We start from the raw sequence: 258,110 nt of genomic DNA on the forward strand, positions 1-258,110 counted from the left end.
GTGGAAAGTAAAGAGGAAGTGTAGAAGGAAACTCTAATGGGCTTAGACAACTTCCCAGAGGAACTCCCCGTGCAACTTGAGAGAACACATTTTGTACATAGTCTTTTTTTTCTTTCTTTTTTTTTTAAATTCTCTCTTCACTTTCTTTTGACATTGCTCGTTTTTTGTTTTTTTGTGTGTGTGTGTTTTGAAGTTTTATCTCGTTGCATAAACTGTCCAGATCTCCCAAGTCATCCCAATCGATGGCGCCCATGAGGAGCGTGTGGTGGAAGTTGTTAAGACAAATGATTTAGTGTGTCGGCCATCACTTTGACCGACCACAACAACAACAAACAGGATTTTGGAACTATGAAATGACAACTTGTTACAATACAGTGTTTATTTATTTTATGATTTCTTCTTTTGACCAAATTATAAGCAAAGATAATGTTACAGTGAACGTTTCTTGGAATATTAGTATTTTCTCACGACGGTTTCGTCACCATGCACTTATTTGTTCTTACGGCGACTTGATCGGACGCCTCCTCGGAAAAGATTGACGGCTCGTTTCATAGATTCAAAATGTTTTGCTGCTAAAACAGGATTTCTCAGCAGGCGCTTGGTCGTCGCCCGGTTTGCATTTTCATCATTAGAGTGTCAGCCCAGATGCTTTGTCAGTACTACGCAGTGCAACATCTCCCACTGGTGCAGTTTCCAGAAAGTATGACACATTTGTGGACGCGAACTGAATCATTTTGAAAATGCAGCGGGGGGACGTCTCTCAACTCCTGCTTGTGAACACTTTTCTTATTTATACAAGAACTCATTTTGTACAGTTTTGTTAAAGGAAAGAGCTTTTTGATATTTGCTTACTTTGCGAAGCCACTCGGCTACTGTTGTCTTCCTGTGCCAGAGTTTCTAAAATTGTTTTTTTTTTTTTTTTATTAAGTAAAGATTTTTTTTCTTCTGTCTTGGTTTTCTCTTTGAATTTGAAAATGTCCATTGTACTTTTTTGTAATAAAAAGCCTTGTTCCGATGAATGAAATTATTATTTTTCTTGAAACAACTTCATACAGTGTTGGAAAAAAAGAGTACATACAGTCGTGGTCAAAAGTTTACATACACTTGTAAAGAACATAATGTCATGGCTGTCTTGCCTTTCCAATCATTTCTACAACTCTTTTTTTTTTTTTTTTGATAGAGTGACAGTGGTCACAAAAAACATTCATGAAGTTTGGTTCTTTTATGAATTTATTATGGGTCTACTGAAAATGTGACCAAATCTGCTGGGTCAAAAGTATACATACAGCAATGTTAATATTTGGTTACATGTCCCTTGGCAAGTTTCACTGCAATAAGGCGCTTTTGGTAGTGTTGCGTTTTGGACCAGTTGTTCCTCCCAGGGAATTCAAGTCACAAGTCGCTCCCAAGCTCATTTACGACACTTAAAGCTGAGTAGAAAAACCACCAGAGACAGAATAGGTATTTTGTAATATATTTGCAAAGCTTTGCATATATACATTGAGACCAGTCCAGCATAGAACATTCAATCGCCCCGCTAAGATGGTCTGCCCCCCCTTGACCAAACCCCCTCTCCTCTCTTAAGTCCCTGGCAGTCATGTCTCTCTAGCCAAAACAAATGTCCATTATCTCTCTCTCTAACATTCCTCACTTCAAGGTTAAGCACACAGTTTTGCAGACAACAAAAAGACCACATTTGGAAGAAAAACACTAGCTGTTTTGTAATATGAAAATGAAATGAAAAGAAGTAACACTTAAATTCGGATATATGTAAATATCTGCCTCCGACAGTAACCATCCACAAGCTTCTGGTTGAATTTTTGACCACTCCTCTTGAAAAAACTGGTGCAGTTCAGCTAAATGTGTTGGTTTTCTGACATGGACTTGTTTCTTCAGCATTGTCCACACATTTAAGTCAGGACTTTGGGAAAGCCATTCTAAAACCTTAATTCTAGCCTGATTTAGCCATTCCTTTACCACTTTTGACGTGTGTTTGGGGTCATTGTCCTGTTGGAACACCCAACTGTGCCCAAGACCCAACCTCCGGGCTGATGATTTGAAAGAATTTGGAGGTAATCCTCCTTTTTGCATTGTCCCATTTACTCTCTGTAAAGCACCAGTTCCATTGGCAGCAAAACAGGCCCAGAGCATAATACCAGAGGTGTGGACTCGAGTCACATGACTTGGACTCGAGTCAGACTCGAGTCATGAATTTGATGACTTTAGACTCGACTTGACAAAATGTAAAATGACTTGTGACTTCACTTGGACTTGAGCCTTTTGAATTGACATGACTTGACATATACTTGCTACTTTCCCCAAAACCCAAAGATGAAAAAGTTATTCGGGAGCGCTCCGTATTTTTCATTGTGTACTTGTCTATCAGCGTTGCGTGTGTCTGAGCTCAGTACAACAGCCAATCAAATTAGATCTACTTTGTTTTCATCACACAGCATTCATCCAATCAAATTGCAGGACAACCAACGAAGAAGACATGTCCAAACCACACGCCAGTGAACAAAAAATTATACCTAAAATAATTTTGTTTGGGTATAAAATTACGAGGTGGTCAACACAAAACGGTTTGCAGTATGCAACACATGCGGTTCGAAAATTTCTGATGGAGAGGCAACAACTTCCAACTTCGTCCGGCATTTGAAGTTGCACAAAGAACGGTAAGTTTTGAATGTAAGATAACGTTTATTGGCTAAGTAACGTGACTTTTATTTGCTGTGTAGTTAAATCAGTGAGGCTGTAAACTCACTGCTAACGTTATAACTTTATTGCAAACATGGGAATCTGTTGCAGTTCACTACCTTATTCATACTTTTTGTTCAGTGATTTTTTTTAAGCAGGGTTACGTTAGTCAATATATCACACGTAACGTTAGACGGCGGTCAGCAGCACCACGTATTTTAGCCACCTAAAAAAAGACAAAAATAGTAAAATAAAGGTCAGTTAAAATGTATACTATATTATGAATATGTGTACCGTTTTAGCTAGCTTTCTGACATACTGTTGGTTGTTTACCTCAGTGGTCCCCAACCACTGGTCCGTGGATCGATTGGTATCGGGCCGCACAAGAAATAATTTGTTTTCTTTTCTTTTTTTAATTAAATCAACATAAAAAACACAAGATACACTTACAAGTAGTGCACCAACCCAAAACAACTCTCTCCCCCCTTTTGTTCTGGGCATTGAACATGAAGACTCTTCCTTCACTGTTCCGAGTGGCCATGAGAGTCTTGGCAGTGCCTGCCTCCAGTGCTCCAGTGGAGCGAGTTTTCAGCCATGGTGGCATCATACTACGCCCCCATCGTGCACAAATGACTGACAGACTCTTGGCTAATTTGGTCTTTTGCAAATGCAATGCAGCATAGGGCCCTGACATATAAAAAGTACAACTTTTTTGTTATGTTCACGTATACAGGGCCGGCCCGTGGCATAGGCCGTATAGGCAAATGCTAAGGGCGCCGTCCATCAGGGGGCGCCATGCCAGTGCCACAAATGTTGGAGAAAAAAAAAAAAAGTTGGTACTATTATTTCTAAATACAAAAAATAATCCCACGTTAATTAAAATGCAAAGTAAAGCCTATTTAATAGAAATATTATTTGTTACAACATTACGCCCCCCCCCCCCCCCCCCCTTCCCCCGCACGGTGCGCCCCCTCCCTTCCCATATCATGACTCTTTTTGGACGTCACCACATCAAAAAATCAACACAAGGTGTCAAAACGGCCAAAACTGTCAGATGCCCTGGGAAGAAAAAAGAGAAAAGAAGAGGAGAAACGAGAAAAAGACAGTTAGCAGGTAGGTAACGTTAGCCTACATGAAATTATTTGTCTGTTACAGAATGTGATAGTAACCTGGCTTTTTAGCATTAAGCTAATGTTACATGATTCGGCAATTGCTAATCAGTAAATAGCTAGTTCTGTTTTAACGTCGGGTTAATATTGTGGAGGGTCTAAATTGTTATGGAAAATAATAATGTAACGTTAGGTAATTACAGTACTCCCACCTTACATTCCTCGGACATTTGTATTAGATCTTTTAAGCAGGTGTTTTTTGTTTACATTGTTATTGCCTTCTGGTTAGCTAATGTTTGCCCTGCAGGTAATAGTCACTTTTCCACCCCTTTATATATTAGGTATAGTTGTAAGTAAAAAAAAAAAGGTCAAAGACAAAGCTATTCGGTTTCTTGTGAGTATATACACTTCACTGCCGATGTGGGGGGGCGCCACCTAAAATCTTGCCTAGGGCGCCAGATTGGTTAGGGCCGGGCCTGCACGTATATGTCATGTTTTTTCAATGTTAACACTTTTGTACAAATAAGTACATTTGCACTTTATTTTTCAATGTGTTTGTTCTGTAAAGGAATGAGTTAATGTTTAAAATGACTGGTTAATAGTGCTATTATAAAGTGCAATGTCAGTACAATTTTCTTTCCTGCAATTTAAAATGCACTTGTTTTAATAAATAAATACAGCGTTTGAAAAGCATACACAATCTGTGTTAATATATTAGTCTGTGGTTAAAAGGACTTGAAAGGACTCGAAACTCAAAATGCAGGACTTAGGACTTGACTTGAGACTTTCCAGTCTTGACTTTGGACTTGACTCGGGGCTTGCCTGTCTTGACTCGGGACTTGACTCGGACTTGAGGGCAAAGACTTGAGACTTACTTGTGACTTGCAAAACAATGACTTGGTCCCACCTCTGCATAATACTACCACCACTATGCTTGACGGTAGGTATGGTGTTCCTGGGATTAAAGGCCTCACCTTTTGTCCTCCAAACGTATTGCTGGGTATTGTGGCCAAACAGCTCAATTTTTGTTTCATCTGACCACAGAACTTTCCTCCAGAAGGTCTTATCTATGTCCATGTGATGTCATGTGTCCATGTGGCTACCAAAAGCGCCCTGTTGCAGTGAAACTTGCCAAGGGACATATAACCAAATATTAACATTGCTGTATGTATACTTTTGACCCAGCAGATTTGGTCACATTTTCAGTAGACCCATAATAAATTCATAAAAGAACCAAACTTCATGAATGTTTTTTTGTGACCAACACGTATGTGCTCCAATCACTATATCACAAAAAAATAAGAGTTGTAGAAATTATTGGAAACTCAAGACAGCCATGACATTATGTTCTTTACAAGTGTATGTAAACTTTTGACCACGACTGTAATCATAATAAATAAATACAAGTAGCTACAATGCTAAATAATGATACTGTATTGTTAAATTGCAGGTTTATACATTCCATTACATTTTTTGTTATCTATAAAGTCATATGTAAAGCGTTTCATTTCTATAGTTGTCATGAACTAATAAGTTCATAGGAATTGGTTTTTTTACCATCAAAGTCAACAATTATTGTATTGTTTCATATATTTTTTAACTATGTTAGCTTTTATTTTGTTAATTTTGTCACATGCACACACAAAAACGACATCCATAGCTTTTTTCCCCCAGCTATTAAATTGTGATGATAAATCATTTAAATGTATTGAAATAGAAAGTACAAACCCCGTTTCCATATGAGTTGGGAAATTGTGTTAGATGTAAATATAAACGGAATACAATGATTTGCAAATCATTTTCAACCCATATTCAGTTGAATATGCTATAAAGACAAGATATTTGATGTTCAAACTGATAAACTTTTTTTTTTTTTTTGCAAATAATCATTAACTTTAGAATTTGATGCCAGCAACACGTGACAAAGAAGTTGGGAAAGGTGTCAATAAATACTGATAAAGTTGAGGAATGCTCATCAAACACTTATTTGGAACATCCCACAGGTGTGCAGGCTAATTGGGAACAGGTGGGTGCCATGATTGGGTATAAAAACAGCTTCCCAAAAAATGCTCAGTCTTTCACAAGAAAGGATGGGGCGAGGTACACCCCTTTGTCCACAACTGCGTGAGCAAATAGTCAAACAGTTTAAGAACAACGTTTCTCAAAGTGCAATTGCAAGACATTTAGAGATTTCAACATCTACGGTCCATAATATCATCAAAAGGTTCAGAGAATCTGGAGAAATCACTCCATGTAAGCGGCATGGCCGGAAACCAACATTGAATGACCGGGACCTTCGATCCCTCAGACGGCACTGTATCAAAAACCGACATCAATCTCTAAAGGATATCACCACATGGGCTCAGGAACACTTCAGAAAACCACTGTCACTAAATACAGTTGGTCGCTACATCTGTAAGTGCAAGTTAAAGCTCTACTATGCAAAGCGAAAGCCATTTATCAACAACATCCAGAAACGCCGCCGGCTTCTCTGGGCCCGAGATCATCTAAGATGGACTGATGCAAAGTGGAAAAGTGTTCTGTGGTCTGACGAGTCCACATTTCAAATTGTTTTTGGAAATATTCGACATGGTGTCATCCGGACCAAAGGGGAAGCGAACCATCCAGACTGTTATCGACGCAAAGTTGAAAAGCCAGCATCTGTGATGGTATGGGGGTGCATTAGTGCCTAAGGCATGGGTAACTTACACATCTGTGAAGGCACCATTAATGCCGAAAGGTACATACAGGTTTTGGAACAACATATGCTGCCATCTAAGCGCCGTATTTTTCATGGACGCCCCTGCTTATTTCAGCAAGACAATGCCTAGCCACATTCAGCACGTGTTACAACAGCGTGGCTTCGTAAAAAAAGAGTGCGGGTACTTTCCTGGCTCGCCTGCAGTCCAGACCTGTCTCCCATCGAAAATGTGTGGCGCATTATGAAGTGTAAAATACGACAGCGGAGACCCCGGACTGTTGAACGACTGAAGCTCTACATAAAACAAGAATGGGAAATAATTCTACTTTCAAAGCTTCAACAATTGGTTTCCTCAGTTCCCAATCATTTATTGAGTGTTGTTAAAAGAAAAGGCGAACATGCCTTTTCCCTACTGCACGTGTTGCAGTCATGAAATTCTAAGTTAATTATTATTTGCAAAAAAAAAAAAAGTTTATGAGTTTGAACATCAAATATCTTGTCTTTGTAGTGCATTCAATTGAATATGAGTTGAAAAGGATTTGCAAATCATTGTATTCCGTTTATATTTACATCTAACACAATTTCCCAATTCATATGGAAACGGAGTTTGTAACAGTTTTTCATTATGAAATTTCTATATGTCAAACATATTAAAATTTTAAAGGATCATAAAAATGCAGGGCGGCGTATCGTATCACACTCAAACATTCAAGAGAGATTTTTTTTATTTTGCTGTATTTGTTTTTAATGTAAGTAAGGTCATCGTGAAATGTACACACATTGTTTTTAGAAAAATATATTTCAGATGAGTATTTCCCCTTTGATACAATAAAATACCACATTTAAGAACAGGACATGTCATGTCTAATGCAATCACCTACTTCACTGTTTCACATGTTTATGAAATAATCATACAGTCAATAAAAATGAATAAAAGTGAGTCAACTTAAAAAATAAAATAAAAAAAAGAGCAAAAGGTTCCCTCTTTGTTCAATGATCAATAACGTGACTAATGAATTATACAATAATAAACATGTAGGGTTTCATGAATATCTCCCCAATTGATACAAAATATGAAATCTTATGTAATCTTTGAAGTATGAATTTTGAATACACTTTTTGTACTGGACCTCATTCCATTGTGAAGTCAAGTTACAGTAAAATGGCAGATCTCTTATACTGAATACTAGATATGCAATGTACACATTTATGAAAAAAATCTTATGTGATAAAATAATGAATATAGGTATATAAAATCCATCATTTGGTGATTTTATTCCATGTATGTATGTATATATATATATATATATGTGTGTACATAAATATGTATATATATGTATATATGCATGTATGTATATGTGTACATATATATATGCACATATATATGTATATATTTGTATGTACATATATATATATATATATATATATATATATGTGTGTGTATATATATGTGTACATATATATATGCACATATATATGTTTATATATGTATGTACATATATACGTATATATGTACATATATATATGCACATTATTTATATATATATATATATATATATATATATATATATATATATATATATATATATATATATATATATATATACATACACACACACACTATATTGCCAAAAGTATTTGGCCACCTGCCTTAATTCACATATGAACTTGAAGTGTCCTCCCATTCCCAACCCATAGGGTTCAATATGATGTTGGTCCACCTTTTGCAGCTATTGCAGCTTCAACTCTTCTGGGAAGGCTGTCCACAAGGTTGCGGAGTGTGTTTATAGGAATTTTCCACCATTCTTCCAAAAGTGCATTGGTGAGGTCACACACTGATGTTGGTCGAGAAGGCCTGGCTCTCAGTCTCCGTTCTAATTCATCCCAAAGGTGTTCTATCGGGTTCAGGTCAGGACTCTTTGCAGGCCAGTCAAGTTCATCCACACCAGACTCTGTCATCCATGTCTTTATGGACCTTGCTTTGTGCACTGGTGCACAGTCATGTTGGAAGAGGAAGGGGCCCGCTCCAAACTGTTCCCACAAGGTTGGGAGCATGGAATTGTCCAAAATGTTTTGGTATCCTGGAGCATTCAAAGTTCCTTTCACTGGAACTAAGGGGTCAAGCCCAACTCCTGAACTACAACCCCACACCATAATTCCTCCTCCACCAAATTTCACACTCAGCACAATGCAGTCCGAAATGTAGCGTTCTCCTGGCAACCTCCGAACCCAGACTTGTCCATCAGATTACCAGATGGAAAAGCGTGATTCATCACTCCAGAGAACACGTCTCCACTGCTCTACAGTCCAGTGGCGACGTGCTTTACATCACTGCATCCCACACTTTGCATTATACTGTGTGATGTATGGCTTGGATGCAGCTACTCGGCTATCGAAACCCATTCCATGAAGCTCTCTGCGTACTGTACGTGGGCTAATTGGAAGGTCACATGAAGTTTGGAGCCCTTTGCACTATGCGCTTCAGCATCCGCTGACCCCTCTCTGTCAGTTTACGTGGCCTACCACTTCGTGGCTGAGTTGCTGTTGTTCCCAAACTCTTCACTTTTCTTATAATAAAGCCGACAGTTGACTTTGGAATATTTAGGAGCGAGGAAATTTCACGACTGGATTTGTTGCACAGGTGGCATCCTATGACAGTTCCACGCTGGAAATCACTGAGCTCCTGAGAGCGGCCCATTCTTTCACAAATGTTTGTAGAAACAGTCTCCATGCCTAAGTGCTTGATTTTATACACCTGTGGCCGGGCCAAGTGATTAGGACACCTGATTCTGATCATTTGGATGGGTGGCCAAATACTTTTGGCAATATATATATATATATATATATATATATATATGTATGTGTGGGAAAAAATCACAAGACTATTTCATCTCTACAGGCCTGTTTCATGAGGGGGGGTTCCCTCAATCATCAGGAGATTTTAATGGGAGCATTCGCATACCATGGTTTATATAGGGCACAGAGTGGGTGGGTACAGGCTGGTGTAGGGGCGTGGTGATTGGCTCATGTGTTACCTAGGAGGTGTTTCCGTCTATGGCGGCATGCTGTTACAATTTCGCTGCGCTTGTTGAGGGATGTTTGTAAAATGTATTTTACAAACAAGCACAGCGAAATTGTAACAGCATGCCGCCATAGACGGAAACACCTCCTAGGTAACACATGAGCCAATCACCACGCCCCTACACCAGCCTGTACCCACCCACTCTGTGCCCTATATAAACCATGGTATGCGAATGCTCCCATTAAAATCTCCTGATGATTGAGGGTACCCCCCCTCATGAAACAGGCCTGTAGAGATGAAATAGTCTTGTGATTTTTTTCCCCACACATACATATATTGCGCTCTACTACGGTATCGAGCACTATTTTTTGGATAACCTTATTAAGACATATATATATATATATGTATATATATATATGTATATATATATATGTATATATATATGTATGCATATATGTATATATATATATATGTATATGTATATATATGTATATGTATATATATGTATATGTATATATATGTATATATATATATATATATATATGTATATATATATATGTCTGTATATATATATATATATGTATGTATATATGTATATATATATATATATATATATGTATATACATATACATGTATATATATATGTATATATATATATGTATATACATATACATATATATACATACTGTATATTTGCATGTATATATACATATATATGTATGTATATATATATATATATATATATATATACATATATATGTATATATATATACATATATATGTATGTATATATATACATATATGTATATATATACATATGTATATGCATATATATACTGTATAAATATATATCAATAAATTACATTATAAATATTTAATTGAATTTATACAAGAAATGCATTTTATACATCCTTTATTATTATATTTATTTTTTTATACTTTAATGCATTGCTTATATAAGTTGTAAATACAGAAAATATTGTGTGTATATATAAACATCCATGCATCCATCTTCTTCCGCTTATCCGAGGTCGGGTCGCGGGGGAAGCAGCCTAAGCAGGTGTATTTTTTAATTTTGAATATATGTAATATAAATTGATAATATAAATATATATGTATATATATATATATATTTACACACAAGTGTTTAATTAATATATGTAATAATAAATAATGTAACTTTTTTTTAATAATTATAATTTAATAATTATTTTTAATTTAAATATATTTCAAGAAAATATTCATGTCATATATTACTTGTGTATCTTACATATGCTAAATTTTTTCAAAATGTGTTAATTAAAATTAAATTAAACCAGGTCGAGAGCCGAGTGCTTTGTTAGGAAACAAACACGCACACACACACACACACACACACACACACACACACACACACACACACACACACACACACACACACACACACACACACACACTTCTAAAAGGTATAAAGGGGTCAAAAGTCAATGAAACCAAAAGTGGAGAAGTCAGGCCTCAGTCGCGTCCTCCTCCTGTGATCTGCAGCAGGAAGCTGAAGAGGTAGATGATGTCCAGGTAGATGCTGAGCGTGGCAAAGACGTACTCTTCGGGACTGATGGCGTAGCGTTTGTTCCCCAGCAGCATCTGAGTGTCGAAGGCCAGGAACTTGAGAAGACAGATGTATGGTTTAACAGGATGTCCACAAACAAAGTTCCTATTTAGCGTTACCTCCACCTGGGACTTATTGCTAGGGTCAAGTGGACGCAATAAACAAATCTAGGTTGTGTGCACATGGTCGCCACCTAGAGGACTGGAGTGTTTTGAAAAATCCAATTCTGCATCCAAGTAGGTGTTCAGCACTAGTCCACAGGGTGTGTGCTTTAAATATGCAGAATGTCAGTGACTAAGGAAGTCCGAGGTGGAGGTTTGTGCTTTGAAACCAGCCAATCAGGTTGTTGCCATTCTCACCAGCGTGAAGAGGATGGCTCCTAAAACGGCATAAATGGCGTGCAACCAAGGAACCTGTGGGACAATGTGGTACAGAAGCGCAGTTCAGAAAGAAGCTGTAGGCAGTAACTCCTACGAGACGGGAGCGTCTGAACACTCGCTTTTGGACGTGTGCTGGAAAGGAGGGACTCACGTATCCGAAGGGGACGACGATGGACAGCATGATGGCGCACAGCAACATGACCACGCACAGTGAGAACAGGACGCCCTGACAGGAAGTGATGTCAACCTGGAAACGGCGGGAAAGGCTCCATTATTAATGTGTATAATAACAATCATGTTGTTTGGCTTATATACAATACAATGCCAATATTAGTAGTGGCTGATACCAATATCAAGCTGATGCGATATTATTATTATTATTATATTGAGAGCACCCAGCATGGACGAATAGAACAGACAAGTCATTGTTTTGTCTGCTCGCGGAAAACAAACATCCTAATCTACGATTTGACTCCCTCGAATGGCCTTGACGCTGTGAAAACAGGACCAGGCTGTTCTGAAAAACACCCCCGAGGACACCTCAGTGATGGACGCTTTTGACCTCCCTCCCTCAACGACACCTGGAGTCAATCTTTTGCAGATCGGCCTCAGTCTATAAAAAAAAATTACATCATCACACCCAAGACAATTGGGCACACACACCCCCTCCCCCCACCCCACGCCTTCACCACCGCTTGTTTCCCCTCGGGTGATGGTCGGATGGCAGCGCTTCATAGCAGCGGTCGCCTTCCAGGGCCCCAACTCCCCGCCCCTCTGTTCCGAGTTTGTCGTGATTAAATGTAACGTGTTTATGTGTGCATTGCATGGAGGTTTTTTCCCACTCCAGACTAGGCCCCCTTAGGAGTCCAGTCTAGATTGTATTTCTTCACTCATCTTTTTCCCCAGCGTTTTACCTTTTTCCCATCTTTTACGGGGTGCCTTGTGGCGACCCATCAGCGTTCCTGTTCTGTAACCCTGTACACTGTTTGTTCGTTTAATCTTGAACGGGTTTGTGCTCAAAACAAAGTTTTGTTGTACTTGTGCAATGACAATAAAGACCTATCTATCTATATATCTATTAGCACATTGATCATTTCGTAGTGAGGAATGTTAAAAAATGCTTAGTCAAGTGAAATGATTCCAACTGAGAACGATGGTAAGCATGAAAAACATTAACCTATTTATTATTAACCCTTTCCAATGGACTTATCCCGTCCTCAAGTTAAAGTGGAGTGGTAATTGTGTTTTGGCGACACCTCGTGGCCACGATAAATCATGAAGCGAAGGCCATGACACAGTAAGCTGAATGATGCGGACACGTTTGTTACTGGATACTTTCTAACACGCCTCTGCCTTGGAGACTGTGTGTGTGTAAGTATTTTATTGTCACGGCCAGGGCGCATTCCATCTTTGCGCTCTGCTTGCCGCGCCTCGGCACGCGTCACACCCACATGCCAGCAAGGCTGTGGGCGATCAGCAATCAGCGCACCTGGACCTGATGAGCAGGAGCTGTATAAAGGACCAGTGGACCCAAGAATCCATGGGGGAACTTAGTTTACCCTTGGTGTACCTTTCTTCCCGAGTTTTACCAGTTGTTTCCCCCGTGGTTTTGGACTGCCTTCCTCGATCCTCGACCCTCGCTCTGGACACGGACTCCGACGCCTCTCTCTGCCCCACGGACCTCACGCGGATCACGGACCCCTTTTGCCTAGCCCCCTTTGGATTTGTCTGCTTCCTCATCTAACATCACGGTAACACACAACAGCTAACTACACACATAGTCTAACACCACTCACTCTTGGATTGTGACTCACACTCAATTTCCATAGTTATTATTATTATTGTTTGATTATTATATATATGGTAATATATATAATAAAATACATAGAGCTATACCACCCCCTGGTGTCTTTGCCGTCAACTCCCTCGGCAATACATAACATTTATATTTGTTTATATTGTGTTCTTTTAGACCAGCGGTGTCAAACTCATTTTCATTGAGGGCCACATCGCAGTAATGGTTGCTTTCAAAGGGACGCTTTTTTAAAATTAATTTACATTATGCATGCGGGTAATAACCTGTGATTAATCATGATTAATGGAAATGCATATGCATTTGATTATTATGTATTTTTTTAATGTATAACTTGCTTTAAAATCATGAATAAAGGTGAAAAGCAGATATTGAACTATTTGTTTGTATCTCACAAAAATAGTTTTGCAATACAGTATATAATAATATAATTGACACGATCAGATAATATTAAAGTTTAAAATATGCATTTTTTTTCTGTCAAAATTTAAAAAGAAGGAATGCATTTAGTAAAAGAAATTAATAAATTATTTCATCGAAACCCTTTTTTCCAGGCTTTCACGGGCCACATAAAATGATGCGGCGGGCCAGAACCGGCCCCCGGGCCTTGAGTTTGATACCTGTGTTTTAGACTGCTATATTGTTCAACTAAGAACACTTATCGCGCTTGTGTGCTATTGCGTGCTTAGCTGCTGTGTAGCTGCTAGCTCCTAGTAGCCTATAGCCTACCATGTTTACCTTTTACAATACAAGAAAAGTCCAACCCTGAGTGCTTATTGGAGGACATTTAAGTCATAACTGCTTGTGTCGTAATAAGCCGATACTTGTTTGTTTTGCTGATATCAGAGTGATATCAATATCAGATGGGGACACCCCATTTATACGATGCATTGTATGTTAGCGGTGCCAAATGTGTGACAATGTCAATTGAGCATGTTATATTACAGACAGTTACTCCATTTTTGGTGCCATGTGTGGTGTCTGCTTCTTCTCACTTTGCTCTGGAAGCTGAAGACGGTGACGGAGAAACACACGATGGCCGTGATTCCCAAACACAGCACCACAGACTTGGTGTTGTAAAAGCTGGAGGAAAGGAGGAGTTTAGCTGCGTATTTATTCTGCATGGAAGTAGACACCAGTGTGGACTCACCTGGACACAAAGCCCATCATGAAGGCCATGCTCAGAGTCTGCGTGAGGAGGAAAGAGTTGAACCAAAAGTTGATGATGATGGTTACAGAAAAAAAAAAAAACACACATTGTGACTTAACGCATACTCACAAAGACAACTAACAAAATGATGTTCCAAGGAACTTGTCTCCTGTTGAAGGTGGGGGAAAAAACTTGGGTCACAACTCCATTAATCCATCATCCAATATTACTATTTTAATGTCATCATTCAATTTTATTAGGAAAATTGTACTGTGTTAATCCGATTTTTATTAGAAATATTTCATCTTACCCATTTAATTAGACAGCTACTTAGAAATATATAAATATTTTTTTCATTTCAATCATATTTTTAATTGAATATATTTTATGTTAATCAATTAATACTTTACCATTTTAATTACATGTTTTATCAGGAATATTTTGTCATAAGAATCTGCTTTTTTATGATTTATTTGTTAGTCAACTTGATGTTTAATAAAAACAAAACAAAAATGTCATTTTAATTAGATGTTTTATTACAAATATTTAATCATTTAATTGTATTTAAATGTTTGTATATTTAATATTGATTTATTCGGGTTTTTTTGGAGTACTTTATCATGTTAATTTGATATAATCAAAATATTTTGTAATGCTATTTTTTGTATTTATGCAGGTTAATTATTTGATGTTTTATTAGGAATATTTTGTTAAAGATTTGACTTTAAGTATTTTATCATGTTAATATTCTTTAATGTTAGTCAGATGTTTATTGTGAATATTTTACCACTTAAATTTGATGTTGTATGAATATTTTATAATGTTGTTTGAAAAATGTATTTGAAATGTTCCACCATTTAATCATATTTTTATTTTGGAAAATGTTATGTTGGTTTGATCTTTTACTCTGAATATTTGATCATGTCAATTTGATACTTTAATCAAATGATTTTGTCACCTTCTTTTTGTTTTAGCGGGTTACTTATTTTATGTTTTATTAGAAATTGAATCCAGTTTAAATATGTTATGTTAATCAGATGTTTATGGTGAATATTCTAACTATCATTTGATGTTTTATTTCATCATGTTAATTAGCAATTGGATTATATTTAATTATTTAATTAGATTTTTATTTTAGAATATTTTACATTGATTTGATGTTTTACTTTGAATATTTTATGTGATTTTTTTTTTTTTTTACCAAATATTGAAGAAATTTAATCTTGATGTTTTATGAGGAAAATTTTGTAGATTTAGTTTTAAATATGTTATCACTAGAATTTGATGTTTTATTATAAATATGTTATCGTGTTAATTACTTGTTTTATTGGTATTATCGGTAATCCTTTAATCAGATTATTAATAAGATATATACTGGAGTTAGTGTGATGTTTGATTATAAATATTGTATTGTGTATTTGACAATGTATTATGAATCTGGTATAATAATTGGATAACACAGGAAACATAATTAATGTTATTTAAAAGTGTATTTAAAATAGTTATATTGTTTTAAGAAAAAAAATGTTCTGTACATCAATTAGATATTTCATTGTAAATATTGTTTAATGTTATAATGTATTAGTGATATTTGATCACGCTAATTTGATGTCTTATTAGGAAACATTTTGTTAGCTATTTTATTAGCAATAAATATTTTGTTTAATTTATTTATTTTACTTTATTTTAATCTTATTTAGGTGTTTTTTCTAAATATTAGATTTTGTTAATTTGATGTTTTATCATAAAATGTTATATTGATGTAATGATTCTAACTCATTAGCGGTACCTGAGGTCTCCACAGCAGGACAAAGCGATGTAAGTGGCGAAGAAGGTGAGACTGTGAAGCAAAGTGTAAAGAAATGAGCATCAAATGGGACATTTTAGTCCACATCTTTGCTGTAGTGTGAGATGAGACACAACAAAGTGATCCACTCACTAGGATGCCATGTACAGGCTGGGGTGGGTCTGAATGAAGAAGCGTGCAGGTGCACTGCAAAGACAAATGGAGATTAACATGACAGAACTAATGTGCCTGTCATTATTATCTTTGCAAAGGTAGAAGACTTGACACTGTATCAATACTTCATGTTGTGAGTATGTGTCATTGTGTAGGGAAGTTAAAGCTTACCAAAATGTGAAGAGAGCGACAATCGCCACGGTCACAAACAGCTGCACCATGAGAATGGCATAGACCTGCAGAAAACAGGCAACATGTTTTGATAATAATAGTTTCAGTCAGGTACGGAGGAGCTAGATGTTATAATATCATGTCAAGTCATCATTAAATGGCCCTGATATGTCAAAAGGCATTAATAAATCATGTTATTTTCCAATATCTTTATAACTGATAACGGTAGTTCAGCCGGGATATGCTCATTTCAAAATTAGATTTACAGCCCCGAAATATTATTGTTTTCATTTCGATGCCCCGCCCTCCACCGTTTGACCAATTAGAAAGTCCGTGAGTGTGTCACATCCAGGTTGCCAGTTACGCCCCGCCACCTTCGTCAGGCTACTGCCACTGGTAAAGTTACTAAACATGTCAGACCTTAGTAAATCTGAAAGGCGTCGTTACGATTCTCAACTTATTCATGACAAAGCCAGGAACAAAACGAGGATGCCTTTGAAAGATGGAGACGACTGAAGGCGGACAATATTTTTTCATCTGACGCCAAACTTGCTAATTTCCTCCTTGATAGGTAAGTCAGGCATTTACGTTTTCTTATTACTTATAAGAAATGGAAATGGACATTTCGCATTATTGTCCAATACAGTTTATGATCTTGTCTAACAAAGCTAGTATGTTTGTGCAACGAGTGTTTGGCATGCTAGCCCGGTCAATGACACATCGACCTATAGGCTAACGGGGGAAATATATGCCCGTTTTTTTTTATTGATTGACACTTTTATTAGTAGATTGCACAGTGAAGTACATATTCCGTACAATTGACCACTAAATGGTAACACCCGAGTAAGTTTTTCAACTTGTTTAAGTCGGTTTGATTCATGATACAGATATATACTATTTTCATAATACAGTCATCACACAAGATAATCATCACAGTATATAAATTGAATTATTTACATTATTTACAATCCGGGGTGTGGGATATGGAGGGCGGGGGGGGTTAGTATCAACACTTCAGTCATCAACAATTGCATCATCAGAGAAATTGACATTGGAACAGTGTAGGTCTGACTTGGTACATATGCACAGCAAGTATTGGACACAGAGAGAGAGATCAGAAATTATAAGAAAAAGTGACTACATTTGATTATTTACAATCCGAGGGGGTATGATGAGGAAGGGAGGGTGTTAGTTTAGGGTTGAAGTTGCCTGGAGGTGTTCTTTTAGTGCGGTTTTGAAGGAGGATAGAGATGCCCTTTCTTTAACACCTGTTGGGAGTGCATTCCACATTGATGTGGCATAGAAAGAGAATGAGTTAAGACCTTTGTTAGATCGGAATCTGGGTTTAACGTGGTTAGTGGAGCTCCCCCTGGTGTTGTGGTTATGGCGGTCAAGGAAGTAGTTTGACATGTACTTCGGTATCAGGGAGGTGTAGCGGATTTTATAGACTAGGCTCAGTGCAAGTTGTTTTACTCTGTCCTCCACCCTGAGCCAGCCCACTTTGGAGAAGTGGGTAGGAGTGAGGTGTGATCTGGGGTGGAGGTCTAGAAGTAATCTGACTAGCTTGTTCTGGGATGTTTGGAGTCTAGATTTGAGGGTTTTGAGGTGCATGCGTAATCGAAAAAGGGTTGAACGAGAGTTCCCGCCAGAATCTTCATGATGCTTTTCGTTAGCCTGTATGTCGATGTGTCATCCATCAGACAGGGCAAAATATATTTTCGACAAATAAAACCTACGTGGATATGGGTAGTGTCAGTGCCTATTTCGTTCTCGATATGCTGATACGCTGAGGAAATGGGCTCCAACATTAGCACGGCTGTCATCATGGCAATGTGAAACGTATGGAGACAGCCAGATCACATGATAAAATAATTCCTCATTCATGTTTGCATATTGTGGACTACATGTACCAAGTTATATGGCAATCTGACACATTTGAAACAGTAGCCTATAGGCATACCTTGGTAAAATGTCTCCTCTTTAGTTTTGGCTAAGCATGCCCTACTTATTTTCACCAATATAACCATTGCTAGTCTTGGTTGTAGTTTGTTTTAGTCTTTGTTTTCTGATAGTACTGACAATAACTACATGATTGCCATTCGTTGTGATATTGTACGCAGGTATGACATACTTCTTCCTGAAAGTAGCCTAATTTATGTGTAAAATGTGTTGGTTATAGATTAGTTATTGACAAAACGCTTGTCTATTCAGCTATTATGGTCCCAGCACCTCAACCCCTAGTAAGAGGCAGTGGAAGTTTGAAGTTCCTTGGAACAGCCCAGTCGATCGAGCTGGATTCCGCTGTGTATCTGGCAACCTCAGTCAGGGAGAGGACTACAGAATTTTGACCGTGATTGCAGTACCATTTCTGGCCACATTATTACAAATGGCATCTTTAAAAGTGAAGGTCAGGATGTGGAACTACCTCTGGTTATAGTCAGGCGTCTACCCGGCAAACAAGTTCAGTACCACCCAGGTTTTGGCTGGCGATAGTGCCAAGGCGAAGCCAGAGCTTGAAATATATTCTGTAATTTCTTCCCAGTTATTGCCAGATGAATCGCACGAAAAGTATGTGTCGTACCTTCCTGATGAAGGTCCGCCTGATGGTCTGGTCATCCCAGGAAAACTGCGCCTGCATCTCCTCGTAGCCTGAATAAAGCAGAGGCCGATAGTGGGGATGTTCACACGTGAGACAAAACACTTGGAAGTTGATGACGGAGGTTTGTGCAAGGTTTTACCTGCAGTCGCTTCCTGATAAGATGGCGGCTCATTCTGAATGTTGACCTGCTGACATAAAAGAGGTGCTGACACTGTCTGAAAGTATGTGTTACATTTTTTCAAAAATGAATGCAAATAGCATTTCACTGATAAGTTCATATTGAGCAAAATGAGGCTGCCTGGAAGAGTAACCGCAGCATTGGCGTGACCCAGGGGTCAGCAACCCGTGGCTCTAGAGCCGCATTCATTCGCGCCACCCTAGTGGCTCTCTGGAGCTTTATCAAAAATGTATGAAAATGACTACGATGGCAGGGAAAAAAATATTTTTTGTTTTAATATGGTTTCTTTAAGAGGACAAACATGATACAAACCTTCCTAATTGTTAGAAATCCCACTGTTTATATTAAACATGCTTCACTGATGAGACTATTTGGCAAGCACCGTTTTGTCCTACTAATTTCAGCGGCCCTTGAACTCACCGTAGTTTGTTTACATGTACAACTTTCTCCGACGCTGCCACAGAAAGACATGTTTTGTGCCACTCCTTCTTTGTCTCTTTTTGTCCACCAAACATTTTATGCTGTGCGTGAATGCACAAAGGTGAGCTTTGTTGATTTTATTGATTTGCTGGAGTGCTAATCAGGCATATTTGGTCAATCCATGACCGCAAGCTAATCGATGCTAACATGCTATTTGGGCTAGCTGTATGTACATATTGCATCATTATGCCTCGTTAGTAGGTACATTTGACCTCATTTAATTTCCTTTACTTATGTCCTCTGTGTGTTTATTTTATATTTGCATGTATCCTGACACATTACATGTATGTAATATTGGCTGCATTTCTCATAGTTGTTTGTGTGCCATGTTGTTCCAGACCACAGCAAACGTTACCCAGCTTGCAAAGACTGTAATAAATCCATTAGATGAAGACAGTCTGTCGTTTTCTTTAACTTGGACACACACACAGACAGTAATTTCCAGGAGTTATCTCATCCTGTGAGAAGCCTTCATTTTACTAATGTTTTCTAATGTTGCAAAAATGTGTAGAATAAAAATTAAAAATACAACATTTCTGTCAGCCTTTGATAGTAGGCTAATATAACCACAGAACAATTTTCATCAGTCCATCTTAGATGAGCTTGGGCCCAGCAAAGCCGGCAACGTTTCTGGGTGTTGCTGATAAATGGCTTTCGCTTTGCATAGTAGAGTTTTAACTTGCACTTACAGATGTAGCAACCAACTGTAGTTACTGACAGTGGTTTTCTGAAGTTTTCCTGAGCCCATGTGGTGATATCCTTTACACACTGATGTTGCTTTTTGATGCAGTACCGCCTGAGGGATCCAAGGTCCGTAATATCATCGCTTACGTGCAGTGATTTCTCCAGATTCTCTGAACCTTTTGATGATATTACGGACCGTAGATTGTGAAATCCCTGAATTCCTTGCAATAGCTCGTTGAGAAATGTTGTTCTTAAACTGTTCGACAATTTGCTCACGCATTTGTTCACAAAGTGGTGACCCTGGCCCCATCCTTGTTTGTGAATGACTGAGCATTTCATGGAAGCTGCTTTTATACCCAATCATGGTACCCACCTGTTCCCAATTAGCCTGTTCACCTGTGGGATGTTCCAAATAAGTGTGTGATGAGCATTCCTCAACTTTCTCAGTCTTTTTTGCCACTTGTGCCAGCTTTTTTTAAACATGTTGCAGGCATCAAATTCCAAATTAGCTAATATTTGCAAAAAATAACAGTTTTACAGTTTGAACGCTAAATATCTTGTCTTTGCAGTCTATTCAATTGAATATAAGTTGAAAATGATTTGCAAATCATTGTATTTAGTTTTTATTTACAATTTACACAACGTGACAATTTCATTGGTTTTGGGGTTTGTACTTTGTAAACACTTTAAGTTGAAGAGTTTCTTGAAGTGGATTATATTAGTACATTGACTGATTTATTTGCTTAATCCATTCCATCATTTAATTCCACATACTGAAGGTCTTAAGTGTTGTACGTGCGTACAAATGTTTTAAATTACATTTTTCTCTAAGATTATATTTCTCCTCTTTTGTTGAGAAGAATTGTTGTACATTCTTGGGTAGCAGATTGTAGTTTGCTTTGTGCATAATTTTAGTTGTTTGCAAATTCACTATATCGTGGAATTTCAGTATTTTCGATTCAATGTGGCTTCGGCGTCACTTGCATGCGCAGCTCGATAAAGTGAAAACATAGGAAGTTGACCGGATTCCGCAAATGAACAAGAAAGTCGCTACTACTCGTACAAAATTAAATAAAAGCCGCCACACCTTAAAAATGAGTGTTTTTCCACGTGAAAATAAACAAAAGTAATATAATGTATGAATAGATATATATAGTGTAATATATTTGGGAGGGTTGTAATCTCTTTATAGCTGTTAAGTAGAGGAGACACAGACATCAGCGTGGATCTGCTTGAGCTTTATTTTTAACTCACTTACGTAAACAATTTATGCAATAAACCTAACATGTAAACAAACACGCTGCAGCGTCAACGCCAGTCCTTCAACAATCGCTATTTCTTCTGAATTAAAATATATATTCGTATATTACATCTAGCCTGTTATTCCTGCACTATTGACAAGTGATGCACCGAAAATTGGAAGACTTTGCTCACCGAAACCGGATGTTGTGATGAAATATCCACCTGCGCTAGCAGGTCGCGTCTTTTCCCCGCACGCACGAGTGACGTAGCTCACTCACCGATGACCAAAAATTTGCATTTGGGTCACATTGGCGTTTAGAGTGAAGTCACAATTCAAAAGGATTACCTCTGGATGTGGCCTGAATCTGATGCAAAAAGGTCAGATTTGAAGCACTTTGGACTGGCAGAAAAAAAATCAGATCTGTGTCACCTGAGGCCAAAAAAAAACAGATTTGGAGTGCAGTGTAAACGGGGCCTAAGATCAATACAAGAGTCAGGTGATTATGATTATTTATTATCCATCCATCCATCCATCCATCCATTTTCTACCGCTTATTCCCTTTGGGGTCGCGGGGGGCGCTGGAGCCTATCTCAGCTACAATCGGGCGGAAGGCGGGGTACACCCTGGACAAGTCGCCACCTCATCGCAGGGCCTTATTATTTATTATGTTTTTGTTATTGTTTACAAACTTTAACCAAATGATTTAAAAGCGTAGTAGATTATATTTTTGCTTTTGTTTAGTTATTGTGTACTATTGACATTGTTTTGATTAAACAATTGTATGTAATTATATAGGATAAGAAACTAGTTGAAATATTGCGTTGATCTTGTTAAGCTGTCAATATCACCATGAATACATCAGTGATCGGTATCGGCCGATCTCACTCGTGTATTATCGGAATGCGCAGCATAAAACCCTGATCAGAACTTCCCTACTTGTGATATATGTTGAAAGTTGGACCTCGGCTCATTTAACAATACGGTGCACGATGATGTAAAGCAGGCTTCGCTACACGTCTTAGCCTGCCAGATACCTGTCAGCCAGCAACAGACACATGAGCTGTATCTTTCTTTACTTGTTTACTTTTTCTTTGGGTTTTCGTGACATCATAAAATTAAGAAAAAAAATATTTTTGTTAAATAAAAACCGGCAACTCAGTCCTTCAATCCGTAGACAGATTCCAACAGGTTGCATGTGAAGAATCTCCCTCTTTGAAAAAGCCAGCAAGGTAAATAATGCACATTAATGCAATACACAGATTAATATACACTAACAAAATATAGCATCAATCATTGATCTAAAATGGTAGGTTCAACATTAAAGCATACCTTATCCTTTTTCATGGTTTCCCTTTGTGTTGGAGAAAAAAAATTAACAATTAAACTCTCGTTGACGCCAAAACGAGAGAAAAATCAGAATACGTCTTCTTCGCAAACTCTGTGACTTGTTGTTGCTCTGATTTTGTCTCCACTGTGAGGATTACGCCGCAGCTTTACGTCCCCTCCATGCCGTTAATCTCTCTCTAACCCTGATCCAAAGCTCGCCCTCTCCTCTTCCTAACGAGGTCGGCCCGGCAAAGTGCAGGTAGTCCAGGAAACGTGGAGAAGAAGCTCGAATGTACCATCCAGCTGATGAAACAACTGTGCTATCTATTTATCTCTTTAGCCGCCATCCTTGATATGTGTTTCTACTCACATTAAACATGTTAATGTGCTACATAGTCCAAACCGGATCTTTAGTTTTAGCCGGGCCAACCGGTGACATCATGCTTTGTGTAAGCGTCTGCTTTGGTAACAGCAGACTAATGAGATGGAAGTTAAGAACATTATGAAACGCTACATTTAATAATCAGATTTACCGTCAATCCTTTTTATTTTACATGTCACAGAAAAGCATATACAATACTTTTTACGAAGTATTCAAAAGGACTCCGGTGATATATACTACTGTATCTCATTAACTTCAAGTCTCCGGTTATTCAGGATGTGCCAATGCATCGGCCCCTGCCGAATAATCCCAGCAGGCACAAGACATTGATACAACGTTGATTATACGTACATGTCCTTTAAAACTGACTTTGAAACAACGTTGCAAAATAGTTGTATTTGTAAATTGAGACAACATTGGTTACCACTGCCAGTTTAGCTAATATAATAACCTCCATTTTCGCAAATAAACTACTTTTCTTTGTATGTTGTCGTTATCTATTCGCATTATCACTGGAGGACGGGGCTAAACCAAGAGCAGAAATGCTAATCGCTAAGATAGCTTGAAACAGCACAAGAAATAAGTGCAAGAAGTCTCGATTTTTATTTTCATGCTTACAAATTAAAGAAGTAACTCCCTTTTGAGAGCAAAAACCAAAGGTTGAGTAGCGCAGTGGTTGTCAAACGTTTTCCCACCAAGAAACACCTCAGAAAAAAAAAAAACTTGGCTCACCAAATACAGTAGCGTAGCAGGCCTAGGTATGCATTAAAAACAAGGCAGAGGTTTTATTTAACATGTATATTTACTATTTTGGCCACTGAAACATTACACACAGTTTAACCAGTAACACTGTGTTTACATATAGGAAAATAAAACACTGTACTTTAATCAAGTGATTCTTTAGAGTACCACTAGATGGAGCCCGCGTACCACTAGTGGTACATGTACCACTGTTTGAGTAGTAGATAGCTGGAGTAGTAGATAGTAGTTTTTACTTTTGTTTAGTTTTTGTGTACTATTGACTCCATTGTGATCAAATCATTGTATGTAATACAACACAACAATGAACTAGTTTAAATATTGTGTTGATATTGTTACATTGTTAATAGCACTCACCTTGAATATATTGAAAAATGTACAGTAAATACATGAGATCTGTATCGGTATTGGTATCGGCCAATCTCACTAATGGAAGATCGGTAAAGGAATCGGCAGCATAAAACCTTGATCGGAACATACCTATTATGCAAAAGTGACTGATTTATTATTATTATTAGAGATGTCCGATGATATCGGACTGCCGATATTATCGGCCGATAAATGCTTTAAAATGTAATATCGGAAATTATCGGTATCTGTTTCAAAAAGTTAAATTTATGACTTTTTAAAACGCCGCTGTACGATTTCCACCCACACAACAATATTGGGGGCGTGCCTTAAAGGCACTGCCTTTGTGTGCCGGCCCAGTCACATAATATCTACGGCTTTTCACACACACAAGTGAATGCAACGCATACTTGGTCAACAGCCATACAGGTCACACTGAGGGTGGCCGTATAAACAACTTTAACACTGTTACAAATATGCGCCACACTGTGAACCCACACCAAACAAGAATGACAAACACATTTCGGGAGAACATCCGCACCGTAACACAACATAAACACAACAGAACAAATACCCAGAACCCCTTGCAGCACTAACTCTTCCAGGACGCTACAATATAGACCCCCCCCCCCCCCCCCCCCCCAAACCTCAACCTCCTCATGCTCTCTCAGGGAGAGCATGTCCCAAATTCCAAGCTGCTGTTTTGAGGCATGTTAAAAAAAAAAAAGCACTTTGTGACTTCAATAATAAATATGGCAGTGCCATGTTGGCATTTTTTCCATAACTTGAGTTGATTTATTTTGGAAAACCTTGTTACATTGTTTAATGCATCCAGCGGGGCATCACAACAAAATTAGGCATAATAATGTGTTAATTCCACGACTGTATATATCGGTATCGGTTGATATCGGAATCGGTAATTGAGAGTTGGAGAATATCGGGATATTGGTAATCGGCAAAAAAGCCATTATCGGACATCTCTAATTATTATTATTACTTGATGATAGCACCAAATGTAATAAATATGTACCATCATCTACCTCACATTTTTGCTCCATTTTCAATTTTAAGGTTGAAGCTTTTCATGACGCCAGGACGAAAAACCCCAACCACTATGTAAAAAAAAAGAAGAAAAACAAGCAGGCTTCACTACACGTCTTAAAATATAACCTGGCACTTCTCTCAGCTATTTTTCAGTCAGTTACAGATCTGGGAGCTGTAACTTTGATCATGTTGTTTTCGCTTCAGGGAATGCGCTAACCTCGCATGATGTTGCTGCTAACGTTAGCAATGTAGCTCACTTAGCCATGCTATTTAGTTACACTTAAGAACGGGATTTGAAGTTATTACATACTTTGGAAGTGTATATTACACAACAAAAACAGAAGTATTTGATGTTAAGAGGTTCCAATCGTGTTTATTTACAAGCTAGTAAAATGTCATATCTTCAAAGCTAACCTGCTTTGCCTACCTGTTGCGCGGGGGTCCGTGCCCGTCTGTTTGGCTTGTAGGGTGTCGGCCCGGGCCTGCCCTGGCACACCGCCTTCCTTAGGTAAGATTAAAAAATTCACATTGTCGAAAAAGTTGTCTTGGCACCGGAAAAAGTTTTGGCAACAAATTAATACAAAAATTGGAAAAATACAATATTTTTTGTGGAGGTTTTTTTGATACCAATATTTATATTTGTGTACACGTTTATTGTGTTTGTGTGTTTCAAAGGTTTTTATGATCGCTTTTCTTTTTTTACGGTTTTGTTTCTTTTTTTTTCGGTTTCGCTTCTTTTTTTTACGGTCTCAAACTAAAGGCAGTGCCTTAGCGTGAGGGGCGGGGCTTACAACAAGTTTACCCGGAAGCAGTTTTACGGGACTGGAAAAACACCGTAGAAGAAGAAAGGAGGACCGATAGCGTCAAAAATCAAGTTTAAAAAGTTGTATGAGATCTAAAGCCCTGAATATAAAGATGTCATAGGGACAAGCGGTAAAAAAATGGATGGATATTTCAAACATGTGCTTTGGCCTAAGTGCATCAGGGAACCTTTTATACAACACTCCCGGGGGGTTTCTCTTGGTGAAGTCGGTGTCTGAGCGCTGTTTTGCGGCGAGGGGGAAGGTTACCGCCCGGCCTCCTGGAGCAAGGAAATAAGTCCCTGGACAAAGAAGGACTTCAAGGACAAAAACTAAAGGATATAAATCAGAGTCAATAGTAGTTTTTGTTAAGTTATTTTGCGCTGTTGATGTTATTTTGCTCTGAATATTCCATCCATTTTCTACCGCTTATTCCCTTTTGGGGTTGCGGGGGGCGCTGGAGCCTATCTCAGCTACAATCGGGCAGAAGGCGGGGTACACCCTGGACAAGTCGCCACCTCATCGCAGGGCCAACACAGATAGACAGACAACATTCACACTCACATCCACACACTAGGGCCAATTTAGTGTTGCCAATCAACCTATCCCCAGGTGCATGTCTTTGGAGGTGGGAGGAAGCCGGAGTACCCGGAGGGAACCCACGCAGTCACGGGGAGAACATGCAAACTCCACACAGAAAGATCCCGAGCCCGGGATTGAACCCAAGACTACTCAGGACCTTCGTATTGTGAGGCAGATGCACTAACCCCTCTGCCACCGTGAAGCCCTGAATATTGAATGTACTAAAAGGGAATAAAGAAATAATGGAAGATGCAACATAAAACACATATAACACAGAGTAGGTAATAAAATGAGCTGTATCTGAGCTATCAGATCTTGTTATTGTTCATGTGCCTGATGGCCGACGGGAAAAAACGTATATTCAATTGAATAGACTGCAAAGACAAGATATTTAATGTTCGAACTGAGAAACGTAATGTCTATCTGTGCCGGTGTCCATTGTATCAATGGACTCATACTATAATGAAAGCAAGTCATTGATTTCCAGAATATGTGTAATTTATTAATGCTGAAATTCTGACAACTGACGTTTCAGCATTAAGGATAGTTTACGCCATTTACGCAAGCGTTCTTCTTCTCCTCCTCTTTGGGCTTGCCGTTTAACCATCAAACAAACGCCATGGGAACATCGCACCCTGGAGTTACAAATTACGATGGGTAACAGATTTCGGTACAACACCGGCACTGCGATTAGGTGGCGACTTGTCCAGGGTGTACCCCGCCTACTGCCCGAATGCAGCTGAGATAGGCTGCAGCGACCCCCCACGACCCTGAAAGGGATAAGCGGTAAAAAAATGGATGGATGGATCATTAACTTAGAATTTAATGGCAGCAACACATTGCAACCAAGTTGGCACAGGGGAATTTTTACTACTGTGTTACATGGCCTTTCCTTTTAACAACACTCAGTAAACGTTTGGGAACTGAGGACACCAATTTTTGAAGCTTTTCAAGTGGAATACTTTCCCATTCTTGCTTGATGTACAGCTTAAGTTGTTAAACAGTCCGGGGTCTCCGTTGTGGTATTTTAGGCTTCACATTGCGCCACACAGGTCTGTACTAAAGGCAGGCCAGTCTCGTACCTGCACTCTTTTACTATGAAGCCACGCTGTTGTAACACGTGGCTTGACATTGTCTTGCTGAAATAAGCAGGGGCGTGCGTCCATGATAACGTCGCTTGGATGGCAACATATGTTGCTTCAAAACCTGTATGTACCTTTCAGCATTAATGGTGCCTTCACAGATGTGTAAGTTACCCATGCCTGGGGCACTAATAGACCCCCATACCATCAGAGATGCTGGCTTTTGAACTTTGCGCCAACAACAATCCGGATGGTTCTTTTCCTCTTTGTTCTGGAGGACACAACATTTACAGTTTCCAAAAACAATTTCAAACGCAACGCTTTTACACTTTGCATCAGTCCATCTTAGATGAGTTCGGGCCCAGCGAAGCCGGGGCGTTTCTGGGTGTTGTTGATGAATGGCTTTGGCTTTGCATAGTAAAAAAAAAGTTAAAGTACCAATGATTGTCACACTCACACACACTAGGTGTGGCGAAATTATTCTCTGCATTTGACCTATCACCCTTGATCACCCCCTGGGAGGTGAGGGGAGCAGTGGGCAGAGTATTAACTTGCACTTCCAGATGTAGCGACAAACTGTAGTTACTGACAGTGGTTTTCTGAAGTGTTCCTGAGCCCATGTGGTGATATCCTATACACACTGATGTCGCTTTTTGATGCAGTACCGCCAGGGATCGAAGGTCCGTAATATCATCGCTTACGTGCAGTGATTTCTTCAGATTCTCTGAAACTTTTGATGATATTGCGGACCGTAAATTGTGAAATTCCTGAATTCCTCGCAATAGCTGGTTGAGAAATGTTGTTCTTAAACTGTTCGACAATTTGCTCACGCATTTGTTCACAAAGTGCCGACCCTTGCCCCTTCCTTGTTTGTGAATGACTGAGCATTTCATGGAAGCTGCTTTTATACCCAATCATGGCTATGAGCTATGCCGCCCAATCGGTTGGTACAGTGGCCGTGCCAGCAACTTGAGGGTTCCAGGTTCGATCCCCGCTTCCACCATCCTAGTCACTGCTGCTGTGTCCTTGGGCAAAACACTTTACCCACCAGCTCCCAGTGCCACCCACACTGGTTTAAATGTAACTTAGATATTGGGTTTCACTATGTAAAGCGCTTTGAGTCACTAGAGAAAAACGCTATATAAATATAATTCACTCACACTCACTCACGTGGCACCCACCTGTTCCCAATTAGCCTGTTCACCTGTGGAATGTTCCAAATAAGTGTTTGATGAGCATTCCTCAACTTTCTCAGTCTTGTTTGCCACTTGTGCCAGCTTTTTTTGAAACATGTTGCAGGCATCAAATTTCAAATGAGCTAATATTTGCAACAACAAAAAAACAACGTTTTCCAGTTCGAACATTAAACATCTTGTCTTTGCAGTCTATTCAATTGAATATAGGTTGAAAAGGATTTGCGAATTATTGTATTTTGTTTTTATTTACGATTTTCACATTGTGCCAACTTCACTGGTTTTGGGGTTTGTAATTCAAGTACATATTGTTTGAAACAATTGTATTTTTAATAATAATATAAGTAATTATTATTATTATTATTATCACTGTTATTCATTATCAATAGTGCTATTTCTATTGGAATTTTTATGTTACAAAAATTACAACTGTGTATGTATATCATGCTTAGCTGTGATGTACACTGAAACTAAAATACAGTAAAATTGCTCACCTTTCGGAAACATAATCTGTTTGTAGAGCGAATTAGTGGTTGTCTGGTACGAAATTCAAGTTAGAGCAAAATAGTGGTTGAACCCGCCAGAAAAGAGGAAGTCGAAGAAGACGCCGCGTTAGCGAGCTTGTCACAACCGGAAATGGACTCGGAACCTGATCGAGGACACCTCCACCTCATTACCAGTTCCGCGCTCGTTTGCCGTCCAAATGTATGCGATACTCTTACAAATAATGTCGTTTTTTTTTTGCGCGTCTCAAAGTTCCCAAAAGTGTCATTTTTATACCGCACACAACTGTACTAATGGACAACTGTAGCTCCAGGTGTCAATAACGATGACGTCACTGCACTACTTATGAAGGTACTGTAGTAATCACGGTAGGTTGTACACTATATTTTACGTTTTTGTCTATATATATTTTTTGTTTATGTGTGAGGAATTCAGATATTTTAACACATGTATTAAATAATGATCTATAGGTTAATATTATGACGTTGAAGCCCATTTCGACGCTTTTGTACGCTTCTGTATGCGTTTCTACCTTTTCTCCACAAGATGTCAGCAGAGGACCAGAATTTCCTGTTCACTTTAAAATGGCCTCTTCAATCTTTACTCAGGTATCACGTCGATATGGGCGACAAGTGCAGATTGGGGTTTTCAAAGTGTGGCACAGTACGCCTCATTTTAGAGATTATTATAATAATAATAGATTTTATTTGTAAAAAGCATTTTACATCGAGTAAACAACCTCAAAGTGCTACAGTGTTTTAAAAATATAAAAATAAAAAGATAATAAAAATAAATACCAATAAAAACTAGAACAGCCAAATAGCTAGAACTAGTATACATATATCTAAAAAAATAATAATAATAATTTTTTTAAAGAAGGGTTTTTAAGCCTTTTTTAAAAGCATCCACAGTCTGTGGTGCCCTCGGGTGGTCAGGGAGATCATTCCTACAGACTGGGAGCGGCGGAGCCAAAAGCCCAATCTCCCATTGTTCGTAGCTTTGTCCTCGGAGGTTGGAGGAGGTTAGCCTGTCCGGAGCGGAGGTGTCGAGTGGAGGATTTGGGGGTGAGTAGTTCTTTGAGGTAGAGGGGGGCATTTCCATGGAGGCACTGGTGGGTTAGTAGGGAGACTTTGTATTCAATTCCTGAGTGGAACAGGAAGCCAGTGAAGGGATTTGAGAATTGGTGTGATATGGTCATATTTCCGCACTCTCATCAGGATCCGAGCAGCACTATTCTGTATGTATTGCAGCTTCTGGATGTTCTTGCTGGGGATCCCGACAAGAAGTGCGTTGCAGTAGTCTAGCCTTTAGTACAATTCCCTACACTTTGAAAACAAACTGAGTTTGCCCACACTTGGTGACATCTTATCCTGTGTTTGAGTTTGTTGGTGCAGATGGTGTTCACGCTTGGTGTTCACACTGGTCCGGCCCTCGGTTCGGTTAACTCAGGGGTGTCAAACGTTCGGCCTGAGGGCCGGATCAGGCCTGCGAACAGGTGATATCCGGCCGGCAGGATGAGTTTGCTAGGTATTAAAATGAACTCTGAAATTTTAGAATGAAAGAAACAGCTGTTCTAAATGTGTCCACTAGATGTCGCAATTCTTTGTATCTTTGTAGATGATGCTACATACACTATATTGCCAAAAGTATTTGGCCACCCATTCAAATGATCGGAATCAGGTGTCCTAATCACTTGGTCCGACCACAGGTGTATAAAATCAAGCACTTAGGCATGGAGACTGTTTCTACAAACATTTGTGAAAGAATGGGCCGCTATCAGGAGCTCAGTGATTTCCAGCGTGGAACTGTCATAGGATGCCACCTGTGCAACAAACCCAGTCGTGAAATTTCCTCGCTCCTAAATATTCCGGAGTCAACTGTCGGCTTTATTATAAGAAAATGGAAGCGTTTGGGAACAAGCTCTAGTGGTGGTGTAAAGCACATCGCCGCTGGACTCTAGAGCAGTGGAGACGTGTTCTCTGGAGTGATGAATCATACTTTTCCATCTGGCAATCTGATGGACGAGTCTGGGTTCGGAGGTTGCCAGGAGAACGTTACATTTCGGACTGCATTGTGCCGAGTGGGAAATTTGGTGGAGGAGGAATTATGATGTGGGGTTGTTTTTCAGGAGTTGGACTTGGCCCCTTAGTTCCTGTACAGCCCTTACCTTTGGGCTGGTACCGAGGGCGAGCGACTGTGTTGACCAGTTTGACGCGTGTAAATCTTAGAATGTCCAGTACTGTAGAACTGTGTTTGGATATGACAATCCGTTTATTACAAGCTATCTAAATTAAATCAAATGTAAGTTGTATAACAAAGTATGCTAACCTTGAATGGCACATTATAACAGCATTGTCACCACAAGTCACGACACGACACCACACGGTCGAAAACTGTTTGTCCTCCAATCGCCCTGCCCATGCTCACACCTGAACCCAATTTAAGGAGGCTGCCATGGTAACCCCACCATAGCAACAGTCCCCTCCCTGTCGACACTTCCTGGTTCTTAACAGGAAGTGGGCGGAGCAATCTGCCAAAAAAAGGAAATACAACATGCTGAACCCAACAATCAATTAGAGAAAATAAAATAAAAGCATTATAAACAAATAGGGAAATTTGGCTCCAACAGTTCCAGTGAAAGGAACTTTGAATGCTCCACGATACCAAAGCATTTTGGACAATTCCATGCTCCAACCGTGTGGGAACAGTTTGGAGCGGGCCCCTTCCTCTTCCAACATGACTGTGCACCAGTGCACAAAGCAAGGTCCATAAAGACATGGATGACAGAGTCTAGTGTGGATGAACTTGACTGGCCTGCACAAAGTCCTGACCTGAACCCGATAGAACACCTTTGGGATGAATTAGAACGGAGACTGAGAGCCTTCCCAGAAAAGTTGGAGCTGTATAATAGCTGCAAAAGTTGGACCGACGCCATATTGAACCCTATGGGTTAGGAATGGGATGGCACTTCAAGTTCATATGTGAGTTAAGGCAGGTGGCCAAATACTTTTGGCAATATAGCGTATGTACAAATGAAACCACATAATGTTAGTACATTAGTCGAGAAAAATGGTCAAACTACATAAATAACATCCTGTAATTTGATTTTGATATACATTTTTTTTATCTTGATAGATTGAAAATTAACACCAATGAGTTGACTAATGAACATTATGATATAATTTATTCAGAAAATATAAATAACGACAAATAAAGATAGAATACTATTAACCGCAACATTTAAGTGTTAAAAAACCCCCAACAACATTATGATTTCTACAATTTCAGAATGTGCTTGTTCTATTTTTAAACAAAGAAAACAATCTGAAGTTGTCTTTAATTTTAAGTAAACATGCCGTGAATTTACCACTTGGGAGTAGATTTATTTTCCATGTGGCCCCCGATCTAAAATGAGTTTGACAACCCTGGGTTAACTGTATTTACCCTTGACCAAACCAAGCGTAATAGCAGAGCAAATGGACTCAAGTTCATTTTAGCCGGTCCAACCGAGACGGGTATGAACGCACTTGAGTAGGACATAATGTGAACACCGAACGCACCAAAACATAAAATATGTTGTCACCAAATGCGTGCAAAACAGAAATCTCAGTCAAAATCATCAAAAAATAAAAGTTGAATGCAAGTCCAGAAGTGTAATAACTTAATATTTTCAGCAAAGGGGTTGTGTTGCTTATTGCAGTCTGGGGAAGTCGTCAAAAACGCAATCTTCTTGCATACTTTCTGATGTCTGATTTTGTCCAGCTGACATCTCAGCTGGTAAAAATTCTGCCATGGAACCATAAGTTGTACGATCGTATGTGATGCAAAATACATCTTGTTTTCGTTGGACAATGAACAGTCCAATCGGGGCATAACTTATACATATTAGACTTAGACTTCCTTTTTATTGTCATTCAAATTTTAACTTTACAGCACAGATAAGAACGGAATTTCGTTACATAAGCTCATGGTAGTGCAGGATAAAAAAGCAATAAGGTGCATATATAAATAAATATATATATAAAATAAATAAATATATATAAATAAATAAATAGATTACTGTACGGATAAATATATTGCACTTTTTCACATGCGTCCACGTTTATGGATGTATGTTATATTGTCTTTTTTATTCCAGCGAGTTAATCCATTTTGGGGGGAGTTGAGGGGATAATTTAATTATGATGCGTTCAAGAGTCTTACGGCTTGAGGGAAGAAGCTGTTACAGAACCTGGAGGTTCTGCTTCGGAGGCTGCGGAACCTCTTTCTAGAGTCCAGCAGTGAAAACAGTCCTTGGTGGGGGTGGGAGGAGTCTTTGCAGATTTTCTGAGCCCTGGTCAGGCAGCGGCTTTTTGCGATCTCCTGGATAGGAGGAAGAGGAGTCCTGATGATCTTTTCCGCCGTCCTCACCACTCTCTGGAGAGACTTCCAGTCTGAGGCATTGCAGGCTCCAGTCCAGACAGAGATGCTGTTGGTCAGCAGGCTCTCTATAGTGCCTCTGTAGAATGTGCTGAGAATGGGGGGAGGGAGCTGTGGTCTTTTCATACGACGCAAAAAGTGCATGCGCTGCTGAGCTCTTTTTACAAGAGCTCCGGTGTGTAGGGACCAGGTTATATTGTCAGTTATCTGCACCCCCAGGAACTTGGTGCTGCTTACTATCTCCACTGCTGTGTCGTTGATGAAGAGTGGAGCGTGGCTGGACTGGTGCTTCCTGAAGTCAACGATGATCTCCTTGGTCTTGTTGACATTCAGGACCAGGTTGTTGGTTCTGCACCAGTCAACCAGATGTTTCACCTCCTCCCTGTAGTCCATGTCATTGTTGTCACGGATGAGGCCCACTACTGTCGTGTCGTCCGCATACTTCACAATGTGGTTGGTAGTGGACCTGGCGCAGCAGTCATGGGTCATCAACGTTAACAGCAGCGGACTAAGGACGTAGCCCTGGGGGGAGCCGGTGCTCAGGGAGATGGCAGTGGAGGTGTTGTTGCCCACTCTCACAGACTGGGGTCTGTCTGTGAGGAAGTCAAGCAGCCAGTTGCATAGGGGGGTACTGAATCTGAATATGCTTAACTAAGTATTATTTAATCCACAGGCCAAAATGCAAATGTGAACGCATACCTACTCTGAAGTGTTTCTATTCTTGGTACAGACCAGAGTACTAAACTATAAGTGTGAACACACCATTAATTTCAACCTGGTGGCTTGTGAGTGTGTTCATGATCTTTTGGATTTATTTCCGTCGTCTCAGCATCAAGTAAGACACGTATTGTCAGACAAGGCGTGCAAAGGAAACTTTGGTGATATTAATTCTGAAATGGCGATATCAGTTCATTATAGGCTATTGCTAAATAAGCAAATCTAAGACAGTGAAATATAAATGGTTGTGAAGATCAGAGTTACTGTTTTTGCATAATGTTTCTAAACTGTAGTTAGAATTTTCCCAAACCTTCCTTTAGATAGAGAACATGGTGCCAATGGGAGCTTCTCTTTGAAATGTCCGCTACGCTGACTGTATGTGCATGGGTTTAATACCATTTAACCTAATGCACTTTCAAAATTCTCCCCCTTCTGTGGTTTCCGCAAGCTTGTAAATTGCATACCAGCGTTCAATTTTTTTATCGCCTACTCAAAATTCAAGCGATTTTGTTTCCATGTTTGCTTGCCCCTAATGCCTCTCAGACTCTGTGAATGATTGGCTGGTTTCTTCTGTTGCTAGGTTACCGCTGCACCGTACACCACGGCAATGCTGATGGTTGCATCTCGCTAGGAGAATAGGAAAGAAAAGGAGCACAAGGAACTTGCTTTATAACATTATTTAATAATAGTACTCTATGGTGTAACCACAAAACAGTTAAAAAATATACACAAAGTGATGCAGTCAGTTGACAATATATTTTTATATATTTCATATATTTTCAAATAAAAAGAGTGCATGGTTCAAAGGCTGCTTCATGTTGCAGTCTATAGAGCATATTATAATGTATTGATAATGATGCTGGCATAATACAATACTTAACAACTTCATTTACATATCCACAAGTCTTCAAACTACTATGAGTACCGACCAAGCATATTTACAAAAATGTACAGAAAATGTCTTAAACCTATCATACTCGGTCAAAATGACCAATAAGTTCTCCCTGATTTGCACATATACCAACACAATATTCTCATTTCTTAAAAATGTTATACATCTCTCAATCACAATCGGGTGATTTAATATTGACATGAAAAAAGCAAATGATCATTTTAACAGGGAGCACATAGACCACTCATTTAGCTTTTCTGTCACTTCTATAGAAGGACTTTATACTGGCTGGATGCAGAGTCAAACGTCATCCTTGGTGAAGGTGTGTACAGACTCCTTGCATCTGGGTTGGAGTGTGTACTTGGCTGCCTTGTGGGTTGGGAGGACCAAGTGAAGAACAACAGGAAAGGAGGTGACTTGAACCAACCAAGGAAGAACTCAGTTCATGTACTTTTTGACAGTTTTGGAAGCAATAGATCAGTCGAGTTCAAGGGCTTTCGCCTCCTGCTGAGCCCCCATCCCTTAGTGATATGTTTCATTGCCCCCTCTCTTACAGCATCACACTCGGTCCGTCATGCAGAGGCCAGTGTCTGTGGCTAAATGAATGGGGAAGCAAGGAAGCTCCCCGAAAGCAAGGCATCGCAGTAGGACATTGGCCTTGTGCTTGTTTAAGGATCTATGCGGAATGCTAAAAGCTTATCAGAGTGCTGGTTGTTCAGGGTCCGCAGGTCAGGCAAACGGAGCAGCAGCTTTGGGAAGAGGGTGCTGTCGTCCGGTCTGCGACTTGTGATGAGCGAGCGCAAGGCTTTTATGAGGTTCTCTTGCAGCTGCTCCACTGCTCCCATATCCACTATACCAGAGCGATCTGCGGAAAATGAATTAGAAACGCAGTTTAGACAAATGTGTTTCATGTTTCTTTTTGGTTATTTGTGTGAACAAGTGTAAGTCTTACCAGCTGAAACCAGCACAACAGCCATGAAAAGCGCCATCTCATCTGGCTCCAAACCAAGAGATCCTAGCTTCTCACTGAAGTCAAACATGGCATCCAGTAAAACGCCCATGCCCAGCGCTCGTAGTGACGCCAGGGAGTATGTCTGTCTGTTTAGAAAGGTTACACTCCTCTCCTTGGCGTCAAATAATGAGCAGAATCTCACCATCAACACCTGCAAATACAACAAACCCAGATCAGCAAATACTCCAGTTGACAAAACTGAAGTTAAGCGCACAGCATCTGCTTTGATTTACATACCTGGAATGTGCCAGATTTGAGTAACATGACTTGGTCCTGTTGGCTTAAGGTCTGGAAGCCTGGGATGCTCTTTGCAAACTCCACTACTTCTTTGACAGCTGGGGTAAAGCACTGCGAGAAAGACTCCCACACTTCCTGACTGGAGCGACTGGCTGGAGCCACCGGACAAGAATTGAGTGGACATGCCTGTCACAGAAGATAAAAAGGAAGATATTCAATAAAGGGACATTCACTAATATGGACATGAATTAAATGTGCTAAGAGGCTTACCAGCACTTTGGCTCCACCATTTAGCTTCCAAGGACAGGAGTTTTGATTCTGGGAATCAGTCTTTTGACTGGGTGCATAGGGCTGAGGCGAAATGTTCCCACTGACTGGACACTGATTCTGATTGGTGAAGCTGTACTTGGACACATTGATGTTGTTATTGATGGTGTTGTCATTATTGGTGGGGGCGACGGGGCACTTTGAGGGGACATTGTATCCTGACGTCAGATCCCTCTGGAATGTGTGCTGTGCATTGGCCGTTGTGTGTGGTGGGGAGCTTTCCTGAACCGGATTGTTCTGGAAAGAGGTGCCGTGGTTGCTGTTGCTGGCTGGCCTCTTGAGAGGTTTCTTCTCGCTGTTGATTAAGCCGCTTTGGTATGACTGCCTGATGGAGCCCGCTACTTCGTTCGTCTGGTTCTGTGGGCTGCAGCGGGTGTCGGAGGGAGGTGACACCTCCATCTCCATGGAGGCTGATTCATTTAGACTGTTCATGTAGCTCTGCATCTCATCCAATAGTCTTTGCTTCTCTCGTTTGGGAATACGGCCAAAACGCACAGCTGAAGGAGACCAACCAAAGAAAGAGCATCTTCTGTTAACATTTGTCTCACAAGAATCCATTGCACAAGCTAATGTATAAAAGTGGTTTGACTCACATTTGTCAAACCACAATATGCACTTCATTTGACAGCTTCATCCTGCCCTTCAGCATTACAATCTTCCCTCCCCCACTTTTGTTTACTGCTGGCTCCTACACTGACAGGCCTATTTATAGCAAGCTATATGCTACTGCACCTCCCCCAGTCTCCCTGGCTTTCAGCCTCAACATTGAGCACTGGCTCTCTTTTGTAAGGAATTAGGTCACTGGGTCAAAAGCGCTAAATATGATGTTATTTTTGAAGTGAATAAGGAGAAGGTTAAAAAGGAGGTGCAGATTAGAAAATTAATTGAGTTTGGGATCAAATGTATGTAAAAAAAACAAAACTCAAAGATGTGAGATTAAAACAAGGAGCAACTAAATTGTAGCAGATTTGCCTAGAACCATCAATCACTTCTATTGGACGGGTTCTAATAATACAGCTACCCTGTGGTGATTTGCTGAATTATCAGGTGATTTTTCACTCGACAGTAACTTCTGGCTTTTTGGGGTCAAATAAAAATACTTGCCCCCAAAAAAGAGATGATTTATCATCACTTAGTTTTCCCATATCCCATGAGGTTGCAGTCAGGTTAAGCATACTGCATGCACTTTAAATTTGAGCAGACTCCCTTTTTTAATGATTCATCAGGGGTAAAATAACCCAATCTTTCAAATGACTCATGTGTCAATGTAATATAAGATTGAATTAAATAAAAGGTGAGACTCTACATCATGCTGAATGTGTCATCAACGACTCCTGTGTCCCAGTTTCCCAAAATAACTATTAGCCACTGTCTCTTATTGACTAATGACTACTGGTACTTTCAATCTCCTTTAGCCATAAATCAGGCAAATGTTAACCGATGTAGAAACATAAGAAAAGGAACAAGGGAGAATAACGGAGAGAGACAAAAAGAATAAGAGGATGTGTTGTTCGAGGTGTAACTGTACATGTGTCCGTAATCAGATTTTTCGGTAAGGAACATTAGTTTTTCCCACACACATTAAGTGAGGGACAGTAAGTGTGACTGCCTTGAGATATAGTCACATCTTCAAAATATAAATACAGGAGTCAGGGCTAGCAATCGGGCCAAACAGAATGTTATTGTATTCTAATTGGGTATGCTTGACCTTTCTGGTAAAATACCCCAAAAGAACTGAACCGTGACCTTAAAACAGAGGTATGTACCGAACTGTGATTTTGGCGTTACATTGTGGAGTAGGCCTTCCTAATTAAGTATCAATTTGATCCAAAAAATAAACGCGATGCTCTCCTATGTGTCTGCAAATGGTCGCTCACCATCTCTGGACATGCCCACGGAGAGACACTTCTTAAAGCGGCAGTGTTGGCATCGGTTTCGGTTCATGCGCATGATGAGACAGTTTTCATTCTTCACACACATCTTGTAGTGGATATTCTGCTGAATGCTGCGTCGGAAGAAACCCTGGAGAAGGAAGCGAAGGAATGTAAATACAGTTTTTATCTATAATGGAAATGTACACACTTGTTCCAAGAACTGGTTGACTTAATGCTGTGTTGTTGATGCTCACCTTGCAGCCCTCACAGGCATGGACACCGTAATGGAACCCAGATGCGATGTCACCGCACACCTTGCATAGAAGCACCATCCCTCCAGTTTCTGTGAAGGTTGAAATAGATACGTCGTTTGAGAGGAGAGTTCAATGGTTGACTGCCGGGGGGTAGACAACAAAGGAGAGCACTTACTTGGGAAAGTGCCAGTAAAACCACAAGGTCTTTTGGCCACCGTGGGGTGGTTGTAGGTTGCTGATGACACCATTGCAACGTGGGCAGCTGGAGCATTGTTCACCTCGGGAAACTGGAAGACCATTTTCGGGGAAGGCGTCCCTCTCCTTTGTTCCCCTCCCTGTCTCATGGCCCCAATCTCCTGAAAGGAAACACCCTCTGGGGACGAGGGCTGTGAGTGGGAGGAGGGTGACTGTGTCTGGTATCCACTGGAGGGGCTGCCAGGACTTGGGCTGGCACTGCCAGAGGAGCCGGCATAGAGGATGACACCACCTGCAGAGAGAGACACAGGGGGGCAACCATTTAGTTGACCTATATTTAAATGTTGAGTAAGGTTCTCCTGAAATATTACTTTTCTCAGCAAACCTTTGAAAACTCATCATGTTTTGAGGTACCGCAGAGACGGGTTATTCTGGTTCGTCAGACAGAAGTACTATAATTTGGTTGTTCACGTACGATAATGCGTATTTGTTGTTTGAAACATTTGGTTTGGTATTGAGGCATTTTCCGGCCTATTATTACTGCGCACATTCAAAAATATCAAACCTCGCAATGTGGCGATTGAGATTGTAAAAGCTGTGGTTGGTCAACTTTTTTATTAAAATCTGTGTCAAATTATGTTTTTGTATTTATTAGCTGTGCATATTACATTTATGTATATATTCAAGTGTTTCAATGAGTGTCTTATATGTTCAAAAACATGTGCCACAGGCAAATATGTGCCATAAATTGGCCTTTTTCTAAAGATGTCGGATTAAGTTGGAAATGCCCTATGCCCAGATTGCATCTCCCTTCCAGCCCCCTTGTTTTGCAGCCACAAGTTGAGGGACTGTGCTCACGTGCAGGCTGAGCCAGCCAACTCCCTCCCTGCTTGCTTTCACTTCATCACAATCCTTACGCCTCCCTCCCTTCCTTCTGCATCCTCCTCCCCTCCCACCATCTCCTCCCTCCCTCCCGCTCCTCTTTGGCTCCGAGCATGCGGACCCATCTATCCGCCAGCCACCTGACCGTGAGCTCACATGGACTCTTGACACAGTTCCCGCCCGGCTCACAAGGCTGTTTTTGCGCAGTCTCGTGTAGACAACAGCAGCAGTACAATAATAAAGCGCTAGGGCAAGATCACGTTGGAAATGCAGAAGGCAGAGAAAAGCAAGAATGTCAGGCACGACTGCCTGGATAACACATTGTTGTTGAACAATAACTTTGAATATTAAAACGATATATAGTGACTATATAGGGGCCTTTGTAGTATTAAGTGATAAGGATGTAAAACATATTCCCTATGACCTTTTTTAAGGCTGACTTTATATTATATTTTTAGCTGTAAATAAAGCAGGAATTGGGTCATATTTAAACATTGTAGCGTGCGTCTTTACTTTTAGATGTTTAAGCTCAAAACCTGTCACACTGCTATGGTAATGACCAGAAATCCTCTTGTCGCAGGCAAGAGTGTTTTTACCCTTGGGTCGTTTTTCTTTTTATATCTAATGGCCTTTACTGATCCGAGGATGACAGATCAGACCTCCCCTTGCTCGACTACTCCCTCTCCTTGAGGAAACATGTGCTGCATTTCTCTGCAGCTTTAAGTGCCTCCCTCCTTTAATTCCCCCGGCTTACACGTGTCAACCTAGAGCGGCAAGGTAGTCGAGGCTCCCTGCCGTGTGTGCGTGCCTACGTGACAGCAACCCCACTGTCTGACATCCAGTGACCTCACACGCTGATGTCGCATGTGTTGAGTCACCCGAGTCTGTGTATGTGAACAAGTTCAAGTTTTATGTAGATGTGTATCACCGGCGCGGAAGACACACCTCACATTCACGTGGTGCACACAGTCTTCATTCACACCCATCCCTCTCGTGTCAAAACATCCCTCTGTATCGTACTTCCCGGAATCCGGTCTGACTATGTGTGTCAAAGCCAGCTCTGGCAATACGGCGCCGTATAGTCAGAGCACAGGTTGAAACATGTGACCTGCGGCCTAGCAATGACTCATAGGAGCTATAGAATAAATAAAACACCCCCGCCTCCCTCCCCTTTGCCAACTCCTAATGACTTCCCCTCTCGTGTACTCCCGCCTCCGAGGCATCCATGCATGGTGAGCGAGCATCAATGTCATCATGTGTGGGAGAGAAACCACCCCCTCCCCCTGACCACTGTTTTTCTGTGAACATTTACAGTTTTGCATGGGCGGTAAGTCCCACTGCACGTGGACAGGCTGGCCTTTTGCGTGTGTTTATTTGTGAAAGGATGCTTCTTTAATTGCAAGTAAAGGGCAATGTGGTGACTAACCCTCCTGAGCCTCCACTGATCTCGCAAGCTGCTACGTGAATACCTCCATTGCCAGACTTAATACGGATATGACATTTAGGTTACGACCTACTGGGGAGGCAGGTTATTCTTGTTTGTCGGACATAATGTCTATAATTTGGGACAATATCAATGTCATGGACTCTCGACGCATACAGTAAATCCTCAAAAAAACACTAATAATGCCTTTTTTTCAACCCAAACACAAATATGCGGTGATCTACTGTAGTTGAGTGTTGGGTAAATCAAAATAAATGTTCACAGCAGCGCAAAGTCTATTAATTTTATTTAGAAGTGTATCTACAGTATACAATACAATAGATGCCAGCAACCCTGCAAGCTGAAACGTGTGCAAGGTGATGCTATGGCTCCTGCAAGTCAGGTGCAAACAGAAAAAACTTAAGTAGTAGCACAAAATTGTAATGTGTTACTTTACAACAACAATAAGACTAACTACGGTTTAATCCGCATCAGTGCAGCAACTAAAAATAATTCTGGAGGTAAACATACACTTTTAAAGCCCCTTGACCCACTTACCAAACTAGCACACGTGCAGTGGAATCCCAAATTAGTATTCGGTGGTATTGATAACAGTAGCATCAGTATTGGGTCAATACTCGCTTGATAAGCTCTCTTCTATGTTTATTTTCACAAATATGTTGGGTTTTTTTCCAATTTATTCAAGAAACCTCAATGAATAATCTACTGTCGCACTGTAAATTATCCAGATTACAGTATCGTTTGAATGAGATCCAATACTAGTTTAACATATTCTAAGTAACAAAGACTTAATGTAGAGTTATTTGGACACTAGGGGAACATAAGGGTTAGGGTTATTGTAGTTTTGTGTTTGGTTATGTACAACAGACTATATTCATTAAGTGGTATTAAAGGGAGATTCATATACAACAACTTCCTTACTTAGTAGTATAAAGCAATCATTCTGAGGCTATTGAGGGAAGACTCTTAGTCAATAAGGGCATGCAGAATAAGGCAATAATAAGTACTTAATAATGACTAATTAAGAGCCAATATGTTACTAATTTGCATGTTAATAAGCAACTAAATAATGGTAAATGGGTTGTACTTGTATAGCGCTTTTCTACCTTTTTTTAAAGGAACTCAAAGCGCTTTGATACTATTTCCACATTCACCCATTCACACACACACATTCACTAATGGTGAATATGTTCCCCTTACTAAAGTGTTACCCCTAGTTTTGCTTTTGTCGACTTATTTTTCCACGCTTGAACTGCTCTAATTTGCCCGTTTACTGTATTCTCAGTCAATGACAAAAATGTGCAGAGGAGGAAAAAGGAGCGCCGTACAAGGGGCGGGGCTTGGAGAGGGGAATCATGCGCCACACGTGGACCACGAGGTTGTGTGCACGTGCTGGCGCGCCGTGGGCGGAGCCTGTTGCCTGCGTGTTGAAAATCCGCCGCATGATACTTTGATGAGTTTTTTTTTATCGCCAGTGAGACAGACATGACCACACCAAACCATGAAGGGCGCTCCTTTTTTAATAGCTCCATTGGGATTTTTTTTTTTTTTTTTTAGAGGCGCCCATGATTGTTTTCTCGCCTCGCCATATTGGGTGATAGCTGCGTGACGTACGCTTTTATAAATAAAGCAATTGATGGAAATTGGCTTGAGTTCGTTTACATGCACGTCTCCTAAAAACAGGTCATTCAAATTATTATTAAAAAAAAAGTATTTTTTTTTTTTTTTTAAATATAGTTATTCTATTCACACATTAACCTTGTAAGAAATGAAATATTTTTTAATTAAAAAAAAAATAAAAAAAAAAAGTGTCTAATGGTACTCACCACCTGGGCTGTTGTCCATGTTCCCGAGTAGATCGATTTGTCTTGGTTCGCTCAGTTCTGTAATATCTAAAGCCTCTTTCAGAGTAGTCTGGTAGAAGCAGGCGAAAGACTCATGGAGAGAGTATCCCACAGACGAGTTGTTGCTGAGAGGCAAAAAGAAATGTTCAAGGTCCTGCTGAGAGTCTGTGTGTGTCTCCTCCAAAGGCTGTGTGACACTGAACCGCTTGTACAGTCACCATGATACCATGGCTACAAGTAGTTTAAACACACCCCCGCTCATCAATAAGCAACACGCGTCCTGAAATAACTAGCACGTTTTCAGGTGCCGGAGAAATGTGACCGGGTTTTTTTCCCTTTGCTCCCCTTTCGCGAGCGCCCTCCACCGCCTGCTTGCGTATCAGCGACGCCCCACGCTACGGGTTGCCCCGTGCTCGGCCTCTCATTGGCGGAGAGCCTGGCGTGGACGCAGCCCATTGGTCCGCTCCCACATTTGGAATGCGGCCTTAAAAAAAAGAAAAAGAAAAACACAACCCCACTGCATGTGCGAGAGGCATGTGAGTTGGTGCTGCCCTACTGACACACATTTTATGCTAATAGGCGGCCCGGGCTCGCCCGTGGGTGGGGGCGGGCTGGGGAAAGACGGGAGATGGCAGGAGAGACGTCTCACTTGGTTGGAAAATCTGGGTGGTTTTCAGGGAAATGACATGAGAGGATGTTTCTTTCAACATATCGCATGGCATGTTTTTGTTATGTTCATTCACGCAATGTAGACACACGGCCTCATGCTATTGAATGGCAATTGGGACGACATAAAAACAACAACAAAAACAATGCAATTAACAGTGCAATACATTTTAAAGGTGCAATATACACATCACATCTTTCATATAATCGACAGTATTGCCGATTTTCTTAATTTTTTTAAATGTTCATAACATGGTCACTAGGGATGTCTTTAAATGCTTTAAAGATTTAAATGCTTTAAAATGTAATATCAGAAATTATCGGTATCGTTTTTTATTATCTGTATCGTTGTTTTTTATTATTTTTTTATTTTTATTAAATAAACATATAAAACACAAGATACACTTACAATTAGTGCACCAACCCAAAAAATCTCCCTCCCCCATTTACACTCATTCACACAAAAGGGTGGTTTCTTTCTGTTATTAATATTCTGGTTCCTACATTATATATCAATATATATATCAATACAGTCTGCAAGGGATACAGTCCGTAAGCACACATGATTATGCGTGCTGCTGGTCCACTAATAGTACTAACATTTAGCAGTTAATTTTACTCATTTTCATTAATTACTAGTTTCTATGTAACTGTTTTTATATTGTTTTACTTTCTTTTTTATTCAAGAAAATGTTTCTAATTCATTTATCTTATTTTTTTATTTTTTTTAAGGACCTTATCTTTACCATACCTGGTTGTCCAAATTAGGCATAATAATGTGTTAATTCCACGACTGTATATATCGGTATTGGTTGATATCGGTATCAGTAATTAAGAGTTGGACAATATCGGATATCGGCAAAAAAGCCATTATCGGACATCCCTAATGGTCACTACTAGAGATGTCCGATAATATCGGCCTGCCGATATTATCGACCGATAAATGCGTTAAAATGTAATATCAGAAATGATCGGTATCGTTTTTTTTTATTGTATCGTTTTTTTGTTGTTTTTGTTTTTTTTAATGCAATCAACATAAAAAACACAAGATACACTTACAATTAGTGCACCAACCCAAAAAACCTCCCTCCCCCATTTACACTCATTCACACTCATTCACACAAAAGGGTTGTTTCTTTCTGTTATTAATATTCTGGTTCCTACATTATATATCAATATATATCAATACAGTCTGCAAGTGATACAGTCCGTAAGCACACATGATTGTGCCTGCTGCTGGTCCACTAATAGTACTAACCTTTAACAGTTAATTTTACTCATTTTCATTAATTACTAGTTTCTATGTAACTGTTTTTATATCATTTTACTTTTTTTTTTATTCAAGAAAATGTTTTTAATTTATTTATCTTATTTAATTAAAACATTTTTTTTTTAAAGGACCTTATCTTCACCATACCTGGTTGTCCAAATCAGGCATAATAATGTGTTAATTCCACGACTGTATATTTATCGGTATCGGTTGATATCGGTATCGGTAATTAAGAGTTGGACAATATCGGATATCAGCAAAAAAGCCATTATCGGACATACCTAATGGTCACTACTAGAGATGTCCGATAATATGGCCTGCCGATATTATCGACCGATAAATGCGTTAAAATGTAATATCAGAAATGATCGGTATCGTTTTTTTTATTATCGGTATCGTATTTTTTTTTATTTTTTAAATTAAATCAACATAAAAAACAAAAAGATACACTTACAATTAGTGCACCAACCCAAAAAACCTCCCTCCCCTCATTCACACTCATTCACACAAAAGGGTTGTTTCTTTCTGTTATTAATATTCTGGTTCCTACATTATATATCAATATATATCAATACAGTCTGCAAGGGATACAGTCCGTAAGCACACATGATTGTGCGTGCTGCTGGTCCACTAATAGTACTAACCTTTAACAGTTAATTTTACTAATTTTCATTAATTACTAGTTTCTATGTAACTGTTTTTATATTGTTTTACTTTCTTTTTTATTCAAGAAAATGTTTTTAATTTATTTATCTTATTTTATTTTTTTTATTTTTTTTAAAAGGACCTTATCTTTACCATACCGGGTTTTCCAAATTAGGCATAATAATGTGTTAATTCCACGACTGTATATATCGGTATCGGTTGATATCGGTATCAGTAATTAAGAGTTGGACAATATCGGATATCGGCAAAAAAGCCATTAACGGACATCCCTAATGGTCACTACTAGAGATGTCCGATAATATCGGCCTGCCGATATTATCGACTGATAAATGCGTTAAAATGTACTATCAGAAATGATCGGTATCGTTTTTTTTATTATTATCGGTATCGTTTTTTTGTTGTTGTTTTTTTTTAAATTAAATCAACATAAAATACAAAAAGATACACTTACAATTAGTGCACCAACCCAAAAAAAAACTCCCTCCCCATTTACACTCATTCACACTCAAAATAATAATACAATAATAATATAATCCAAATAGTAGTTGTAAAGTAATTTTTAGTAGTAGAAAATGTGTCCGAATTTTCAGTATTGTAATCTATTGTTTCATGCTCTAATGTGCAAACAAAAGAGAAAAACGTTCTAAACCTTTCGGTGGTCTTGGTGTTTATATATTATATATATGCTAAAACCAATCCAGTGTAGGTCAATATACGCCAAGCTATTTGAAGAAGATGCCAACATGTCAGCTTGGGCCAAAAATGGCTCCCATGGCCACACTTTGGACATTGCTATTAACCACAAAAAATGATAATCTATTAGACAGCATTCTAGTGTTTTCAGGAATCTGGGACAAAAATATATTACATGGTTTTTAAATCAGTCGGGTGTCATTTTTGGGCCTAATTTCGATTTGAATAGCCCTGTACTACATCGTTTTGAAAATAGGGTTCTAAACGTCCATAGGTACAACTCAGTGACGTGCGGTCACTAGAGGCAGGTGACCGCACGTCAAATGTAAAAAAATAAAATCAAATAAAAATTGTTTTTTGTATCCAGTGATTATACTATAAAGCTATTTTCCATTTAACTTCACCAGTTTTAGATTATTTTTATTCAAAATCGCTGAATTTTCACATTTTCCGTTCAAATACTGAGAAGAGACGGTGCGGTGATCAGCAGCCAGTTGAGGCATGTCACTCAATTGTGCCTCACCATGGATTCCGGACTCAGCTAACTGCTGGCCTGCTGTGCAGTGAGACTGTATTGCTATATGAATTATATTATACATTTCCATAGTTTAGTTAGCTGAGGTATATAATGTACAGTGTATTTTGTCAACAACTGTATGTGTGTAACGTATTTCTTGTGCTGAGCAATCATAAAACTGCTGCGAAGACGCACTGTGTGAGGCTCGCGTAATCCCGCCTCCTGGTGCCGGTTAATGCACCTCCGCCGCAGACTGCACCCCCCGACGGGAGCGCCACACCAACCAAAGCCCACACCCAAACCCTCCACGTGCAAGACCGAATCCACCCAAAAAAAGTCACTTAACAAGAAGCCAAAAAGTGCAAAAACAACATTGCTCGCGCCGGAGGAGCCGTGAACGACTGCAGGGACACAACATTAGGTACACCTGCAGACTGCAGCACGGATTTCATATTTCATTCATTCACAACTCCTCCAACACGAACACCACTGTTCCCGCACTTATATGTAAAGGTAAGACCATAATAAAGTTTTTTTTATTAAATGTGCTTTTTTGTGTGCTACAGTTTGTATGTGTAAAGTTAAAGTTAAGTTAAAGTACCAATGATTGTCACACACACACTAGGTGTGGTGAAATTTGTCCTCTGCATTTGACCCATCCCCGTGTTCACCCCCTGGGAGGTGAGGGGAGCAGTGGGTAGCAGCGGCGCCGCGCCCGGGAATAATTGTTGGTGATTTAACCTCCAATTCCAACCCTTGATGCTGAGTGCCAAGCAGGGAAGAATGCTGGTATGAGCTTTTAAACATAACCCGTTAAGTGCTGCCAATCAAATGGTGAATAAGATACTCTTTAGGGTTCATATGTTTGTAAATCTGACTGTGATGAAGTCAGTGCCTCACCAGCCATGAACCTCACCGCACGTCACTGGTACAACCTAGACCAGGGGTTGGCAACCCAAAATGTTGAAAGAGCCATATTGAACCAAAAATACAAAAACAAATCTGTCTATAGAGCCGCAAAAAAATAAAAGCCGTATTACATACAGATAGTATGAGATATAAATTGAATTAAGAGGACTTAAAGGAAACTAAATGAGCTCAAATATAGCTACAAATGAGGCATAATGATGCAATATGTACATATAGCTAGCCTAAATAGCATGTTAGCATCGATTAGCTTGCAGTCATGCAGTGACCAAATATGCCCGATTATCACTCCACACAAGTCATTAACATCAACAAAACTCACCTTTGTGCATTCACGCACAACCTTAAAAGCTTGGTGGACAAAATGAGACAGAAAAAGAAGTGGCATAAAACACGTCCGAGAAAGTCGGAGAAAAGTTATAAATGTAAACAAACTACGGTGAGTTCAAGGACCGCCAAAATTAGTAGGACAAAACGGCGCTCGCCAAATACTCGAATCCGTGAAGCTGACAGTGTGCTTTATAACAATTAGAGAGGTTTGTGTCATGTTTGTCCTACAGAAACTATATTAAAACAAAAAATATATTTTTTCCCCTTATCTTTTTCCATTTGTCATACATTTTTTTAAAAGCTCCAGAGAGTCACTAGGGCGGCGCTAAAGAGCCGCATGCGGCTCTAGAGCCGCGGGTTGCCGACCCCTGACCTAGACAATGTAAATTACTAACTTACAAATACCGAAAAGTTCTGACTACTTCAACAGTCTCCGGTGGACTATTTAATGGTCGAATGGTTTAGCAGCCAAACAACTGCTAAACCACAACTTGGAAATTGACTTAAAATTGCGAGAAACTTTTTTCCAAAATAGACTAATAGTTCACAAACAGAAAATATTGTATAGTGGGTTTCTTTTGTTGTTTCCATGTGTATAATACTATTTCACATTACAATACTACAGGTATATAAAAAATATATATATATATATATATTATATAAATATATATATATATATTGAAAATACATTTATTTTAAATGGGGGTTGAATATTTTCTTTTTACTAACATTATTATTTCTAGTTTATACTACAAACTAACTTGCTTAGTATGAATGAACCACAAGACTGCATTGACTGGATGGTTGAAAGCATGTCTGCATTCCTTCCGTGTTTGACGCATGAATCAATGAATACCTCTGCGTGTGGCAAGTGAGTGCTGCTGTTCCGTCATAGACGATCTTCGCTTGTCAGAGGCCTGCACGTGCGAAGTGGGCGGTGCTCAGCGTGACTTCCGCCGGCTCTCTCCCCCCCTCCCCTCCCCCCCATGTCCTCACCACCATGTCACGTTTCTCCTCTCTCCAGATTGTGTTGTTTTTGCACACAGCCGAACTATTGGCGCAGATTGACTGGGACGGACCGAATGTAGGTCAGAAGCTGCTTGTGGAAACACGAGCGTAAAAACAATGAAAAATAAAACACAAATGAATGTGATTCAAGCGGCAGGATCTGTGAAATAAATAAATAAACTATAAAGCCCGCTTTTGTAATTTGGGTCATGCCAAATTGGGTCACTAGAACATCGAGAACATTTGCGTTATATCAGTGAATACCTACCACGTATGTGTTCACCTTCACATCCTGTTTAAAAGTAACACGGTCACAACTTAAATATGTGCTTTTCTTAGGACAGAAAGTACATTTTCATAATAAATAGGTGACACCGTAACGCCTGTTGACCCAGTTTCTCGCTACGACAGCACCACCCTGCGGGGAAAACAAGACATAGCATACCCCTCTCAACGTGGTTATATGAAGGGGAACAAAAAGTGGAATCAAATCAAATCAAATCAACTTTATTTATAAAGTGAATAAATAAATAAAATCTTTCTCGCCTTGTAGTTCCAATTTTTATTTCAAAATCAGATGAAGTAAAAATTCACAGGTTACACACTAAATATGTATCTACACTATATTGCCAAAAGTATTTGGCCACTTGCCTTGACTCACATATAAATAAATGATAAATGGGTTGTACTTGTATAGCGCTTTTCTACCTTCAAGGTACTCAAAGCGCTTTGACACTACTTCCACATTTACCCATTCACACACTGATGGAGGGAGCTGCCATGCAAGGCGCTAACCAGCACCCATCAGGAGCAAGGGTGAAGTGTCTTGCTCAGGACACAACGGACATGACAAGGTTGGTACTAGGTGGGGATTGAACCAGGGACCCTCGGGTCGCGCACGGCCATTCTTCCACTGCGCCACGATATAACTTGAAGTGTCATCCCATTCCTAACCCATACGGTTCAATATGATGTCGGTCCACCTTTTGCAGCTATTACAGCTTCAACTCTTCTGGGAAGGCTGTCCACAAGGTTGCGGAGTGTGTTTTTAGGAATTTTCCACCATTCTTCCAAAAGTGCATTGGTGAGGTCACACACTGATGTTAGTGGAGAAGGCCTGGCTCTCAGTCTCCGTTCTAATTCATCCCAAAGGTGTTCTATCGGGTTCAGGTCAGGACTCTGTGCAGGCCAGTCAAGTTTACCTACACCAGACTCTGTCATCCATGTCTTTATGGAACTTGCTTTGTTCACTGGTGCACAGTCACGTTGGAAGAGGAAGGGGCCCGCTCCAAACTGTTCCCACACGGTTGGAGCATGGAATTGTCCAAAATGTTTTGGTATCCTGGAGCATTCAAAGTTCCTTTCACTGGAAATAAGGGGCCACGCCCAACTCCTGAAGAAAAACCCCACACCATTATTCTTGCTCCACCAAATTTCACACTCAATGCAGTCCGAAATGTAGCGTTCTCCTGGCAACCTCCAAACCCAGACTCGTCCATCAGATTGCCAGATGGAAAAGGGTGATTCATCACTCCAGAGAACACGTCTCCACTGCTCAAGAGTCCAGTGGCGACGTGCTTTACACCACTGCATTTGACGCTTTGCATAGGACTGTGTGATGTATGGCTTAGATCAGACCTGGGCAAATTAAGGCCCGTTAAGCTTTTCAATTTGGCCCGCCGGACATTCCCAAATAACTTTTTTAGATCTTTAAGATGGAAAGTGTAGCTGCCATTATGATGTGTAGTGATGTTTTCTATTGACCATAAGTCTTGAGCTATACAACGTATTTCAATGGTTGGATACTGCGCTTTTGCATGATATTTTAGTGACTAGTGTTGCCCTGATACCAATATTATTTTGATACTTTTCGATACTTTTGTAAATAAAGGGGACCAGAAAAAATTGCATTATTGGTTTTATTTTAACAAAAAATCTTAGGGTGTGGCGGACCGGTACTTTTCAGAGGCGGTATGGTATCGAATATGATTCAATAGTATCGCGGTACTATACTAATACCCGTATACCGTACAACCCTATTAGTTACTATGGTAATCTACGTCACAGCAGGCCAGACGAGGCACCAAGCAGTGTGGGTGGGGAGCGTTTCCACAGAGTGTTTCCAGAGCGGCCAGCCTGAAATGTGGGTGTCAGGGACAGACACGGAAGGAGATTTTTACAACAAAGTTCTAAAGCTTTGTGATGTATCAGATATATCAGATTGTAGATGGGTTTTTTTAATCCTTCACGTTCATATTTCGCTGTGTTTGTTGCATTTTTGTTGCATTTGGCTTGATTGTAAAATATGTCGATTGAGAGGGGGTGTGACGTTCATATGTTCTCAATATTCAAGATTTTATCGTTCATAGAACAATTTAAAATTCCATTCCGTTTTTAAGGCGGTCTGTCATAACATTTTTAGCATTCAATCAGACTTTATTGTGAGGTTTTGTATTAGTTTTCCTAAAAATAGATATGCCGGCCCCCAGACACATTTTCTTCTCTAATTTTGGCCCCTGGGTCAAAATAATTGCCCAGGCCTGGCTTAGATGCAGCTGCTCGGCCATGGAAACCCATTCCATGAAGCTCTCTGCGTACTGTACGTGGGCTAATTGGAAGGTCACATGAAGTTTGGAGCTCTGCAGCAACTGACTGTGCAGAAAGTCGGCGACCTCTTTGCACTATGCGCTTCAGCATCCGCTGACCCCTCTCTGTCAGTTTACCTGGCCTACCACTTTGTGGCTGAGTTGCTGTTGTTCCCAAACTCTTCCATTTTCTTATAATAAAGCCGGCAGTTGACTTTGGAATATTTAGGAGCGAGGGCATTTCACGACTGGATTTGTTGCACAGGTGGCATCCTATGATAGTTCCACGCTGGAAATCACTGAGCTCCTGAGAGAGGCCCATTCTTTCACAAATGTTTGTAGAAACAGTCTCCATGCCTAAGTGCTTGATTTTATACACCTGTGGCCGGGCCAAGGGATTAGGACACCTGATTCTGATCATTTGGATGGGTGGCCAAATACTTTTGGCAATATAGTGTATCTTTCTATCTAACAATGTAATGTAATTACACTAAACTGACTGTTTAGACAACACTGCCCCCTTGTGGTTCAAACAAAACAGCTCTCTTGATTACATATGTATTACAGTGAGTCTAACTGCCCATGATATCCATCTATCCATCCATCCATACATCCTTCTCTTCTTCCGCTTGTCCCTTTTGGGTTGACGGGGGGTGCTGGAGCCTATCCCAGCTGCACTCGGGCGGAAGGCAATCTACACCCTGGACAAATCGCTACCTCAATGCAGGGCCAACACAAATAGACAACATTCACACTCTATCATTACCTCACTCCTCACTATGTTAACGTTTGTCCACAGGGTGGCAGTGTCAGCTCAATTCAGGTGTGAATACCTCTGCCAAGTTCCCCAACCTTTTGTGTTTAAAAACTTATGACGCCAGACGGGCTTTAAACAACCTCGCCCTCACACATGTTCTAGATGTGTGTTTACATCATTAGAGAGCAAAATAGGGTGCCTTTTAATATATGATCATCCTGCAGGGTCAAATGCATGTCACTGACAAACTATCCATGTTCATCCTTTGAAGAGCATTGTGTTCCAATGACATCACACAACCAAGATGGAGAAAGGATGATTGTATTATTCCACTGAGGACTCATTAAAAGCATGCTTATGATTATGGAAGTATATTGTGGGCAGGTCAGATCCTGGCCACCAGTCTCTGATTGTTAGCTTGCAAATACTATAAATGTTACTTTGTGTAAATGTCTTTCGTGCCTGTATGCATGCCAACACCTTTCGGTGTACATACTCTTACCTAAGAGCGTGTACATTGTGCACAGTGTTAATCAAAATTGAGCAGTACTACAGTCTCAAGTCTGGGAACAGGTGAAAATGTTATAGTAGTAATTATTTAAAAATATATATATATTTTTAAAATGTACTGACATATTTTAAACCCTTAGTGCAGGGGTCGGCAACCCAAAATGTTGAAAGAGCCATGTTGGACCAAAAATACAAAAAAAAATCTGTCTGGAGCCGCAAAAAAATTAAAAGCCTTATATAAGTGTTATAATGAAGGCAACACATGATGTAAGTGTGTATATTAGCTATATTAGCCTACTATCAAAGGCTGACGCAAATCTTTGTTGAGATAAATGTTGTATTTTAATTTTTATTCTACACATTTTTCCAACATTGGAAATCATTAGTAAAACGGAGGCTTCTCACAGCATGAGAAAACTCCTGGAAATGACTGGCTCAGAATGGCCAAAGGTATAGATGTGTGTGTCCAAGTTAAAGGAAACGGCAGGCTGTCTTCTTCTAATGGATTTTATTACAATCTTTGCAAGCTGGGTAACGTTTGCTGTAGTCTGGAACAACATGGCACACAAACAACTATGAGAAATGCAGCCAATATTATATACAGATAATGTGTCATGAGACATGCAAATATGAATTAAATACACAGAACATAAGTAAAGGAAATTAAATGAACTCAAATATACCTACTAATGAGGCATAATGATGCAATATGTACATACAGCTAGCCTAAATAGCATGTTGGCATCGATTAGCTTGCAGACCAAATATGCCTGATAAGCACTCCTGTCAGGTTTGTCACTGACAGTTTAGTTATGGTTTGGTTTTTACTCTGTCTTTATTTCCTGTCAGTGCTCTTATTTTGGTTATTTCCTGCTTTTCTCCGTGAGTGCTGTTTTCCCTCAGCTGTGGCTGATTGGCACCTGGCCACACCTGGTGTCAATCAGCCAGCTGCTATTTAGACCTGCCTTGCCATTCAGTCTGTCCAGTTAGCCGTTAGCTGTTTCCATTTTTTTCTGTTTGTTGGTTCCTGTTTTCAGTTTGGCTATTTCTAGTTCCTGGTTTGTGTTTTACATTTATTTTGAACATTAAATCATGTTTTCCTGCACCAATCCTGCCTTCTCTGCATCTTGGGGTTCATCACCAACACCATGTGACAGAATACTCCAGCCTAATTCGAACCCCGCAGAGATTTCGATGGCGGAGAGGCTTGACGGGATTGTAGAGCTAATGGCTAACTGGATATAGCTAAGGAAAACAGGAAGCTAGGAGACAGCAAACTACAAATAGCTATCAGGGACAGCTTACCGCTACAACGACAAGTAGTAGCCGGGACAGGTAGTAGACATTGACATCGACAATCATTAGCGACAACGACAATACTTCAGCACAGACTGAATGGCAAGGCAGGTCTAAATAGCAGCTGGCTGATTGACACCAGGTGTGGCCAGGTGCCAATCAGCCACAGCTGAAGGAAAACAGCACTCAGGGAGAGAAGCAGGAAATAACCAAAATAAGAGCGCTGACAGAAAATAAAGACAGAGTAAAAACCAAACCATAACTAAACTGTCAGTGACAACCCTGACAACTCCAGAAAATCAATAAAATCAACAAAGCTCACCTTTGTGCATTCTTTCACAGCATAAAACGTTTGGTGGACAAAATTAGACAAAGAAGGAGTGGCATAAAACACGTCTTTCTGTGGCAGCATTGGAGAAAGTTGTACATGCAAACAAACTATGATGAGTTCAACGATAGCTGAAATTAGTAGGACAAAACAATGCTCGCCAAATACTCTCATCAGTGAAGCATGTTTAATATAAACAGTGGAATTTGTAACACGTAGGAAGGTTTGTATTATGTTTATTCTCCTACAGAAAATATATTAAAACAAAAAATAAAACATTTTCTTCATCTTTTTCCATTTTCACACATCTCTGAAAGAGGTTCAGGGAGTCACTAGGGCGGCGCTAAAGAGTTGCTGACCCCCGCCTTAGTATGATATAAAAAATATAGTTTTTTTAATTTAGTTTATTAATTGTAATATCTTCATGTATATATTGATACAGCATATTTATGTATTTAGTTGATTTCTAAATGTATTTAATTTCATTTTAAATAATCTTAAATAAGTGTTTTATATTAATTTATTAAATGTAATTAAACCTTTTCTTATAACACAGTAGATCCCTGCCCACTGTAAAGATCATAAAAAAACTAAACCTCTGCAAGCAATTGATACACACTATCAATTTCAAATAGTTACTTTCTACTAACAGATACCGATTCTGTCAGGCAGAAGCGTGTTAGAAAATACCCACTAACAAACGTGTCCGCATCGTTCAACTTACCACATAATGAGCTTAACTTAATTAATTATTGTAGCCACTAGATGTTGGGAAAAAAAACCAATTACCACTGCACTTCAACTTAAAGACTGCATAGGTTAATTCCATAGGCTGTTGTTTTTTATTGTTACTATTGTTCTCTGAGTAATTTCACTTGATAAAGTATCTTCTAACATTGCACAATACAATATAATACAAATATGTATGATTTGTGTTGATATCAGTGACTTTCTGTCAGGGGAGGCAAGTGAGGCAGTTTACCCCCCTGGCCATCAGGGGGGCTAAAAGGCTTAACCATGAGATGTTCAAAAACAAAGTAATAAACTAAAATAAGTTTTAATATTTATCTTTTGGTCTATGCTTTCTATGTGATTTTGGTGTGGTTCCTGTGTATTTTGAAAATTTTCATTGTCAAAATCGCGGAAATTCCGTGATTCCTGATCAAAATAACAGGGCAGACGAGAAGTGAGACAGACACAGGTGGTGCCTCCACTTCTACACACAAAGTGTATTGAGCGTGTGCATGCGAGGGGGCGCGTGCTTGTTGCCACAGGAAAAAGGCAGGCCATGAGACAGCATGTACCTCTGCCTCACAATAGGGGGCGATATATCATAAGTTCATGAACTGCCAACGGTTAACACTTAAAAAGTAGAAGAAGAAAACAACAGACAACAACTGCTACGCTTCCCGCAAACTGTGACGCTTTTTCGCCCTAAAAATGGAGGATTTGTTAAGTTAAAGGTAAAGTACCAATGATTCTCACACTCACACTAGGTGTGGTGAAATTTGTCCTCTGCATTTGACCCATCCCCTTGTTCACCCCCTGGGAGGTGAGGGAAGCAGTGGGCAGCAGCGGTGCCGCACCCGGGAATCATTTTGGTGATTTAACCCCCAATTAAAACCCTTGATGCTGAGTGCCAAGCAGGTGATTTCTAAAATAAGGAATTTTTCAAGACTGGACATTCAACAAGCAACAAGTCATTAATACTGGGAGACCAACGCCAGAGCTGCCAGATTTGGTTCAAACGTGTTTGGTCCGAGGACAGAAAATAACTTGTTCATTTCAAAAGGATTGGTATACTGGAAATAATGGCTTTGTGGCTGTGCTACAAAAATGTCTTTATTGCTTTTCCTGCCTTTTATTCTCAACGAGTGACCGTGTTTGGACCCAAATGGGATATACTGAGGTGGCGACTTGTCCAGGATGTACCCTGCCTTCAGCCCGAATGCAGCTAAGATAGGCTCCAGCACCCCCCGCGACCCCGAGAGGGACAAGCGGGAGAAAATGGATGGGATGGGATGGATCTGAAAAAGCTGCCAAGAAGCCTCGAAAAACATGAAAGCTCATCTGCCCACATTTAAGGTCAGATTTCTTTAAAAACGTTTGGAATATCATGTATTGATCTGCCTCTAAATGAGACTAAATATCAGCATCCACAATGACAATGTAAAGGAAAATCGTGAGATATTAAAAGACCTGATGAATAACACTTGCTTTTTGGGGAAACAGGAGCTGGTCTTTTGTGGCAATTATCTCAATTGAGAGAGACTTTTAAAACTCAAAGAAAAAGAGTAAAGGAGGACTTCTACAACAAAGTCATAGAGCTCTTCGTCCAGAAGGAAAGGCGAAAGGACTTAATTTACGAGTAAAGGTAAGATATACTGTCTAGTGCAGGGGTCCCCAAACTATGGCCCAAGTAAAAAAAAAAAAAATATATATATATATATATATATATATATATATATATACCGTATTTTTCGGACTATAAGTCGCAGTTTTTTTTCATAGTTTGGCTCCAGTGTGACTTATATATGTTTTTTTCCTTCTTTATAATGCATTTTCGGCAAGTGCGACTTATACTCCAGTGCGACTTATACTCCGATAAATACGGTATATATTTATTTATTTTATTATTACTATTATTATTTTTGTATTATTATTTTTTTTAAATCTGTCTAATCTATTTTCCACCGCTTGTTACCCTCGGTGTCTCCTAGCTGCTCAGGCAAATCGTATTGTTTAAAAATGCATTTTCCCATCAATAACGTGACATCATTACGCTCGCGCCACAGTGTCGGGCGAGCACGCAGCAAGTGCGCACTCTTTCAGTCAATTACTGCGCACAGAATATATATTTTCACATATATATATATATATATATACAGGTAAAAGCCAGTAAATTAGAATATTTTGAAAAACTTGATTTATTTCAGTAATTGCATTCAAAAGGTGTAACTTGTACATTATATTTATTCATTGCACACAGACTGATGCATTCAAATGTTTATTTCATTTAATTTTGATGATTTGAAGTGGCAACAAATGAAAATTCAAAATTCCGTGTGTCACAAAATTAGAATATTACTTAAGGCTAATACAAAAAAGGGATTTTTAGAAATGTTGGCCAACTGAAAAGTATGAAAATGAAAAATATGAGCATGTACAATACTCAATACTTGGTTGGAGCTCCTTTTGCCTCAATTACTGCGTTAATGCGGCGTGGCATGGAGTCGATGAGTTTCTGGCACTGCTCAGGTGTTATGAGAGCCCAGGTTGCTCTGATAGTGGCCTTCAACTCTTCTGCATTTTTGGGTCTGGCATTCTGCATCTTCCTTTTCACAATACCCCACAGATTTTCTATGGGGCTAAGGTCAGGGGAGTTGGCGGGCCAATTTAGAACAGAAATACCATGGTCCGTAAACCAGGCACGGGTAGATTTTGCGCTGTGTGCAGGCGCCAAGTCCTGTTGGAACTTGAAATCTCCATCTCCATAGAGCAGGTCAGCAGCAGGAAGCATGAAGTGCTCTAAAACTTGCTGGTAGACGGCTGCGTTGACCCTGGATCTCAGGAAACAGAGTGGACCGACACCAGCAGATGACATGGCACCCCAAACCATCACCCAACCATGCAAATTTTGCATTTCCTTTGGAAATCGAGGTCCCAGAGTCTGGAGGAAGACAGGAGAGGCACAGGATCCACGTTGCCTGAAGTCTAGTGTAAAGTTTCCACCATCAGTGATGGTTTGGGGTGCCATGTCATATGCTGGTGTCGGTCCACTCTGTTTCCTGAGATCCAGGGTCAACGCAGCCGTCTACCAGCAAGTTTTAGAGCACTTCATGCTTCCTGCTGCTGACCTGCTCTATGGAGATGGAGATGTCAAGTTCCAACAGGACTTGGCGCCTGCACACAGCGCAAAATCTACCCGTGCCTGGTTTACGGACCATGGTATTTCTGTTCTAAATTGGCCCGCCAACTCCCCTGACCTTATCCCCATAGAAAATCTGTGGGGTATTGTGAAAAGGAAGATGCAGAATGCCAGACCCAAAAACGCAGAAGAGTTGAAGGCCACTATCAGAGCAACCTGGGCTCTCATAACACCTGAGCAGTGCCAGAAACTCATCGACTCCATGCCACGCCGCATTAACGCAGTAATTGAGGCAAAAGGAGCTCCAACCAAGTATTGAGTATTGTACATGCTCATATTTTTCATTTTCATACTTTTCAGTTGGCCAACATTTCTAAAAATCCCTTTTTTGTATTAGCCTTAAGTAATATTCTAATTTTGTGACACACGGAATTTTGGATTTTCATTTGTTGCCACTTCAAATCATCAAAATTAAATGAAATAAACATTTGAATGCATCAGTCTGTGTGCAATGAATACATATAATGTACAAGTTACACCTTTTGAATGCAATTACTGAAATAAATCAAGTTTTTCAAAATATTCTAATTTACTGGCTTTTACCTGTATATGTGAAATATATATATATATATATATATATATATATATATATATATATATATATATATATATATATATATATATATATATATATATATATATATATCAGTGACGTGCGGTGAGGTTCATTTATGCGACTACTCGGCTGCAGAAGAAGTGACAACAAGCAGCAACAGTTAGCAGCGATCGTTTATTTTTTCCTCTCGCCTGGACTTTTAACATGGAGGATTACGTAACTAAAATAAAACAGTTTTCTAAACTGGACTTTCAATCGAAGCAGGAGGTAATAATTAATTGAAGATGTGACGATCTGTCACTTCATTTCGGTTTGTTTCCATGTTTTTGTATTTACTTCCTGTCAGTGCTCTTATTTTGTTATATTTCCTGTTGGTTCCGCTGAGCACTGTTTTCTCCTCACCTGCCGTTGATTGGCAGCCGGTCCACACCTGCTGCCAATCAGCACATGTCTATTTATGTTTTCACTCGAGCACTCCTCAGTGCTCGACGATAGACTATGTTTGGAACTGTTGTATGCAAGACTGCTACATTTCTCTGTTGTTTTATTATTAAAATCATCTTACCTGCTCATCCTCATCCTGGTTCTTGCATCTTGGGGTCACACAAACGGCAGCCATGCGAGTTCCTCACAGAAGATCTCCATCGAGACAGAGAGACTTTTAAAACTGAAGAAAGATAAGGAAGACTTCTATAAACAAGTTATCGATGCTTTTGTTCAGAAGGAGCTGCGCATGGACTTAATTTATAAGTAAAGGTAAGACCATAATAACGTTTTTTTTATTAAATGTGCTTTTTTGTGTGCTACAGTTTGTATGTGTAAAGTTAAAGTTAAGTTAAAGTACCAATGATTGTCACACACACACTAGGTGTGGTGAAATTTGTCCTCTGCATTTGACCCATCCCCTTGTTCACCCCCTGGGAGGTGAGGGGAGCATTGGGCAGCAGCGGCGCCGCGCCCGGTAATCATTTTTGGTGATTTAACCCCCAATTCCAACCCTTGATGCTGAGTGCCAAGCAGGGAAGAATGCTGGTATGAGCTTTTAAACATAACCCGTTAACTGCTGCCAATCAAACGGTGAATAAGATACTCTTTAGGGTTCATATGTTTGTAAATCTGACTGTGATGAAGTCAGTGCCTCACCAGCCATCAACTTTACCGCACGTCACTGATATATATATATATATATATATATATATATATATATATATGACTGCACGTCACTGATATATATATATATATAAATATATATATATATATATATATATATATATATATATATATCAGTGACGTGCAGTCAGGGATGTATATATATATATATCCATCCATTTTCTACCGCTTGTCCCGTTCGGGGTCGCGGGGGTGTTGGAGCCTATCTCACGTGCATTCAGGCGGAAGGCGGGTACACTCTGGACAAGACGCCACCTCATGACAGGGCCAACACAGATGGACAGACAGCATTCATACTCACATTCACACACTAGGGCCAATTTAGTATATATATATATATATGTATATATATATATATATATATATATATATATATATATATGTGTGTGTGTGTGTGTGTGTGTCAAAAAGTTGTCTGCTCTGCAGTTGCTGTGTTAATTGTGTGCTAAGTGTGTTGAAATGTTTTATTTTAGCATCATACTGTGTGTTTGTGTGATTTTGAGCCAATGCCATTGCATCATACTGTCACGTTTGTAAATCTGACTTGTGGGTCAGTGCCTCCCTCAACCTCAAACCTCACTGCACGGTCACTGATTGATATGGTATCGGGTCAGTGTGAAAAGTAAAAAAGTTGTAATGGGATACCTATTTTATCATCTGGAATAAGTCTGTTGTGCTGCTGCCTATGTTGTTGCAACGGGCTTCAGACAGACTTTGCAGCGCACAGTCTCTTGTTCCACGTATGTTGCCGCAAACCCAAACCAGTGACAAACAACTGTTGACTTTTTAGGAACAAACTTATCGCTCTCAGTCGTTGCTCTGTGTTCATCCATGTTAAGGGCATGAGCGGGGTACCTAAATTTATGGCCAGCGAGCATGTATACCTAGTGTGCCTACATAGTTTCAGCTTGAAGGAAATATGGAGAGAATGTATTAAACAGCTGCTTGCAATAAAATTGGACGGGGGAGAGAGAGAATTGAGCATGCAAGTGTTGAGGGCTGCTAGTCATGAGGACGTCAGTCGCCTGATAAACAAAACTAGTTTTGTACTGTGACAGCAGCAGCAACTCACATCTGACACATGGCCTCGTTACGCAAAAATAAAAAAGGACGTAATTTCCAGCAGACAGACTTAGAGACGTCGCAGTAGACAGTTAAAATATGCTGACATCTGTCAACAAGCAGCTTCTTGCCGTGGTGCGCCACATTATCACCCTGCTCTATCTGCATTTTAGTCTGTCTACTTTTGTCTCAGGCATGCAAAGGCAGGGTGAGCGGAAAATGCCAGGGGCCATGCCACGCACATAAAACAATCAAAATCCATTTTTACTCTAAAACCCCTGGGCATAATGTTACGGCATAAATCAGACTGCATGAAAAGCGGCTGGCGACAAATGTGGTGGAGACTTTTGGAGACTGAACTGAAAGCACACATCCGTCTTCTCAACGGGCCACTCCCTCTCTAAAAGTCCTCGAAGGCCTGTCAGAATAAAAAGAACGCTCTTTTTGTGTGCTGTACATGTACTGTATCTATATACATCCATTTTCTACTGCTTGTCCCTCTTGGGGTTGCGCAGAAACTGGAGCCTATCCCAGCTGCACTCAGGTAGACAGACTGGGGCCAATTTTTAGTGTTTCCAAACAGCCTATCACATTTTTCCAAATGCGTCATGGCCAATTATGTAATTACGTCCTTGCACGCCCACTCTTTGAGTCTACCATCATGTTATAGATACACACATTTATTTCACATGTGATATTCTGGATGAGTCACTAATTACTAGGGGTGTAACGGGAGTAGCAGATTTTTACATTTCATGTTCATAAATCATCAAAGCTGCTGACACAAAAGCCAAGCATTTTGTTCCCTTACCGTACTCATAATTAACTGAACTGTGACCTCAAAACCGAGGTATGTAGCAAACCGTGATTATGGCATACTGTAATTCGGGATGGGTAGCGTTTCACATTTGAACCGATACGGTACAATTTTCCGGCACCTGAGAATCATTAAGGGTCCCCATTTCCGATACTTTTGTGTGTTCATGTTAGTGTTGTCCCGATACCAATATTTTGGTACCGGTACCAAAATAATTTCGATACTTTTCGTTACTTTTCTAAATAAAGGGGACCACAAAAAATTGCATTATTGGCTTTATTTTAACAAAAAATCTTACAGTACATTAAACATATGTTTATTATTGCAAGTTTGTCCTTAAATAAAATAGTGAACATACAAGACAACTTGTCTTTTATTAGTAAGTAAGCAAACAAAGGCTCCTAATTAGTCCGCTGACATATGCAGTAACATATTGTGTCATTTTCCATTCTATTATTTTGTCAAAATGATTAAAGACAAGTGGTAGAAAATGAATTATTAATCTACTTGTTCATTTACTGTTAATATCTGCTTAATTTCTCTTTTAACATGTTCTATCTACACTTCTGTTAAATGTAATAAACACGTATTCTTCTTTACATTAGTTTTGGATGATACCACAAATTTGGGTATCAATCCGATACCAAGTCATTACAGGATCATACATTGGTCATATTCAAAGTCCTCATGTGTTCAGGGACGTATTTCCTGAGTTTATAAACATAATATACATTTTAAAATAAACGAAAGAAGATGTTGTGATGCCAAAAAATATCTATGTAATCATAGTAGTATCGACGAGAAACGCTACTGTACTTGGTATCATTACAGTGGATGTTAGGTGTAGATCCACCAATGGCGTTTGTTTACATTTTGACGCTGGTGAGCTACGGTGTGTAGTGAAGCATGTTTAGCTATTCCTCGTCCTGCAGGGATGATACTTGTAAGAAACTTGCATCATTTGTCGCCATGGAGGCGAGGATTAGTGATTTAGAAGTAGCTAAAACACTGCCGACTGCGGCTAGCTCGCTAGCCATGTCGTAAAGCACCTCTTCCGGTGGGCGTTTCAGTGTTATAGCTTCACCTTTATCGTTAGTTTTTAAGCCAAAATGCGTCCGTTCTCCCTTTTCTGTCTACACACTGTGTCTGTTTGTAAGTACTCTGTGATTGTGCACTGCCGAACATGCTCGCCTGCTCGTAAACCAGCAATGACACGACGTGACGACGATGGGGGCGCTGAGGACCGGTACTTTTCAGGGGTGGTATTGTACCGAGTATGATTCATTAGTATCGCGGTAGTATACTAATACCAGTATACCGTACAACCCTAGTTCATGTGTTACTAAATGTTACGGTAATTTGTTTAATGATTAGTTTAAGCTTTAATTACCAAATTTGGAAGTGTTCAAATGGCCGTGTAAAATAGCTAATGTAATCAGTAACATGTACATAAAACAGCCAATGCAAATTAGCAACAAGCTAGCACATTTTGGAAAGTTGAGCACTACTGCACGTTTGAGTGTTTTCTATCAGGCATATTTGCTTTGTTGGCATGGAAATTTGCAACATTACCTAGAGCGGGGGTCTGCAACCCGCGGCGCTAGAACCGCATGCGGTTCTTTAGCGCCACCCTAGTGACTCCCTGGAGAGTTTTTCAAAAATGTATGAAAATGGAAAAAGGTGGGGGGAAAATATATTTTTTGTTTTAATATGGTTTCTGTAAGAGGACAAACATGACACAAACCTTCCTAATAATTAGAAATCCCACTGTTTAACTCAAGCGCCATTTTATTCTACTAATTACAGGAGTCCTTGAACTCACCGTAGTTTGCTTACATGTATAACTTTCTCCGACGCTGCCACAGAAAGACGTGTTTTATGCCACTCCTTCTTTGTCTCATTTTGTCCACCAAACATTTTATACTGTGCGTGAATGCATAAAGGTGAGCTTTGTTGATGTTATTGACTTGTGTGGAGTGCTAATCAGACATATTTGGTCAGTGCATGACTACAAGCTAATCGATGCTAACATGCTATTTCGGTTGGCTGTTTTTACATATTACATCATTATGCCCTGTTTTTAGTTATTTTCGAGCTCATTTAATTTCCTTTACTTATGTCCTCTGGGTATTTAATTTATATTTGCATGTCTCATAACACATTAACTGTATGTAATATTGGCTGCAATTCTGATAGTTGTTTGTGTGCCATGTTGTTCCAGACCACAGCAAATGTTACACAGTTTGCAAAGATTGTAAGAAAATCCACTAGAAGAAGACAGCCTGCACTTTCCTTTAGCTTGGACACACACATTTATACCTTTAGCCATTCTGAGCCAGTAATTTCCAGGAGTTATCTCACCCTCTGAGAAGCCTCCGTTTTACTAATGTTTTTCAATATTGTAAAAATGTGATTAACAAATATTACATTTCAACATTTCTGTCAACAAAGATTTGCGTCAGCATGCGACACATAGCTAATATAGACACTTACATCATGTGTTGCCTTCATTATAACACTTATGTCAGGCTTAAAATTGTTTGCGGCTCCAGACAGATTTTTTTCGGGTATTTTTGGCTCTTTCAACATTTTGGCTTGCCGACCCCTGACAAAGAGGGAGTCCGACTGAGTAAGCTCTGAATGCTTGTTTCCCCGCCAACTGTTTAAGCTGGTACGAGTCTGTAACTAGACGTGTCGTCACGTGCAACAAAGGTATCGAAATATGGCAGCGTTTGATTTCACGTGAATCGATACCCAGTCGAAAAAAGTTATAAAAGTACCAAATTTGGTACCCATCCTTAACTCTAACACCCAAAAACTGTATGTCGGGAACCGTTTTGGCTGACAAAGCCGTGTAAGCCAAATATTTTAAAATGTATTTCCGAGAGCTATATAATATTTTTTAACACTGAATACAACTAAATGCGTGCATTTTTAAGTAAAAACAACATTTTTAGAGTATAATAAGTCTTCTTTTTAATAACATTGTTATTCTGAAGCTAACCAATAATAATTCAAATACTTGCTCAAAAAAGGTAATCATGTCTTCTTATTCATATACTCTTTCAAATTTTCTTGTAATCAGACAATATTTTCGGTCGATTTCAAGATTCAAGATGATTTATTGTCAATTCTTAACATGCACAAGACACATAAGAACTGAAAAATATATTTTCGGCACAGTCCCACTAAGAGCAGACATACGTTTCAGGGAGACAAGACAAGACCGCCGACGGCACAGCCATTTTTACGGCGCTCCTTAAAAAAAGGTGAGAAAAAGGTGATATTGGGAAAGGGGGGGAGAGTAAAAAAATATCAGTCAAAGGCTGGATCCGCAAGAGGGGGTCCAGACTGAGTCCAGGGGAAAAAACCTCATTTGCAAAGCAAACATAAACACGTTACATTTAGTCACAACAAACTCGCAACAGAGGGAGGGGGAGTTGGAGCAGACAAGCGGTGGTGAAGGCGGTGGTTGGGGAAGGGGCGGGTGTGTGCGTGTATGCCCAATCAACTTGGGTGTGATGTTGAAGTGTTTTTGTGGACTGGGGCCGATCTCAAAGTTCGACACCAGGTGCTTGTTGAGAAAAAGGGAGGTCAAAAGCGTCCATTGTTGAGGAGTCCTTTATTTAGATATATATTTAGAATCTTTACCTGACATGTTTCGACTGTCATCTGCAGTCTTCTTCAGAAGGAACACCTGACCACTGTGACATGGTAAAGATTCCATTTAAATATACCGAAAATATTGTCTGATTACAAGAAAATTTGAATGAGTAAATAAAATGCTTCTTACCATTAATGCGACTTTGTGAACAGGTGCGGTAGAAAACGGATGGAAGGATTAAAATGCATGAGAATGTTTTATATTTTGAACGCTAATTTTAACACTGTGATTACCAGCGGAATTATTCATTACTTATCGTGTTAAAGGGGAATATTATCACAATTTCAGAAGGATTAAAACCATTAAAAGTCAGTTCCCAGTGGCTTATTTTATTTTTCGAAGTTTTTTTCAAAATTTTACCCATCACGCAATATCCCTAAAAAAAGCTTCAAAGTGCCTGATTTTAACCATCGTTATATACACCCGTTCATTTTCCTGTGACGTCACACAGTGATGCCAATACAAACAAACATGGCGGATAGAACAGCAAGGGAAAGCGACATTAGCTCGGATTCAGACTCGGATTTCAGGGGCTTAAGCGATTCAACAGATTACGCATGTATTGAAACGGATGGTTGTAGTGTGGAGGCAGGTAGCGAAAACGAAATTGAAGAAGAAACTGAAGCTATTGAGCCATATCGGTTTGAACCGTATGCAAGCAAAACCGACGAAAATGACACGACAGCCAGCGACACGGGAGAAAGCGAGGACGAATTCGGCGATCGCCTTCTAACCAACGATTGGTATGTGTTTGTTTGGCATTAAAGGAAACTAACAACTATGAACTAGGTTTACAGCATATGAAATACATTTGGCAACAACATGCACTTTGAGAGTGCAGACAGCCCATTTCAGGCGCGCTAAGAACATATATTTTTCCACGATTTCAGCACTCAGGTTAACCATACCTAAATAGACACAAACTACTGCATTACACAAGACTACCCGAATGTACTCGAATGATTGAAAAAAATAAATGTTTTTAAGCTAAATTATTGGTAAACACAGTTTATGTATAATAATTTACGTAAAACCGCGAGTAATGAATAAAGTTTTCATCAATTAATATATTCTGTAGACATACCCTCCTGCGCTCTTTTTTCCTGAAAGCTGATCTGTCAAGTTTTGGAGTTGAAGTCAGCATCTGCTTTGAGTGTCACAGGATATCCACACATTCTTGCCATCTCTGTCGTAGCATAGTTTTCGTCGGTAAAGTGTGCAGAACAAACGACTGACCATTTCGTCGGCTTTCCCCACAGCCTCGTATTTTGAACAAATTTCGTCCAATTTCGTCCAATTTCTTGCCACTTGCCGCTGGTGCAACTTGAATCCGTCCCTGTTCGTGTTGTTACACCCTCCGACAACACACCGACGAAAGTGAGAAAATGGCGGATTGCTTCCCGATGTGACGTCACGTTGTGACGTCATCGCTCCGAGAGCGAATAATAGAAAGGCGTTTAATTCGCCAAAATTCACCCATTTAGAGTTCGGAAATCGGTTAAAAAAAAAAAAAGGTCTTTTTTCTGCAACATCAAGGTATGTATTGACGCTTACATAGGTCTGGTGATAATGTTCCCCTTTAAGCAATGTCAGCTAAGATTTATCTGAGACACAGATGCAGTCATCAAAAGAGCCACATCTGGCTCGAGAGCCATAGGTTCCCTACCCCTGCACTAGACAATAAAAAAAAAAAACCTGCTATGGCTCTCAGGGGCTGAATGCCCCACGCCTTCCAAATTAGGCTGAAAAAAAAATCTTTAAAACTACAACCTGTCGGGAGGGAAAGAAACAAGCAGTGTGCACATCGCAACCAGGTGCGTCCTGTGTAGCGTGTTTGTGCACATGTGGTCATCAGTCCTGGCGGAACACAAGCAAATAAGTGTCCTGTAAAAATAGCTTCTGCAAAGAAATCAAACATAGTGCCCACTGTATACTGCAGGTATTAGACTGTGAGGTTTTCCTACAAAAAAGCCTTAAGTCCGGTTGTGGTCTGTGGTGTGTGCAGAGTTTGTCCATCTGTTACTGTTTTTTTTAGGTGTGTGGCCTTACACCTGTGCTGGCTGTGAAATAAAAGTATATTGTTGAATGGGCTGTTTGCAACATTTAACAGATGCCTAGAGGGCGCCAACTTTCCAATGTATTTTACACAGTATATTCCACCCTCTTACGGCTTCTTGTACGTAACACATGCATTAGCTTTAAGTGTTGTTAGCTAATAATAGCAATCCAAATAGCTAGCGTTAGCTGTCATCGTATGTCTATAGTCTATCCTAACAATATGACTGCAAATTGTTCGTTGCTTCTCTTGGACTGCTTTTGTATATCTAATCTTTCCTGTGATAAAATGGCAACCAAGGTAATCAAAAAGGTCAACCAACGTACGAGAGTTCTCTATAGAATCTCCTCTCTGGTCAACAAAAGCACCATGATGATTCTGGCGGGAACTCTTGTTCAACCCTTTTTCGATTACGCATGCACCTCCTGATACTCTAGCACCTCCAAAACCCTCAAATCTAAACTCCAAACATCCCAGAACAAGCTAGTCAGATTACTTCTAGACCTCCACCCCAGATCCCACCTCACTCCTACCCACTTCTCCAAAGTGGGCTGGCTCAGTGTGGAGGACAGAGTAAAACAACTTGCACTGAGCCTAGTCTATAAAATCCGCTACACCTCCCTGATACCGAAGTACATGTCAAACTACTTCCTTAACGTAAATGACCGCCATAACCACAACACCAGGGGGAGCTCCGCTAACCACGTTAAACCCAGATTCCGATCTAACAAAGGTCTTAACTCATTCTCTTTCTATGCCACATCAATGTGGAATGCGCTCCCAACAGGTATAAAAGAAAGGGCATCTCTATCCTCCTTCAGAACCGCAATGAAAGTACACCTCCAGGCAACTTCAACCCGAAACTAACACCCTCCCCGGAATGTTAAGAATCAATTGTAAACAATCAAAAGTAGATACTTTTTCTTATGCCTTCTGATCTCTCTCTCTCTCTCTCTATGTCCACTACTTGCTGTCCATATCCTACCAAGTCAGACCTACACTGTTTCAATATCCATTTCTCTGTTCTCAATTGTTGATGACTGATGATAACCTAATAATAACCTAACCCCCCCCCAGACCCCCCCCCCCCCCCGGATTGTAAATAATGTAAATAATTAAATGTATATACCCTGATGATTATCTTGTGTGATAACTGTATCATGCTGATAGTATATATGATAGTATATATCTGTATCATGAATCAATTTAAGTGGACCCCGACTTAAACAAGTTGAAAAACGTATTCGGGTGTTACCATTTAGTGGTCAATTGTACGGAATATGTAGTTCACTGTGTAACCTACTAATAAAAGTCTCAATCAATCAATCAATCAATCAATCAATGTGTGCACACGCTCCATGCGCGTACGTGTTGACGAGAACGGCTGAGTGACCGCCGTCAACACCAATCATTTTATTAGGGGCCAGCAAAAAAAAAAATTAACATAAACTACCACTAATGGTAACATAAGCTAGCCAGTGGCGTTCTTGTTATATTTTTTGCTGGACCCCGACTTAAACAAGTTGAAAAACTTATTAGGGTGTTACCATTTAGTGGTCAATTGTACGGAATATGTACTGTACTGTGCAACCTACTAATAAAAGTCTCAATCAATCAATCAAAGCTTTGAAAAATGTAACTGTGAGGAAGTTGCAAACAACACATTTTACAGGGAGCCCCAACTTATATATCTTGTATGAAATGATGATTGTATTTTACGTTAAACTGGTTTTAAAGGTACCTTGTTAACGTGCAATACTAACGGTATTGAAATAGTAACAGTATTGTGCACCTATTCACTAGCTGGAAACTAACATGCCAATCGCTAGCTAACAACTAGTGCACCGATCGCTAGCTGACAACTAGGGCGGTCATCATCATCATCAGCGGTCACTCGAAGCGAATATGACAATCCTCCTGGTAGGGGGGTATCCCTTTATGGAGGATGCCTGTGCGTGACTTTGTTTAACGTGGGGAGACTGGTGCACAGACAGTCACCACACGATCCTTGACAGAGCCGGGTCAGGGTCCATTGATTGATTGATTGAGACTTTTATTAGTAGATTGCACAGTACAGTACATATTCCGTCCAATTGACCACTAAATGGTAACACCCGAATACGTTTTTCAACTTGTTTAAGTCGGGGTCCACTTAAATCAATTTATGGTACAAATATATACTATCATCATAATGCAGTCATCACACAAGTTAATCATCAGAGTATATACATTGAATTATTTACATTATTTACAATCCGGGGTGTGGGATGTGGAGGGGGGAGGGGAAGGGGGGGGGGGGGGGGGGGGGGGGTTTAGGTTTGGTTGATATCAGCACTTCGGTCATCAACAATTGCATCATCAGAGAAATGGACATTGAAACAGTGTAGGTCTGACTTGGTAGGATATGTTCAGCAAGTAGTCCACATACAGAGACCAGAAAGCATAAGAACAAGTATATACATTTGATTATTTACATTTGATTATTTACAATCCGGGGAGGTGGGATGTGGAAGGGGGAGGGTGTTAGTTTAGGGTTGCAGTTGCCCAGAGGTGTTCTTTTAGTGCGGTTTTGAAGGAGGATAGAGATGCCCTTTCTTTTACACCTGTTGGGAGTGCATTCCATATTGATGTGGCATAGAAGGAGAATGAGTTTAGACCTTTGTTAGATCGGAATCTGGGTTTAACGTGGTTAGTGGAGCTCCTCCTGGTGTTGCGGTTATGGCGGTCATTTACGTTATGGAAGTAGTTTGACATGTACTTCGGTATCAGGGAGGTGTAGCGGATTTTATAGACTAGGTTCAGTGCAAGTTGTTTTACTCTGTCCTCCACCCTGAGCCTGCCCACTTTGTAGAAGTGGGTAGGAGTGAGGTGGGATCTGGGGTGGAGGTCTAGAAGTAATCTGACTAGCTTGTTCTGGGATGTTTGGAGTTTAAATTTGAGGGTTTTGGAGGTGCTAGGGTACCAGGAGGTGCATGCGTAATCGAAAAAGGGTTAAATGAGAGTTCCCGCCAGAATCATCATGGTGCTTTTGTTGACCAGAGAGGAGATTCTATAGAGAAATCTTGTTCGTTTGTTGACCTTTTTGATTACCTTGGTTACTCTGTCCTCCAGTGGCATGGAGTCCAAGACGACTGGGGACCCTTTCTGCTGCAGCCTTCTTCCGCCATCCCAGCCGTTGTGACGCTCCATAGGGTTAGCAATCATCCTCCGCCTGTTCCACCGTTGAGCTCTTGGGTTGTTATTTCCCCATAACTGGGCCCACATGGATGTGGGGGTGCCTTCTTCCGCCATCGCAGCCGTTGTGGTGGTTCTTACATTTACCGTCTTCCGCCTGCTCCGCCGTTGAGGTCTTCACCGTATCCCTGGCTAGGAGGAAGTCAGGTACTAGGCCTTTGCCAAGGGCCACCTGGTGTAACAGTAGTAAAGGGGTTTACCTCCTAGTGCCCCAAGACCACTTAGAGGAGCCTCCACTGCCGGATGCACTTTAACGTCATGCCCAGGACAAACGAGGGTGGTAATTACTAACTGACAACTAGAGCGCTAATTGTTAGCTGGCAGCTAGAGTGCTAATTGCGAGCTGACAACTAGCACGACAATCGCTAGCTGACAACTAGCGCACTAATCACAAGCTAACTACTAGCGCACCAATGTCTCGCTAATAACTAGGGTGTTAATCGCTAGTTGTTAGTTTTCTATCTTGAAACTTTGATGTTTTCCTAGTTCTACAAGTATGCTTGCCTTTTACAATCTTCCCATTTGTGTGTACTTAGTCCAGATTTTAGAATGTGAACAATCAACATATTTTGCAACATTGCGTGATGTTGTATCTTCTTGAAGAGGCTTGATAATCCTCTCCTTTGTTCAGTTGACATCTCTTGTGTTGAAACTGTGATTCATGTCAATTCACCTGGTGCAACAGCTCTCCAAGTTGTGAGCACTCCTTTATAACTGCAGACTAATGAACAGATTTTAATCTGATGCAGGTGTTAGCTTTGGAAAAGAACATTTACAGGGTGATTCCATAATTCTTTCCTCAGAATAGGGTGATTCCTTAATTTTATTCTGCTTGATCTAACAAAAAAAAACCTGTTAATGACTACCACAATTTATTTTCTTCATTTCTTTTAGTGTTTCTTAAAGCCAGAAATTTGCCATTTGAAATGACTATAGTTTTGTGTCATGTCTGTTTACTGCTTTTTTTTCTACAAAATTAACTGACTGAAAGAACATCTTCCAAATCTGGTGATTTGATCATTTCTGTAAGGGGTTGTGAATCAATCAATCAATCAATCATCAATCAATGTTTATTTATATAGCCCTAAATCACAAGTGTTTCAAAGGGCTGCACAAGCCACAACAACATCCTCGGTTCAGATTCCACATAAGGGCAAGGAAAAACTCACAACCCACTGGAATATGTCCCCCCCCCTCTAGGGGAGACCGGATGCAATGGACGTCGAATGGGTTTAGCATAATATTGTGAAAGTCCAGTTCATAGTGGATCCAACATAATAGTGAGAGTCCAGTCCATAGTGAGGCCAGCAGGAGACCATCTCGAGCGGAGACAGATCAGCAGCGCAGAGATGTCCCCAACCGATGCACAGGCGAGCGGTCCACCCCAAGTCCCGACTCTGGACAGCCAGCACTTCATCCATGGCCACCGAGCAGAAAAGAAAAGAAACAGCAGATCAACTGGTCTAAAAAGGGGGTCTATTTAAAGGCTAGAGTATACAAATGAGTTTTAAGATGGGACTTAAATGCTTCTACTGAGGTAGCATCTCTAACTGTTACTGCTAGAACATTCCAGAGTACTGGAGCCCGAATAGAAAACGCTCTATAGCCCGCAGACTTTTTTTGGGCTCTAGGAATCACTAATAAGCCGGAGTTCTTTGAACGCAGATTTCTTGCCGGGACGTATGGTACAATGCAATCGGCAAGATAGAATGGAGCTAGACCGTGTAGTATTTTATACGTAAGTAGTAAAACCTTAAAGTCACATCTTAAGTGCACAGGAAGCCAGTGCAGGTGAGCCAGTATAGGCGTAATATGATCAAACTTTCTTGTTCTTGTCAAAAGTCGAGCAGCCGCATTTTGTACCAACTGTAATCTTTTAATGCTAGACATAGGGAGACCCGAAAACAATACGTTACAGTAGCCGAGACGAGATGTAACGAACGCATGAATAACGATCTCAGCGTCGCTAGTGGACAAAATGGAACAAATTTTATCGATATTACGGAGATGAAAGAAGGCCGTTTTAGTAACACTCTTAATGTGTGACTCAAACGAGAGAGTTGGGTCGAAAAATGTGGCCACGTTAAGACAAAATGTCATGTAAATAAGATAAACGTATTTATTTTGTTAATTAAAACAACAATGTACACAGCTGTTGTATAAAAAGTATGATTATATCACTTTTGATGAGATCTAGTGCTTTCAATTAAATGAACGTAGGGGCGGGGTAGGGAATGGTATGGGGAAAAACAGTGACTTCTTGTTTTTACCTGCTCAGTGGCCTTGTGGTTAGAGTGTCAAGAGTTCAAACCCCGACTGAGACTATAAAAAATGGGACCCGTTACCTCCCTGCTTGGCACTCGGCATCAAGGGTTGGAATTGGGGGTTAAATCACCAAAATGATTCCCGAGCGCGGCCACCGCTGCTGCTCACTGCTCCCCTCACCTCCCAGGGGGTGGAACAAGGGCATGGGTCAAATGCAGAGGGTCATTTCACCACACCTAGTGTGTGTGTGTGACTACCAGTGGTACTTTAACTTCAACTTCACTACAAACCATCGCCATCTTGTGGCCTGGAATGCCTACGGTCTGGTTTTTGCGCGGGCGGGGAGGGTTTTGACAATGACGTGCGCTATGTGAAAACGTTTCAACACATTACCCATAATGGACCTTTTGACCACACCATCATCTAAATGCTTCCTGTCTCCGTGTGAGTTGACGAGGAGGAGGAGGAGGAGGAGGCTCGAATGGCCTTCAGCATCGTAGAGGAAGCCCTTAAAATTTCCAAGACCTCAATTTGGAAAAGTCTTTGTTAGGAGCCACGGCTCTTGATCCTGTCCTCTAATTATCCAATTTGTCTCTCGTCCAATTATCCAATTGTTTTTATTTTTTTGCATGCTTTGCCCCCCAATCAGCCCGTGTCCCCCAGGCAGTAACACTTGTACATATCTGCTGTAATGAGACAATCATTGCCACATGTGGATCAAACTCCTCCAACCACTCAACCCCCCCATCCACCCACTGTCTCCATTTTCCTCCCTCTGTTTTTCTTATTTCCCCGTCTCACACTCTACTACCCTCTGTGTGCCCCTTTACACTTTTTTCTTTTCTACAACCCCCCCCTTCTCCCTTCTCGTTCTGATTGAATTACCATAAGTGCAGGTCTTGGCCAAAATATGCCAGCTTGTTCTGATTAAAACTGTCCCGGTTCTAGCTGAGACTTTCCAAATGTCTGTGAGCAGTTTGTGTGTTTGGCAAGGGGGAGGAGGGGACACATGTTTGTGTTGAAAAGAAAAATGCATCCAGACAATGCCGCATGGCGAAAGATGAAGCGCGGAAGGCCGAGAACAAGATGGGGACGAGGAGGTAGTGCGGTGAAGCAGCAGGCGGGGGGATGAGACGGTAATGGTAGTTGACAGTGTTGAGTTCACAACAGGTTCATGGTGACATCATGCTTAAATTTTGGGGAGCATTTTGTACGGGAAGAGCTATTCGCCGTTCATTGGATGCACATGTACGCCCCCGTATGGCCCTTTCCACTCTCCCGAAAACAACAAATATGCTTTGGCACTTTAATATTCATTTGAGGTTGTTTGTGTTTCCATGATTTTGCCCTCCTGAAAGAACCCCTTTCATTTCTCACGTTGTGTGGTAAACTTACTCACCCCCCAACCTGGCTACCCAGACTGGCGCCCGTTTCCTTTCTGCTCCGTCGTTTGCACCGTTTTTCCCCTTCGTTTTTTGCTCACGCTTTTTGCCTGTCCTGTCGCTGGTACAGTATGTTCTTTGTGCGTGTCGGCATGTTTAGCTGATTTAAAGGAAGACATAAAGGAAGCCTAGATAGATAGATAGATATAGATAGATAATACTTTATTGATTCCTTCAGGAGAATTCCCTCAGGAAAATTAAAATTCCAGCAGCAGTGTACAGAATTGAGATCCAATTTTAAAAGTAATTAAAGCTGCAAGCAGCGATGAACGGAACCGACTTTGAGGGCTCATAAAATCCAAACCGGAGCAGTAATTAAAACTCTTTCATCAACTTTTAATCAGAAGGGTTCAATCTCTCTCCTGTGCTAATTTGAAGCCGACACGACAAACGCGCTCAGAGGAGATAATGTTTGAAAAAAGGTGACTGTTTTTCAATCAATCAATCAATCAAATTTTAGCGATATTACGGAGATGAAAGAAGGCCGTTTTAGTAACACTCTTAATGTGTGACTCAAACGAGAGAGTTGGGTCGAAGATAATACCCAGATTCTTTACTGAGTCGCCTTGTGTAATTGTTTGGTTGTCAAATGTTAAGGTGGTATTATTAAATAAATGTCGGTGTCTAGCAGGACCGATAATCAGCATTTCCGTTTTCTTGGCGTTGAGTTGCAAGAAGTTAACGGACATCCATTGTTTGATTTCATTAAGACACGTCTCCAGCTGACTACAATCCGACATGTTGGTCAGCTTTAGGGGCATGTAGAGTTGGGTGTCATCAGCATAACAGTGAAAACTAACACCGTATTTGCGTATGATGTCACCTAGCGGCAGCATGTAAATACTAAAGAGTGCAGGGCCAAGAACCGAACCCTGAGGAACTCTGCACGTTACCTTAACATAGTCCGAGGTCACATTATTATGGGAGACGCACTGCATCTTGTCAGTAAGATTAGAGTTAAACCACGACAAGGCTAAGTCTGACATACCAATACATGTTTTGATACGCTCTAATAAAATATTATGATCGACTGTATCGAAAGCAGCGCTAAGATCAAGAAGCAACAACATAGATGACGCATCAGAATCCATCGTTAGCAGTAGATCATTAGTCATTTTTGCGAGGGCTGTCTCCGTAGAGTGATTTGCCCTGAATCCGGATTGAAAGGCTTCACAGAGATTGTTAGACACTAAGTCTAAGTGTTCATTTAGCTGCTGTGCGACAAATTTTTCGAGGATTTTCGAAATAAAGGGAAGGTGGGACACCGGTCGGTAGTTTACCATGAGGTCAGGATCGAGGTTAGGTCTTTTGAGTTTTTACACAACTTTTGTTTTGAAGGGGGAATTGCAAACTTCCTGTTGATCTTTGCTCGGGGTTGTCAGTGTATGAAATATAGGTCTAAGTGAGACCTGCATAGAGGTTTTTATTTCATGTCTCTACGACATTCCTACTGGGAGTTACAGGCAGTTTTGTCTGTGTTTTCTTCCTCGGGGACGCTAGAGCACAATTTTGAGTTTTGGGGTTTGGTTTTTTGATTTGATCGCAATTTTTGCCAGTCCTGATGTGTGTGTCCAATTTGGTGAGTTTTGAAGCATGTTAAGAGGGTCAAATTACAGCTCAAAGAGGCGGCTGTATAATAATAAAAGGCTAGAAATTCAATAGGGTCCTCTGTCCCAAAGGGACTCGGCCCCTAAAAAGTGAATAATGGAGGTGTAAATGGAAATAAAATAGAAAATATAACAATAAGAATAAATATATAACAGTAAAAATAAGAATACAACAAGAGCAACTCGGCAGTAGTGACCATGTTATGAAAATGTAATGCACTGTTTTTTGTTGCAGTTTATTTCAGTTTTGTTATTGTTTTTTCATCCTAGTACCCCCTTTCCCCTCCAGAGAGGAGTTGTGCAGTCTGATGGCGTGTGGGACAAAGGAGCTTTTTAGTCTATTAGTCCTGCACTTGGGATGAAGCAGTCTAGCACTGAACAGGCTCCTCTGGCTACTGATAACGCTATGCAGAGGGTGTCTGGCATCATCCATGATGCTTAGTAGTTTTTCCACAGTCCTCTTCTCTACCACCGTCACCAGTGAGTCCAGTTTTATTCCGATCGTAGAGCCGGCCCGCCTGATCAGTTTCTCCAGTCTGGAGCTATCCTTAGATGTACTGCCCCCCAGCACACTACGATGTAGAACAGAACACTGGCAACCACAGACTGGTAGTACATCCACAAGAGTTTTTTACAAATGTTGAAGGAGCGCAGCCTCCTCAGAAAGTGCAGCCTGCTCTGTCCTTTCCTGTACAAGTGGTCCGTGTTAACAGTCCAGTCCAGCTTGTTGTCCACCCACACCCCAAGGTACTTGAATGAGTCCACGGTCAAACAGAGGGGTACCCTTTCCCACATGGTATACATTAAAAGTAAGGGACAGGAAGTGTGCCTCGTGTCAGGTGTCTCCCTGGTAAACAAATACAGCAGCTGCAGCCTTTGGTTCACAGGAGTCATGACTATAGCGATAGCACCAAGGTGAAGAAACCTGGCCTTCCCGGTGAAATACGTAAACTGACAAAGAAAGTTGAACGCTGTCTGCAACCATTTTTGTGTAGAGATGGAGAACGGAACAACGAGGTGGAAGTATTAAAGTACCAGTAGATAGGCTCCAGCACCCCCCGCGACCCCAAAAGGGACAAGCGGTAGAAAATGAATGGATGGATAGAGTGGAAAAGCAAGTTGCCTCTATATTGACTTAGACTTAGACTTCCTTTTATTGTCATTCAAATTTGAACTGTACAGTACAGATAAGAACAACATTTTGTTGCATTAGCTCGTTGTCGTGCAGGATAAAATAGCAAAATTGTGCAGATATAAATAAATAGATTACCTTACAGATAAATATATTGCACTTTTGCATATGTATCCACGTTTATGGATATATGTTATATTGTCTTTATATTCCAGCGAGTTAATCCGTTTTTGGGGCGGGGGGAATTGAGGGAATTATTTTTGATGCGTTCAAGAGTCTGATGGCCTGAAGGAAGAAGCTGTTACAGAACCTGGAGGTTCTAAAACGGAGGCTGCGGAACTGCTTTCCAGAGTCCAGTAGTGAAAACAGTCCTTGGTGGGGGTGGGAGGAGTCTTTACAGATTTTCTGAGCCCTGGTCAGGCAGTGGCTTTTTGCGATTTCCTCGATAGGAAGAAGAGGAGTCCTGATGATCTTTTCCGCCCTCCTCACCACTCACTGCAGACACTTCCAGTCTAAGGCACTGCAGGCTCCCGTCCAGACGGAGATGCAGTTGGTCAGTAGGCTCTCTATAGTGCCTCTGTAGAATGTGCTGAGAATGGGGGAGGGAGCTGTGCTCTTTTCATCCGACGCAAAAAGTGCATGCGCTGCTGAGCTACAAGAGCTCCGGTGTGTAGGGACCAGGTCATATTGTCAGTTACCTGCACCCCCAGGAACTTGGTGCTGCTTACCATCTCCACTGCTGTGCCGTTGACGAAGAGTGGAGTGTGGCTGGACTGGTGCTTCCTGAAGTCGACGATGATCTCCTTGGTCTTGTCGACGTTCAGGACCAGGTTATTGGTTCTGCACCAGTCAACCAGATGTTTCACCTCCTCCCTGTAGTGCATGTCGTTGTTGTCACGGATGAGGCCCACTATTGAAGCTATTATCATATATATCTGATGTATGACACAGAAAGACTTCCAGAGTTTGTGAGTAAATAGATACGATCAAAATAGTATCAATCTCACAGAGATTCCAGAGCCATTTTGAGGGATAATGAGGACGCCAGTCACGGTACAGGTAGGAACCGCAGATCCCTTCCCCACTAACAACAATCATGCAGACTTTGTGGGAGCCAATAACGATTACTTTTGGAGTAATGATGGTCCAGAAACTTATATTTTTGATCCTGAAGATAAGGAGGTTAAGCTACAAGTTTTAGAAGCTCTGCTAAACAGATCCAGCTTTAGTGAAACACTGAGCATCATGTCGTAGTATTGCTAAGTGCTAAACAAGAAATACAAACTACGAACATAATAAAACGATCGCTTACTGTACGATGCCTGCTCTCACTATGATGACGACTGATAGGATGTCCATATTTTCCCGTTTAGATGAAAAATTAATTTTAATCCACACAACAAAGGGTTAAAAAAGTTCTTGCAGACGCTGTCTTCGGCTGTGTGTGTTTGTCTGGCTGTCACAGATGAACAACTTCTAGATTCATGGCTAAATCCTCCTAATATCCAGATGAGAGGCATGATTTATAATCTGCATAAGCTTCTTCTTCTTTACAGTTTTACGGCACTTTGCATCCATATATGTTGCATCGCTGCCATCTTCAGTTTTATTTTATAATTACATTAAAGGGGAACATTATCACCAGACCTATGTAAGCGTCAATACATACCTTGATGTTGCAGAAAAAAGACCATATATTTTTTTAACCGATTTCCGAACTCTAAATGGGTGAATTTTGGCGAATTAAACGCCTTTCTAATATTCGCTCTCGGAGCGATGACGTCACAACGTGGCGCAACATCTGGAAGCAATCCGCCATTTTCTCAAATACCGAGTCAAATCAGCGGTGTTTTTTTCCGTTTTTTCGACTGTTTTCCGTACCTTGGAGACATCATGCCTTATCAGTGTGTTGTCGGAGGGTGTAACAACACGAACAGGGACGGATTCAAGTTGCACCAGTGGCCCAAAGATGCGAAAGTGGCAAGAAATTGGACGTTTGTTCCGCACACTTTACCGACGAAAGTTATGCTACGACAGAGATGGCAAGAATGTGTGGGTATCCTGCGACACTCAAAGCAGATGCATTTCCAACGATAAAGTCAAAGAAATCTGCCGCCAGACCCCCATTGAATCTGCCGGAGTGTGTGAGCAATTCAGGGACAAAGGACCTCGCTAGCACGGCTAGCAATGGCGGCAGTTTGTTCCCGCAGACGAGCGAGCTAAACCCCCTATCGACCCTAGCTTCCCTGGCCTGCCGACATCAACTCCAATACTGGACAGATCAGCTTTCAGGAAAAGAGCGCGGATGAGGGTATGTCTACAGAATATATTAATTGATGAAAATTGGGCTGTCTGCACTCTCAAAGTGCATGTTGTTGCCAAATGTATTTCATGTGCTGTAAACCTAGTTCATAGTTGTTAGTTTCCTTTAATGCCGAACAAACACATACCAGTCGTTGGTTAGAAGGCGATCGCCGAATTCGCCCTCGCTTTCTCCCGTGTCGCTGGCTGTCGTGTCGTTTTCGTCGGTTTCGCTTGCATACGGTTCAAACCGATATGGCTCAATAGCTTCAGTTTCTTCTTCAATTTCGTTTTCGCTACCTGCCTCCACACTACAACCATCCGTTTCAATACATTTGTAATCTGTTGAATCGCTTAAGCCGCTGAAATCCGAGTCTGAATCCGAGCTAATGTCGCTATAGCTTGCTGTTCTTTCCGCCATGTTTGTTTGTGTTGGCTTCACTATGTGACGTCACAGGAAAATGGACGGGTGTTTATAACGATGGTTAAAATCAGGCACTTTGAAGCTTTTTTTAGGGATATTGCGGGATGGGTAAAATTTTGAAAAAAACTTCGAAAAATATAATAAGCCACTGGGAACTGATTTTTAATGGTTTTAACCATTCTGAAATTGTGATAATGTTCCCCTTTAAAGTCTCTCCTTGAGTCCATCCATCCATCCATCCATCCATTTTCTACCGCTTGTCCCTTTTAGGGTCGCGGGGTGTTGCTGGAGCCTATCTCAGCTGCATTCGGGCGGAAGGCGGGGTACACCCTGGAAAAGTCGCCATCTCGTCCAGTGCAGCATAAACTATAGTTAGCTCTCGGTTATCAATGCAAAAAATACTTTGTCTGCGTTAGCGCTTATAATAACAACATTACTAATGTTTGGTTGATATTCAGGTCCCAAAATGTAAATAGAGTATTGTTTGTAGGTTTTTAATGGTTATTTAGAGAGTTTTCTCGGCAAAATAGAGAGCCCCCATAGGCTCCATTGTTAGCAGACTTTTATGTATTTATTTATTTGCGACTTAGAATGCATAAAAAAACAAAAATATATGTGTACATGTCTTATATATGGATTGTAAATTATACACAGCACATCTCTTTCTACATGTCTTTCTAATGTTTGCGCATTTCCAGTATGACTGATCTGATAACATGGTCATAGTGCAGAAGCACTATGTCAATCTCCGGAAATAGCCGAAGGTATTCGGAGCGGAATATTTAAAATGGCTGACTGAATTTGTGGCATTTTGTGATGTTTAGTCGGTATTTTCACATACTTTGCGGGTTGTAAATGCAAATGGATATGGTTTAATGCATACAATGCAACACAATTAAACATATAAAGTCAACTTGTTTGTCCACTCTACTGGTACTTTAAATGAGCCATAGCATCAGAGGTGGGTAGTAACGCGCTACATTTACTCCGTTACATCTACTTGAGTAACTTTTGGGATAAATTGTACTTCTAAGAGTAGTTTTAATGCAACATACTTTTACTTTTACTTGAGTATATTTATAGAGAAGAAACGCTACTTTTACTCCGTTCCATTTATCTACATTCAGCTCGCTACTCGCTACTGATTTTTATCGATCTGTTAATGCACGCTTTGTTTGTTTTGGTTTGTCAGACAGACCTTCAAAGTAGGATCTATCGCATGCCTGCGTTTCACCAATCAAATACAGTCACTGGTGACGTTTGACTCCATTTCACCAATCAAACAGAGCCAGGTGGTCACATGATTAACAAGTTTAAGCTTACATGAACTCAACTTCAAATTTCAGGAAGCACATCATGGTAAGTAACGTTAGTAGACATTTTGGCTGTCACCTTAGGCTGATGTTAGCTTCCCTGCTATGAATCACTGTCAAATGTACATCGTGTGGGGACATTTATTAACGCACTGCAGCACACACACACACACACACACACACACACACACACACACACACACACACACACACACACACACACGCATGCATAGAAACACCAATCAGAAGCGCACAGTGTGTTCCCAGGTGCAGCCCACACCTATCAGTTTATGGTTTGCGTAAAGGCTAACTTGTTATTTTCCTTTGTAATCTCTGCCTACTGAGCATATGGTGCTGTTAAGTTAGTGTGGCTCAATTTGCCTTAATTTTTTTTATGTTAATGTATTATTATTTAATATATATTATTGTTTTAGTTGCTTAAGAGATTTTCCTGGCTCTGAATTTGCTCATTGTTATTTTTATGTTTTTGTGCATTATTTGTTGCCGTCATCATTAAACGAACAGGTTACTCATCAGTTACTCAGTACTTGAGTAGTTTTTTCACAACATACTTTTTACTTTTACTCAAGTAAATATTTGGGTGACTACTTCTTACTTTTACTTGAGTAATAAATCTCTAAAGTAACAGTACTCTTACTTGAGTACAATTTCTGGCTACTCTACCCACCTCTGCATAGCATCCAGATGACCAACATTTCAAGTTTTCTATATATTTTTTGCTTCTGAAAATGAAACTGGCAGTCATTTCTCATAATGTCAATTAATTTTTGAGTAATCAATAAATAAACAACTGTACTTTTAACCTCTTCCTTTCCATCACCAACCTCGATATGTCGCCCTGTCTTGGTGTGACGTCATCTACAGACCTGGAGACCTAAGTAGTAAAGATATATAAAACTATTATTTTGATCACTTGGTTGCATATTTCATGTCGCCCTGGTCCATGATTACTTAAAAACTGATATGGTTAAGATAATGGGCAAAAAGAAATACGAAATAATTGGTATTTACGGTCTTCCCCTTCCATCTGCTCTTCCTGTGTTTCCTCATGCTCTTTCAGCATTTCCTCAAGCACCTTGAGGAAAACATCAGTAGAAGAGGACGTAAAATAAAATACTGGCATCTTAACTTAATTTTCTCTTGTTTTTGAGACCCGAGTCTGTTCTTCTTTCTATGTTGGGTTCCGATTCAGTCTTTCTCCCCTCAAGGGTGCTACTGATCTTCTGTATTTTTTTCCATTCAAACTCCGACCAAAACCTTTCTTCTTCAAAGATAGAATCATGAAAATGATTGCTGCTAATGATACTTTTTTCGCCTGGTCCATCCCATTTTGCATGAGTCAATTTGAGTAAAGAGGTCCATATTTTCCTAATATTCCCATCATTTGGAAACGTATGCTGGCTGACCCCTACAATCTGCAACAAAGCATCTGGCAGACATATTTGATCATTCCTTCAAATTCTGCACGAACGTATTGTGATTCGGGATAAAGATGCTACCAAAACACATGCTACGCAATATGAAATTAATTCTAGTCTTCTGTAGGTGACACCAACAGGCTCTGCAGGCCTTCCCACATTTTGGACAAGTGGGTGTTCCAAAATGTGTTAAAATATGTAAAGCCTACAATCACTAGTGTATCTATTTTTTACTTGTAGACATCATTTTCAATGTTGTTAGCATTCAAGGGGCGCGCTAATGGTGCATGTCAGCCAATAAGGAACTTTCATTTACCGTATTTTCCGCACTATAAGGCGCATCGGATTATAAGGCGCACCTTCAATGAATGGCATATTTCAAAACTTTGTTCATATATAAGGCGCACCGGATTATAAGGCGCACCTATGTCAACAAAACAGTCAGATAGGTCAGTCAAACTTTATTAATAGATAACAAACCAGCGTTCTGACAACTCCGTTCACTCCCAAAATGAATAAACAGCTGATTTACTCGTGTTACGTAAATCAAACGTGCAATCACAATATAGTAACACGTGAAATAGTGCAGAGCAATAACAATATATCAATAACTCAACGTTGCTCAAACGTTAATGTCACACAACACAACACACTAAATAAAAATGTAAAGCTCACTTTATGAAGTTATAGCTCATTCACAAATCCCTCGAATTCTTCCTCTTCAGTGTCCGAATTAAACAGTTGAGCGAATACGGCATCCAACATGGATGCCGTATTAATGACGACGTCTCGTCGAAGTCGTCATTAATGGAGTCAGTATCGTTGCCGTTTGTTAGTTCAGTGACAATTCCTGCCTTCCTGAAAGCTCGGACCACAGATGAGACTGAATCAGCCCAGGCATTTACGATCCACTGGCAGATAGTGGCGTATGTCGTCTGGCGCTGTCTCCCTGTCTTGGTGAACGTCACGTGTGTTCGCCTTCTGTCATCCACTGTTCCCACGCAGTTAGCAGTCTAGCTTCGAATGCCCTGTTGACACCAATATCTAGCGGCTGGAGGTCTTTTGTCAATCCACCCGGAATGACGGCAAGTATTGAATTAAGCGCGTAAGCGTGTCTCTTAATGTGATGTTATGAGCTAGCAAATATAACAACTACACTACCCAGCATGCAACGATAGTGACGAGCATGCGCGGTAGCCCTGAGAAGCGTTGTTGTATGCTGGGAGTTAGAATGTAGTTATGAGCACGCTGTGAGTAAACGTTGAGAACTCAGTTAACACGCCTCGTCTGCATTATTTATAATTAGACAGACAACACACTTAATAGGAGCCATTTTGGGGTCTTTACATAAACACACAAATGGAAATGAAACGTCACATATCCCAGCATGCACCGCGCGCTTCTTCTTCTTCTACGGGGAAAAAAGATGGCGGCTGTTTACCGTAGTTGCGAGACCGAAACTTTATGAAAATTAATATTAATATTAACCCATATATAAGGCGCACCGGATTATAAGGCGCACTGTCAGCTTTTGAGAAAATTTGTGGTTTTTAGGTGCGCCTTATAGTGCGGAAAATACGGTACTAGAAAATAGAAATGTATTTTCACTGTTCAAACTGTGACTATATGTTTTGTTTTTTGTTGAGTGCTCTGTTATGGTTGTACAGGGGAAGAAGAAGGCACAGACAGGAGGCCCGTCGTTTAACTCTGTTTAATTATCATATATGCACAATATATAATAATCAGAAATGAAGTGTGTGAACTAATCCAAATAGGTGTATGTTGTGCGACTATGTGTGTGAATTAACTAATGTATTTTACCGGGAGTGTTGAGCGAGAGGCGCAAGTCCCGGAGGGGAAAGGCAGGCTCGAAGGTCCGTGAGACAGGCAGGTAGTCGGGGGCGATAGCGAGGCGTCAGGGTCCGTGTCCAGGCGGGAGGTCGAGATCTAAGATGCAGCCAGGGAACCAAAGGGAACGCGGGGAGACGAGACACACTGTTCGTGACGTGGGAACAAAGGCAGGCTACAGAGAGGCGACAAGGAGGACACGAGACAATGAGCACCACGGGGGAGAAAACTCAGAGAGCAAAGAGTGCGCATAGAGCTTGACGTATCGGCTTACTGTACTGAACAGGAAAACTACGTTCTGGCCCCGGATAGCAGGTTGTGCTGGCTTAAGAAGGCAGGTCTCATCATCAGCTTCAGGTGTGTTGATTGCCGGAGATTGATTGCAGCTGCTTGCTGCAGCCGGACTGGCACGCGCCTGGCCAGCGACCAGCGCAGCGCACACATAAATGTGCACTGACGTGCGCCCGGCTGGGTCATGCTATTCAACAACAGTTTTACCTGTATACAGGTACTTTGGTTTTCGTTCGTAATCTGTACCAAAAGGTCAGAATAAAAGGGCGAATCGTAAGGGTGTAACGGTACACAAAAATTTCGGTTCGGTACATACCTCGGTTTAGAGGTCACAGTTCGGTTCATTTTCGGTACAGTAAGAAAACAACAAAATATACATTTTCTGGTTATTTATTGACCAAAATGTTTAAACTATGGCTTTATCCTTTTAACATAACAATAACATACATATACACACAGGGTCCATTGCCAGGGTTAATGCAGTCAACATTTATAAAATAAAAACTAAATAAGATAAGGCTCAGAGTTGGTTTCTTAACAAAACCTTTCTACATATAAAGTGCAACATTTCCACATATAAAGTGCAACATTAAACTGCTTCAAGTTGTTGCTCGGATTAAATAAAATGACAAAACGTTTCTTCTACATACAAAAAGTGCAACATTAAACAGTTTCAAGTCAACCCAGCCTTTAAAATGAAAAATTAAAGTACCAATGATTGTCACACACACACGAGGTGTGGCGAAATTATTCTTTGCATTTGACCCATCACCCTTTATCACCCCCTGGGAGGTGAGGGGAGCAGTGAGCAGCAGCGGTGGCCGCGCCCGGGAATCATTTTTGGTGATTGAACCCCCAATTCCAACCCTTGATGCCAAGCAGGGAGGTAATGGGTCCCATTTTTATAGTCTTTGGTATGACTCGGCCGGGGTTTGAACTCACAACCTACCGATCTCAGGGCGGGCACTCTAACCACTAGGCCACTGAACCCTGGTGACTTTCACTCCATTTTCATGTTTATCAGTTTATCCACATTGTCTGCAGAAAGAACAGACCTGCTTGCAGTTAAAATGTCTCCAGCTGTGGAAAATACCCTTTCACTGGGCACGGAGGTAGTGCCTGGCTAACTTGGAGGTAAGAGGATATATGGGCTCATTGTTCTTCCACCATAGAAGTGGGCCAAAATCTAGTTTTTAATGCAATATGGTCTTAAATCTGCTGCTATAAAAACACCAACAGCATTTGTTATTGCTTAAGCCCTGCCTGACTCGCCGAGGAGAGGCTGCTTGAATGCGGTGGGAGCTGTGTTTGTTTCGTGTTTCTCTTTGTTGAAGCGATGTTATCCATTGTTGTATCGCACCGCGAAGCCTAAATGTTCCCAAACGGGAGATCTTAACGAGGCAGGAGGGTCTTCCAGCTCTGGCTTTTGCATGTTGTAGTACCCCGGTCGTTGCTAGCATGCCGTGTGTTGTGCCTCAGTGTTCATTGTTTACACCAGTGTTTTTCAACCACTGTGCCGTGTGCCGCGGGATACAGTCTGGTGTGCCGTGGGAGATTATCTAATTTCACCTATTTGGGTTAAAAATCTTTTTTGCAAACCAGTAATTATAGTCTGCAAATGATGTGTTGTTGTTGAGTGTCTGTGCTGTCTATATAAACAAAAGGTGAGTGCCCCTAAGAAAAGGCATTAAAGGGTAGGGAAGGCTATGCACTGAACTGGCTACAAAGTAAACAAAAACAGAATGCTGGACGACAGCAAAGACTTACTGTGGAGCAAAGGCAATGTACATCCGAACATGACATGACAATCAACAATGTCCTCACAAAGACGGATACAAACAACTGTAATATTCTTGATTGCTAAAACAAAGTAGATGCGGGAAATATCGCTTAAAGGAAGACATGAAACTGCTACAGGAAAATACCAAAAAAAAAAGAGAAAAAGCCGCCAAAATAGGAGCGCAAGACAAGAACTAAAACACTACGCACAGGAAAACAGCAAAAACCTCAAAATAAGTCAGGGTGTGATGTGACAGGTTGTGACAGTACACCTACTTTGAGACAAGAGCTATAGTGATGGATGCTTGGTTATGCTTTAAAGTCATTTCCAACAATTGGGACAACGACTTTTTTACTGTCAACTGTTTTTTGTTTTTTAATGATTCCCGCTGGTGGTGTGCCTCTGCATTTTTTCAACGCAAAAAATGTGCCTTGGCTGAAAAAAGGTTGGAAAACACTGGTTTACACAACGTGCGGTGCACTACTTAATATGGCCGTGTGGAAACTCGTTCGGTACAACCTCCAAACCGAACCGAACCGAACCCCCCGTATCGAAACGGTTCAATGCAAATACACGTACCGTTACACCCTTAGCGAATTGTACGAAAAACTCATCCATTTCTCATAAGAAATTATGCAAATCTAATGTATCCGTTCCAGACACCCAAAAAAGACAGTTTATAACAAATTATTAGAGTTTTACGTGCAGGAAACTTGTGCAATACAAAGAAATGACAGATTGAAATGGTTGAATTAACTTTTAACCTTACTTTAACTCAATTGAAGACTCTTGTTGCTGAAGGCCGCGATGAGTGGAAAGAGAGAAGGGGACACCTTTGTACTTTGCTACAAGTTCTTTCTTGAATGTATAAGTGTTTCTCATCTTCTTTATCAAAGTGTTGCAACTTGCAACTTTTGTTTTCCCCATGGTGGCAGATGTACTCAATGACAAAACCCTGTCACCAGCATGTAGGATTTTTGGGCACTGGATTCTGCAGAATAGGTTGGCAAGCTGATTTTTTGTGATGCGCTATATTTTGCTATACAATAACTGAGGCGGCATACTAAAAGTGGCAAAAATGTCCGTCAAACTAAATGCTACTGACAGTTGGACGTATAAAAATAAATGTACCATAACCACTGCTTTACTTTCTAGTTTGATACTTACAGTAAGTACCAGCAACTTTTACTGAAGTCATTTTTCTGGTATTTATTTGAACTTTTACCCAAGTATGGCTTTTGGGCATTTCATACAAGACTGGAATCCGGAACGTGTTTATGGCATATGCGTGGGTGTGATTATACTTGTTGCAGCTCTTTGGCTCCCTTGGGAAATCACCCAACAAATAACAGCAGCCAGCTTTTTGGTGTATAAAAAGTTATTTGTGCCTTTCTCCAGTGTGTACTCTTCTGTTAAGTTTATGGGCCTGTGGGCATAAGCCAGCATGCGCTCATGTGTGCACATGCCCCAACCAGTTAGCAGTATGATTGGGCAATACTGCACATGTTTGTATTGATCCCATTCCATCCCATACCATGTAAATCCCAGGTTTGCCAATATCGATACTTTTTACTTGAATATCAAGATCCTTGACTGATTTTGCTTTAAATTTGTTGATGATAATCAAAGCCCAACACAGGGCAAATAAACATATACAGTCGTGGTCAAAAGTTTACATACACTTGTAAAGAACATAATGTCATGGCTGTCTTGAGTTTCCAATAATTTCTACAACTCTTATTTTTTTGTGATAGAGTGATTGGAGCACATACTTGTTGGTCACAAAAAACATTCATGAAGTTTGGTTCTTTTATGAATGTATTATGGGTCTGCTGGGTCAAAAGTATACATACAGCAATGTTAATATTTGGTTACATGTCCCTTGGCAAGTTTAACTGCAATAAGGCGCTTTTGGTAGCCATCCCCAAGCTTTTGGTTGAATTATTGACCACTCCTTTTGACAAAATTGGTGCAGTTCAGCTAAATTTGTTGGTTTTCTGACATGGACTTGTTTCTTCAGCATTGTCCACACGTTTAAGTCAGGACTTTGGGAAGGCCGTTCTAAAACCTTAATTTTAGCCTGATTTAGCCATTCCTTTACCACTTTTGACATCACATGGACAAAGATAAGACCTTCTGGAGGAAAGTTCTGTGGTCAGATGAAACAAAAATTGAGCTGTTTGGCCACATTACACCATACTTGCCAACCCTCCCGAATTTTCCGGGAGCTCCCGAAATTCAGCGCCTCTCCCGAAATCCTCCCGGGACAAATATTCTCCCGAAAATCTCCCGATTTTCAGCCGGAGCTGGAGGCCACGCCCCCTCCAGCTCCATGCGGACCTGAGTGAGGACCACAGGGTGACAAAAACTAAATCATCCAGACTAGAGATAAATTGTATTATTATGTTTATCTTACCTATAAATAATTATATTTATTAATTTAAAAAAAACAACTAAATAACATTTTTACTATATTTTGCTAAAAACATAAAAATTAATTGTATTTTTATTTGTATTTTTTCTGACTCCTTATTACATCCAGCCATAGAATTATACATTAAAATAAACATATTGGAATTAATTAATTTTAAATGATCATAATAATTAATTTAAAACGACCATATTTAATTATTAAAATAATTGTTTGTTTATCAACAACTTTAGCATTTTATTCATTACATTTTGAAGCTCTCAGAAGCCAAGTTATGTTATATTCCTTAAGATTTATTTATGCAAGTTTGAAGTATCAATTATCCAAACACAGTTTTGTTTGCATATTTTCAGGATGTAGATATATATATATATATATATATGTTTGAAATACTTGACTTGGTGAATTCTAGCTGTCAATATACTCCTCCCCTCTTAACCACGCCGCCGCCCTCAACCACGCCCCCGTCCCACCCCTGACCACGCCCCCCCACCCCCACCTCCCGAAATCGGAGGTCTCAAGGTTGGCAAGTATGCATTACACAGCAATATGTTTGGAGGAGAAAACCTTTAATCCCAGGAACACCATGACTACCGTCAAGCATGGTGGTGGTAGTATTATGCTCTGTCCCTGTTTTGCTGCCAATGGAACTGGTGCTTTACAGGGAGTAAATGGGACAATGAAAAATGAGGATTACCTCCAAATTCTTCAGGACAACCTAAAATCATCAGCCCGGAGGTTGGGTCTTGGGCGCAGTTGGATGTTCCAACAGAACAATGACCCCCAAACACACTTCAAAAGGGGTAAAGAAATCAGGCTAGAATTAAGGTTTTAGAATGGCCTTCCCAAAGTCCTGACTTAAACGTGTGGACAATGCTGAAGAAACAAGTCCATGTCAGAAAACCAACAAATTTAGCTGAACTGCACCAATTTTGTCAAGAGGAGTGGTCAAAAAGTCAACCAGACGCTTGTGGATGGCTACCAAAAGTGCCTTATTGCAGTGAAACTTGCCAAGGGACATGTAACCAAATATTAACATTGCTGTATGTGTACTTTTGACTCTTGCCGGGACATTTGGTACAATACAATCAGCAAGATAGGATGGAGCTAGACCGTGTAGTATTTTATGCGTAAAGTAAAACCTTAAAGTCGCATCTTAAGTGCACAGGAAGCCAGTGCAGGTGAGCCAGTATAGGCGTAATATGATCAAACTTTCTTGTTCTTGTCAAAAGTCGAGCAGCCGCATTTTGTACCAACTGTAATCTTTTAATGCTAGACATAGGGAGACCCGAAAATAATACGTTACAGTAATCGAGACGAGACGTAACGAATGCATGAATAATGACCTCAGCGTCGCTAGTGGACAAAATGGAACGAATTTTAGCGATATTACGGAGATGAAAGAAGGCCGTTTTAGTAACACTCTTGATGTGTGACTCAAACGAGAGTTGGGTTGAAGAGATCTACGAGATTTACGAGATCTTCTGAATCCGATAAGAGAAGTTGTAAAAAAGCGAAACTATTTTTTTTTAATTCCGTCCTTCCAGAAGAGCAGTGTGTGTAAGAATTTGAAGTGCTCCTCCTCTGGTCAACATATGTAATAACAAGTGTGTGCAAGAATTGAAGTGCTCTCCCTCTGGCCAACATACAAGTGTGTGTAAGAAATTGAAATGCACCCCGTTTGGCCAAAATTAACAAAAAAAATAAAAAATAAAATGTATATAGAGACATACAGTAATAACTTGAAGGAAATAATGACGATTAAAAAACAATTACAAACAAAAAATTATAAAATAAAATAATTAACCAAAAGCTTTCCTTTTTTTATATCTATATATTATGTATAAATTATTAATGTTGTACATACAAATCTTTATATATCTAGAAAGGGTGGTCCTAAAGAGGGAGGCATTTTTCGGAGGTCTCAAGAAGATAACAAATACGAGAGAGTGTGTGTGTGTGTGTGTGTGTGTGTGTGTGTGTGTGTGTGTGTGTGTGTGTGTGTGTGTGTGTGTGTGTGTGTGTGTGTGTGCGCAGCTTCACATGACATCAATCAGAGAAAGGTTGGATGGTGATATCATTACCAGCAGCCTGTTGCTGATTAAAAGCTGCCGTCTCAATCCCCCGCCTCCGCCCCTCCTGCTCATTCTTCTGCCTTTCTTTTCTTCGAACTCTTCTCCACACTCTGCTGCTTCCTTGTCCTCTGCACACCCGCCCCACCTCCTCCAACCCTTTAACTCCAGAGTCGCACCATTCCGTGGTTTCTCCGCCGCTCGCTGCCAGAAAGGGGGCCCATTTGCAGCTCTGCAGAAAGTTAAAAGCCCCCCATACCTCGTCTGATTTCCTCCTGCATTTCTCTTTGTTCTCTCGTCTTTGTTGTTCCTCATTATGCTACGGCCGAGCCCTCCTAATAGCTGAGACGTGTGCACACGTGTCACAACATGATGCTCGTGGCGGTTTTTTTTGTTTGTTGTTTTTTCACTATCAGCCGGGAGAAACACATTGTCCCGGTCCTGGCATATCTCACTGACGCTGAAACACAAACAGTAGTAACCTTACACCTCCACCTTAGAAGTGGAGTGGAAATCCAATGTCGGAGTTGAAATGTTTAACTTCAACTTTTTTGCTTTATATGGGTATTGTAGTATAAAAACCATATTTTCGGACTATAGGACGCACCGGCCTGTAAGGCGTATTAAAGGTCATATTATGATTTTGGTAACACTTTAGTATGGGGAACATATTCACCATTAATTAGTTGCTTATTAAAGTAACAAAGACTTAATTTAGAGTTATTTGGACACTAGGGGAACATATAAGGGTTAGGGTTAGGGTTGGGGTTGGGGTTAGGGTTAGGGTTACTAATAAGCAATGAGGGTTAGGAGTAGGGTTAGGGTTAGTTAACTCTTAGTTAATGGCTTACTGGTTGTATAATAAGGCCATGCAGAATAAGGCATTAATAAGTACTTACCGTATTTTTCGGAGTATAAGTCGCACCGGCAACAAATGCATAATAAAGATGGAAAAAACATATATAAATCGCACTGGAGTATAAGTCGCATTTTTGGGGGAAATTTATTTGATAAAACCCAACACCAAGAATAGACATTTGAAAGGCCATTTAAAATAAATAAAGAATAGTGAACAACAGGCTGAATAAGTGTACGTTATATGACGCATAAATAACCTCAAAACAGCAGCTTGGAATTTGGGACATGCTCTCCCTGAGAGAGCATGAGGAGGTCGAGGTGGGCAGGGTTGGGGGGGGCTGGGTTGAGGTGGAAGGGGGGGGGGGGGGGGGGTTAGGGGGTAGCGGGGGTGTATATTGTAGTGTCCCGGAAGAGTTAGTGTTGCAAGGGATTCTGGGTATTCGTTGTGTTGTGTTTATGTTGTGTTACGGTGCGGATGTTCTCCCGAAATGTGTTTGTCATTCTTGTTTGGTGTGGGTTCACAGTGTGGCGCATATTTGAAACAGTGTTCAAGTTGTTTATACGGCCACCCTCAGTGTGACCTGTATGGCTGTTGACCAAGTATGTATTCACTTGTGTGTGTGAAAAGCCGTAGATATTATGTGATTGGGCCGGCACGCAAAGGCAGTGCCTTTAAGGTTTATTGGCGCTCTGTACTTCTCCCTACGTCCGTGTACATAGCAGCGTTTAAAAAAGTCATAAATGTTACTCTTTAAAACCGATACCGATAATTTTGAAACCGATCCCGATAATTTCCGATATTACATTTTAAAGCATTTATCGGCCGATAATATCGGCAGTCCGATATTATCGGACATCTCTAATAATAATACTTGTATGTTGAAGCACAGTACGCATGACTATGGTAGCCATAATGCTCCAACAATCCGTCAAGTTGTGCAGCTTCGTAGCTTACCAAAGTCGTACTAAAACATTTTGACAGATTTTTAAGTGCCATGTGTTATTTTTCTATATCATTCTCAATGAAACATCAAAGTTTTGGTGTTGCTTGCTAGAGTCATTTATTGAGCAGGCATCAGCCTGCAATCCACATGTACAGTATGTATCCCTAATGTAAAGTGAATTACGGCTGCAGCTGTTTTATTTTAGTATTCGTGTAGGGATAACAGCAGCTTAAAGTGGAACATTATCACCAGACCTATGTAAGCGTCAATATATACCTTGATGTTGCAGAAAAAAGACCATATATTTTTTTAATCGATTTCCGAACTCTAAATGGGTGAATTTTGGCGAATTAAACGCCTTTCTAATATTCGCTCTCGGAGCGATGACGTCACAACGTGACGTCACATCGGGAAGCAATCTGCCATTTTCTCAAACACAGAGTCAAATCAGCTGTGTTATTTTCCGTTTTTTCGACTGTTTTCCGTACCTTGGAGACATCATGCCTCGTCGGTGTGTTGTCGGAGGGTGTAACAACACGAACAGGGACGGATTCAAGTTGCACCAGTGGCCCAAAGATGCGAAAGTGGCAAGAAATTGGACGTTTGTTCCGCACACTTTACCGACGAAAGCTATGCTACGACAGAGATGGCAAGAATGTGTGAATATCCTGCGACACTCAAAGCAGATGCATTTCCAACGATAAAGTCAAAGAAATCTGCCGCCAGACCCCCATTGAATCTGCCGGAGTGTGTGAACAATTCAGGGACAAAGGACCTTGGTAGCACGGCAAGCAATGGCGGCAGTTTGTTCCCGCAGACGAGCGAGCTAAACCCCCTAGATGTCTTGGCTCACACCGTCCCTTATGCCACCGAAGAGAAGAATATTGACCCTAGCTTCCCTAGCCTGCTGACATGAGGGTATGTCTACAGAATATATTAATTGATGAAAATTGGGCTGTCTGCACTCTCAAAGTGCATGTTGTTGCCAAATGTATTTCATATGCTGTAAACCTAGTTCATAGTTGTTAGTTTCCTTTAATGCCAAACAAACACATACCAATCGTTGGTTAGAAGGCGATCGCCGAATTCGTCCTCGCTTTCTCCCGTGTTGCTGGCTGTCGTGTCGTTTTCGTCGGTTTCGCTTGCATACGGTTCAAACCGATATGGCTCAATAGCTTCTAGAGATGCGCGGATAGGCAATTTATCTCATCCGCAACCGCGTCAGAAAGTCGTCATCCATCCGCCATCCACCCGATGTAACGTTTGATCAAAACTGCATCCGCCCGCCATCCGCCCGTTGTTATATATCTAATATTAATTAAAAAAAAAAAAAAAGGGTGAAAACTACGCGAATTGCACCTTGTGCAGACAAAATTTTTCGAGCGGACACGGAGGAATTAGCGATGAAAAAGACCACGTTGGGACAAAAAAACACAAGTCTAATGCCGTTGCTAGCGATACAAGTGGAAAACTTTCAACGTTTTTCGTCGCCCAAACAGATTCTTTGGATGTGATAAATGCCGAAGTTTTATTTACGGAGGCAATAATTGAGCATGGACTTCCAATCGCACTGGCTGATCACATGGGACAGTTAATAATGTAATGCAACCTTTAAAAATCATTACGCGGTGATCGCGATCCCAAAAATAAACTTTTCTTGCATGATAATGTCCAGAAAATTTCGCTTTATATTACTATAGAGTCCTTTTAACGAATGAGTTTGATGGTTTATCACAAACCTTAAATGAAATTCCATGGCCACCGTCCTGCTCTCTATATCAACCAGGGTGAGCCCCACCCCTTTCGTGAGCGCACTGTGCGCGGAGTGACCCCTGTTACGCACCCCGGCAACAGGGGTGGCAAGCAGGTAAGCTGCGCGGGCGGAGCGCGCGGAGTGACCCATGTTACGAGCCCCCGGCCACGGGGGTGGCGGGCAGGTAAGCTGCTTACCTGCTGCGCGTGACGCCGGCCGCGGCGAAAGCGGACGAGGCGGGGTGTCGGTGCGGTGGGCGCGGTAGTGACCCTGGACGTGCGTCGGGCCCTTCTCGCGGATCGCCTCAGCTACGGCTCCCGGTGGGGCCCTCTCGGGGGAAGGGGCCTCGGTCCCGGACCCCGGCGAGGCGTCCCTTCTCCGCTCCGTAAAAGTGTCCATCTCTTTTCTTTTTTTTTCTTCTGTTGTGGCATATGCTGCAGGTGCCTGCTCGTTTTTCGTATGTGGGTAACAACATTTAACTATGTATATATATTTCCGAATTGGTTTAACTGCCACCCGCAAAAAAACAAACAAAAAAAACAAAAACAAAAAAAATATCTAATTAATCCGCCCGACCCGACCCGCGAGCGGATAAAATCTTATTTTTTTTAATTTCATCCGCCCGATCCGCGGATAATCCGCGGACTCCGCGGTTGTGTCCGCAAACCGCGCATCTCTAATAGCTTCAGTTTTTTCTTCAATTTCGTTTTCGCTACCTGCCTCCACACTACAACCATCCGTTTCAATACATTCGTAATCTGTTGAATCGCTTAAGCCGCTGAAATCCGAGTCTGAATCCGAGCTAATGTCGCTATAGCTTGCTGTTCTTTCCGCCATGTTTGTTTGTGTTGGCTTCACTACGTGACGTCACAGGAAAATGGACGGGTGTTTATAACGATGGTTAAAATCAGGCACTTTTTTAGGGATATTGCGTGATGGGTAAAATTTTGAAAAAAACTTCGAAAAATATAATAAGCCACTGGGAACTGATTTTTAATGGTTTTAACCATTCTGAAATTGTGATAATGTTCCCCTTTAAATGCAATTTTTTTTGTATTTAAAAACTTGGTCAAAATATTTGAGTTTACTTTTTGAGCCATGCAACCTGTGATTCTGTGATAATGATAATCGTGATAGTTTTGGTCACGATAGCCGTGATAATAAATGTTCCTATCATTTCATCCTTATAATCCAGTAACTGATTAGTTTGTTCCATTAACACTGATTGATACATTTTTATTAGTCACACTCATTACCCGATTAATCGAAGCAACAGAATATAAATCAAAGCTTTTTTCTAATCGAATTAATCGACTAATCGTTGCAGCTCTGATGGGCAACGTTGGTGAAGCGTCTTGTCCGAGGACACAACAGCAATGACTGGGATGGAGGAAGCAGGATTCGAACTGGGAACACTTCAGTTACTGGACAACCCGCTCTACCTCCTGAGCCACAGGTAAATGGATTATACTTGTATAGCACTTTTCTACCTTCAAGGTACTCAAAGCACTTTGACACTATTTCCACATTCACCCATTCACACACACATTCACACACTGATGGCGGTAGCTGCCAAGCAAGTCCCATCAGGAGCAAGGGTAAAGTGTCTTGCTCAAGGACACAACGGACGAGACGAGCCTGGCGGATGCTGGGGATCAAACCAGGAACCCTCAAGTTTCTGGCTGGGCCCCTCTACCACCCGAGCCACGCCATCCCCAAGACATCACAAATCATTTACTGACAGACACAAATACACACATGGTTACACACCTTTGGGGGTATCAGTATCAGCTCTTGCACCATTGTGCCATGTTTACAATGCCTTGACTTAAAGGCTGAGGCCCGCCAGAGTGTGAGAGTCCAGGGCCAGTGCCACACGGGACTTGATTGAGACTAAATAGTGCTGACTGGGAAGAAACGACATCCACATCTTCTGATACCTTAAGACAGGGGTCGGCAACCCAAAATGTTCAAAGAGCCATATTGGACCGAAAATACAAATAAAAACAAATCTGTCAGGAGCTGCAAAAAATTAAAAGCCTTATAGAAGTCCTAGAGTGAAGGCAACACATGATATAAGTGTCTATATTAGCTACCGTATTTTTCGGACTATAAGTCGCAGTTTTTTTTCATAGTTTGGCCGGGGGTGCGACTTATACTCAGGAGCGACTTATGTGTGAAATTATTAACACATTACCGTAAAATATCAAATAATATTATTTAGCTCATTCACATAAGAGACTAGACGTATAAGATTTCATGGGATTTAGCGATTAGGAGTGACAGATTGTTTGGTAAACATATAGCATGTTCTATATGTTATAGTTATTTGAATGACTCTTACCATAATATGTTACGTTAACATACCAGGCACGTTCTCAGTTGGTTATTTATGCATCATATAACGTACACTTATTCAGCCTGTTGTTCACTATTCTTTATTTATTTTAAATTGCCTTTCAAATGTCTATTCTTGGTGTTGGGTTTTATCAAATACATTTCCCCCAAAATTGCGACTTATACTCCAGTGCGACTTATATCATACTTGCGGGGGTGGGGGGGGGCGTGGTTGAGGGTGGGGGCATGGTTAAGAGTGGAGGAGTATATTGACAGCTAGAATTCACCAAGTCAAGTATTTCATACATATATATATATACATACATATACGTCCTGAAAATATGCAAACAAATATGCAAACAAACAAATATGCAAACAAAACTGTGTTTAGATAATTGATACTTCAAACTTGCATAAATAAATCTTAAGGAATGAATATAACATTACTTGGCTTCTGAGAGATTCAGAATGTAATGAATAAAATGCTAAAGTTGTTGATAAACAAGCAATTATTTTAATAATTAAATATGGTCATTTTAAATGAATTATTATGATCATTTAAAATTAATGATTTCAAATATGTTTATTTTAATGTATAATTCTATGGCTGGATGTAATAAGGAGTCAGAAAAAATAAAAATAAAAAAACAATTAATTTGGATGTTTTTAGCAAAATATAGTAATTTTGATATATAATTATATACAATTAAAAATATATAATTAAATATATAATGATATATAATTTAATATAGTTATTTAGATTTTTTTTAAATTAATAAATATATTTATTTTTAGGTAAGATAAACATAATGATATAATTTATCTCTAGTCTGGATGATTTAGTTCTTGTCACCCTGTTATCCTCCTGTCATAAAGAAAAGGCTGTCCTCACTCAGGTCCGCATGGAGCTGGAGGGGGCGTGGCCTCCAGCTCCGGCTGAAAATCGGGAGATTTTTGGGAGAATATTTGTCCCGGGAGGTTTTCGGGAGAGGCGCTGAATTTCGGGAGTCTCCCGGAAAATTCGGGAGGGTTGGCAAGTATGACTTATATATGTTTTTTCCTTCTTTATTATGCATTTTCGGCCGGTGCGACCTATACTTCGGAGCGACTTATACTCCGAAAAATGCGGTATATTAGACTGCAAGCTCCTATCTGTGAGGTGGGTGCATTATTTTCATTTGATGTTGTTCATGTTTGAGAATATCTGCTTGCACAGGTTTTTGTTTTGTTTGCAATAGCAAGCTGACTGGCACCACGCCGTGCTGAAAGAAACGCGTGTCGCAGGCTGACGCAAATCTTCGTTGACAGAAATGTGGAAATGTAGTATTTATTATACGCATTTTTACAACATTGGAAAACATTAGTAAAACGGAGGCTTTTCAGAGGGTGAGATAACTCCTTGAAATTACTGGCTTAGAATGGCCAACGGTATAGTTGTGTGTGTCCAAGTTTAAGGAAACGGCAGGCTGTCTTCTTCTAATGGTTTTACTACAATCGTTGCAAGCTCGGTAACGTTTGCTGTGGTCTGGAACAACATGATACACAAACAATCAGAAATGCAGCCAATATTACATACAGATAATGTGTTATGAGTAGGGATATCCGATAATATCGGCAGTCCGATATTATCGGCCGCTAAATGCTTTAAAATGTAATATCGGAAATTATCGGTATCGGTTTCAAAATTATCGGTATCAGTTTCAAAAAGTAAAATTCACGACTTTTTAAAACGCCGCTGTGTACACAGACGTAGGGAGAAGTACAGAGCGCCAATAAACCTTAAAGGCACTGCCTTTGCGTGCCAGCCCAATCACATAATATCTACGGCTTTTCACACACTTAAGTGAATGCAAGCATACTTGGTCAACAGCCATACAGGTCACACTGAGGGTAGCCGTATAAACAACTTGAACACTGTTACAAATATGCGCCACACTGTGAACCCACACCAAACAAGAATGACAAACACATTTCGGGAGAACATCCGCACCGTAACACAACATAAACACAACAGAACAAATACCCAGAACCCCTTGCAGCACTAACTCTTCCGGGACGCTACAATATACACCCCCCACCCTACCCCCTAACCCTAAAATGCCTGTCAACACAAGTCAATAACATCAACTAAGCTCACCTTTGTGCATTCACGCACAGCATTAAATGTTTGGTTGTCGAAATGAGATGGAGTGGCATAAAACACGTCTTTCTGTGGCAGCGTCGGAGAAAGTAATACATGTAAACCGGGGTGCCCACTTTTTCAGCAGGCATGCTACTTATCAAATGACCAAGTCGATGTGATCTAACTCACACACACATATATATATATATATATATATATATATATATATATATATATATATATATATATATATATATATATATGTGTGGGAAAAAAATCACAAGACTACTTCATCTCTACAGGCCTGTTTCATGAGGGGGTTCCCTCAATCATCAGGAGATTTTAATGGGAGCATTCACATACCATGGTTTATATAGGGCACAGAGTGGGTGGGTACAGGCTGGCGTAGGGGCGTGGTGATTGGCTCATGTGTTACCTAGGAGGTGTTTCCGTCTGTGGCGGCATGCTGATACAATTTCGCTGCGCTTGTTGAGGGATGACAGGTCTGGACGGTAAATAATAAACAGTTTCTCTTTCAAGCATAGGTTGCATCTTTTATTACCACTATTGTAAGGTGTGCTGGATGCAAGAATTTGAGATGTTATTGAATATTCAACATTATTGTCTTTGAGGTCCCAAATGTGTTTGCTGAGTTCTGTGGTATTCCGCAGGTTTTGGTTCCTGAAAGAAGCCTTGTGATTGTTCCATCTGGTTTTAAACTCTCCCTCGGTTAATCCTACATATGTGTCGGATGTGTTAATGTCCTTGCGTGTTACCTTAGATTGGTAGACAACTGATGTTTGTAAGCACCCCCCGTTGAGAGGGCAATCAGGTTTCTTTCGGCAGTTGCAGCCTTTGTTGGTTTTGGAGTCGCTCTGAGAGTTTAAAACCAGATGGAACAATCACAAGGCTTCTTTCAGGAACCAAAACCTGCGGAATACCACAGAACTCAGCAAACACATTTGGGACCTCAAAGACAATAATGTTGAATATTCAATAACATGGCAAATTATTGCATCCAGCACACCTTACAATAGTGGTAATAAAAGATGCAACCTATGCTTGAAAGAGAAACTGTTTATTATTTACCGTCCAGACCTGTCATCCCTCAACAAGCGCAGCGAAATTGTATCAGCATGCCGCCACAGACGGAAACACCTCCTAGGTAACACATGAGCCAATCACCACGCCCCTACGCCAGCCTGTACCCACCCACTCTGTGCCCTATATAAACCATGGTATGTGAATGCTCCCATTAAAATCTCCTGATGATTGAGGGAACCCCCTCATGAAACAGGCCTGTAGAGATGAAGTAGTCTTGTGATTTTTTTTCCCACACACATATATATATATATATATATATATATATATATATATATATATATATATATATATATATATATATGTGTGTGTGAGTTAGATCACATCGACTTGGTCATTTGATAAGTAGCATGCCTGCTGAAAAAGTGGGCACCCCGGTTTACATGTATTACTTTCTCCGACGCTGCCACAGAAAGACGTGTTTTATGCCACTCCATCTCATTTCGACAACCACACATTTAATGCTGTGCGTGAATGCACAAAGGTGAGCTTAGTTGATGTTATTGACTTGTGTTGACAGGCATTTTAGGGTTAGGGGGTAGGGTGGGGGGTGTATATTGTAGCGTCCCGGAAGAGTTAGTGCTGCAAGGGGTTCTGGGTATTTGTTCTGTTGTGTTTATGTTGTGTTACGGTGCGGATGTTCTCCCGAAATGTGTTTGTCATTCTTGTTTGGTGTGGGTTCACAGTGTGGCGCATATTTGTAACAGTGTTCAAGTTGGAAACACCTCCTAGGTAACACATGAGCCAATCACCACGCCCCTACGCCAGCCTGTACCCACCCACTCTGTGCCCTATATAAACCATGGTATGTGAATGCTCCCATTAAAATCTCCTGATGATTGAGGGAACCCCCTCATGAAACAGGCCTGTAGAGATGAAGTAGTCTTGTGATTTTTTTCCCACACATACATATATTGCGCTCTACTACGGTATCGAGCACTATTTTTTGGATAACCTTATTAAGACATATATATATATATATATATATATATATATATATATATATATATATATATATATATATATATATATATGTAATAGATGTTTTTGGTCACATGTTTAAGGTGTTTAATAAAAATACAAACATGTATAACACATTAACACATAGATTCCCTTCTTTCATGAAAACAACAATATATGTGAGTTTATTACCTTATTCTGATGACTTGCATTGATTGGAATCAGACTGGATTCACAGTAGTTGCTGATAAGCTCCACAACTTCGTATTTACATTGTGGAGGAAAAAAAGTCCTACTCTCTTTTGAACACCACATGAAAGTGGTTGTTTTTATCTTTTTATTTGTCCAACTTCCATACTCGTTTTTATACCTTTTACAAGAAATACATTGGACTTAATTTCGTCGCTCGTTAGCTTGTATGCGCTAGTTTCCTGAGACTTTTATTTTGTTGGCGCGGGCAGGATAAAGCAGCACTTTTATTGTGAAAACAGGACCTGTACGGTCGGTTGTAGTTATAGATGAAGAGGACAAGACCATGATTGGAAATCAGCATAATTCATAGTTTAATAGCAATTTAATGGACACACTTCTGCTCAAAACGTTGTTTATTATTCAGGTTGTCGACACTTTACCAAAAAAAAGTCTTTGCTCAAGCAGAAATTATAGCCAGGGATAGTTTATAGGAGTGTTATAAAATGTTTACTAGTTGTTTAGCTAGTACATTCAAAAGTTTATCAATCGGACAGCGATGATGACACTCTGTTTCATAACATCATAAATACAAGGAAAACATGTTTCACAGTATGTTCAGGTTTAGTGCTTCTCCATCGAACCCGCAAAACAGGATTCAGTTTGCATTTTTAGCCCTTGAAAGCAAACTAAGCTGTGAAAATGCAACACCGGTTTCATGAATTTTAAGCACCAGTGGGAATCCTGCTTTGTACTTAAATTTCAATGAAATATGCATACAAATGCCAATCCAAGGAGACTTGCGTATGACAACAAAGCATAGGATCTTGTGTGACTGATCGACGTGGTGTCACAGAGGCAGTACATTGCAAATGCGCAGTAGAAATGATGACACTAAACTGTACATGCAATAAATCAAGAAGCCTGTTTCCATACATGTCGATAGAGGATTTCACGACACTGACAAAAAGGTCGTATACATGTACAGCGGGGAGAATATGTGTGTGCGATCCCCTGCTGATTTTGTTACAGCGATATGAACAGTCCGGAATTTTAATGGTCAATTTATTGCAACAGAGATTCGAGAAGAATCCAAAAAATGACATGATATAGGTTAATTGGCATGAAGTAAGTGTTTGAATCCAAAGAAAAACTTAGTACTTGGTGGAGAAAACTCTTGTTTGCAAGCACAGAAGTCAGATGTTTCTTGTTGTTGGTCAAAAGATTAGCAAACATCTCAGGAGAGATTTTGGTCAACGAAAGAAAACTAAAGCAGAATGTTTCCACCTTAATGTTTGACAGTAGGTTTTAGTTTTATAATACACCTCACGGTGCAACCTGGACATATCATCAGTGATTCTCCCAGGGTGTTTCGGGTCTTATGTCTGATGTGTCTTTAGGGTTTTTCGTAGCGTTGTATGGGTGCTCCCTTGCAAGAGCTGCAGCTTGGGATGCTACCCCTCCCTGCCCCGGTTGCCGTCTTTCCGGGCTGTCAACTGTCTCTCCACTTGTCACCACTCTTTCGGGGTTGTCATCCAGCCTCTTCCTGGAAGTCAATGGCGATGCCATACTATATTAGTTTTATAATACACCTCACGGTGCAACCTGGACACATCATCAGTGATTCTCCCGGGGTCATAGGGTGTTTCGGGTCTTAATCAAACACCCTCTCCCGGGCGACCCATCCAAGGGTGATCAGTCCCTCGACTTGTGTCCAGGTAGCGCTCTACGCCACGCGTCCCCCCTCTGACGGTCTGCATTGGGGTTGCGCCGGTGGTGCTTGGAGGTTCTGGGCACTGTGGGGAGTGTCCGGGCCTGGATCCTCCTCCGTCTCATCAGGTGCCGTACAAGGTACTGGCACTGTGCGATGCACCACGGGTTTCCTTAGGCAGCCTATCTTGGTCTGATGTGTCTTTAGGGTATTCCCTATTGTGAGGCTCATATTCACTGTTTCTCTGCCTCAAAACACGTCGACTTGATGCCAAAGAGTTCAAGTTTGGTCTCATGGAACCACATCACATTCTCCCAAGCACTGTCTGAATCACTCAGGTGTTGGTGGTCATACTTCAGATGGGCCTGAACATGTCTTTTCTTTGCAATTCACACTGCAAGGCATGATGCTCAATTCGGATTTTTTGTTAAAAATCAAACTTTTCCACAAATATATGTATGTCTAATGTGATCTGAAAGCATCCGTGAACCTGTGTTTTACGGACATAAACATGGTTGGTGTCAGTCCTGTCACGTTTATGGCAATTTCGAGGAATTTGTGCAACCACGATCAATATTTATTATTTCACAAAGGAGATTAAAAATGAGGACGGCTACAATTTTAGCTATGGTTCCTCTTGTTGCGACATCTGTCTCGAGGACCATGTGGGACCTCTACGAAAGTCCTCCTATATTTTGATCACTTCCAAATCACAGTTTAACCATCATACATATCCGATTCATATCCACATATGAAAGAGGCCTGGGTCTGATTTTGAAGAAAAATAAAAATCGGATACAGGTCACATATGGGTAAAGAAATCTGAATTGACCTGCAGTTACAGTGAGGAGTCAGTTAAGATTGAACTAACCAGCGCCAGGCTGGAAATTTCCTGCACACGCAGCATTTCTCGTAGAAGAATACATGACTCACATAATGTTTTTTCTGTAGTGACTGTGCCAGAGGTAGACATGCATTCTACAGAGGGCAAATTATGATGCGTTAAGGGTGTAACGGTACACAAAAATTTCGGTTCGGTACGTACCTCGGTTTAGAGGTCACGGTTCAATTCATTTTCGGTGCAGTAAGAAAACACCAAAATATAAATTTTTGGGTTGTTTATTTACCACATTTGTAAAATCTTCCACCAAAAATATTTTTCTTAGTGGAATATTTGATGTGAAGTAATCGGAACCTTGGATAGGTCAATAATTAATAATAACATTGATTTTGATTCAATATTATGTTTTGAGCAATGACAGCTTTGTTTTATTAGTCAACATTGCAACTTTTTCTAAATTACATTTAACCTTTAAGCTTTTTTATTTCACTTTTGTTATGTTTTTGTTTATTTTAATAATATTTTTAGAATATGCCGTGGGTCTTTAAAACATTAGCTGTGGGCTGCAAATGGCCTCCGGGGCACACTTTTGACTTACTTTTCTGCTATAGATAATAAAAAATTAAATCTGATAAATCTATGGATAAAAAGCAGAGCCTGGCGACGCATGCGCGTTTATCATAACTCTCTTGCTATCTCTGTCTCTGCCCCTCCCTCACGAATGCTGCTGCGCGCACAATTTGTTTTGTTTTTAATTCCTTCTTAACCCTGAACGTACATTGAAAATGCACGCAACCCTAACTCAAAATGCCGGACATTTGAGGCATTTAAGAAAATCCGCCCTGACAGCTCCGCAAAAGAGGACATGTCCGGTGAAAAGAGGACGTATGGTCAGTCTATCGTAGCCCGTTAGCTGCTAGCATGCCGTGTGTTGTGCCTCGGTGTGCATTGTTTACACAACTTGCGTTACGCTACTTAATATGTCTGTGTGGAAACTCGTTCGGTACACCTCCGAATCGAACCGGAACCCCCGTACCGAAACGGTTCAATACAAATACACGTACCGTTACACCCCTATGATGCGTTAAATCTATCGCAGCACCAAGAAAATCTCAAGATCCCCATCATATCAATTCCTCAATGTGATTGAAATAATTTAAGGCATAAAACGGGTGGATGGGTTGCATTAATATCTTACACTTATCCCTAACCTAAATAACAAATACAAATCATTTGAGCTGCTTACTTTGAGGCCTGTCACGCCGCTACCTCTTTATCTGTCTGTTATCTATCGCCCCCCTGGGCCTGGACTTTATCAGTGAATTTTCAGAGTTTGTTGCTGATCTAGTGACGCACGCAGATAACATAATTATAATGGGGGATTTTAATATCCATATGAATACCCCGTTAGACCCTCCGTGCGTGGCGTGACAGACTATACTTGATAGCTGTGGTCTTACACAAATAATACAAGAACCCACGCATCGCAACGGTAATACGATAGATCTAGTCCTTGTCGGGGGTCTCACCACCTCCAAAGTTATGGTACTCCCATACACTAAAGTAATGTCTGATCACTACCTTATAAAATTCAAAGTTATGACTCATTGTCAACAAGCTACTAATAACAAGTGCTTTAGCAGCCGCCACAATAATGCTGCCACAACTACAACTCTTGCTGGCCTACTGCCTCCGGTATTGGCACCATTTCCAAATGATGTGGGCTCTATCCATAACCTCACTAACAACTTTAACAATGCTCTATGCAATGCCATTGATAGTATAGCACTGCTAAAGCTTAAAAAGGCCCCTAAAAGGCGTACCCCATGGTTCACAGAAAAAAAACAGAGCTCTTAAACTATCATGTAGAGAGCTGGAATGCATATGGTGTGCGACTAAACAAGGTTTTCCATCAAGCATGGAGTGATAGTTTAATGACTTATAAATCTTACCACAGCTAAAACTAATTACTACTTAAATCTCATGCGCTTTAACAAAAACGATCCTAAATATTTGTATTATACAATAGCGTCGCTAACCCAACAACAAACTTCTCCCAGTAGCTCCACCCACTCGGCAGATGACTTTATGCAATTCTTTACTAAGAAGATTGAGCTCATTAGAAAGGACATTAAAGATTTCCGCGTTCTGTTAACGCAGATACGAATGTATGTACGACGGATAATGAGCTTCAAAATAATATTTATTTTTGACGAAATAACATTAGAGGAACTCTTGCGACTTGTAAATGGGACAAAACAAACACCATGTTTACTTGACCCACTTTCTGGGAAAATTATCAAGGAACTGTTTGTAATATTAGAACCATCAGTGCTAAATATTATTAACTTATCACTTTCCTCTGGTACTGTTACCCTAGCATTCAAAAGAAGTGGTTATTCACCCTCCGCTCAAACGGCCTAACCTTGATTCTGAACTAATGGTAAACTACCGGCCTGTGTCCCACCTTCCCTTTATATCAAAAATCCTAAAAAAAATTGTTGCACAGCAGCTAAAATGAACACTTAGCGTTTAACAATCTCTGTGAACACTTTAAGTCTGGTTTAGGGCAGATCACTCTACTGAGAAAGCCCTCGCAAAAATGACTAATGATCTACTGCTAACAATGGATGCTGATGCGTCAGCCGTGTTGTTGCTACTTGATCTCAGCGCTGCATAACATTCTATTAGAACGTATCAAAACACGTATTGGTATGTCAGACTTAGCCTTTTCTTGGTTTAACTCCTATTTTACTGACAGGATGCAGTGCGTCTTCCATAACAATGTAACCTCGGAGTATGTTAAGGTAACGTGTGGAGTTCCACAGGGTTCGGTTCTTGGCCCTGCACTCTTCAGCATCTACATGCTGCGGCTCGGTGACATCATACTCAAATACGGTGTTAGCTTTCACTGTTATGCTGATGACACCCAACTCTACATGCCCCTAAAGCTGACCAACACGCCAGATTCTAGTTATCTGGAAGCGTGTCTAAATGAAATTAAACAAAGGACGTCCAGCAACTTTTTGCATCTTAACGCTAAGAAAACGGAAATGTTGATTATCGTTCCTGACATCGGCACTTATTTAATAACAGTACTTTAAAATTTTACAACAAAACAATTATAAAAAGCGACTCTGTAAAGAATCTGGGTATTATCTTTGACCCAACTCTCTCATTTGAGTCACACATTAAGAGTGTTACTAAAACAGCCTTCTTTCATCTCCGTAATATCGCTAAAATGTGTCCCATTTTGTCCACCACCGACGCTGAGATCATTATTCATGCGTTCGTTACGTCTCGTCTCGATTACTGTAACGTATTATTTTCAGTGTTGGGACTAACTCGTTACTGTAACGCCGTTAGTTTCGGCGGTAACTAGTAATCTAACGCGTTATTTTTTATATTCAGTAACTCAGTTACCGTTACTACATGATGCGTTACTGCGTCATTTTACATTATTTTTTATGTTGTATCGGCTAGAAACAGAAGATCCGGAAGCCACAGTTCCGTCAGTCTACCCCAAGGCAGCTGTGGCTATGAAAGTAGCTTACCACCACCAGGTGCGAATGAATGATGGGTTCTACATGTAAAGCGACTTTGGGTACTTAGAAAAGCGCTATATAAATCCCAGGTAGTATTATTATTATTATTATTATCTGAGTGTGTTTTATTGGAGCGCTGCGGTGTCGTCCTTCTGAATCTCTTGTGTCACAAGCCGGAGGCGCGCTCTGTGTGTGTCTGGGTGTGGGTGTGGGTGTGGGAGGGGAAAGGAGGGGGGCGGGGGGTGCAATACAACCTAAACTAAGTAACCAGAGAACACTATAGTGTTCTCTGGTTACTTTTTGGTTGGCCAAGCGGACGTAACGACAGGCTGTCCTCACTCAGGTCCGTACGGACCTGGAGGGGGCGTGCCTTAAGTCCGGCTGGAAATCGGGAGAAATTCGGGAGGGTTGGCAAGTATGAGATATTCTTACTTCTTTTCTTTTGTCGAGCACAAAGAAAAGAACATTTTAGTTAAATGTAAGTTGTGTCTTGGATCAAAGATCCCGTCTACTGCCCAAAACATGTCACGTGTGCCTTCCTTGGGTGAAGCCAGGTTTACAGCTATGTTGTTATTATGCTGTTTGCTACTTATGTATGTTATGTTGCAGCTATTTAAAAGAGTTTTGTCAATTTGTTCTGGCCTGAAATAAGTTGGCCCTGTGAAACATAACTTTGTCTTTGTGTGTTGTATGTAGAGCACATTGCTTAGCAGAGTTCAGTGATGCAAATGCATGTCAAGTTGATCAACACATTGTATTATTCTCCAGTGCAATAACAGTACTGAAATGAAGGCTAAAAGGGCATTAGTGGGAGCTTTTTTTTAAAAAAAAGAACAAAAAATGTAACTTAATAGTTACTTTTCACAGTAACACATTACTTTTTGGTGTAAGTAACTGAGTTAGTAACTAAGTTACTTTTGAAAAAAGTAACTAGTAACTGTAACTAGTTACTGGTTTTCAGTAACTAACCCAACACGGAATAGTTTCGGGTCTCCCTATGTTGAGCAATAAAAGATTACAGTTGGTACAAAATGCGGCTGCTAGACTTTTGACAAAAACAAGAAAGTTTGATCATATTACGTCTATACTGGCTCACCTGCACTGGCTTCCTGTGCACTTAAGATGTAACTTAAAGGTTTTACTACTTACGTATAAAATACTACACGGTCTAGCTCCATCCTATCTTGCCGATTGTACTGGGTTGAGGTTTTTTTCTTGCCCTGATGAGGATGTCGTTGTGGCTTGTGCAGCTCTTTGAGACATTTGTGATTAAGGGCTATATAAGTACCTTTGATTGATTGATTGACATTGTGAGCAGGCGGACCTTGTGGGCACCGCAAGATCTCAATCTATTACAGCAACAGTGTGGAACTAATTATTTTCTTGCTGACTGCACCCAGCTTGCCTAAAATCATAAAACAACTCATCCCTCGTCATTCTGTCAGGTCCCTAACCTTTGTCACGATCATCCCAAGTCCTCGTGTTAAAATCTTCCATGGCGCACCATTGATTGGATATATTTGTTCAATTGCTTAACGACAGGGACAGCTCTAGGATTTTTTCTTGACGGATTTGTTTGGGGGGGCTAATAAGGTAATTGATGTTGGTGACTTGAGTTCTCATTTTTTCAATTTAGACACTTATGATAAAACACAAAAGCATGTTTGATATAAAAGTAGTTTTAACTGAGTTGACCAAAACATGTTCAACAAAATAGTTAAAGTACCAGTAGAGTGGAAAAACCAGTTGCCTCTATATTGAAGCTAGTATCATATATATATGATTTATGACACTGAAAGACTTCTAAAGTTTTCTGTCTGTTATCAATCCGCCGCTCAAAAAATACTTAGTCTATGTTAGCGCTTATAATAACAATTTCGCTAGTATTTGGTAAATATTCGGATCACGATATGTATATAGACTATTGTCAGAGATGTCCGATAATATCGTTAAAATGTAGTATCAGAAATTATCGGTATCGTTTTTTTTTATTATCGGTATCGTTTTTATTTTTTTATTTTATTAAATCAACATAAAAAACACAAGATACACCTACATTTAGTGCACCAACCCAAAAAAACCTTCCTCCACCATTTACACTCATTCACACTCCTTCACACAAATGGGTTGTTTCTTTCTGTTATTAATATTCTGGTTCCTACATTATATATCAATATATATCAATACAGTCTGCAAGGGATACAGTCCGTAAGCACACATGATTGTGCGTGCTGCTGGTCCACTAATAGTACTAACCTTTTAACAGTTAATTTTCCTTATTTTCATTAATTACTAGTTTCAATGTAACTGTTTTTATATTGTTTTACTTTATTTTTTATTCAAGAAAATGTTTTTAATTTATTTATATTATTTTATTTTATAAAAAAATTTTAAAAGTACCTTATCTTCACCATACATGGTTGTCCAAATTAGGCATAATAATGTGTTAATTCCACGACTGTATATATCGGTTGATATTGGTAGCGGTTGATATCGGTATCGGTAATTAAAGAGTTGGACAATATCGGAATATCGGATATCGGCAAAAAGCCATTATCGGACATCCCTAACTATTGTTGGCAGGTTTTGGATGGTTATTTAGAAGGTTTTTTGGGCGAAATAGAGAGCCCCCATTGACTACATTGTTAGCTGACTTTTTATGTATTTATTTATTTACGATTTAGAATGCATAAAAAAACATGTGTTCATGTCTTATATAGGGATTATGAATGATAGACACCACATCTCTGTCTAATTTTTGCGTATTACCAGTATGACTGATCTGATACTATGGTCAGAGTGCAGAAGCGTTACTCCAGTGACGTCAATCTCTGCAATAGCTGAAGGTAATCGAGGCGGAATATTCAAAATGACTGACTGAATTTGTGGCATTTTGTGATATTTAAACTGTGTTTTTATATACTTTGTGGATTGTAAATATGATTGGATATGGTTTAATGCAGGGGTCCCTAAACTTTTTGACTCTGGGGCCGGGCTGTGTGTGTGTGTGTGTGTGTGTGTGTGTTTGTATATATATATATATATATATATATATATATATATATATATATATATATATATATATATATATATATATATATATATATATTCCTCACGCACTAATTGACTAAAAGAGTGCGCACTTGCCGCACACTCGCCCGACACTGCGACGCGAGCGCGATTATGTCACTGTGGAGGTCTTCTTCCCTCCGGGTTCCATGGACCACCAAGGACAGACATGACGGCGAGCAGTTTTGTGACTTTGTTTTATTTTTCAATAACCTCAGTGCACGTCGGGTCGCTTTTCAGCTCTTCCTCCCACTGCTCGCTCTTCCGGTTTACTTTCCAGCCTCCCGTGTCGTCGTCTGTGTCTTGCTCTCGGTCGCTTCCGCTCCGCATGCACCCGCGTCTCTCCAGCTCCTTCTGCCTCTCTCCTCTCGGCTGCTGCCCTTTTACACAGCGAGGGGTGATTGCACAACAGGTGTGCCATCTACGCACCTGACGCTCGTCTCGGAGCCGGCCCCGGCGCGTCCCGCCTCGCTGCAGGTCCGCCGGCCACGCCTCCTCGCAGCCATCTCGGAGCCGGCCCCGGCGTGCCCTGCCTCGCTGCCGGTCCGCCGGCCACGCCTCCTGACAGTCACATTATTAATGGGAAAATGCATTTTTTGACAATATGATTTGCCTGAGCGGGTAAGAGACCCCGTGAGTAACAAGCGGTAGAAAATAGATTAGAAAGGACAAATAAAAAATTGAGACTTTGTGGGCCGTAGTTTGAGGACCACTTTTCTAGACTTTACCGCTGGCAGGTATTTTTTTCTATAATTTTATTGTAATATTTTCAGAATGTGTTTGTTCTATTTTTGGCCAAAGTAAGACAAAGAAAACAATCTGAAGTTGTCTTTGTTTTTTAGTTTTAAAGGGGAACATTATCACAATTTCAGAAGGGTTAAAACCATTAAAAATCAGTTCCCAGTGGCTTATTTTATTTTTCGAAGTTTTTTTCAAAATTTTACCCATCACGCAATATCCCTAATAAAAGCTTCAAAGTGCCTGATTTTAACCATCGTTATATACACCCGTCCATTTTCCTGTCACGTCACATAGTGATGCCAATACAAACAGCAACAGCAAGGTATAGGACATTAGTTCGGATTCAGACTCGGATTTCAGCGGCTTAACACTGTCTGATAAGATAATTACTAACAACTATGAACTAGGTTTACAGCATATGAAATACATTTGGCAACAACATGCACTTTGAGAGTGCAGACAGCCCATTTCAGGCGCGCTAAGAACATATATTTTTCCACGATTTCAGCACTCAGGTTAACCATACCTAAATAGACACAAAATACTGCATTACACAAGACTACCCGAATGTACTCGAATGATTGAAAAAAATAAATGTTTTTAAGCTAAATTATTGGTAAACACAGTTTATGTATAATCATTTACGTAAAACCGCGAGTAATGAATAAAGTTTTCATCAATTAATATATTCTGTAGACATACCCTCATCCGCTCTCTTTTCCTGAAAGCTGATCTGTCCAGTTTTGGAGTTGATGTCAGCAGGCCAGGGAAGCTAGGGTCGATATTCTTCTCTTGATCATCTTCGGTGGCATAAGGGACGGTGTGAGCCAAGACATCCAGGGGGTTTAGCTCGCTCGTCTGCGGGAACAAACTGCCGCCATTGCTTGCTGTGCTACCGAGGTCCTTTGTCCCTGAATAGCTCACACACTCCGGCAAATTCAATGGGGGTCTGGCGGCAGATTTCTTTGACTTTATCGTTGGAAATGCATCTGCTTTGAGTGTCGCAGGATATCCACACATTCTTGCCATCTCTGTCGTAGCATAGCTTTCGTCGGTAAAGTGTGCGGAACAAACGACTGACCATTTTGTCGGCTTTCCCCACACCCTCGTATTTTGAACAAATTTCGTCCAATTTCTTGCGACTTTTGCATCTTTGGGCCACTGGTGCAACTTGAATCCGTCCCTGTTCGTGTTGTTACACCCTCCGACAACACACCGACAAAAGTGAGAAAATGGCGGATTGCTTCCCGATGTGACGTCACAATGTGACGTCATCGCTCCGAGAGCGAATAATAGAAAGGCGTTTAATTCGCCAAAATTCACCCATTTAGAGTTCGGAAATCGGTTAAAAAAATATATGGTCTTTTTTCTGCAACATCAAGGTATATATTGACGTTACATAGGTCTGGTGATAATGTTCCCCTTTAATGATGAGGTGGCGACTTGTCCAGGGTGTACCCCGCCTTCCGCCCGATTGTAGCTGAGATAGGCTCCAGCGCCCCCCGCGACCCCAAAGGGAATAAGCGGTAGAAAATGGATGGATGGATGGATGATTTTAATAGTCCGCGTGTGCGCAGATTTCCCTCCATGCAGCCCCTGAGCTTAAATGAGTTGGCCACCCCTGATGTACAGTATTACAGTATATGTAACAGCTGCAGCAAAAAAAAAGGGGGCAGCATAAAAGAGAGTAGATCTAGTGGAAAATAGACATTATAAACAAAGAGAGGTAGCTAACATAGAAGCGGTCGGACAAATAAATGAAACAACTTGAGACTTTGCGCAGACCGGATTTTGGACGCTGGAGGGCCGTAGTTTGGGGACCACTGGTTTAATGGATAAATCCATCCATCCATCCGTTTTCTACCGCGTGTCCCTCTCGAGGTTGCGGGGGTAGCTGGAGCCTATCCCAGCTGCACTCGGGTGGAAGGCGGGTTACACCCTGGACATCGCCAGGCCGACACAGATGGACAGACAACATTCACACACTAGGGCCAATTTAGTGTTGCCAATCAACCTATCCCCAGGTGCATGTCTTTGGAGGTGGGAGAAAGCCCGAGGACCCGTAGGGAACCCACGCAGTCACGGGGAGAACATGCAAACTCGAACCCAGGACTTTCTTATTGTGAGGCACGAGCACAAACCCCTGGTCCACCGTCCTACCCTTAATGGATACAATGAAACACAATGAAGCATATAGAGTCAACTTGTTTTTCCACTCTACTGCTACTTTAAGCCTAACACAAGCAACAATGGCAAAAATGTTTCACATGTAAAAGTGACCAGGGTTTCCGTGAGTCATTAAAAAAAATTAAAAGTAATTTAATGGATTTAGCAAAAATTAAGGCCTTAAAGGCCTACTGAAATGCGATTTTCTTATTTAAACGGGGATAGCAGGTCCATTCTATGTGTCATATTTGATCATTTCGTGATATTGCCATATTTTTGCTGAAAGGATTTAGTAGAGAACATCGACGATAAAGTTCGCAACTTTTGGTTGCTGATAAAAAAGCCATGCCTGTACCGGAAGTAGCAGACGAGTAGCGTGACGTCACAGGTTGTGGAGCTCCTCACATCTGCACATTGTTTACAATCATGGCCACCAGCAGCGAGAGCGATTCGGACCGAGAAAGCGACGATTTCCCCATTAATTTGAGCGAGGATGAAAGATTCGTGGATGAGGAAAGTGAGAGTGAAGGACTAGAGGGCAGTGGGAGCGATTCAGATAGGGAAGATGCTGTGAGAGGCGGGTGGGACCTGATATTCAGCTGGGAATGACTAAAACAGTAAATAAACACAAGACATATATATACTCTATTAGCCACAACACAACCAGGCTTATATTTAATATGCCACAAATTAATCCCGCATAACAAACACCTCCCCCATCCCGTCCATATAACCCGCCAATACAACTCAAACACCTGCACAACACACTCAATCCCACAGCCCAAGGTACCGTTCACCTCCCCAAAGTTCATACAGCACATATATTTCCCCAAAGTCCCCAAAGTTACGTACGTGACATGCACATAGCGGCACGCACGTACGGGCAAGCGATCAAATGTTTGGAAGCCGCAGCTGCATGCGTACTCACGGTACCGCGTCTGCGCATCCAACTCAAAGTCCTCCTGGTAAGAGTCTCTGTTGTCCCAGTTCTCCACAGGCCAATGGTAAAGCTTGACTGTCATCGTCCGGGAATGTAAACAATGAAACACCGGCTGTGTTATCCGGCACAACAGTCAGGGGGTGCATTCTACGGCGGGGGTGCGTTATCCAGCACAACACCTGCCGCAATACACCGCTTCCCACCTACAGCTTTCTTCTTTGCTGTCTCCATTGTTCATTGAACAAATTGCAAAAGATTCACCAACACAGATGTCCAGAATACTGTGGAATTTTGCGATGAAAACAGACGACTTAATAGCTGGCCACCATGCTGTCCCAAAATGTCCTCTACAATCCGCGCAGACGTCATCATACCGAGACGTTTTCAGCAGGATATTTTGCGCAAAATTTAAAATTGCACTTTAGTAAGCTAACCCGGCCGTATTGGCATGTGTTGCAATGTTAAGATTTCATCATTGATACATAAACTATCAGACTGCGTGGTCGGTATTAGTGGGTTTCAGTAGGCCTTTAAATGGTATTAAAACATTAAAGGCAATGTCCAAAGGCATTCAAAAAGTTTGTAGAATTGCTATTGGCAACCAAACTGAACTGGGGACTTAACGGATTTCTGATGGGTGTAGCGCCAATTGCAACAGTAGTTGTCTCTTTCCCACCAGGATTCTTGTGATTGTCTTGTGCAAGTCTACAATATTTATGATAGGGGATTATTTCACTCACTCAAACGCAAAATCATTTATAACCTTTATTTAATAATATTTGTTTCAGATGTGTATACATTATGTCTCTCTCTGTTAAAATACACCCACAGTACCACCAAGTTTTTAACTGTTCATATCTTTATAAGCGGGTGAACCTATACACATCAGCGGGGGGTTAAATACTTATTTCCCCCACTTTAGGAGGAGCCGTTCTCTTTTTGGAACGCTCTAATTAAGTTCTAGTGGACTCGTCTTGCGCTATCCAGGAGATCAAACCAATTAGTGGCTGGTCAGGAATCATTAAATGTAGCCCCATGATGAGATCAAACATCACCAGTCGGCCCCTCAGGGTTGGAACTACCTGGCTCTTCATGTTACAGACCAAAGTGTCTGCTACAGTCTGACTGAACACTGAAACCACTGGCGACTCCAAGCAGACCCATAAAACACAATGCCTTATTTAACCTAAAACATATTCTAGGTTTTAAAACAGTCTTTTTCAACCACTTTGCCGTGAAATACAGTCTGGTGTGCCGTGGGAGATTGTCATTTCACCTAATTGGGTTAAAAATATTTTTTGCACACCAGTAATTGTAATTCGCAATTAATGTGCCGTTGTTGAGTGTCTGTACAGCGCAGGTAGCTAATTGCTTTGGAGATGTTGGGAACACGTCGTGTGAGACGACAACGGTTTGTCAGGATCACAATATGCAGACGACAGTGGGAGGCAGCGTGCAGGTAAAAAGCAGTGACATGCAGTCAGGGGAGGCAGGTGAGGCGGGGCCTCACGTGCCATCATGGAAAGAAAAAAAATGTAAAAAGAAAAAAGAAAAATGTAATTGTTATATGTATCCAGTGATTATACTATAAAGTTATTTTCCATTTAACTTCACCAGTTTTAGATTATTTTTATTCAAAATCGCTGAATTTTCACATTTGCCGTTCAAATACTGAGAAGAGACGGTGCGGTGAGTCAGCAGCCAGTTGAGGCACGTCACTGAGTTGAGCCTCACCATGGATTGCGCAATGACTCGGCTAACTGCTGGCCTGCTGTGCAGTGAGACCGTATTGCTATATGAATTATATTATACATTTCCATAGTTTAGTTAGCTGAGGTATATAATGTACAGTGTATTTTGTCAACAACTGTATGTGTGTAACGTATTTCTTGTGCTGAGCAATCATAAAACGGCTGCAAAAGACGCACTGTATGAGGCTCGCAGTAATCCCGCCTCCTGGTGGTAGAGGGCGCTAGTGATCCCAGAGATCATTCTTGCGACTACACAGCTGCAGAAGAAGTGACAACAAGCAGCAACAGATCGTTTTCCTCTTGCCTGGACTATTAACATGGAGGATTACATATCTAATATAAAACAGTTTTCTAAACTGGACTTTCAATCGAAGCAGGAGGTAATAATTAAAGGAAGATCTCCATCGAGACAGAGAGACTTTTAAAACTGAAGAAAGATAAGGAAGACTTCTATAAACAAGTTATCGATGCTTTTGTTCAAAAGGAGCTGCGCATGGACTTCATTTATAAGTAAAGGTAAGACCATAATAACGTTTTTTTTAAATTAAATGTGCTTTTTTGTGTGCTACAGTTTGTATGTGTAAAGTTAAAGTTAAGTTAAAGTACCAATGATTGTCACACACACTAGGTGTGGTGAAATGTGTCCTCTGCATTTGACCCATCCCCTTGATCACCCCCTGGGAGGTGAGGGGAGCAGTGGGCAGCAGCGGCGCCGCGCCCGGGAATCATTTTTGGTGATTTAACCCCCAATTCCAACCCTTGATGCTGAGTGCCAAGCAGGGAAGAATGCTGGTATGAGCTTTTAAACATAACCCGTTAACTGCTGCCAATCAAATGGTGAATAAGATACTCTTTAGGGTTCATATGTTTGTAAATCTGTAAGTCAGTGCCTCACCAGTCATGAACCTCACCGCACGTCACTGGTAAAAAGGTATCTAATGCTTAAACCAAAAAGAAAAAGGCATTGAAGCTTAGGGATGGCTATGCAAAACAAAACTAAAACTGAACTGGCTGCAAAGTAAACAAAACACAAAATGCTGGACTACAGCAAAGACTTACAGCGTGTGGAGCAGACGGTGTCCACAAAGTACACCCGTACAGGACATGACAATCAACAATGTCCCCAGAAAGAAGGATAGCGTCCGCACAACTTAGACAGTCTCGATTGCGAAAGCAAAGCAGGTGCGGAGAATAGCGCTCAAGGAAGACGTGCTACAGGAAAACACCAACAAAACAGGAAAAAACACCAAAATAGGAGCGCTAGACAAGGACTAAAACACTACACACAGGAAAACACCAAAAAACTCCAAATAAGTCACGGCGTGATGTGACAGGTCGTGACAGTACACCTACTTTGAGACAAGAGCTATAGTGATGCATGCTTGATTATGGTTGAAAGTCATATCCAACAATTGCGAGAACGACTTTTTATTGTCAATAACGGCTACTGAGTTTAGTTTTTTAATGATTTCTGCCGGTGGTGTGCCTCAGGATTTTTTCAATGAAAAAAATGTGCCTTGGCTCAAAAAAGGTTGAAAAACACTGTTTTATAAGATAGTATCTTCATATATACTAAAGATAAATGTTCAGTTAGTAAAGTTTGTCCCAAATAAACATAATTACACAGAAAGATTTAAAGAAAGTCACTGCGACACAGTTGCGGGTTCACGTTTAATTAATTGAGACAAGACCGACATGTCAAATGGAACACTGCAAAACTACAAACTATAAATGCGTATCCCCCCGTAGCTCTGACACAAAACATCAGCATGAATTCAGTCATGTGGTGCTGTCATAGTTAATGCTGACTTAAACAAATTGAAGCTGTGTGTGAAGAAATGAATATGTGGCTGGTTTAAAATCGAGCCAAAAAAAAAATGCTCAAAAAGTTCAATAGTAAATACATCTCACATTTAAACAAATACTATATTATATGCATCCATCCTTGGTGCTGGAGCCTATCTCAGCTACAATCGGGCAGAAGGCGGGGTACACCCTGGACAAGTCGCCACCTCATCGCAGGGCCAACACAGATATACAGACAACATTCACACACTAGGGCCAATTTAGTGTTGCCAATCAACCTATCCCCAGGTGCATGTCTTTGGAGGTGGGAGGAAGCCGGAGAACCCGGAGGGAACCCACGCAGTCACGGGGAGAACATGCAAACTCCAAGGGACAATACTGTAGAAAATAAATCGGGATATACTTTAGAGCAGTGATCTCCAACCACCGGTCCGTGACACGTTTGCTACCGGGCCGCACAGAGACATTAAATCATTTATAACCGACCGCATTTCCTCATATTTAACTTTCGCCAGTCCCACCAGACACACCGATAAGCTTGATCATAGATGTATTATACAACTCCTGATACAAAGTCGCCATTTGCTATATTTGTTACATCTTTGTTACAAGGGACAATGCACATAAATAAACATACAAACCCCGTTTCCATATGAGTTGGGAAATTGTGTTAGATGTAAATATAAACGGAATACAATGATTTGCAAATCCTTTTCAACCCATATTCAGTTGAATATGCTACAAAGACAACATATTTGATGTTCAAACTGATAAAAAACATTTTTTTTGCAAATAATCATTAACTTTAGAATTTGATGCCAGCAACACGTGACAAAGAAGTTGGGAAAGGTGGCAATAAATACTGATAAAGTTGAGGAATGCTCATCAAACACTTAGTTGGAACATCCCACAGGTGAACAGGCAAATTGGGAACAGGTGGGTGCCATGATTGGGTATAAAAGTAGATTCCATGAAATGCTCAGTCATTCACAAACAAGGATGGGGCGAGGGTCACCACTTTGTCAACAAATGCGTGAGCAAATTGTTGAACAGTTTAAGAAAAACCTTTCTCAACCAGCTATTGCAAGGAATTTAGGGATTTCACCATCTACGGTCCGTAATATCATCAAAGGGTTCAGAGAATCTGGAGAAACCACTGCACGTAAGCAGCTAAGCCCGTGACCTTCGATCCCTCAGGCTGTACTGCATCAACAAGCGACATCAGTGTGTAAAGGATATCACCACATGGGCTAAGGAAAACTTCAGAAACCCACTGTCAGTAACTACAGTTGGTCGCTACATCTGTAAGTGCAAGTTAAAACTCTCCTATGCAAGGCGAAAACTGTTTATCAACAACACCCAAAAACGCCGTCGGCTTTGCTCGGCCTGAGCTCATCTAAGATGGACTGATACAAAGTGGAAAAGTGTTCTGTGGTCTAACGAGTCCACATTTCAAATAGTTTTTGGAAACTGTGGACGTCGTGTCCTCCGGACCAAAGAGGAAAAGAACTATCCGGATTGTTATTGGCGCAAAGTTGAAAAACCAGCATCTGTGATGGTATGGGGGTGTATTAGTGCCCAAGACATGGGTAACTTACACATCTGTCAAGGCACCATTAATGCTGAAAGGTACATACAGGTTTTGGAACAACATATGTTGCCATCCAAGCAACGTTATCATGGACGCCCCTGCTTATTTCAGCAAGACAATGCCAAGCCACGTGTTACATCAACGTGGCTTCATAGTAAAAGAGTGCGGGTACTAGACTGGCCTGCCTGTAGTCCAGACCTGTCTCCCATTGAAAATGTGTGGCGCATTATGAAGCCTAAAATACCACAACGGAGACCCCCGGACTGTTGAACAACTTAAGCTGTACATCAAGCAAGAATGGGAAAGAATTCCACCTGAGAAGCTTAAAAAATGTGTCAGTTCCCAAACAATTACTGAGTGTTGTTAAAAGGAAAGGCCATGTAACACAGTGGTGAACATTTACTCTCTGTAAAGCACCAGTTCCATTGGCAGCAAAACAGGCCCAGCATAATACTATCATCACCATGCTTGACGGTAGGCAGGGCCGGCCCGTGGCATAGGCCGTATAGGCAAATGCTAAGGGCGCCGTCCATCAGGGGGCGCCACGCAAGTGCCACAAATGTTGGAGAGAAAAAAAAAAAAAGAGAGAAAAAAAGGTGGTACTATTATTTCTAAATACAAAAAATAATCCCACGTTAATTAAAATGCAAAGTAAAGCCTATTTAATAGAAATATTATTTGTTACAACATCCCCCCCCCCCTGCACGGTGCGCCCCCTCCCTTCCCGTATCATGACTCTTTTTGGACGTCACCACATCAAAACATCAACACAAGATGTCAAAATGGCCAAAACTGTCAGGTGCCCAGGGAAGAAAAAAGAGAAAAGAAGAGGAGGAGAAACGAGAAAAGACAGAGGTAGCAGTAGGTAACGTTAGCCTACATGAAATTATTTGTCTGTTACAGAATGTGATAGTAACCTGGCTTTTTAGCATTAAGCTAATGTTACATGAGTCGGCAATTGCTAATCAATAAATAGCTAGTTCTGTTTTAACGTCGGGTTAATATTGTGGAGGGGGCTAAATTGTTATGGAAAATAATAATGTAACGTTAGGTAATTACAGTACTCACACCTACATTCCTCTGGGACATTTGTATTAGATATTTTAAGCAGGTGTTTTTTGTTTACATTGTTATTGCCTTCTGGTTAGCTAATGTTTGCCCTGCAGGTAATAGTCACTTTTCCACCCCTTTATATATTAGGTATAGTTGTAAGTAAAAAAAAAAAGGTCAAAGACAAAGCTATTCGGTTTCTTGTGAGTATATACACTTCACTGCCGATGTGGGGGGGGCACCACCTAAAATCTTGCCTAGGGCGCCAGATTGGTTAGGGCCGGGCCTGACGGTAGGGATGGTGTTCCTGGGATTAAAGGCCTCACCTTTTCTCCTCCAAACATATTGCTGGGTATTGTGGCCAAACAGCTCAATTTTTGTTTCATCTGACATCACATGGACAAAGATAAGACCTGGAGGAAAGTTATGTGGTAGCAGATTTAGTCACATTTTCAGTAGACCCATAATAAATTCATAAAAGAACCAAACTTAATCAATGTTTTTTGTGACAAACAAGTATGTGCTGCAATCACTCTATCACAAAGAAGTAAGAGTTGCAGAAATGATTGGAAACTCAAGACAGCCGTGACATTATGTTCTTTACAAGTGTATGTAAACTTTTGACCACGACTGTATTATAACCAGTGTTGGGTTAGTTACTGAAAAGCAGTAACTAGTTACAGTTACTAGTTACTTCATTTCAAAAGTAACTCAGTTACTAACTCAGTTACTTACACCAAAAAGTAATGCGTTACTGTGAAAAGTAACTATTTAGTTACTTCTTTTTTTCTTCTTTTTTTTTTTTTAAAGCTCCCATTAATGCCCTTTTAGCCTTCATTTCAGTACCGTTATTGCACTGGAGAATAATACAATGTGTTGATCAACTTGACATGCATTTGCATCACTGAACTCTGCTAGGCAATGTGGTCTACATACGACAAAGATATTTTACAAAGGCCAATTTGTTTCTGTCCAGAACAAATTGACAAAACTATTTTAAATAGCTGCAACATAACGTACATAAGTAACAAACAGCATAATAACAGCATAGATGTAAACCAAGAAAGGCACACACTACATACACAAAGCCAAACCAGGCATTTTCTTCCTCAAGTAATTCTGATACAAAATCATGTCTGAAGCCCAGAACACTCTACACATTTCCCCAGTTTTAGTTTAGAGATAAGGAAAGATTGGCCTGGCCCACTAGCATCCCTCTTTATGTTTGTGAACTTTATAGTCTATACATTTAGAGTGATGTGATAATCAAACACTCTAGAAGTCTAGAATGAAAGAGTATATAAGAGAATTGACAGCAACGTTCCCTCTCAGGAGCGCGCCTGTGCAATTGCGCACTGCTCAAGCGTCCTCTGCGCACGGCTAATCTATGCCACGCACAAAATCAAATAAAAAAATAAGCGCATAACAATTTTTGACACGACTCGGACACGACAGAGAAAACCGTTTTCGTCATCATTGTTCAAATATTGTAACGTCTGTCGAGACGCTTTGAGAACATGAATTCCATCCATCACTTTACTGAGCAAAACTCTTTATTGTCGGCCATAAACACATCACCAAAACATTAGTAAAAAAAATTATATCTAGCAAAAGTGGTCATTTTCTGCAGTACAAACCAGACCAAAAGCAACTTTGTTATATCAACAGCAGCCACTGCTCTTTCTCACGTGCGCCAACACTTGCACATATGGCACTTAGCCAGTGATGCGTTTACAGCCACACAAAAAGTCGAACAACTCCAACACCACACATAAAGTGTAATTCCAGGTTGTTACACTATGATTTACCAATCAAATGTGTGCTTATTCTAGTGTCATTTATTAGGAATCTTAATTTATAAATATTAATCATTAAATGCTGTTAGTTTTTTAAATAAATACTAATAAAAATATATTTTTTACAAACAGGAAGTTGCAGGAATGTACACATGATCCCCTGCTTACATCTCATTGTGTAACATGTGAATGTTTTAATGGGAACTAAATGCAATGTCTGAAAGGGTACAAATGATTTCCAAAGCAGGACCTCCACCCAGACAAACAATACAAGTACACAGTTCATTAAAAACAATATTTGTTGCTATTGTCATTGTAAGTGGGCCTAAACACTTATATTAGAAATGGAAATGACTGCTGTCATTTGATTATAATAATAAGAGAATGTTGTCTGTCTATCTGTGTTGGCCCTGTGATGAGGTGGGGACTTGTCCAGGGTGTACCCTGTCTTCCGCCCGAATGCAGCTGAGATAGGCTCCAGCGACCCCGAAAGGGACAAGCGGTAGAAAATGGATGGATGGATGGAGATTGAACTTGTTATTTAGTCAGGTTTGGGACAGGTGTGCTGCTGGTGTAGCCACAGTGTGCATGTCTAAAGTTGCTCACATGGGCTCCACTCAATGCTCAGGGAGTTTCTGCGTTTGCTCACACACATGAACAATTAGAGGGAACATTGATTGACAGAGTGTGTGTACCTTTAGCGGTGAATGATGAGCAGAGGCAGAGTTAATCCTGAAGTGGTGGTGGTGGAGGTAAAGTGTCATTGGAGTCTCTATCTCTCTTTACTAGCTTCGTCGAAGCATGTTGCTTATGTAGCTTGTTTCAGCAGATTTGAATTGCTGTTTTGGGCAGTAGATGGGATCTTTGATCCAAAGCACAATTTACATTTAACTAAAATGTTCTTTTCTTTGTGCTCGACAAAAGAAAAGTAGTGAAAATATCTCCATGTTAGCAAACTCGACTTCTGGCTCCGCCATGATCAGACACGCCCCCCTCTCCTCCCTCCCCACACTCACACTCACCCACACAGAGCGCATGTCTCTCTCTCTTCTCCGGCTTGTGACACAAGAAGAAAAAGAACGATGACACAGCAGCGCTCCGATAAAACACACTTTATACTACATAAAAAGTAACGTAAAATAACGCAGTAACGCATCATGTAGTAACGGTAACTGAGTTACTGAATATAAAAAATAACGCGTTAGATTACTAGTTACCGCCGAAACTAACGGCGTTACAGTAACGCGTTAGTCCCAACACTGATTATAACCTTGATGGAGGTGTTTGGATGTTTTTAAGAACTTTATAGGCAGAATAAAGCGACTCCCATAGACTCCATTCTAAGCGTACTTTTCATCACATGTATTTACAAGTTAGAATGCATTAAAAAAAGAACAACCTATGTGTTCTTCTTGTCTTACATAAGGATTGTAAATGATAGGCAACATTCCTCAAAAAGAGCAGTTCCCCTTTATTCACAAAGATTTTTCTCAAGCCGTAGGTTAGGCTGATTACAAAAATTAAAACTAACCCAATATACTGCAAAACAAAGGACTCATAGAAACTGATGAAAAAGACATATATATAGGATTACAAAAAAATAAATAAAATCAAAATAAATTATAATATTGTATATTTTTCTTAAATAAAATGTGAATAAAATTTAGGTGCAAATAAAAATACAGCTTCACCACTTTAGTCATAATTTATGCTCTAAAGAAATGTCTCTATGACTTTTACTCTCGACTGCTTGTTTATGCCTAGTGGTTAGAGTGTCCGCCCTGAGATCGGTAGGTTGTGAGTTCAAAACCCGGCCGAGTCATACCAAATACGATAACAATGGGACCCATTACCTCCTTGCTTGACACTCAACATCAAAGGTTGGAATTGGGGGTTAAATCAACAAAAATGATTCATGGGCGCGGCCACCGCTGCTGCTCACTGCTCCCCCCATTGCCTCATTGGTAAGATTTCCAAAGCCCGGTTCAACCACGCTGTCCAAATCTAACTGGGAGTTCTCCCCCATGAGTTTCTCCTCTCCAGGGAATAAAGCCGCTTTAGGGTCACCCTCTGAGCTCGAGGATTGGGGCGGTATAGCTCGGTTGGTAGAGCGGCCGTGCCAGCAACTTGAGAGTTGCAGGTTCGATCCCCGCTTCCGCCATCCTAGTCACTGCCATTGTGTCCTTGGGCAAGACACTTTACCCACCTGCTCCCACTGCCACCCACACTGGTTTAAATGTAACTTAGATATTGGGTTTCACAATCACTCAATCATTGAGTCATTTGAGAAAAAGCGCTATATAAATGTAATTCACTTCACTTCCCTGCTTGACACTCAGCATCAAGGGTTGGAATTGGGGGTGATCAAGGGTGATGGGTCAAATGCAGAAAATAATTTTGCCACACCTAGTGTGTGTGTGACAATCATTGGTACTTTACTTTAGGCAGAGTCGTGTATAAAGAGAATATAGACAACTCGGTTTCAGATCATCTTCTTAATAATTGGTCAAAAGCCCCTCACGTGACTGCAGGCGCCATGCTTAGTACCAACTTTCAGCAAGCCATAACCGGAGCAATGCGCACACTTCACTTCCTCATTCGGCTTCTCTTTTAGTTGAAGAGTTGTTTTTGTCGTGTAAATATGCCCGGTTGTGCAGCATGGGGCTGCTTTACTCGCTAAAAAACTGCGGGAAGAATATGCATCACTTTCCCCGCAACCCAGAAAGGAGAAAAGTATGGAAAGTCAAGGCTGGAGTGGCAATGGCAACAATACTTGTGTGAGGTTAGATAATTGTCAGAAATGTTCTATTTCTGACCATCTTGACCAATATGTATGCACAATGTACTACCAATGGTTGTGGACATGATTGACCTATGTTTAAGGCACAACCTCTGTTTATACAATCTTTGTCAACAAGGCTCCTGTTAGATCTTGCCATGTTTTTTATGTGCAATGCAAACTGTTTCAAGCTGTCATAGAAATGATCAGTAACACTTTAGTATGGGGAACATATTCTAAGTAACAAAGACTTAATTAAGAGTTATTTGGACACTAGGGGAACATATTGTAAGTAACAAAGACTTAAATTAGAGTTATTTGGTTAGGGTTAGGGTTGTTGTATAACCCTGCAAAAAATGTTCTATAGAATCTCTATAGAAATATATAGAACGCTATAGAATTTCGTCGGAATTTCTTTAGAACTGAAGATTCTATAGAATATGTATTCAAAATTCTATAGAAATTCTATAGACATCAGCTTCATGTGCTGGAAGGTCTTTTCACTGTTCTATAGAGCTGGGAATTCTATAGAATATCCTATAGAAATTCTATAGACATTACATTATCTGATGAAAAGTCCATAGATTGTTCTATAGAACTGGGAATTCTATAGAATGTCTAACAGAAATTCTATAGACATTACTTTATCTGCTGAAAGGTCTATAGATTGTTCTATAGAACTGGGCATTCTATAGAATGTCTAACAGAAATTCTATAGACATTACTTTATCTGCTGAAAGGTCTATAGATTGTTCTATAGAACTGGGCATTCTATAGAATGTCTAACAGAAATTCTATAGACATTATCCTTTATCTGCTGAAAGTTCTATAGATTGTTCCATGGAATAAAATTCTATAAAATGGCAGCAGCGCTATCACCATAGCATTGATTAATCTCATTAAGTTGATTCACCAGACTTCAGCTTGTTTTTTGAACAATGCAGGATGTCTAGCTCCCTCAATTATGAAAATGTTAATTTTGTATCATTCAAAATTGTGAGGTGTCATTTCAAGGCGGACACCCAGAACTTCGGCAGAAGATAACTGGGTGAAAGGCTGTAATTTATACAGAATGAACTCCTTGTCGCATATTCCTTGACAGAATTTGAATGCAAATAAAATAAGAACACATATTTTTAAAGCAGGTGCTCTTCACTTTTATTCAAAATGTGGGGAAATAAAAACATTCTGACATAAGCATGCCATTTACCATGTTTTTGTATACAAATCAAATCAAATGTTTATTGCACAATGTGAAACATATGCCACAAGGGCTAAAGGCGAAGTACAAGAGAAACAGAAATATAACACATATAACATATACAAGCCACACTTAATACCTGGCAGCACCAGATCGGTCACCCTGGGTTGCAGTCAGAGTGTACCGGACGGCTCCATTTCCGTCTCCTACCAGCAACCACACCCCCAGGGAGACATTAAGGCCATGCAGAATAAGGCATTAATATGATTATGACTAATTAAGAGCCAATATGTTACTAATTTGCATGTTAATAAGCAACTAATTAATGGTGAATATGTTCCCTATACTAAAGTGTTACCAAATGATCAAAGAAATGTATTTGATTCCACAAATCTTGTTCATCCATATTCATTTTTGGGAAAATTCTTAAATTGTCTATAAAAGTGTCTGTAACCCGCAGCTCTGGCTTTTAAAAAATGTTGTCAATAAATAATGGCTATTTATTTTCATTTAGTTCGTCTATTTTAATGTAACCGTTTTTATTTTAAAAACCTCTTAAGGCCCAAGCTGTTTGTTTACATGCTTTTTTATTTCTCTTTGCTATTTGGGCTTATTTGACCCTAATTAATTAGAATAAAAACTAAAAATCATCTTTTAATATGATGCACTTACTCCATAAGTACCGTATTTTTCGGAGTATAAGTCGCACCGGAGTATAAGTCGCACCTGCCGAAAATACATAATAAAGAAGGAAAAAAACATATATAAATCGCACTGGAGCCCGGCCAAACTATGAAAAAAACTGCGACTTATAGTCCGAAAAATACGGTACTTCATGTGTAGTGACATGCACATTTTAATTTTTACACTTTTTTTTCCCCAAACTCCATTGTATGTTATACTCTACTGACACCACCAGATAGCAGTATAAGTGTCCATATGTCGGCCCCAATTCAGTAGTGTACACAATTTTGGAGATAAGAGCTAAAAGGTGCTGTCCACGCATGTGGCCACTATGGTCTTTAGAGGTTAGAGAGTTTGTGATCTTGCAATATTCTGTCTGTCGAAATGTACGTAACACCACTTTTGCATCATCTTTTGCTGCCAAACAGTTGTATTGTTTTAGTAGCAAAAACAAAGGACATATCAAAAAGGTAAACATCTCTGATGAAAATAGAACATTTAATGCTTCATGGACAGTTTCATTTGCATTCACTGTAGACGAGGTTGGTTCACTTGTGTGCTTAATGGGTGGGGAGAAAGTAGTAAACAATAAAAAATAAATACATTTCCAGGACAAACACTACCGAACTGGAGATGACCGAAAAAGAGATGTTTCGGAACTATTAAACTATTAAATACTTGCTGAGTTGTATTCTGTCGAGTGTTTGATTTCATAAATGTTACAGCATAAATGTGATGAAACTAACATGCAAATTAGTAACAATTTGGCTCTTAATGAGTCATTATTAAGTACTTATTAATGCCTTATTCTGCATGGCCTTATTATACAACCAGTAAGCCATTAACTAAGAGTCTTCCCTCAATAAGGTTAGGGTTAGGGTACTTAGAATATGTTCCCCTAGTGTCCAAATAACTCTAAATTAAGTTTTTGTTACTTAGAATATGTTCCCCATACTAAAGTGTTTACCTGAAAAAAATGTGCCTTGCCTCAAAAAAGGTTGAAAAACACTGCTATAGGTGAGCATATATTAACCAACATTAGATTGGTGTCAACATCCTTTAATTTTTCTATGTGTGGCCGCTTGTGGAAATGTTTTGGACACGCCTGTTTAGAGGTTAAAAAAAGAAACTTTGAGACAAAGAGAAAGAGGGCTACACAAGAAGAGGAGGGGGGCGGTGGGCAGCCCAGTGAAACCTAAGACTTGTGGACCTCGTTCTCCCTTCTTACGGCCGTTCTGTGGCGGGGCAAAAAAAAAAAGAAAAAAAAAAGCACTGTATATTTGAGGTGTTGGGTCACGTGACAGAGGCAGGGTTTGTGAATCAAAGCACACTATGACTTCAGGAGAGAGAGAGGGAGCAGAAGAGGGAGGCGGAATGCAACAGGCTGAAGTCAGTCGTCGCATTGAGACAAACTTCACAACTTTTCAGTTCTCGCTCTGCTCATTACTCTTCTGAATAGTCCAAAAAACAAACGACAGAAAGTGCCGGACTCCCCATTAGACATCTGGTAAGTTTGCCTTGTCTCTTTTTAAGCTTCATCTGAATTGTCTTCTGAGTGAGTCTGAGCCGTGTGTAAGAGAGGACATGTCAGAGCATGAGTGAGACATCTATGTCCGTCTCTCTCCCTGTCTGTTTGTGAGATGTTGGGACGGCACAGTTAGGACGGCTTTAATTGGGAACAGGACCGAGAGAAAGAGTAAAAACATTTCAGGAGGGGAACGCAAGCTGACCGACGCACGCATGCGCTCCCTTGTGAACTCTTACTGTTTCGCTCCAGTGATGGATGCACACCACGGTGTCCATGACTTCTTGGCTTCTTCACCTCACCTCATTGCGCTGAAACGGGTGACATCATTGCACAGACCTGTAAAAAAAAAAAAAAAAAAACAACCGTCAGAGTTGTTAAGTTTGCATGCGGTCAGACACGAGGCAAATACTTCAGGACAGAGGACGAGACAAAGTTGGCTGCAGGCTATCAGACGGCCTGTCGGACTTGATGGATCGCCCCATCAGCATCACAAATGGACCTAGAGGTCTGAGGATGTACGAGTGGTGGAACTAGTATTGTAATTGTTGGGCTATAGAGCGTTTCTAAATATAAGCCGCACACACATCATTTTTGGATGATTTTTTTGGTGTACGTACTGTGTAATGGCCGCATAGTCTAAAGCCGCAAGTGTACACACTGAAATATTTACCGTATTTTTCGGACTATAAGTCGCAGTTTTTTTCATAGTTTGGCCGGGGGTGCGACTTATACTCGGGAGCGACTTATGTGTGAAATTATTAACACATTACCGTAAAATATCAAATAATATTATTTAGCTCATTCACGTAAGAGACTAGACGTATAAGATTTCATGGGATTTAGCGATTAGGAGTGACAGATTGTTTGGTAAACGTATAGCATGTTCTATATGTTATAGTTATTTGAATGACTCTTACCATAATATGTTACGTTAACATACCAGGCATGTTCTCAGTTGGTTATTTATGCGTCATATAACGTACACTTATTCAGCCTGTTGTTCACTATTCTTTATTTATTTTAAATTGCCTTTCAAATGTCTATTCTTGGTGTTGGGTTTTATCAAATACATTTCCCTAAAAAATGCGACTTATACTCCAGTGCGACTTATATATGTTTTTTTCCTTCTTTATTATGCATTTTCAGCCGGTGCGACTTGTACTCCGGGACGACTTATACTCCGAAAAATACGGTACACAAAAAGTGCTTGTAACAGGGCAGGCAGTTGCCTACCAGAAAAGTAATCTAGTGCTCTCTTCGTCGTCCTCCTGCGCTGAAGTGGTCTTTTTTTCGGGACCCGTTAGTGGTGGTGGATTTCTGTTCAACGCAGCAGCTGTTTCCTTTTTTTAATGGCCGAGTCGAACGTCTTCGGCTTTAGGGCTGCGTCGTGTGCATTCTTTTTTCAAGTTTATTCACAATACCATATTACAAGTACAACAGTGGTGAATATCCATTTAAGGATGGTGCTAAGTGAAAGGGTCCCCCAGATAATCAATCAATGTTTATTTATATAGCCCTAAATCACAAGTGTCTCAAAGGGCTGCACAAGCCACAACGACATCCTCGGGACAGAGCTCACATAAGGGCAAGGAAAAACTCACCCCAGTGGGACGTCGATGTGAATGACTATGAGAAACCTTGGAGAGGACCGCATATGTGGGTAACCCCCCCCCTCTAGGGGAGACCGAATGCAATGGATGTCGAGTGGGTCTGACATAATATTGTGAGAGTCCAGTCCATAGTGGATCTAACATAATAGTAAGAGTCCAGTCCATAGTGGGGCCAGCAGGAAACCATCCCGAGCGGAGACGGGTCAGCAGCGCAGAGATGTTCCCAACCGATGCACAGGCGAGCGGTCCACCCCGGGTCCCGAATCTGGACAGCCAGCACTTCATCCATGGCCACCAGACCTGTGTGTCTCCCCCTCCACAAGGGAGAGGGGAGAGCAGAGGAGAAAGGAAAATAATCGGCAGATCAACTGGTCTAAAAAGGGGGTCTATTTAAAGGCTAGAGTATTCTTCTACTGAGGTAGCATCTCTAACTGTTACTGGGAGGGCATTCCATAATACTGGAGCCCAAATAGAAAACGCTCTATAGCCCGCAGACTTTTTTTGGGCTCTGGGAATCACTAATAAGCCGGAGTTCTTTGAACGCAGATTTCTTGCCGGGACATATGGTACAATACAATCGGCAAGATAGGCTGGAGCTAGACCGTGTAGTATTTTATACGTAAGTAGTAAAACCTTAAAGTCACATCTTAATAAGCTAGAAGAAGCTTTTAGGAGGAGGTCCAGAGGTCAGTATATGCATGGAATGCTGAAACATGGTGGCAAGCACAAAAACGCTATATGATAAACACAAAATAGGAGCACTAAAGCAAGCATACACATACATACATACATTCATTCAACCACGCACAACCCAACAGTAGTCTACCCAACATGAAGCATTAGAGATAGGTGGTTAATACGTATGATTTCAGTTTCTTTTTGAAGTTGGAGAATGAATACAGCATCCTGAGGCTCTCATCAAGCCGGTTCCAGATCTTTGGTCCCCTGCATACAACACTCCGAGCAGTACAAGCCAGTAGACGATGTTTACCTGATATCAGGTCAAAGTTACGAGTGTTGTGGGCATGCTGGGGACGATAGATAGGAACCAAGCTACAGAGCCTGAGATTCCTTTGTGTGTTCTCCACGACGAGGGTGAGCGTATAACGCGCAAAATGGCTGACTGGCTGATTGTGTGAGTGCGTTTGATTTAATCCGAACAACTTCACGGTGGAACAGGGGTTAGTGCTTATGCCTCACAATACGAAGGTCCTGGGTTCGATCCCCAAGCTCGGGGTCTTTCTGTGTGGAGTTTGCATGTTCTCCCCGTGACTGCGTGGGTTCCCTCCGGGTACTTCGGCTTCCTTGCACCTCCAAAAGCATGCACCTGGGGATAGGTTGATTGGCAACACTAAAATTGGCCCTAGTCTGTGAATGTTGTCTGTCTATCTGTGTTGGCCCTGCGATGAGGTTGCGACTTGTCCAGGGTGTACCGCGCCTTCCGCCCGAATGCAGCTGGGATAGGCTCCAGCACCCCCCGCGACTCCAAAAGGGACAAGCGGTAGAAAATGGACAGATGGATTGGACTTAATTGTTCCACCGTGACCTATTCTACAACTTTATTGGTCTGATGTGACGAGGCTAAATGTACTGGCGGCATGTGAAACTAGAAAAAATCCATAAATTAGCCGCAACATTCAAAGAAAAAAATAGCGGCTTATAATCCAAAAATTACGCAACTAACTTCATTCGGTTCTGTACGTACCTCAGTTTTAAGGTCAGGGTTAGGTTCATTTTGAAAACAATAGGGAAACAAACTATGAAACAGTTCCAACTTGTTTCTAATTTCTACTGAACAATGGTGGCACATTGCTTCTCAACTTTACGTATTTCACCGGGAAGTCCAAGTTGTTCCTAATTCCCACCATGACCCCGTGTCGTTACACCTCAAGTATTTACCAATGCACTCTCTCATCCCCTTCTTAACAAAACATCTTTGTAACAGTCTCCTCTGTGATTGATGATAGAGAGTGGGGCTGCAACTAACAATTACTTTGTCAATTAGTCAACAATTATCTTAACGATTACTCGACTAATCGGATAATAAAGCGTATACATGTTTAATGGCTCAAATTTTTCCATCGACTTCTAAATGCAGCTTAAGTCATTTTAGGTCATGTACTTACGAAACAACAAAGATGGCTAGTTCATTCATAAATATTTATTTATACTGTAACTGTGCTGCTCATTCTGTTGTTACAAAAATAAAAAATAATTATCAAAATGTCCATTTTAATAATAATAAAATGTCCATTTAATAATAATAAAAAAAACAATTAACCTTGTTTATGTACTAAAAAAACAGTTAAAATAGCAGCAATGAAAACAAAACACAAAATCTAACTTACTGAAAAAGAAAAGCATTTTGTGAGCTGGTTTATTAACTCTTGGCAGTTTTAGCACTCTAATAGACTCAATGTGTTGAATTATATGTATGATTCATTCCTACAATGTTGGCTATTTAATAGATTGTATGTTTAAACTTATGATACCTCCGCATTGGTGCCTGTCAGTCTCTCTGCAAAGTTCCTCCTCCCACCTATGCCTTCTTTACATCGACTCATTGTTGGTGCGTCCACACTGGCGGCGCTAAGCGGTGCATAAATAAAGTGTGCGTATTGGAGCATGTGGAGCATTTTTTTAAAAGAATTGAAAATGGAAAAAGATGGGCGAACAATAATTTTTTTGTTTTAGTATGTTTTTTGTTTGAGGACAAACATGACACAAACCTTCCCAATTGTTAGAAAGCCCACTGTTTAATATGTTTGTGTGTATGCTTCACTGATGAGAGTATTTGGTGAACATCAATTCGTTCTACTAATTTCGGCGGTTCTTGAACTCACCACAGTGTGGACTGTTTGTTTTCATGTAAAATCTTCTTTGTCTCATTTCGTCCAGCAAACGTTTTATGCTGTGCGTGAATGCACAAATCTAAGCTTTGTTGATGTTAATGACTTGTTGGGAGTGCTAATCAGGCATATTTGGCCAGTGCATGACTGCAAGCTAATCAATGCTAACATGCTATTTAGGCTAGCTGTATGTACATATTACATCATTATGCCTCATTTGTAGGTATATTTGAGCTCATTTAATATCCTTTACTTTTATCCTCTGTGTATATATATCTTAGTTTTGCATGTCTCATGACCAGAGGTGGATAGAGTAGCCAGAAATTGTACTCAAGTAAGAGTACTGTTACTTTAGAGATGTATTACTCAAGTAAAAGTAAGGAGTAGTCACCCAAATATTTACTTGAGTAAAAGTAAAAAGTATGTTGTGAAAAAACTACTCAAGTACTGAGTAACTGATGAGTAACATACACACTCATATCATATATATATATATATATATATATATATATATATATATATATATATATATATATATATATATATATATATATATACTGTATGTATGTATATATATATATATATATATATATATATATATATACATAGATACATATACATTGATATATACAGTATATCATTTATATGTATTTATTTTGCTGTTTTTGTTTACATGTTAAAGGTGTTTTAATGAATATACATGCATGTTTAACACATATAGATTCCTTTCTTTCATGAAGACTAGAATATAAGTTGGTGTATTACCTGATTCTGATGACTTGCGTTGATTGTAATCAGACAGTAGTGATGATAACGTCCACGTTTTCAAATGGAGGAGAAGAAAAGTTCCTCCTTTCTGTCTAATACCACATGAAAGTTTCCAGCTTCCATATTCGTTTTTATATACTTTACAAGAAATATATTGGCGTCAAACTCCGTAGCTTGCTAGCTTGTTTGCGCTGGCTTTCGGAGACTCTTGTTTTGAAAGCGCAGGCGCGATGGAGCGGCACTTTTATTGTGAAGACAGGAACGTCCTCATGTGCGGTCAGTCTTTAGGCTTTTGACAGGATGTACGGTTGAAATTAATCTTTTTTCCTTCACACTTTTGATTGATTGATTGGAACTTTTATTAGATTGCACAGTACAGTACACATTCCGTACAATTGACCACTAAATGGTAACACCCCAATAAGTTTTTCAACTTGTTTAAGTCAGGTCATGTGACCCCTGGCTCTGTTTGATTGGTCCAACGTCACAAGTGACTGCATCTGATTGGTGGAACGAAGTGAAACGTCACCAGTAAGGCAGGCACTATGAAGGTCTGTCTGACAGACCAAAACAAACAAAGCGTGCATTAACAGATCGATAAAAATTAGTAGCGAGTAGCGAGCTGAATGTAGATAAAAGTAGCGGAGTAAAAGTAGCGTTCCTTCTCTATAAATATACTTAAGTAAAAGTAAAAGTATGTTGCATTAAAACTACTCTTAGAAGTACAATTTATCCCAAAAGTTACTCAAGTAGATGTAACGGAGTAAATGTAGCGCGTTACTACCCACCTCTGCTCATGACACATTATCTGTATGTAATATTGGCTGCATTTCAAATAGTTGTTTGTGTGCCACATTGTTCCAGACCACAGCAAACATTATCTAGCTTGCCAAAGATTGTAATAAATCTATTAAAAGAAGACAGCCCGCCATTTCCTTTAACTTGGACGCACACATCTATACCTTTGGCCATTAAAAGCCAGTAATTTCCAGGAGTTAACTCACCGTCTGAGTAGCCTCAGATTTACTAATGGTTTCTAATGTTGTAAAAATGTGTAAAATAAATATTACATTTCAACATTTCTGTCAACGAAGATTTGCTTCAGCCTGCGACACATAGTCATTTTGATAGTAGGCTATTATATCTCATATAGACTTACGTCATGTGTTGCCTTCATTATAAGACTTATACACGGCTTTTCATTTTTTTGCGGCTCCAGACAGATTTGTTTTTTGTATTTTTGGTCCACAATGGCTCTTTCAACGTTTTGGGTCGCCGACCCCTGCGCTAGACTAATGCGCCTTACCAGGTGTGTCCAAACTTTTACATTGAGGGCAACCTACAGAAACATGGACAAATGTTTATGCGTGTGTAATGTGGGAGCATGTTTATAAATTTTTGTGAATTTAAGACAAGGAAAAAATATTTTAAGGCTTTTTAAAAGGTGTGTGGGGAAAAGACCACGGGCCAATATACCAACCACTATATATACCGTTCTTGTCTCTTCTTTTTGTGCGAGTGTCAGCTGATCTGTGATCTGCTCCGTCTACAAAAGCAAGCTGTTGCTGCGTAAATTGTGTTAGCATGGAAACTGTTACATTTTTGAGTTTGGATGCGATAGTTTCAGTGTGCTGTAATCGTCATCTACAATTTGCAAGAATTACTCCTCCCTCGGGCCAAGACCAAGAGAACTCGTATTTACTCCTTTGTTCTCAAGCTCTTCTTGTCAGCTGATTTTGCGCACAGTTGCCGGGCGTCCGAAAAAACGGAGACTTGAGACTTCCACCAAATGCTTTTTGCTTCTCCACAGAATTGTCTATGGAAATATTTAGAGAGGCGTGTGAGAGTCATGCAAGCCTAATTGGCTTCAGAGATTTGGAAGTCACTTGCAGCTTTTTCATGTGTGCCTGTGCGTTGAAAGAAGCTCATAAAGTGTGTTCAATTGTGGCCATGTGGATGTTCTGGTGCCCGTGTGTGTGTGTGTTAGACTCACTTTTCCCTTAAATACTCAATGAAACACTACCTACCAAATGCCTCAATTAGGCCTGACCCATGGCCTGGCTGCGAGGCCCGGAGCAACTTGAGTTTGACCCCGGTGTTTGACCCAGAGACCTTAGGCCGCCTAAAGGCTGGACGCCACATAATGACAACTTTGTGCCTTTTTATGAATCCACATCATCCGCGTTACCGCTGCTAAAACAGACTTTACGCTGTGTCAATCCAAGATCCAAGACGGCCTGTTTTTGTGGAGAGCGCTTGATTTATGTCGCATCCAGTATTTAAGAAACTCATCTATCAAAATCCTTGCTGGGGTAACAGCTTATTTCAAACCAAATCAACTGTGACTCCTGCAATCATTTTTTACACCAACACATTCCTCATCTTTACAATGTAGTAGCGGTGGTCGATGCTGGGTTATTTTGTGATTTCCGTATAGCTTCTATTGCCACTTTTCTATGACTAAACACCGCTGGCTCTTCTGGCTTTGGTTTGGGAGATGGAGTGGTTTTCCACTTTAAAGATAGTAACCGAGCGTAGCTGCAAAAATCAGTCGGAACGAGACACGCTAACAAACAACAACAATGGCTGACGGTAGTCTGTGTTTGGCCATGGTAAAGAGGTGGATTTTATTTATAGTAATGGTGTGCCGGCCCATCAGGGCCAGCAAGGCCTTCTCTGCTGGCCTAACATAACCAGAAATCATGATCATAATTAAAGATAAAAATGTTTTTTTTATTTACTTTCCCTAAATCTCTAAAAGTATTCATACTCTCTTCATGTCATATTATGCTCGCTCCAGCGATGTTGTTTTTAGTTTTTGTTTGTATCCAATCAGAATTCAGCTAGCTTATGTTGCCATGCTGTACCAAATCTGCCCGAGGCCTTCAGAATCAACAATGCGGGCGTCCGTGCACTGTAAGTGAACCGACACAAACATTTGACAGACAGTTGCGATAGCCAATCAGATCACGAGTTGTTGTCAGTAAGGCCTTCTAGATGGCCTCACATTGAACGTGACATTTACGCGTCCTGTGATTGGATACTCATCGGGACCGTTGGTGGATGAATTTGAGAAGACATAGGATTGAGACAGTTGCGATAGTCAATCAGATCACAAGTTGTTGACAGTAGATGTTCTGTTACCACTAAAAGTTGTGAACTCTTGTTGTTAAAGTGTGTCATGCTTGTCATTTAATTAACATTGTTACATGTGTATTTGTGGCCATCATGTGGTCAGGGCAGTTAATATATATTTGAGAAGTGTGTAATTTGAATCAAACTTTATTGACCGGAAGTTGCATAAGCCAAGCAGGGAATTTACAGTATATGTTTTAATTGCTGATGCGTTTTAGTTGATTTTTAAATGCGCCAGAAAATAACCCGTTTTGTACACTGTTGATGCGATGTGAAAAAATTCTAATGATAAACTGGCAGCTCAGGTTTTTGCAGATCTCATGAATAACATGATTGTAGTTGTATTACGTGCACTATATGGATAGCTGTAAACCGTAGAATTGTCGATAGATACTGCATTGATCTGTGCTCGTGTCAGGTTTGTCACTGACAGTTTAGTTATGTTTTGAGTTTTTCCTCTGTCTGTCTTTACTTCCTGTAAGCGCTCTTATTTTGGTTCTATTTCCTGCTTGTCTCCCTGAGGGCTGTGTCCCCTCAGCCGTGGCTGATTGGCACCTGGCCACACCTGGTGTCAATCAGCCAGCTACTATTTAATCCTGCTTTGCCCTCCAGTCAGTGCTGGAGTATTGATTGTCAATGTCATGAATACTTATCGTTGTAGCTGTGTCTAGTTCTGTTCACTCTGCTCATGTCATAGTTCCTTCGTGTCACAGTAAGTGTTTTAGTTTCTTGTCCACAGTTAGCCTTTGTGCTAGTTTTTGTTCATAGCCAAGTGTGTTCTCCGCCTTGTGTGCGCCTTTTGTTTGTACCCTTTTGTTTGTTCTTGTTTTAGTGTTAAATTAAATCATGTTTTCCTGCACCAAGCCTGGCGTCTCTGCATCTTGGGGTTCGTCACCTACACAATGTGACAGCTCGATTACTTTTGGTTTACTGCAGGTGTGTACAAGATGTTTCTAGCTAAGTTTAGGGATGCACGTTGGTACATGTTTGTGCATTAAAGATGCTAACACCAATCTGATATAGGTTACAAGTTTAGTTTTGTGTTATACGTCACATTGACAACTAGTAGAATTTTTAACTTTACATAGGGATGCATGAAAAAACATTTCCACCTATACTTCCTGTTTTTCAAGACTGATAACCAAACATCTTTTTCTGTATTATATTTAAAATGTAGAGTTAAAGTAAGAAAGACTCAATCAAAGGTGGATTTGACAAACTGTACATGTAGATTTGTCCTGACACTCAAATTTAGATACTTATTCTTATGCTTTCTGATCTCTCTCTCTCTCTCTCTCTATGTCCACTACTTGCTGTACATATCCTACCAAGTCAGTCCTACACTGTTCCAATGTCCATTTCTCTGATGATGCAATTGTTGATGACTGAAGTGTTGATATCAACCAAACCTACCATCCCCCCCCCCCCCTCCACATCCCACACCCTGAATTGTAAATAATGTAAATAATTCAATGTATATACCCTGATGATTATCTTGTGGGATTACTGTATTATGATGATAGTATATATCTGTATCATGAATCAATTTAAGTGAACCCCTGACTTAAACAAGTTGAAAAACTTATTCGGGTGTTATCATTTAGTGGTCAATTGTACGGAATATGTACTGCACTGTGCAATCTACTAATAAAAGTTTCAATCAATCAAAAACAATACATTTTTTTCTGGTTCTGTGGCAGATTCTCTGGCAGCACGTGTCTTCATAGGCTTTCAAAACGCGAGTCCAATTAGGTTCATTAGGTCTTCTAAGTAGGTCTGGCTATAACAATAAAAATTACACTTTCAAAATGCTGTCGTGGCAATAGTGGCTTATAAGGATTGATGTGTTGAAGCGTGATGTTATTTTCCTCCTCGTGGAATATGTACAGAGCATTTTGTTCAAATAGTGTACACAAGTCTTACTCTGAAATAGTGACAAAGTAGCACAAGATCAACGTCCATGTTTGTTTGTTTGTTTGTTGTTGATGTGATTCAATGCTCAGTAGGGTGTAAATGTGTTCCTGTGTAGTATTTCTCCAGCAATGATCATGTGGTGACATCAATGATGGTATTTTGAGAGGTAATCAGTGAAGGCCTAGGTGGGAAACGCACGGCCCGCCACGGATTTATATCAATGGCAGACTGTGCGATATTGATTCTAGAAGTGTATCTTTCAAGCGACAAGCAGCAGTTTACTATACTATATAGAAGCAGCGCCGGGTAGAACCTGCTGGTGCCAGTAGAAAAGTGTCAATAGCGAGTAGAGCCTTGGAGTACACAGTTGGTTTACATTAGTGACTCCATGGGAATATTGCGTGATGTGTTTTTGTACTTCCCACTCCTCAGTTGCATGCAAACTAAAATATGACTGATTGATTGCGGTTTTTATTGTTCTCATCTAATTTTATTTTTTTCCCCCCAGCCTGGTATGTATTTCTCAAACTCTGTGGTCAAAACTACATAAGAACTATGGGGTTTTAAAACGCTTAAGATTAAGAGAGTGCTCCTCTTACATGTGGCTTGTCCCTGCTGTATGAAGTTAAATACATATGTTGTTTATGTCTGCCACAAAAAGATGAATGTTAAACTTGAAATGCTTCATCGTTATGCAGGTAGCCGAATCGGTTCAAGAGTGACTTTGAGTTTGCTGACTTGCACTCAAACAGTCTGATTCGCAGTCCTCATTTTTTACATCTCTTTGTGAAGTCCCCATTTAAATGCACTATCCCTAATTCATTGTTGGCCAAACACTATGTGCCTCAGAACTTTTCAGAGGCGGTACAGTACCGAATATGATTCTTTAGTATCGCGGTACTATACTAATACTGGTATACCGCACAACCCTACACTACAGATATGTTTACTTGAAATGTTGGACCCGTCAAAGATTTTCTGGCTTTGCCTTAATTTGTCTATCATAAATGTAATCAGATTACGAACGCTCCTACCTTATCCTCTTATTCTCTAACAAACTCGGTGTGTGTCAATGTGTTTATGAGCAAGCACAAACAGGTAGCGCCAAATCTTTTCATGCCAATTCCTTAATGTACGTGAAAAACTGATGCAAAAATGTCAACAAAGTAATACAATTATTCCCCCTTTGTTATAAACTGTACAACAAGTCCATCCATCAATTTTCTAGTATATCCTCATTAGGGTCGTGGGTAAGCTGGAGCCTAACCCAGCTGACTTCAGACGAGAGGCGGGGTAGGTCTACACCCTCGACTGGCAAAAAAAAGTAAATAATGCAAAATAACAAATTGAAATCCAAAACTACTACAATCGTGTCTCTTATTTAAATCTGCAAAGCTCTGGGACTTATTTCCTGAGTTTACAAGTAATATAAGAGTACCCTATTTTTCTGAGTATAAGTCGCACCAGCCGAAAATGCATAATAAAGAAAGAAAAAAACATATATAAGTCGCATTTTTGGGGGAAAATGTATTTGATAAAACCCAACACCAAGAATAGACATTTGAAAGGCAATTTAAAATAAATAAAGAATAGTGAACAACAGGCTGAATAAGTGTACGTTATATGAGGCATAAATAACCAACTGAGAACGTGCCTGGTATGTTAACGTAACATATTATGGTAAGAGTCATTCAAATAACTATAACATATAGAACATGCTATACGTTTACCAAACAATCTGTCACTCCTAATCACTAAATCCCATGAAATCTTATACGTCTAGTCTCTTACGTGAATGAGCTAAATAATATTATTTGATATTTTACGGTAATGTGTTAATAATTTCACACATAAGTCGCTCCTGAGTATAAGTCGCACCCCCGGCCAAACTATGAAAAAAACTGCGACTTATAGTCCGACAAATACGGTATATGAATATATAGGATATATTTGAACACAACAACAAAAAACACAGACAATTGTGGAAATTAACAGAGACATATTGATCTCATCACGCAAGTATCAATCCCATACTGATGGCACCCTTGGTATCGATTCTATTGATGTTTGGTTCCATCCACCCCTTGAAGACAATGCTGAATGCTAATAGATGTTACTAATATAATCTGTCTAGTTCAGAAGTCAGCAACCCAACATGTTGAAAGAGCCATATTGGACCAAAAATACAAAAAAAAAAATCTGTCTGGAACTGCAAAAAATTAAAAGCCTTATATAAGTCTTATAATGAAGCATGACAAAAGTGTCTATTAAAGCTATAATAGCCTACTATCAAAATGATGCAAATCTTCGCTGACAGAAATGTTGAAATGTAATATTTATTCTACACATTTTTACATTATTGGAAATTGGAGATAACTCCTAAAAATGACTGGCTTAGAATGGCCAAAGGTATGGATGTGTGTGTCCAAGTTAAAGGAAACTGCAGGCTGTCTTCTTCGAGTGGATTTATTACAATCTTTGCAAGTTGGGTAATGTTTGCTGTGGTCTGGAACAACATGGCACACAAACAACTATCTCAAATGCAGCAAATATTATATAAAGATAATGTGTCATGACACATGCAATTATAAATTAAATACACAGAGGACATAAGTAAAGGAAACTAAATGAGCTCAAATATACCTAAAAAACGAGGCATAATGATGCAATATGTACATACAGCTAGCTTAAATAGCATGTTAGCATTGGTTAGCTTGCAGTCATGCACTGACCAAATATGCCTGATTAGCACTCCAACAAGTCAACAACATCAACAAAGCTCACCTTTGTGCATTCACACACAGCATAAAACGTTTGGTGGACAAAATGAGACAAAGAAGGAGTGGCATAAAACACGTCTTTCTGTGGCAGCGTCGGAGAAAGTTGTACATGTAAACAAACTACGGTAACAGTGGGATTTCTAACAATTAGGAAGTTTTGTCTCATGTCAACCTACAGAAACCATATTAAAACAAAAATATTTTTTTCCCTCATCCTTATCCATTTTCATACATTTTTGAAAACGCTCCAGGGAGCTACTCGGGCGAGGCTAGAGAGCCACATGCGGCTCGAGAGCCGCGGGTTGCCGAACCCTGGTCGAGTCAAATAGACTGACAGGTTTCTACAGTGGTTACGTGCAGTCAGTAAAGTTCTCAAAAGCTTAGAAAAAAACACAGACTGCTTCTATAGTATAGTATAGTACTATAGTTCTATAGTATAGTAAAGTACCAATGATTGTCACACACACACTAGGTGTGGTGAGATTATCCTCTGCATTTGACCCATCACCCTCACCCCCTGGGAGGTGAGGGGAGGTGTGAGCAGCAGTGGTGGCCGCGCCCAGGAATCATTTTTGGTGATTTAACCCCCAATTCCAACCCTTGATGCTGAGTGCCAAGCAGGGAGGCAATGGGTCCCATTTTTATAGTCTTTGGTATGACTCGGCCGGGGTTTGAACTCACAACCTACCGATCTCAGGGCGGACACTCTAACCAGTAGATGTATTGCGTAGATTAAAAGTATCTAAAAACTACCCAGTGATGTTGTGGAGTATGTATTGAAAAGCGTTCTGCTTCTTATTAAACATATACAATTATGTATTGTTATTGTAGAATTAGGCATACTACATGATCAATTAAGGTGTCCACAAAAGAATAAGACAAACAAATAGAATAAGATCAAGCATGAAGTCAATAGGGAGCAGAGGCTGGAACTTTCTCAAACTAGAACCGTGGCTAAGTGTTGATTTCCGACGGTCTCTCTCTCACACTGGACTGAAGAGACTTTTAAGGCCAGAAATATAATCCTGGAATCCATCAGATACGCTAACATTAATGCCTATCAACCACATGATCAAACAAAATAAAAGCCACCATTGTACAGAGGCTCCGCTTTGTAACCGCTGGAGGCCCAGCGAGCATCGAGTGTGTTAACACCATTTTACTCCTTCGCCGTAAGTCACATGAAAACGCTTTATTGTTGTCGTCAATGTCATGCGATGTGGCAATGGGGGAAAAAAACATGCATTGACTGGATGTTTATTGTCTTCTAGAATTAGGTTGATCCTGAAACATCACAGCACGCTTGTGACTCGGGCTGATAGTTGCAGCAGTGTTACACCGACTAAATGAATTTAAGTGGACCCCGACTTAAACAAGTTGAAAAACTTATTCGGGTGTTACCATTTAGTGGTCAATTGTACGGAATATGTACTTCACTGTGCAACCTACTAATAAAAGTCTCAATCAATCAATCAAACTTTGCTAACATTAACTGCCAACAATGAGCTGTCTGGGGAAAAAACAAAAGAAAGGGACTTACTTGCATGACATTAGCACCTGATTCTCCACGGACCATGAAGATAAACAGTAATAGAATACATAAAATAAACAGTAAAATAATACATGAAAACCAGTATCTAGAGCAGTGTTTTTCAACCTTTTTTGAGCCAAGGCACATTTTCTGCATTGAAAAAATCTGGAGTCACACCACCTACTCAGTGGCCTAGTGGTTAGAGTGTCCGCCCTGAGATCGGTAGGTTGTGAGTTCAAACCCCGGCCGAGTCATACCAAAGACTATAAAAATGGGACCCATTACCTCCCTGCTTGGCACTCAGCATCAAGGGTTGGAATTGGGGGTTAAATCACCAAAATGATTCCCGGGCGCGGCCACCGCTGCTGCCCACTGCTCCCCTCACCTCCCAGGGGGTGATCAAGGGTGATGGGTCAAATGCAGAGAATAATCTCGCCACACCTAGTGTGTGTGTGACAATCATTGGTACTTTAACTTTAAGATATTAAAAAACGAAACTCAGTTGACAGTAAAAAGTTGTTGTCGCAATTGTTGGATATGACTTTAAAGCATAACCAAGCATGCATCAATATACTGTAGCTCTTGTCTCAAAGTAGGTGTACTGTCACGACCTGTCACATCACACCCTGACTTATTTTGAGTTTTTTGCTGTTTTCCTGTGTGTAGTGTTTTAGTTCTTGTCTTGCGCTCCTATTTTGGTGGCTTTTTCTCTTTTTTTGGTATTTTCCTGTAGCAGTTTCATGTCTTCCTTTTGAGCGACATTTCCCGCATCTACTTTGTTTTAGCAATCAAGAATATTTCAGTTGTTTTTATCCTTCTTTGTGGGTACATTGTTGATTGTCATGTCATGTTCGGATGTACATTGTGGACGCCGTCTTTGCTCCACGGTAAGTCTTTGCTGTCGTCCAGCATTCTGTTTTTGTTTACTTTGTAGCCAGTTTACTTTTAGTTTTGTTCTGCACAGCCTTCCCTAAGCTTCATTGCCTTTTCTTAGGGGCACTCACCTTTTGTTTGTTTTTGGTTTAAGGTTTAAGCATTAGATACCTTTTTACCTGCACGCTGTTTCCCGCTGTTTCCGACATCTACAAAGCAATTAGCTACCGGCTGCCACCTACTGATATGGAAGCTGCTGAGCCCTAGACAGCACCGACACTCAACAACAACACATAATTTGCAGACTATAATTAGTGGTTTGCAAAAAATATTTTTAACCTAAATAGGTGAAATTAGATAATCTCCCACGGCACACCAGACTGTATCTCACGGCACACTCACAGTGGTTGAAAAACACTGATCTAGAGGGCTCTAATTACTTGCCAAATATAGCAACAAAAGCCCCGATCTACTGAGATACACTAAACAGCGTGTGCAAACTATAAAATGGCGTGTACTATTAGTGGCCATGTTGCGGGTGATCTACCAGCACTGCGTGTGTGATTGTTAACCAGTGCAAAAATTGTGCCCTATTTAAATGAGCACTTTGCATGTACTACGGGGCTGTTGCCATGGAGACACTCATTTCCCTCCACATTCATGACATCATATGGTCCAACCTGTGCTGTTTTGTTATGTTGTGGATAGAGATGTCCCATAATGGCTTTTTTGCCAATATCCGATATTCCGATATTGTCCAACCCTTAATTACCGATTCCGATATCAACCGATACCGATATATACAGTCGTGGAATTAACACATTATTATGCCTAATTTTGTTGTGATGCCCCGCTGGATGCATTAAACAATGTACCGTATTTTTCGGAGTATAGGTCGCACCGGAGTATAAGTCGCACCTGCCGAAAATGCATAATAAAGAAGGAAAAAAACATTATGCAACTTTCATAAACTATGAAAAAAACTGCGACTTATAGTCCGAAAAATACGGTAACAAGGTTTTCCAAAATAAAAAATGCCAACATGGCACTGCCATATTTATTATTGAAGTCACAAAGTGCATCATTATTTTGAATATGCCTCAAAACAGCAGCTTGGAATTTGGGACATGCTTTCCCTGAGAGAGCATGAGGAGGTTGAGGTGGGCGGGGTTGGGGGTTGGGGTTGAGGTGGGGGGGTAGGGGGTAGGGGGTAGCGGGGGGTGTATATTGTAGCGTCCCGGAAGAGTTAGTGCTGCAAGGGGTTCTGGGTATTTGTTATGTTGTGTTTATGTTGTGTTACGGTGCGGATGTTCTCCCGAAATGTGTTTGTCATTCTTGTTTGGTGTGGGTTCACAGTGTGGCGCATATTTGTAACAGTGTTAAAGTTGTTTATACGGCCACCCTCAGTGTGACCTGTATGGCTGTTGACCAAGTATGTCTTGCATTCACTTGTGTGTGTGAAAAGCCGTAGATATTATGTGATTGGGCCGGCACGCAAAGGCAGTGCCTTTAAGGTTTATTGGCGCTCTGTACTTCTCCCTACGTCCGTGTACCACTCCGTACAGCGGCGTTTTAAAATGTCATAAATTATACTTTTTGAAACCGATACGATAATTTCCGATATTACATTTTAAAGCATTTATCGCACGATAATATCGGCAGTCCGATATTATCGGACATCTCTAGTTGTGGAGTATGCAGCACACACCACCTTTTCTGGGCGATATACTGTAGAAGTGCGATCGAGACAACAAAACCTATTTTAGCACGCCGAAGGTGCACATAGGTTGTGATGGTACGTCTGGAATGATCCAGAAATGCATGCAAATGTTCCAAGACGTTTTTTCATATCGGGAAAAAAATAAATAAATAACCCACGTAGACACCAAAACTAATGTGTTATAATCAGCCCATTGAGTCATCCAGCAGCTATAAAATTATGAAATTATATTGATGAATACAAGATGTCTAATATTTTTTTATTCCTGACAGTCCAAATATGTTAACACGCACACGTAGGGCGAAGAATTCTCTGTCCATCATCTCTCTTTGCAGCGCGATTGCCTCCTTTTTGCAAGCAAAAATTGTAGTAAATATTGACCTGAAACAGCAACTGCAAAACACTTTCAGTCTTGATAAATAGTATTGCGAGCGTAATATGATTATTAACGCATTTCTTTCTCCCAGTGATGTTGGGGTTCTGATAATCATCATATATTCTTTATATACATGAAGACAAACACGCTAAATGGACTGTGCTCTCTGTTTTCCTCATTTAAGTGAAACACGCTTAATTGATAAGTTTGCACATGTTTTAATACACGCAAACCTTTAGTGGATCAAACCCAAAGTTGCTAAGCTGGGAACACTAATGAACCCTCCTGCTCAGTCTTCTTATTTTCCTGGGCAGATGTAATGTGTTTATCGAAAATGGGGAACACGTAGCGCAGGGGTGTCAAACGTAAGGCCCGAGGGCCGGATCAGGCCCGCGAACAGGTTTTATCCGGCCTGTGGGATGAGTTTACTAAGTATAAAAATTAACCTGAAATTTTTTAATGAAAGAAACTGCTGTTCTAAATGTGTCCACTGGATGTCGCAATAGCAATTCTTTGTATCTTTGTAGATGATGCTACATATGTACAAAATAAACCACATGATGTTAGTGCACCAGCGGAGGAAAATTATTAAACTACATAAATAACATCCTGTAATTTGATTTTGATATAATTTTTTTCATCTTGATAGATCGAAAATTAACACCAATGAGTTGACTAATGAACATTATCACATAATTTATTCAGAAAATATAAATAACGACAAATAAAGATAGAATACTATTAACAGCAATATTTAAGTGTAAAAAAAACCCAACAACATTATGATTTGTACATTTTTAGAATGTGCTTGTTCTATTTTTAAACAAAGAAAACAATCTGAAGTTGTCTTTATTTTTAAGTTATTGTGCCGTGATTTTACCAGTCCGGCCCACTTGGGAGTAGATTTTTCTCCATGTGGCCCCCGATCTAAAATGAGTTTGACACCCCTGACGTAGCGTCAAAAACTTTTGGAAAACCATCTTTAAGTGTTTATCCTCCTTACCCTACAAATGCAAACATTCAACACGCCGGATTCAAACAAATCCCATAATCCTTAAAAACTATTTAACAATCCCTTTTACCTGTTTATATGACCCAAATATGAGGTCTGAATCGGTTATTTGGTAAAAGGAAAATAATCTTGATTTGTAATTGTTCAGTTCAGTTCAGTTTCAGTATTTCGAACATGCATACAATACAATGTAATGCATCACATATTTCCAGTTGTTTCATTACAGCACGTCCAAAAAGGAGTAGGAAGAAGCAGTTTATTTAATCCTACGCCTTTTCATACCATAGCAAATTTATCCTATTTTCTTGTTCTCTGTAACATAACAGTGAACAAAACAATAATAAACAAATAATAAACCGTAGTAAGTAAACAAATATTAAATACATAAATTATCTTTGTATCGATTAAAAAAATAAAAATACAATTAAAATAAATAAAACAAAAATTAAAAAAAAGGGTTCAAGATATTCATCATAATTCTTGTTCTGTGTACTTTGTAAACACTTGGAGTTTGAACAATCTCTTAAACTGAATCATATTGGTGCTTTGTTTGATTTCTTTGGTTAATCCGTTCCATAATTTAATCCCACATACAGATATACTAAAGGTTTTAAGTGTTGTACGAGCATACAAATGTTTTAAATTAGATTTTCCTCTAAGGTTATATTTAAACCTCTTTTGTTGTGAATAAATGTTGTACATTATTGGGTAGCAGGTTATCGTTTGCTTTGCACATCATTTTAGCTGTTTACAAATGCATCAAATTGTTGAATTTGCCAAAAGTGAGTTAAAAAAATGATATCTGATCAATTGTCGATTGGATAAATATGTCTACAATATTTACTATATTCCGCTTAATACAGTATTATTGTGTGCATGTAGACTACACATTCATATATGTATTTGAGTTGAGTTGAGTTTGTGTTTATTTGGAACATGCATGCATACAACATGATTCACCACAATTTCCAGTTTCTCTAATCAACATGTTCGAAAAAGAGAAGGAAGAAGCAGAGTTTATTTAATCCTACCCCTTTTCCTTTACACAGCAGTTGCTAAAACTTTTGTTCACTTCCTGTTCTAAATTTATTCACAATGTACTCCATAAATAATAACAATAAAAAATGAATAAATTATACTTGGTGAAGTAAGATATATTTCATATGGTGAGATGAGTAAGATTATCTTGAAAATGAATGGATGGATGAGATAAATTCAGTATGTTTATCATGGTTCTTCTTCTTTGTACTTTGTAAACACTTAAAGTTTGAAGAGTTTCTTGAAGTGGATCATATTAGTACATTGTTTGATTTCTTCGCTTAATCCATTCCATAATTTAATTCCACGTACTGATATACTGCAGGTCTTAAGTTTTGTTCGTGCATACAAATGTTTTAAATTAAATTTTTCTGTAAGATTATATTTCTCTTCTTTTGTTGAGAAGAATTGTTGTATATTCTTGGGTAGCAGGTTGTAGTTTGCTTTGTGTATAATTCCCCATATTTCTGCACAATAACTCAGATATGGTAACACTAGCGAGCAGTAGAGAATATGGAGTGATTTTTGGTCCAGAACATGTTTTGCTTTATTCATTATTGACGTGCTTTTTGCTACTTTATGTTGTATATTTTTTACATGAGATTTCCAATTCAATTTATCATCAAATTTGGTTTCATTTGCTCTTTCAATTTCTATTCCGTCTATTTGTATTTGTGTTTGACTTTCTCTTCTACTGTTACCAAATAGCATTATTTTTAACACAGTGCCTTGAAATTTTATTAGAATGGTTTCTTATCATTAATGCAAAAAACTTAGATTATTATTGCAGGTAATAGTGCTCTTAGTCCTTCTCTACAGCATGGCTGCTAATGATCCCTGACATGGAAGATGCAGGCTTGGCAGCTAAATGTAGACTCCTCCCTACGTCAAAGCTCCAGGATCTCCAAATTCAAAATTGCCCTGAGTGTGTGCAGAAAAGGCTGCCTGGTGTAAAAGCGTGTGCAGACAAATGCAAAGTGAATTACTTCAAGAGGGTGTTTTGTTTTCCCGTCTTCTGACTAGAAGAGTATAGTGCTTTTCAGACTCACTTGTTTGTGTTGTTTGGGAATTCTTTTGTAGACGTGGGTTTTTGACGAACTTGAAACGGTGCTTGTGGACACATGTTAGCAGTGTGACTCTTAGTAATGACCGTGTGTGTGTGTGTGTGTGTGTGTGTGTGTGTGTGTGTGTGTGTGTGTGTGTGTGTGTGTGTGTGTGTGTGTGTGTGTGTGTGTGTGTGTGTGTGTGTGTGTGTGTGTGTGTGTGTGTGTGTGTTTGTGTGTGTGTGTTGTTTCATAACCATAACCTCAAGCTGATTTGGAAAAACTATAAAATCCAGTCACATTTACGAAGCATAACTGGATCCAGATGACTCGCCTAACAAAGACTGGGAACATGTGATTGAAAAAGGTTTATGTCACGTCGATTGTTTAGATGTGGAATTCGGGTGAAAATAAGCAGAACTGATGGTAACTTATTTAGCAACTTTTTGGAAAAGAAACGCAGATGGAAAGCCCCATTTATCGTTTTTACACCAAAGCTGTTTTTAATCCCTATTGTGTGGGAAAAGGCAGCACCAGTGTGAGTGTGTGTCACCAGAACCAGGACCAGGACCAGGTGACCCAGTCTGACCTGACACAGCCTCATAAAAGCAGCATTGAGGCCTGGAGGCCCGGAGACACAGCAGCACTTTTGTTGCCCTGCCCAAGGTGTATTCCCCCTGGAGGCAAGTGAGGGGGCGGAGGGTGTTACTCATTAGAGAGAAAGAAACCATTCCTTGGCTGGGCCGCGCGCTATTCCATAGTTTATTAGCAGGAATAAAAGTGTTTCTTTATTTTTATGTTTGCTTGCTGTAACGATTCTGTCTGCTTTCTTGTGTGCACCCATGCTGATTTTATACCACAGTGCCTTCTCTCTCTCGTATTATTCCACTTTCCAGTGCCTCTAATTACCAGCACGCCACACTTCTGCACACGGCCAACCAGATGCTTGGAACGCCTTCCTGTGTTCGTCATGCTCTCTTTTTTTAGCTTTCAACACGTTCCTTTTTTTTTTCTCTCCGTGGCAAACCTTTTCATACATCTGGCTTTCTTTCAGACTTTTGGTCTTGGTTAAATCGTAAACCTGTGCAAGCTAAAGGCAACATCTGTGGAGAGGTTCTCTATTCTACGTTAACTAAGACTGTAAAGGAACGCCATAATTACGGTCACCGTTTGTTTCATTTTAGTACGAAACGGGAACAAAAAACTGCTGGCATGTACGGTAATCATCCAGAAAATAAGTAACGTACAATATTATCTAATGGTTTAGAAACCATGGTTAGTACGGTACCTCAATTTAAGAGCTTAATTAGTTCTGCGACAAAGCTCTTAACTCAACAAACTTGTATCTCAAATCAACATTGCCCTTTGTTATGAATCGAAATCAATTTAATTGGTGTTTGCCGCCCTTAAACAGTACAACTGTAACATGGAACATGCCTTTAAAAAAGAAAAAGTTACTTTTAAATCAGGGATCCCCAAACTTTTTGACTCGGGGCCCGCATTGGGTTGAACAAATTTGGCTGGGGGCCAGGCTGCAAATATATATAGTCAAGGTTTCTGTGGTTTATCTGTTATACAGTGCTCAATACCGGGGTAGAGCGGAATATACGATAGGTCAGAAAAAAAACAGAGGCTATTTCATCCTAACGTGTGTCTATATATATATATATATATATATATAGATATATATATATATATATATATATATATAATATATGTGTGTATATATATATATGTAAATATATTATATATATATGATGTATGTATATTTATATATATATATAATATACGTATATATAATATATATAATATATATAATATATGTATATATTTATAGATATAATATATATGTATATATATGTACATGTATATATGTACATGTAAATTTTATATATATATATATAATATATGTGTGTATATATATATATGTAAATATATTATATATATATGATGTATGTATATGTATGTATATATATATATATATAATATATGTATATATAATATATATAATATATGTATATATTTATAGATATAATATATATATGTACATGTATATATGTACAGGTAAATTATATATATATATATATATATATATATATATATATATATATATATATATACACACATATCGAGTGCAATGATGTCACGTTATCGATGGGAAAATGCATTCTTAGACAATATGATTTGCCTGAGCGGCTAGGTGACACCGAGAGTAACAAACGGTAGAAAATGGATTAGAGAGGACAGATTTTAAAAAAATACTCATTAGAAAGAAAGAAAAAATTTCAAATAGATATTTTTTTAAACTTGGGACTTCCCGCGGGCCGGATTTTGGACGCTGGCGGGCCCGCAAGCCATAGTTAAGGGCGCCCTGTTTTAAATGTTCAATATTGTATAAAACAATACATGAGACTGTACTACTAACAACTACAGTAGTTGTATGAAGTAATGTAATAATAATGTACGGCATTTACCTTGGAGAGCGAACTTCTATGTTATCTCCTTCTGGTTTCCTATCCGTCAAATACACCATCAGCAGCGTTTCCATATTTTCATGAAAAAAATGTCTATTCAGATATTATCTCAGCATTCTTGGCCGGCGTTAGACTCATTCTGCCTTAGTATGGTACCAACTAGCAGTGATACGCTCAAATTATACTATATACTATATTTTGGTGATTTATTTCTTTAATTCAATGACTATCACCCTCTTCTTTTCAGCATTATCCTTTCTTCCTTACTATGGTTGGAAAACAAAGTTATGTCCATCTTTAGCTATAACCTAACACTAGGAAGTAAAACCAGGTGCTTTGGGCGGAACTTAAGGGGGTTGGTTCACTGTGACATTTGCTACACCAACTAATGTCGCGGATGCTTGTAACTCAAAGTTTTGCCTGCAACTTAGCTGAGGGACAGCTCTTGTCTGAAAACCCTCTTAAGTTGAGGTTTTAGCATATTTAATGTACTAAATACAAACAAATTCAAACCAATCCAATGTAAGTGAATATGTGCTAATACACATCTTAAGTTTTTGTTACAGGTCACAAATATGGTAATATTTAATAACATTAATCACTATTTCCGGATGTTTTTTTTTTTTAGAGAATATGCAGAGGGCCAATACATAAAAGCTGCGAGCTGAAAATGGCCCGTGTACCGCGCTATTTTTTCGTAGGGAAAGTGCAACCATGCAGACAATTTGAACAATGTCGATTATTATTTTTGTTTTACTAAATGAAAGTTCCTAGCAGACACTATGGCTTCCTCTTACATTCCAAAAACATGGACGTTAGGCCAAAGGGGCTCAAAGTTCCATCCATTTTCTACCGCTTGTCCCTTTTGGGAACGCTGGGGGGGCTCAAAGTTAAATTTTTCAATTTATCATCAATTTGGTTTGGTAGAAGTTTATTTCGAACATTTATACAGTTTCAATATGATACATCACATATTTTACTTTTTTTTTCTTTTTTTACATGTCCGAAAAGGAGTAGGAACAAGCAAAGCTTATTTAATCCCTCCCCTTTTCTACTTCACAGCAATTACTAACACATATGTTCACTTCCTGTTCTTAATTTGTACAGAATGTACATCCATCCATTCATTGTTAATACAACAGTTCTCTTCATAAAAACTTAAGTCAGTTAGGATTCACTTAATGAGATGAATAGTATCTTATTGTCAATAAGTTCGTAGTACTTTGTGAACACTTGTAGCTTGCACGCCCTCTTAAATTGGATCATGAATTGATTTACGTGGATCCCGACTTAAACAAGTTGAAAACTTATTCGGGTGTTACCATTTAGTGGTCAATTATACGGAATATGTACTGTACTGTGCAATCTACTAATAAAAGTTTCAATCAATCAATCAATCATATTAGTACTAGTGGTTTAGGAGAACATATAATATTTGTAACATTTTAATAATATTTGTATATATATGTTTTTATATATATATATATATATATACACATATATATATATATACACATATATATATATTAAGATATTAAGAGTATGTGAAAGTTCAGCTCCTACCTTGTTTATTTCTGTGACAAACTCCTTTAAGTTTGGTAATCAATTAGAAATAATTTTAAATGTTTTATGGTGCTTGGCTGTTTTTTGTAATATCCACAAAAATCAGTGAGCAGGGTGTGTCATGTGTGACCAGGCGTGTTGACGTTTTGTGTTGGTTGCACTTTCTTTGCGCCATGACGAGGGGAAGTTGTTTGGATTGGGTCATACAAGTAAATGCTTTGCTTTCTTCATTTCAAAGTGAAATTCATGGTCATTGACCTGATTTACTCACGCTGTCCACCAAATGGCAGTTAATTTGAAGCGTTCAGATTGTCATTGATATTTAAAATTAATTTGAAAACACCCCATGTGGGCGAGGTCTCTACTCGAACTCATGATGTCTCGCAGGCCAAATTGAAGACGCCGCGTGCTGTAGTTTGAACACTCCTCCCTGCCTTATAAATTATTTGACAATTTAATCAATATTCATGATTTCAATTTCTCTTGTGCTGAAAGTGGCTTCATTTACTCCATTTGACTTGTTTCTCTTGGCGTCCCTCGACTCTTTATGTTTTTCAACCAGCGTGTAATGGGGAAAAAAATAGTTCTGAACAAAGAAGCCACATTATATTACATTTTTAAGTGATCCAACTCTAGGGGGCGGAAAAAAAAAGTGCCCTTGACGTCAAGCGGTTAAATTCGGAGAGCATCTGCGTGCATTGACTTCTACACGCGTGCATGTCGCCGCTTGCATGTGTCGGCGTCCCCGCTTTCACGCTGGCATGTGCATGTTATTGTTTGTCCAATGTGGCATTCCACACATGTGCATTTAAATGACTGCCCACTTGGTCCAACCCGGTGTTTGACATTCTTTGATCGTCAAACAGTAAAGTTCTTTGTGGAAAATAGTTTGCAGGGACTCTCCCCAACTGGCCCTCGCGGTGAAGAAAAACCGCAGCGGAGCCGAGCAGTTACAGAAATATGTCAATATGGGAAATATGACTTTAAAAACAACATTGACTGTGCTGACTTTGTGTGGGTGTGTGTGCGCGTTTGTGTGTGTGAGAGAAAGTGCTGGGGAAGAAACAGCAAAATACTTTTACTGTAATGACAACCGTAATTTGTCATTCTCCCATTACCAATGACTGTTATTAATGCTCATGATCTATGATGCTTTCCCGAGTGGTTTTTGCTCCCCCAAAAAAACATGCAACATAATTACATATAAAATGTTATTTATATATACCGTATATTACCAAATAAACGCCCTTGGGCAAACAACCGCCCATGTCCTAATAGCCGCCCAGGGTCTGACCCCATTTTGTGAATTAACCGCCTCTTCCTAATAACCGCCTATGTCCAAATAGCCGCCCATGGGCTGTTATTTGCATAATTTAGATTAAAATGCTACTGGGGTTGTGTTTGCTGCAGTATTATTGTTTTGATGGTTTTATAGAGCAGTGGTCCCCAACCTTTTTGTAGCTGCGAACCGGTCAACGCTTGAAAATTTGTCCCGCGGACCGGGGGGTGGGGTGATTATTATTATTATTATTATTTATTTATTTTTTATTTTTTTTAATAAAGAAATACAATCATGTGTGCTTACGGACTGTATCCCTGCAGACTGTATTGATATACATTGATATATAGTGTATATATTGTGTTTTTATGTTGATTTAATTAAAAAATAAAATAAAATAAAATAAAAAATGTTTTTCTTGTGCGGCCCAGTACCGGTCCGTGGACCGATTGGTACCGGGCCGCCCGGTGGTTGGGGACCACTGTTATAGAGTACTTGGTCCCATAATTTTATTTTTCCTGTATGCTGCTTTATTTAAAACTTGGAGTACTGTAGCCTTTATTTTATTTAAGTGACAGTATTATTGTTCTGTTTTGATGGTGGGTTTTATACTTGAGTACTTGGTACCATAATTAAATTTTTCCCGGTAGGCTGCTTTATTTAAAAAGTTTATTTATTTCTAGTATTGGTATTCTATTTGACAATTGTTGCACTACTGCCATGTTGAGGCCTTGTTGATCTCTTGTCTTTTGATAGCCTACCTCATGTTGATCTCTTGTTTTTTTGTTTGTATGTTTACAATAGCTTTTACATTTAAAGTTTTTTGTACGAAAAAAAAATACTGGACAGTAACCATTGTAACCAAATAATGGCCTGGTGCAGGCTGGTGCAAAAATAAATAAAAGCCTTGTGCAAATAACCGCCTGCTTCTTTTAAACGCCTGTCTCCAAAATCGATTTTGTGAAATAAACGCCCGGGCTACTATTTGGTAATATACGGTATTTCAGTATGTGCATATCAGTTTGAAAAGTGTACAGATATAATGCAGCAACTTAAAATACATCATCTTTGGGTACATACAGGTTTTGGAGCAACATATGTTGCCATCCAAGCAATGTCTTTTTCATGGACGCCCCTGCTTATTTCAGCAAGACAATGCCAAGTCACATTCTGCATGTGTTACAACAGTGTGGCTTCATAGTAAAAAAGTACGGGTACTAGACTGGCCTGCCTGTAGTCCAGACCTGTCTCTCATTGAAAATGTGTAGCGCATTATGAAGCGTAAAATACCACAATGGAGACCCTGGACTGTTGAACAACTTAAGCTGTACATCAAGCAAGAATGGGAAAGAATTCCACCCGAAAAGCTTCAAAAATCGGTCTCCTCAGTTCCCAAACGTTTACTGAGTGTTGATAAAAAGAAAGGCCATGTAACATAGTGATAAAAATGCCCCTGTGCCAACTTTTTTGCAATGTGTTGCTGCCATTAAATTCTAAGTTAATGATTATTTGCCAAAAAAAATTAAGTTTCTCAGTTTGCACATTAAATATCTTGTCTTTCGCATTTTGCCAAAATCTTCATTAGCTTTGGACCAACAATCACAAAGAAATTGTGACTTTTGTGTGAAGTATGTCATCTGTGGTGGCTGCCTCCAATGTATTTGTAATCACTGTATGTATCACTCATTATTAGGGTTGTACGGTATACTGGTATTTGTATAGTACTGCGATACTAATGAATCACATTCGGTACTATACCGCCTTTAAAAAGTACCGGTTCCCCACCATTGGTGGATCTACACCTAACAGTCGATACTACTATGATTACATCAATATTTTTGGCATCACAACAAATTTATATTATGTTTATAAACTCAGGAAATATGTCCCTGGACACATGAGGACTTTGAATATGACCAATGTATGATCCTGTAACGACTTGGTATCGGATTGATACCCAAATTTGTGGTATCATCCCAAATTAATGTAAAGTATCCAAATAACACAAGAATTAATGAATATTACATTTTAACAGAAGTGTAGACAGAACATGTTAGAAGATAAAATAAGCAGATATTAACAGTAAATGAACAAGTAGATTAATAATTCATTTTCTACCAATTGTCCTTAATAATTTTGACAAAATAATAGAATGGAAAATGACACAATATGGTACTGCATATGTCAGCACTAGGGCTGCAACTAATGATTAATTTGATAATCGATTAATCTGTCGATTATTACTTCGATTAATAATCGGATAAAAGAGACAAACTACATTTCTATTCTTTCCAGTATTTTATTGAAAACAAAAACAGCATACTGGCACCATACTTATTTTTATTATTGTTTCTCAGCTGTTTGTACATGTTGCAGTTTATAAATAAAGGTTTATTAAAAAAAATTAAAATTAAAAAAAATTTGCCTCTGCGCATGCGCATAACATAGATCCAACGAATCGATGACTAAATTAATCGCCAACTATTTTTATAATCGATTTTAATCAATTTAATCGATTAGTTGTTGCAGCCCTAGTCAGCACACTTCTTTTCAGTGGATCTTGTGTGAGTGACAGTAAGAAAAGCTTGCTGAACCTCAGTACAAGATAGAATCCAAGACTAGACCGCGAATATAAGACGTCGGAAAAATGAGGGTTTTATATTAGAGCCAACAATGCAATTGTCAGAAGCCTTGTTTATAATTTACACTCCAATAATCATAGTAATTATAAAGTGCAGGGTAACTTTCACACAAGGCACCATATTTGGAGAAAAAAAAATCCTGGTCCGCACCTTTACCTGGATCTGCACCATATTTGAATTATTTCCTTGACCCATGCTAGCTTGAAACAGCACATTAAATACTGCAAGTGCTTAGTAAACTTTAAAGGGGCTTTACTATGCAAAACCAACATTTTTTACCCAATGGTACTGCTTATAGTGTATTTGGGATCTGCATAAGACTCGAAACTAAGAAATCAAACGGTGGAGGCATTTCAGAGATATTTATGAAACAATCTTGCCTTCTTTCATACTTCCTCCAAGCGGTCCGTTTGGAATTTGCTCCTTTTGTGACGTTTTTGCTATAAAGTATGTGACGTCAACAGATTATCCATATATGGTAGACATTTACCCAAACATCTTTGCGTGACTCAGCCAATTTCAAAATGGCTGTAAAAACTGGCTGCGCTACATCATGTGGATGATGAAACCCAATGAAAGAAAAAAATGTTGTTTGTTTGCTTTAACCAGCTCATGTCACCACACTAACTTTTAGCCTCATCTGAAGTAAAGAGTGCCTTACTTCTAATTTTTATCATTCGTGGCAATGTGCTTTCTACTTTGAGGAAGTTGTTTTAAATTTGTGGAAAAATTGGCCGTGCTTTAACCACAGACCTTCACAATAGGATGGATTTTCTGGGGAAAACCCCCCCCAAAAAACTACTTTTAATAGCGGGCTCGTTGACTACTATTTATGGCAATGGAGGAGACAATGAAACAGTAAGTAATAACAATAGGTTAGAAATGTGTGAATAATATGTTAGCAATGTTAGCTTGATTTGTTGTGTAGCTAGCTTAGCCTTCCAATGTGAGACTGGCAAAATACAAAATAATCTGCCTATTTGGATTAGTGCCTACAATGTTTGGCAATGGACCAGTTAGTATTATAATTCGTTATGTTCGGGAGCCTCGCAAATGATTATGTAGCCAGTAGCATGGCTAACTGTTTACAAGGATTTGAAGCAGCAGTGCAGTTGAAGTATTAAGGAGGCTCTATTATGCAAAACCAACTTTATGGCGGGCTGGGTGTCTACTATTTATGGCAATGGAGGAGACAATGAAATGCTACGTAATAACAGTATGTTACAAATGTGTGAATAATACATTAGCAATGTTAGCTTGATTTGTTGTGTAGCTAGCATAGCCTTCTAATGTGAGACAATAGCATCACTGGCAAAATAAACAATAATCTGCCTAAAAACTACTTTTATTTGGATCAGTACCTACAATGTTTGGCAATGGATCAGTTAGTATTATAATTTGTTATGTTCGCAAGCCTCGGGAATGATTATGTAGCCAGTAGCATGAAGCAGCAGTGCAGTAAAAGTATTAAAGAGGCCCTATTTTGCAAAACCAACTTTATGGCGGGCTGGGTGTCTACTATTTGTGGCAATGGAGGAGACAATGAAATGCTACGTAATAACAGTAGGTTAGAAATGTGTGAATAATATGTTAGCAATGTTAGCTCGATTGGTTGTGTAGCTAGCGTAGCCTTCTAATGTGAGACAATAGCATCACTGGCAAAATAAACAATAATTTGCCTAAAAACTACTTTTATTTTGATCAGTGCCTACAATGTTTGGCAATGGATCAGTTAGTATTATAATTAGTTATGTTCGCAAGCCTCGTGAATGAATATGTAGCCAGTAGCATGGCTAACTGTTTACAAGGATTTGAAGCAGCAGTGCAGTTAAAGTATTAAAGAGCCTATTTTGCAAAACCAACTTTATGGCGGGCTGGCTGTCTACTATTTATGGCAATGGAGGAGACAATAAAATGCTACGTAATAACAGTAGGTTAGAAATGTGTGAATAATATCTTAGCAAAGTTAGCTCGATTTGTTATGTAGCTAGATTAGCCTTCTATCTCTACTGCAAAGTTTAAATTTGAATGACAATAAAAGGAAGTCTAAGTCTAAGTCTAAGACAATAGTATCATGGTCCTTTTTCAATTGGATCGCTACCTGTGCCTGTCAATGAATAAGTAAGTTGTATAATCTGTTATTACATTTGTGATGTTGCTCGTAGCGTACCTTGTCATCTTAAGCCTCTATTTGTTATTGTACAAAACATTTCAACCGAATGCTTATTGAGCAAGAGGGGTTTATTTGCATCTAACAACTCCGCCTCTAAAACCAACCGTTTTAAAAGGGAGAAAAAAATAGCTTTAAAATAGGTCTGTAAAACATTCTATGCAAAAATGTTTTTACCAAAGATGTAATGTAGACCACAAGGAAGTGCTTTAAATCCAGAAAAAATATCAGGATATGACAAACCACAACAAGAAATAAGCAGATATTAACAGGAAATTAACAAGTAGAATAACAAGAGTCTTGAGAGAGGATAATTTAACAGCAAATAATGTGGGCATTATGTATGCGTCACATAAAGGGAGGGCGGGTCGTTCCATAATTTGTTGGTGTCGATACCATGGTATGATCAATATTAGAGTCAGGGACGAATCCCCTGAACACAGGATGACTTTGAGGGTAAAAACCACAACATTTCAGTGAGTAATAGTTGTTGAGTTATTGTGTACTTTATGTTCAAAACATTGTATGCAATAAAGGTGAATAAGTTTAAAGTATTGATATCATTAAACTGTCAATAGTGCTCACCATAAATACATGTTCAGTGCATACATGTGAATGGTATCAGTGTTGTGTCACTAATGAATGATCAGTATTGGCAGCATATATTGGAACATCCCTTTTGCAGCTTTTACCATTTCTAGAGGTTCGTTCCTGGACTTTAAAGAAGCAATGGACGTGGAGGATTGTATACACTGGATGTACTTTCTGTCACAGGAATGAGTCCTATAAAAACTTTCCAAACGGAGGTTTTGTGGATTGTTCAGAGTAAGTGATGCGTTGTTTTTGGACAGCAGCGGTGCCGTTATGTCTTTAAAAATGTGAAGACTGCAAGACGTTTTTACAACAAAGACGTGAAGTACATCGCATTAACAGCTACACCTCGGACCTCGGGTGTGTACGTGTGTGTGTGTGTGTGTGTGTGTGTGTGTGTGTGTGTGTGTGTGTGTGTGTGTGTGTGTGTGTGTGTGTGTGTGTGTGTGTGTGTGTGTGTGTTTTTCCTCCACATGTGGAAGAGTTCACATTAAAGCTGGTATGAGTTCACCTGCTTCAGTCACTCCAAAAGTCACTTTTTTTGTATTCCACTCTGCCTATTTTAAGATCTTTTTTCTGCTGAATCAGTGAAAAAAAAAAAAGCTCTTTTACTTCAGTGGAAGAAATTTGTATATTCAGATCTCCACCAGTGTGTGCGAGTGTTTGACTCGCATGCTGAAGCAGGCCCAAAACAACAAGACATTCTTTGGCTGAGTTGCATTTACCACAGCTCTACCACGGGGACTTAAGCCCCGCCCACTCGTGAAATGACTAAAAAGGGGGGTGAGGAAGAACCGAGAGGGGGCAGCCCTCGTATAACTTTTCCACCGGGTCATTAAGGCACAGCGGGAGTCCAAAAAGACAGAAAAAGGTGGGACGCCACGGCAAAGCAAAAAACACTTCCTGTGCGTGCTGTTCTAAGCGAAGGGTTAATTTTACCCGTGTTGATGGCGGACTGGCAGGGGGAACAGAGAGAGCCTTCATTATACAGTTGTGCTGATTGAAATCATATGGCCTTGCTTTAAATCACTACACAGAGAAGCCACTGCTGTGTTCTCTCTCTGACTTACTATGTGCTTTCAACGCTCGCTGTCCTCCGCTTCTTACGTCTAAATGCTCTTTGTCTTCCATCCTCTACAGACCACGAAGGGCGGGCCGTCCTCAGCATCCCTCCTGCCTCCCTGCATCCCAACCAGAGAGGGGCTGAATGGCACCAGCCCCTCTCGGCTTCAGCTATCGAGAAACGTCCGCTTCTTTGTGACACCATGGCAACCAACAGGGAGCACCAGCTGCGTCACATGGCCGGCTTCTCTCGCGCCATGTACCCCTTCCCCTTCAGCTCTATGAGGAGCCACTCGCCCTTTGACCTGCTGGCCAGCAGCAACCTGTTTGGTCGCTTTGGGGCGGACCTTCCTAAAGAGATGGCGGCGTTGTGTAAGTAAAATCAAAAATGTTTGCTTTCATGTTTATATTTGGCCAGTGTGAAGCTGGAAAGAGCGACATCAGCTGATTGCTTGTGCATTCTGGCACCTCAGTGAATACATTTATGTGTACTTCATCCAAGGGCGTCGTACCAAATTATGGGCCCCAATCCCACCTTAACTCCAATGTCAACGCCCACACACTTGGTATGTTCACATACTAGGGTCGTACGGTATACCGGTTTTAGTATAGTACCGCGATACTAATGAATCATATTCGGTACTATACCGCCTCTTAAAAGTACCGGTCCGGCACCCCCCGTGTTCCCGTCGCGTCGTGTCATTGCTGGTATACAAGCAGACGAGCATGTTCGGCAGCGCACAATCACAGAGTACTTGCAAACAGACAATTTGTGTAGACAGAAAAGGGAGAACGGACGCGTTTTGGCTTAAAAACTAACAATAAAGGTGAAGTTATAACACTGAAATGCCCTCAGGAAGAGGTGCTTTAAGACATGGCTAACTAGCTAGCCGCTGAAGTCCAGCCACAGTCTGCAGTGTTTTAGTTACTTCTAAATCACTAATCCTCGCCTCCATGGCGACAAATATCATCCCTGCAGGACGAGGAATAGCTAAACATGCTTCACTACACACCGGCGTCAAAATGTAAACAAACGCCATTGGTGGATCTACACCTAACATCCACTGTAATGATACCAAGTACTGGAGCGTATCTCGTCGAACTACTATGATTACATCGATATTTTTTGGCATCACAACATCTTCTTTCATTTTTTATTTATTTATATTATGTTTATAAACTCAGGAAATGTGTCCCTGGACACATGAGGACTTGGAATATGACCAATGTATGATCCTGTAACTACCGGTACTTGGTATCGGATTGATACCCAAATTTGTGGTATCATCCAAAACTAATGTAAAGTATCCAAATAACAGAAGAATAAATGATTATTACATTTTAACAGAAGTGTAGATAGAACATGTTAAAAGAGAAAATAAGCAGATATTAACAGTAAATGAACAAGTAGATTAATAATACATTTTCTACCACTTGCCCTTAATAATTTTGAGAAAATAATAGAATGATAAATGACACAATATGTTACTGCATACGTCAGTAGCTAAAGTAGGAGCCTTTGTTACTAATAAAACATAAGTTCTCTTTTATGTTCACTATTTTATTTAAGGACAAACTTGCTATAAGAAACATATGTTTTAATGTCCCCTTAAATTTTTTGTTAAAATAAAGCCAATAATGCAATTTTTTATGATCCCCTTTATTTAGAAAAGTATCGAAATAATTTTGGTACCGGTACCATAATATTGGTATCGGGACAACACTAACACACACTAAAAATTTAAATAAGATAACAATTATTAAATGGTTTTAGTTGAAACCAGCTTTTTAGAACACATGTAAAAACCTTAATTACATTTTTTACTTTTTTAAAAATGTGATCAGCATATCTACAACATATGTTAATAACCCCCCTAAATTATTTGGGTTTATTGTAACAAAAACAAAAAAAATTTAATACCCAGTGGTCAGACAATTAATTTAATCATTATTTACTTAAATATGATTATGAATCTGTCAAGTTTTCCCTTACTTCAGAGTGTAAAGTGGAGATTAGCTGATACATATCAGTGGTTATTATCAGTGAATAATATGGATCATAATGAATGATACATAATGATTATTATCATTATATCAATAATAGTGCAACTCCTGGTGGGTTAATTCTGCTCCAGTCTTTAAAAACTAGTAACGCCTCTGTTTGAAACTTTAACCGAGGGTCTTTGAACGCACCACAGTTGGGCAAGGAGATGCAACAGTGAAACTTGTACATAACTTTCTTCTATGCTGCCACGGACACTGTAGATGTATTATATTTGCACCTTTATTCTCTCACCTCATCCTTGTTCCATAATGCTGGTGCTGTGTGAATGTTGAAAGGTGATCTTTGATGACGTTACGACGTCTGTGTTGAGTGAAGTGTTCAAAGTCAGGTTTACACTATCCAGGTGGAGAAAATCATTTTGTATTTTGACAAAGGGTGTAGATCATTTTGAGACATTCTTAATTTAATGCAAGCAAACCTCATTATTGAACTTTTAAGGCTATGATTATTTTATATTAACATTTATGGTGTCCTTTTTTTTTTTCTTCAAATGAATTATATACATATTTAAATAATTTAAATTTACAAAAGCCCAGGTTCAACATCCCCACTTCGTCTTCAGCACTTCATCCCATTTCAGCAACCTAATTCTCATATTTTGCCAAGGTATACAATAGAAAACATAGTAAACTTACATATATGTTTAGAGTAGTCAGACTACCGCTTGTATTGCAGGAAATGTACCTAATCGCTGACAGCACAAGTGAGTATCAAGATAATAGTGGCTACGGTCGTGCATGAGTGCTGCCGGTACTGGGGAGCTTCTGTTTAGTGAGGTTTAACATGCATTTGACCTAATAACTGTCTCTTTTAGTGGATAGTAAATATATTCTGTTATACAAGCAATACACTGATTACTCCAAAGTGTATCCAAGTTGAATTGCTGTCAAATGGCTACTTGGGAAGATACTGTATAATGGTGACTAAAATGTTGGTATTTAATTAGATACTGCAAGTACTATAGTAAGCACACAGTAGGTGAAGGCTAAGGACTGTGTAAAGCTCAGTGTATAAAATGAAAAAGCTACATGGTCATGTGGATAAAAGGCTCTTACGCAGTGATGAAATATCACTTTCCCTGATGATATGGCCTTTTGCAGTAATTATCCCCTCACAAAAAGCCTACAGTGTATTTCAAAACATTAATTATATAGAGAATGATCCTAAATATGATAAATCTTGTTTTGTGACTGATGTCAATTACACGGCCTTGCACATGACGCAGAGTGCAGGCTAATCGGCGCCTTCATGGCAAAGCATGAAGAGTTCCCTTTTTGAACTACAGGGGGTGCTGTTGTACTTTGACAAGTACCAAGGTCAACTGCCAAGTGGAAAAGTCCCACATTGCTTGCTGGACTATTTAAACTCGATTGAGGTACAACTGACAAGCGGTAGAAAATGGATGGATGTTCCGCTTGAGTCTAAAAACAGAATCAAAGCATAAAGGACAAAAGTAATATTTACATTTTAACAGTAAACTATTGGCTATTGGTATGTAGTACTGCTCATTGAAGAAGTACCAAAAGTCTGGACACATTACATACAATCTAACTTATTTATTATCGAAGCAAATTCAAGAACACATCTGTGAAAATGAGAAATTTTATATTGATTTATTACGCTTCTACATGAACACTATTAATTGCACAATGTACTTGTACATCAAAACGCCGCTTGATTTCTTACCATATATTTTTGTGTCGTACACAAGCCGACGGACGTGACAGTGGATGTCTTCCATACTCCAACCTGTAGTTTTGCCAAGTGTGCGTATCCTATTTTGTTTCAATAAACTACTACCATACATACATCATGTGCCCTTTTTTGAGGAGGAGGTGACATTTTTATGGGTTTATTTTACAAAGGGTTCCTCATTAATGCAATTTGATTAAAAACATTTAACAGTTACAGACAAACCTAATTGACATCATCAATTGGTGTTGTAATACATTTTTTAATTGTAAAGACACTTCGAGGACACTGTATGGTGCAATTAAAAAAAAAAAGTGTATTATTGCTTAATCATGATTAATCACAGGATATTACTCACTTGCATAATTTAAATTAACTTAAAAAAGACCCCCAATAGAATGTATAAGATATATGTATATATATATATATATGTGAAGTGAAGTGAAGTGAATTATATTTATATAGCGCTTTTCTCTAGTGACTCAAAGCGCTTTACATAGTGAAACCCAATATCTAAGTTACATTTAAACACTAAAAAAAACACTAACCTTACACCATAAACGTACATATTTGTATTATATTGTTGTATGGGATGATAGTAAAGGTTTAATCAAGTGAAATTAGTCAAGAGAATAATGGTAGGTATGAAAAACACTAACCGTAAGACAGCTTTTTTAAAGTAGACTGTTAATTTTTTTTGGCGACAGCCAGTGGTCACAATAATTCATTTATTTTGAGCTTGTGACGCAAGAAGTTGAATGATGCGGACATGTTTGTTACTGGATACTTTTTAATAGATAGTACTTTATTGATGCGTCTGCCTTGGAGACTTTGTATATATGTAAGTAATATGCAACTATAATTATTCGGTACTTGATTATATTGATAAATGTTGTGTTTTAGACTGCAATATTGTTCAATTACGGACACTTATTGTGTATGTCTAGCTTGTGTGCGACTGTATGCTTAGGTGTGTTTTGTAGATGGCTTCGCTAATATACAAGAAAAAAATGTCTGTGCATTTATTGGAGGACATATACACTGTATATATATACACAGTATATATATACATATGCATATATATATATATATATATATATATATATATATATATATATATATACAGAGGTGGGTAGAGTAGCCAGAAATTGTACTCAAGTAAGAGTACTGTTACTTTAGAGATTTATTACTCAAGTAAAAGTAAGGAGTAGTCACCCAAATATTTACTTGAGTAAAAGTAAAAAGTATGTTGTGAAAAAACTACTCAAGTACTGAGTAACTGATGAGTAACATACACACTCATATCATATATATATATATATATATATATATATATATATATACATATACATTGATATATACAGTATATAATTTATAAGTATTTATTTTGCTGTTTTTGTTTACATGTTAAAGGTGTTTTAATGAATATACATGCATGTTTAACATATAGATTCCTTTCTTTAATGAAGACTAGAATATACAGGTAAAAGCCAGTAAATTAGAATATTTTGAAAAACGTGATTTATTTCAGTAATTGCATTCAAAAGGTGTAACTTGTACATTATATTTATTCATTGCACACAGACTGATGCATTCAAATGTTTATTTCATTTAATTTTGATGATTTGAAGTGGCAACAAATGAAAATCCAAAATTCCGTGTGTCACAAAATTAGAATATTACTTAAGGCTAATACAAAAAAGGGATTTTTAGAAATGTTGGCCAACTGAAAAGTATGAAAATGAAAAATATGAGCATGTACAATACTCAATACTTGGTTGGAGCTCCTTTTGCCTCAATTACTGCGTTAATGCGGCGTGGCATGGAGTCGATGAGTTTCTGGCACTGCTCAGGTGTTATGAGAGCCCAGGTTGCTCTGATAGTGGCCTTCAACTCTTCTGCGTTTTTGGGTCTGGCATTCTGCATCTTCCTTTTCACAATACCCCACAGATTTTCTATGGGGCTAAGGTCAGGGGAGTTGGCGGGCCAATTTAGAACAGAAATACCATGGTCCGTAAACCAGGCACGGGTAGATTTTGCGCTGTGTGCAGGCGCCAAGTCCTGTTGGAACTTGAAATCTCCATCTCCATAGAGCAGGTCAGCAGCAGGAAGCATGAAGTGCTCTAAAACTTGCTGGTAGACGGCTGCGTTGACCCTGGATCTCAGGAAACAGAGTGGACCGACACCAGCAGATGACATGGCACCCCAAACCATCACCCAACCATGCAAATTTTGCATTTCCTTTGGAAATCGAGGTCCCAGAGTCTGGAGGAAGACAGGAGAGGCACAGGATCCACGTTGCCTGAAGTCTAGTGTAAAGTTTCCACCATCAGTGATGGTTTGGGGTGCCATGTCATCTGCTGGTGTCGGTCCACTCTGTTTCCTGAGATCCAGGGTCAACGCAGCCGTCTACCAGCAAGTTTTAGAGCACTTCATGCTTCCTGCTGCTGACCTGCTCTATGGAGATGGAGATTTCAAGTTCCAACAGGACTTGGCGCCTGCACACAGCGCAAAATCTACCCGTGCCTGGTTTACGGACCATGGTATTTCTGTTCTAAATTGGCCCGCCAACTCCCCTGACCTTAGCCCCATAGAAAATCTGTGGGGTATTGTGAAAAGGAAGATGCAGAATGCCAGACCCAAAAACGCAGAAGAGTTGAAGGCCACTATCAGAGCAACCTGGGCTCTCATAACACCTGAGCAGTGCCAGAAACTCATCGACTCCATGCCACGCCGCATTAACGCAGTAATTGAGGCAAAAAGAGCTCCAACCAAGTATTGAGTATTGTACATGCTCATATTTTTCATTTTCATACTTTTCAGTTGGCCAACATTTCTAAAAATCCCTTTTTTGTATTAGCCTTAAGTAATATTCTAATTTTGTGACACACGGAATTTTGGATTTTCATTTGTTGCCACTTCAAATCATCAAAATTAAATGAAATAAACATTTGAATGCATCAGTCTGTGTGCAATGAATAAATATAATGTACAAGTTACACCTTTTGAATGCAATTACTGAAATAAATCAAGTTTTTCAAAATATTCTAATTTACTGGCTTTTACCTGTAAGTTGGTGTATTACCTGATTCTGATGACTTGCGTTGATTGTAATCAGACAGTCGTGATGATAACGTCCACGTTTTCAAATGGAGGAGAAGAAAAGTTCCTCCTTTCTGTCTAATACCACATGAAAGTGGTGGGTTTTTGGCATCCTATTTGTCCAGCTTCCATATTCGTTTTTATACACTTTACAAGAAATATATTGGCGTCAAACTCCGTAGCTTGCTAGCTTGTTTACGCTGGCTTTCGGAGACTCTTATTTTGAAAGCGCAGGCGCAATGGCGCGGCACTTTTATTGTGAAGACAGGAACGTCCTCATGTGCGGTCAGTCTTGAGGCTTTTGACGGTACGGTTGAAATAAAACAAGTATCTTTTTTCCTTCACACTTTTGATTGATTGATCGGAACTTTTATTAGTAGATTGCACAGTACAGTACACATTCCGTACAATTGACCACTAAATGGTAACACCCCAATAAGTTTTTCAACTTGTTTAAGTCAGGTCATGTGACCAACTGGCTCTGTTTGATTGGTCCAACGTCACCAGTGACTGCATCTGATTGGTGGAACGAAGTGACACGTCACCAGTAAGGCAGGCACTTTGAAGGTCTGTCTGACAGACCAAAACAAACAAAGCGTGCATTAACAGATCGATAAAAATTAGTAGCGAGTAGCGAGCTGAATGTAGATAAAAGTAGCGGAGTAAAAGTAGCGTTCCTTCTCTATAAATATACTTAAGTAAAAGTAAAAGTATGTTGCATTAAAACTACTCTTAGAAGTACAATTTATTCCAAAAGTTACTCAAATAGATGTAACGGAGTAAATGTAGCGCGTTACTACCCACCTCTGTATATATATATATATATATATATATATATATATATATATATATATATATATATATATATAGACATGCGCCTGGGGATAGGTTGACTGGCAACACTAAAATTGGCCCTAGTGTGTGAAAAGCAAAAGAGGACATGTCCGGTGAAAAGAGGACGTATGGTCAGTCTATCCTAGCCCGTTAGCTGCTAGCATGTTAGCAAAAGAGGACATGTCCGGTAAAACCGATCGCTGCTAGCATGCTAGCAGCGACCGGGCTAGGTCCTGACCATGCGTCCTCTTTTCACCGGACATGTCCTCTTTTGCGGGGCTGTCGGGCGGTGTTTCTTAAATGCCTCAAATGTCCGGCATTTTGAGTTAGGTTTGCATGTATTTTCAATGTACGTTCAGGGTTAAGAAGGTTAAAAACACAACAAATTGTGTGTGCAGCAGCATTCGTGAGGGAGGGGGAGAGACAGAGAGCGAGAGAGTTGTGATAAACGCGCATGCGTCGTCAGGCTCTGCTTTTTATCCATACATTTATCAGATTTATTTTTTATTATCTATAGCAGGGGTGTCAAAAGTTTGCATTTTTGTAACATTTTCCTTTTTTTTCAATCAAATACTGGAAAGGATAGAAATGTAGTTTGTCTCTTTTATCCGATTATTAATCGATTAATTGAAGTAATAATCGACAGATTATACGATTATCAAATTAATCGTTAGTTGCAGCCCTAATATATATATATATATATATATATATATATATATATATATATATATATATATATATATATATATATATATATATATATATATATGTATATATATATATATATATATATATATATATATATATATATATATATATATATATATATATATATATATGTATATATATATATATATATATATATATATATATATATATATATATATATGTGAGTGTGTATACGTATATGTAATATATATGTGTATATATATTAATAACACACACACATTTTTCACAATAATGGTGATGCACACAATGCACAGTCAGGATACACTATATTTCATTTCTATGTCTTTTTTTGTCACAGTCCTATGCCAAAAGCCATGCTCATTGTGACTGCTAGCCTAAAATTGTCCAATATTTACTGTCCCGGTTATAAATAGACACGTGTACGGTATGTAAGTGTAACTGACACCAACCTGAGTGTTGCTCCTACATTTGCCTGCTGCAGTCAGTCTGAAGTCAAGTCCCGGCCAGCTGCATAATTGTAGCCACATTGCAGGCCTCCCTGTGGGGATGGAACTGCAAAGAGAACAAGGCAGCACTGAGGTGATAGCTAGTGCACCGTCCAAATCAAACATTTTGCATGGCACGTTTTTTGAGCCACTATGCTGTGAAATGTACATCGAAAGTGTAGACCCATGCAGAACAGGCTTGTCAATCTGTGTGTTTGCGTGCGTGCGTGCGTGTGTGTGTGTGTGTGTGTGTGTCATTGTGCAAGTTCCCTGAACAGCTGTTATCATCAGATCTGCAGTGGTGTTGCTGAGCCTATAGCAGCATACATTTCACTATGATGACTAGCGCGCACCGTGTGATTACATCTCCAACATGTTGCTTCTGATACTTAAGCGTACATGAAACAGATGTGTGGACACATTAAGTTAATCCTTTAAGATCAGAAAATTGTAATTGGTATTAAGAGAATGCGATCAAGATCTTCGTCGAAACACAGCACAAGAATGTACAGTACTGTGCAAAAGTTTAGCTTTTATTGCTTTTGAGGGGGCAGGGTACCAAGGACTAATCAAGTAAATTTTGGTGTATTTTGTGTTAGAATATACTTAAAAAAAACAAAATCTGCAATGTTGTGAAGCCGCAATATTTGAAGCACGATGTGGCAAGGGACGCTAAAGAGCTGTGTAGTTTATGTGTGTCTCCAAGACACTTATCCACCTTTTATAAATATAATGTAACAACAAATATCACATACATCAAGGTGCAGCTGTATCTATTTAATATTTTAGCAATCGAGCATTGATTAGTTTGTCCGATTAATCAAGTAATCAGATAAAACACACTTTATAGCCTCAATGCGTATTTTAGGGAATAGTTGAAATAAACAACAATTTTTATGCCTGCCATAATCTTCTTTTTTTTTTCAATAAATACACAGCAACAAAATTACACTTTCATTTGTGTGCATTAATACAAAATTTCAAAAAACTCTCCGCTATTCGCCTCCACACAGATCACTGTGCCCACATACCACCGCTTTAATGTGCAGTCTATTGCAGCGACTCTGCAGAAACCATGTCCACACATTTCAAGTTCCAGAGTTTAAGGCAGGGGTCGGCAACCCAAAATGTTGAAAGAGCCATATTGTACCAAAAATACAAAAAAAAATTTGTCTGGAGCTGCAAAAAATTAAAAGCCTTCTATAAGTGATATAATGAAGGAAACACATGATGTAAGTGTCTATATTAGCTACTATCAAAATGACTATGTGTTGCAGGCTGACACAAATCTTTGTTGACAGAAATATTGAAATGTAATATTTATTTTACCCATTTTTACAACATTGGAAAACATTAGTAAAACAGAGGCTTCTCAGAGGGTGAGATAACCCCTCTAAATTACTGGTTTAGAATGGCCAAAGATATAGATGTGTGTGTCCAAGTTAAAGGAAATTGCAGGCTGTCTTCTTTAAATGGATTTATAACAATCTATGTAAGCTGGGTAACGTTTGCTGTGGTCTATAACGGCACACAAACAACTATCTGAAATACAGCCAATATTACATACAGGTAATATGTCATGAGACATGCAAATATAAATTAAATACACAGAGGACATGAGTAAAGGAACATAGGAAATTAAATGAGCTCAAATATACCTATAAGTGAGGCATAATGATGCATGAATTGATTAACGTGGAGCCTGACTTAAACAAGTTGAAAAACTTATTCAGGTGTTACCATTTAGTGGTCAATTGTACGGACTATGTACTGTATTGTGGAATCTACTAATAAAGGTTTCAATCAATCAATCAATACGTACATACAGCTAGCCTAAATAGCAGGTTAGCATCGATTAGCTTGCAGTCAGTGACCAAATATGCTTGATTAGCACTCCACACAAGTCAATAACATCAACAAGGCTCACCTTTGTGCATTCACACACAGTATAAAACGTTTGGTGAACAAAATGAGACAAAGAAGAAGGGGCATAAAATATGTCTTTCTCTGGCATCGTTGTAGAAAGTTATACATGTACGGTAAACAAACTACGCCAAAATTAGTAAGATAAAACGGCGCTCGCCAAATACTTTCATCAGAGAATCCTGTTTAATATCAACAGTGGGATTTCTAACAATTAGGGAGGTTTGTGTCATGTTGTCCTCCTATAGAAACCATATTAAAACAAAAATATATTTCCCCCCCATCTTTTTCTATTTTCATTCATTTTTGAAAAAGCTCCAGGGAGCCACTAGGGTGTTGCTAAAGAGCCGCAGGTTGCAGACCCATGGTTTAAGGCGTCATTTTAAGATGTGTAGCGAAGCCTGCTGTATATTAAAGGATGCGTTACTGTTTGAGTTCGAACCATCATCATGAACGACGTTGCGCTAAACATCAACGTACGTCACAACTTTTCCATTCAGCAAGCTTTGAAATTACGACATTTTGCTAACTGGCAAATAAACAGTTGGAACATCAAATACTGCAGAGGTCGTGAGACATAATCTGTGGAAATCTGTGTATCCAGTCTATTATAACTTTAAGTCTGTATCATGAGGGAAGTCAAACTAGCATGGCTACTATAGCTACATTTTTCAGTTGAGCATTATGTAAGGGTTACAATATTTTATATACTGAACATCATTAAAAAGTCATGTTAAGGGTGTTGAGGTTAGAAAATGTTGGCTATCCCTGAGCAGAATATGAATATTTGATTTGAAGCATGCTCTTTCAATGCACGTAGCTTTTCAGCCAATCTGAAGTCACTAATGTTTTGATGAATTGTGACACCGGGTTCTCTCCACGGGCGCGCTTGGTTCATCGCTCAGCGGTACAAGGATCCAGTACGTGCTTGACGGCTGCTGTCTTTTACATGCTAATTGCTGGCAAGGTCCCGCTCTGCTTGTTTGAAATGTTTCTCTGAGGCTTTCCCTCCTGACCACACGGCCCGTTCCTCCACATCAAATAAAGCTGCAGTGATCTCTCATTATTTTGCTAATTAATCTGCGTGAGTCTCTCCCTGGTGAGATGTGCACCACATCAAACGCTCCCTGCCCGCCTATTCGCTTATATCCTCTTTTTCATTTCCATAATAGTAGCTGCAATTAGCAAAAACACATAAGGAGCGACTTTGTTATGCACGGACAGCAAATTTGTCATGTGATCTGTTGTGTAATGCTGTGTCGACATTTATTTCTCTATCATTTAATTATTTATTTCTGTCAAATCAGGGGTGTCAAAACTGTAGCCAACAGGCCTTTTTTCATGGCCAGCAGCTAATTTTTTTATTGGCCCACATTGTAGTCTAAAAATAGAATTAAATGCGGCAAAGCTGGGTGATTATATGATGTGATCAGTGGTGAGCATATTAACTCGATCAATGTCCGTAACAACAGCAAATCAGACCGGACCTTTTCTCGCACATCAAGGTACCGTATTTTTCGGACTATAAGTCACAGTTTTTTTCATAGTTTGGCCGGGGGTGCGACTTATACTTAGGAGCGACTTATGTGTGAAATTATTAACACATTACCGTAAAATATCAAATAATATTATTTAGCTCATTCACGTAAGAGACTAGACGTATAAGATTTCATCGGATTTAGCGATTAGGAGTGACAGATTGTTTGGTAAATGTATAGCATGTTCTATATGTTATAGTTATTTGAATGACTCTTACCATAATATGTTACGTTAACATACCAGGCACGTTCTCATTTGGTTATTTATGCCTCATATAACGTACTCTTATTCAGCCTGTTGTTCACTATTCTTTATTTATTTTAAATTGCCTTTCAAATGTCTATTCTTGGTGTTGGGTTTTATCAAATAAATTTCCCAAAAAAATGTGACTTTTTTTTCCTTCTTTATTATGCATTTTCGGCTGGTGCGACTTATACTCCGAAAAATACGGTATGTAGAACACAACAAATGTATATGTATATATCATATGAACAATTACCACCCAAGCAATGGTAGGGAAAATGTGAGCAGAGTTTTGCAGATTGATACTGCTGCTAACACACATAGCATATTAGCTCTTTAGCCACTATTACCGGTGCGACCAATATCTTTAACTGGAAACTATCCTTGTTGTTATTAAAGATGAAGCACATTCGAAAGTAACGATGATGTTAACAGTGTATGTAATACCATCATTTGAAAAAAGGTGATGTTTACATTTTAAAACGTTTTCAATATCCCCATCGATGCAATTGCTTTATTTAGGGTCTTGTATCAATGTATAAACTCCCAAATTGTTATTTTATATTTTTCTACAATTGTTTTACTATATTTTGCAATGATTATCTCAGTTAATTTCCTTTATGTTGCAGGGATGTAACGATAAACAGTAATAATGATAACCGCGGTAAAACTCTGACGGTTAATATTCCTGTTTTAAATTAATTTGATCAAAAATCCGTGATTGATAACTGCACTTTAATAAACTCAAAGACTGACTGGGGCGAGCTCGCTAGCTTAAATGCTAACATGAAAACAAAAGACATTAGCATGTTTCCCCATTAAGAAACGACATACCCCAATCCAAACTAAGATATTCAATTCAGCACATTGAACCTACAAGCTGCGCTCTCTTAGAACAGTGCGGTCGTTCTATATTCGGAGGAATAGAAGACGATGCGTTCAAGGACTGCTGAACAGAGTAAAATGCCACAATGCCCACCAGAAACATTCAATAATAATACATTTTATTTGTCAAGCACTTTTCATTAGAATAAATATTAAAGTGCTATAGTACAAACAAATGTCTAAAACAACAAAAGCTTAGCCATTAAAAAAGTATTAAGACTAAAACAGTATGTCAGTGAAGCATAGGAAACACAAAACATGCAAAATAATGGGTTTTCCAACAGTGTGTCTATTTAAAATGCCTTGGTCTAAAAAAGGGTCAAAAGATTTAAGTTGTGTATACATGTAAGTGCTTTTTGAGCACATTCAACAATACCGCGATAATAATAACTGAAAACTTTGGTCACGATATATTTATATATATATATATATATATATATACATACAGTACAGGCCAAAAGGTCAATTCAATGCGTTGTCTTTATTTGCATGACTATTTACATTGTAGATTGTCACTGAAGGCATCAAAATTATGAATGAACACATGTGGAGTTATGTACTTAACAAAAAAAGGTGAAATAACTGAAAACATGTTTTATATTTTAGTTTCTTCAAAATAGCCACCCTTTGCTCTGATTACTGCTTTACACACTCTTGGCATTCTCTCGATGAGCTTCAAGCACACCTGTGAAGTGAAAACCATTACAGGTGACTACCTCTTGAAGCTCATCGAGAGAATGCCAAGAGTGTGCAAAGCAGTAATCAGAGTTAAGTACATAACTCCACGTGTTCATTCATAGTTTTGATACCTTCAGTGACAAGCTACAATGTAAATAGTCATGAAATTAAAGAAAACGCATTGAATGAGAAGGTGTGTCGAACCATTTGGCCTGTACTATATACAAACCCCGTTTCCATGAGAGTTGGGAAATTGTGTTACATGTAAATATAAACGGAATACAATGATTTGCAAATCCTTTTCAACCCATATTCAATTGAATATGGGTTGAAAAGCATTAATGGCGCCTTCACAGATGTGTAAGCTACCCATGCCTTGGGCACTAATACACCCCCATACCATCACAGATGCTGGCTTTTCAACTTTGCGCCTATAACAATCCAGATGGTTCTTTTCCTCTTTGGTCCGGAGGACACGACGTCCACAGTTTCCAAAAACAATTTGAAATGTGGACTCGTCAGACCACAAAACACTTTTCCACTTTGTATCAGTCCATCTTAGATGAGCTCAGGCCCAGCAAAACCAACGGCGTTTCTGGGTGTTGTTGATAAACGGTTTTCGCCTTGCATAGGAGAGTTTTAACTTGCACTTACAGATGTAGCCACTGACTGTAGTTACTGACAATGGTTTTCTAAAGTGTTCCTGGGACCATGTGGTGATATCCTTTACACACTGATGTCGCTTGTTGATGCAGTACAGCCTGAGGGATCGAAGGTCACGGGCTTAGCTGCTTACGTGCAGTGATTTCTACAGATTCTCTGAACCCTTTGATGATGATATGGACCGTAGATGGTGAAATCCCTAAATTCCTTACAATAGCTGGTTGATAGTGTTTGATGAGCATTCCTCAACTTTATCAGTATTTATTGCCACCTTTCCCAACTTCTTTGTCACGTGTTGCTGGCATCAAATTCTAAAGTTAATGATTATTTGCAAAAAGAAAAAATGTTTATCAGTTTGAACATCAAATATGTTGTCTTTGTAGCATATTCAACTGAATATGGGTTGAAAATGATTTGCAAATCATTGTATTCCGTTTATATTTACATCTAACACAATTTCCTAACTCATATGGAAACGGGGTTTGTATATATATATATATATATATATACATGTATGTGTGGGAAAAAAATCACAAGACTATTTCATCTCTACAGGCCTGTTTCATGAGGGGGGTACCCTCAATCTCCTGACGATTGAGGGTACCCCCCCTCATGAAACAGGCCTGTAGAGATGAAATAGTCTTGTGATTTTTTTCCCACACATACATATATTGCGCTCTACTACGGTATCGAGCACTATTTTTTGGATAACCTTATTAAGACATATATATATATATATATATATATATATATATATATATATATATATATATATATACACATTTCTTTTTTTTAGGTTACAAAAATAAAACTAAAATATTTGTAGTTTGTTACCTTGACATACAATGTCAAAGCAAGTTATCAATCAGTTAGTAAAACATATAAATGTTGCCAGCGTTCCTGTTCTGTAACCCTGTACACTGTTTGTTTGTCTAATCTTGAACGGGTTTGTGCTGAAAACATAGTTTCGTTGTACTTGTGCAATGACAATAAAGTCCTATCCTATTGCAAATTAATTGTGTAACAAGGCTATTATATGTTTATAATGACATATATTCACTGTTACAAGCGTCCCTCTAAGAGCAGTCATAATTGCGATGTGGCCCTCAATAAAATTAGCTTTTACATTGCAGGGACTTTGTGTGTTTATTGATATCGAACATTTACCATAACAACACAGACACAACCATGCAGCACCCAATACATAGCAACGTGTTGATTTTCAAAGGTTAAATGAATGCCGTGTGCCTCTTTACTAGTCCCATCTTGTTCCTCGTGTGTGTGTGTGCGTGCTTATGTGTTCAGATGCACAATTGTGTGTATGCTTGAACTGAGTGCCTGTGATGACAGACGCAAAGAAAAACACACAAGTCCCACACTCTGCTTCAAGTTACTCATTACACACACACACACACACACACACACACACACACACACACACACACACACACACACACACACACACACACACACACACACGCACACAAGCACGCACACACACACAGATATTTCCACTGCCACTCTGTAGGCTGCACATTCCAACATTCATGAATGCCTCGCTCCTCACTTTTTGTGACTTATTTTTTGCGCTGGCTGATGGCCGTAGTGAGACTTTGTGCAAATATCTGTGGCCAAGCTGCAGGAACTTCTGGTAGATAGAAGAGAGAGAGAGCGAGAGGGAGAGAGAGAGAGGCCATTGTTCAGCTGTGTGTGTTTGTGTCAGACATGACGAGGGGATGAATAGCTGAAGAACCTGATTGTGAACACTTGTAATGTGAAACGGCCAGTTTGGGAGTTTTTAAGCCCTTTAGAACCAAGAACTATTTGTGTGTTAAAAGGGGAACTGCTCTTTTTTTTGGAATTTTGCCTATCATTCACGATGCTCTTGTGAGACAAGAACATATACATTTTTCTTGTTTTTATTCATTCTAACTCGTAAAATGTGGCAAGTTCGGGGTGGCTAAAAAAGTATTCCAATGAGCCCATAAGCCCTCTAAAAACACATCCAAAAACTTCCAACAATACTCCATTTATATGGCGTGACCTGAATATCAACTTAGTATTAGCGATATTGTTATTATAAGCCGTAACGCAGACAAACTACTTTTAGTGGCACTGAGATCACAGCGATACTAGCTTATCATGGAGCTATTGACATACTGAGCTGCTGCATCGCCTCTGAGTTGGTAAAAGTTCATTCTAGATTATAAAACATGTCTCTCTCTCACTTGTATGGTAGAAAAATGTGGCCATAAACCCAGAAGTTGGTCAACTTTGCCATTCAAGTTGAACCTTGAGATGGCGAGAAATACACCTTTTTTGAACCTGTGTGAGGATTGATTATTTCTTCATCTAAACGGGAGGATATGAATCCTAGGTGATAGCAGATATTGTACAGTAAGTGATTGTTTTATTATGTTCGTAGTTTGTATTTCTTGTTTAGCACTTAGCAATAACGCTACATGATGCTTAGTGTTTCACTAAAACTTAATCTGTTTAGCACACAGCTTTAAAAGTTTTAGCTCACCCTCCTTTTATTCAGTCTCAAAAACATAGGGTTCTGAATCCTAATTTAAGTGAAGTAATCATTGGCACTCATGAAGTTTGCCAAGATTAGTAGTGTTGTAGTTGAAGGGAAAAACTAATGATGATGATGGGTCTGTGAAGTTAATATGCCGCCGTATGCCTAAAATTGGCAAAAATGTGTAAATATTAGGGGTGTAACGGTACGTGTATTTGTATTGAACCGTTTCGGTACGGGGGTTCCGGTTCGGTTCGGAGGTGTACAGAACGAGTTTCCACACGAACATATGAAGTAGGGTCCTAACAAGCTGCTCCGCTTTCTGCCTCTGTCTCCTACACAGCACCCATCATTGTCCCACCCACACAACCATCTGATTGGTTACAACCATAGCGGTAACAGCCAATCAACAGTGCGTATTCAGAGCGGTAACAGCCAATCAGCAGTGCGTATTCAGAGCGCATGTAGTCAGTGCTTCTGCAGTGGGGTTAGCAGATAGGTGTTTAGCAGGTGAGCATCAGGCAGCGGACTCTGCCCAAATTAAAATAAACACCTCCCAGTCAACTACTAGTAACATCACTATGAGCCCGTTGACTTTCTAGAAACAAACTGCAGGTCAGCTCGCTCGCAGTCCTGGCTTGAGGTGAAGGCTAATTAGCTTTTAGCGTAACATTAGCTCATTTTGCGGTGTGTGTGTGTGTGTGTGTTAGCTCATTGTGCGGTGTGTGTGTGTAATCATTAGTAATGGAGCAGCCTAGTTTTGAATGGCAGGGTCCCTGCTTTCACATGTTGATAAAAATATAACATTTACATAATAAAAATCAACTACAGGCTTCCCAAATGCTGTAATAAATTTAGCATGATGAATTGACTTGAAACTGTTTAATGTTGCACTTTTTATATGTAGAAGAAAAGTTTTGTCATTTTATTTAATCTGAGCAACAACTTGAGGCAGTTTAATGTTGATTAACGTAGCCAGAATTATTATAGTGTTCCCAATGTTAAAAGGATAAAGCCATTGTTTACAAATTTGGTAAATAAATAACCAAAAAATTTATATTTTGTTGTTTTCTTACTGTACCGAAAATGAACCGAACCGTGACCTCTAAACCGAGGTACGTACCGAACCGAAATTTTTGTGTACCAGTACACCCCTAGTAAATATTACATGTTATTATGAATGTGCCTGTTACTACATTACATATATACTGACAGCGTTTATATAAAATACAAACCCCGTTTCCATATGAGTTGGGAAATTGTGTTAAATGTAAATGTAAACGGAATACAATGATATACAAATCCTTTTCAACCCATATTCAATCGAATGCACTACAAAGACAACATATTTGATGTTCAAACTCATAAACTTTATTTTTTTTTGCAAATAATAATTAACTTAGAATTTCATGGCAGCAACACATGCCAAATGAGTTGGGAAAGAGCATGTTCACCACTGTGTTACATGGCCTTTCCTTTTAACAACACTCAGTAAACGTTTGGGAACTGAGGAGACACATTTTTTAAGCTTCTCAGGTGGAATTCTTTCCCATTCTTGCTTGATGTACAGCTTAAGTTGTTCAACAGTCCGGGGGTCTCCGTTGTGGTATTTTAGGCTTCATAATGCACCACACATTTTCAATGGGAGACAGGTCTGGACTACAGGCAGGCCAGTCTAGTACCCGCACTCTTTTACTATGAAGCCACGTTGATGTAACACGTGGCTTGGTATTGTCTTGCTGAAATAAGCAGGGGCGTCCATGGTAACATTGCTTGGATGGCAACATATATTGCTCCAAAACCTGTATGTACCTTTCAGCATTAATGGCGCCTTCACAGATGTGTAAGTTACCCATGTCTTGGGCACTAATACACCCCCATACCATCACAGATGCTGGCTTTTCAACTTTGCGCCTATAACAATCCGAATGGTTCTTTTCCTCTTTGGTCCGGAGGACACGACGTCCACAGTTTCCAAAAACAATTTGAAATGTGGACTCGTCAGACCACAGAACAATTTTCCACTTTGTATCAGTCCATCTTAGATGAGCTCAGGCCCAGCGAAGCCGACGGCGTTTCTGGGTGTTGTTGATAAACGGTTTTCGCCTTGCATAGGAGAGTTTTAACTTGCACTTACAGATGTAGCGACCAACTGTAGTTACTGACAGTGGGTCTCTGAAGTGTTCCTGAGCCCATGTGGTGATATCCTTTACACACTGATGTCGCTTGTTGATGCAGTAAAGCCTGAGGGATCGAAGGTCACGGGCTTAGCTGCTTACGTGCAGTTATTCTCTGAACCCTTTGATGATAATACGGACCGTAGATGGTGAAATCTCTAAATTCCTTGCAATAGCTGGTTGAGAAAGGTTTTTCTTAAACTGTTCAACAATTTGCTCACGCATTTGTTGACAAAGTGGTCACCCTCGCCCCATCCTTGTTTGTGAATGACTGAGCATTACATGGAATCTACTTTTATACCCAATCATGGCACCCACCTGTTCCCAATTTGCCTGTTCACCTGTGGGATGTTCCAAATAAGTGTTTAATGAGCATTTCTCAACTTTATCAGTATTTATTGCCATCTTTCCCAAATTCTTTGTCATGTGTTGCTGGCATCACATTCTAAAGTTTAATGATTATTTGCAAAAAAAAAAGGTTATCAGTTTGAACATCAAATATGTTGTCTTTGTAGCATATTCAAATGAATATGGGTTGAAAATGATTTGCAAATAATTGTATTTCGTTTATATTTACATCTAACACAATTTCCCAACTCATATGGAAACGGGGTTTGTACTTATGAAGGTTTTGGATGTTTTTGGAGCGCTTTATGGGCGGATTGGAGCCAATCGCATTACCTCCAAAGTTAGCTGACTCTTGCTAGTGTTTATTTAAGGAGTTAGAATGCAAAAAAAGATAAACATATGTCTTCTTGTCTTTCAAAAGGAGTGTGACTGATAGGCAAATGACAAAAAAAAAAAGTGCAGTTCCCCTTTAAGTAGAACGATGGAGGATATACACACACACAAGACATGTCTGATGTGTGTTGTTGTTTTAAAATATTACTAATTAATGTCAGTGATTATGTTTATGGCAAATTATTAATACGGTATTAAAATTATTAGTATTAAAAATAACCCAACTTGACACTTTGTTGTGCTTAATACCAGAAACATACTTTGTATTGAATCAAAAACCATTCAAAAGCACCGAAACAGTTAAAATTACTATTAGCATTTTTGCTATGCTTTTCATAGCGATTGTTACATTAAAAGCCTAATATTATATTTTCCTTGATTGTTTTATATAAATTAAATGAAGAAAAATACAGGTGTACTGTGGTTTTCATCTGCTTCACTTTTGGTATGATTTGCTTTTTGACTCAAACGTTTTGCCCTGCTTCTCTCATCCATTTTGTACAATGGCCGACAAGGGTCACAACAAATACACATGCCACGACACAACAACAAAAAGCCACAAAACCAACTTTACTGCAGTTGGTGATTAGCAATCGTGTTGTGGCTGAAAGTTGTTGTGTTGTCCCTAAAAGTTGTTGTGCTATGGCGTTTGCAATTGTTCTGACCTTCCTCGGCCGCCGTAATTTTGGTTATTGTACAGCCAAACAATTGCATAACAACAAAGTCTGTTTGCCCGCGTATGACTCTGGAAAATAGAGTGCATGTTGGTGACTCAGTCTCTGTGCTTTTTTTTAAATGAGTATGAAATTAAAAGAAGCCACCATGGGGCCAAAGAAAGTTTCAAGTGCTTTGGTAAAGAAGGTGAGAAACACTAATGAAGTAAACAAAGAGCTTGTTGCAAAGTATATAGGTAACTCTTCTCTACCTTCCTAGTTCTCTCATCGCCAACAAGCGTATTTAGTTTTGTTAATATAAATTTTACATTTTCCTGCATATAAAATTGTAATTGTCCTCTATAAAAAGTGTTTTGTTGATTGCTATTCGGAATGTTGCTGGGCCTGGTTTGATTTTGGAATTGGAATTGTATTATTATGGTATTATTGTGTATTATTTTGTTGGAATGATTAATAATTTAAAAAAATAACTGACCTTCTTTGTACACAGTTAGTGAAAAAAGTGTCATTTTGTAGTAATTTCCTTATATTACTATACAATAACTCAGATCTAGTAACAGTAGCGAATATGGAGTGCTTTTTGTTCCAGAACATATTTAGCTTTCTTCATTATTGAAGTGTTTCTCTCTACCTTGTGTTGTATGTATTATATGAGATTTGCAGTTCATTATATCATCCATTAAAATACATATGAATTTGATATATTTAAAAAAAAAAAGTGTTTCTGTTAATATTTTCCAAAATAAATAATGTAAATCCAAATAATTTCTAGAACGGTTTAATTGGATTTACATTATTTCTTTCCCCTTTTCGTGCAATTCGGTTTTTGTCAGGGTTTTTTTTGACAGTTATGAATGGATTAATAACCAAAACTGAGGTACTACTGTAGGAAGAAAAATTACATTGCGATATTTGACACCCTATTATAAAAATGAATGTTTAAATTACTTCAAAATGACCTTTGATGACAGGAAATAAGCTTTGGAAAGAGCTATAGTTTACCTGACACACTGCCATTTTGGGGACCCTATTTTCCTGTGACAGTCACGATAATTACTTTAAAATGCTTCCTATTTGTCACTTAATGAGTGTAAGTCTATTAGAAAACTGTTCTTTTTAGGACATTTTTAGTGTTTTTCGCAATTTAGGTGTTTTTGTTGTTGTTTTTTGTGAAATGAAAGAAACCCAGTCCGCTTTTTTTTCCACATTCCATGTACTTGTGTCTTTGCATGGAGCAGCAGCAGCAACAGGGAAGGGCAGGAGGTGTAGGGTAATTGTCTCAAGGTGTGGAGAGAGCTCAGCAGGCTGTTATTGTGCCGCTCTACTCCCTGCAGTGTGTCATTATAGTGTGTGTTTGTGTGCCCGGCCAGGACGTTGAAAGACAGGTAAAAAAAAAAAAAAAAAGTGAGTGGGGTCAGATGATGTTTGAAGTGGAGCGCAGCATCTTTTTAACTTTCAAATAATAACATCGATAAATGTATTCAGTCTGGGGGGAATGAAAAGAAATACAAACAAGCACAAATAAGAATTATTATTGTGTACAAAGCCAAAGGCATGACATGTTTGGGAGAGTGTGCGTGCATGTGTGTGTGTGTGTGTGTGTGTGGTGGGGGGGGAGCCCCAGTGGGGGTTTCTTCTAGAGTTCATCCCTCTTGAAGGAGGGAAGGAAAGGGAGGAGTGGAGGGAGGAGAGTGAAGCTGTCTAGTATACAAACTATTCACACTGCAGGCCCGCGTGTCGCCTCGCTCTCTCGCGCGCGCGCGCGCGCACACACACACACACACACACACACACACACACACACACACACACACACACACACACACACACACACACACACACACACACACACACACACACACACACACACACACACACACACACACACACACACACACACACACACACACACACACACACACACACACACACACTAACATAAACTACCTTAAACCACTTGGATCTGATTAAAATAATTTAAAACAAATAACCAAACACAAAGACATGACTTCCTTCTGCAACAAATGTAAAAATATATGAAAATGTGTTTGGATATTGCTTACAGTTCAGTTTTTTTCGTGAACAGCTAAATTCACTCTGATCTGATAATAATAATCATGATCATTCTAATAATTATATTACTAATGAATATTTTTCAATAACACGGTATTTTTTTAAACATGCTTAAAATGTAAATTTGTATATTGTTTGCATTGCATTTATTTTCAATTCAAATAATATTTGACATCCCTTAAATCACACATTTTTAGTTATGCACCGTACATCTAAATATGTTGCAAACAAACGTAATTATGAATGAATTTAATTGTATTTTATTTCAGAAATTACAAACAAATCTAAAATAATTTTTTTGTCGTTTCCTTTTTTTTTACGTACTTTTATTTAGCCTTTTAAGCGTTTTTTAAAAAAGAACTGTACAACTAAGACCTTACAAAAAAATGATGTAATGAAGGAAGTTGGTTGATTTTTGATCGTGAGTTGAAGCGAGTTGGCCGCTGGAGCAACAGTTGTTGAAATGTGTGCATTGTGAGGATGACATCATGTCTTCCTCCCAACAGGTTTGTCTTTCTTTATGGTCGGTACAAAGTCAGCGTTGTGTTCTGAAGTCTTTGCATGAAAATCAAAGACAAGTTGAGAAGAATATGTCAATAAAGAGGACGCTGGTTCGCGTGGAAAGATGAAATGCGACACTAGAAAAAGTTGAAGGAGACGATTGGGGAGGGAAAGTGCGGGGTTCTCCGCGTGGCCAATCCAAGATCAAGCACATGCCCCGGCTCCTCCCTCTCCTCCCTGAACCCCGCCCCCTCCCCTCTGTGCTCATGCGGTTGCAGAGTGAGAGGCCCAGAGAGCCGGTGAGAGGGAAGTGAGATCAGTTACAGAGCTGAGGTACCAACAAGTGACCTGAGAGTAGCGAGGGCAGCGCAGACAGAAGCAGGAGGATTCAGGAGTGAGCGACAGTTTGTGGCGTAGACCAGCAGCATGTTTGACTGCATGGAGGCCCTGGGGTTGGCCCCAAGACCCCGCTACGATGTGTCTGCACAGGGCTCCTGCATGCTGGCCAAGGCCCCGCCGTTCTTCACCAGCCTGGACCCCTTTGCCTGGGCGGGGACCAACAGCCTCCAGTGTGAGTACACTCTGTGGTGCCACCTCATTCTGTCCATCACACATCATGTGAGTGTGTGAGAGAGTGTGTGTGTGTGTGTGTGTGTGCGCGATGTTATCAGGGCAGTCGCTCCTGTTATCACGGCACTCTCTCCACAGGAAGAGGCAGATTCCTCTGGATGTTCCATGCCCGTTCTCACCCCGCTGTCCGTTTGTTTGTGTGCTTAGCGGGCGGGCTTTGTGAGCGCACGTTTATACATCATCGTGTTTGTTTTCGTTATGAATGACTTCACATGATTGACAGCTGCTTTCAACAATACAGGACCTGACCTGGCAGCTGTAGCGCAGAACACAATGTCCACACAGAAAGAGCTTTGACAGATTGAAGACCGGTGGGCCTTCAAGTCGCATTGTTGCCATTTGGACACTCATATGCGAATCGGATGATTTCCAGTGCCTTTGGCAGCGAGCAAACAATGCTAAGCTAATGCCAAAGCAGCTCTTTTTGTTATCATCACGGACGCCCATTGTCACGATTTTGGCTCAGTGGTTTGTGGTTCTTTATCTACTTGGCGTAGAGGCTTTTATAAGTGCTACTGACCCAAATAGAAGTTTCTTTTGTGTCTTCAAAATAACTGGTTTGGTTCCATAGCTAGAGTCCTTACCTGATCCTGTTTCAAATTTGACAATGATACCACAAATTTTAGTATTTTTCACCATTTTGGTTTTCTACAGGTAGGATCAGGAAAGGTGTATACAAGTCAGTCTTCACTAACTCCATGCAAATAAAGCTGATTATCTTGACTGTTTTGTCATGATTGTTTGTAAAAAAAACAAAAAACGACCGTTCCAAAAAAAGACAAGTTCAAAGCTTCGTTGCAAAGGAGTAGGCAAAAGTCTACTCATGAATTAGGCTTGTTTTCACAATAGAATTGGGCATTTAACGCTCCAGTCGTCATTAAGATTTGATGTACAGTTATCATGATACGTATTAGAAGAAAAAGCTGGTAGTTGTTTAGGCACAGAAGTTAATTGGCTATACTGTGCCAAAGCAGATGAGGAAAACAAGTCGTCAGTTGGGTCAAGTAAGGAGGCGGTCAAAAATCAGAAGTTTAAAGTTTAGGCATGTTAAATGTCAGCGGAAATACGTGTTCCTTTACATTCATTTTTGCGTCAAAATATCACTTGTCTTTTTTATGAAATATTGTAGCTATCTGTTTTAATGACATTCAGACTTTGTTTTCCTATCAGCAATCGAGCAGTATCTATACATCCGTGGCAACACACAACACCGGAAATGTGCCCCGAAAACCCGTCTGACCGGAACTCTCCAACAATAACAAATATTTTGTGGGTAAATTATGTAAACCCACCTAAATATAAAAAAAATAGGATCCAAACAAAATTTGTTGAAAGCTTGCCTTGTGGTTCTTCTTGCCTAAACCCTGCAGTGATATGCAGGACCAGGAGACAATCAGAGACACCGAAACAAACTCGCTACTTAGCATAGTAAGCATCATCTAGTTAATTTACTTGTTGTTGCCTGCGTTGGTTCTCCGAGCCACAACGTTGACGGGTTTCTACTTTGCTGCTAATCATATTTGGATGATTACAGTCCGAACACTGTTAGTTATGAACCAGTTGTACTTCTAGAGCATTCATTAGTAGCCAGCGAGAAAGTATATTTTTGATGTGACAGATGTGTGGATGTGAGTGTGAATGTTGTCTGTCTATCTGTGTTGGCCCTGCGATGAGGTGGCGACTTGTCTAGGGTGTACCCCGCCTTCCGCCCGATTGTAGCTGAGATAGGCTCCAGCGCCCCCCGCGACCCCAAAGGGAATAAGCGGTAGAAAATGGATGGATGGATGGATGTAAACACAGGTCACAATACCAGAGCGGAAGGCGGGGTACACCCTGGACAAGTCGCCACCTCATCACAGGGCCAACACAGATAGACAGACAGCATTCACACTCACAGTCTAAAGGTAAAATAATGTAGAAGTGCACCCAATTGCAGGAAATGTTGTCTTGATTTTCAAAAACTTGTTTTGGGACTTGCGTGGAAGCACTTTGTGCCAATAGAAATTATCCTCTTTTTTTGGTCAGTTTTTGTCTTTTTTCTCAAAGGCTGCTCACATGCCTGAAAGTTCTTTCGTGGCTAATGCATCCATGCTAACCAGGTCGTCGGAATGGCAAAAGACTGAAGACTTCTACTCTCTGCTTGGGCGTGAATATCAGAACAGTAATATTTTCCTACCAGTGTCTAAAAAAAGCCACATTTGTGCAAAAATGGAAAATCCTGAAGGCGGGTTATTACAAAGACAAAAAACATAATGGGACCAGCGGATATAACCCTGTCGGTTTTCTATATTACATGAATATTATGATTGATCAGAGACTGTTGGCTTGAAAACCACGAACAATCATTTCCTCTCGTTGTCTTCAGCCATTGTTATCATGTATTTTGGTGAGTATATGACGAAAACAAATTTTGTCAAGTTTTGATGTATGTATTTGGAATATGCTGATTAACATATAAAGGGAGTATTCGAACTGCTTGTCTTAAGGTCAATATCAACCTTATTGGTAATATTGTAAACGTGTTGACTGGCTTTTATCGAGCGTTTCAAGTCGAACTTCTCATTCTGATGAGTCTATTTATCTCCAGTAATCATTTGGAGGGTCAGCCATCAAGCTCTGTCAAGTCCACAGTGTGGCTTAATGATGACGGATGAGCAGTGGGCTTGACAAACACCACAGCCGGGCCTGTTTCGACTCGCTCAGGCAGGAGCTTCCCCAGATGCCAGCCTGTAGGCTGTGCTCACACTTGGCCATCCGTGCCGTGCTTAACATCCAAAGCATGGCCCGTTTGGATAGTATGAGTGTTCTAAAAGCAAAACTCCTAGCCATTATGGACAACACCTCCCACCCACTACACTCTGACCTTGCGGAGAGAATGAGCACGTTCAGTGGAAGGCTCAGACTCCCAAAATGCAACACGGAACAACACAGGAGGTCCTTCATACCGACAGCCATCAGACTGTATAATGCATATGTTCCTTGACTGCACTTAAATGTAGAATATATGTATAATATATTTATATTATTCATATATTATATATACAATATATATTATATATATTATATAATTTATTATTATTATTGTCTATTGTGAGCGAACTGTGGTGCTGAATTTCCCCCAGGGATCAATCAATAAAGTACTTTCTATTCTATTCTATTCTAATTTGTGCCCAGGCAAGGCAAGCTTACCCTCTATTTGGCACAATGTGGGCCAGGGCACAACATGATAGCAAGCAAACGCAATGTAGCCAAGTCATACAATGACAGGCAAGCGATTGCTCCTCGCCAGCTCTTAATTGTACCGTACAGGTGAAGTGAAGTGAAGGGAATTATATTTATATAGTACTGTGATTGGAAGAGGTAAGCCAGGACATGGCATGATTCTGTGCACACGTTTAATGTAGTAGAGCGATTGTAATGTGATTGCTCCTCACATGTACTTAAAGATAACCGACACATTATATAATACAAAGTACGCAAACAGATTCAAAATAATCCAGAAGTCAACCTCTGTGCCCACATTTGTTTGTACCAGTGGTGTTAAACGTGCGACCCTGGCCCACGAGATGGGTTTGCTTAGTATAAAAATAAGCTGACATTTTTGAATTTTTGAAAATGCTGTTCCAAATTTGTCCACTGGATGTCGCAATAGCAATTCTTTGCATCCCCTGCCGCAAGCGTGCACATGACTTCAGAGGGGGCAGAGCTATGTGCCGTGTTAGGATAGAGGCAACACTTCCGTGTTAGGACACTACGTACCTACGCTGCTTATCAGTTTGATAGTATACAAAATGTGGATTGTTACATCCATGCCTTGACTGTCAAATATGTTGTTGGTAATGTAGGTAATGTAACCTGTGACATTTCTATCCCCCCAAAAAATGCTTTTGATAAGCTGTACATTTCGTATTGTACTTAAAACTGCAGACACATTTTCTGGGTGTACATAAATATGCTGAAATAATATGTATCTGCTTCTAATTTCATGTTTGATTAATGAAATGAGTCCAAATTCACAAGTTTTGTTGTAGATGTTGTTAAAAATGAACAGAATAAACCACATTATGTCAGTTGAAGAAAATTAGTAAATTATATTAAATAGCATTTGTGATATGATTTTGATATTATTATTCATTTCATATTTTTATGAATTAAAAATTAACACCAATTGGAGCAATTTAAAACTCTGCCAGACTTAATTCCACCTATTTGACTGATGAACATTAACACATAATTTATTCAGAAAGTATCAATAGCGACAAATGAAGATAGAATACAATTAACTGCAATGTGTTACTGTAAAAAACTATGATTTCTCATAGTCATTCACATCGACGTCCCACTGGGGTGAGTTTTTCCTTGCCCTTATGTGGGCTATACCGAGGATGTCGTTGTGGCTTGTGCAGCCCTTTGAGACACTTGTGATTTAGGGCTGTATAAATAAACATTGATTGATTGATTGATTGATTTGTACATTTTCAGAATGTTCTTGGTCTGTTTTTAAACTAAGAAAACAATCTGAAGTTGTCTTTATTTTTAAGTTATCGTGCCATGATTTTACCAGTCTGGCGCACACGGGAATAGATTTTCCTTCATGTGGCCCCTGAGCTAAAATGAGTTTGACACCCCTGGTCTATACAATTAAGTGGGTATCATTTCATTAATGCGATCACTTCTCTAAAAAGTCATTAATGACAGCTGCCACCTTCCACTGTTGTAAAAAACAGAAGGACACAAAATAATACACAAAATCAGGGTAATTGTAGTAAAACGGCAAAATAGAAGTGATGGCACGGGAAAAAGTGCAGTAGCACCAATGTTCTTTGTAAGTATGCCTTGAAAGACACTTAGTCTACATTTATCATGTTCTTCTTTTTGTAGAAGAAAGTTCTCCAGTTAGTATGATAATAATATTATCATGTAGAGCAACGTTCAACTAGCTCAACTTTTTCCTCGAAGAAGCAAAACTGGTCAGCCAGAAGCATTTGGAGGGTTTTTCCTTCCCGGAATAACCTGTTAATCTATTTGAAGAAGAACACTGACTCACCTTAGGCATTCATGCCTTTTATATTTCAAATACCGCATTTTTCAGATTATAAGTCGCAGTTCTTTTCATAGTTTGGCCGGGGGTGCGACTTATACTCTGGAGCGATTTATGTGTAAAATGATTAACACATTACCGTGAAATATCAAATAATATTATTTATCTCATTCACGTAACAGACTATGCGTATATCAGCAATCGTCACACACGTCAACCAATAAATATTTGGCGGGGGCGGGTCATGGCAGACGTGCATTGTGGAAAAAAAAGATGCTACCTGCTACTACTTCCGTACCTATGAAAATTGATAATTTCAACATTGGCGGTAACTTATAAAAACTGAGATTAGCGATTAGGAGTGACAGATTGTTTGGTAAACGTATAGCATGTTCTATATGTTATAGTTATTTGAATGACTCTTACCATATGTTACGTTAACATACCAGGTTCGTTATTTATGCGTCATATAACATACACTTATTCAGCCTGTTGTTCACTATTCTTTATTTATTTTAAATTGCCTTTCAAATGTCTATTTTTGGTGTTGGATTTTATCAAATAAATTTCCCCAAAAAATGTGACTTATACTCTAGTGCGACTTATATGTTTTTTTCCTTCTTTATTATACATTTTCGGCCGGTGCAATTTATACTCCGGAGCGATTTATAATCCGAAAGATACGGTACTCCACTTTATTTCAGGCTCATTTGTGCTGTTTCTTACTATTTACTAATATTAAATATAAGATGTAATGACGCTACTTTTTATTATTCTTAAGTTACGTATATGTGTATTTTTCTCGTACTTTCAGAAAGCTTCTGTTCTCTCTTTCGGTGAAATTAAACTTTTGAAATAATTTATTGATGTATCGTAGATGGAAAAACACTCATTCGAATTTTGAACAAAATAGCTTTTATATGATATAATTTAGTCATAAAACGTCTGAAAGAACTTGCTCGCAGACGTTTCTTTTCCAAGCTAAGGGAGGATTGACGCAGTCTGATAACACTGTAAAAGATGACAAATTTGTATAAAAGTGTTGCTGTTTGTTTACAATTTATACAATATAAGACATCAGTGACTGAAATGAATAACCTAGCAAATGTTCAATAAAAATATGGTTCTCAACAAAAATGTCAAGTTTCAACACGTGATAATGCTATAAATTACAAATACAGTATTTAAGGATTACACATTGATGATCATATTAAATAGTATCCACAATATTAAAAAACATACAAATTACATTTCTAACTGAAACATTTTAGATCAAATACTTAAAAATCAGGGGGAAAAATTATTAACATGATTTTTTTCTTACTATGTTAGACAAATGTATTTCTCTTAAACATTACAAGTATTTAATACATCATTTTGGATGTTTGTGGCATGTATTTCTCATGCTTTTTTAGTCACATACGTTCAAATCAATCACTCAATCAATCAAAGTTGATTTATATAGCCCTTAATCACAAGTGTCTCAAAGGGCTGCACAAGCCACAACGACATCCTCAGCTCAGATCCCACATCAGGGCAAGAAAAAACTCAACCCAATGGGCACAATGAGAAACCTCGGAGGGGACCGCACATGTGGGGGTTAAGGTTAAGGTTTTCATTGTATATTAGTGCGACCCCTCCCCCCCTTTTAAGGGGACGGGCAATATGTGCATTCGTATAGTTAGGAGGAGATGCCTCGTTAAGCGGGAAAAATTAATCTGGTTTGAGCCAGGTTTCGCTGAGACCAATAACGTTAAGATTGTTGTCTCCAATGACCTCATTAACTAATAACATTTTGGGAGAAAATTATCTTATGTTTAAAAAGCCCATACTATAGGTAGTGGGCTGTTTTGAGGAATTTTTGGTAATGTTATCTGTAGTAGTGATATTAATAACGTTACATTTATTTTGTGTAGTGCGCCTTAAATAATTTCGATCATATCTAGGAATTGATATGATAGGGAAGTTCAGATTGTTTTCTTGGTGCTGCGATAGATAGAACGCGTCATAATTTGTTCACCTCTGGCACAGTCACTACAGAAAAAAACATTATGTGAGTTGTGTATTATTCTACGAAGTGAAGTGAAGTGAATTATATTTATATAGCGCTTTTTCTCTAGTGACTCAAAGCGCTTTACATAGTGAAACCCAATATCTAAGTTACATTTAAACCAGTGTGGGTGGCACTGGGAGCACGTGGGTAAAGTGTCTTGCCCAAGGACACAACGGCAGTGACTAGGATGGCAGAAGCGGGGATCGAACCTGCAACCCTCAAGTTGTTGGCACGGCCACTCTACCAACCGAGCTATACCGCCCACCACTACGAGAAATGCTATGTGTGCAGGAATTTTCCAGCCTGGCACTGGTTAGTTCTAGCTTAACTGACTCCTCACCCGGACTAACAGACACTGTAATTGCCTGTGTCCGAGCTTGCTCTAGTGTAGTTAGTCAAGTGTGACTTAACCAGTAATCTATGTTTCTGGATAGAGTGTTGGCGCCTCTCCGGTTAGGGTGAAGGCCGTCCCTTATCAACAAGCCCAGTTTGCCCCAAAAAGAGGGCCAATTATCAATAAACGTTAGTCCCTGTTCTCCACAAAAACTAGCCAGCCACTTGTTAAGCGAGACTAATCTGCTATACCTCTCATCATTGCCTCTCGCAGGCAGGGGGGCCAGAGACAAGTACTCGATGCCTGGACATCTTTCCAGTGAAATTACAAGTCCTAGCTATGTTCCTCTTTGTAATCTCTGACTGTCTCAATCTAGTGTCTTGTACTCTTACATATCATTTATTTTCATTCTTCTTTAGTTTTTACAAACGTTTTCTAATATTTTTACATTTTAATTTTTTACATACTATATTTCAACTAGGGCAGCCCGGTGGAACAGGGGTTAGTACGTGTGCATCACAATACGAAGGTCCTGGGTTCGGTCCTGGGCTCGAGATCTTTCTGTGTGGAGTTTGTATGTTCTCCCCGTGACTGCGTGGGTTCCCTCCGGGTACTCCGGCTTCCTCCCAACTCCAAAGACATGTACCTGGAGATAGGTTGATTGGCAACACTAAACTGGCCCTAGTGTGTGAATGTGAGTGTTGTCTGTCTATCTGTGTTGGGATAGGCTCCAGCACCCCCCTCTAAGGGACAAGCGGTAGAAAATGGATGGATGGATATTTCGACTAGATTGTTTGATATTTTTCATATTTATATATTTTTTCACATTATTTCCTACATAATACATTATATTTTTATGAATCAAAATGTTTTACATACATTATATTTTCATTATATTTGTACATATTTTACTATATTTTTACATATTTATTTTTACTACATTTTATCATATCTTTACACATTTAGATACATTGTATTTTTACACATTTACAGTATTTTTTATACTTTATACTTTAAGATTTATTTTTTGTACATATATTGTAAGTTTACCATATTTTATGATTTTATATACAAAAAATCTTTTTTTTTAAACTTATTATGATTTTACTGTATTTTATTATTATTGTATATGTAATTTCTACTCCATCGCTGTATTTCGCATCTTATTGGCCCGTTTCAGGCAAAAACATACAATAATTACTTATTTCCTGTAAATTATTTAAACAACTTCAGACCTGCCTTAAAGTTTAAGATATTTTGCCAGTTTCATTATTTAAATCATCATAAAAACAATAATAGCAACAATATTCCGTACAATAAATAGTCTTAAGGTGGCACTTGGGTGGTCTTTAGTGTAGTTTTGTGTATGTCAACAAAAATGATTTTATAGCATTAATATTTTACACCTTCACTGACTTACATTGAAAACAAATTTTTAAGTAACTACTAAAATGTAAAAAAAAAAAAAAAAAGTTAGCTTTTAGAATTATTAGCTTTCAGAAAAAAATCTTGTTAGTCGTAAATTTAACTTTTTGATCTTGATTTCTTGTTTAGTTCTAGTTCTATTTTCAAAGGGTTTGCAGTCATCTCCAGTATGTGTAGTGTTGTATGGAGATGTACTGAATGTTATTCAAAAGTGTGTGTGTGTGCATGTGTGTGTGTACACGTGTAAAGAACATCAGTGAGTATTAAAACATCTATCGCTGTTATTGTCGTTTACTTAATTACAACTGAGCAGCAAAACCCACACTTATTTTACTTTTTTAATTCTATTGTCATGTCGTGTGTTAAAAAAAATATTCCAGAATATTCTCTAACATAACATTTTAATTCTTAAATTAAAAGTATTGACTTTTTTGCGCTTCTGTATTTTTAATTTGTCTGCGTGTGGGTGTAAACAGTCCCACTCACTCTGGCTTGTGAATGTAATATTGTTAAGAGCGGCTTCATGATCCAGCATGGAGACTGGCACATACGATAGTCTCATTAAAGAGCATACATGCAAGAAGGTTAGAGTTTCCTATCGCATAATTTATGTCAATCTGAATACCATCTAATAAAATATGTTTACATGCATTTTCAAAAAGCTGGTTTCAATCCAACTCATGTTTCTTAGTGCATGTAAACATGCTGACTCCTTTATTTGCACCTTTCCAGGAGTGTGTGGTAGTCAGAGAGTGTGTGTGTGTCTAATATCTTCCTCACAGACACACACGACTCAGTTTACACGCTGCGTGTTGTGTAACCAGCAGCTTTTTAATGAAGCCATTAGAATTAGAAAAGACCTCAATTAAGAGATTAGCAGACATGTAAGAGAGGATGAAAGAGGAGGAGAGGGTTTAAATTTGGTTTTAGGATTAGCCCCACAACCCCCTGACATCCCCTCCCTCTCATTGACTTCTTGTATGTCAGCGTTTCAGGCCTGTAGGGGGAACGCTCCTCACTACTTCTTTCTCTGGCGGCATCTTTAAAGCTACTGCAACAATGCTCTCCAAAGTGATGTATTTAATTTATGAGTCTCTTTGCCTTTTTAAAACTCCATCAGTACTGCAGACCAGGACCGTGCAAACCTTTTCCACCAAGGGTCCCATGCAGAAACATTGCAGGATGTTACTTGACACATTTTGAGCATTAACTTGCTGGAAAATACTAATCTAATTCATGTAAGTCAATATATGCCAAGTATTTCTCTGCATATTTGAGGATTTCCTATCAAAAAAGTATTTTTGTACTTTTTAGCTGCGAAAACCCATCTCCTTCACCTAAAGTCAATAATAATTGTGATAATACAGCATAAAGTGAATACAATAAGTGAGTAAGTGCCTTTAATACGTGTCTAAGCATAACAAAGTGTTAAAGAAATAACTTTTATGGATGTCAATTGTATCTATAAATGCATGACTTGTCACTTGTGATTTGAACTTGACTCAGGATTTTATTATTTTACTTTTGATTTGACCGAGTACTAGTAGTAGCAGTGAGATAGAAGAAAACTCAGTATATAAAAGTGTTTCTTCACATATACAATAATCCCCTAATGTATACTAAGTGTTTGCCTTTTTAAATAAATTGTGAGGGATCTACAAGGGACGAAGCAAATTTGTGTAATATCTAATAACACATCTCATCAATAATTATCTTTTTTTTGCCAACAACAAGCTGTAGACTCTCCATAATGTGGTTTGCTGCTCCCTTTTTCACGTCACTAATCTTAAAGTGGAGATAGTAAGATAAGTTTGAGATAAGATAAAGTAATTTGAATGACAAACAATATAGGATAAAACGTGTTAAAATAAGCAATGCCTTTGGTTATGCACTAATGCTGTAAGTACGTTCAATATTTTAAATACAACATGCCACTTAAATGCCTTGTTTTCTTCACAATTTAGTTTTGTTGAATTTTTTTAACAAAATATCACACCTTTAGTAAAAAAAAAAAAAAAACAGGCTTAATGGTGTAAATATGAAGGGAGGATTGAGAACGGTAACATTTCACTTGCAGAAATACTTGAAAACGAATACAATTGTGGTTAGGGAGGTTTCCTATGTCACTTATTTGAAGAAGTACATCTCCAATTTTAATACATATCACTTTAGATCAGTGGTTCTTAACCTTGTTGGAGGTACCGAACCCCACCAGTTTCATATGCGCATTCACCGAACCCTTCTTTAGTGAAAAATTATTTTATTTTTTTTTTCAAATTCAAGAAAAAGTCATATGCTTTTTTACTGGTGCACAAAGTGAACCGTGCATGAACATCACCTTGTTCAAAGAACAAAACCAACACAGTGCATGAACTTACAACAAATTACACACATTACCATGAATTGATTAACGTGGACCCCGACTTAAACAAGTTGAAAAACTTATTTGGATGTTACCATTTAGTGGTCAATTATATGTAATATGTACTGTACTGTTTCATATAATGTATTCTCTTCCTTTGCAATCTACTAGTAAAAGTTTCAATCAATCAATCAAAAAACCTGCAAATCATCTGGAAAATTAGAGGGAACATTGTTTGGGGGTATCCATAATACGCCGATAGGGAGAAGTTTTTATTTACACGATAAGTCGGATGTGTCTTTACCTCCGTGGCGGAGGCTCCGCCGAACCCCTGAGGCCGGCTCACCGAACCCCTAGGGTTCGATCGAACCCAGGTTAAGAACCACTGCTTTAGATAAACACATTGGTAGCTGACAGAGCCCGGTGAGGAAAAATACCTTGTTAGCCAAAAATAAGTATTTTCAGATATTTCCTCAAAAGGCCACATGATTTTGCAATGCATTTTGGGGGGGCTGGGTAGACATACTTGTTGAATAGAGGCTTTGTTTACGATATGAAAGCAAGCAACAAACTGGATTAAAATGGATATTACAAAATAAAATAAAAAACAAGAGACCATACCGAGAGACAAACTGTACCCTGTTTCAAAGGCTGGCTGCTGGGAAAAATAATAAAAACTGGTGGAATTGACTCATATGAGCTATGAGCATGTCCAATTGACGAGAGATTTGAATCAAGTAAAAGTGCCGCCAAACTTGTCTATATTTCGTTTACGGAGTCCGTTTTAATACCAGTTAAGATTTTCAGAATGCAAAGACTGTTAAGGAACATTGTCATCTCTTTCATCTCTTGCATCCCCGAGATGCGTGAGGTCCCCTAGCCTCGTTTTATAAGCAGGTTTCCCAGAAAAAACAAGCCCATTGTTACTTTGAAATACTTTGATCAGTGTGCTACCTCTCCGCTGGGTATGCTACTCATTCATACCCATGTTTTTTTCTAAAATACTGTACTTTGTTTGTAGGCCGTAGCTAGCTTGGTTAACGCTAACAGCCTACTAAATGCTACGTGTGTAACTGAATAAAACATGCTTTGATTCAAACTTACTAGTCTGTAAAAGCTGTGAACACACCAACATATACCAGGTGATGGGGGTTAAAAGTCATGTCTGATCTTCTCACGGCTGCTATCCTCTTTATCCGCTTCATAACCCGACTTCCTTCGGCTTTTCTTTCACGGTGGAAATGAGAAAGATCTACCAAAAACGTGATCATGACCATGACTGTGCATGGCTATTAATAATGCCGCACATTTGAGCCATGTTTTGAACTTCTTAAAGAAAAAGAAAAAAACTTATGCACAGTCTTGTATTCAGCCATGTAAATAACCTATTCAGATTCCAGCAATACCCACAATGCAATGCGCTTCCACGTCCACTTTCAATCAATCACGTCATAACTGTAGAATGATGGAGGGCGAGTTCTTGGTTTCTTATGTGGGTTAATTGTTAGGCAGTTTCATTAACGTCCTCCCAGCGCGGCTAAAACACACAACAACAGCAGTCACGTTTTTGTCTACCGTAAAGCAGTTCGTCTGCCGTAAACAGCAATGTTGTGACACTCTTAAACAGGACAATACTGCCATCTAGTGCATTTGATGAAAGCACTTTTGTGCGTGCCACACAGCAATGCATCATCAGAGAGGGTGTTCAGCTTGGTTAGAAAAATAGTGACAGAGAATAGAACAAGGATGGACAATTCAACCCTTAACTCAACAATGAGTAGATGAGTGTTATGTGTGTGTATATGTGTAAATAAATGAACACTGAAATTCAAGTATTTCTTATATATATATATATATATATATATATATATATATATATATATATAAAAGAAATACTTGACGAAATACTAAGTCAAGTATTTCATATATATATATATATATATATATATATATAATATATATATATATATATATATATATATTATATATATATATATATATATATATATGAAATACTTGACTATTTCATATATATAATATATATTATATATATATATATATATATATATATATATATATATATATATATATATATATATATGAAATACTTGACTTAGTATTTCGTCAAGTATTTCTTATATATATATATATATATATATATATATATATATATATATATATAAAATAAAATAAATATATATTTATAGCTAGAATTCACTGAAAGTCAAGTATTTCTTATATACGGTATACCGGTATATGAAATACTTGACTTGGTGAATTCTAGCTGTAAATATACTCCTCCCCTCTTAACCACCGCCCCCAACCACACCCCCGCACCCGCCCCCCCACCTCCCGAAATCGGAGGTCTCAAGGTTGGCAAGTATGCGATTGATAAATTTCTAAATGGTAATACTAACCTTCTGGAATTTTACCGCTGTTTACCATTGTACCGCTAATCGTCACATCCTTACATGCACACGTGCAGTGTAGCTGATGTGCAATTTGCGCCTCGCGGGATCAAAATAATAACTGACACAAATCACACTCGTATCAGGCAATGGCTCCTCACAAAGTCTTGATAATAACCAACACAATTCAAAGTAAAAATATATTTAAAAAATCTTAAAATGATCTAAAAGTCAAACCCAAAGCACACCTGTGTCTGCATTTCTGTATGCAATAACGACAAATCATTTAATTACTAAAATCACTCTTTACAGAGTCTTCATAATAACCAACACAATCCATAGTAAAAAAAAATAAAACTACAAAGACTTAAAAATATCTAAGAGTCCAATCCGTTGCACACTTGCTCACTTGAGACTACATTCAGGTGCATAATAAAGATGTAATTTAATTGATGCGATCGCTCCTCTTGCAACCATGGTAATTAATGACAGATGCTACTTTCCATGGTCGAAATACGACTGGAAACAAGACTGAAAAAAATCCACAACATCATGGAATTGCATAATAGAATTGGTTGCACAAGTAAACAGTTTGTATAGCGGGACTGCAGACATTTTCAAGGACAATTTTAGTATAAGAATACTCTACACTTTACAATCAGACTAATGAGACTAAAGCTTTCACTGTATAATTTTTTTGTATTTTAATGGATCATTTATCTTGTGTGTCAGAATTCCCGTGATTTATTTGTATTTTATTTTTTCAAGCGTCTGTGAAGTGTGTTTTTATTGTGTGTTGCACAATGATGAATGCAGCGGTGTAATTTACAGCACGTCCTCTCCCCACATAAGTCATACGGAGAAATCAGATGACGCGAGTGTTGGTATGCGGCGCGTCAAGCTTGATTTAAACAGAATGTGATGATTTCAGCCACATTGCTGCAGTCCGTCTGAACTCCAAGGGCGTTGTTCATGAGTGTGTGAAGCTTGTCAAGTTGAAGTATTTGTCCAGGATTTCTGGTGAGCCTGTACAAACATGTGTGTGTGAGTGTGTGTCTACCTTCTTTTTAAATGTCTGGTGCTTGGCTTTTTTATGGAGCTGTCTTCTGGACATCAGCCCGGTCTTCACAGTCTTTCCTTTAAGAGGCGCTACCAATGACAGGAAGGGCTCCTCCTCCTCGCAGGGCAGGAAGGCAGGAGAGCACAGAGGGGGGAAGAGGGTTATTACTGAGGACGCTGGTATTGAACTTAGAACAGCTGATGAAAGGGATTGTCACTCACATCTCCCCCATCTCCTCCCTGCTGTTGTAGTAATTACTCACTCAGCATATTTGCGGTCGTATCCCCCCCCCACCCCACACACACACACACAATGCTCATGAAATCAAAGTAACTCAAAGCACTTGATCGTGACAATCCATTCCAAGTAGTCAAATCCTGGCAGACGTTTGTATCTTTGCTGTGTTTGTGTCTCCAAACAAGCAGCATCACAGTCCAGGTGACCCACCCATGGCCCCTCTGTGCAGCAGCCCACACACACACACACACATACACACATTCACATGTCCATGCACATTCCACGGGGTGCTGCTGAACATTTGGTGGAGCCAGAATTGATGTAAGAGCTTCAGCTTTTTAATATTACTTTATCACACAATATCGTCAGTCAACAACAATTTGCATGATTTACCTGTACTTTTGTGTATTTTCTGTCATAAGTGAAAGGGAAATAAATATTCATATTTTCAAATGAATTGAAGATTGTCCATGACGTTTAGTGATATTGTAGTGGGCAGCTATGACAGGACATACTGCTTTCCTGAGTTGCAATTTCAAGGTAATCATCACACTTGACAAAAAACAAGAAATGAGTTTGGATTTGTGGAGCCTCATGTGTGGAGGCATATTTTTTCAGGATTTTTTTTTTGTCTGATTTGTTAAATTTTAATTTAGGGGTGTCCCGATATGACATTTTCACTTCCGATAAGATACCGATATTGGAGCCTTAAGTGTTGGCCGATACTGATGTTTAATCTGATGCGATATCAGCAGGAATCATAGTCCATACTTTTATTATTTTGTAATGTTAGAAAAGGTTTGGTCAAATAAAAAGAGAACAATAGTAGGTATGAAAAACACTAACCTTCTGGAATAAAAGTAGATACGTTTATAATATTGTAGTGTGCAATGTTAATTTAAATTTTATTGCAGACTCTAACATCTAGTGATGTGTATTAACACCAACAGAGCTACACCACTAAATATTGATGGGAAATCTCTCAAAACTAAAAGAGTTGACCTACCTGGGCAGTTCATCAGTAAGGACAACGGGGCCCAAAAAGACATCTAAGCAAATCTCGGGAAAGCGCAAGGTGGATTTGCACAACTGCATCCCATCTGGAAGTCGCAAGTGCACAGTGAGAAATCAAAGATTTGTGAAATCTGTCCTGATGTACGGATCTGATTGCTGGCGTGTTACCAAGTCAGATATGAAAATAATTGAGTCCTTCCACAGTAAATGCCTTCGAAGGATCTGCTACATTTTCTGGCCCAACAAAATTTCAAATAGAGAGCGCTACAAAAGGACAGACAGCCAAAGCGTCGTCGAAGAGATCAAGTGCCGAAGAATCAATGGGTTGGTCATGTACTCAGGATGGATCAGGATCCTATCCCGAAAACAGCCTTGAGATGGACAACAACTGGGAAAAAAAAGCCGGGAAGACCAAAAACTACTTGGCGCAGAACTGTAGAGGCAGAGCTTGCTACAATGGATCTGACATGGCACCAAGCACAGTACACAGCCAAGGACAGGAACAGATGGAGAGAACTCACTGTGGCTTTATGTCCCAACCAACTATTAGATCAGGGGATCGAAACATTTTCCACTACAGAGAGGCCTGGACTCACTCAAATATTTATTATGAATTAGACATTTTAATCTTCATATTAGCCATATTCAATAATTACATCTATTTACTTAACACATAAACCTTAGGCTTAGGTCAAGCTGATTAGAAAAATAAGTAAGAAATATAAATGTACATACAATTATCTTGAGCAAAAATACATTAATAATTAATAAATGTATAATGAATGTTTTCTAACTAAACTGTCAATAAAATTAAAGTGCAAATGAAAAGCTTGACCACTTTACTCATATTTTTAGCGCTTTACAAACTTCTCTATGACTTTAGCGCCAGACTTCTTCTGTTTATTTGATAGTCATTACTGCCACAAGTGGTAAAAAAAGCGTATTACAACTGTGTATCGCTGCGACCCATACGGACCACAGCTGACAAACACATTTTTTTGGCGGCCCTTTAAGGTGCTCTTCGGTTAAGAAACACTGGTCTAGATAGACAAACAATCACATCCAATACACAGTACAAAAAGTGGCACATCACATAAATTATAAACAAAAAATCTTGTACATATTCATCAAAAGGGATCTAATACATTGGTATCTCAAAGAACTACACCTTGGATTAGTCGACTGTACGATACGGTTTATTCTGGGACCCCTGCAGTCTACATATAAACTTAAACATCAGTCTTCTCAGTGGCCTGGAAGGTGTTTATTCCTAGATCACAAAAAAGCTTGCTGGCACTAATCCCCCAGGGCTTTTTGAGTAAGAGTCTGACACAGTCATCATATGCAATCTGGAGTTTGCGCAAGGTCTCTTTCTTATACCTCACCCAGAGGGGGGCCGTGTACATAGGGGCACAGTGAGCAAAACAGGAGCACACCTTCGCAAGCAGTACCGCCTTAAGGATCAAAGTCACGGGCTTGCCACTTACGTGCTGTGATTTCTCCAGATTCTCTGAACCTTTTGATGATATTACGGACCGTAGATGGTGAAATCCCTAAATTCCTTGCAATAGTTCGTTTTTGACATGTTGTTCTTAAACTGTTAGACAATTTGCTCACGCATTTGTTTGTTGTTTGTGACCCTAGCCCTATTCTTGTTTGTGAATGACTGAGCATTTCATGGAAGCTGCTTTTATACCCAATCATGGCACCCACCTGTTCCCAATTACGGTAGCCTGTTCACCTGTGGGATGTTCCAAATAAGTTTTTGATGAGCATTCCTCAACTCTCTGTCTGTTTTGCCACTTGTGCCAGCTTTTTTGAAATATGTTGCAGGCATCAAATTCCAAATGAGCTAATATTTGCAAAAAATAACAATGTTTCTCAGTTCAAACTATAAGTATCTTGTCTTTGCAGTCTATTCAATTGAATATAAGGTGAAAAGGATTTGCATATCATTGTATTCTGTTTCTATTTACAATTTACACAAGGTGCCAACTTCACTGGTTTTGGGTTTTGCTACCAATATTTGATAAATGTTTAACTTGACAAATCTCAAGTTTTAGACTACAATATTATTAAAGTACGGACATTTATGAGTAAATATTACATATGTCTAGCTTGTGTGCTTAGCTGTTGTGTAGCGGCTAGCTTCTACGAGCCTGTAGCCTACCATGTTTGTATTTTGTGAAATAACTTCACTAAAATACAAAAAAGAACTGATTGTATTGGCGCTTATATCAAAGATTTTTAGATGCAAGCCGATACTTAATTTCGTTGTTAATTATGATAACAATAAAATAATTATTTGATACTGATCTGACCAATCTGAGTCTATGAGCCTGAACTGATGAAGCCTACAAGGATGAGCGGCAAAACGTCATCTAAGACAGACCAAACAGTCCAGTTGCGATCGATTGAATGCCCTGAGATGACAATGACCTGGATGAATGAGAACATTCATAGATATCTTTGATACTTTGCTGAAACCGGACCAATATATTGGATTGGGACACCCCTTACTTTAAGTCCATTTCTTGGAGTGTCACCCCAGCTATCCCCAGTGTTATGCCGAGTAGGGCCCTAGGCCAGTGTCTACTTTTGTGATGTGCAAAGTTGGAAGGGTGAAGTGGAGCTGCACGCCATATGTCATTGTGTCTCACACACACACACACACACACACACACAAGCAATAAAAAAAAAACACACCTTCAATGTCAGTGTTTAAAAGCAACCACATGCTGCTGCAGTGTGTGTGTGTGTGTGTGTGTGTGTGTGTGTGTGTGTGTGTGTGTGTGTGTGTGTGTGTGCGTGTGTGCGTGTGCGTGTGTGTGTGTGCGTGTGTGTGTGTGTTTAGCGCTCACACATGACACATGACATCAGTCTTGGCCTTTCTTTGTCTAGGACTTGTGAACACAATGTGGCAGATTGGTCAAGTCCAACTGAAACACCGCCAGCGCCTAAAGGACAGGCGGCTTTTCAAACATGAACTAGGCGTAAACTTCAAGGCCAAACTGGGTTGTTGTTGTTGCATTAAATTGTGGGTGACAAGAAAGAGAACACAAACAAGCGTCAGCACTTGAGGAATAACAGAATGTTGATGTAGGCAACAGTAAAGCTGTGTCTCAGATGGAATACTTCTTTATACTGTATACAATTTTTAACAACGCAATGGGACCCTTTACCTCCCTGCTTGACACTCAGCATCAAGGGTTGGAATTGGGGGTTAAATCACCAAAATGATTGTCGGGTGCGGCCACCGCTACTGCTCACTGCTCCCCTCACCTCCCAGGGGGTGATCAAGGGTGATGGGTCAAATGCAGAGGATAATTTCACCACACCTGTGTGTGACTACCATTGGTACTTTAACTTTAACTTTATCTGCTTCTTCTCTCCTTTTTAAATTGAATTGCAACCACTTGATGAAGCATTCTCACCAACATTGGACCACAAGATAAAATATGTGCCAGTTGATTTCCGTACCGCTTCTCAGTTGTCTAGTCAGTAAAGCTAATCAATTTTATTTTTTTTATGCATTCCAAATTTTAAATAAATACAATCAAAAGTTAGCTTACAATAGAGCCTATGGGAGCCGTTCAATTCTGCCTATAGAGCCCCTAAAAAAACATCCAAACACCTCCATTAGGATTTTATATACATGGTGTAAGTTTAATATTTACCTATTTTGATCATTTTAGCCATATTAATTTCACATTAATTTCAAAAACGCATTACATTTGCTTTTTATTTTTTTCTTCATCACTGATTTCTGTTCACTACAGACTTTAGAATAAAACATCACTTACTGTACAATCTCTGCTGTCATTAGGATGCCGACTACTAGGATGTTCATATATTCCCATTTAGGTGAAGAATGTCTGTTAATCCTCGCGAAGAATCATGGTGGGGTGGTTGGGTGTTGACAAACGTTTTTTTGTGTCTTTCTCGCCATCTGCGGCTCAGAAATGACTGTCACAGTGTCTTAACTTGTCAGATTACGTACCCAGATATCTCATGTGCAGGTGAGATGCATGATTTATGATCTACAATAAACTTACAGGGAGCAGGGAAGCCAGAAAGCCGCAGACCAGTCGATGATGTAAACAAAGGCACACAAGAAGTGATCACGGCGCCGCTATAAATATTTCTTCTGCGCTAGCGTTTAATATAATAATATCACCATTACTTGGTTAATATTCAAGTCACAAAATGTAAATGGAGTATTGTTGGCACCTTTTGAATGGCTGTTTATCGGATTTTATGGGCGGAATAGTGGAGCTCCCATTGGCTCCGCTGTAAGCGGACTTTTATTAACGTTTATTTAACATTTAGAATGCATTAAAAAAATCCCTCCGTCGTCATGTCTTTCATAATGATTGTGAATGATTCCAAAAAAGTGCAGTTTGAGTTTATCAATCTCGCTCTTACCCCAACTCCAATGTAGCGGAAATTACGCTGTCGCTTTTTGTTTAGTTTCTTTTTTTGCGCAAGATGGTGACTATGTACAACAATATTGAACGTTATACCATTACCGCGGTAAATTCTTCAGTAAATCAAAGAAAGAAATAACAGTCTGTTTCGTGCCACCACATGAGTAGTATCACATGTACCATTACACCCCTAGTGCTTCATGTCCACACTACGCACTCACCACTTTGACAACATTTTTAAGTACTGACATTGTACTGTATTTTGCAGTACTTGTCAGTGTGTACACTTATGCACTCAAAAGACTAAGTGTAAGCCAGCTAATTGAGACAAAGTCACCAACTTGCCAGGATGTTGTGGTTTCAGTGAGAGATGATGATGTTTGAATTGGATGCTGATTCCTACCCGTCATGTTGTCTCTTGTGGCTCCAACAAAGGTGTGCTGCTGATTGATGTAGTGACACACACACTAACGCACACACACACAGGGGTGAGGTGCAGGTTAAGACCAGGTTGCTGTTTCTTCAAGCCCAGCCTGTTAGGTGGAACTCAGTTCAGGGTGATGACAGCTCTGACAGTTTTTGGCTCCTCTCCCTCTTTTTTCGTCACGCCAGGTAGCACACCCAACCCCCCGCCCCCACCTCACCACCGCAGCCCGTCTCTTCCTCACGTCACGCCTGCTCGCCTTTTTCTCACCACACTCAGACGTGGTTGTCAGTCGCTACCTCTCTGCTGGCGCCAGTAGCGCTACCCAGCTGTCAATACCAGCTTTTTCTTCCCTTTCCCTGAAATGTTCTCTTTACAATGTTGCTATATCAACAAACGTCAGGTGACAGCTTTGGCTCTGCCCACACCCCCTCACCTGAGCTCTAAAAGCCTAACACATTGTAGGTCAGTTTTTCACTCACCACCAGCAATGATTTGCATCAAAAGATTTTAGCTGTCAATATTAGGGATATCAATTGTGTATTGCTGAATAGCAATCATGTGACCGAGAGGCACTTCCGGGTTTCAGGTGATGGTCTAGACCAGTGTTTTTCAACCACTGTGCCGCGGCACACAACTGTGCCGTGAGATTTAGTCTGGTGTGCCGTAGACAATTATCTAATTTCACTTATTTGGGTTAAAAATATTTTTTGCAAACCAGTAATTATAATCTGCAAATGATGTGTTGTTGTTGAGTGTCGATGCTGTCTAGAGCTCGGCAGAGTAACCGTGTAATACTCTTCCATATCAGTAGGTGGCAGCCGGTAGCTAATTACTTTTTAGATGTCGGAAACAGCGGGAGGCAGTGTACAGGTAAAAAGGTATCTAATGCTAAACCAAGCATAAACAAAAAGTGAGTGCACCTAAGAAAAGGCATTGAAGCTTAGGGAAGGCTATGCAGAACGAAACTAAAACTAAACTGGCTACCAAGTAAACAAAAACAGAATGCTGGACGACAGCAAAGACTTACTGTGGAGCAAAGACGGCGTCCACAAAGTACATCCGAACATGAGATGACAATCAACAATGTCCCCACAAAGAAGGATGTAAACAACTGAAATATTCTTGACTGCTAAAACAAAGTAGATGCGGGAAATATCGCTCAAAGGAAGACATGAAAACTGCTACAGGAAAATACCAAAAAAAAAAGAAAAAGCCACCAAAATAAGAGCACAAGACAAGAACTAAAGCACTTCACACAGGAAAACAGCAAAAAAAATCTAAATAAGTCACGGTGTAATGTGACAGGTCGTGATAGTACACCTACTTTGAGACAAGAGCTATATTGATGCATGCTTGGTTGTGGTTTAAAGTCATATCCAACAATTGCAAAAACGACTTTTTACTGTCAAATGAGTTTCGTTTTTTAATTATTTCTGCTGGTGGTGTGCCTCTGGATATTTTCAACGCAACAAATGTGCCTTGGCTCAAAAAAGGTTGAAAAACACTGGTCTAGAGTTCCATTAGGCTATTGTTTTATTTACCTGCATCAGTGCAAATTTGGGTGTATTTTGAGAGGTTTAGAGGCAGATTAAGCAATCATGAAAAAATATTTAAAATGGGATGGCGTGAATTTATACACATCTTAAGAAAAATACTTTTTGAAAGATTTAAACCATTCATCCTCACCGAGACGTTACAAGGATTTAAAGGAGAAAATATTGGAAAGACATGTCTTTACATCTGAGGGGTCCGCCAATTGAGCAATAATCCACAAAAGACAATGTTGGATTTATTCGTGCAACACTAAGTAACGTATTTGATTGATATAACGAGTGCCGTGCTGTTGTGATCGTGACACAAATGAGAAAAAGGATATGTTTGTTTGCAGTTGATTTCCTATTACAAATATTAGTCTGTCATTTACAATTCATATCTGCAGTTGTTTTTATGCTTTGAAGTTCATATTTTCTATTTTTTTAGCTATAAATGTCCCTTTTGTTCAGTAATGGTTGCTAGCGATATCAAATTGTAGTTTATGCTGTTGAGCCTACGAGAGATTTATACATCTAGTTTATTAATACTATTAAGGATATTTTCTTAATGCCAACCAATAACACCAAAGATGCTATAATGTGATCATCTGTGTCGAATAAAGCACTTGGCTGTCCTGCACAACAACAACTAAGCTTTTAGTTTCTGTAATGAAAATTGACAATGAAAATAAGGTGGATTGGACCAACGATCACAATATTTATTACTTGGACTTAACATGACGTTAGTTTATTTGCACAACCAGGTCTTCATAGTTATATTTAGGCATAGCAACCACAAAAGAACACAAACTAATGCAATCGCTGGCCATTTCTTTAAGTTGAGTTCTGCTCTCAAACACTACTAACATAGTAGAGAATAAACTCCATTGCATCACAGGAAGTTTCTCAAACAAATTAAAATGTTCAAACAAACATTTCACAAAGTGATCACTTTAAACACGGGAATGGTCTGATTGTGTTCCACAAGATGATGCAAGGGATATTTTTAAGAGCAATTTCCTTTGACGCACTTTCGTTTTTTCCCCTGACTTTATTACTTTTATGAACGACTTCTTTCGGGACTCTATGAAAGCTCTTTCCTATCTCTTTATTTGAACGACTGGAACACCCAAGAACTGAACAGCAATACTGCATTTTCTTCTCAAACGCTACACTGACTCTCACTTGCTTTAATGCTACGCTCCAGCTGCTTGACCATCGTGTGAATTAAGCCACAAAAAAGAAAAACATATGTGACGTCATATACAAAAAAGCTAAAGTGATTGTTCAACCCAAAATGTAGTGCACTATTCAGCTGAAACCAGCAGAGGCGCTCTTGATTCATCTATTTTGTGGTCTAAAGAAGAAGAACATGCTATGAACCAACTCACATATTTCACCAGGAAGACCAAGTGTTCCCAAACAGTACGCTTAATTGACAGTAGAGGGTGTTATTAATGTGCTATTTTAAGACGGAAGCGCTTTAATTACAATAAAAGTGTTTATCTTTGTCCTCAGAGGACCATTGTAATGTTTAGCGTCTTCCATATTGACTTGTTTGCTTTTGTCACTACCCGATCCACTGCACATTAGCTAACACAGCTTGGACAAACTGATCGAAATTGCACGTTTCAGGGATTTTGAGTCATTCTCGTGGTGCAGATGCGTCAATTGTAGGGGTTTAGCCATAGATCGGTTTATGTTCCTGAAATTCAAGTATATCAATCTGTGCTCTACTAGTTAGCCTTTTAGAAGATATATATTCAATTAAATTCAAACAACTTTATTATTCCCTCAAGGGGCAATTCATTTGGAGCAGCAGGTTGTCGTGGTTCACAAAGCCTACACATGACCCACAATAAATAAATAGTCAATAAATACATAAACAATACAACACTCTGAAAAAATTTAAAGTTTAAGAGTGTGAGTGCAGAGGGGACGAATGATTTGGAAAAGTGATTTGTTTTACACAATGGAAGGGCATAACGTCGCCCTGAAGGCAACAGAGACAATTCCCCCGCAAGGACATGGCTCGGGGAGGCTAAAATGCTCTTTGCTTTTCGGAGGATTTGCTTGTTGCAGAAGAAGTTTAAGTCTCTTAGTTTTACTCCGGTAATCTTAGAGCAAGACTTAACAATACTCGTGAGTAGGGATGTCCGATAATGGCTTTTTGCCGATATCCGATATTCCGATATTGTCCAACTCTTTAATTACCGATACCGATATCAACCGATACCGATATCAACCGATGTATACAGTCGTGGAATTAACACATTATTATGCCTAATTTGGACAACCAGGTATGGTGAAGATAAGGTACTTTAAAAAAAAAATTAATCAAATAAAATAAGATAAATAACTTAAAAACATTTTCTTTAATAAAAAAGAAAGTAAAACAATATAAAAACAGTTGCATTGAAACTAGTAATTAATGAAAATTAGTAAAATTAACTGTTAAAGGTTAGTACTATTAGTGGACCAGCAGCACGCACAATCATGTGTGCTTACGGACTGTATCCCTTGCAGACTGTATTGATATATATTGATATATAATGTAGGAACCAGAATATTAATAACAGAAAGAAACAACCCTTTTGTGTGAATGAGTGTAAATGGGGGAGGAAGAATTTTTGGGTTGGTGCACTATTTGTAAGTGTATCTTGTGTTTCTTATGTTGATTTAATTTTTTTTTTTTTTTAAACAAAAAAAAACCGATACCGATAATAAAAAAACGATACCGATAATTTCCGATATTACATTTTAACGCATTTATCGGCCGATATGGGGCCGTTATGGGGCATCTCTACTCATCAGACTGTTTCGGTCTTTAACTGAAAGACAGTGAAACCAACAAATAAAAGAAAAACACATAGGACTCTCAATAAATGTTTGATAAAAATGAGTATAACAGGCCCAATAGAGAAATAATTTAATTTCCTGAGAAGATGAATTCTCTGTTGTGCTCGCTTCACTATAAAATCTGTGTTCACATCAAACTTGAGGTGGTCGTCAAAAAAGGTCCCCAAATATTTATATGATGAGCTCCGTAGAAATTTCCTTGTTGCGTCTAAAATCAATAATGAATTCTTTGGTTTTAGGTACATTTAAATCCAAAAAGTTCCAGTCACATCAGAAGATCAAATCCGGGTGAACCCCAAAGGTGCGTTGTTATATATCGATTTAACATTGTTTTAAAAGGTAATTAATCGATTCTATCAATACTATGAAATAAATATTGGCTTTAAGAACAGCAGACTTTAAATACAGTTGTTTTACAACTTTTAAATAAAGACGTTAAAATTTACGCGAGTCTGTCGCCCATCTGTGATGTCATAGCCACGCGCCATCAAAACACTATTTTTGTTCCGGTAGCCGCAACAAAAATAGGCGAACTGAGAAATGAACAAGCTACTATTGCCATCCAATGTGTGGAAACACTTAGGCTTTTGTAAAGACAGAGATGTTCTCTTATCCACTTGTTTTTTTGTCCATTGTCTGTGCTCACGTTATGCTTGTAATGTGTAATATCTTGTGATATATGTATTCTTTTGTATCATGACCTGTTGAATGTTTACTGTATTAACCTGCCTTAGGACAACGGATGAAAATTAGCTATTGTGCTAACTCTGGCATATTTACATTGTTGCTCTTTGTTGATGAATATGCATTGTCCTAATTCAAATAAATAAATAAATACACTGTTTGTAGGATATGAAAATTACAATGTGGGAAAGGGGGATTAAATAAGCCCTGCTTCTGCCTACTCCTTTTCGGACATATTGTAAAGAGAAATTATATGAAATTATGTGATGTATCATATTGCAAGTGTGTTCATGTTCGAAAAAAACTCAACTCAACTCAACAATGGCAACACGACAAATCTCTCCATGGCGCCATGATGGCATTTCACACATGCTGACTGCCCAGGCAGAGCAGCGTTCAGAGAAGCAACGCAAAGTATGAGTTGGTTTCCCTTGCTCTTTTGATATATATTACTGCACTGCTGTTTATTGAAATGAAAGTAGAGTAACAGTTTGAATATTTGTTAACTTGTCATGTCTGTGTTGCTGCATGGATGACGTCATACGAGGTCGAATGTGATGTGAGTAGATTTTGACAAACTCAAGGTTGAAAACTCAATTCAACCTGAAGAGATGTTGGTTGCACTTTATTTTTTTATTATACTGGTAATATTGTATTATTTGTATGATGAAAAACACAAGCAGAAGTAACAACTAAATCTACTGTTAAAATGTTGGTTACTGTACATTTATTTAACAATTCTTGAATATCTGAAAGATGAGCAGAAAAGGTTTCCTTTTGTTAATTTAACCTAAAGTGTTGGTTGCACTTTATTCAAATAAGATGAGAATGCAGTGGTCATTAATTGTTGTTTACTTGCTTGTTTGTATCCATTATTCATTCATACCTAATTCCCTTACAAGAAATTACAAAAATTTAGGAAACGTCACCAGTAGTGTCCAATATTTATTTCAGTCACACTGGTTTGATATTTTTGGCTAAAAAGTTAGTAGATCGGTTTTAACACACTGAATCATTTCGGATGGTATTGTTTTAAATCAGGGTTGTCAAAGTCAAGGCCCGCGGGCCGGATCCCGGGATGATATTTGATTAGTATCAGAACCGGCCCGCAGGCCAGAGCCGCCTGCGGCTGTTTTGCACGCACCAATACTCCATCAGTGTAGGAATTTTCAAAAGTGGGTTCCAGGGACCCCATCAAGTCATAAAAATGGGGTCCCACAGTAAATTTTTGGGGTCCCACTTTTTTGTAACCGTTTTGAAAACAAATGGTAAATGTATGCATTATCCTGTTATATCTCACATTCTATATTGTGTTTTGGGAAAAGGTTGTCATAATTCATTAAAAAAAAAAAATTAAAAAAAACCAATTTTTTATGCATATGTAAATGTATTCAGTTATAAATATTCATTCACTTTCTTCTTTCCTTCAACTTTACCGCTGCCGGTATTTTTTTTCTATATCTTTATTGTAATATTTTCAGAATGTGTTTGTTCTATTTTCAACCAAAGTAAGACAAAGAAAACAATCTGAAGTTGTCTTTATTTTTTAGTTTTAATGCCATGATTTTAATAGTCCGGCCCGCGTGTGCACAGATTTTCCTCCATGCGGCCCCTGAGCTAAAATAAGTTTGATAACCCTGTTCTAAATACTCTGATATCGTCCCTGAATCATATCAGCAACATCAAATTATGATTAGAATCGGTGTTAAAACGAATCTTTGCACCTCTAGTTACCGTGTTTTTCGGAGTATAAGTCGCTCCGGAGTACAAGTCGCACTGGCCGAAAATGCATAATAAAGAAGGAAAAAACATATATAAGTCACATTTTTGGGGGAAATTTATTTGATAAAACCCAACCCCAAGAATAGACATTTGAAAGGCAATTTAAAATAAATAAAGAATAGCGAACAACAGGCTGAATAAGTGTACGTTATATGAGGCATAAATAACCAACTGAGAACGTGCCTGGTATGTTAACGTAACATATTATGGTAAGAGTCATTCAAATAACTATAACATATAGATAATGCTATACATTTACCAAACAATCTGTCACTCCTAATCGCTAAATCCGATGAAATCTTATACGTCTAGTCTCTTACATGAATGAGCTAAATAATATTATTTGATATTTTACGGTAATGTGTTAATAATTTCACACATAAGTCGCTCCTGAGTATAAGTCGCACCCCCGGCCAAACTATGAAAAAAACTGCGACTTATAGTCCAAAAAATACGGTAATTGCATCTTTAATAATAATAATAATGGATTAATCCAAATTGATGCATTAATTTTGACAGCCCTAGTAGGAAGTGATGTTTAATGTTCATCTATCCATTTCATTTGTCATTTATAAGTATTTCACATTGTTTTCGGCATGCAAAAATAGAATTGTTCTCTATAAAATGTTTCTTGTATTCATATTTTGGGGTATTTGTAACTGATTATTTTAATGGGAAAAATGTATTCAGTTTTAGTCAACCTTAATCAGGAGGTTTGCATGTTGTGTCATTTTCCACATGAGTGTGAATTGGCCACATTGAACTTTTGAAAGCGCCTGCTGGGCAAGTAGTTAGTAATGACCCTCTTCAGCCAAGGCCAAAGTTAAATGGTCAAGGGTTTTATTCCACCCTCAGGTCGTCCACTGAGAAGTTTGTGTCCTCACGTTCACCTCCTTCCTGCTCTTTTCTTTCTCCTTTTCATTTTGGACCGCTTTGTTTTTATTGGATTATTCCTTTGTGCTTTACCTCTCCGCGTACTGAAACCTTACCACTCTTGTTAATGACGGGCTGCTGGGTTCACATTGGGGTTGCTCCAGTGGGGTGTGTGTGTAGGGGGGGGGGGCACATTTGGTCTGGTCCTGTGCTTGCTCGCCGTTTCAAGGTGACAAGAAGGGGGGTACTGACTCGGGGGGGGGGTTGACCCCCACGCTCCTATTTTATTTTATTTTTTACAAGGAAGGGGATGCTTGGCCAGAACTGTTGGTGTGAATAGCTGCCCAAGGTGACTGGATGCCAATAAAAAGGGCCGTCAGCCTGACCGGGGGCCTCCTTCCCATCCCAGACACAACCTTTATAGGGACGCTTGTAAGCCGGGGCGACTATTAAACTCCGTCCTGCCTGCGCTGAGGAATTTAGGGCCAGGAAACAAGGGGGTGGGGGTGGGACTGGGCAGAGGAAGGTGAAGTTGGGGTGAGTGAAGGTGAAAGTTGAAAGGCAATCTGCTTCTTCAGTCCTCATCACCTCTAAATGTGGACCAGGCTGACTTCTGCTGCCACTTGTTGGTTTTGAAGGGGAAAAAAACACAAGCTGTGGGTAAACGTTGTTGTCATGGCTGCTCTTGGTTTGTGTTACATATCTCAAAAAAGTTACAAAATGCACTCTGGTAATATGAGCATGTTTAAGGTTTATTAGTATCTCGGCATATAATAAATCAGCAACTTGCATTATGAGCTAAACGAAAGCAGAGGTGAGCTATTTGTATTTGAAATTATATTTCGGAGCCAAATTATAAATTACACTCAAACAGTTCAGTTGTTGTCTTTATGCTGTTTTGTACTAATTTGTCATTAGAGACATAATGTCTGAATACAACAATTATAAAGATATTGTATAATCAAATATTTTTGACACTTAAATCAGGTGGAAACCTCCTGTAATAATCTATCAGCTATTATATGTTCATACTCGCCATGCAGCAATAGATGATATCTGTATATTACCTGACCGCTTCTTTGTTAGCTACCTCTCTTTGTTTATAATGTATATTTTCTGCTGGATCTACTCTCTATTTTATGCTGCCCCTTTTTTTTTTTTTTGCTGCAGCTGTTACATATACTGTAATATTGTACATGGTAATTGGGATTTGTTATATATTGTATATATTACATAAAAATGGAATATATCAGTATATATTATATACTGTATACATAATTAGTAAATAATACACATATGTTATATTTTATATTGCTACTATGGTACATTTTTAGTCTACTTTATACCTGCATTATCCTTTCCATCCTTTGAAACTGAGCTACTGTGTGGAACAATTTCCCTTGTGGATCAATAAAGTTAGTCTAAGTGCTCATTACACAACATACCCTGTATTCATCTAAGCACTAGTATTCATGCCAATTGTACTCTTTTAAACTTAAGTATTGCTTATCATGCAGTACTTATTACTACATGTTTTACTCCCTGATCATTACATCATTATTTCCTTACGGACTTTTCTCTTTTGTTTTTGTGTATTCATTATTTTAATATGGATCTACACGGGTAGCATTGAATAAGCTCTGCTTCTTCCTACTCCCTTTCACACATGTTGAAGTGAGCAAACAACCACCCGCGATGTGCTTGAATGTCACTTTTTTTTTTTTTAGACCAAATAAACTAAATGACGACTATTTGTTGAACAAATGTCATAATGCGAGAAGAGGAGAGAGAGGCCTCGCTGGCCTCGTAAACATCCGGCCTTTGTTTGTTCACATGGGCCAGGAGGTATATGGGCTCGTCTCACGTAAAAAATGTGAGCTCATGAACACAAACACACAAAACTCAACCAAAAAAAAACAAAAAACTGAGGAATGCTGCCCCCTTCCCCTGTTGGCCAGTAAAGGAGAAGCCAATCAAATCTCAGCTGCCAATCAGCATTTTATCAGCAGGGCCATCTGGCCATCAGGCTAATTGTGTGTCTTTTAAGTCGCTGTCAATCCGCGGCTTGCCTCCTCCCTTTTCTCTTAAAGAAATCTTTTGAGTTGGCCTCCTGTCTCAGAGCGGGCGCCCCCACTGACCACACGCACTCTGATCTTTAACAAGTCATGATGCTCAGATAACTTACGTGCTGCTTCTTCTTCTTGTGTGTGCAGCGGTGGAGACCCAGAGTACCAGTTCCGAGGAGATGGTACCCAGCTCACCGTCTCCTCCGCCGCCGCCTCGCATCTACAAGCCTTGCTTCGTGTGCCAGGACAAGTCGTCTGGATACCACTATGGGGTCAGCTCCTGTGAGGGATGCAAGGTACACATATGTTCACTGGAAGCTCATAAGGCATCACAGTCAGTCTGCTGCTCTCTAGTGGACAAATGTTAGTAATACAGTTTTCATGTTCACACTTAAAACACAATTTGTGCTACAGGGTGTCCAAACTTTTTCCCCCAAGGGTTGCATACTGATTTGTCACTCACACCACGCTTAAAAAAAAGTGTCTTAGTCAGTATTGGCGACCTTGAGATTTATAATGTGCAACCCAGCAGTGAGTCAGAGCTTTTCTCACTATCACTCACACTTATTAGTTACCGGTTTACCAATAGTATTAAAAGACAAGTTGTTTTGTATCGGGTGTATGAAGATTTGTAACGTGCAAACCAAGCGAGTTAGAGCTTTTCTACTTGGCATTCAATCGTGAGTGACCAGGCATTAAAAATGTTTTTAAAAGACTCGTTGTCTTATTCGGTATTGGGGATCTTGAGATTTAAAACATGCAAACAAAGGGAGTCAGAGCTTTTCTAACTGTCATTCACACACATTTGTGACCAATCTACAAATAGTTTAAAAAAAACAAGTTGTCTTGTATTGGGGGTCTAGAGATGTATAACATGCAAAACAAGCAAGTCAGAGCTTTTCTACATGGCACTCACACACGTGAGTGATCAGGCCAAAAAAAAGTGTTAAAAAAGACAGGTTGTCCTATATTGGGATCTGTAGATGTGCAAACCAGCAGGTGGTGCCAAATGACTTCTTTCCAAGCAAATTAGAGCTTTCCTACTGGGCACTCACACATGTCAGTTGGCGCCATGGGGCAGCATGGCGCAGAGGGTAGAGCAGCCGTGCTAGCGACTTGAGGGTTCCAGGTTCGATTTAAGCTTGCGCCATCCTAGTCAAGGCCGTTGTGTCCTTGGGCAAGACACTTCACCCTCGCTCCTGGTGGGTCGTTTTTAGCGCCTTGTATGACATCAGTGTGTGAATGCGTGTGATTGAGTGAATGTGACAATGTATAATGTAAAGCGCTTCAGGTATCATTCCAGATATAGTAAAGCGCTATATAAATACGAACCATTTACCATTTTTAGTGACCATGCAGGCTAAAAATAAAAAGTGTTAAAAAGACAGGTCATGGGGTCTATATAATATGAAAACCTGCAAGTGATACCAAAGCACTTCTTTCTACCGGTCACTCACACATTATGACCAGCTGTGACATTAAGAGACTCGCTGGAAAAATAGCTCAAGATTTGGGCAAGTTATCAAAGAACAGAGTTTGAGTTAAGGGTCAAGTGCAAGTAAGGGTCAGCTTGAATTTCATTGTATGCAGTACAGCCATTGGTCCCATTGTCCTTAAGGTGGTCTACACTGGTAGATAAAAGCCCTAAAGGGACACCAGAATATGAATGACATTTGAGGTCATGCGTTTCAGGGTTTTTTCCGCCGCAGCATCCAGAAGAACATGGTGTACACGTGCCACCGAGACAAGAACTGCCAGATCAACAAAGTGACGCGTAACCGCTGTCAGTACTGTCGGCTGCAGAAGTGCTTCGAGGTCGGCATGTCCAAAGAAGGTGGGCGTCCACAGTCCCGCTTTCTTGTTCTCCACTTACAGACACTTATATATATTTGCACGTCTGTCCTCGTGTAGCGGTGCGCAACGACAGGAACAAGAAGAAGAAGGACGTGAAGGAGGAGGCGGTGTTGCCTGAGAACTACGAGCTCAGCGGTGAGCTGGAGGAGCTGGTTAACAAAGTCAGCAAGGCTCACCAGGAGACGTTTCCATCTCTGTGCCAGCTGGGCAAATACACCACAGTGAGTGACTTCTTCCACGCCTCAGCTATGTAAATAGTGTTGCACAACACATGCACACAATACTCCTGTACTAACCAGGATGTAGTAAATATTGTGTCAACACTTGGCACAAACACACAAATGTCCTCCCCACACCCCCCAGAACTCGAGCGCTGACCACAGAGTCCAGCTGGACTTGGGCCTGTGGGACAAGTTTAGTGAGCTATCCACCAAGTGCATTATCAAGATCGTGGAATTTGCCAAGCGGCTACCAGGCTTCACCACGCTCACCATCGCCGATCAGATCACCCTCCTCAAATCTGCATGTCTGGACATCCTGGTACTCCTTCAACACAAACACACACACACACCGCCTCATTTGTCACGCTGCTGAAAGTCCGATGGAGACATAAACACGTGAACAGCTGCCAGCAAGGGTTCTCCAGTGTCGACTTTCCTCCTCAGATGCTGAGGATATGCACGCGCTACACCCCCGAGCAAGACACAATGACATTCTCCGACGGCCTGACCCTCAACAGAACCCAGATGCATAACGCCGGCTTTGGCCCGCTCACTGACCTGGTGTTCGCCTTCGCCGGGCAGCTGCTGCCTTTGGAGATGGACGACACAGAAACGGGCCTCCTCAGCGCCATCTGCCTGATCTGCGGAGGTAAAACTAATCACGACCTCTTTGTGGACGAGATGTTCTCCTCACGCCGCCGATCGTTTCCCGCAGACCGCATGGACTTGGAAGAGCCCGACAAGGTGGACAAGCTGCAGGAGCCGCTGTTGGAGGCATTGAAGATCTACACCCGCCGCCGACGCCCCAACAAGCCTCACATGTTCCCTCGCATGCTCATGAAAGTCACCGACCTCCGAGGGATCAGCACCAAAGGTCAGCTCTCTGCATGCACGGCGGAATTATCAGTTTATCGGTTTCTTCACTGGTCTCACCATGGGAGCCACTTTTTTCACATAAATATGCTTACAAGTGCAAAAAAAACCATTTCAAAGCACATTATTAAGAATCTCAGGGTATGAAAATGAATCAAATGTATATCAAATAATATGTAGGTGTTTAAGGGTGGAATTACATATGCCGAGTTATATTTATGCTAAATTTAATTTCTAATTTTTGAGTAGCTGTCTGTAATCCACCAAGAATATGTCCAAGACCCACAATTGGGGTTTTTACCCACCAGTTGACAATAGTTGGTATCATTGTTTTTGTCTTTATTTGCACTTTTCTTTATATTTATTAAATAAATACATGAAAAAAAATCAATGACTTAAGTTTTTCCCAGAAAAATCTTATAATGAATGGACTTTGACATTTTTAAGGGTTGAAAATGTAGTTTTATTAACAATATATGAATTATATACCGGTTATTGTAATATACAGTTAAGGTGAAAATGTAGCTTCAAAATAAATATATTTTAAGTTCAATAATTTAAAAAAGTATCAAATAAATGTTTTTGTACTTCTGTGTGTTATAATGTAATTGATCAATTATTTATATAGTTATACTGTAATTGTATATTGTAACTACAGTATACCTGATTGTTTAGGTAAAAATGTAGTTTAAAAATATTTTGAAGTTAAACAATGTAAAAAAATTGAAATGTATAAGTTCTTTAACTTTGGCGGTAAAAATGTAGATTTAATGATAACTTAAATTATAAATATTCTACTGGAATTATAGAATTCATAAATAATAGTAATAATACAGAATTATAATTATAGAATAGAAAAAATTGATAATTAAAACTACATCCTGAAGTAAAAAGATTTTTTTTTAAAAACAAAAAAAACTTAGTCACCTTTAAAAAAAAAAATTGTTTTAAATAAAAAAAAGATTCTAATTTTATTTTTTAAGTAATATCAAAAGTATGTTTCATCAAAATGTATTTCAATTAATTGGCTGTTAAGTGACATGGTTCTACTGCCTTGACTTAAACGACCAAATCTGGTTCCTTACCCTGTAAAAGGCTCATGAGGTTTGTAGCGTTTGGTTAAAGTTAAAAGTACTTTTTGTCCACACAGGTGCAGAAAGAGCCATCACACTAAAGATGGAGATTCCTGGCCCCATGCCGCCGCTCATCAGAGAGATGCTGGAAAATCCAGAGGCCTTCGAGGACAGCAGCGACTCAGGAGAAAGCGCCGCCACCAGCACCGAACCCGCAACCGCTCCTCCGCCCGCCGTTCAGGCCATTAAGCGAGAAGAGAAAAGCACATGCGAGTCGGTGGTGGAGGATGAAGAGGACGACGACGAGGAAGACGACTACTGGGACGAAGAGAGGGAGCGACTGGCGGACAGTGACGCAGAGCTATGGGGAGAGGAAGCGGAGACGGCGGCAGGGGGGGCGACCACACAAAATAAAAGCGGGACAACACAGCAGTAGTAAATGATGACGATGCTGCCTCCTCATCATCCTCACCCTCCAATCAGGCTCTTATTAAACAATTGCAACGTTTACAGGAAGTGAGGGATGAAGCAAAAGCACTAAAAAAATGGAGGACCGGAATTTCACCGTGCCAAAAAAGACAGAATGTGGTCCGCAGTGAGAGACAGGAGGACACACACCTCTTCAGGAAAAGGGCTACACTTAAAACAAAACAAAAAACATTTTATACAATGAGAAGTGACACAAATTGTTCCTTATCTTTTGTAATTGTCTCTGTTCGTTGTCTATTTTCTTTGTGTGTCTTTTTTTGTTTGTGGTGGACAAGGTGAGAGCAGGACTCAAAACTCCCAGCCTAAACGGTCTGAATCTCAGGCGGCAAGTAAGCAATACTGAATTTGACGATTGCATTCTGAAATAAGCCCAGCTGATGCCGACTGAGGACAGATCCGGTCATGTGGTCTCTCCCGGGTGCACTCAGTCACCTGTCAGCACAGAGGAACATGACTCCGCATGACCGTGAAGCCATAAAGTCGCGAGTCAGCTCCATGGAAATAAGATAGAATAGTAAGATCTATTTAAGCCTGCAGTTAGCTACACTCCACCTTCATTCATTTACGTGTTTTTACCGCTAATAAATGCACACATCAAACTTTAACTGGATTGTCTAATGCCAAATACTAGTTTTGTTTTTTTCCCAGTCGCCCCATTGTAGCTGTACAGCATAGTTTGAGGACATCGGGGATGACATAGGAACGTTAAGATGTTCTCAAGTGGAGGCCTGAATGTAGCAGCTGAGAATGTAAAGACAAGAAAAAAAAGGTAATTTAGGTATAAAATACAGTTAGTGGAACATCGGTTTTCGGTAATAGTCCGTTCAAAAGGGTCTGACCAAAAACCGAATCGTATGAAAACAAACATTGTGTCCTCTAAATAATGTAAATCCAATTGATGAATTTCGAACACCCAAAAATATTAACACAAAACACATTTTGTAGAGAATAATTGTCGTTTTACATGCAGAAAAAGAAATTCACGCAGACGACACTTTCGTACTTTGCTACGAGTTTGTTTTTGAATCCAATCGGGTTTTTTCTTTGTCGAAGTGCTGGCACTTGCAACTTTCTTTGGCCCCACTGTAGATTATTTTGCAGATGTACTCAATAATTTAAAACAAACACAGAGACTGAGTCAACAACATGTGGGATTTTGCAGAATCATACGCGGACAAATGGACCAGTCTGGTTCAATGATAACCGAGACGGCATACGCAAACCGAATCCTACAAAAAGTGGAGCATACGAAAACTGAGGTACCACTGTAGTATATTTCTGCGTCGAAGATGTACAAATGTGTCTTGTGTTATAAAGAAGTTCAGTCATACAATTTCACTGTTAAATTTGACATACTAAAATACATCATGACCAGAATCTGTTAGGAGCCAATATATTTAAAAAATGCATGTGTTAAAATAGGGTACATTAAGAATATCCACAAAAAAAAAGTACAAATCATACTATTAAAAACTGTTTGAGGGTTATGACATATTTGTGTTATGCAATAGAGATTTAATGACAGAAAAACATACTTTTAATGAGCTGGAACATTTTTAAAAACATAAATCAACCTCCGCCATCTCCTTCATGTTAAGATATTTGAACATCTAATGAGTTGTTCTTGTTTTTTCTATTAAAAAAATGTCTATGTACTTTGCTTATTTGGTTTGCTTGTCATTTGTTTTTTGACAATGTATTTTGATAAAAGGCGCTTTGTTGTTCTCACACCTGTCAGTGTGCACTTGTATTTATTTGGGTCCATTTAGCAAAAATAGGCATACAAACCTGACACAAAACTTGAAAGTCCCTTAAAGGGGAACTGCACTTTTTGGGGGGAATTTTGCCCATGGTTCACAATCATGAAAGACAAGAACACACATCGTTTTTTTTTTCTAAGGTTCTAAAGATGATCAAAACACTTGCGGCAAATGTGAGTCACCTTTGTAGCCTTCAAATCCCTCTAAAACCACTTCAAAACCCTCCATCAACATTTTATATACAAGCTGCAAGTCTATACATAGCCCTGCGATGAGGTGGCGACTTGTCCAGGGTGTACCCCGCCTTCCGCCCGATTGCAGCTGAGATAGGCTCCAGCGCCCCCCGCGACCCCGAAGGGAATAAGCGGTAGAAAATGGATATATATATATATATATATATATATATATATATATATATATATATATATATATATATATATATACATATATATATATATATATATATATATATATATATATATATATATATATATATGTATATATACACACACACATATATATATATATATTGTTGAAAACAGACACATTCATAACAATATGTAATATGTTCAATATTTGCCGTATTTTTATAATTTTTTATATTTTTTTGCATTACCAGAACTTCTTTCCTCAATGCATTTATTTCTGTTTCCATAGCAGCGCACTTGACTTGATAGACAACAAAAACAACTGTTTTTAGACTAATGACGATTTACAACCTTATCTTTTTGAACTTGAATATATGGAGGATTAACCACTGCTTCTAGATGCTTAGTGAGCACGAACAGAGGGTGAAATGTTGGAGCAGATGGAAGCCGAGAGAGTGAGGTCTGTGTGTCTTGGAGCCAAGGTATGCTGACAAAAATGGCGTGCTTCCCCAAAATCAACTTGAAAAAACTTCCCCGGCCCGCTTTACCAAACAGACAACTATCCATCGATTGCTTATAATATCCATCATGATACACGCAGCCCATCATGCTTGTTATTACATCTAAAGTACATACGCTGCCAAGCTAGCTGTGTACAAACAAAACATGAAATGTGGGCTAATACTTAAGAGTTATTTTTCGTGTTTTTCAGTCAGTACAGATTGATGTCCTATCGCATTGTGTTGTGCATTACAAAACTCAAAAGCCAATCAGATGCTGACGCAAGAAGCTAGGTTACCTAGCTTGCTGTAGCATGGCAATGTATTACTACGCTCGATAAACAGTTCCTCAGTGTTCGCTCTTACAATAACAATGTCGCTACAGCTTGGTTATTATACAGGTTACGGAAAGTAAATTAAGTATTGTTGGCAATTTTTGAATGCATTTTTAAAGTGATTTACAGGTAGAATGGATTGCAGGTAGATATAATTTATTGTCATGAATTGATTTACGTGGACCCCGACTTAAACAAGTTGAAAAACTTATTCGGGTGTTACCATTTAGTGGTCAATTGTACAGAATATGTACTGTACAATCTACTAATAAAAGTTTCAATCAATTAATCAAAAATGCTCCCATTAGCTGCATTGCCAGCCACCAAAAACGAGACGATTTTTAACAAATTAGAACGCAAAAAAACCCCTACTTTTGTCTTTCCTGTCCCTCATTAAAATTGTAAAAGATAGGCAAAAAAAAAAAAAAAAAGTGCAGTTACCCGTTAAAGGGGTCTTATCCTGCTCATTTCAAGGGCTTTTAAAGTGATATTGGATACTAACGGGGCACTAGTAAGTTTCTTTTAATAATTGTGTGTGTACGGAGTAAATCTGCATACTTTTCCTGTTGGCAGAAACACTCAGATTTAACAGCCTACCACACCTTCTCTGTTGCTATTGGTTAGGACTTCCTAAAGTTGTGATGAGAGAAATTAGAACAATTTCGAGGAAATTAAAAGTTGCAAATGTAGGATAAGGTCCCTTTAAACTCTTAGGCCAGTCAAAAACATGAATTTAGTGGCTTCTCCTCTTGAGACAAAGTTGGCAATGTGTCTCGTTTCATGATTGTGACTTTAAAGCAGCCATTAAATAAAGATTAGTGTTTAATGCAATAATTCATACTGTGAAACGTGATCCAATGATGAAATCATCAAGTGGCTCAGCATAATGTACTACAGTTACACACAAGATCCATGCAAACCTTTCTGTCACACAATTCAATGACCGTAATTGCATTTGAATGCTTTGTAGTGCACACCAATCTTCCATGAGCGGTGTCATTTTCACGAAAAAACATGCTAGCATTTCATCCCCTTAAAAGCTGAAACTAGCTAAATGACACCTATAAAAAAATATATAACATGTATCCCTTAAATACATTTACCCTATGCCTGATTCATAATTTAAGAACACAAAGGTTGTCTTACAACAACACACACACACACAGAAAAAGAACACTCAACTGGAAGGGTAACACTTGCAGTTCCATGTGCTACCACATAAGGGGGCCAGCCAATTCGCTGCAGAGGAAACAGCAGAATGCAAGATGTTGATGGTATTTTCCATCGTCATTTAATGTCATTTTACTGTGTGTAATTGTAACGAATCTTATAGGAAGGTTTAGCGTGAATAAAATGGCGCGTGTGTGAGTGTTGGAGAGGTCACCTGACTACTGGGTCCACAAGTCCTGCTAGCATCCGCTGCTGCTTCTGACCGTGCTGGACCGCCTGCACCTTGTTGTCCTGCAAACGGTGTGCACTTATATGAGCATACTGGCATCCAACATGTAATATACGCTAAAATGTTCGCTTCAATTCCACACTGAGCATCACATCACATGATACACACCTGGACTACATATGCATAGGTAGTTACATGTATAGATACATACCCGGTACATACATAGATTCATAAGTAGGTAGATATATACAATACAGAAATATGTGTTTCACACAGAACTGCAATCTATTTGTGGCATTGGAGAAATGTCTTTAAGTCATACTTGCCAACCCTCCCGGATTTTCCGAGAGACTCCCGAAATTCAGCGCCTCTCCCGAAAACCTCCCGGGACAAATTTTCTCCCGAAAATCTCCCGAAATTCAGGCGGACCCGAGTGACGTGTCGACAGCCTGTTTTCACGTCCGCTTTCCCACAATATAAACAGAGTGCCTGCCCAATCACGTTAAAACTGTAGAATGATGGAGGGCGAGCTCTTGGTTTCTTATGTGGGTTTATTGTTAGGCAGTTTCATTAACGTCCTCCCAGCGCGGTAACAACACACAACAACAGCAGTCACGTTTTCGTCTGCCGTAAACAGCAATGTTGTGACACTCTTAAACAGGACAATACTGCCATCTACTGTACATGCATATGTGACAATAACATCTACGGCTTTTAGAGTGAAGCGCACAACTGCGCACACAACAAGGAGACTAAGCAGAATGCATCATCAGAGAGGCTGTTCAGCATGGTTAGAAAAATAGTGACAGAGAATAGAACAAGGATGGACAATTCAACCCTTAACTCAACAATGTGTGTGTATATGTGTAAATAAATGAACACTGAATTTCAAGTATTTCACTTATATATATATATATATATATATATATATATATATATATATAATAAAATAAATATATATATAGCTAGAATTCACTGAAAGTCAAGTATTTCTTATATATATATATATATATATATATATATATACATATATATATATATGAAATACTTGACTTGGTGAATTCTAGCTGTAAATATACTCCTCCCCTCTTAACCACGCCCCCAACCACGCCCCCCTCGGAGGTCTCAAGGCTGGCAAGTATGCTTTAGGTCAGCAACAAGTTCGTAAAAAAAACATGAAAAGCTCAACAAATGTGTTCAAATTAACTTTCTACTTATTAGGTTATTAAAAGGGACAAGCCGTAGGAAATGGATGGATGGGTGGGTGCTTTTAGATGGGGGAGGGGCCCAAAGCAGCATTGGCTGCTCATTGAAAAGAGCATTACCTGCTTTCATGTCATAATTGCTGAAAGACTCCTTCACAAGATTAGTCGCAATAGTTGGTTTTAGAGTATCTTGAAGACTATCCATCCATCCATTTTCTACCGCTTGTCCCGTTCAGGGTCGCGGGGGGTGCTGGAGCCTATCTCAGCTGCTTCGGGCAGAAGGCGGGGTACACCCTGGACAAGTCGCCACCTCATCGCAGGGCCAACACAGATAGACAGGCAACATTCACACACTAGGGCCAATTTAGTGTTGCCAATCAACCTATCCCCAAGTGCATGTCTTTGGAGGTGGGAGGAAGCCGGAGTGCCCAGAGGGAACCCACGCAGTCACGGGGAGAACATGCAAACTCCACACAGAAGGATTGAACCCAGGACCTTCGTATTGCGAGGCACACGCACTAACCCCTGTTCCACCATGCTGCCTCTTGAAGACTAAATAGGAGCGGAAAAAACGGTAATTTGGCAACACCGGTGTCTCCTGCTCCTTCTTCTTATTCTCTGGCAGACCAGGTGCGTTAATGAATGTGGGGCAAACAGGTAGGGGCAAATTTATTTTTTGTGGTCCAAATTTATTTGTGGCAGAGCGTGTGTGTGTGTGCTTGTGTGTGTGTGTGTGTGTGTGTGTGTGTGTGTGTGTGTGTGTGTGTGTGTGTGTGTGTGTGTGTGGGTGTGTGTGTGTGTGTGCTTGCGTGTGATAAAAAACAACAACATTGACTTACTCCATCACAATCTCTGTATTTCATCCCAAACTCCACATTATTTCTTTCCTCCCTCAGTTGCTCTTTCTTCCTTTGTACCTCACTACTCAGCTCTTCCACTTTCTTTTGGTTAGCCTGTACAAACACACACAAATTCACACAGAAAAAAAATATTCATTGTGTAAGGGTTAGGATGTCATTCACAGTAAAATTATTGCTCGTGTAAATTACCTGCTTTCCACAGAAAATAATGAAAATTAAAAAAAGCTGTTGTGGGGTCAAATTCCACAGGCACTTTTGAAAGTCAGAATTTGGACGTAATATCCATACTTTTTTTTTTTAAGTTGATTAAATGTCAAATTATTACGAATAAGAACAATACATGACAACAATTTAATTAATACATTTAAAATGGAAAAATTTATTTTCATTATTTGATTTCTTTGTGCTAAATAAATAAAATAACCCTGTAGTTTGATGTAGAGGCATCATTCTCACCTCTGCCGCTTGCCTGTAAGCTTCTCTCTCCAGGGCCCAGTTGGCCCGCTCCTCCCGGAGCAGTAGCTTCTCCTCTGACAGCTGCAGGCCCAGCTGGGCGACCTGCAGGCGGACTTGGTGCAGCTCGGCATTAGTGTGGCCTTGACGGGTGCTCAGCTCTCTCAGCTCCCTGCGCAGGCTCTCGGCCAAACGCTCGCTGGACTCCAGACGATGCTGCAGGCCGCAGACCTCTGCCAGTGCGGCCTCGCTCTCCGCCTGCATGTAGAGAGGAGTATGAACTTCCATGACACGACCACAAGAGGGCATCTGCTATGTGTGGTTCTTCATGCACCTTTAGCAACTTTTTCTTTTCCTCATCAAGTTTGATTTGACTGGATGTATTCTTCAACATCTCTTTCAGCCTGCAGTCAACACAGTACAATAAACAAATGTTTACATGTTGTACAATATCCACAAGTTCACAGAAGAGTAAATCTATTTTTTAAATGTGGAATTATAGGGAAAGATAAGATAAATTCATAACTATTATCTGGGGACATTCAATTTTAAAGATCGTCAAAGCCAAACAAGACAAAAAAGTCCTTAACTTTTTTAAAAGGTGTAAAAACATTTTGTCTTCTTTTTGCTCAAAATTCTCAATACATTTCAGTCCTAATCACAAATATCTAACATGGATTTATTTACATTTTGACCCTTTTGAATGTCTTCTGATCAGATAACATCTCAGGTTTAAAATAAGTAAAATTATTAAAACTGTGCAAATGTATATAAATTCAAAACTGTGAAATCCAACCATCCATCCATTTTCTACCGCTTGTATGAGGTGGTAATTTGTCCAGGGTGTACCCCACCTTCCGCCCAAATGCAGCGGAGATAGAAACTGTGAAATAATTTGATCAAAAAGCTTTCAAAGGGTTGGAAACTAATAAACATTGGTTGTTTCGGGTATATATTGATTGAGAGATTTGAGCAAAAAAAGTAAAACAAATAATATCCATCCATCCATTTCTACCGCTTATCCCTTTCGGGGTAAAAATCCTAAATGTTTTTATATACTCTTTGAAAATGAATGACTAATTTATGTACTGTTTTGCTTTGGGTTATGTTGAGTAACTTCCAGTGCATCGTACACATGCGACATTGAAATGTTAAAATTTAACATGGAAAAAACCCTCCGAGGCAAAGTGATGTATAACGGAGTAACTACATAAAATGTGGCCAAAAATAGAGCAAAAATGTACCGAAAGGACAAGAGAGTCAGCCTTTGTCCTATGAGAGTTGTGATGCATTGACATATATTACAGTAATTTGATTTCTCGACTATGACACGACAACTGCCCCTCCACGTCTCATTTTTTGTCTTTGCGACCTTCGATAGAAACATTTTGGACACTCCTGAGTTATCGTGACCATATGAGAAATTACTCACAAAGTAATGACATACAGTATCTGTAGAAACATGTGTGACACATTTGAAAGACTTGCCGTTCCATCTCCACGTGTCGCTCTGTCTCTCGGTATGCTAGCGCCTTGGCGCCATCTTCCAAGTCTTTGATGCGTCGCTGACTTTGCACTTTTTCCACCAAAAGTTGACCAAGTTCAGAGTTGAGATTCTGATGACTGCTTTTAACATCCTTGAGGGAGAGCAACATCACCGCCGTGTCAACAATCACTAATCCAATATGGGATGACCTAGAATAATCTTACCAGGTGTTGTCCTTCTACATTCTTCAACACGTCACACTTGTGATTCAGTTTTTCAAGGAGCTCACTAATCTCCTTCTCCGTGGCCTTCCGCTCACTCTCCCATTCCTCTTTTGCTCTTCTGCTGCTCCTCCGCTCCTCCTCTACGGCCTGCTGCAACTCGGCTTTCTCCCTCACGCATTCTTCCAGCTGACTCTGTGGACAAAGAACAAGAAATCCAACTGCATTTAGTTCAAAGATAATAATGAGTCGTAAATTGGAATATGGGTTCCATTATTTAAATTCGTTTTAACTTTTAAATTAACCTAAAACATGACTTATCTTTATCCTTGTGGTAAATATTGGACACAGTGTTGTCAAGCTTATGAGATGTGATGCAAGTGTAAGCCACTGTAACACGATTAGTTTTTTTGGTTTTTTTTTTATAAATGGCTGTGATGATAATGTAAATGAGGGATTTTTAATCACTGTTATGTTGGAATTCTTATCAATATTGATACTGTTGTTGATATTATTCATTTTTGTTTGACTACCTTGGACTGTTTTGTGTCGTGTTTGTGTGTCCTCTCAATTACTCTGTTGATTGCTATTCTGAACGTTGCTGGTCCGGGTTTAGTATGGAATTGGAATTGTATTGTTATTGTATTCTTGTGTATTATTTTTGGACTGATTAACAATTTAAAAAAATAAAAAAATAAAAAATAAATCCAATGAGCTTCCTGAGTGGAAGACGCAGAGCAGTTTGTTCCCACCTGCAGCAGCTGAGCCCTGGGGACCACCAGGAGCAGCTCCTCTTCATCTCCATCTTCCTCATCTCCATCTTGCTCCTCTTTCAGGGTCTCCAGCTCCTCCAGAGGTTTGGGGGAGCAGAAGGTGTAAGGTCTGCTGTGGGCACAGACTTTGCCCAGCTTGTCAACGTAGACAAACTGGTACTCCACTGGGCTGGGGCGAGGTAGGTAAAAGGCTGCCACAAAATACAAACATTGCGCATTAGTCTTTGGGGCCAACATTAGATTTCCTGTTATAATCACAATAGCTGGACAGGTGCAATTAGCAGGATTATACTAAATTAAACACATCGGGGGCACTTTTTTACGCAATTCAGCCTTGGAGAAGGTCTGCACCTTAGAGATTCTTGCTCTAGTGTTAAAATAAGTATTTAATTCCCTGATGATTGTGTAAATGTACTAAGATATCAACAGTCCAGAATTATTATAACAAGAAAATGTAAACAAAACATTAAATAAAGGTTAAATTAAGGAAATTAATTTGAATTAGGTAAATAAGTATTTGTGGTCCCCTAGCAAACCGCAAGCAGTCCGACTCCCATAGACATGTTATGTGCCAATGAAGCACACAAATTAATTCAGTACTCCTAATCTCAATTTGCAAAATCAAAGAACTGTCAAAGGACCTGTTAGGGGAAAATGTTCCACCTTAAAAGGGGAACGGCACTTTTTTGGAAATGTTGTCTATCATTCACAATCCTTATGTAAGACAAGAATATGTTTTTATGTTTTATGCATTGTAACTATAAACGCTAGCAAGAGTCAGCTAACAATGGAGGCAATAGGATTCCCTCTAATTGCCTATACAGTGTAGTAACAGGCACATTCATAACATGTAATCTCCAACTATTTTTGCTCATTTTAAGCATACCGCGACACATTAATTTCACAGACGCATTGAATCGTTCGCTATTTCCTTAAAAAAAAAAAAAAGCTACCACTAATCTCTAGGCAGACTTAATGAGCGATAACGACTACTTTGGGACAAATGATGATCCAGAACATTCTAAAAAAGGAGGATATGCTGCAAAATTAAGAAGCTGAGTGATAAGCCTTGACCACAGAAATTTCCTCCAGAAGGTCTTATATTTGTCCATGTGATGTCAGATTGGGGGCGGTATAGCTCGGTTGGTAGAGTGGCCGTGCCATCAACTTGAGGGTTGCAGGTTCGATCCCCGCTTCCGCCATCCTAGTCACTGCCGTTGTGTCCTTGGGCAAGACACTTTACCCACCTGCTCCCAATGCCACCCACACTGGTTTAAATGTAACTTAGATATTGGGTTTTCACTATGTAAAGCGCTTTGAGTCACTAGAGAAAAGCGCTATATAAATACAATTCACAATTCACATGAAACAAAAATCTAGCTGTTTGGCCACAATACCCAGCAATATGTTTGGAGGAGAAAATGTGAGGCCTTTAATCCCAGGAACACCATACCTACCGTCAAGCATGGTGGTGGTAGTATTATGCTCTGGGCCTGTTTTGCTGCCAATGGAACTGGTGCTTTACAGAGAGTAAATGGGACAATGAAAAAGGAGGATTACCTCCAAATTCTTCAGGACAACCTAAAATCATCAGTCCGGAGGTTGGGTCTTGGGCGCAGTTGGGTGTTCCAACAGGACAATGACCCCAAACACACATCAAAAGTGGTAAAGGAATGGCTAAATCAGGCTAGAATTAAGGTTTTAAAACAGCCTTCCCAAAGTCCTGACTTAAACTCCATTGAGAACATGTGGACAATACCAAAGAAACAAGTCCATGTCAGAAAACCAACAAATTTAGCTGAACTGCACCAATTTTGTCAAGAGGAGTGGTCAAAAATTCAACCAGGAGCTTGCCAGAAGCTTGAGGATGGCTACCAAAAGCACCTTATTGCAGTGAAACTTGCCAAGGGACATGTAACCAAATATTACCATTGCTGTATGTATACTTTTGACCCAGCAGATTTGGTCACATTTTCAGTAGACCCATAATAAATTCATAAAAGAACCAAACTTCATGAATGTTTTTTGTGACCAACAAGTATGTGCTCCAATCACTCTATCACAAAAAAATAAGAGTTGTAGAAATTATTGGAAACTCAAGACAGCCATGACATTATGTTCTTTGCAAGTGTATGTAAACTTTTGACCACGACTGTATAAGCCGCAGGGTTCAAAGCTTGGTGGTGGTAGTATTATGCTCTGGGCCTGTTTTGCTGCCAATGGAACTGGTGCTTTACAGAGAGTAAATGGGACAATGAAAAAGGAAATTCTTCAGGACAACCTAAAATCATCAGCCCGGAGGTTGGGTCTTGGGCGCAGTTGGGTGTTCCAACAGGACAATGACGCCAAGCACACATCAAAAGTAGTAAAGGAATGGCTAAATCAGGCTAGAATTAAGGTTTTAAAACGGCCATCCCAAAGTCCTGACTTAAACTCCATTGAGAACATGTGGACAATGCCGAAGAAACAAGTCCATGTCAGAAAACCAGCTGAACTGCACCAATTTTGTCAAGAGGAGTGGTCAAAAATTCAACCAGGAGCTTGCCAGAAGCTTGAGGATGGCTACCAAAAGCACCTTATTGCAGTGAAACTTGCCAAGGGACATTTAACCAAATATTAACATTGTTGTATGTATACATTTTCAGTAGACCCATAATAAATTCATAAAAGAACCTAACTTCATGAATGTTTTTTGTGACCAACAAGTATGTGCTCCAATCACTCTATCACAAAAAAATAAGAGTTGTAGAAATTATTGGAAACTCAAGACAGCCATGACTTTATGTTCTTTACAAGTGTATGTAAACTTTTGACCATGACCGTATAAGCCGCAGGGTTCAAAGCTTGGGAACAAAGCATTGGCTTGTAGTCGGGAAAATGCAGTAATTCACTTACATAAAGACAGCATATTTTGCAGTGGTGTTTATTACCCTGAAATAGTGCACAGCAGTCGACGGCAGTTCCTTTCGTATAGCCTTCAGGAACAAGCGACCAAGAGTACGTGTGGTACTCTTGAAGTGAGGACCAGCCAACCTGCGGAGGAGGAGCAAAATTTGGGCCACTTTGATTGGAATTCTGCCTTGATGGCTATAGTAATAAGTTACATAACTAAAACAGTAAGTATTGGTGACTGAATTATTGCTCCAGTCTTTGAATTGAATGTCATCAGTGATGTGTTTGTTGCCATATCAACACCTTAAAGATGCCAATCCAGTCACTGCTGCTCCACTGATGGGCTGAGGTCACACTGTAGTGACACTCCACTCTGGTCTGGGGGAAATAGAGCTGCCCCACATTTCGAAACACCACCGTGGACTGGGGATATTGTTGCTCCATGACAAGGAGGATTCAGTGAGACGAGGAGGACAGCTGAGGAGAGAAGACATTTGATAAGAGACACTCGAGGAATGTACTATGGTCAGGGACACAACATGTTTACAAACTACAAAAAACTACAGATATATAGAAATAGATAGATAGGTAAATCAACTGAGATAGACAAGTAATTTATAGTCGATAAAAACATTTAAATTACTTTAACAGAGGCTTTTAGTCATTTTCCTGATAAGGTTCATTTAACCGGTCTCGTGTGTCCTGAATTCACGTTAAACTATGACGTAGCCTGACGTAGGAAATTGTTAGCTTAGACCAGGGGTTTCTAAAATGACCAATTTACATTTTAGAATGATTAAACTATTAAAAGCCTTACCTGAACGGGACGTGGTGTGTTTCTGTTGAGTCGTGAGCCGTGTTTCCATCAGCAGACGCTCGGCTAACTTTGCCAGGCGCGCTTTCACAACCGGTGTGTCACGTGGTTAAAGAGTGGCAAACGTATTACTAGAGGCTCATGGGAAATGTAGTTCATCATCCCCCCATTGACGACACACTGTACCGTTCACGGCTGAGAGTTGTTTACTTATTTTTTATTTCTCAGCAGGTATCAAGGGTTTTGTGTCAAAATTACAAAATACAAAAAACAACTAAATAAAATGTAAATTAATTGATTAAAAAACACCTGGAAAGATGATACATTATAAAGTTATGATACTTGGTTATAGTATATTATCCGTAACATTTGGAAAAATTCAAATATACAGACCTGGTAAAATTGTAATTTAAAATATATTGTACTGTATAATAATAATCAATATAAATGCAAGAAAAAAAACAGTATACAGCCTTGTATGTTCCTTCACCTTAGTAAGTAGAGATGTCCGATAATATCGTCCGGCCGATAATATCGGCCGATAAATGCTTTAAAATGTAATATCGGAAATTATCGGTATCGGTTTCAAAAAGTAAAATTAATGACTTTTTAAAACGCCGCTGTACGGAGCGGTACATATTCGGTAAAACATGGATATAAACCCAGTCAGCAGCCCCTCCCCTCTCCCCTCTCCCCTCTCCCACACACAACACAGGAGTTGACGACTGCAGCATGAGAGGTTTACTGGCGACGCTTGATGACTTCATCAAACCGCCGTGAGCGCAGCATAACAACAACAAGAGTGTGTTGTTGCCGGTGCTGCAGCGGTGGCTAACAAGCGAGCTCACTCGGTGACTGACTGTCTATGGTTTGAGATTATTTTAAAGTGTTTCTGATGGATAAAAAACTGGCAATTTGCAATGACTGCAAAAAGTTGGTTATGCGAGGAGGAACCAAGACATCTTCCTTTAATACAAGCAATTTGATCTCCCACCTCTTCAGGAATCATAAGGAGATACACGATGAATACAAGCGGAAGATGGATGAAAAGCAAACACCGAAAGCAGCTTGCAGTGAACGGAGGTGCCCTGTCTCAACGCAGCATTTCAGAAGCTCTGACTGACTGCTAGGCCACTTCAAGGACTCACCACTAGCTTGCAGCACATTTTTGTTACTCATACAAATACGTTAGAGCAGGGCAGATTGAGCCCAGTTTATAGTTTCCTGTTATACAGTATGCCAGGCAGTCTTGCACTAAAGGAGGACTATGTTATTGTTTACTTTATTACTCTAGTATACTCTGGACTGAAACTGTGTGCCTTCATTGTTTTTGTAGCTGTTGTTTTGAGGCATGTTTAAAAATATATATATAATGCACTTTGTGAAAGTCAAAGTATAGTATTTCCCATAGTTGTAGTGGGTATCAGGATTATCTCAGGAAGAGCATGTCCCAAATTCCAGGCTGCTGTTTTGAGGCATGTTAAAAAAATAATGCACTTTGTGACTTCAATAATAAATATGGCAGTGCCATGTTGGCACTTTTTTCCATAACTTGAGTTGAAGTTGTTCTCTTATTTTGGAAAACCTTGTTACATTGTTTAATGCATACAGAGGGGCATCACAACAAAATTAGGCATAATAATGTGTTAATTCCACAACTGTATATATCGATATCGCTTGATATCGGAATCGGTAATTAAGAGTTGGACAATATCGGAAAATCGGCAAAAAAGCCATTATCGGACATCCCTATTAGTAAGTATCACTGAGTTCACCTAACACGCTTAAACACCCTGAGCATGGCATACACTTTACATAGAAATATGTACATAGTTCAAAAGCCTTTAAATGAATATAGCGTTGTACTACCTAATGTAGTCAAAGACAGTAGTGTGTTAACAAAACAGAAATTAGTGTTTTCCCTTGGTTTAAAAACAAGCATACATAGACATTGCAATTTGCAATAATTCTTCCAGTCAGAAGTATAGACCTATCTTATATGCAAAGTATACTCAAAATCAAATAGAAATTAATTAACTTCAGAGGACACCCTCCTAATATAAAGGTAGGGGAAGCACTGGAAATATTTTCCGAATCTCTTGAGGTGAAAGGATGCCCGTCATGTGCTGCCAAGCAACGGGAGGACACCCAGTTCCGCTAGTTTAGCTGTAGCCACACTCTCCCAGCCCTTATTGGCCAGAGGGTTCCTGGGGGACGGATGCATGATACCCTCCACTTGCACCTCAATACCTGCGCCGGAAAGAGCCCGGCGTGCACGCTGCTCCGCCACCTTGCCGACACCGATCACCATGGAGACGCCCAGGGCCTCCACGACTTGGCACAAGGCAATGTCACACAGACGGAGGAGCTCCTGGCGCTCATGGGCAGGAAGCTCAGGCGGGGTCAGATTCTTCCCGCTGGCGCTCATGAAAATAAGAGGGCAGAGGTTGTGCACGAAGCAGTGGCGGAAGAACGCCGATGGTTCGCCGCACAACTTTCTGAAGAAGCCCCAGAAACGTGCGCCGCTCACTTCGCTCTGCGTGCAGGCCAGGCCGCTGATGCGACGCTTTGGGTGCTCGTCGTCAGGGTGACCGACTTCACCTGTGATCTTCAGCCAGTCAACAACTGACCGCACCTCGCCAAACGGCACCTGTCAGACAAAGTAGATAAATCATTTCAGCACAATTACACATTATTCATCAATGTTTGATCTAGCCTCATTATTTATTATTGTTAAAATGTTAAAATAATAATAATAAAATGTGAATGTTCTACCTAGTAGGTGCTCGAGTCTTTGTTTTCTGTCGGATTGATCCAGACAAGCAGCAACAATGGTAGAAATCCCAACGTGTAAGCTTCATGATGAAACTTGGTCAAACATTTGTAAGTGAATATAATTTGTGCATAAAGATACTTAATTTGTTTTGTATTAAAATTGCTGACTTTTTGATGTCTTTTGTATTCGTGGTCGTGTTGTCTTTTGTCTGGGAGTAATGATCAAACCTCGTTTTTTACATGTAGTGCTAAATTTGACCAGTAGAGGGCGACAACGCTAATAGTGATAAGTCACATTAAAGGCCTACTGAAACCCACTACTACCGACCACGCAGTCTGATAGTTTATATATCAATGATGAAATCTTAACATTGCAACACATGCCAATACGGCCGGGTTAGCTTACTAAAGTGCAATTTTAAGTTTCGCGCGAAATATCCTGCTGAAAACGTCTCGGTATGATGACGCCTGCGCGTGACGTCACGGATTGTAGAGGACATTTTGGGACAGCATGGTGGCCAGCTATTAAGTCGTCTGTTTTCATCGCAAAATTCCACAGTATTCTGGACATCTGTGTTGGTGAATCTTTTGCAATTTGTTCAATGAACAATGGAGACAGCAAAGAAGAAAGCTGTAGGTGGGAAGCGGTGTATTGCGGCAGGTGTTGTGCCGGATAACGCACCCCCGCCGTAGAATGCACCCCCTAACTGTTGTTTCATTGTTTACATTCCCGAAAGATGACAGTCAAGCTTTACCATTGGCCTTTGGAGAACTGGGACAACAGAGACTCTTACCAGAAGGACTTTGAGTTGGCTACGCAGACGCGGTACCGTGAGTACGCATGCAGCTGCGGCTTCCAAACATTTGATCGCTTGCCCGTACATGCGTGCCGCTATGTGCATGTCACGTACGTAACTTTGGGGACTTTGGGGAAATATATGTGCTGTATGAACTTTGGGGAGGTGAACGGTACTTTGGGCTGTGAGATTGAGTGTGTTGTGCAGGTGTTTGAGTTGTATTGGCGGGTTATATGGACGGGAGAGGGGAGGCGTTTGTTATGCGGGATTAATTTGTGGCATATTAAATATAAGCCTGGTTGTGTTGTGGCTAATAGAGTATATATATGTCTTGTGTTTATTTACTGTTTTAGTCATTCTCAGCTGAATATCAGGTCCCACCCGCCTCTCACAGCATTCAATGGCCTAGTGGTTAGAGTGTCCGGCCTGAGATCGGTAGGTTGTGAGTTCAAACCCCGGCCGAGTCATACCAAAGACTATAAAAATGGGACCCATTACCTCCCTGCTTGGCACTCAGCATCAAGGGTTGGAATTGGGGGTTAAATCACCAAAAATGATTCCCGGGCGCGGCCACCGCTGCTGCCCACTGCTCCCCTCACCTCCCAGGGGGTGATCAAGGGTGATGGGTCAAAAGCAGAGAATAATTTCGCCATACCTAGTGTGTGTGTGACAATCATTGGTACTTTAACTTTAACTTCCCTATCTGAATCGCTCCCACTGCCCTCTAGTCCTTCACTCTCACTTTCCTCATCCACGAATCTTTCATCCTCGCTCAAATTAATGGGGAAATCGTCAGTTTCTCGGTCCGAATCGCTCTCGCTGCGGGTGGCCATGAATGTAAACAATGTGAAAATGTGAGGAGCTCCACAACCTGTGACGTCACGCGCATATCGTCTGCTACTTCCAGTACAGGCAAGGCTTTTTTTTTATCAGCGACCAAAAGTTGCGAACTTTATCGTCTATGTTCTCTACTAAATCCTTTCAGCAAAAATATGGCAATGTCGCGAAATGATCAAGTATGACACATAGAATGGACCTGCTATCCCCGTTTAAATAAGAAAATCGCATTTCAGTAGGCCTTTAAATGTTTGGTGTGTGAAAGAGGGACAAGCGGTAGAAAATGGATGGATGGATGGATGGATGGATGTTGTGTAATTTCTATATGTTTAAACATTTGTAGTTTATTGTGTGATTATATTAAGACTAAACCTTCTATTTTCTTTATGTAAAATACACAATGGAGATTATTGATGTCAAATAAACAATGGACGGTACACTTTTATTTTATGTTTATATTTTCAGTCTTAAAAAACCTAAATGAAGGAAGACGTGTAAAGAAATAAAACAAAGGAAGGAAAATAATTCAAAAGAAGGAACATCAATCCTCAACAAAAACTGGAGCTTCTATTTCTTCATACTGTTAACTAGCTGCACACGCTGGAAACGAGTAGCGAGGGCAGAATAATGAATTGATTGTGTGCATTTTCTTTGCAATTAAGTAAACGCAGTCTCAAAGAAGTATAACCTGCGGAAGCACTTAATGAAAAAACACCCACATTTTCATGTTTGGCCCATGAGCCCTTGAAACGGCACCCTTCATTATGTAGTTGAATAGCCCTGGCCTAAAAAGTCCATGCTGCGCCAAAAGATAACACTTTCGTATTAAAAACTATAGAAAATCCAATATGTTAACCCACATTTACTTGACCAGAAACTAATGCAATCCAGGGCTCTCCAAAGTGCGGCATCGGGGCTATTCATTATGAGTAAATACAGCAAACATATTTATTTTTTGTATTCAAATATAATACAAATAAAATATAAAGTACAGCCCGCATCTAATTTTTACTGTCCCTCAACATATTCTAAAATTACAATTAATTAATGAATATTCTAATATATTATTAGATTATTGAACTAATTTGTAATGTTACCTTTTACCACAACGATAAGATGTGGATGTTTTGTTGAGATGGCTTAGCACAGGGGTGTCAAACGTAGGGCCCAAGGGCCGCATCTGGCCCGCGAACAGGTTTTATCCGGCCCGGGGGATTAGTTTGCTAAATATAAAATTTTGCCAAAATTTTGAATGAAAGAAACTGCTGGTCTAAATGTGTCCACTGGATGTCGCAATAGCAATTCTTTGTATCATTGTAGATGATGCTACATATGTACAAAATAAACCACATGATGTTAGTACATCAGTCGAGGAAAATGATCAAACTACATACATAAATAACATCATATTTCGGGCATCTGGTCAGGATGCCACCCGAACGCCTCCCTAGGGAGGTGTTTCGGGCACGCCCGACAGGTAGGAGGCCGGGAAGACCCAGGACACGTTGGGAAGACTATCTCTCCCGGCTGGCCTGGGAACGCCTCGGGATCCCCCGGGAGGAGCTGGACGAAGTGGCTGGGGACAGGGAAGTCTGGGCTTCCCAGCTTAGGCTGCTGCCCCCGCGACCCGACCTCGGATAAGCGGAAGAAGATGGATGGATGGATGGATGGATAATTTGATTTTGATATAATTGTTTTTACCTTGATAGATTTAAAATTAACACCATTAAGTTGACTGATGAACATTATCACATAATTTATTCAGAAAATATAAATAACGACAAAGATAAATACTATAAACCGCAACATGTACCGGTAAGTGTAAAAAAAAAAAAAACATGATTTGTACATTTTCAGAATGTGCTTGTTCTATTTTTAAACAAAGAAAACAATCTTAAGTTGTCTTTATTTTTAAGTTATCATGCCACTTGGGGGTAGATTTTTCTCCATGTGGCCCCCGATCTAAAATGAGTTTGACACCCCTGGCTTAGCATGTATGGACCTACATTGGAGTTGTTTTAGCATATTTAATGTAGATCATGTGCTGTGCGTATGGCCCCACAATTCTTGAGGGGGTGTGAATGAGCGTATGTAAGAATGCCAATGAATGAATGCCAGGGCACTTTACATGAAATTTTACCGCAAACGTATTCCTAGTACCTTCTTGCGCTGTCACTGATAAATATAATGGCCAATTTTATTAAGACATCTTCAGTGTCAGTGTTAGTGCAGTCTCATAATTAGTCGTAGGGGGTTCGAATCCTTTCCCCACACCGGAAGCCATCTAGGATACGCTCTACCTGTGACCATAATGAGGACTAATCAGATTTACGCAAATATTGCACAAATATTGCCCATATGTGGGCTCTGTACCGAGGATGTCGTTGTGGCTTGTGCAGCCCTTTGAGACACTTGTGATTTAGGGCTATATAAATAAACATTGATTGTTTGATTGATTGATTGATTGATTGAATTAATAAATAATGAAGTGTGTAAGCGCAATTCAAAGTGAAACTTGTATTGACTTCACTCTAAGACAGGATTTAATTGCTGACTGTTATATTCCTCTGCCCAGGAGCACTTTCAGTAAGTCGGCCTGGTCAGTAAGGAGCGCAAATGTGTGGAACTCAGTACCTGAGGAGGTTAAACTGGTCACAAAGTTAAAGTTAAAGTACAACTGATAGTCACACACACACTAGGTGTGGTGAAATTAACCCATCCCATTGTTCACCCCCTGGGAGGTGAGGTGAGTAGTGAGCAGCAGCGGTGGCCGCGCCCGGGAAATTTACAAGGTTTTCACAAAAAAATAGAAAATGTAGATTATCAACGCCTACAGCTGCCAGCACTGCAAGATGAGCCTGTTTTGATGCGAAGATAAAAGTTATGTTGTATTTTATTTTTTAACATATTGTATATGTCAGTGTTTTTCAACCTTTTTTGAGCCAAGGCACATTTTTTTTCCATTGAAAAAATGCAGAGGCACACCACCAGCAGAAATCATTTTAAAAAATGAAACTCTGTAGCCAATATTGACACTAAAAACTTGACGCAATTGTTGGATATGACTTTAAACCATAACCAAGCATGCATCACTATAGCTCTTGTCTCAAAGTAGGTGTACTGTCACCACCTGTCACATCACACCGTGACTTATTTGGAGTTTATTGCTGTTTTCCTGTGTGTAGTGTTTTACTTCTTGTCTTGCAATCCTATTTTGGTTGCTTTTTCTCTTTTTTCGGTATTTTCCTGTAGCAGTTTCATGTCTTCCTTTGAGCGATATTTCCCGCTTCTACTTTGTTTTAGCAATCAAGAATATTTCAGTTGTTTTCATCCTTCTTTGTGGGGACATTGTTGATTGTCATGTCATGTACGGATGTACATTGTGGACGCCGTCTTTGCTCCACAGTAAGTCTTTGCTGTCTTCCAGCATTCTATTTTTTTTTTTTTTTTACTTTGTAGCCAGTTCAGTTTTAGTTTTGTTCTGCCGAGCCTTCCCTAAGCTTCAATGACTTTTCTTAGGGGCACTCACCTTTTGTTTATTTTTGGTTTAAGCATTAGACCCATTTTTTACCTGCAACCTGCCTCCCGCTGTTTCCCACATCTACAAAGCAATTAGCTACCGGCTGCCACCTACTGATATGGAAGAGTATTACACGATTACTCTGCCGAGCTCTAGACAGCACCGACACTCAACAACAACACATCATTTGCAGACTATAATTACTTGTTTGCAAAAAATATTTTAACCCAAAGAGGTGAAATTACATAATCTCCCACGGCACACCAGACTGTATCTCACAGCACACTAGTGTGCCGCGGCACAGTGGTTGAAAAACAATGGGATATGTATTGTGTGCTTTTTTTCTTTTTCTTCTAAATTGTAATTTTATTACCTTTTTTATTTACATCATGGCCAGGGGACTACAGATGAAAACTAGCCTTCTGGCTAATTCTGGCTTTTTTTAAACCATGTGTAGTCATGTGTTTTATGGACATGCATTGTCCTCTTTGAAATAAACTCATCTAATCTAATGTAACCTAATGGCAGCGTCTGCTTCTTCATTGATACGCGGGTATATGACGTACACGTGCCAACAGTGCCACCTTCTGCTTGAAGGTATGAACTACACCTGGTGACAATGAACACAACTTACCCCCGTCTGCGCCATGCCGAAAGGTCCAGGATTCATCCCTAAAAACAAGAACTTCTGGCCCGCCTGACAGTACTTGTCCACGTAACAGCGATGGGTATCCCAGGCGTACTCCAGCGGGTTGTACACGTAGCGGACAGGCTCGCCGAATTTGAGGCTACGCAGGTGAGCATTGAGCTCCAGTTCCGCCTGCAGGAACATTGAAGAGGGCGACGCTTTCGGTTGCGGTTCACGTTTCAGTTCGTTCTCCGTTGATTTTGTATCGTCTCCATCACCTCCTGGTGCTATGTTTTCATTTATCATACTTGACTAGACACGCAACTGACTTATTAATTATATTAGGAGCCGACTCTGCGTGCATTGTTTGGGTTCTGCCTGGTTTTTTCTGTTTTTCTTGTTTGACTCTCAACTGCAGTTTGACGCGTTGTCGCCGCTTCTGGTCTGGAGTATGTACTGCAGTTTGTGCTGAGCGCCAGCTGTAATTTAAGTGTAAGTGTAGTTTTTGTTTACCTTACCTTTTTTTCAACTAGTTTTCTATGATACCTTTACTTCAAAGGTGTGACAAGTGGCTGACCTGATGAAAAATTACAAATTAAGATTTAGACGTGACTGCGTGGGTTCCCTCCGGGTACTCCGGCTTCCTCCCACTTCCAAAGACATGCACCTGGGGATAAGTTGATTGGCAACACTAAATTGGCCCTAGTGTGTGGATGTGAGTGTGAATGTTGTCTGTCTATCTGTGTTGGCCCTGCGATGAGGTGGCGACTTGTCCAGGGTGTACCCCGCCTTCCGCCCGATTGTAGCTGAGATAGGCTCCAGCGCCCCCCGCGACCCCAAAGGGAATAAGCGGTAGAAAATGGATGGGAAGGGATGGATGGATACATTTAATTTGTAGTATTCAAGCAAGCTGTGATATGATTCTTTAAAAAAAGGTTAAATGGTAAATGGGTAATACTTGTACAGTGCTTTTCTACCTTCAAGGTACTCAAAGCGCTTTGACACTATTTCAACATTCACCCATTCACACACTGATGGCGGGAGCTGCCATGCAAGCAGGGGCGCCAAAAAGGGGGGGTAAAGGAGACGGATTCTAGGGGCCCATGATGGAGGGAGGCCCAGAGAGGCCCCTAATGATGATGAAATTATAATACAGAAAAAATTATGACACTGTGTTGGGGGCCCTGTAAAGATTCTTTTCATGGGACCCAAAATCCCTAGCGGCGCCCCTGCATGCAAGGCCCTAATCACGACCCATCAGGAGCAAGGGTGAAGTGTCTTGCCCACCCAAAAAAAAAGGCACACCTTTTTTAAGTTAAAGTCCCAACAATAGTCTCACACACACACACTAGGTGGTGTGGTGAAATTATCCTCTGCATTTGACCCATCCCCTTGTTCAAACCCCTGGGAGGAGAGGGGAGCAGTGAGCAGCAGCGGTTGCCGCGCTCAGGAATAATTTTGGTGATTTAACCCCAATTCCAACCCTTGATGCTGAGTGCCAAGCAGAGAGGCAATGGGTTCCATTTTTATAGTCTTTGGTGTGACTTGGCTGGGGATTGAACTCATGACCTGTTTATCTTTGGTATGAACATTATGTAAACTCGAAGTTATTGGGGTTTTTTTGGGTTCTTTGTTTTTATTATTTGATCATGTTGTACTGCATTGTAATCTTTTGTTTTGGGATTGTGTGATGTTTTTTTTCCCAGACCCCAGGAAGACTAGTCTCCACTGCGGTGTAGACTAATGGGGATCCTTAATAAACTAAACCAAACCTTCCAGTATCAGGGCGGACACTATAACCCCAAGGCCCCTGAGGCCTTTTCCTGATCATTTTAAACTCAAGTTCTAAATTTTTATTGTTAATTTCTATTTTATTTTTTTGCTATTATTCTCATTTGTTTTTTATCCATTTATTTATATTGTATTTTTACATATATTTTAAGATGTTTTATATAAATGTTTTGGATAGAGTCAAGTTTGTTATTCTCCAGTGTGAACACCTCAAAGGTGCCGTTGTCCTTAAATGCTCAGTGCCATGCCATGTTTTATTATTGTCAAGAACAATGAGGTGGCGACTTGTCCAGGGTGTACTCCACCTTCCAGGCTCCAGCACCCCCCGCGACCCCAAAAGGCACAAGCGGTAGTAAATGAATAGGTGGAAGAACGCGGTGAGCGTGTGCATGTTTTGTTCTTTACTGGTGTAAAGCAATGTGTTGCAACTTGCCTGTGCGTGAAAAGTGCTTCAATGAAATTGGTAGCTTTTTCTCTCCTTTGCATGATCAAACATAAGCGCTCCAGACAAGGAAATACAAAAAAATCAAGACAACAGTCCTTAACAAATGTTTTTATTTTAGCATAATAGTAAGAAGCCTCTCCTCCCGATTTTTATACGGTTGAAACTAATTGGATCACAAGGGTACATATTTGTTAGCCCATTTTACAATAATTATTGTAACAGTTTTAGGAAGTTACTTGTATGCACTCATTTTTTTTCTACACAAAATAATCAATATCAAGATTCTATTTCAACTGAGGACCATAACTCTGCATGCAAGACTAATAAAGAAAACAACTAATCTGTGGTAGCTACCTTTATGCCATCTCTCTCCTAATACCTTGATCAATAGAATTGACTACAATAAGCAACGATTTTGCCGTGGGTGGGGGGTTGTTTCAAAAAGGCCAAATATACCAGACTGTGAACTGTACTGACCCAAAAGTTTCTGTTCATTTTTTGAAAGGAGAAAGAGGCTTTGTCTAAAACCGAGTACAGTCTTAAGGGGGGGAAATACCCATTCCATTCTGTCTTTCCCCCCCTGTCTCTCCAGTGTTTACAATTTAAAAAAATAATAAAAGTACAGAATGGGGGGGCTAGGAGGATGCCAGACTCACATGTGATCTGAGAGAAAAGTCATGGATATTTAAGGGTTCTTCTGCATGGAAACAATATGTAGATCATAACAAAAAAATGTGTTCGCCGTGTACTGTATTGCCCTTTAAAACAAAATATCACACCAGCGGCATCCTTTGTGTACAGGTGAAATTGTGTCAATGCATTCCTCAAACGTGACCCCGCACACTCCAGCTAGTATTTAAAACGCTCTTCGACTATATTGTACTGAACATAACCTCTATATGTTCATCCTGGGAAGCATTGAGGAAACTAGAGTGATCAGTCATATTTACACACAGCTTAATCGTCGCGACTCAAAACGGGTACACGAGAAGGGTCAAGTTTGAGGAATAAAGCAGCAGGGAGTGCTGTCTTGTGTAACAAACTTGATTATTACAATGATTATTTGTGTGTCCGCGCTTTGTGAAGGCTACACCCGATGACATGACGCACCTCCACTAAAACCCACACCAAGCACATAATATCTGCATACAAAGGCAGCGGTTAGTGCGTAGCAGAGTGTTGCTTGTAGCGAACCGTCAAAACCCTCAAGCTTCAGTGTCACTGGAATCATTTTGTCAAAGACCATCTTGTGTCTTTCTGTTTGGAGGGAAAACGCCTGCCGTGACATCAAAAGCTGTCTTGTGTTAATACATCTGATACACAATAATAAACCATTGAGGAAAAAGGCAAAAAAAAAAAAAAGAAGTATTCTCACAGAGAGAAAAAATGCCAATATGAGAAATCTGTACAAGCAACAGAGGGGAGAAGTCGCGCTGCGCCTCTTCCTGACTGATCAGTACGTGCACAGCTGTGAGGCCGGTCACACTCAATGAAAGTCCCAGTTAACATCGCTCTATAGCTATTCTTTAACACCCATTGCTTGCAAGACTCATGGCTTAATTTGGCGGATTACAAATACCACTTAAATCCAACTGTGACGTAATAGCGTGATCAATTATTTACAGACAGTGCACCTCTAATGACGTTCAGAAGCAAAGCAGATGATTTTTTCAATAGGAGTCATGGTCAAGCTACTGTTGCCATGGTGACTCCTATTGGCAAAACAGCTGCCGTGGCAAGCAAGGGAGTTGATTTTCCCTTTTCACTGTTTGTAGATAGAGTACCAACAAGTGTAGATTTACTAGAACGATGAAAACATGTCCCCCCCCCCCCCCCCCCCCCCACGCAAAACAGAGTTAAGTACAAAACAGGAACACTCTTCATCACAGAAAAGTCTTGTCATTAAAAAAATATGGAGGGGGAAAAAAGAAACAGTTAAAGTCAGAAAACATAAAAAAACAAATGTTCCGCTGTTATTAGTAATCCAAGACTGGAGCAGCATTGTCAGTCTGCGCTAGAGAGCGGCGCCACTCAGCACAGAGCTAGCGCGACACCCGGCAGCCGATCCTGTCTCGTGCGGCCATGTGGACATGGCCCCCGGGGAATGTCAGACGGCCAGGCGACCCGGTGGGGGGTGCATTGGGCTCCAGGTCGGGGGAGCGGGTGGAGCTTCTTGGGCATATGGGCGCGGCTCGCAACATGGCTGGTTCTCCACTTTCGCTACGCCGCGGCCCTGGCACAGGCGTCTGTGTCGCAACAGTCGGTCTGTCCTTGAAAAGTTCTTTGGAAAAAAAAAAACAACAACAAAGTGAAGTCTAGTTAATACAGTTTTTTAAAGCACCGTTTACTACTACTAGAAATGCAATGGAACTTGTTTAAGTCAGTGCCCTTCAGAAACTGAATCAAGGCACAATTACCTGTGACCTTTGCCAAAGACAAAGAATGGGCAATAATAAAGGATTTTTTTTTTTACTCCAATATAAAACTAAAAATTGGCCCTAGTGTGTGAATGTGAGTGTGAATGTTGTCTGTCTATCTGTGTTGGCCCTGCGATGAGGTGGCGACTTGTCCAGGGTGTCCCCCGTCTTCCGCCCGATTGTAGCTGAGATAGGCTCCAGCGCCCCCGCGACCCCAAAGGGAATAAGCGGTAGAAAATGGATGGTTGGATGGACTATAATCATACTTGCCAACCCTCCCGGATTTTCCGGGAGACTCCCGAAATTCAGCTCCTCTCTCGAAAACCTCCCGGGACAAATTTTCTCCCGAAAATCTCCCGAAATTCAGGCGGAGCTGGAGGCCACGCCCCCTCCAGCTCCATGCGGACCTGAGTGACGTGTTGACAGCCTGTTTTCACGTCTGCTTTCCCACAATATAAACAGCATGCCTGCCCAATCACGTTATAACTGTAGAATGATGGAGGGCGAGTTCTTGGTTTCTTATGTGGGTTTATTGTAAGGCAGTTTCATTAACGTCCTCCAAGCGCCGTAACAACACACAACAACAGCAGTCAAGTTTTCATCTACCGTAAAGCAGTTCGTCTGCCGTAAACAGCAATGTTGTGACACTTTTAAACAGGACAATACTGATATCTACTGTACCGTATTTTCCGCACTATAAGGCGCACCTAAAAACCACACATTTTCTCAAAAGCTGACAGTGCGCCTTATAACCCGGTGCGCTTTATATATGGATTAATATTAAGATTCATTTTCATAAAGTTTCGGTCTCGCAACTTCGGTAAACAGCCGCCATCTTTTTTCCCCGTAGAAGAGGAAGTGCTTCTTCTTCTACGCAAGCAACCGCCAAGGTAAGCACCCGCCCCCATAGAACAGGAAGCGCTTCTTCTTCTACTGTAAGCAACCACCCGCCCACGTAGAAGAAGAAGAAGCGCGCGGATATTACCGTACGTTTCATTTCCTTTGTGTGTTTACATCTGTAAAGACCACAAAATGGCTCCTACTAAGCGACAGGGATCCGGTTCATGAAAAGACGCAATCTCTCCATCCGCACACGGATTACTATTTCACAGCAACTGCCTAAAGACTTTCAAGAAAAGCTGGCTACTTTCCGTGCATATTGTAAAAACAAGATAGCTGAAAAAAAGATCCGGCCAGAGAACATTATCAACATGGACGAGGTTCCACTGACTTTTGATATTCCTGTGAACCGCACTGTGGATACAACGGGAGCACGTACGGTGAATATTCGCACCACAGGGAATGAGAAGTCATCCTTCACTGTGGTTCTAGCTTGCCATGCTAATGGCCAGAAACTTCCACCCATGGTGATATTCAAAAGGAAGACCTTGCCAAAAGAGACCTTTCCAGCCGGCGTCATCATAAAAGCTAACTCGAAGGGATGGATGAAGAAAAGATGAGCGAGTGGTTAAGGTAAGTTTACGCGAAGAGGCCGGGTGGCTTTTTTCACGCAGCTCCATCCATGTTGATATACGACTCCGTGCGCGCCCACATCACGCTGGTTTTTAATATATTATTAAAGTTTGACTGACCTATCTGACTGTTTTTTTGACATTCCTTTAGCGCAGTTAGATGCGGCTTATAACACGGGGCGTCTTATAGGTGGACAAAGTTTTGAAATATGCCGTTCATTGAAGGCGCGGCTTATAACCCAGGGCGCCTTATGGTGCGGAAAATACGGTACATGCATATGTGACCCACCCATAATGTGTCACATTTTTGTGTTGATTTATTTATTTTATTTTGTGGTTTGAATTCGTTTTTGGAGCGGTCATTACACATTTATCAGTATTCACATTGGTCAGTAGGGGGCAGTAGGGCGTTTCTTCCCAATTGAATGCTATCACCTGCAGACCGGAAGTGTCTTGTCATTCTGATGAGAGCGACCAGTCTGTGAACAATTGAAACGTCCTGTGTGCTTTTTCCTCCTGTATAACAGGTTAGTTTTGGTGAATCAACTCACTGAATAATATCCATGTGATCTTTATAAGTTTAAGTACACATTCTGATGGTGGAGTCTAACTCTAAAGTGTTTGTGAGTTGTAGTTTGTATTTGTGAATGAATCCAGTGCACAGCTGCAGTAATCAATACAAAATGGCGACGTGAGTACGCAATGTTTATATAGGAACTTCTGATCCTAATTCAGACTCCCAAATTAGAGCTCCCGTTTTCTTATTGATTTTATAATGTATATTTGTATAATGTGTGTGTTCTGAAATAGTGACAGAGAATAGAACAAGGATGGACAATTCAACCCTTAACTCAACAATGAGCAGAGGAGTGTTATGTGTGTGTATATGTGTAAATAAATGAACACTGAAATTCAAGTATTTATTTTATTTATATATATATATATATATATATATATATATATCTTAACCACGCCCCCCGCCCCCAACCCCCCACCTCCCGAAATCGGAGGTCTCAAGGTTGGCAAGTATGACTATAATACACCCAGTAAAAATTGTATCTCTTTAAAACATGCTGCAGAAATGCACATCCTCTGAAAATATGCCTTATAATAGCCACAAATTGGAGTATTCATTTTCTAATCAGGATACAATTGTTTTTAAAATAGTTTAAAGGTTTTATGGAATATTAAATGAACATCATACTAGGAATGCAAATGATACCTGTCTTTGGAAATGGATGATTGATTTAAACATTTTAGAAAAACACATGTCATGGAATGATATTTGGAAAAATGGCAATAAGCCCTTTAGATGAATTAAAAATAAGCTGAATCAATTTAAAATCTTGAATAGATTGTATTTTACACCCTCTCAGTTGTTCGTTATAGTTATGTCAGGCAGCTGAAGTAACTATTTCTCATTTACTGTGGGAATGTCAGTGAATAATAGTCAATGTCTGTTGTGAGAATTGGCTCGTGTCCATCCCAGGTCAGCTCAGCTTCCTCATTAATATAAGGTATCACAGTTAAGAACTACACGCCTACATAGAATGGCAAAGTTTGGGCCCCCGAATCGTTTGATTTTGCTGTACTGCAGAGTGGCCGCTATGGAGGCAGTGCTTTTCTCGCTTTCGGACCTAACTAGACCTCTTGTATCCAGTTTGAAAGCCAGAGACAAGGAAAAAAAAACACAGACTTATCAATTTATCAATGACTGCAAGGTTCTTATTCATTTAAATTTATCGTTTGATGGATTGACGTGTTGACTATCGGCACAGTCATACAATTGTTTTTTTTGCTTTTTTAAATGTTTCTGGGTATCGCATTTAATGCTTTTTAATGTCATATAAGGCCTTCATTTTTACTAAATCCATGTAATGACTTTTAATGCTTTTTATTGCTTGACGAAAACCCTGCAAGAATTAGAAAGAAAAAAGATAATTGCCAAGCCAAATTTACCGTATTTTGTCTTCAAACCGAAGGAGAAAAGTTAGCCTATCCACACGGACAAACGAGTACGTATGCCCAATTTTTGGAAATAAATGGCAAGGGGAAAAAAAAAAACTAAGGAAAGAGCTTTACTTCAAGATGTTCAATATTTAATGAAGTGTGATTTTTGCAACAACAGATTGAGAGTCTATTTTGTTTGTATTGTTTACTTATTTAAGACAATCAAAACTACTTGCCCTTCCAATTACAAAAGTAAAAAATACTAATGAAAAAGAAGTTAATTGCATTTGAAACGGTTACTTGCATTATAACTATTATGTAGTATGATTGCATTAGTGCTCGTCTCAAAATAATGCTGACAACAATTTCGTTAATCGGTAATTTGTGGGACAATATATTGTCTAGCAAAATGTTTTATATTTTGTAGGTTGTGTCCCTTACCTGCTGGCACCGCTCACACTGGTAAGGCTTTTCCCCACTGTGCACACGCTTGTGTCTCTCCAGGTGGTAGCGCTGGATAAACCTCATATCACACATGTCGCACGCAAATGGCTTCTCTCCTACCAAAAAGCACACACAACACAGTCAAATGCGTCAATTCTTGCTTGTTGCACCACTCATGTGTGAAATCTTCTTTGAAACGCTACAACTCCAGCAATAGTAAATAAAAAAGACTTATGTTTAACTTAAAGAGTCATGATGATTTTAAAAAACAAAAAAATGCCTTGACATCAACTCATTATGTGTTTGTCAGTTTGCATGGCCCAGATCTACGCAACAAGGCGGCTGCGTGTGATGCTGGTTCAACATCCCATCAAAGTGGAGGTTGCTGTGTGACGCGTCGGGAGGTGGAGTGAGGGTGCGAGCGGCAGTTGTGGGGAAGGAGGGCGCGGCAACGGAACGCATACCAGTATGAGTGAGGCTGTGTCTCTCCAGGTGGTTACGCTGAATAAACCTCATGTCACACATGGAACAAGCATACGGCTTCACCCCTACACACACAGAGCAGCGTATTAGGCCTTCCCGCCACACAAGTTCAAGTATGTGCAATATCACCTCTGCCACACACATACACACACACACACACACAATGTGGAAATGTTTAAGCATGCAACTGAATACAGCTGTAAAACAAAGATGGGTCAAAATGTAGTGCTTCAGATTAACATTTACCCTAACGTGTGTCCTCCTACCCTTACATGCAAGTATCTCACACTGATATTACATATATGTTTCAAAAGATGCATAAAATGTGGTATTTATAAAATGTGGCTACCATATTTTGTGTCTTAACTTGCAATGGATGCCTTATGACAAGGTGCTGAAACCATGTGATTTCTCCCAGCCAATCAGTAAAGAAAGATAACAAAAAAGGCTTAATTAAGATAAAAATTGGTTCATCATTATTTAAAAAAAATAAAATAAAAAAATAAAAAAAGAGGAAAATTTTAAAGCAAACAACCTTGTAACATACTACAGTCATTTTCTGGGCTTAAAATTGTATATTGAGTTTTTAACATTTCCATGAGTGCATTAAAAGGCTTTCTTTTAGTCATTTATGAAATATTTAAGGATTACCGTTTCTAAAAACTTCTCAAATAAATGTAAAGTGGGAGATTTAGTTTAAAACTTAAATAATGCAGATTTAAAAAAAAAATAAAAAAAAGCTTGGATGTTGTTATGGGATCATTCATAGGGAAACTGCTTTCAGTTTTTGTTTTTTAAAGACCAGTTTATTTCTGCTCTACCGTATTTTTCGGATTATAAATCGCTCCGGAGTATACGTCGCACCGGCCGCATTTTTGGGGGAAATTTATTTGATAAAATCCAACACCAAGAATAGACATTTGAAAGGCAATTTAAAATAAATAAAGAATAGTGAACAACAGGCTGAATAAGTGTACATTATATGAGGCATAAATAACTAACTGAGAACGTGCCTGGTATGTTAATTTAACATATTATGGTAAGAGTCATTCAAATAACTATAACATATAGAACATGCTATACGTTTACCAAACAATCTGTCACTCCTGATCGCTAAATCCGATGAAATCTTCTTCCTCGTTGTCGCTCCTGGTATGCGCCGCTAGCGTCCATTCTTTCTGCTGCTCGATCGCCGTTTTCTGTTGCATATTTCACTACGTCCAGCTTGTAATCTGCAGTATATGATTTCCTTTTTGGTGCCATTTTTGTTCAGTCCTTCTCAGTTTTTATAAGTTACCGCTAATGTTGATATGATCCATTTTAATAGCTATGGCAGTAGCATATAGCAGTTAGCATCCCATGACCCACAATGCACTTCTGCCATGACCCTCCACCGCCGAATTCTTATTGGTTGACGTGTGAGTGACGATTGCTGACGTGTGTGTGACGATTGCTGCCATTTGCTTCGTCTCTTACGCGAATGAGATAAATAATATTATTTGATATTTTACGGTAATGTGTTAATAATTTCACACATAAGTCGCTCCGGAGTATATGTCGCACCCACGGCCAAACCATGAAAAAAACTGCGATTTATAATCCGAAAAATATGGTAGTTGGTTTATTTAAATGATTGAGTTTCCATCTATCCATCCATTTTCTACCGCTTGTCCCTTTTGGGGTCTAGTTTCAGTTATTTTGAGAGACAAAATCAGGCTATTTTCACGAATTGTAAGCCTAAAACACTGCACACAAAAAGTTAGAGACATTTTGTTTTTGATTTGAAATTTCAGCACGAACCTATAATGTATCGTTTATTGGCGGACCTAAATTGACCTAATCAAAACTTTTGAATGGCCATGTCACAACTGTTTAATCTTTTAAAACGTTTTGCACAACTTGCTATGTGCCAAAATTTTCAGCTGGTTTGAGAGCCATACCAATACATGTGAAGCCTCCTGGCAAAGTCCTGTTGTTTGATTGTCAATTCTCAGGGCCTTCAAATCGATCACAACTGGAGGGTTCAGTTTGTCTTAGAAGACGCTTTGCCTCTCATCCACATTGGTTCATCAGTTCAGATCAAAGAATTACTTAATAGGACAGGTCTTGTCAGTCTAGTCTTTGAGCATGAACTGATGAAGCTTCCTTGGATGAGAGACAACAGTCTAGTTGTGATCAATTCAATGCCGTGAGAATGATGTCAAAATGTAAACAGCATGATGAAGAGGACTTTTTATATACCAAGTCTAATTAAACCAGGACATTTATTGGTTGATTTATGGATCATACACACCTGTTGTGAATTTTGCTATTCAGTTCCTTCTTTGTTAGAGAACATTAAGTTGTTCAGAAAGTACTGAATCATTAAACAGCTAGACTTGCCATGGACATGACAACGCAAAATATCTATACATTTTTGTGAGCAATGTCCTTGAATGAAACCGACTCAAATGCCATTGCCAGAACAATATGAAACAACTACAGAAATGCACCACTATAATTAGTACATGTCGATGGATGTTCTCATTCATTCAAATCATTGTATTCTCAAGGCATTTAATCGATCGCAATTGGACTGTTCAGTTTGTCATGGAAGACGTTTCGCGTTTTGTCAGTTCATGTTCATAGACTCAGATCGGTCAGATCTCGTTTTAGATTGGTCAGATGGATCTCTCACTTGATCGGATCAATCTACAACGAGATCTGACGAAGCTTAAATCTATAGTTTCTGAAAATGAACTAACAAAAGCCTACTTGGAGAGCAGAAACATCTTCTAAGACAAACTGAACAGTACAGTCATGATTGTTTGAATGCCCTGAGAATATAATTAGTACTGTTTCCAGCATCCAAACAACAGAAGTAACTCCTTTCCACTGGGTCTGCTACTGAAACGGTCAAAGTAACTCCTTCCCACTGGGTCTGCTACTGAAACGGTCAGAGTAGGAAATAAAAATGTATGGTTGAAACAATCTTTTTGTAAATTATCAGACTGAGGCACATGACAATTAAGACACTATGTAGTACATGCTCAGGTATTAGCTACAGTACGTCAAGGAACATGTAAGGTTTCTTTATTTGGTCTATGAAGTCAGTTTTAGCAAAAATGGAAGCTCAACCGAGCCCTACAAAGCACCTAGAAATCTAGCTTCAAAGACATTGAGTGACTGTAGACATGAGAGGGGTAGGAGCTAGGACCCATACCCGTATGAGTGAGGCTGTGTCTGGCCAGGTGGTAGCGCTGAACAAACCTCATGTCACACATGGTGCAAGCAAAAGGTTTCACACCTAAACGCAGAGCATCAATACATTATTTCCAGTACTTGTCATTTTGCTGCATCATCAACTGATCAGTAAAATTTGAATTGATGGGTTGTTAACCGCTTTTCACTTCAAATTACTCAAGCAATTTTGTCTCAATAGCCAATGGATAACATGTCAAGTTGGTGTGACCAATTATTTTTTTTAGATCCACAGCTGAACACAATATGAGCTGATGATGTCACACCATTTTCTTTGCATTACCGTAATTTAATGTTTACAGCAGTAAAACTCTTGTTCAGTTAGCCCGTCATGTGTCTAAGTAGTAGGGGTGTAATGGTTCAATTCATTTTGGGTACAGTTACGGAACAAAATGCAAAACATAGAACTGCTTAACTTGTGTGTCAACAGCCTTGATGATTTTTAAAATGAAACCAAACAACCGGCAAACTGATGGCAGGTCATTCTTAAATGTTCTCGATAATAAAATAAATAAATAAATAAATAAATACATATATATATATATATATATATATATATATATATATATATATATATATATATATATATATATATATATATATATACATATACTGAGGGCCACTTGGATACATTATGTGCATTAAGAATGCACAATTAATCCAAAAATAGGCCAAAACATACACATCTTAGTTTTTGTTATAGGTTTCAAAGAAAATGTGTATATCTTTATCTGTGCAGCATTAATAAATCACGCATGTAGTGTGGTTCCCCATCTCTACTTAACAATAGTGATATGCTGCTTTTGTCTTATCCACTTGTATTAGTCCGTTTGCGTACTCTGGGGTTTCTTTGGCACGATAGCTAGCCATGACTCCATGACTACTCACTTAATATGATGATAATAAAATAAGATTACCAATACATGTACCGATACACCCCTACTAAGTAGCATTATGAATAATATGTTTCGTCAGTGTCGTTAAGATGGGCGGGTGCATACCCATATGAGTGAGGCTGTGTCTTGCCAGGTGATAACGCTGAAAAAACCTCTTGTCGCACATGGTGCAAGCATAAGGTTTCACACCTAAATGCAAAGTGGCAATGTTACAGCACTTACAGCCTGATTTTCATTATTTGCCAATACATTCCCTAAGCTATTGGTTATTAACCACACAGTTGCCAATTTATGCAAAGAACCGAGTCTCTTAGTGGTGCATTACTCTGCCTTGCTAAACCAGTAACAATCCTAATTTAACTGTTGCATTGTGAATACACACTAAGATATCCTATCATAAGTCATGTGAGATAAGGAAAATGTGGTGCATTTTTCTAAGGACTCTTATCAGAAAGCGAATGACTTTAATAGTAGCATGAATCATTACAGTATTTACCTAAATGCAGGCCTTATGTGGTTCATCTTTATAAAAGCTTTAGCTAAGACGGCTTAACTTTATGAACAGATAACATGCTAATGAAGGGCAGGTGCATAGACGCATACCAGTATGAGTGAGGCTGTGTCTGGCCAGGTGGTAGCGCTGAAAAAACCTCATGTCACACATGGTGCAAGCGAAAGGTTTCACACCTAAACGCAGAGTATTACAAGTATTACTTTCACACTTTGGTTTGTTTTTTTGGGGTGTTCACAATCCAATAGTGATGCAATGTACTTACAACTGCTCATCATAATTGATGGGTTGTTAACCAACATTAATTGTGACGCATGAACGCTTTGTTTTGTAATGACCAATCTCTATATGAACATATCAAAGATTAAGTAAGCATCCATCGCCAGTCCGTGTGTGATGTCATGTAAGACTTTAAGTGTCATGGGCAAGGTGGGCGCATACCCATATGAGTGAGGCTGTGTCTCGCCAGGTGGTAGCGCTGAAAAAACCTCTTGTCGCATATGGTGCAAGCATAAGGTTTCACACCTGAATGCAAAGTGGCAATGTTATAATACTTTGCTTCACTTTGCCATTTTGTCTTTAAAATCATGCCTAAGCTATTGGTTATTAACCACACATTTCCAAATTCATGCAAAATGACATAAGATCCCAATCTTGTATATTTCCGTATACATATCAGCCTGTTTTTCTTGCCATTCAGCAAATATGGCTGTGTCTTTGATGGCAACTTAGCTCATCTAAAACATTACAAACAGGCAGATAGATACTGGTTGCAAAAAGGTAGACACTCTAAAAACACATGGAAGGTGCTACTTAAGTAATTACAAACCTGTAAACAAAAATATTAGCAAGCATTCAGTATCTCAAAACTAAACCCTTTAGGTCATCGATGAAGGAACGCCTTTGTTTTTTTCTTGTATTGTATTTAATAAAGATGCAAAAATGTTTTCCCAAGCCAATACCAATATAATTTTTTTCAATTTAGATTTAACTTGTTTGTGTACACCTGTCTTAGCTACTGACTCTTCATAAGCTTCCAAAACATCATCATAGCGATGCTGGCATTTCACGTGGCTCATGAGGCTTGATATGCTAAAGCAAAACATTTTTTTCCCTCCTCTCAGAATGTTTGCAGAATATTTGGTGAAAATAGTAAGCCAAATGTCTTCCTCTAAAACAGAGAAAAAGTCCCACATGATCGCCATTATTGTTAACAGTTAAAGTGAGCTCAGGGAAGTTTAAGTTTTTTATGCAAACCATTTTAATTTCTTTTATTCTGTAGTCTATACTTTGTTGCTTTTTTATTATATTCTCTCTTTTGTATAGTTGGTATTGTTTTTTATAATTTTTAACACATGATTTTTTCCTTTTTTCTAGTGCTTTTGAGAGTGTTGTTTTTATATTTTCTTCTTGTTACTGAGCTAGTGTGATCAAACAAATGTACCTCAGAGATCAATA

General features: G+C 39.5%; 6 protein-coding genes across 21 annotated transcripts in view; 1 reads left to right on the plus strand and 5 right to left on the minus strand.

The window, feature by feature from the left end:
* Positions 1-10,877: 10,877 nt before the first annotated feature.
* Positions 10,878-23,411, minus strand: faim2b (Fas apoptotic inhibitory molecule 2b). 2 transcript variants are annotated; one of them, XM_061923689.1, is made up of 12 exons: positions 23,105-23,411; positions 19,330-19,378; positions 19,173-19,240; positions 16,592-16,656; positions 16,400-16,453; positions 16,250-16,300; positions 14,590-14,629; positions 14,461-14,498; positions 14,306-14,393; positions 11,649-11,744; positions 11,477-11,530; positions 10,878-11,173 (listed from the first exon to the last, which is right to left on the minus strand). In XM_061923689.1, exons 1-12 carry the CDS (start codon positions 23,117-23,119, stop codon positions 11,024-11,026), a joined length of 768 nt encoding a protein of 255 aa, XP_061779673.1. In that variant the 5' UTR covers positions 23,120-23,411; the 3' UTR covers positions 10,878-11,023. The 2 variants fall into 2 exon arrangements, with proteins under 2 accessions (XP_061779673.1, XP_061779674.1); XM_061923690.1 differs by having other exon boundaries at positions 19,330-19,375; positions 23,105-23,408.
* A 12,186-nt stretch (positions 23,412-35,597) lies between these two features.
* On the minus strand, positions 35,598-44,367 carry nr1d4b (nuclear receptor subfamily 1, group D, member 4b). The gene is made up of 8 exons (XM_061923691.1): positions 43,875-44,367; positions 39,703-40,014; positions 39,528-39,616; positions 39,277-39,421; positions 37,343-37,896; positions 37,073-37,258; positions 36,776-36,986; positions 35,598-36,688 (listed from the first exon to the last, which is right to left on the minus strand). Exons 1-8 carry the CDS (start codon positions 43,891-43,893, stop codon positions 36,492-36,494), a joined length of 1,713 nt encoding a protein of 570 aa, XP_061779675.1. The 5' UTR covers positions 43,894-44,367; the 3' UTR covers positions 35,598-36,491.
* Positions 44,368-129,551: 85,184 nt separating this feature from the next.
* Positions 129,552-223,107, plus strand: rargb (retinoic acid receptor, gamma b). 2 transcript variants are annotated; one of them, XM_061923701.2, is made up of 9 exons: positions 129,552-129,719; positions 162,249-162,542; positions 217,018-217,166; positions 218,563-218,704; positions 218,782-218,945; positions 219,088-219,264; positions 219,390-219,594; positions 219,661-219,819; positions 220,969-223,107. In XM_061923701.2, the coding sequence occupies exons 2-9, from the start codon at positions 162,374-162,376 to the stop codon at positions 221,325-221,327; spliced, it is 1,524 nt and encodes a 507-aa protein (XP_061779685.1). In that variant the 5' UTR covers positions 129,552-129,719; positions 162,249-162,373; the 3' UTR covers positions 221,328-223,107. The 2 variants fall into 2 exon arrangements, with proteins under 2 accessions (XP_061779685.1, XP_061779686.1); XM_061923702.2 differs by lacking the exons at positions 129,552-129,719; positions 162,249-162,542 and adding an exon at positions 185,651-186,227.
* On the minus strand, positions 129,711-234,267 carry LOC133570896 (calcium-binding and coiled-coil domain-containing protein 1-like). Of its 2 annotated transcripts, XM_061923704.1 has the most exons (13): positions 233,936-234,267; positions 233,671-233,773; positions 230,720-230,931; positions 229,971-230,162; positions 229,749-229,897; positions 228,595-228,664; positions 228,264-228,518; positions 227,787-227,900; positions 225,728-225,804; positions 216,990-217,150; positions 200,970-201,083; positions 171,003-171,105; positions 129,711-130,076 (listed from the first exon to the last, which is right to left on the minus strand). In XM_061923704.1, exons 1-10 carry the CDS (start codon positions 234,074-234,076, stop codon positions 217,144-217,146), a joined length of 1,320 nt encoding a protein of 439 aa, XP_061779688.1. In that variant the 5' UTR covers positions 234,077-234,267; the 3' UTR covers positions 129,711-130,076; positions 171,003-171,105; positions 200,970-201,083; positions 216,990-217,143. The 2 variants fall into 2 exon arrangements, with proteins under 2 accessions (XP_061779688.1, XP_061779687.1); XM_061923703.1 differs by lacking the exons at positions 129,711-130,076; positions 171,003-171,105; positions 200,970-201,083 and adding an exon at positions 225,526-225,582 and having other exon boundaries at positions 216,667-217,150; positions 233,936-234,266.
* Positions 234,268-236,565: 2,298 nt separating this feature from the next.
* Positions 236,566-243,409, minus strand: smug1 (single-strand-selective monofunctional uracil-DNA glycosylase 1). The gene is made up of 2 exons (XM_061923706.1): positions 243,010-243,409; positions 236,566-237,096 (listed from the first exon to the last, which is right to left on the minus strand). The coding sequence occupies exons 1-2, from the start codon at positions 243,307-243,309 to the stop codon at positions 236,566-236,568; spliced, it is 831 nt and encodes a 276-aa protein (XP_061779690.1). The 5' UTR covers positions 243,310-243,409.
* Positions 243,410-245,332: 1,923 nt separating this feature from the next.
* Positions 245,333-258,110, minus strand: part of znf740a (zinc finger protein 740a) — a 33,138-nt gene continuing 20,360 nt past the window's right edge. For all 13 annotated transcript variants that reach the window (XM_061923699.1, XM_061923694.1, XM_061923698.1 and 10 more), the window contains 7 exons: positions 257,094-257,177; positions 256,745-256,828; positions 256,247-256,330; positions 255,208-255,291; positions 251,987-252,070; positions 251,520-251,638; positions 245,333-247,520 (listed from right to left, as the gene is read on the minus strand). In XM_061923699.1, coding sequence (XP_061779683.1) covers positions 247,347-247,520; positions 251,520-251,638; positions 251,987-252,070; positions 255,208-255,291; positions 256,247-256,330; positions 256,745-256,828; positions 257,094-257,177 — 713 coding nt within the window. In that variant the 3' untranslated portion in view covers positions 245,333-247,346. The remainder of the gene's footprint in view (positions 247,521-251,519; positions 251,639-251,986; positions 252,071-255,207; positions 255,292-256,246; positions 256,331-256,744; positions 256,829-257,093; positions 257,178-258,110) is intronic.

This window comes from Nerophis lumbriciformis, linkage group LG28 (genome assembly GCF_033978685.3).
Source record: "Nerophis lumbriciformis linkage group LG28, RoL_Nlum_v2.1, whole genome shotgun sequence".
NCBI lineage: Eukaryota > Metazoa > Chordata > Actinopteri > Syngnathiformes > Syngnathidae > Nerophis > Nerophis lumbriciformis.

What these genes read in the sequence shown, in the direction of transcription:
- faim2b (XM_061923689.1), bottom strand. An exon ending in TTATCAGGAAGCGACTGCAG is followed by an intron (nt 19,241 to 19,329) that starts GTAAAACCTTGC and finishes TGCTTTATTCAG; the next exon opens with GCTACGAGGAGATGCAGGCG. An exon ending in GAGCCATCCTCTTCACGCTG is followed by an intron (nt 11,174 to 11,476) that starts GTGAGAATGGCA and finishes TGTCTTCTCAAG; the next exon opens with TTCCTGGCCTTCGACACTCA.
- nr1d4b (XM_061923691.1), bottom strand. An exon ending in TCAAATCTGGCACATTCCAG is followed by an intron (nt 36,987 to 37,072) that starts GTATGTAAATCA and finishes TTGTATTTGCAG; the next exon opens with GTGTTGATGGTGAGATTCTG. An exon ending in TGTTGTGCTGGTTTCAGCTG is followed by an intron (nt 36,689 to 36,775) that starts GTAAGACTTACA and finishes CATTTTCCGCAG; the next exon opens with ATCGCTCTGGTATAGTGGAT.
- rargb (XM_061923701.2), top strand. Translation starts at nt 162,374, where the DNA reads ATGGCAACCAACAGGGAGCACCAGCTGCGTCACATGGCCGGCTTCTCT. An exon ending in GCTCCTGTGAGGGATGCAAG is followed by an intron (nt 217,167 to 218,562) that starts GTACACATATGT and finishes CATGCGTTTCAG; the next exon opens with GGTTTTTTCCGCCGCAGCAT. An exon ending in CTGCATGTCTGGACATCCTG is followed by an intron (nt 219,265 to 219,389) that starts GTACTCCTTCAA and finishes TTTCCTCCTCAG; the next exon opens with ATGCTGAGGATATGCACGCG.
- LOC133570896 (XM_061923703.1), bottom strand. Translation starts at nt 234,076, where the DNA reads ATGGAGCAACAATATCCCCAGTCCACGGTGGTGTTTCGAAATGTGGGG. An exon ending in ACTGGATTGGCATCTTTAAG is followed by an intron (nt 233,774 to 233,935) that starts GTGTTGATATGG and finishes CCTCCTCCGCAG; the next exon opens with GTTGGCTGGTCCTCACTTCA. An exon ending in CTTACAGGCAAGCGGCAGAG is followed by an intron (nt 227,901 to 228,263) that starts GTGAGAATGATG and finishes GTGTTTGTACAG; the next exon opens with GCTAACCAAAAGAAAGTGGA.
- smug1 (XM_061923706.1), bottom strand. Translation starts at nt 243,309, where the DNA reads ATGATAAATGAAAACATAGCACCAGGAGGTGATGGAGACGATACAAAA. An exon ending in TCGGCATGGCGCAGACGGGG is followed by an intron (nt 237,097 to 243,009) that starts GTAAGTTGTGTT and finishes TTTGTCTGACAG; the next exon opens with GTGCCGTTTGGCGAGGTGCG.